The sequence below is a fragment of the Odocoileus virginianus genome, chromosome 18 (genome assembly GCF_023699985.2).
Source record: "Odocoileus virginianus isolate 20LAN1187 ecotype Illinois chromosome 18, Ovbor_1.2, whole genome shotgun sequence".
Classification (NCBI taxonomy): domain Eukaryota; kingdom Metazoa; phylum Chordata; class Mammalia; order Artiodactyla; family Cervidae; genus Odocoileus; species Odocoileus virginianus.
In genome coordinates, this window is record NC_069691.1 from 691080 (window position 1) to 979437 (window position 288358).

General features: G+C 45.9%; 5 protein-coding genes and 2 pseudogenes across 16 annotated transcripts; 2 read left to right on the forward strand and 5 right to left on the reverse strand.

Annotated features, from left to right (window-relative positions):
• Positions 1-903: 903 nt before the first annotated feature.
• TDRD7 (tudor domain containing 7) lies at positions 904-94397 on the reverse strand. 3 transcript variants are annotated; one of them, XM_070480224.1, is made up of 17 exons: positions 94264-94395; positions 75735-75947; positions 72836-72977; positions 71650-71863; positions 57134-57207; positions 54624-54841; positions 40178-40764; positions 29793-29979; positions 25673-25784; positions 23500-23702; positions 21278-21412; positions 19827-19913; positions 13165-13299; positions 10707-10817; positions 8081-8583; positions 3513-3673; positions 904-1385 (listed from the first exon to the last, which is right to left on the reverse strand). In XM_070480224.1, exons 2-17 carry the CDS (start codon positions 75939-75941, stop codon positions 1165-1167), a joined length of 3297 nt encoding a protein of 1098 aa, XP_070336325.1. In that variant the 5' UTR covers positions 75942-75947; positions 94264-94395; the 3' UTR covers positions 904-1164. The 3 variants fall into 3 exon arrangements, with proteins under 3 accessions (XP_070336325.1, XP_070336326.1, XP_070336327.1); XM_070480225.1 differs by lacking the exon at positions 21278-21412 and having other exon boundaries at positions 94264-94397; XM_070480226.1 differs by lacking the exons at positions 71650-71863; positions 75735-75947; positions 94264-94395 and having other exon boundaries at positions 72836-73373.
• LOC139039465 (ATP synthase subunit g, mitochondrial pseudogene) lies at positions 66107-71654 on the reverse strand (annotated as a pseudogene).
• On the forward strand, positions 80703-81905 carry LOC110151307 (26S proteasome regulatory subunit 10B pseudogene; annotated as a pseudogene).
• A 21884-nt stretch (positions 94398-116281) lies between the features above and the next one.
• Positions 116282-173652, reverse strand: CCDC180 (coiled-coil domain containing 180). Of its 4 annotated transcripts, XM_070480227.1 has the most exons (38): positions 173407-173652; positions 173023-173181; positions 171601-171791; positions 168591-168679; positions 166630-166739; positions 165489-165617; positions 165270-165380; positions 165055-165150; positions 163101-163264; positions 161208-161327; positions 156332-156411; positions 154047-154135; positions 152222-152344; positions 150953-151126; positions 150027-150142; positions 148854-148980; positions 147191-147230; positions 146620-147062; positions 145141-145367; positions 142302-142477; positions 140763-140943; positions 139662-139808; positions 138884-139028; positions 138578-138694; positions 137058-137156; positions 135472-135591; positions 133695-133867; positions 133385-133440; positions 133189-133267; positions 131401-131475; positions 127237-127303; positions 125556-125697; positions 122345-122505; positions 121669-121806; positions 121073-121184; positions 118556-118661; positions 117636-117771; positions 116282-116455 (listed from the first exon to the last, which is right to left on the reverse strand). In XM_070480227.1, exons 2-38 carry the CDS (start codon positions 173089-173091, stop codon positions 116324-116326), a joined length of 4860 nt encoding a protein of 1619 aa, XP_070336328.1. In that variant the 5' UTR covers positions 173092-173181; positions 173407-173652; the 3' UTR covers positions 116282-116323. The 4 variants fall into 4 exon arrangements, with proteins under 4 accessions (XP_070336328.1, XP_070336329.1, XP_070336330.1 ...); XM_070480228.1 differs by lacking the exon at positions 118556-118661; XM_070480229.1 differs by lacking the exons at positions 116282-116455; positions 117636-117771; positions 118556-118661; ... (4 more) ...; positions 127237-127303; positions 131401-131475 and adding an exon at positions 131517-132569.
• Positions 173653-189986: 16334 nt separating this feature from the next.
• On the reverse strand, positions 189987-231401 carry LOC110148572 (stimulated by retinoic acid gene 6 protein-like). Of its 7 annotated transcripts, none has more exons than XM_020910613.2 (18): positions 231165-231393; positions 218376-218451; positions 216492-216589; positions 215236-215366; positions 211107-211227; positions 208415-208460; positions 205959-206087; positions 204765-204835; positions 202363-202474; positions 199623-199770; positions 197002-197077; positions 195361-195442; positions 195011-195059; positions 194434-194551; positions 193256-193375; positions 191883-192046; positions 191031-191177; positions 190120-190358 (listed from the first exon to the last, which is right to left on the reverse strand). In XM_020910613.2, exons 1-18 carry the CDS (start codon positions 231182-231184, stop codon positions 190210-190212), a joined length of 1857 nt encoding a protein of 618 aa, XP_020766272.2. In that variant the 5' UTR covers positions 231185-231393; the 3' UTR covers positions 190120-190209. The 7 variants fall into 7 exon arrangements, 6 of the variants coding, with proteins under 6 accessions (XP_020766273.2, XP_020766272.2, XP_020766278.2 ...); XM_020910616.2 differs by lacking the exon at positions 190120-190358 and adding an exon at positions 190680-190795 and having other exon boundaries at positions 231165-231396; XM_020910614.2 differs by lacking the exon at positions 191883-192046 and having other exon boundaries at positions 189987-190358; positions 231165-231396.
• Positions 231402-248268: 16867 nt separating this feature from the next.
• Positions 248269-264308, forward strand: IGFBPL1 (insulin like growth factor binding protein like 1). Its single transcript, XM_070480231.1, has 5 exons — positions 248269-248904; positions 258248-258357; positions 259001-259117; positions 261357-261514; positions 262637-264308. The coding sequence occupies exons 1-4, from the start codon at positions 248457-248459 to the stop codon at positions 261504-261506; spliced, it is 825 nt and encodes a 274-aa protein (XP_070336332.1). The 5' UTR covers positions 248269-248456; the 3' UTR covers positions 261507-261514; positions 262637-264308.
• A 2435-nt stretch (positions 264309-266743) lies between these two features.
• On the reverse strand, positions 266744-272996 carry ALDH1B1 (aldehyde dehydrogenase 1 family member B1). The gene is given in 8 exon segments (XM_070480754.1): positions 266744-266899; positions 271324-271454; positions 271457-271588; positions 271591-271728; positions 271731-272371; positions 272373-272444; positions 272446-272528; positions 272673-272996. Coding segments are annotated over 8 exon segments (1677 nt in total).
• Between the last annotated feature and the right edge of the window lie 15362 nt (positions 272997-288358).

The following is a 288358-nucleotide window of genomic DNA, read 5'->3' on the forward strand; positions in this document are numbered from 1 at the left end:
GAATTCACAAGAGCCACTTTGTGCATCTTTTCTCAGCTCACACTGTTTCCTGGAGCTCCACAACAGCAGGGGTATTTGTAACACAGGAATCAGCAGACACTACAGGTCAAGGCTCACTGACCCCCCCCCCCCACACACACACACATACCCACCTGAACCAGCTGTCCAGTATTTACCAGGGTCTGACTGGACAGATGACTAAGATCCCTCCCTCCAGGTGCTCACAGTCTATTTGGAGTGATTGGTGCAGACAACTATTGATACGGTAGGAAGCTCAGTGAGGTCTGGGCACCATGAGAGGCAGAGCTGGAAGTACAAAGCTGGGAGTAGGAGGGGAGTCGGGGAGTGGAACCAGACAAGCCTGGGAAGTCCCAGAGGACACCGACAGACCAGCGCGGTGCAGACAATATGAGTGAGGCTGAGGGAAGACAGCAAGAGTGGTCTGGAGGAGAGGAAGCCTTGCTTGAGAACATCAGCAGCCCCGGATGAGCATGCATGGGGTTTGGGAAGCAGATGAAGGCTCAGTGTGACTGCTGCAGGGAGAGCAGTGGACAGGGAGTTGGGCAGGGAGATGGCAGAGGCCTGGGTTCTCGGTCCACACTCTCTGGGCAATGAGAAACGACTCGAGATTTGGGGTGATCTGGAGTGAGGGAGGTGCTGGTCTGCCTGGGCTGTTCCTCCAGCTGCACCACTAGTAGCAATGCTGATGTGAAGACTTGGGAAAGACTTCACATGGTGTGGTGACCACCTGCTTTGGGACCTGCCGCTGTACTAGGGCAGGGTGACATCATGAAATTCTCAAGCTAACTGGAGAAGGACTGAGCACAGCAAGGAAGAAAACATGAACAGGAGAGGGAAAGCGGTCTTTAAGATCATAAAGCCGAGAAATTTTAAGATAATCAGTTTTTGTATTGATAAACATTTTAATTCTAATATTATAGTAGTAATTCAAGTGCAATTCTCTTTGAAAAGTCAACTCCGTTAAAACAAAACTTGTTAAATATCTTTCATCAAACATAAGCTTAAAAAAAAAAATAAGCATATTCTTTTCAACTTCCCACAGCAGTGAAAGCCATGTAGCAGAGGTAATTTTTTTTAAAGCCTACTACATTTTTGTTATTGCTAAAAAATCTGAATTAGTTGTCAAGGTCTCAGAATCAGTGATTAATTGACCTTTGAAAGCTCTACCAGATACTCTGACATAAAATCATGAATCCAGATATCTGTGTCTGGCAACGATGTGTCCACTAAATAGACCACTACTTTCCGGTCCCAAGGGTTAGTGTTTTCCATAACTGTCTGCACCAGTGCCACCAGAGGTCTCTTCTCCACATGATTTCGAAACACCATCGAAGCCTCCTCAGACCACTGGTTACACTTCACTCCTAAGAGAAAGACAAGGATTCGAATATCAGTGAAGGGTCAAAGGAGCCTTTCTTTGATCTGTTATAATGGAAAACTATTTAGTCAGTGGCAAAGTAGCTTAAGCATACCAGGTTAGACTTGCCTAAATGAAAACAGAGATGCCAAACAATCTTAAAATAGTCTTGCTTATAGTTTTTCTATTCCAAATGGAGTTACTCCTATAAACCTTCAATTACAGACACTAATTTCATTTGAATGTTATAAAATGAAGTTATAATAAAGGCTGCCCATTTTCCTAAAGTATACATAGATAACAGACTGATGATGAGAAAAATATTAATGACATTTCTCTTAGTCACATATTTTTTTCTGATGAACCAGATAGAGTTTAAAAAAAAAAAAGATGAAGAGGAATTAATACACTTCCAGTGTTTAAAGTCACATACATCATCATGGTAAAAGCACTGGAATGAAAGTCTGGAGATTCAGTTAGTGTTTCCAGCCTTCCTCTATGAAATGGCATGATCTTGGGGAAACCAGCTAATCTTTCATGCCTCAGTTTACTTTTCACAAAATAAAGCGGTTGGACAAGATGAATTTAAAATCTCATGCATATCTATTAATAAATCCCCATGACTTTTATTTATTTATTTTTCATTTATTGTTATTAGTTGGAGGCTAATTACTTTACAATATTATAGTGGTTTCTGCCATACATTGACATGAATCAGCCATCCCCATGACTTTTAAACTTGAGAGCTCAAGTTAGAGAATTCTGAATGAGGTTTTAAAACAAAACTGAGACAAGGATTCTGTATTTTTCAAGAGATACCATTAAGCTAATAAAAATTAAGTTCACTTATGCTAGATTAGATAAACTATAAATTATGCCCCATAGTGATGAAGGTACGGGAGTTTCGTATATGATTTTAAAGACCTATCAGTGAGTGGGCTAAACTCTTGGATTATTAAGAACTTCTGATGAGAGAAGCCTAGGACAGCCTGTAAACTACTGCTTCAGCGACGGTAACAGAGCCTGAACCTCCCAGCACGGTTTGAATTCAGTGACGAGAAGCGCGGCAGAGCCCCCCACACAGGGAGCGCCACGGAGCTGGCGTGGGGATGATGGTGCCTGGCACCCCTCACTCACAGAGACACCTTCACTGCAAGGGCCAACTGCCACGTTCAGCAATAGGTGTGGACAGTAAAACCTGAACATTAAGACGTGAAAATGCAGCCATTCATTATTTAGAACGTTGAGTTCAGACAAGGCCGACGGTAGCCATGCCACACGTAAGATGCCAGTGTTGGTTCACATCTGCCTACCGTGAGAGTTTCCTTGGAGGTCTAGGAGGAGACAAAGAAACTGGCAAGTGAGACCATCTCTATCTATCTATCCCTATCTCTTTAGTAAAAGCTGTCAATAAGAATTTATATACACAATTGCTCTCATTTCTGAGATCAAGTTAGTTCTGCCACTACTAAGTATATGAAGTGAGTGGGGGTCAGAGAATGAGGGCGGCACATGTGGCCATAACTCCCCCACACCCCAGCACAGCAGGACACACGGCCCAGATGCTTGGAGATGTCGGCACCCCTCGGCCCTCCCGACCTCCACACCCTCTGCTGATGCTGACAGCTGTCTGGGCAGAGCTTCAGCTACACGCCCACGTTAACTACTGGTCGAGGGCACACGGAGGGGCCACCGACACTGCACTGCTTTCATAGAAGATAAAAACACATCTCACCAGATACTATCATAAAGAAGTACCACTCTATGCTTATGAGTCTAGCTCCTCAGATTTTATGACAGTCAGTGGGCTAGTGTGAGTGTGCTGAGATCACACACTTCTGTGCTGTTAGTTGCAATGCAAATGTTGGCCATGAAAATGGTCATATTTTACAAGCCAGGAATGTTTCATAACTGTGAAAGTCCATTTTGTAGATGCATTATAATTTATGCAATAAATTATGAAATATTATTCATGCAATGTTCTCCTGTTGGTTGTTTCATTGTTTCCATTTGTTTACTTTGGCTAGTATATGCAGCTGTGGGTTTTTCCTTAACACTACAATAAAAGCACAAACAACCCAGATGTTCAACAATACCCTGGAAAACAATGACGTTCAGACTCCCCAGAACTTACCTGCTAACTGCGCAGTGACGGCTTGGAACGGCAGCTTGCGGAACATGTCCGCCAGCGGCTGCACTTTCCTCATGCTGACTAGCTCATGCTTGCCATAGTCCAGCTCGTACACGGACACCAGTCCATTGGTGAGGATTCCTTTTAAGAGCACCCTGTGCCACCTGGATGTGTGTGGGATTAAAAGAGAAGAAAAAGTCAACACTTGCTTTAAGGGCAACATTTTTTTTTATAAAAAGAAAAATTAATATAAATGTTGTTCATCAAAATATAAAAACAATATTGTTATAGAAGTTTTTAAGGAGACTGCTTCTTCTTTTTCCAGAGGTTACTATTTTCTGTTTTGCCACTGGCTCATCTGATGGAATGTGTTCACTCAATACCCTTTTACAAGCCTCATGGAGCTGATAAAGGAGAACCACCTCTAAGCAGGAGGAAAGAGTGGCATGGAGGACGACCAGGACAAGGCTAATGGGTCCCTTCCCTCTGATGGGGAGACAGGAGATGGCCACAGGTTTGGAACAAGGCCCATGTGTGGTGGGCTTTCCAGGTGGCTCAGTGGTAGAGAATCCACCCGCCAGGACAGGAGACACCGGAGACACGGGATCAAGTCCTGGATGGGGAAGATTCCCTGGAGGAGGAAGATTCCCTGGAGGAGGAAATGGCAGCCCAATCCAGTATTCTTTTGTGTGTGTGTGTAATAAAGTTTTATTACAGTATAAAGGAGATTAGAGAAAGCTTCTGACATAGACATCAGAAGGGGGCAGAAAGTACCCGCTTGCTAGTGTGAGCAATGGCCATTCCAGTATTCCTGTTTGAAACATCCCATGTGCAGAGGAGTCTGGTGGGCTATACAGTTCACAGGTTGCAAAGAGTCGGACGCAACTTAGTCATGCCATGTGTGAAAGACAGAAAGAGGAAAGCGAGCCAGGGCTAGCTGAGGACAAGCAGGAGAAAAACGAAAAGACACAGAAGACTGTGCAGGGCAGGGTGGAGCAGTGAGGTGGCTACTGTGCATCTGGAAAGTGAAGTGTGCGGAGGAATGGAAGAGAATGGGAAGCCAGGTTGGGAAAAGAGGACAAGAAGTTTTGAACACTGATTGATCATTTTAATTTTGCCAAGTAAGGAATTACAAACCCGAGATAACATGAAACACAAAATTTAATCCACCACCTAAAAAAAGAACTTATAAAGGATATGAGAGCACAGTGTGTGGGGGGGCAGGGGGGAGGGAGGAAGAAGAGTATGATTTCAGACCTCAAGTTCAAGAAGTGAGAAAGGAATTCACATGAATATACGTTCCTCCTCTGGACCTACGTCATCTCAATCAAAATGAGAAAAACCTAGACTTCAAAGTTTAGGTATGAAGGACCATTTTAAAGTCCTATATCTTGACTACATGATTAAAGAGTATTATTACATCAGGAAAAGGATGATTGTCAATAATGTCTAAAATGAAAGTGTCTCTGCTCCCGAAAGGTGTGGGTCAGGCTCTGCCTTGGGCAGCAGACCCAGCCACCCCCTGAAACAAGATTACGAACCACAAGCCCAGGGGAACAGCAGCCTCATCACTGCAACACAGGCTGGGCTGGGGCTGGCTGGAGCAACCGATTCCCCAGCCAGTGCACGCTGGGTGAAAACAGGTACAGGAGCCCACACACAGATGCTATAGCATGAACACAGTACGAAAGCTACAGAGAGACTGACTTCAAACATTCTATGTGATTGAGCTTCTGGGATGAACTCCAGAAGCCTTCAGATAAGCCCAAAGTGCGGGAAGCAATAATCCACGCACCACAGAGACAACAGGGGGACAGAAAGGTGTCATAAAAAGTTCATGAGCTCTGGGGGCCAAAGAGACCTGAGCTGGAGTCCCATCTGGGCCACTTTCCCATCATGTCACTCTGGGCTCTTCATTTAACCTCTCTGTGCCTCAGTCACCTCATGCGTTATGTTTAGTTTTAATTTACTTGCAGAAATAATACATTTTAAGTACCTAACACATTCATTTGGCATATAACAGGCACTTGGCAAATGGTAGCTATTATCATAAGTATTATTCAAATGAAGATAAGCTGTGCAAATAAGACTTAGATTAATCTGAAGAGAAATTTCCATTTGTGGAAATGCCAGTTTGGTGCAGGCTCTAAGTATAATTTGTGTAAGTATAAAAGGAGATATAAACATTTGGTTTCCACCAATATCACTGTCTTTAAACTGTACCAGGCAAATGACTGACAGTGGCCTGTGCTTTCAGTCTATAAAAAAGGTTCAGAGCAGTGAGGAGAGAACCATCACGTGTTGCATTTCTATTTAGCTTTCAATTTTCAAAACTAACTGCTTAAATAAGGCTTCAGTTTTGACTACATTGCCAATTTTAGTACAAGGCTGCATGTGGATCACCTGGAGAGTTTACTTAAAACAGATTCTGTGGTTCCACTGTCTGAGATTCTGACTCAAGAGTCCTGGGGTGAGGAAGGGGAGCCTGCATTTTTAATAAGTTGTCTAGGTTATTCCTATATTGTGATAACTGTGGAAACCACTGTAATCGAAAGTGTATGTGAAATTCCTAAGTCTTAACTTGCCAGAGCTGAGAACAAAGTTGAGTAAATAGTCCTGGGTTGTAAGCACGATAGAAGGTCTAAGCACTTTAAACGGATTCAGTTTGTAAAGTTTCAAAAGATATTAGATAACCTCTTCCTACAGGAAAGGCATCCCTTGATTATTTAGGACAAGTTAACTGATTTAACCCAAGAGTCCTCACTCAGTAGAGCTGTCAGACCCACGGAGGTGTGGGGGTGGAGTCTGAAGTCCTGAATACAGTCTCCAGTGTTTGGGTGCTCTTCACAGGACCCTTCCCTCCAGTGGGAGCTCCCCACCACTAGTCACCATTAATCTGCTCCTCCTGAGTTAGCATCAATTTGGCTTTAACTGTGATTAAACTACCCAACAGCAATTCTGAAGGGTAAATTTATACTATGTTCCTGTATTGAAACCCATTTATGCTTATGACTATAAATAACATGACATAGTAAAAATATTTTTTTAAAGATGAAAAGCTGTGACATATAACTTGAATGCCTTTCAGAATGAAAGCTATTATACTTTTCACTTTTGAGTTAAAAATTTTTTCTTCTCCCATAAAAATAGAAAAATTCTATAAATGCCTATGGTTAAGTACATATACATACATAACCATACGTAAGTATGGTTAAGGTATTTATCATAAGAATGAATGAAAGTACTTTCTAGAAAACATAAGCAGTTGACCTTTTAAACTGAGTTTAGGGGTATGTGCCTATGTGTATGTTGGGACAGGAAGGGTAGGGGGAGAGACAGTTCTTTGTGTGGATCCAAATGTGCAAACAAGAGAAAACAGACTGAAAGTGTTCAACAGAGCCTCACTGTCTAATGGCCAAGAAAGAAAGTGACGTCCGCTCAGTCGTGTCCGACTCTTTGAGACCCCAGGGACTGTCACCTACCAGGCTCCTTCGTCTATGGGATTTTCCAGGCAAGGATACTCGGATGGGTTCCCATTTCCTTCTCCAGGAAATCTTTCCGACCCAGGGATTGAACCCGGGTCTCCCACTTCGTAGGTAGACACTTAACCATCTGAGCCACTAGGGAAGTCCAGTGTCTAAAGAGCAGTGAAATATGAGTTTGCTGCACCTTACAAAGGTGGCAAAAGCTCTCTAGGAAGCAACCAACTGCCTATATAAAAAATCCTATAATCTTTAAACAAGTGACTTCTCTTTCAGAAATCTACCCCATAAATAATCAGAGAGTTGAACAAAGATTTCAGTTCAACATTATTTACAACAGTGAAAAGTCTGGGGGGAAAAACCTATAAAAAAGAAAATGGTAAGTAAATTATGATTTCTCTTTATGATAGAATATTTAGCCATTAAAAACATTTATGAAGAAATGATATCACATGAAAAACAGTTCACAGAATTATGTTAAGTGAAAAAAGTAGGTATGAAATTACATATAGTAATATACTAATTGGAGAAATATGTATAGGAGAAAAACCTAGAAGAAATATATAAGTAGTTTAACAGGGGTTATGTTGGTTGGCTGACCTTGTTTTCTTATACTTTTTTGGATTTTCTAAATTTTCTCCAGTAAATATCTTATTTTTAAAATTTAAAAGTCATCCATAAAAAACATTATTTCCTAAATAATAAATATAAATACTAAATATTTTTTCTCACAAGAAAGTAGAAAAAATGTTTAAACCTTCACTTCTGATATAATTAGGTTTTAACAGGAATATGGTCATTAGATTTTCAGCTAAATGACATCATTTTAAATATTAGAAAATCACATAATTCACTGGTCTTGCTTCACATTCAGAATTCCCATTTGCAGAGCTCCAAATGGCACTCCAGGATCCTTGCCTGGAGAATCCCATGGAGTGAGGAGCCTGGCGGGCTGCAGTCCACGGGATCCCAAAGAGTCGGGCACGACTGACAGACTATCACAAGTTCCCCTGCAGGGCTAAGGGCTCTGGGTACCACTCTACAGATTTTTCTTAGGAGGAGAATAAATGGCTCTGTCTAGGGACCTACTTATTCTCCACTTTGGCAGCATACACTTGGTCTTTCTCCACGGCCACGTGGCGCTCCTCAGACACACTGTAATAGAGAATCATCTCTTCCATCAGAACTTCCAGCTTGTGTATCTCCTGCCACGGCTGGATGACAAAGTAGCCGGGGTGACAGGCCACAGGCACGTACACGTCCATGTGCTCCCCTGGCTTGGATAAGTGGACGGGAGGTGGCAGTTCCTTTGTAAAGAAAGAGCTGGGGTGGCTGACCACAGACTTCTTGAGGACATCCGTAAGGCTCTTTCTGAAATTCTCTCCAGGGTTGCCCAAAATGGGTGTGTTCGCACTTTTGGTGTTGGGGGAGCTGGCTCCACTGGATATGGCACTCAGAAACACATCCTTCTGATGTTTCCACAAATCTGCATTTGTAATCTGGCGATTGATACTGCGGTGAGGATCGGGGAAGTTCTTGGGGGTGAATAAATAAATATGTGCGATACCTCTGGTTTCATCCACTTTTGTAACCTTTGGAAAACATAAAACACCAATTTAAGAAATCCAAGTTCATGGTGGATTCCCAGAAGTCATTATGTTAACTTTAAATATTAAAAAACAGTACTCTGCAAAAACCCAACTTGCTAAAAATCAGTTTGTTTAAGGTCAGATGAGTTGTCTATCACAGCTGGAAGCAAAGAATAAGCTCGTAGATCCAAGCAATCTAGAAACCAGTAGCACCTTGTAGAAATGGAAAATCTACTAACCTCTAAAACTGAAAATACCTATGACTTGCTAAAGGTCTGATTCTTATTACCATGACTAATTTTTTTAAAATTAACAATATGTGAAAACACTCCAAGCAGAAAGGATATCATCATGAATCCCCATGTGCTCCTCAGCCAACTTCAACAATAAAAGCAATAAAAATAGCAAAACATCCTAGAAGCATTCTGTTTAGTGCTGGTGCACCCTCAGACAGGGAGGGGAAGGAAAAAGCTTCGCCTTTCACGTATCTTTTGAGACCTTGGGTCCAAATTCCTTATTTGGTCCTAATATCTGTTCTCACCCCTCTTCCTCTTCCCTAGTTACATAAGAGGAGAGGGGCCTTGGGAGAAAAAGAGGAAGAAAGCTCCACTGAATAGGCCAAAAGGAGTCGCCACGTTGCACCTTTTGCCCAGGAGACCTCCGACGACCTGTCTACATTCTTCTGTTGGCAGTGGGGGAGTCTGCACAGAAGCCCCACACGCTGGTAACTGGGACTAGGCTGCTGTGTGCCCCCGAGGGCTGGGTGTCTGTTAATTCTTCTCACTAGCTCCTCTGGTTTATCTCAGGAACAACAAAAATGAGACACTTCTATCTTTGATCAAACTGGGCTAAGAAATGAAAGGCAGGAACACAGACGTGAAGACAAGGAAGCACCACATGGCAATCCTTCTAAAGTCATTTACCTTAAAAGTTTTCCTTGTAGCAAGAGGAGTCAATTTAAATTCATCCTTTGGAGGGTTAATGAAGTACTGACTGCAAATTCATTTTGATATTAATGGTACAGAAACACTCTTTCAAACATCAACCACTAAAAATATTTTTATTGACCAATACCCTGGCTTTAGGAGCTGAAAATGTAGCTGAGAAAACAGTATTTGTGTAGCAATTGATGAATACAAAATGGTACATAACAGTGTGACTGTACATGATAAGCCCTAGAGGAGAATGCAGACAGGAGAATCAGTGTGGGCTAGAATAACTGAGAGATCCTCATGAAGAGATTTCTCAAGGACATTTCACTGTTAACTGTTACATGCTTATATAAAATGATGACACTATTTACATTAGCTAAACTAGAGAAATACTATCTCACATTTTTTTTTTAATGTTGCATTTCTATTCCTGGAAATATGAGCAGTGTTTTTGATAGAAAGATTGAAGAGTGTGAAAAAGAAACACATTAGTGAAAGAAAGAAAGCAGTTTATATAAGTTTTAGGAAAAGAGACAAAAAACCAAGATGATAAGCAAAATTTGTTTATAATTCATTTTACTTTAGGAAAAAAAAGAAATACAGGACTTACTTAAATGGTCTTTAGAAAGATTTATCAAGAAATATATGGTCCAGGGCTCCCCTGGTGGTCCAGTGATTAAGAATCACCTTGCACGCTGGTCTGGGAAGGCCCCGCATGCTGTGGGGCGACTTGTTCCCGTGCCACCACTGCTGAGCCCTTGCTCCCCAACAAGAGAGCAGCCCCTGCCCTCCCAACTGCAGAGAAGCTCGGGCAGCAGGCAGACCCAACACAGCCGGAAAAGTAAACATGCATAAATAAATCTTAAAAAGAGAGAGAGATATGTGGTGCTTTGTTGGGTACTTAATTCCTTATCATGGAACAAATTAAGAGCTGAAAACTATCTGCTACTTTATTAATAATCAATAAATTATATAAAAGGTTTAAACATAATACTACAGATACAGGATAAATTCTTAAATAAAAATTAAACCACAAAATGTCTCATAGCTACATATGTAATCAATCTCCTAACTACAAAAGTGTGTCAGATGTGAAAACATCAGTTTACAGGAAGATAAAATTCTTTCACAAAAACCAAACGAGTCCTTTTGGCTGACAAGCTCCCATTTATCAAGACCATTAAGATAACTAACCTTAATGCTACAGTCTGAGCAATTCAAAACAGAATCTCTTAGCCAAAGCACAGCATCAGGGGTCCACATGCCAATAGATTGTGGAAGATCTGCTAAACAGCACTTGATAGCCTGAAACGAAAACACAATGGAAAAGAGGGCACACCATCTTAAAATAGGTACTTAAGAGTAACGTCAATATTATTTTCATACAACTCAAATGTTGCCAAGACAGAAAGCAAGCAACAGCTAATAGTGACAATCACAGCTCTTGGGCTGGAGCGTCTGTATTCCTATTTATATTACTACCATTATCTTTATTCCTATGAGCCAGGGTTATAAAGGCCTGGTACGGACTTCTCACTCTACAGTACAAGACTACAACACTGGCAGGCTAGTGTTGCCATCTGATTTTACAGATGGTAAAACAGACTCAGACATACTAACCTGCTTAAGTAAGGTCACAAAGTCATGAAGACAAGATTAGGACTTATATTGAAGTCTTCACTCTAAGTCCAACTTAAAAAAAAAAATGAAGTGTCATTTGGAGGAAACCTGACTCACTGTAGAACTCTTTGTGGAGATTTACTGCTGAATGAAGGATTTCTGGAGTACCTCAGGCACTTGTGCTCACTTTTTTGAAGGAGGGCTTCCCTTGTGGCTCAGCTGGCAAAGAATCCACCAGTAATGTGGGAGACCTGGGTTCTATCCCTGGGTTGGGAAGACCCCTGGAGAAGGGAAAAGCTACCCACTCCAGTAGCCTGGCCTGGAGAATTCCATGGACTGTAGCCCACAGGGTTGCAAAGAGCCGGACACGACTGAGCCACTTTCACTTCTGAAGGAGGTTGTTATGAGAATTAAGAAGGCTAAGAGAAACTGAAACCCACTGATACCTAAAAGCCTCATTTTCACTGAGGCTTTCTACCTCCCACCATCACTGCACAAGCGTCTGTAGAATGTCTACCTCAGGGAGGAAAAGATAACCCCAGGGACTCCCTCCAGTCTCACGGGAGCCTTTGAACTGATGGAGGCAGTTTTGTGAAGGATATCAAACTCACTTCCAGGATCTGACATTCCTCCTCTCCCTCTGCGCCCAACCCTCACTGTCACGCCTCTCTTCACCCGTGAGGGCCCCCGTCTCCCACTGTGCCCCTTGGATGAGGCTCCTTTCTGGGTGTGGAGGTCGCCGAGAGCAGAGAGCGCGGATTCTGCCTGGTGGGCATGAGGGAATGAGGCCGGCTGGGCCGGGGCACTGGTGAGCTCACACCCTCCCCTATAGAGAGTGGCACTCCCAAGCTCCCTTAGAGCACTGTCCTGTAACAGGGCCTGCTCAGTACAGTCACATTTTCTAGTTTCAGAAGATAGAAGCAAACGACTAACGCATTTTAAAACACTATACGAGCCAACAGCTCAGATCCAATATTCATGGGTCAGCCTTGGCCAAAGGCGATCCATTTGCTTCTCTCAGCCTCTAGGGAGATGTTGTTATAAAGGTTCTCCCAACTTCACAACGATCAAATGACAAATCCAGTAAGGTTAACAGAAAAAATTATAGTGGCTTTTACCAAGATGGTACACTTTGCATAACCTTCAGACACTCAGAAGCAGCAGGACAGATCCCCCTTCCCCTCCAGCCTCGGGAGCCTTTTCTAGGTAAGGCTGGCCCTGGATGGGTGTTTTAACAAGGGGTACAGAGGCCAGAGGTGTTCAAACTTCTTATCATTTGGATTTCTATCAAGAGGGGAATGATAGCCTGCAGTTAATCTTTTCAATGAAACCTATGGAAGTGAAGTGAAGGTTGCTTGGTAATGTCCAACTCTTTGCAACCCTGTGGACTATACAGTCCGTGGAATTCTCCAGGCCAGAATACTTCTCCAGGGGATCTTCCCAACACAGGGATAGAACACAGGTCTCCTGCATTGTAGGTGGATTCTTTACCAGCAAAGCCACAAGAGAAACCCAATGATACTGGAGTGATTAGCCTATCCCTTCTCCAGTGAATCTTCCCAACCCAGGAATCGAACCAGGGTCTCCTGCCTTGCAGGCGGATTCTTTATCAACTGAGCTATCAGGCAAGACCCCAAAATCTATATGGAAAAGGTTAAATATAAACATATCCAAGACAGGTTACTTAATTAAGAACTCTGGAAGTAAATATTGACATATAATATCCTGAAACTGTGCAGAAGCCAGCACTGTCATCCAATTATTAAAACAGAATCTCTAACTGGACAATATAGCCTGATGACTCAACATGCTTGAAAAAAACATTTATCAAACAACATTCTCTAAGTCTGACTGGCCTTCTTGTCTAAGCAAAATTTTACATCTGAAACCCAGTCAGTCACTGCACATTTGGGTCATTTCCAGTCTTGCTGTAAGCTCAGTCATTACCAGAACCTGAGAGAGCATCTCACAATGTGACCATGAATGCGCTCAAATTCCCCCCACGCAGTTTCCCGGGCTGCACATACGGTACCTGGGGCGGCACTGAGATCATCTCTTGGAGAAACCGCGGGGGGATTTCCCTGAGCTCGGACACTTTCACAGACGTGACGGTGCCGGCGTCCAGGAACTGCACGTCAAGGGCCCGGCTGCTGTGCACATTTGTGATCTGCAAAGAGACAAGTGTTGGCTGATTTATTAGCATACCCAATAGGCCAAAATGGTTCTGTTCAATTTCATTCTGCACAACTCTAAAATGCATTATAAAAAACAACAAAAGGCTATATGCTGGTTAAATTTTCTCTTATTTTAAAATGTACTTGTTTCTCAAATAGGTATTCTTTTACAATAGAATTGACATCTTGCTGTTAATTCATAAATATAGTAATAATTACTATGTTTACAACTCTAGGACACTACTGATTATAAAACAATTTGGTATATGGTATATCATTATATGCTGCTGAGTATAAGATGCAGTCTGTTCTCCAAAATATTAGCACATGAGGGAGAGAAAAACTATTGTGTCGCAGTAATGAGGAAATTAACAGAATTCAGAGACAGAATTTCACTTGTAGTAGGTAAATACTATATATTTTTAAAACATATTTTGCTATTTTGTAGCCTAGTCAGAAAGCCCAGTGATAATTTGTATCATTTGGCCTAACTACAAATTGGAACTAAGAAAGTCAGGTCTCCAGCGTTGCAGGTGGATTCTTTACCATCTAGCCACTACGGAAGTCCCAGAATACTGGAGTGGGTAGCCTATCCTTTCTCCAGGGGATCTTCTCCATCCAGGAATTGAACCGAGGTCTCCTGCATTGCAGGTGGGTTCTTTACCAGCTGAGCTACCAGGGAAGCCCAAGAATACTGAATAATCACCCACCTGTGGTCAAATGGCAACATCACATTATAAGATTCTGGATGTATCTTTAAATGCCCAGTTTCCCCTGAAGTCGCTCAGTCGTGTCCGACTCTTTGCGACCCCATGGACTGTAGCCTACCAGGCTCATCCATCCATGGGATTTTCCAGGCAAGAATACTGGAATGGGGTTGCCATTTCCTTCTCCAGGAGATCTTTCCGACCCAGGGACTGAACCCTGATCTCCCGTATTATAGCCAGACACTTCACCGTCTGAGCCACCAGGGGAGTCCAGTTTCCCCTAATATGCCCCCAAAATGCCACTGTGGTATTTGCCATTGTTAAATATTTGTGTGTGTTTGGGCTTAGTTGCTCAGCTGTCCAACTCTTTATGATCCTTTAGACTGGAGCCCACCAGGCTCCTCAGTCCATGGGATTCTCCAGGCAAGAACACTGGAGTGGGTTGTCGTGCCCACCTCCAGGGGACCTTCCTGACCCAGGGACTGAACCTGTGTCTGCTATGTCTCTTGCACTGCCGGGGGACTCTTTACCTGCTGAAAGGCTTTCCCTTCACCATCAGAAAAGTCCCTTAAGTATTTACATTGGCCAAATACAACCCCACTGGGCTAAGATTTCACATCTACAACTGCACGGACTGCTACCTAAGCATGGTGGTGGTGCTTTCAATACGATGACTGTCAAGAACTGGGCCACTCTCAGCTTGAAGTCAGATTCACCAAAAGTGAAGCCTTTTTCTATTGCCCCAGGTAATGCCTGATTAACAGCATAAATTTCTAAACCTCTTAAGACATGATAAACACAAACAGTTCCAGGAACAATATTTTAAAATGTTATTCATTTATTCATACACACATACTGAATAGATACATTGGTATGGATGCTTGCCATATCCAGGCATAAGTGGGCTACAGAGATATACCACCCCTTCTCAAAGAGCTCCCAGTGCTATGAGAGAGGATACAAATACATGCCATACTATACTGTAGTAAGGGTGATAATGAAGATATGCATGGGGTATTATGAGAACACACAGGGTGGTTAACTGATCCAGCAGGAGGTAGATGTCAGAGCTAGCTTTCAGGAGATAGGAAAGCCTAGAATTGGTACTTTTTTTTTTCCCCAAAATTTACTTTTCTTATTTTAATAAAATGCCTACACTATAGAACATTTAGATACCTAAAAAGAATGATATAAAAATCACTTGTCATCTACTATAGGTTACAGTTCTCTGTCTAGTCTTTTATTTATGATTCACAAAAATTAGATTTACAAAAATTACAACATGTTTGTAGATACTATTTCATAGTTGACTGCCTTTCCCACAGTGTCTCATAAAAATATTTCATGTCATCTGTCTTCTATGTAATTTTACTTAAGTCTATCCATTGTGACTTATCTAACAAATCAGTTTGGATAATTTGTGTAAATTTTCGTCACTTTAAGAAATTATCATGTTTATTAGATACGAGTATTTCCTTTTTCACAAACTGAAGTTTCATAAGTTTCACAAATTTATGTCCTCTCAGAGCTGGACCCTAAATGATGAATGGGAGTAAACCAGATTAGTAGGAGTTTCAGTCAGTCAGTTCAGTAGCTCAGTCGTGTCCGACTCTTTGCAACCCCCTGAATCGCAGCACAATGAATCACAGGTCTCCCTGTCCATCACCAACTCCTGGAGTTTACTCAAACCCATGTCCCTTGAGTTGGTGATGCCATCCAACCATCTCATCCTCTGTCATCCCCTTCTCCTCCTGCCCCCAATCCCTCCCAGCATCAGGGTCTTTTCCAATGAGTCAACTCTTCGCATCAGGTGGCCAAAGTATTGGAATTTCAGCTTCAGCATCAGTCCTTCCAATGAACACCCAGGACTGATCTCCTTCAGGATGGACTGATTGGATCTCCTTGCAGTCCAAGGGACTCTCAAGAGTCTTCTCCAACACCACAGTTCAAAAGCATCAATTTTTCGGTGCTCAGCTTTCTTCACAGTCCAACTCTCACATCCATACATGACCACTGGCAAAACCATAGCCTTGACCAGATGGACCTTTGTTGGCAAAGTAATGTCTCTGCTTTTTAATATGCTATCTAGGTAGGTCATAACTTTCCTTCCAAGGAGTAAGTGTCTTTTAATTTCATGGCTGTAATCACCATCTGCAGTGATTTTGGAGCCCCCCAAAATAAAGTCTGACACTGTTTCCACTGTTCTCCCCATCTATTTCCCATGAAGTGATTGGACCAGATGCCATGATCTTAGTTTTCTGAATGTAGGAGTCTAGTTAGAGGCTAATTGTGACATTTCAAATAGAGGGGAGAGGATGGGCAAAGGCACACACGTATTTCTCACATGTGGTGACTACAAGCATTGTGGTTACACTTGAGTATCAAGTGAGAGGCCAGCCAAGGCAAGAGGTGAGGCTGGGAGACAGGCAAAGGGAAGGTCAGCAGAGCCAGACATGTCTTCAAAAACTGAGACTTCACTCTGCAGATAAGAAGCCAATGCCAAGCCTCAAGTAGAAGAACGAGGTGGTCTCCTTTATGAAACTGCTAATGAGGCTTTGGGGTCTGGTAAGTTTGGGTTTGGGCTTCCCTGGTGGCTTAGACAGTTACATGTCAATTACCCTACTTATTAGCTGAGTTACCTTCCTCATTAGTACAAACAGAGATAACAGGGTTTTGCAAACATTAAAGGAGATCAGTCATGTTTAACGAAGTAGTGCTATGGAAACAGTAAATCTCATCATAAGCTGGATGTGTTACTATTTGCATTTTGGGCTGCCCATTCTTAGTGGTACAGAGCTTGACTTGAGGAAGACAACGGTGAAGGCAGAGGAAACAGTTGGCATGGTGCTGCAGTGACCTGGGCAAGAACTGGTGATAAGTTACATTGCGGGGTTGAGGAAGATGTAGGATTCAAGATAACTCTTAACAAACAGCCTGAATGGCTGCACAAAGGGACTACAGAGACATGGGAGGAAGGTAAGGATGGGGAGAAAGTATTTTGGCTTCAGACACAGAGAACTTAAAGTTTGTGAAATGAACAATTAGGATGGCTTTTTGCTTAAATCTACAGTTCACCAGGGGCTGGAAATGAATTTGGAAGTCATTAGGGCTGAAATGGAACCTGAAACTACGAGATAGGATTATCCAGAAGGATAAAGAGGCGGAGAAGACTGAGAAGCTAAAATAGGACTTGGGGACACTGACATTTCAGAAATGGGGATGGAGGGAGGTTTGGGGTGAAAAGTAACAGAAAGAATCATTAGACTATCACAAGGAAGGTTAGGATCTGATAATATGGTAGCTTAGTGAGAAGAGAATTTCAGGTTTCACCACTATTTGATGCGAAGAGGTTTGGAAAGACAAGACCTGAAAGATACTAATTTGACTGCATAATAAAGATGCTTTTACAAGAACAGGCTCTCCAATGGAGTGTGGGCAGAAGTCAAGTGTCTGTGATTTAAGACTGACTGGAAGATGGTGCAGAGTGAAGGCTGATCACCTTTACAGGGAAATGGAGAGTAATGGCCTCTGCATTGAATAAAGTTGGCTGGATGTATGGAATCAGTTCAGAAAATGTATGTGCTAAAGTTAGACAAGTTAAAATGTCAAGAGCAAATACATCACTTAAGTATCTGCTTTTCATTAATCATCTTTTCCTAACTTTCTATGCATCGTTAAGAGAATGAATACCTCTGCTACCTGAAAGGTAGATAATCACAATTTGATAGCAATAAAAATAATACTAGATATTTATCTAAAGTATTTGAGCATGCAATGAGAAGGTATTTGCCAAAAAGGTATAACCTGATTATAACCCATGGAGAAACTAACGTTGAGAGATACTTTACAAAATATCGCCATTCTTCAAAAGGCCACAAACAACAAGGACTGAGGAACTGTCAGGTCAGGAAACGAAGACAGGACCACTGACCACAACGTGGAGGACCAGCAAGAGGACCTCTGGAGGGCAGTCTGGGAACGTCAGTATGTTCTGCAGATGAGTTAATAATATTGCACCAGTGTTAATTTCCTGGTTTTGACAATGGTTATACAAGATGCTATCAATTGGCGATGGTGGGTAAAAGGTATATGGAAACTCTTTGAAATATTTTTGCAACTTTTTAAAAGTCTGAAATAATTTCAAAATAAAAGGCTTAAAAATTAAGTATTTATGCATTTATACATTATACACTAAACAGCACAGAGCTTTAAAATTCAAATAATGTTGTGTTCTTTTTAACAAGTCACGCTTTGAAGTTTATAGCTAAGCATATAATTTTTAGTCATATACCCAGATCTCGACTTTCTAAGACACATTCACATTAATGACAATAATTATTTCGAAATTGATGCTTTTATTGAAGTGGTCATGATTAAGACTTACTAAAAGGGAAAATCAGTACAATTAAGTTATCAAAATGTTGCTATGTTATATTAAAACTCAATAAAGCAATGATTCTTACCTTCTTAGGGTTGGTTTCTTTCAGAATCTTATGAAAATTATGAATACTTTCCCTCCAAAATACATCATACACACATACACATACACACACACAATATGCATATGATTATGGTAGATGGGTTCAGGCACCCCCTGTAAGTAGAGGTCTTTGCACCTTGGTTAAGAACCACTACAACAAAGGAAAAGCAGGAAAAATGAAATTGAGCCCAGATTTGCAATTTAGTAACTGAGGAAACTAGGTTTCAAAAAAAAAAAAAGAAGAAGAAAAGAAAGAAATAGAAAGAAATAGCAACCACAAAAATCCAAAACCTGCCTCTGAAAAACAAAGAAATATATGATAAAATATAACAAACCTCTTTTAAAATTCATAACTGAGCTTGCAAGAAAAACAAAACAATTATTAGGCACTGGAAACAGTATATGAAAACTGAAACCCAAGCAATCCTAGGCAAGGGGGAGGGAGGACATGAGACTCCCCAAGAAGTCAGAACTTTCAAAGGGCTACCCCATTAAGGGAGGGTGACTCTGGAGAGCACCTCCCTACACCCAGAAATCCAGCTCCTAAATATGCACCCTGTGAGATGTGCAGGGGGAGTTTCCGGGTAGCAACGTTTGTGACAAAAATTTTGACCCAAGCTAAATATCCTCTGTCAGGCGAATGGAGTGATAATGTTAGCATATTCATACACTGTTACATCATACAGCAGGGAAAACAGATTACATCACAAACATAAGGAATGAAAAAGCATGTTTCAGAAGAATCAACACACTTTACAATTGATATAAATTTTTAAAACATTCATTCAGTTATACTTTATTCACATTTTTACTATAAGTATTACTTTAAGTATTTATGTTTTACTGTAAGTACTACTGTAAGTATGAGGGCGTCAGAGGATGAGATGGCTGGATGGCATCACAGATGCAATGGACATGAACTTGGGCAAACTTTGGGAGATGGTGAGGGACAGGGAGGCCTGGCATGCTGCAGTCCATGGGCATCTAAGAAGACAGATATGACTGGGCAACTGAACAACATTATATATACTATTCATTTCTGTATTTTGATTATTTCTATTTGAAATATACAGATAGTAAAAGTGTGTTTGTATAGACACAAATATAGTAAAAGCATAAAGCAGGGAAGAGGAATGAGAAATACGAAATTCAGCTGGTACGCCCAGGGGAGGAAGTAAAAACAAGGGCTGCTGACAGGCGGGGTCAACGGTAATAGTCATGCTTCATTTCTTAAACTGGTGATTTTTTTTCTAAACAACAACAAAAAAATCTTGTTTGTACATCTGAAATATCTCATCTTAATTTTAAAAAATAGTCAAGTGATTAATTTTACCTCTACTCGTAGCCATTTTCCTTTGCAGTGGAAGAGGCAGACTTTCCCACAGAAGGGCAACGAAACGAAGGCCTCAGAGGTCATGTGCTGCAAAACACAAAGACGAGACACGTTCAGAGTCCCAGCAAAGTGCACGCTGCCACACCACTGCTGGGTGCAGGCCAACTGCGTCCCCGTCCGTGATCAGACTTCCCGTGAGGCCTGCAAGGCAGCGGACACGGCACGTGTGCTGGGCTGGCAGGGCCTCGGCTTTTGTTCTCCCATGCTAGTTGGCGGCAGCCATCTACTCTTTCCTTTAGTGAATGTTTCTACTCTCCTTCCTTGCACACGGATCACAAATCAGCGCTGTTAAAACACGTCTAAAAATGATAGCATGGAGGTCAGGATGATTCATCTAGGCTCTGGCAACATCAGTTAAATACAGAGGAGGAGGATGAATCTGATAAAAAGAACAGCCTGGATGAGAAGGAGGCGGTTAGGTTAGCAGTCCATTAGGCCTTCTCTTCTCTTCTGCTAACATTCAGATTCAAAGAAAAGATTTTAATTCCAAAACAAAAGAAATGTTATCAACACAACTGTGGCTATCAGTGCCAGTTCAGTATCTTCCTCCTCCTCCTCTCTGAAGCTGGGGACCTGCCACTGGTTCTTTCAGGGTAAATGTTTCTACTTTCCCCAAAGGCAATGTCTCCCTCCCCTTGAGTTCCCAGGGCACTAAGAGCTATCAAGGTGCTTTTCATTACTGCAGATAACAAGCACATGCATGTAAATGAATAACCACAGTCCACCCTCGGGTGTCTCAGATTTCTTCAGGATAGATTAGCAAATCAAACTTAAGTAATGCTCCTGAGATACCTCTAAGACATCTGCATGGAGAAAGAGGTAAAGTTACAGATCTAACGTCTTGATTGTAGGCTGTAGTCTGAACACAAGTTTATTCCAATTCAGCAAATATTTTTGAATACTGATTTTATATAAGACACTAGATAACGTACTACAATACCTAAGTGAATTAGGTACCTACCAGAACCTGGGGAGGCTCCGTCTCTGCCCTCAGGAAGCCTACACTCTAGTAAAGCAAATAAACGTCCAAACAGCTGAAACAATGCTGCGAACAAGTACTGTGAGGCCTTGGGGTGCTCGCAGGTTAGAGAGAAGCATTCACGTCCAGGGTAAGGGGGTCAGAGTTGAAGGGGCATAGGAGTTTAGTCATCCGGAAACCACAGCATATTGTGGATTATGACTACAATGTCCTAATGGAGGTAAGGAAATCCCTTTAGGAACTTAAAAGAAAACCTCTGCAGATCTTGATTCAGAGAAAACGATACTAGAATTAAAGGGTAAACTAAGAGTGAAAGTCGCTCAGTCGTGTCTGACTCTTTGCAACAATTTAGTGACTCCTCCTGTTTGCAACGCTAGGACTGGTCTTGGGAACAGATGCCACGCAGCCATACCTTACAGTGGAAGTACTCCTCTATCTTATGCAGAAGGTCATTGAGCTTGTTCAGACCCTTACAAGGCACCTGGCAGTAGAGTGTGCCGTCGGAGCAGATGTTAGTCACTCTGACATTGGTGTACATGGCATCGACCTGGAACAAAGGGCACACCACGGACGCTGAGAACAGAGTGCGGCTCTCACCTCCCTGAGGGGCAGACCTGGTTCACTCACAGTCTCTGCATTTTACAATTTCGAAGCAAGCAGGAGGACAGATAGGATAGAATGAAATTCATAATGCAGATGTGAAAAACTAGCTTGGCTGTCTCTCTTTCAAAAGGAGTATCTGCTGTCAGTTGTATCAGGCACAGAGTAGACATTTTGCGTGCATTATATTTTAACCACTTTCCCCTGTCTAACAGGCTAAGAGTATCTCTAACTCTGGTTTACTTCTCCCCATTAATTTTGTTGTTCAGCTGCTCAGTCGTATCTGACTCTTTGTGACCCCATGCACTACAGCATGCTAAGCTTCCCTGTCCTCCACCATCTCCTGGAATTTGCTCAAACTCATGTCCATTGAGTTAATGATGCCATCCAATGATCTCATCCCCTATAATCCCCTTCTCCTCCGGCCCACAATCTTTCCTAGCATCAGGGTCTCTTCCAGTGAGTCAGCTCTTTGCAGCAGGTGGCCAAAGTATTGGAGTTTCAGCATCAGTCCTTCCAGTGAATATTCAGAGTTGATTTCCTTTACGACTGATTGGTTTGAACTCCCTACTGTCCAAGGGACTCTTGAAGAGTCTTCTCTGGCACCTCAATTCAAAAGCATCAATTCTTTGGCACCCAGCCTTCTCTGGGCTTCCCCTGTGCCTCAGCTGGTAAAGAATCTGCCCGCAGTATGGGAGACCGGGGTTCGATCCCTGGGTTGGGAAGATCCCCTGGAGAAGGGAAAGGCTACCACTCCAGTATTCTGGCCTGGAGAATTCCATGGACTGTATAGTCCATGGGGTTGCAAAGAGTTGGACACGACTGAGTGATTTTCACCTTCACTTTCAGCCTTCTTTATGGTCCAACTCTCACATCTGCACATGACTACTGGAAAAACCACAGCTGTGACTACACGGAGCTTCGTCAGCCAAGCGCTGCCTGTTTTCCAACGCACTGTCGAGGTTTGAGACAACCCTGCTGGCTCAGACAGTGAAGCGTCCGCCTGCAATGTGGGAGACCCAGGTTCAGGCCCTGGGCCAGGAAGATCCCCGGAAGAAGGGAATGGCAACCCACTCCAGCATTCTTGCCTAGAGAATCCTATGGACAGAGGAGCCTAGTGGGCTACAGTCCTTGAGTTCGCAGAGTCAGACACGACTGAGCAGCTAACACTAGGTTTGTCATGGCTTTTCTTCCATGGAGCAAGCGTCTTTTAATTTTGTCGCTGCAGTCGCCATTTGCAGCGATTTTGGTGCTCTAGAAAATAATGTCTGTTTCCACTTTTTTCCCATCTTTTTGCCATGGAAGGGACCGGATGCCAAGATCTTAGTCCCATTAATTTAGAAAAAGAATTATTATAAAAATATTTTTGCAACATTAACAGAAATGAAAATAAACAACTCTCAAAAGATCAATCCCATTATTAGTCTACTTTCTAATCCTTGCCAATGGCCCACGTGAATTTTAGTAACTTTAAAAAAACAGAAAAGGTTTAATTTTAGCCACTTTTAGTCAAATCATAATATGAACTATGAAGGCAATTCACTGTTGTTCTATTGATAATTATTAAAACAATATTTTCCCAATGTTGTTATGAAGTTTCTAAAATAATCATTTTTAACACCTAATCCTATTCTTTAAAGTGGCTGCTCCATAATTTATTTAAAGGTGTCCTTTCCTGCAGACATCTATGTCCTTTACATTTTAAAAATGTTAAAGCTAGCAATTCAATGTACATCTTCACTGATCTAATTTTCCCTTCTTTTGAATTATCTTCCCTTATATTTGCAAAATAATTTCATATAAAATTAATATATGCTCTTGTAGGAACTTGAAAATAAAATTAAAATCCAGTTCTTAACAATTACTATTCATGTTTTGGCATTTCCCCTGACTTTTAACTCCCCTCTATCCTTTTTTCTCAATACATATGTATTCTGTCTCTATCTAATGTTAGCCTAAAATGTACCACATTCTATTCTGGTGAATTTCTTTCCTGTGATATGTGTGAACAGACAACAGGGGTCACGGTGGTACCTGAAGGTGAACCTCTAGTGACTTGTCACATATGGCCTTTAAGCACGTGGCATTGATGTTGATGTCATCTTCTCCTGAGGTATCATACAGAACAACCAGTGGAATATCAGTTTTTTCAAGTATTTCCACTGCAAAGATCTTCCCACAAGTTAAAGATTCCACCACTTTCACTAAGTCAGGATCATCACTTAGAACTTCCAACCCTGAAAAATATTGAATATTTAAATTTCTATTTAATTAGAAGAAACATTTTAAGATACATTGATTGTATTCATACTGGCTACTTATTACAATTATGAATCTGCTACAAAATTCTTAAATTTTATAGGGAAGCTTTGTTTTACAAACTTCTTTGTAGTATCCAGCCTTAGGTTTAAAAATATTCATTATAATGTGAAAGTCTTTTTGAATGATCACACTAGCTGCAGTCAATCTTTTTTTTTTTTTTGCAGGCAATCTTACAGCAAGAAGAGAAGTTGATGATCAATCTGAATTTCTACCTTAGGAGAAATAGCCTTCACTTTATATACAAGCACATATTTAAAACAAAGAGACTAATACATATAAAAAATTAGCAACCAATTATGTGTTATAGTCATGGATTTGTAACATTCTCCTTAAAAGTATAACCTTGGTGCTTTTTTTTTCAGTTTCTAAGTAAGTATACACAATTATTTCTTTCACAAACATGCATTTATTGAAAATTTAGACAGCCTCCCCCCCTTCTTTTCAAGTACACCATGATGCCACTAAGAATACCAAAGAACTTTCTGATTTATACAAGAAATATTAAATACTGTTTAATGTAATATGGGTATTAGGTAAATTTTATCATAGTCTAACTATTCTTTATTCTTAGAAAATTGTAATTTCATAGATCATATATATGACCACTCAAAGTTAATCTATTAAACTAATTAAACTAGGGCATCACTCCCCCAATGGTACTACAGTGTCTATTTCTATGTTTTCCCCCTTTAAATCCATAAACAAAAGTTCACAGCCTCCTTATGACCTACTTTTCTCTTGTTCTTATCCTGCTTTCCATAGCTAAGTTTCTATTAAACCTTTCATTTCAGCATCCTAAATCTTCACCTGTGCTCCTGGTATGTTCTTTTCAAAACTAACTTCCACAGGTTTGTCACAAGATTTTAAAGTTACTCAAGATGTATCTCACAGACAGAGCCAAATCCAGCTCCTCTGACACAGAGACTTAGCCCTGCTGGGAGAAGGTATTTCTTCACAGGTCTAATTTTCATGAAAACAATTTTGATCATTTTCTGAATCTAGCTCCAGCTCTCCTGCATGATGCACACATATTTCCATGCCTTTCCTCAACATTAATGTTTGTCCCCCATACTTTTAGGCCATCCCGACACGTCATCCTCACACACATTCATTTCTCCATGCCTCCTCGAGGAGGGGAAAAAAGAGCAGAAGTACTTGATAGTACCAGAGACTGACCTCGACCTACAGCCAGGCTCATGCTTGAGGGCATGAGAGGGTGCTCCACGGCGATAAGCAGCACCGGCAGAGTCTAGCTCGGCAAGAAAGCTGGGACTCACATCACAACGGGTTGGATGACACAATTTAAACTGAGCAAATCCCACGACACAGGGCCTCGAGGAGCTGCTGCTAGGTCAGTCAGGGCAGCAACCACCAAACTCTCTCAGATGTCCAGTAGATTTCCAAATAGTAACACTAAATATGCTCTATGTTATATATGGTGGTGGTTTGAATGGTGGTTTAGTTGCTAAGTCGTGTCCGACTCTTTGCGACCCCATGGACTATAGCCTGCCAGGCTCCTCTGTCCATGGGGTTCTCCAGGCAAGAATACTGGGGTGGGTTGCCATTTCCTTCTCCAGGGGATCTTCCCAACCCAGGAATCGAACCTGGGTCTCCTGCATTGCAGGCAGATTCTTTACCAACTGAGCTATGGGGGAAGCCCACATGTTATGTATAATGCAACAAAAATATATAAAAACATTATAATATTTTTATAATGATCATATCCTATAGAGAGAACATTAAACATGAATTTACTTATACCTTTCAAGAAATAACACATTTTAACACCTGGAAATACTTAGTATGCTTTAGGATTCAACTACCCCAAAGTACAATGGTAATACACACCAAAGTGGAGAGCTCTTTTAAAAAAGTTTCTTTTTACCTGCGAGCTTACACTTTGTAGCTTGGAATGAGAGTGAACAGAACTTCGGGTTCAATCTGTATGCTTTGCTCTTTTCAACATTTTCACTAAAACCGTAGTCAACATAGCACACCTAATGATAACAGAAACAACGTTTAGGTTCAAATAAAATTCTTTATCCTTACTTCTTAAAAAAAAAACTCACGATGCATTTAATTGGCTTCAGTTTGCTCCTTTGCCAACAGGGAGCAGAGGGAAGACTGCTGAGCTCCGATGCCTTCCGTTACCAGCTTGTCAGCAGCACACGTATCTGCTCTGCCATCGCTGGCTGCTCCACTCTTGCCCTACTATCATAATGCCTACATCACCTCCTTCTTTTCTGATTTACACCCCTCCATTATTTGTTTCTAGAGTAGGTGCACACTGGGGTATGTGTCAGATTCTGTACCCACAAAGCAGCACTTATGATGGCCTGCTCTCAGCTGTTATGCTCCCAGAGAGTGAGATGTTGTCCATGACAGCAAGGATGTTGCAGCTGGATAACATGAAATCCTACACTGTAAAGGTAGACAATTCTGCTTTTTTCTCAGGGCTGGGAAGCTGGGTTAGGCTTTCATCCAGCTCAGGAAAAGATCCCAAGTCTGCTGGACAGAGTTCTGTGTTTACAGAAACCTGCATGATGCTTTCTCATCACCAACACTGACAGCCTGGACAGTATGTTTAGTGTATTAATAAAACTTTATTTGAAAAGGACTATATAACCAAATACTTTTTCCATTTGGAGAAAAATAAAATCTAGAAAACTTAAGCTTTGATTTATAATGACACCTAGGAATAGGAGGGAAAGTGCTGAAAATTTAGTACACTTCTCTAATTAAAGCAGATGATAGTTATTACAAAAACAAGACAAATCAGGGCAAAGCCTTGGCAAAGAAATACCAAGTAATATAGAGTTTTGCTTTCTGCAGTAAAATAAAGTCCACAGCTTCTGAGTACTGAGATTCTGCTATTAAGTATAAAAACCAAAAACTCTCCCCCATCAGAGAATCTAAGGAAGAAAAGCATAGAGAGACAACTAACGTCTTTGCCTGGCTACCTGATAACTGGGGCTGGGGGCTTGTGTATCCTAGGTTAAAAAGGATCATCTGTTGGAGCTCATATTTTGACTCAATGCTCCCTGAGGCCTCAATCCCTGGCAGGGTCCCCACACTGCAGCCAGCAATTTCTCCAACCCCAAATTAGCACCTTCATTTCCTTCCCCAAAACCTCAGGATTCACGCAGCTTTTGTTTCCTTTAATAGTAATCATCACCCACAACTTGGATTCTGCTCTTCCTAGGCCCAAAATGGAGACAACGTTTTCTGAGAATAGAACATAATATGTGAAATCATGATTCCTGGGCAATTCAGAATGTAATCTCAGCAGCAAGAGACAAAAGAATACTGTTCTAAATTCTTCAAAGGGTTTCTGTAACTTTGAAGCTTTTCTTTTCTTTCTTTATTCTTTGGAATCACAATACCATGTATTTGCATGTCAGCTGTAGTTCATAAAACATTTGCCTGTGGACGTCCGGCTAGACTCTCACAGCCCTCTGCCCTTCAGCCCCTGGATTAGCACAAGCAGGCTCACTATCCTGGCGGTGGGCCCCAGTCCATTCCTGGCTCTCTGGCTCCCTCAAGTGGTCACAGGTCTCACAGTGCCCTCTGAGTAATAACCAGCAGACACCTCTGGGATGCGGGTCTGGACCAGGTAAAACTGGCACCAACCTGAGGGGTTACGGCCAGTTCCTGTTTCTCATGTTCACCAAAATCTGTGGAAATCAAGGAGGGAATGGATACTTGCTGTCAGGCATAGAAAAAGTCAAGAGAAACAAGACTTGTTGAGTAGCTAGTGTTTCTCCTAGTAAGGGGTAAAATTCATCTTTGTCTGGTTCACGGGGATATGGGAACAAGATCAGGCCAGGATTGCCACAACTACTGCTATCTTAAAGAGCTTACTATCTATAACACACTAAGCTACCCCTTTTATTCCTAACACAAGCCCACGGCTCTCAGAAGCAATGACACAGCCGGCTGCTTCCTGCTCTGTCTTCCTTCCATGAGGCACTTCCGTGTTCTGGTTCCCGTAACATGGCCCTCTTGGTTTTCCTCATTCTGCAGCCATTCTCACAGTCTCCTTTGCTCCTCTCATGCCCACCATCTAAATGCTGAAGTGTTTCAGAGCCTGGTTCTGGGTCCCCTTCTCTGCTCTACGGGTGATTCTTCCTGTAGGTGACCTGACCCAGTCCCAGGGCTGCAAGTGGCACCTATATGCCGATGCCCCGCCTCTGGTTCTGACTTCTCCCTGAGCTCCAGGCTCATCCAGGTGAAATTAGATAGCTATTCTCAAACCTAACAGGTCCTACAAAATTCTTGGATTTTCCTATATATTGATTCTTCTCCCTGACTTCCCAGTTTCAGTAAATGGCATGACCATCCACCCAGCTGCTCAAGTCCTGAACTCATCAGCCATCCTGAACCTTCTCCTTTCTTCTCTTCCACATCCAAAGAATTAGTGTCCTATCAGTTCTACCTTCAAACACATCCTGAGTCTGTCTTGTTACCTCTGGCTCCACTTTTCCACCATAATTCAGGTTGCAACTGCTAGCTACTACAACAGCCAACTAACTGGTCTTACTTTTGATCTTTGCCCTACACTACAACCTATGCCCCACACGACAACCTATGCCCCACAAAGGCACTGGAACAACCTTTGAAGCAAATAAATCAGATAACATCTCCCTGCTTATCCCTTCCTTCACAGTTATTTTCTATTGCAGCACCCTGGTTATTTCCTTCACTGCTTTTCACTGCCTTTTCATTTATTGTATACTTGTGCATTATCTGTCTTCTTTTACTAGCATAAAAGCTTCTCAAGGACAAGCCTTGTCAGTCTTGTCTCTTTCCCTAAGACAATGGAAAAAAAAGAATGAAAAGTATAACAGGCAGATACTAGCATGACGATAGTGTCTGATTTTACAGGTAAGGAATCAGAGAAGTCCCAAGGTCACACAGCTAGAAGTGGCAGAGTTGGGACTCAAACTCAGGTTTAACTGACTCCAGAGTTTAAATTCCCAGAGCAGAGATAAGGAAGGAAGGGAGGCCCAAGTGATTTTTGCCCTGTAGGTCTCAGACTGGGGGATATCCTTGTGGAGGATTTGCAGTGTTTATCATAAACCCTGACGCACTCTTAACATATCATCAGGGTTTGTACGGTTCTTCTCTTCATAAGTGATCCCTGTGCCTTCAGGTAGCTAAGTTTTGAACTTCCTAAGGGCAGGGAAACAGTCAGGAAGTGGACTGAAGCTGAGCTAACATCTAGGACAGTTACTCCCCATCATCCAGAGATCACTCAGGTTTCTCACCAAACACACAGCAGCGACAGGGCCACATACTGACTGGGGTCCCAGGCATCTGGACTTGCCACCCCCTGCAGTGCTAAGTGTTCTAAGATGTGCTAACCCTGATCTCCAAAGTTTAGACAAAACGGTGCCTTGATGAGCAAGTTCTCATTCTGGGTCTCTAAGGTGAAGGAAAGAAAAGGCAGCAAGGGCAGGGGCTGGTCACTGTGAACACAGCCAAGTCTGGAAATACTGGAGCCTCTGATGGAAGAGACTAGTGAAAGAGCCCTCTGACCTTTCCGAGATGACCAAGAGGGCAAGACTTGGGGCACAGTCGAGTCTTATCTGGGGTTCCCCTCAGCTGGCTGTGCAAGAGAGGACAGAATGTCATCTCTTCCAATCTGTATGATTTCCCTCATTTCCAAGTACTGACCTTGATAAGAAGCCCACAGAGCTCTGATCAGTATTCATTAGGTAACCCTGAGGAATAGGAATACAGGTTTGTTTGTCTGTTTTTTCTGATTAATTACATCATGGGTTATGGTATTCCACTGGAGAAGAGTTTTCTTCTTTGTTTAAACTAAAACTCTAAGATAATATAACTACCACTGACTTAAAAGCTGACAGGGATAATTATTATTTTTTTTTTTAACAGATATTATCTTTTTAACTTCTGGAGGAAACTAAATACAGTTCGAGGATACAATATTAGAAGCAATATTTTCATTTGAAAAATAATGTGCTTGTCTTCATAATGCTTGCCTTTATCTTGCCCTCTTCTGTTGAAATGACTTGTGCTCGTAACCAAGCATCCTCTTCAGCATTTACAGCCAGCAGCTGGCCAACCTGCACAGTCTGTACTGGGGTGACCTTAGAATTCTTACTGTAGTACTCCTTCATCTCATCTTCCATTAATTCTTGAGCAGCAGAGTAGTCTTTGCCCACGTACCTGAATTAAAGGAAAAGAACACAGATGAAACAAGCTGGAAGAAGGAAAGCTACAGGAATTCATTAATATTACTCTGTTTTTATACTGTCATCTTTGGTGCCAGGCTCAGATTTGCTTACATCAACAGGGAGGAGAACGTGGATTTAGTAAACATTTATATCTTGGAAAAGGAGAATGCAATACTGTGGATCATAAAACAAGACCACAGTCCAACACAGCACAAAGCAGAGCAAATGTTCAACAACAATGCAATGACCTAGCAGATTTAACAGTAAGCAGTCAAGGAGTTTTAGAGGAGGACTAGGCAGAGAGAAGACTCAAGGGAAGGGAAGAGAGAAAGTGGAAAGAAAGACATCAGAGGAGGCCTGATAAGCAGGAATCAACCTGAGATTCTGACTCAGGCTGCTGGAGATTTGTGTGGATTACTGAGAAGAAAATCTAGTTAATAGTTCTGCCTTAACTAAGGTGCATATGGACAAGTCACAAGCTCTGAAAAAACCAATGAAACTTAACTTCTCCAAGAGAAAAACAAACCCTAGAAAATAAACAAAATCATGTGACAATCCCTCCCTCCATCTTACTGAACAAACCACATCAAATTGCTGAGTTCTGACACCCTTAAAGAGATGACATGTTTTAGATAAATGCCTCTTTAAATTGTACACTTCCTAAGAAAAATTATTTTTCAGGATACTCTTCTACCTCCTTCTATAATTTTCTGCTGTTGATAACTGCAATCACCTTGTCCCAGTTCACTATTTTCCTTTCTGCCATAAATAGGCTGTTGTTTCCTTGGCCCTAAGTCCTCAGAGACAATTCCAACAAAGGCCTCCTTCCAGAATGGAAAACCTGGCAAATCAAGTGTGGCTCCTGTAACAGGAGATATCTCAGCCATGGGATGAAGCCTTTTGAGTTTCAAGGCTATGCTGCACCAGCACCAGAGACCCCTGGCCAGGGAGATGGGGATATGCCACGAGAACAGGGCTTTCTGAACTGTTCCAGCTTCTACTTGGGGCCCAAAGAGTCCTATTAGAGCTTTAAGAAACTATTCCTTTAGGAGTGTCTTCCGATATTCTTGGTAACTACTAGCAGGGTAGAAAACGCTAGAGTCAACCTATTTGTTACTAGCAGAAAAGAAGCTTTTAAAAGTCCTACACAGAATGGAAACAATGCCTCTTTGGGAGGCAAAGCCTGTTTTAAACCCACATATGACATGCGTATTACTCACTCCATACTCTAACATTTGTTTATTGAGCTCTACAGATGTTAAGGTACTGGCTGCACTCTTGGCTCTGGGGTGCCCTGGGACACCTGCCCCTCTGCCTGAGTGCCCAATTCCTGGGACCTGGAGTCTCACGGGGACTCCTGGTAGCAATGCGGTCCTGGATGCTCCACTGGCAGAGGCCTAGCTCCAGCCGTAGTTTGGTGGTTTGCCCAGCGTGGGATCCTGCCAGGAAGGAGGAAGGAGGTGAGAAGCGGCATGAGCTCCGCAGGCAGCTCTTGCTCTCTGCAGCCTCCAGCAGAGAACGATGCTAGCAGCTACGTGCCCTGCGAGGGATAGGGGCGTAATGTTACCACTGGCTTAACAGTGGGTGGTGGCAAGAATGAGGTCATGACCCCCAAATTACCTGAGCAAGTGAACGAAGAATGATATGTAGGCCCACTTAGGTGGGCCACAAATAAAGGTTATACAAAGTTAATTTCTGAGACTGATGATGACAGATTCCTTTACTTGACCTAAGGGTCCCCCCCCAGCACCTCTGTGTAACTTTGTGAGTTACACGCCGACGGGTCTCCAGAGCCCACTGCCTGTCTGGTAAAGCTATGGGCACAGAAGAGGGCTCAGCCGGCCGGATCTGCAAAGTCTTCAGGGCAGCTGGGGGATGCCAGCGGCCGAGGGCAGGTAGCACCTACCATGCTTGCTGCTTGCCTGCCACCCTGCTGAACACACAGAATGCTGACACTGGGATTTTAATTTATACTGAAAAAGCAGATTCAGGTAACCAGAGGACCCTGGACCTAATCATCCTGGAGTTTTGGAACCCTCCTACTGAAGTCTTGGAACTGATCCAGATTCCTGCCAACTCTTGGGAAGAACTTAAGAAATTGCATGATTGACTCAGTCCAGTGCTGGGTGACTGGTCTCTGAAAGTGGCCCCAGTGACTATTGGTAATACAAACCCAAGGATCCTGCCAAGGAAGCAGATTTAGACTTTTTCCTTTATAACATCAAATGGTAAATGTTAGCAATGTGCTTGCTCAACATCCTTCCTTAGCCTCAATTTATTAGTGACCCACAGTGGGAACCCAAACCCTCAGCAAGCGCTTTCTATCCTCAGCCCATACTTCACCTTTCAAATAAAAGCTCCATGCATTTACCCCCCCTATATAAAACAGACCTCAACAAAGCTTCAGCATGCTTGAGTTTTAACATTCAAAGATACTTGATTCTCACTTCTTTATCAGACTTAGTTTGTCCAGATAGAACAGCTTTAATAGTTTTGCTGCAATATTTTATTAAAGAACTTGGCCACAACTCTTTGTGGCCTTTCTTTGGGTCTTCCCAGCTCAGCTACGACGCTGAGGAGGAGGGAGAGCCCAGACCACAAGGGACATCTTGGTTGAAGGAGCCTGGACCGTGTGCTGCTTCAGCCTTTGACCAGTCTGTCTATCCACGACCACACCTTGGGCTGCTCCTTCTGGGGATCCAGCTCTACTGGTTCTTACTGTTTACCCCAAGTCAGAAAGGGCAAATTACTGTCTTTCATTTCCTATATAGTCTACATTTTCTCCAAAAGTCCGCATCAAGTGCCTGGAGCTGGACTGTTTTTTTTTTTTTTTTTTTTAAATAATTTCAGTAATCATTAGCCACTTAAGCAATAATTCCTTCTTCTAGGCAATGATATCAAAAGGCTCAAGGAACATACAGAATGATCTCTGTCCGTTTCCAAGGTAAACCATTCAATATCACAGTATTCCAGGTCTATGCCCCAACCAGTAATGCTGAAGAAGTTGAAGTTGAACGGTTCTATGAAGACCTACAACACCTGCTAGAACTAACACCAAAAAAAGATGTCTTTTTCATCACAGGGCACTAGAATGCAAAAGTAGGAAGTCAAGAGTTCCCTTTAGTAACAAGCAAGTTTGGCCTTGGAGAACAAAATGAAGAGGGCAAAGGCTAACAGCATGTTTCTAAGAGAACACACTGGTCAGAGCACACACCCTCTTCCAACAACACAAGAGACAACTCTACACGTGGACATCACCAGATGGTCAACACCGAAATCAGACTGACTATACTCTCTGCAGCTGGACTGAGAAGCTCTATACAGTCAGAAAAAACAAGACTAGAAGCTGACTGTGGCTCAGATCACAAACTCCTTATTGCAAAATTCAGACTTAAATTGAAGAAGAGAAAACCACTAGACCATTCAGATATGACCTAAATCAAATCTCTTATAATTATACAGTGGAAGTGACAAATAGACTCAAGGGATTAGAGCTAACAGATATAGTGCCGAAAGAGCCAGAGACTGAGGTTCGTAACATTGTACAGGAGGCAGTGATCAAAACCATCCCCAAGAAGACGAAATGCAAAAAGGCTAAATGGTTGCCTGAGAAGGCCTTATAAATAGCAGAGAAAAGAAGAGAAGAAAAAGGCAAAGGAGAAGAGATATATCTATATGAATGCAGAGTTCCAAAGAACAGCAAGGAAAGATAAGAAAGCCTCCCTAGGTGATCAATGCAAATAAATACAGGAAAACAATAGAATGGTAAAGCTGAGAGATCTTTCAAGAAAATTAGAGATACCAAGGGAACACTTCAAGCAAAGATGGGCACAATAAAGGACAGAAACGGTATGGACTTAAAAGAAGCAGAAGATATTAAAAAGAGGTGGCAAGAATACACAATACAAAAAAGATCTTCATGACCCAGATAACCACGATGGTGTGATCACTCACCTAGAGCCAGACATCCTTGAGTGTGAAGCCAAGTGGGCCTTAGGCAGCATCACTATGAACAAAGTGAGTGGAGGTGATGGAATTCCAGCTGAGCTATTTATTTCAAATCCTAAAAGATGATGCTGTGAAAGTGCTGCACTCAATATGCCAGCAAATTTGGAAAACTCAGCAGTGGCCACAGGACTGGAAAAGGTCAGTTTTCATTCCAATCCCAAAGAAAGGCAATGCCAAAGAATATTCAAACTACCACACAATTGCACTCATCTCAAACACAAGCAAAGTAATGCTCAAAATTCTCCAAGCTAGGTTTCAACAGTATGTGAACAGTGAACTTCCAGATGTTCAAGTTGGATCTAGAAAAGGTAGAGGAACCAGAGATCAAATTGTCAACATCCGTTGGATCACAGAAAAAGCAAGAGAGTTCCAGAAGAACATTTATTTCTGCTTCATTGACTATGCTAAAGCCTTTGACTGTGGAGATCACAACAAACTGTGGAAAACTTAAAGAGACTGGAATACCAGACCACCTCACCTGCATCCTGAGAAAATTGTATGCAGGTCAAGAAGCAACAGTTAGAATCAGACATGGAACAACGGACTGTTCCAAACTGGGAAAGGAGTACATCAAAGCTGTATGCTGTCACCTTGCTTATTTAACTTATATGCAGAGCACATCATGTGAAATGCTGGGCTGGATTAAAAAGTGAAAGTGAAAGTTGCTCAGTCGTGTCCCACTCTGCGACCCCATGGACTATACAGTCTGTGGAATTCTCCAGGCCAGAATACTGGAGTGGGTAGCCTTTCCCTTCTCCATCAGATCTTCCCAACCCAGGGATCGAACTGGGGTTTCCTGCATTGCAGGCAGATTCTTTACCAACTGAGCTATGAACATAAGCTGAACTCAAGATTGCAGGGAGAAATATTGATAACCTCAGATATGCAGATGACACCATCCTTATGGCAGAAAGTGAAGAGGAACTAAAGAGCCTCCTGATCAAAGTGAAAGAAGAGAGTGAAAAAGCTGGCTTAAAACTCAACATTCAAAAAACGAAAATCATGGCATCCAGACCCATCACTTCATGGCAAATAGATGGAGAAACAATGGACACTGTGACAGACTTTATTTTCTTGGACTCCAAAATCACTGCAGATGGTGACTGCAGCCATGAAAGCAAAAGACACTTGGCTCCTTGGAAGAAAAGTTATGACCAACCTAGACAGCTTATTAAAAAATAGAGACATTACTTTGCCAACAAAGGTCCATCTAGTCAAAGCTATGATTTTTCTAGTAGTCATGTACGGATGTGAGAGTTGGACTATAAAGAAAGCTGAGTGCCGAAGAATTGATGCTTTTGAACTATGGTGTTGGAGAAGACTCTTGAGAGTCCCTTGGACTGCAAGGAGATCCAACCAGTCCATCCTAAAGGAAATCAGACCTGGATACTCATTGGAAAGACTGATGTTGAAGCTGAAGCTCCAATACTTTGGCCACCTGATGCGAAGAACTGACTTACTGGAAAAGACCCTGATGCTGGGAAAGATTGAAGGTGGGAGGAGAAGGGGATGTCAGAGGATGAGATGGTTGGATCATATTTTTCACCAACTCAGTGCATATGAGTTTGAGCAAGCTCTGGGAGTTGGTGATGGACAGGGAACCCTGGCGTGCTGCATTCCATGGGGTTGCAAAGAGTTGGACACAACTGAGCAATTGAACTGAACTGAGTCTACATTTTCTCCAAAAGTTCACATCAAGTACCTGGAGCTGGACTGTTTGTTTATAATTTCAGTAATCATTAGCCACTTAGGCAATAATTCCTTCTCCCAGGCAATACAAAAGGCTCAAGAAACCAGCTGGCTAAGATGACATGATCCTCTACATAGAAAACCCTAAAGACTCTACCAGAAAATTACTAGAGCTAATCAACGATTATAGTAAAGTCGGAAGATATAAAATTAACACACAGAAATCTCTTGCATTCCTATATGCTAACAATGAGAAAACAGAAAGAGAAATTAAGGAAACAATACCATTCACCATTGCAGCAAAAAGAATAAAATACTTAGGAGTATATCTACCTAAAGAAACAAAAGACTTATACATAGAAAACTATAAATCACTGATGAAAGAAATCAAAGAGGACACAAACAGATGGAGAAATATACCGTGTTCATGGATTGGAAGAATCAATATTGTCAAAATGGCTATACTACCCAAAGCAATCTATAGATTCAGTGCAATCCCTATCAAGCTACCAACGGTATTTTTTACAGAACTAGAACAAATAATTTCACAATTTGTATGGAAATACAAAAAACCTCGAATAGCCAAAGTAATCTTGAGAAAGAAGAATGGAACTGGAGGAATCAACCTGCCTGACTTCAGACTATACTACAAAGCCACAGTCATCAAGACAGTATGGTATTGGCACAAAGACAGAAATATAGATCAATGGAACAGAATAGAAAGCCCAGAGATAAATCCACGAACCTATGGTCACCTTATCTTCGACAAAGGAGGCAAGGATATACAATGGAAAAAAGACAACCTCTTTAACAAGTGGTGTTGGGAAAACTGGTCAACCACGTGTAAAAGAATGAAACTAGAACACTTTCTAACACCATACACAAAAATAAACTCAAAATGGATTAAAGATCTAAATGTAAGACCAGGGGGTTATTCTTTTGCCCCCTTCTGATGCCTATGTCAGAAGCTTTCTCTATCTCCTTTATACTTTAATAAAACTCTATTACACAAAAGCTCTGAGCGATCCAGCCTCGTCTCTGGCCCCGGATTGAATTCGTCTCCTCCGGAGGCCAAGAATCCCGCGTCTAATCGTTCAGCAACAACCTTTCATCTTGGGGGCTCGTCCGGGATCCTTCAAGACAAGATGGGAGCTAATAATTCCAGCCTCACTCCTTTGAACTGTATCCTGAAAAACTGGGATAGATTTGATCCCCAGGGCTTAAAGAAGAAACACCTGGTCTTCCTATGTGATACTGCATGGCCACGGTACCCACTGGAGGACGGCGAACGGTGGCCAGTTGGAGGGTCTCTTAAATGGGCCTGATAATCTATGTGAGCCTACTTCTGCTGACTCCAGAAATCCTGAGTCTGCCATTTGATCCTCAAGACAATGCCTTCCTGTCCTGGGCTCACTCCTATGCCGCATTCCACAATCGGTCTAATTGCTGGGTCTGCGGAGCACTCCCCACTTCATCAGTGGAAGGCTTCCCGTGGTGGACATCTCCACTTCAAGGAAAAGACTTTCGCCAAGTCTGCGAATACCTTCAACAACAATCACATGTGATGCCTCTTCTTCGTCTGGTGACATCTAACAACCCTAGAATGGACTGGTGTAATACTCTGTACCTTAACTATGGACATAATGTGACTTTTAATTTTGATTATACACTGTCTCAATTTAATGACTATTTTGCTGCACATAAGACCAATAGGTCTAGATCTGATGGTTTTTTACCTGATGTTTATCAAATATGGGATGAGGTTATTTGGTTAACTCCTGAAAAAGTACGTCTAATATCTACTGCCCCTATATGCTGGGAACAAACTGAGCCATCCCCCAAGGTTAGCCAACAACTTAATTACAATGATTGGAAACAATTGGGATTTTTGCCTCAAGAAATATGTAACGTAATCATTCCCGTGTTTTCCAACCCCAGTTCAGGACCTCCCTTTGTCTGGCCAGGCACTAATTGGGACTGGATATCTCAGTCACGCTGGCTTGCTCCAAACGGGACTTATTGGATATGTGGCTCTTACCTATGGGCTTGGCTTCCCCCTGGCTGGATAGGGAGATGCACCCTGGGTCTAGCATTTACTCATGGCTTTATATTTTCAGAGCTTCCAGAAAAGCCTGCTAATTTACCTCACCTTAAAACTCGGTGGGCAAGGTCTGTATTTCACTGGTATGATTATTTGGCTGCAGTGTTTGTCCCCTCTTTGGGAACTACAGATGTTATGCTACGAGTAGATGCTTTGACTAATTTTACTCAACAGGCATTACAAGATTCTCAAAAAGCTATTTCAGCTCTTAATGCTGAACAAACACAAATTAGAAAGGTGGTTTTACAAAATAGATTGGCTTTAGATATTCTGACAGCTGCACAAGGAGGAACTTGTGCCATCATTCATACTCAATGCTGCACATATATACCTGATATGAGCACTAATGTTACTCATTTTACTAAACACATGAACAAGATGATTAGGGCCATGGATACTCCTGAAGCCTCTATTGTCTCACTTTGGGAGACGTTAACTAGTTCCCCATGGTGGAAATCTATCTTAATTACAATAATTCTGATTGTTTTGTTTTTGCTGTTTGCTCCTTGCATCTGTAACTGTGTAACTGGATTTGTTTCTAGTCGCATGAAAGCTTTTAAATTACAAAAAAAATAAAAAATAAAAAATAAATGTAAGACCAGAAACTATAAAACTCCTAGAGGAGAACATAGGCAAAACACTCTCCGACATAAATCACAGCAGGATCCTCTATGACCCACATCCCAGAATATTAGAAACAAAAGCAAAAATAAACAAATGGGACCTAATGAAACTTAAAAGCTTTTGCACAACAAAGGAAACTATAAGCAAGGTGAAAAGACAGCCCTCAGATTGGGAGAAAATCATAGCAAACGAAGCAACAGACAAAGGATTAATCTCAAAAATATACAAGCAACTCCTCCAGCTCAACTCCAGAAAAATAAATGACCCAATCAAAAAATGGGCCAAAGAACTCAACAGACATTTCTCCAAGGAAGACATACAGATGGCTAACAAACACATGAAAAGATGCTTAACATCACTCATTATCAGAGAAATGCAAATCAAAACCACAATGAGGTACCATTACACGCCAGTCAGGATGGCTGCTATCCTAAAGTCTACAAGCAATAAATGCTGGAGAGGGTGTGGAGAAAAGGGAACCCTCTTACACTGTTGGTGGGAATGCAAACTAGTACAGCCGCTATGGAAAACAGTGTGGAGATTTCTTAAAAAGCTGGAAATAGAACTGCCATATGACCCAGCAATCCCACTTCTGGGCATACACACCAAGGAAACCAGATCTGAAAGAGACACGTGCACCCCAATGTTCATCACAGCACTGTTTATCATAGCCAGGATATGGAAGCAACCTAGATGCCCATCAGCAGACGAATGGATAAGGAAGCTGTGGTACATATACACCATGGAATATTACTCAGCCATTAAAAAGAATTCATTTGAATCACTTCTAATGAGATGGATGAAACTGGAGCCCATTATACAGAGTGAAGTAAGCCAGAAAGATAAAGACCATTACAGTATACTAACACATATATATGGACTTTAGAAAGATGGTAATGATAACCCTATAAGCAAAACAGAAAGAGACACAGATGTATAGAACAGACTTTTGGACTCTGTGGGAGAAGGCGAGGGTGGGATGTTTCAAGAGAACAGCATCGAAACATGTATATTATCTAGGGTGAAACAGATCACCAGCCCAGGTTGGATGTATGAGACAAGTGCTCGGACCTGGTGCACTGGGAAGACCCAGAGGGATCGGGTGGAGAGGGAGGTGGGAGGGGGGATCGGGATGGGGAATGCATGTATATCCATGGCTGATTCATGTCAATGTATGACAAAGACTACTACAATATTGTAAAGTAGTTAGCCTCCAACTAATAAAAAATAAAATTAAATTAAAAAAAAAAAAGAAACCAGCTGGCTAATCTGATATTACACTAGGAAGGTGATGATTGGCTATTCTCACTTTTCATAAATGCTACATAATTCCAGATTAAACAGTATTTCCTACATAGTGGGTGGTTGCTTTTGACATATTAATATATAGTTACTATTAAGCTTCTGACAGATTTTTTTTCAGGTTCAGACCATATCATCATTCCAATTTTTAAAAGTGTTAGAAATCTTTTCTTCCAAAATAGTTATTTTGAACATTAAACAAATATTAAGAATTATAACTCTATTTATAACTAAAAATATATTATTCTTCCTCAACCAGCACCCATGTGAAGAAAAGCAGCAACAGTAGTGACAGTCAAAGTGTTAGCTGCTCAGTCGTGTCTGACTCTTTGCAACCCCATGAAACTGTAGCCTGCCAGGCTCCTCTGTCCATGGAATTCTCCAGGCAAGAATACTGGAGTGGGTTGCCATTTCCTTCTCCCAAAGATCTTTACCAGAATTCTAAAGTATTAGAAAATAAACTTGCCTGATAACCACTTCATTTGTGTTGCTCAGTTCAACCACCAAGACTGATGGTGATGTCTCGGTTGGAATGATTAACGGAGGAATTGTCACAGTCTCCATAAAGGTGTCCGTACTTTCAGCAATGTTTTCTTCTATCTGCAAATATTCTTGTTCAACCATAGACTTGATATCATAATTGCCACGTGCTTGCTCTGCATCCTTTAGGATTTTGTCAGCAGGAGATGGAAGTTTAGCATAGAGAATGGCCTTCTGGGGATTTCCAGAAATGTAGTCTATGGTGCATACGTCAGAAAGCAAGTCAAGATTTTTAAAGGCATCCTCGGGTAATTTCACTTTGTACATGTCCTCAAATGTTTTCGGGAGTGCACTGGCCCAAAGACCACTTGAATATTTCACCAACAGCTCTGCAACTTTCTCTTTAAAGTCTCCCGGTATAACTGCTGGACACCCTTTGAGTGGTGGTATTTGTTTTGGAGCAGGTAGTGGGGATGGAGGCACTTTTTCAGCATTCAGTTCACTTTTCGAAAGCTGCTTTCTCTTAGGTGGATAAAGAAGTGAGTCCTGACCACCACTGCAAGGTTTTTCCACCTGAAATTTTTAAATAAAGCAAATTACAGATATTTTAATGGCTATCAACAATGTGAAAACACATGAATGCATTTAACTTTGAGAAAGACTTTTCAAATGAAGAGAACACAAAAGTGTACATTTTACTCTTCTCAATCACTGCCTTTACTTGTGAACATGATCGTGCACCGCATTTCAGAAAGAGGCAGGGAAATGAAATAATATGGATCTCCCTGTGAAGCATCTGACTTCCAATAACCCTAGGAAACCACAGGCGCTTCTGCCTTGTACACCACATCTCACCTGATTCTCTCTGACAAAGCCAAAGCAGCAGCTTAGAAAACTGACAGAATATGAGGAGGAATGAAACCATGGAAAGGTATCAGGACTGTCAGGAATAAATGACTGGGAAGAAAGCTGGAAATATGCAGGCAAAAATGAAGTGCTAGCTCTCTTCTTCCTGCAATATCCTGAGAAAACCCTCAGCTTTTCATTTTGTAGAGAAAGGTTGCTCCAGTGGTAAGGAACAGTTTTTCCAACCACCACACTAGAAAGAACTAAACATGTTGCCCCTTTAATGAACAAGACTTAAAAATGCCCAGCATTTGCATATAATCCAATTTTCTTTTTGCAACATTCCAGAGAGGCATGGCATGATGGTATCTCCTAATGTAAGAGAAGGAGAAGAAAAACAAGCCTGGTATCATTTCCCTGAGTTCTAAGACTGTCTACTTCTAGACCAGGGGCCACACACTATAGGCTACAGCCCAATGCAGCAAGCCACCTGTTCTTGCCTAGTCTGTGAGCTAAGAATGACTTTTATACTTTTTTTAAGGTGTTTTATTTATTTATTTATTTATTTAGGCCTCACTGTGTGGCATGCAGGATCTTAGTTCCCCAACCAGGGATAGAACCCATACCCCCCTGCAGTGGAAGCACAGAGTCTTAACCACTGGGCTGCTAGGGAAGTCCCTCCACTTTTAAATTGTTGGAAAAAATGAAAAGAATTACTCGGTGACATGAAAATGAAATTCAGTGTACACCAACAAAGTTTTATTGGCACCCAGCCATGCTCTATGCAGAGCACGTGGCTGCTTTTGCGCCCCAACAGCGGAGCCAAGTAGTCGTGCCAGACCGTGGGTGACAGTCACATTGCTCACGGCCTGCAAAACCTAAAACACTTACTACGTGGTCCTCTACAGAAAAAGTTTCTCGACTTCTGATTAGACAGGAATTAGTATGCATAGCCCTCCCAAAATTTTCTATTTTGTCAGATCCTATTCACCTATTCCTTAGCTGAAATTTAAGCCCTTAGGAGGCTACCCAGACCACTAAGGCGATAATGCAAGCTTATGAGAAATACCTTCTTCTCCCAAAAGAACAGACTGTTAAAGTATGCTGGGTACATAGCTTGTCAGCAAAAACATTGACTTCATTTACTAATTTTCTGTATAATGCTTAGGAAGAGAGACCATAAATACAGTTTGCCCCTGAATAACACAGGTTTGAACTTCACAGGTCCACTTACACGCAGATTTTTCTTTCACTAAATATGCATTAGAGTACTACACAATCCGTAGCAATGAAGATCTAGCACAGCCAAAAATAAATAAATAAAATAAATTTAAATGCATTTGATGATGTGTGAATTGCATCTCGATTGTGGAAATTCAGGGGCAAACACTGCCTAATACATGTGGCAAGTGCGGAGTGGGGGGCTGTAAGGCTATACAAGGGTTTTCAACTGTACATAAGGTTGGTGCCCCTAACCCCCGTGTTGTTCAAGGGTCAATTGTATGTATGCATAAAGAAGGTATCCTCTTGTTACCAGAGAAGAGCTTTAATAAGTCAAAAGACGCAAGTCAATTTAATATTAAATTAGATTGCTTTTAATTCTGCTATATTCTGGATGACAGCTAAGAGGAGATCTTAAGAATGCTAGTATACATGTAAAATGTTAGGTTTTCCGTTTTCCTCCTCATTCTTCTGCCAATGTGTGCTTAAGACTTGGGAAAGGTCCATGCCTGACAAACTTGAAGCATCAATGAAAGCAGAAGTAATATAGTCTGTGTTCAGCATCTGCAGGCATTCCCTGTCATCACTGGTGGACTCCTGCTGACACTGTGAGACATTCTAGATGGTACTCTAGATACTCTAGAAGTGTCCTTAATGTTAAGGCTAGAAACAAATATCTGGGACACTCCTCATCTTGCTCTCAATGGTTAGCCCACCTCTCTAGAGGCTCATGTTTTAACATCTGGTATCTTAAAATGCCAATCTTCATTGTGCTTTAAGACACTTAAGATACATGAACACAGATCAGGTATCCAGAGAAATTTTGAAAAACATACTTTTTGAGAAAATGCAAAAAATAAACCAGAAGTCTATTTTTATGTGAGTTATTCACTTTTCATGCAGAATCCTAGTTTTTCTAATTTTAGATTTAGACATGGCAATCCTCCATTATCCAAAGTCACCTGAGCCTTCTGGGTCCATCTTAAAACCTTTCTTCAGTCTTCACCTAGCAGCATCTTCTTAACTCTCTGCAACACCTTCTCTAAAGTGGATCAGTTCATTTCAGCCACTTAGTTGGGTCCGACTCTTTGCAACCCCATGGAATGCAGCATGCCAGGCTTCCCTGTCCATCACCAACTCCCAGAGTTTACTCAAACTCATATCCATTGAGTCAGTGATGCCATCCAACCATCTTAGCCTCTGTCGGCCCCTTCTCCTCCCGCCTTCAATCCTTCCCAGCATCAGGGTCTTTTCCAGTGAGCCAGTTCTTCACATCAGGGGCCAAAGTATTGGAGTTTCAGCTTCAGCATCAGTCCTTCCAATGAATATTCAGGACTGATTTCCTTTAGGATGGACTGGTTGGATCTCCTAGCTGTCCAAGGGACTCTCAAGAGTCTTCTCCAACACCACAGTTCAAAAGCATCAATTCTTCTGCGCTCAGCTTTCTTTATAATCCAACTCTCACATCCGTACATGACTACTGGAAAAACCATTGCTTTGACTAGACGGACCTTTGTTGGCAAAGTAATGTCTCTACTTTTAATAAGCTGTCTAGGTTGGTCATAACTTTTCTTCCAAGGAGCAAGTGCCTTTTGATTTCATGGCTTCAGTCACCATCTGCAGTGATTTTGGAGCACCCCAAAATAAAGTCTGTCACTGTTTCCACTGTTCCCCCATCTATTTGCCATGAAGTGATGGGACTGGATGCCATGATCTTAGTTTTCTGAATGTTGAGTTTTAAGCCAGCCTTTTCACTCTCCTCTTTCACTTTCATCAAGAGGCTCTTTAGTTCCTCTTTGCTTTCTGCCATAAGGATGGTGTCATCTGCATATCTGAGGTTATTGATATTTCTCCCAGCAATCTTGATTCCAGCTTGTGCTTCATCCAGTCCAGTGTGATATACTCTGCATATAAGTTAAATAAGCAGGGTGACATATACAGCCTTGACGTACTCCCTTCCCGATTTGGAAACAGTCTGTTGTTCCATGTCCAGTTCTAACTGTTGCTTCCTGACCTGCATACAGATTTCTCAGGAGGCAGGTCAGGTGGTCTGGTATTCCCATCTCTTGAAGAATTTTCCACAGTTTGTTGTGATCCACACAGTCAAAGGCTTTGGCGTAGTCAATAAAGCAGAGGTAGACGTTTTTCTGGAACTCTCTCGCTAGATGGCAGAGACTAATTTCAATGGAATATAGCCCATCTTACATATCTAAAATAACTCTCACTAGCCCCATGACCAACTGTTGACCTAGCTTCTTCTGATCCAAATGAGGGTAAGAGTTCTTTAGCTTTATGATCCTTTTCTTTCCAATGAGTTAACTGGGAATATGAGATACTTCAATGTTTGTTTACTAGCCTTCCCCACTCTTGGCCCCAAAGCTTCCATTCCCATCTGTGCTCTAGATGTAATCAGAACCAATTACCTAACAATGTACTTTGTCAAAGCTCTAAGCATGACCTCTAAACATGACCAATACACTGAATTCTTCCAACTAGGGCTTCCTGTCTTAACAGAAGTTATGAATATTTGGTCCACTTGATGTGAATTTGTTCAGGGCAAGAGGAGAATTCACATTTTTCTGGCCTTTATTCCAGACTAATGTTTAAAAATCACCTTTAAGTAGGAAGCTTCCAGGGCTCCATGTGGAGCATTTATATTAAGTTTTGCCAGTCAGCCCATCAAAGAGATTTTTGACCAATAAGCCTGATTTTATCCAAAATACAAACAATAGCCAAATTATCATCTAATCTGGAAGGTATATTTGTTTCCTCAGCAGTTTTATTTTCATTGTTTAAGGTCGATATCCTATCCACCACTGCCAATCACCAAAACGACTAGTTCCTTGAATTGCAGGCACTTTCCAGTTCTTACTGACTTCTTTTTGATCTCTAGAAGGTTGGTTATATGCCTAAATACACTTTGTTGGCTAGTGATTTGGCCTCTTTAAATTCAAATTAGCACTTACTAAGGTTAAACATAGGCCTGACTTTAGGAACTGAACCTGACACTAAACTGGAGTTGATTCAGAGGTCCTTCAACAGGATAGACAAATATTCATGGATAATTTAGTGACATGGGAAATATGCCCTGTCCACATACTTCATTAGCCAATCTTTGGGGAATGTCTGAAAAGGTCACTCAACTCAAAGGAAAAAAATCATGGAACTCATATTTTTAAAAAATATATGTAATTTAAGACAAATAAAATTCTTCTAACTTAAAGTCTTAAATTTTTCATGGAAGTGAAAATTTGTTTTTTCTCAGGAATTCCAATGTGATCACCATCTGTCCTCCACAGCATGTGTCTTGTCTTTTTTTAATTTGCTGGTCAAATGCCTTAGAAAATACACCTATTACAATACCTATCCCCAGCCTATGAGAATCTCTCCAAAGGCAAGAAACTGCTGGAATGCGGTTACAGTATGGTGTCCACTCTTCACTGTGCTTGGGTGCATCTTACCAGATTTACATGTTCTATTGGCTCATCCCCCAAAACAGAACAGCTGTCTTCTGGCCTTCACAAATGACCAAGGTAAGTCAACTGCTACTTGAAACATGGCTGTTATTACTTCCTTAGTGTGATAACCTGCTGCTGAACATTTCCACTGGATCTCTCAAGAGGGTGCTTTACAACTTCTAGTTCCTTTAGACTACTTGATTCAGGCACACACCTGAAGAGGGGCTCAAAATGCCTCCTGTTCTATAGAAGACTCAGGATCATAATCCTGCCATTTTCCTCTACATTTTCTTTGTTCTGGGCTCTACATTCTTTCTTTGGTTTTGGATATCCACCCCAAATATCACCAGTCCCATGACGGGACTGGCATGATCTCTTCTGGTGGTCATCAGAATATTCTAGAATCTAACATGTCTTAAATATTCTATTTCCACAAGTTCATTGTATTTAGTTTGATTTCTGCCTCATTTGGAATCACAATTGAATGAGATACTTCTCTCACATCCCTCTGAGTTTCTGTAAGTTTGGAGTTGACAGATTAGGTTTGGTAGATATGAGACCCAAGGATTGAAAACATCAACTTCTTCAGGAGCTCTGCACATTCAAAAAATAAAAGCTTTCATCCTATACGCCTAGAAATTCTCTCTTAATACTAAGAAGTCTTCACTTCTCCCTAATTTACCTGTGCTGTGAAGTTCCTGAAGCCAAACTCCTCTGAGTCTGTGAAGGCTCACCTGCTAACTCTGCAGCATGGGTTGCTAAGGTAAACTTACTGTTTCTAATGGAATTAGAATTTTCCTTGGGATTCTGTAACAGAATTGGTACTGTTCAATTAAATCAAAGTTTTCAAAGCAGTTGTATGGGTCTTATTCAGCCACAGCTTTGTTTCCATTGGATAGTGCTTTCTTTCTGTTGAAGCTTTTAAATTATGTCCTAAATTTCACTTTATATGGGCACCACTCAATACAAACCTGAGACAGTATGATAAATCATTATCCAATAAATAGGAAAAAGGAGCTATTTCAAATCCTAAAAGATGATGCTGTTAAAGTGCTGCACTCAATATGCCAGCAAATTTGGAAAACTCAACAGTGTCCACAGGACTGGAAAAGGTCAGTTTTTATTCCAATCCCAAAGAAAGGCAATGCCAAAGAATGTTCAAACTACCATACAATTGCACTCATCTCACACGCCAGCAAAGTAATGCTCAAAATTCTCCAAGCCAGGCTTCAACAGTGCATGAACCGAGAACTTCCAGATGTTCAAGCTGGTTTTAGAAAAGGCAGAGGAACCAGAGATCAAATTGCCAACATCCACTGGATCACAGAAAAAGCAAGAGAGTTCCAGAAAAACATCTACTTCTGCTTTACTGAATATGCCAAAGCCTTTGACCGTGTGGATCACAACAAACTGTGGAAATTTCTTCAAGAGACAGGAATACCAGACCACCTTACCTGCCTCCTGAGAAATCTGTATGCAGGTCAGGAAGCAACAGACCTGGACATGGAACAACAGACTGGTTCCAAATTGGGAAAGGAGTACATCAAGGCTGTATATTGTCACCCTGCTTATTATATGCAGAGAACATCATGTGAGATGCCAGGGTAGATGAAGCGCAAGCTACAATCAAGATTGCTGGGAGAAATATCAATAACCGCAGATATGCAGATGACACCACCCTTATGGCAGAAAGTGAAGAGGAACTAAAGAGCCTCTTGATGAAAGTGAAAGAGGAGAGTGAAAAAGCCAGCTTAAAACTCAACATTCAGAAAACTAAGATCATGGCATCCAGTCCCATCACTTCATGGCAAATAGATGGAGAAAAAATGGTAACAGTGATACACTTTCGTTTTGGGAGGGGGGCCTCCAAAATCACTGCAGATGGTGACTGAAGCCATGAAATCAAAAGGAACTTACTTGCTCCTTGGAAGAAAAGCTATGACCAACCCAGACAGCATACTAAAAAGCAGAGACATTACTTTGCCAACAAAGGTCCATCTAGTCAAAGCTATGGTTTTTTCCAGTAATCATGTATGGATGTGAGAGTTGGACTATAAAGAAAGCTGAGCACAGAAGAATTGATGCTTTTGAACTGTGGTGTTGGAGAAGACTCCTGAGAGTCCCTTGGACTGCAACAAGATCCAACCAGTCCATCCTAAAGGAAATCAGTCCTGAATACTCATTGGAAGGACTGGTGCTGAAGCTGAAACTCCAATACTTTGGCCACTTGATGTGAAGAACTGGCTCACTGGAAAAGACCCTGATGCTGGGAAAGACTGAAGGCAGAAGGAGAAGGGGATGACAGAGGCTAAGATGGTTGGATGGCATCACCGACTCAATGGATATGAGTTTGAGCAAGCTCCAGGAGTTGGTGATGGACAGGGAAGCCTGGCGTGAGGCATTCCATGGGGTCGCAGAGAGTCAGACATGACTGAGTGACTGAACTCAACTGATGATAAATCACATTCACCTGGAGACCTGCCATCCAGCATCCTAAGTATTAGCAATGGCTTGTAATTCAAAAGCAAACTAATTAAAAAAGTCAACTTCAGCAAGGAGTAAAGACCCTTGGGCACCTAGCAACAACTAAAACATCAAAGAGTCCTTGACCAGAAGCCTGCACCCTATGATTAGCCAGTTCACAGAAAGAAAGACTGGTTGATGACCTCCTACAGAGCTCAGGCTTTTTGTGTTAAAGCTGAGAAGTTCTGGAAGAGTTGGACAATTGAGAAAGAGATGAGGAAATGGTCCCCAGTGAAGAAAAAACTGATAGGTTAAGATCTGAAGCATCTAAGGGCAGTGGGTGGGGCTTATACTTCACACAGTATACTACATGGAGATGAGTTAATACCCAACTTACGTTTCCAGACCACGTACATCTGCCACCCTCCCCTGTAGAGGCTCCCGCTATGTCCAGGATAGTTCAGAAATTATAATTTTTAGTCACTTCTGTTTAAGAAAGTACAGGTTTTTGTGGTATATTCCACAAAGAGTTAATCAGAGGGAAAGGAGAAAGTTCCTTGCAGATGGTACCCAATATATTCACAAACCATCTACCCAGAGAAACTCTTTTTCCACCACCTTGGGTGAGTAGTTTTATAGACATTATATATTTCAAGGTCAATACTCTTTCACTCTTTCCCCTTTTCTACTAAGGACTTTGCACTGATGCTGACTACAATCATTTGTATTTGGATCAATTTCAAGCTGTCTTCCTTTAGCATGGCCTGAGGTTCAGCACTTGTTCACAGGTCTCTGCAGGAAAACATTATCCTGGTTAAATGTGTGCAGATCTTTGGGGTATGATCTTGGGTGGCAGCTCTGGCTTTCACTGTGTATTCTAAGCCAAGCAGGTACTAGATTCGCGTCTCATTACCTTTAGGGGGAGCAGGATCTGCCCCTTTAGGAAGGCAGAGATTCACTTCATCTAAGAGTATCATTTTCTTTATCCACTGCTCCTTATTTTTTCAATTTTTCTGTCCTTTTTAGCGTTACCTCGTTTTCATTGACAGAAGCTCCTTTGTAGCATTTGCTGGTAATGCCTCTGCTTTACCAGTGGGTTTTAACCTGCTTTCATTTAAGCTGGGCTGCCCCTGGAAAATAGAACAGCTGTCTTTTCCTATATACCTGCTATGTTTCTATACTGTACTGGCAGCTGCTTTTTTATAATAACATTTGTGTCACTTAATTCTAACAACCCTAAGAGATGGGAAGAACAGTCATGTTTTAGAGCAGAGTGAGGCCCTGATCTGTATGCTGAAAGTAATACCACTAAGAGATGGTCAAGGCAAAAACCAAACTCCAAAGACCAAACTCTACTGTACTGCTGGGCCTATGGGTAGTTTTCTGTTTCAAGTTCTGGAACAGCAACATCACATTACTCCCCAAGTGTCCTATTCTGATTTCACTGCAGTGCAATTTTATCTTTCTTCTACTCAGATAGTCGCTGAATTTAAATTTTAAAACTGTTCCAATGTGTTCATTGTGTGTTTCTTTTTACTGATGAAAAGTCAGAAAAGATACTGGATTTCAATTTGCTATTATGGCTGTACTTTCAAGTCCTGGCTTTACTCCTCAGTGCTGCTTCTGCTTGGAGAAGGCGATGGCACCCACTCCAGTGCTCTCGCCTGGAAAATCCCACGGACGGAGGAGCCTGGTGGGCTGCAGTCCACGGGGTCGCGAAGAGTCGGGCACGACTGAGCGCCTTCACTTTCACTTTTCACTTTCCTGCATTGGAGAAGGAAATGGCAGCCCACTCCAGTGTTCCTGCCTGGAGAATCCCAGGGACGGCGGAGCCTGGTGGGCTGCCGTCTGTGGGGTCGCACAGAGTCGGGCACGACTGAGCGACTTAGGGGCAGCAGCAGCTGCTGCTTCTGCTAGAATGGCCACATAGATTGTATCAATACTGTTAAGGCTGAGGATACATCACTACTGTTTCATTTATGTTCACTTCCTTAGAGTTCAAGGTGTTTTTTACACAGACATATCCAGGCTTTAAAAAAAGAGGCAATTCATTTTGCATGGGCTGACAAGTGCTTTATCTTATGTAATTATCATAATTAAAGTTAAGGCAAAAAAAAAAAAAAAAAGTTAAGGCAGATTCCTGAACATACGAAAGTATGTAAGTGGCATAACTGCTGTTGCTGCCTTTGATATTACAGAAACTGCAATCCAGAACTTCAGGAATTTTTAAGTCTGAGGTATTAGAAGGACTAAATGACTTAAAGCTCAGTGATTTCTAACAAACAAAACAAAAAAATGACATATAAAATACAGACTAAGTAAAACCTTTTTGTAAAAGCATGAATAATTAGCATCATTGGGTACTTTTCTCATTTCTATCATTTTATGTTATTATTCACTGATGCTATGTTCTGTGATTAAGGCTTGATGTGCTTCTAGCTGAACTCAGAATGTTTCCCACGATCTTGAAGCTACCCCCCAGTGCTCCTCTGCTAGGCCTTTGAGGTACCAGCAGAGAGTCTTCTCAGCTAGGTGCATCTGTTCCCGTCTGGCTCTGAAGCAGCCCCCATCCACTCCCCAGCTCTCCACACAGCTTCAGCCAAGGCACTGAAGACATACTCCATGCCATGCAGGAATGGAGAGGTTTCTCTCGCCACCCATGTTTCAGAAAGTGGAGGATTTCAACGCAATCTCCGGTATTCCACAATCACTGTCACAAGATTTGAAATGTCCGTGTGATGGCTACCTCCTCTGGGAAGCTTTTCTTCACTTGGCTGACGATCCACACCCTCCTGTTTACATGTTTCCTTAACACCCTACATTTCTCCTTCATAACCACTGCAGGCTTACCCTTATTTGCTCAATGCTTATTTTCCCTGTTGGGCAGGGAAAAGTTCCTTAAGTTCCAGAAGGGCAAAACTCAGGTCTGTCTTGTTTATTGTTATTCTTAGCACCCAGGTCAGTGAGTGGCTCACAGAAGCATTTTATAAATATAATACCAGCCAAATACAACAGTTAAAGAAAACATTATTAATAAGGCCACCCTTTCAGAACAGCCAGGAGGTGTTGCTATCTCCTAGGATCCAACAGCAATTCTTAGATGCTTGGTATCCTTGGCCAACAGTCTGCCATCTTGGGCTCTGAGGCTTACCAAGACAGCTTCTGCCCAAGTTCTTTAGGAACACTATGGAACTGGGTCATCATTGTTAACATGGCTTTATATTCTCTTTAGCCTTGAAAACTCTCAGTACACATTTTGCTGCTAGAGAGATCGAAAGGTTAAAAACAACAGATTCAAAGCATACTTCTGCCTGCATCAAGATGCCATCTAAAAAAGTTGTAAAGTGACTTGTAGCATAGAGCTGATGAAACCTCTGTCAAGGTAAAATTTCAGAGCTGTTATTTGGTCCCTTGAGCTGATGCAACCCATTCTGCACTCAAATGGAACTCCTGAAAGTGATTATCTCTGGGTGCTAGGATGATGGGTGATTTCTATTTCTTTTACAATGTTATTTTTCAGTACTTTTATATGGGATATTTTATATGACTGGGAGAGAAAGCACTTAAAAAAAAAAAAAAAGACAGTGCACTCAGATTTCTTCTTCAGTTACACAACAAGCCATATGGAGATACATATCACTAAGTCGTTCTCACCCTAAATTTTCTGCAGTGCAGTGTGTTCTAACCTGTCTGACCTATTTGCAGTAGAATCAGCCCTGGGAATTCTATCAGTGTTCCTGCTTTCCAGCAAGGTGAGAAGCAAGAAGTCAGAAGAAAGGGAAAATAATCATGGTGGAGCTATTTAAAACTGTCTAAAATTGACCATGGTGTAACATTTTGAAACTGTTTACCACCAGTCTGTTTAAAAAATCAGGCTACTAAAAAGACCATTTTGAAAAATACTGATAGATCTCATTAAAACTGGCAGTTTTTGTCATCCTAGACACAATGCTTCACTAATCAATTTCTCACACCTGACAACTGATAGTGATTACATTGTAACAGTCCTATTAAAATTGAGAGAAACAGCATGGAGATAAGAAAGATAACATTTTATTTCTGCTTCACAATCTACCCTCATTGCCTAGACAGAAATAATCATGCAACAAAGATGCATTTGAGCAACCAAAAAATTAAAAATTATTTTAGCACCTGAAATTTAGTAGGAAACCACCCATTTTAGGTAAAGTTTCAACATCAAAGAGACAGGTATTCTGTCACCTGCAATCCTGGCAAAAGAAATTTTGAGGGTCTGGAGACATGAAAAGTAGTAAGGATGAGAATTTCTCTCCCAAAGCCATAAATTTAGCTACACAAATACTAGTTATTATCATGCAGTTTAAAACAAACTAATCAGAAAAGTGAAGAAAGTGTTAGTCGCTCAATAGTGTACGACTCCTCGCAACCCCCATGGACTGTAGCCCACCAGGTGCCTCTGTCCATGGGATTTTCCAGACAAGAACACTGGAGTGGGTTGCCGTCCCTTTCTCCAGAGGATCTTCCCAACCCAGGGATCAAACCCTGGGTCCCCTGCATTGCAGGCAGACTCTTTGCTGTCTGGGCCACCTGGGAACCATCAACCAGAAATATACTACATTAGGAAGAATCTGTGAAGTTAATTTAAAATTCTTTTACTCCGAAGATCCTTCTTTTTGGAAACTTAATAGTGAGTTATACGTGTATCTTCACAATAAGAGGACTTAAAGTTCACTGAAAACATAAGTTCATGAATATCTATGGATTTAAAAAATAAAAGAAACATATGCATTTCAAAAAGAAGCTCTAGGCCCTGAACCTTCAGATTGAGTGGCCTGGTGAAACCTCAAAAATCTCCTCAAGATTATGGAAACCTGAGAGGTTCCTCAATGCTGCTCAGCCTGCATCCAGTAAGAATATCCTTCCCAGAAAAGAATAAAAATGGAATAAATCAAATAGCGACCTTAGAAATTCCTACCACAAGAACAAACCCCATATTCAACATAAATCAGGGAAAACATTCTTATGATCATTCTTGACTTTATAGGGAGGGAAACAGCCATACTTCCAGAGTTTGGTATTTCTTGTTTTCTCACTTCGCACTGTGTATTTATCAGCATATTACATTGCCCTACGGTGGTCTTAGTACCCAAGGCACTGCCTGGTACCTGCAGGTGTAGAGTGAATGATGTAAGAACGAACAAGATAGATGGATGGATGGATGGATCCATAACCCTTGTCTGGAAAGCCCACGGGACTGGTGCAGGTGTTAGTGCCCTGGAGGAAGCAGTGGTTATAAAAATACATGCCGTCTTTAGGTCAGGTGCCCATAAGAGGGAGTGGTCCATACTGCGCCCAGCGTTGGGGACCAAAATATATATTAAGGTAAAGAAATGAAAGCCCTGTGTCAAATAGTAATTGTCATGCATATCTAATTCTATAAGCTTAGAAGCACCAAGCAAAGCTGATGCTCCTATTGAGAAGCTCTTTTGTTGAATACAGGCTATGTAAACAGCGTTGAGACACTGAGGGACTTCTTTGGCAGCCCAGTGTGTGGGAATTTGCCTGCCAATGCAGGGGACGTGGGTTTGATCCCTGCCCTGGGAAGATTCCACAAGCTGTGGGGTAAGCCCGTGTGCCACAGCTACTGAGTCCAGGCACCTAGAGCCCGTGTTCCCGACAAGAGAAGCCACAGCGACGAGAAGCCTGTGCGCTGCAACTAGAGAGTAGACCCCAGTCGCCACGACTAGAGAAACGCCTGCGAGCAGCAACCAAGGCCCAGTGCGGCCGAAAATAACTAATTATATTAAAAAAGAGAAATATCTAAAGATTAGTCATTCACCTTTAGGAAGCTAGTTTTCTCTATCTCTGGCTGAACTAAGATTTCTGATAAACTACTCTGATCCATCATTTTATTATAACAGACTCTCAAGTAGGAACAGGCATGAAAATTGATGTTAGTTCACCTTTCAATTTTTTCCTTCAAAGGAGTTTTTAAAAATTTAAAATCTGAATTCTATATTAATTTTTTTTAAGGTATTCTATAAATAATTAGCCAAAATAACTAAAATCTGTTCAGCTGAATGTCTTTAAAAATGCTCAGGAACAAGCATATAAAATTTGAGGCCAACAAAAAATGTTATATTACCAGTTAAGTTCAAATTATTAAATCGACAAAGCCATCAGTATCTACTGGTAACAGTTCAATACTAAATGGTGTGTATGTGTGTATACATATGATCATGTATTAAACACACAGCAATTACAACATACACAGCTCTCAGCCAAGCCGTATTTCTCCTATAAATAAGAACTTACATGTGTTAGACTTAGTGATAAAAGATTAATGAAGCAATATCACGTAAAGTGCTTCGTGCTCCCTAAATAAAAGATGATACGACTAATAACTCAAATCTGAAAGTGAGGCAGGGAGGAGGCATCAAGAGGGAAGAATAAGAAGAAACGTACCGTGCAAATATGAGGCCAGTGTTCAAATTGTTGTAAAATTCCTTGATTTAGTTCTTCTTTATATAATTCTTTGTAAAAATGTGGAAGCTTAGATATCCAAATGCCATTGCTATACTTGTTTAGCATTTCCTTTATGCGGTTTTGAACCTCATCCATTTTATAAGTGTGAGAGGCAGGAGGCGTGACATTTGATTTTTCAACAGCCTGATTTAAATTATCTTTAAATTAAAAAAATGATAGAATTAACCAGAATGCTTAACATTTCAAATTATCCTATTATCTAGTATTTGTGTCTTTAGGCTTTGTTGTACTTCAGGCTTGTGGGGGTTAAGGGACTTCAAAGGGAACAGGATTAGGAGAGCAAGACCATAACAACTTCATTCTAAGTTTTAATTCTGAAATAATCAGGAAGGTCAACGGCCACTCAAAGAGGGAACCTAGCCCCTTTATTTTGCAAAGATATGTCACAGTTTAATTTAAACATCAGGATGATGTTTGCTTCATAAAGAATAATGAAATTATTTAACCAATTATTTTCTAATTCCAACCAAGAAAGGTTAAATTTTAGACAATAATAGTATATATGTAATGCTAAATTTAAAGCTGTATTTTACAAAGTGTAAGAATAATGCCTTAATAGTTAGATCAAAGAAACACTTCATAAAAAATAAACAACTGTCCAGGTTTTAAGACATGATCAATTTGCCCTTTATTAATAAGAAAAAATAATTCAGCACTAAGCAAAAGTTCAAAAATTGATGCACATGTAATAAACAACCTAGCCTCAGTTTATGAACATAAATAAAAGATCTGGTACCCAGAGATAACTATTAATGATCTGCTTTTATTTCCCCCAAACAAGTTATTCATTTTTCATAAGTGAATACTACAGAGCTTTGGCTAGCTCTCTTACATTTAGTTTTTATTTAAAACTTAGAATACCTGAGTTAATATCTTAATTTAAGTGTCCACAATAGCTGACATTTCTGGAAGAACTACGAAATTTATTCCAAACCTTTTTAAAATTTTACTGGGATACAGACCAGAGTATATGAAAAATTACCATCTGTAAACAAAATATGTTCATATTTTAACCACACAGTATTTCTGCTGGGATTCAACAATTTTTAATTTTATCTTATTTTAAAAACTGGCTTGTAGAGACACTTAGGCTGGTTTATGGTTGCTGACCTCTGAGGATGCTAGGAAACCGAAAGGAGAGCTATCCCTTGGGGATGGCTGGATGCTGACTCTGCCTTACCCACCAGAGGGCATGAGAACTGCCTTTTGCTGAGACTTAGCTTGGCTCAGCCAGTAGAAGGGTCCAAGATTTCCACATCTGTTTCCTATTAAAGGCACAGTTAATTTATAAAGTTCTTCCCAAATAATGGTATATAAAAGAACTAGGAAGAAGGAAAAGATGAGTTTCTTGGAATTGGCCAGTCCTTCCCTTAAAGAGAGAGTCAGCAGTTGGCATGTAGTTGGAGCCTGCAAATGCACCTGCTCTGTGGGGCTACTGGAGTTATTTAAGCTTCTGTGCCTTTTGTTCAACAAATCAAGGAAGTAATCAAGGCTGCCAGCAATTAGAAGACGTTATGTGTAAGACGTTATTCACCCAGCCCCTGGGTGAATTGTAATCTTCCTGAAACAAGTCCTCTTGGTTCTGCAGAAAAAGCTTATTCTAATTTAAAGGATTTACAACCTCTAAAGGGTATGTGGCTTTACTAAGTGGTCATTTTTCAGAAAATGCATATGTAAATATAATTGATAAAGACAAAAATCAAACTGTTCCATCAATTTTCATGAGAAATACTGGAGATATATACCTATGGAAAAAAATTTCCATAATTTCAACTCAGTAAGAATCACATGTAAAGCAGCAAATCATTTAAAACCACATAAATTTCATGCAGTATAAGTACAAATTCTGAAAACCATGTATTCCTCTGGTGAGTCTAAGAGCAAGGGATTTACACTTTGGTTGGAGAAGACAAGTGTGTGCACTTCTGATCTTCAGATTCTTCAACTTTATTATGTCTTCTATTGTCCTTTTGGATTGTATATATTTATATTCATATTTAGGTGCTTACGGTCATTGCACACAGTTTAGGAGCCCAGTTTTCACATAGTGTTAAGTATGTGAAAGTATTTTATGAGTATCTGAAACTATTTTTTGAGTCGAGGTTCCCTATTTATGTGCTTTAAATCTTACTCTCTAATGAGTGAAAGTGACAAGGGACAGAGGATCTCTGTAGGTAACAAGTGGAAGTGACAGAACAGGTCTGGTGTGAGGAAAGGCAGAACAATAATGACACTGTTGGAGGTATTACTTTGTCTTTAGATCACTACAATTCATAACTTAAAGAAATCAGAAAAGAGAGGAGGAGAGATATATTACAAGTGGGAGAAGGTGAGAACAAATGTCAAAAGCTACCACTAGATATTCTTCTTAGGGTTCTGAGGCTCAAGAAGTCATAATGTATCACACAAATAATGTTTAGAAAACATACCACTCATTTCCTTAGTACAGGTTCTTGAGAGATGCATCTGAAAAGGTGGAGGAAGGGATGCCTTTGGGCTAAACCTAAGGTATAAAACAAAGGTAAATTAGAATTCAAATGGCAAAGTCAGTACCAAGTTTCAAACACTATACTTTTCATTTAAAGTCTCTGTGGCATTGAGAAGCAAAATAAGTCACTAAAGTATTTCAAAAGGGGAAAATTAAAATGATACCTTGTAACAGCTTTCATATTCACTGAAGGAAAGTATATTAAAGGCTGAATTTAAACTAGTAATTTAAAAGAACTTGGAAGTCACATTTCCCCAATGGCTCAGTGGGTAAAGAATCCACCTGCAATGCAGGAGACGCAGGAGACAGGGGTTCAATCCCTGGGTCCGGGAGATAACCTGGAGAAGGAAATAGCAAACTTCTGCTGTACTCTTGCCTGGAAAGTTGCACAGACAGAGAGGCCTGGTGGGCTACAGTTCATGGGGCTGCAAAGAGTCAGACACAACAGAGCACACAAGCACGCTAAGAAACCAGCAAAATACACAATGAAGACAACTGTGCGAAGAGGAAACAGCTGAACACAAAGAATACTTTTGACCCGTAACTAAAAAAGGGAAGACTTGCATTACCAGATACTGAAATGTGTTATACAGGTACAACATAGTTGGACAAGATAAGTAAGATAGTAGAGAGCTTTTAAATAGTTGGACAGATAAGTAAAATAGTAGAGAGCTTATAAGTACTCAATTTACATTATATTAACATCTCAGCACAAGATAAAAGTGGCATTTCAAACCACAGAGGGTATGGTCAACTAACGACTTAGGAAAGAAAGGTAGATTTCCCACTTCATACCCTCACTAAAATAATTTTTGTGTGAATTGTACTGGAAATATGTAGAAAAATTTTCTAAACATAGGACAAGGAAATACCACCCCCACCCACAAACAGAAATAATTTGTGTTCATGTCTGCCTGTCTCAGTAGACTCCAGATGTCTATTACTTGTGTTTCCAGTGCCTAGAGCACTAATTATTTGTGTTTCTAGTGCCTAAGGCAGTGCTTGGTACATGCAAGGAGGACGGAATGCTCTAAGAAGGAATAGGATGATTGAATGAATCAAAGACTTCCCAGCGGTGGGTATGGGACTAGAGGTGATTGTGACACAGTATACCTATTTCACAATTTTTCAACAGTATGGAATACTCTAAAAATTAGATCAATTCTCTGAAATGAAGCACATTGGGGGAGGTCCCAAGATGGTGGAGGAACAGGACAGGGAGACCGCTTTCTCCCCCACAAATTCATCAAAAGATCATTTGAATGTTGAGCAACTTCCATTAAAAAACTTCTGAACACTGGCAGAGGACACCAGGCACCCAAAAAGGCAGCCCAATCTCTTTGAAAGTAGGTAGGACAAAATATAAAAGACAAAAGCAGAGACAAAAGACTTAGGGATGGAGACCCGCCCCGGGGAGGGAGTCATGAAATAGGAGGGTCTGTGGGGAGTTTTGGAATCTCAGAGGGCAACATAACCGAGAGGGAAAAAAAAAGAAATGAAGCACATCTGCTAAATTCTAAAAGAAATGATTAGATTGTAGGCTACAAGCAAACGTTTAGCATACGATGCTCTGCAATTATAAGAGCATCACATTCGTGTACTAATGCATCTGGATAATACAGAAGATGCCAAAAACATATCCAATTCCTACTTATGCAGAACTGGCAGGGAGACAGAAATCCTTTCCCTTGCTCCAGAACCCTAAGAAGTGTAAACTGGAACCTCTGCCTGCTCTGAGTCAGCTCTAAGGACCTGAGCAGGAAGCAGGGGGTTACGAGTGAAGAATGACAGAAAGCACAGCAAGGATATGGTAGGGGCTGCTCTGGTTCAAGCCTTGGGGTCTAATGCACAGAAAAGAAAACAGTCAACACAGCAAAAGAAAAATAGTCAAGGAAAACCACAGGGGCACATGAAAAACAAACATAAGGAGATAACACAGGTCCAACCAGTTTTATAACAGTCAGTATAAAAGACTTATTACTTTGTTTCGTAAAAGACAAATATTTAGGCTGTTCCCTCCTAAAAAAAGCCATGTTTAAACATACGCCATTTATTAGAGACACACTATTATCCCACTAGTATTTAAGGACCTACTATTACGTGCCAGGCACTGTATCAGAGCGTAATGATCAACGGTACACAAGAGAAAGACAGCATTAGTCTCATGGACTACACATGCCGCTGAGAAAACTGACTGCGGCAAGCAGCCAGTACACGGCCCCCCAGTGCCCCTGCCTCTGGTGCCACAGCCGGGTGTAACCCCCTCCCTTTGAGGAACTTGCTTCTAATCAACAGGATACTTCAAGGGTGAGGGGATTATACATAATTAGATTACAGAAGATTCTAACTTCCACTTTGCTAGCATAATCTCTCTTTGCCGGCTCTGATGAGGCAAATGGCCACCTTAGGGAGGCCTACATGGCACGAAATTGAAGCTGGTCTTTGGCCAGCCAGATGAGACTAAGGCACAACTCAAAAGGAATAGATTGTACCAACAACCATGTAAGTGAGCCTGGGAGGGGATTCATCTCAGCTGACCCCAGCCACAGCTGACAGTGTGCCTGCAGTTGCATGAGAAACTCTGCAACAGGAAACTCACTGAGTGGTTCTTAGATTCCTAATCCACAGAAGCTATGGGATAATAAGCATGTGCTGTAAACTGCTAAATTTGTGGTCATCTGTTACATAATAGATAATTAATGCACTGACTGAATATATATATAAAAACAAAGTCTACCAAGTGCTGTAATAGGGGCAGCAGGTGTAATAAAAGCACATGACAAAAGCAACAAACCAAATTAGGAGGTACAGAAAGGAGCAAGTAAAAAGTAAAGGGTATGAACACTTATTATAAACTTATAATAACCTGAGTAGTTTGGCACTGTGAAAGAAGAGATAGGTATAGTCAATGATTCTGAACGGAAAGCCCAGAAATGGAATCATATACTTATAACAATTTAGTATTGGTAGACACAGCATTTCAAACCATCAGGAAAAGAAAGTATTATGTCATAATTGATATTAGGACATCATAACAGGAAAGATTCCCACTCTCACACAATTTCAATGTGCATGCTCAGTCGCTCAGTTGTGTCTGGTTCTTTGTAACCCCATGGACGGTAGCCCCCTAGGCTCCTCTGTCCATGGGATTTTTCAGGCAAGAATACTGGAGTAGGTTGCCATTTCCTCCTCCAGGGGATCTTCTCAACCCAGGGATCGAACTGGTGTCTTCTGCATTGCAGGTGGATTCTTTACCCACTGAGTCACCTCTCACACTATACAGCAAAATAAATTCTAGGTGAATTAAAGGTTTAAATGCAAAAAAAAAAAACCCATCAAAATTCTAAAAGTAAACAGAAGACATACTACATAAACTGGGGGTAGAAATGCTTTTCTAAGCATAACACCTAAAGGCAAAAGCCATAAAGGAAGAGATTAATAGATGTAACTAGAAAATTTAAAGTTTTTGTATACCCAAAATATCGTAATTAAATAAACAAGGGAGGGGCCTTCCTGACGGCTCTCAGTAGTAAAGAGTTCACCTGCCAATGCAGAAGACACATGTTCAAGCCCTGATCCGGGAAGATCCCACACGCTGTGGAGCAAATAAGTTCGTGTGCCACAACTGCTGAGCCTGCGTCCTAGAGCCCAGGAGCTGCAACGACTGAGCCCACAGCTACTGAAGCCTGAGTGCCCTGGAGCCTGCGCTCCTCAACGAGGAGCCACTGCAACGAGAAGCCTGTGTACTGCAACTGGAGTAGCTCCACTCTTCAAACCAGAAAAAAGCCTGCACCGCAATGAAGACCCAGCACAGCCTTAATAAATAAATAAGTAAAATTAAAGAAATAAACTGAGGAAACACTGCCAACATATTACAGGACGTAAAGGCCAACATCGTAATTTATAAATCACTTTTACAAATTAGAAAGAAAAACCAACAAATGACAAAATATGTAAGTTATAAAAGATCCCTAAATGGGCTAATAAACATATGAAAAACATAAATTCCTTAAGAATCAGAATCAAAGAAATAGAAATTAAAGCATAGGTACATTTTTTTTTTACCTTTTAGAACACCAAATAAAAAACTGATGCCCAGTGTTGGCGAGTGCACAAGTAAACTATTGTTCCCATGTGCTTCCAGAAAACTCTATCTGGTATCATTATTTACAGTACAAATTAATAAAGCATTAGTGTGTATAGCCTCTTACCCAGAGAGTCTATTTCTACTAATTTACTCTAAATAACTAGTTGTGAATACAGGCAAGGATTATTCTACATATATGTTCATTGTAGAATTGCTTGCAATAGTGAAAATCACTTATATTTAACAATAAATGACTAGACTATGGATGAGCCTGACACCAAAAATGATACTGTAGATGTATATTTAACAATACAGAAAATGTTAATATGTTGTCTTTTAAAACAGGTTAAAAAACAGTAATATACATCATGACCCAATTTGTATTTTTAAAACTTATATAAATAATATAGAAAGATATTTTTAATGTTTACATTTATGTTTAGATTAGAGGTGATTTTTTTCTCTTTTACTTGCTTATACTTTGCAAATTTTCCATACAATACACATTAATACTTCTGTAATCACAACAAAATAAATGTATTTTAGAAAATGTTTCCTATAATCATTTAGTATATGACTTTTAAAATCTACAAGATCTCAGAGATATACATTCATTTACTTTAGCTTAATACTTGCAAGGTACCTTTTCAATCATGATTCCCATTGGCTAATGCCAAACAGTCCTTTATTTATATCCAAAGTCCATGATCTTACTATGATATACATACAGTGATTTCTTGTCTCATTCTAGGCCTAATGAAACACTGGTCTTCAGCATCATATTCACCTATGTTTCATGCATACATATATTTAAACACCCCATTTTAATAATCATCATTTTAACAAAATACAATGGTCGTGAATTATATCTTTTTAATAATAAACATTTTCCAGAAAAACCACAAATTAATCATATATCCTCACTTTTGACTCCTCTTTCTATTTCACTGTAGACCATAGTAAACTTAGATTGATACCTACAATACTAGAGAATATCAGTTACATTACTTTTCTAGAATCTTCCAGTTTGTTAACTGGCAGCCATGAGTTCTTTAAGCAGAATTTTTGAGAATGGGCTCTGGGGTCCATATATTTCCTGTATTCGTAGACATGCATGCATATGTGCACCAATTAATTTTTCTGGGAAGATCACATAGCTTTCATAGCTTCTCTAAAGATATGGTGACTTTAAAAAGTTTAAACTCATAATAGCTTATACTACTTAAGATTACTCCTTAATATTTCATAAGTTTAGAAATAAAATCTTTTGCTATTATTCTATTTTGGTAAGAGCAACTTCTTTGATTTTATAATTTGAAAGGCAGCCCATACCCTCTGCCACCAGATGGTGTTTAGATTTCTCTTATGTAACTTTCAATTTGTATTATACTCTTTAAAAAAAGGTTTGATGACGATGTTTTACAGCAACTTTAATAGCTTTAATTAAAATAGTCTGAAATACATCCATACAAAGAAAGACAACTGAAGACAGGTGTGCAGTTCTAGAAACCACTGTACAAGAACGTAGGAGACTTTCTGTGCATGCATGCCCAGTTGTGTTGGTCACGTTCGCCGTTTTGCGACACTGTGGCCTGTAGCCCACCAGGCTCCTGCGTCCCTGGGACCCTCCAGGCAAGAATCCTGGCGTGGGTTGCCAGGCCCTCCTCCAGGAGATCCTCCCAACCCAGGGATCGAACCAGTGTCTGCCCCACTGAGCCACCTGGCAAGCCCAGAAGACATTCTACATTATACGGAACTCAAAATTCTTATGGTGAAAGGCAAAAAACAAAAGCATATCCTATATTAATTCTCAAAACTAAAACCATATAGAAAGCTTTTGCTATCAATTTTAATCTTTTGTTTTGAAATATTTATAATAAATTCATGGGAATTTAAAAAAAAATGTACATAGACGTCTCATGTACCCTTCACCAGTTTCCTCCAATAGTAATACCTTGCACAGTACAATATCAAAACCAAGCAACTGACACTGGTATAATCCAGAGCATACTCAACTTTCACTTACATGTATGTGTGTATAATTCTACCACACACACAGGTGCATGTAGCCAGCACTAGAATCAACATGCAGAACTACCCCATCACTACAAGGCTCCCTCTTGCATCGCCACATCCTTCCCCTTTCTCCAACTCTTGATCTTGGCAATCACTTCTCTGTTCTCTATCTCTAAAATTTTGTCATTTCAAGGATGTTATATAGAGTCATACAGCATGTAACTTTTTGAGATTGCCTTCAACTCTGCACAATTCCCTTGGGATCCACTGATGTTGCATATGTCCATAGTTCATCCCTTTATACTGTTGACAGGTATATTCTTAGTGCAGATGTATTCAGTTTGTTGAATCTTTCAGCTTCTCAAGGACATCTGGGTTGTTTCTAGTTTGGGTCTATTATGAATAAAGTTACTATGGACACCTGTGTACAGGTTTTTGTGTAAACTGAAGTTTTCATATCTCTGGGATAAATGTCTAGGAGTGAAATTTCTGTTTACCTTTCTTTTTTTTAAAGGAAACTATCTTCTAACTTATCCTCTATCTAACTTCTAACTTACCCTCAACTATCTTCTAACATGGCTGTACAATTTTATATTCCCAAAAACAATGCTGTGAGTGATCCATTTTCTCTGTATGCTTGCCAGATTCAGTGTTAGATTTTTAAATTGAAGTATATTTGATTTGTAATACCGTATCACTTTCAGGTATACAGATGGTGATTCAGTATTTTTGCAGATAATACTCCATTGTAAGTTATTACAGATAATGGCTAATAAGATAATTCCCTGTGCTATACAATGTTTTTCTAGGACTTTTATAGCTCCAGGTCTTTAATAATAATAATTTAGGTCTTTAAACCATTTTGAGTTTACTTTTGTATACAGTGTGAGAGAATGCTCTAATATCTTATTTTACATGTAGTTGTCCAGTTTTCCCAGCAACAACTTGTTAAGGAGACAATCTTTTCTCCATTGTATGTAGTTGCCTCCTTTGTCACAGGTTAATTGATCATAGGTGTGTGGGTTTATTTCTGGGCTCTCTAGTCTGTTACATCGATCTGTATGTTTTTGTGCCAGTAGCATGCTGCTTTCATTACTGTAGCTTTGTAGTATTGTCTGAAGTCTAGGAGGGATATACTCCAGCTTTGCTCCTTTTTTTCTCAAGATTGCTTCAGCAATTCAAAGTCTTTTATGGTTCAATATGAATTTTAGGATTATTTGTTCTAGTTTCGTGAAAAATGTTCTGGGTATTTTGGTAAGGATTGCATTAAATCTGTAGATTGCTTTGGGCAGTACAGCTAGTTTAACAATATTAATTCTTCAAATCTAGGAGCACTTTGTCCATCTCTGTATCATCTTCAACTTTCACCATCAATGTTTTATGGTTTTCAGAGTATAGGTATTTCATCTCCTTAGCTAGGTTTATTCCTAGTTATTTTATTTTTTGATGTCATTATAAATGCTATTGCTTTCTTATTCTCTGATATTCCATTATTAGCATATAGAAATACAACAGATTTCTATTAATTTTGTACCCTGCAACCTTACTAAATTCATTTATTATTTCTAATAGTTTTGGGGTGGAGACTTTTGGGTTTTCTCTATAAAGTATCATGTTATCTGCAAGAAGTGACAGTTTTATTTTTTCCCTTCCAATGTGGATACCTTTTACTTCTTTTTCTTTTCTGCAGTGGCTAGAATTTCCAATATTATGTTAAACAGAAGTAAAAAGAGCAGGCAGCCTTGTCTTGTTCTTGAATTTAGTGGGAAGGGTTTTACCACTGAGTTTGATTTTGGCTGTGGGTTTGTCATAAATGGTCTTTATTATGCTGAGATAAGTTCCCTCTATACCCACTTTGATGACAGCTTTTAATCCTGAGTAGATATGGAATTTTATCAAATGTTTTTTCTGTGTCTATTGGGATGATCATGTGATTCTGAGCCTTCCTTTTGTTAATGTGGTATATCACATTGATTGATCTGCAAATGTTGAACCATCCCTATGACTCTGGAATAAATCCAACTTGATCATGGTATATGACCCTTTTTATACAGTCAGATTTGGTTTGCTAATATTTTGTTGTAGATTTTTGCACCCATATTCATCAAAGATATTGGTCTGTGATTTTCTCTCTGGCATCTCTGGGTATTGAGACAATGGTAATCCATGGAATGAATGTGGGAGTGATCCCTCCTATTCAATTTTTTGGAATAGCTTGAGAAGAACAGATATTAGTTCTTATTCATATGTTTGGTGGGACTCCCCTGTGAAGCCATCTAGTCCTGGACTTTGCTTCTAGCTTTTCTAATACAAATTCAATTTCACTTCTAGTAACCAGCCTGTTCAAACAGTCTTTTCTGTTTGTTTGTTTCAGTCTTGGCTGTTTGTATGTTTCTAGAAATTTGTCCATCTCTTCTGGTTTAGTTGCTAAGTGGCATCCGACTTTGCGACCCCATGGACTGTAGCCTGTTAGGCTCCTCTGTCCATGGGATTCTCCAGTCAAGAATACAGTAGTGGGTTGCCATTTCCAGGGGATCTTCCCAACCCAGGAATTGAACCCAGGTCTCCTACATTGCAGGCAGATTCTTTACTACTGAGCTATGAGGGAAGTCCATCTCTTCTAGATTGTCCAATTCATGGGCACATAACTGTGCATAATATTCTCTAGGATTGTTTTGTATCTCTGAAGTATCAGTTGTTATTTCTCCTCTTCAATTCTTACTTGGGTCCTCTTTTCTTCTTGGTGAGCCTGGCTAAAAGTTTATCAATTTTTAAATCTTTTTTAAGAACCAGCTCTTGGTCTCATTGATCTTTTCTATTGTTTTTATGATCTCTATTTTGTTTCTTCTCTGATCTTTATTATTTCATTTTTCTGCTGACTTTGGGCTTTGTTTGCTCTTCTTTTTCTAATTCTTTTAGGCAACAGGTTAGGTTTTTGAGGTTTTCTTTCATTGTTTCTTGTGAGAAGTCTCAGTTCAGTTCAGTCACTCAGTCATGTCCAACTCTTTGTGGACCCATGGACTGCAGCACGCCAGGCCTCCCTGTCCATCACCAACTCCCAGAGTTTACTCAAACTCATGTCCATTGAGTTGGTGATACATTGATATAGACATCAAGTCTATATCACTATAAACTTCCCTCTCATAACAGTTTTTGATGCATCTCAACTTTGGAAAGTTATATTTCCATTTTCATTTGTCTCAAGATATTTTCTGATTTCATTGTTGACCTTTTTTTTTTTTTAAAGTAGCATGCTTACTTACTTATTTTAAGTAGCATGCCATATGTTTGCTCTTTTCCCATTTTCTTTTTCTGTAGTTGGTTGCTAGTGTCATACCACTGTGCTCAGAAAAAATGCTTGATATAATTTCTTCCTCTTAAATTTGTTGAAGTTTGTTTTGTGACCTAGTATATGATCTATCCTGGAGAATGTCCTATGTGCACTTGAAAAGAATGCATATTCTGCTGCTTTTGGATTTAATGTTCTATAGATATCTATTAAATGAAAAGATGATTGCCCTTTGGAAGGAAAACTATGACAAACCTAGATGGCATATTAAAAAGGAGAGACATCACTTTGCCAACAAAGGTCCATATAGTCAAAGCTATGGTTTTTCCAGTTGTTCTGTATGTGAGATTGGACCATAAAGTAGGCTAAGCACTGAAGAATTGATGGTTTCAAATTGTGGTGCTAGAGAAAACTCTTGAGAGTCCCTTGCAGAGCAAGGGGATCAAACCAGTCTATCCTAAAGAAAATCAACCCTGAATATTCATTGGCAGGCCTGTTGCTGAAGTTGAAGATCCAATACTTTGGCCACCTTATGTGAATAGCTGACTCACTGGAAAAGACCCTGATGCTGGAAAAGACTGAAGGCAAAAGGAGAAAAGGGCAGCAGAGGATGAGATGGTTAGACAGCATCACCAATTCAATAGACATGAATCTGAGCAAACTCTGGGAGGCAGTGGAGGAGAGAGAAGCCTGGCATGTTACAGTCCACGGGACTGCAAAAAGGCGGACACGACTCAGCAACTGAACAAGATGTCTATTATGTTCATTTGGTCTGCTGTGTTAAGATCTCTGTTACCTTACTGATTTTGTCTGGATGACCTGTCCATTGATGTCAGTGGGTATTAAGGCCCCCTATTATTACTGTATCACTATTTTTTATTTCAGCCATTCTGACAGGTGTGCGTCAATATAGGTTTTTTTTTTTTGGACACATTATCTTATTACTATCTTATTATCTCATCTTCAATTAACAGCCTGCTCACACATAATCCAAGAACACTCAAATAATAAAGCAAATATAATCATATATTAAAGATTGGTCTTCAAACATCATAGCCAACAATGTCACAGTTGCCTACAATCTCACCAACATAAAACCACATCCACATCTCAGTGGTCACCACACCATTCAGTAGAGTTTCCTTAACTGGGAGCTGTTTGAAGCTACTTGTTTGAGCACTATTGATATTTTTTCCCCAGCTCTGAATAGCTATAAGGATCTCAGCAGAGTTGGCGGAACCAGATCAACCTTGGCATAGAGCCAAAATGTGGCCAATCGAGGCTTTGAGTAAGCCAAAGCAGCGCTGGGACCTTCTCTGTGAGGTTATGGACAAACTGGGTCATGGTTCTCGGATGGAAAGCTCATGACCCCGACTGGCCAGTTGAATCTCAATCTAGCTTTAATTTACCAGAGAAGGCAATGGCACCCCACTCCAGTACTCTTGCCTGGAAAATCCCTTGGATGGAGGAACCTGGTAGACTGTGGTCCATGGGGTCGCTAAGAGTCGGACACAACTGAGCGACTTCACTTTCACACATTGGAGAAGGCAATGGCAACCCACTCCAGTGTTCTTGCCTGGAGAATCCCAGGGACGGGGGAGCCTGGTGGGCTGCCGTCTATGGGGTCGCACAGAGTCGGACACGACTGAAGTGATTTAGCAGCAGCAGCAGCAGCTAATGAAGCTGAACATATTTTTATGTGTTTTTATATTTAAAGTAATTACTGTTATGTTAGGGCTTATGCCTGTACTTTCTGAAGTTCCAAACCACTTTAGATTATTTCTGTTCTGTTGAGACAACTTCCTTTAGTCCCTCTTTAGGAGTAAGTCAGCTAATGACAAATTCTCCAGTTTTCTTTCATCTGAGAGTATCTTCTTCATTTCCATTTCTGGAGGATATAGAATTTTGACTGACAGGTTTTTTTCCTTCACCACTAAAAATGTGCCATTTCTTTCCTTCATGATTTCTCCATTACTGTGAATGAAAAACCACTGTCATTAAAACTGGTATTCCCCTATGGGTGATGTATCATTTCTCTCTGGCTATTTATAAGATTTTTTTCTTTGTCTTTAGTTTTCGTAAGTTTCATTATTGGTGTGGGATTCTTTGAATTCATCCCATCTGGGATTTCCTAAGCATCCTGAACCTGCAGATTTATGTCCTTAGCCAAATTTGAGAAGTTTCAGCCATTATGCCTTCAAATATACCTTCAGTCTTACTCTTTGTTTGGGGATCTGATGATACAAATACTAGATCTTTTCTTATTCTCCCTACAGGTCCCTAAGACTCTGCTAGATTTTTTTTTCCCCCCCACAGCACTTAGTCTCAACTAGTTATTTTGTTTTCTTTTGTTCAAGTTTATTTACTCTGTTGTCCAGATTGGGTAATTTCTACTGCTCTAGCTTCAAGTTCTTTGATTCTATTCTCTGTCATATTCATTCTGCCATTGAGCTCATACACTGAGTTTTTATTTTGGTCATTCCATTTGGTTCTTTTTTCCCCTCTTTTTTATTTTTTAAATTATGAAAGTATAATAATACATTTACAGGAAACTTGGAAAATACAGAACAAAGTTATACATAAGTCCACTATATATTATGATTATTTTTAAGCAAATAAATTAAGATTTTTAGTTGGAGTTTCTATATCAAACTCTCAAAAATTAATAGAATGAATATACAGAAAAGTAGGGGCTTCCCTTGTGGCTCGGTGGTAAAAGAATCTGCCTGACAGAGCAAAAGACACAGGTTTCCTTCCCTGATCCGGGAAGATTCCACATGCCGTGGAACAACTAAGCCCGTGTGCCACAACTACTGAATCTGCACTCTCGAGCCCATGAGCAGCAACTACTGAGTTCATGTGCTGCAACTAATGAAGCCTCTAAGTCCCAGAGCCCATGCTCCACAACAAGAGAAGTTTCTACAACGAAAAGCCTGCAAACCACAACTAGAGACTAGCCCCTGTTCTCTGCAACTAGAGAAAAAGCCTGCAATAAACAAACAAATAAAATTATTTTTTAAAATATACAGAAAAGTAGGATACAGTAGACTTGAAAAGCACCATGAACATTTGGTTCTTTTTTGTATGTTCTCTTTCTTAGGTGAATTTTCTATTTTTTTTTTTCCAAAAAGATTTGCAATTGCAAATTAAAGCATTTTTACAACAGGTGCTTTAAAATCATTGTCAGATAATTCCATTATCTGATTCAAGGTAATGTTGATGTCTGTTGATTGTTTTTTCTCATTCAAGTTGTCATTTCCCTGGTTCTTTGTATAATGATTGATTTTTTTTTCATTGTAACCTGCACATCTGAACACATATTAGGAGACTCTGAATCCTACTTAAATGTCTAATTTTAGCAGGCAGTTATTCTGTTTAGGTTTATCACATACCTCCTGGCCCACTTTTGTAGGCTGCGGTTCCAATAATAACTTAGTTTTCAGGGCCCTTGTGGTACTATTCTGGTTTGGTACACTCACCTGTTGCTGATGGAGCTCCTGCTTATTGCTGGAGTTCCTGTTTGATTTCTGTAGGTGCTGCCCATGCAAGCGGAATACACTTCCCCAGGCCCAGCGCTGCCAGGTGGGAGGGTGGGAAAATGATACGCAGCAGGTCAGACAGCACTACCCTGGGTCCTAAGGGCTGCAGGGTGTGGCAAGGTCCTCTGCTCAGTCACTGCTGGTGCTCCCTGCAGGGATGGAAGGCTCTTATCCAGGCCACACAGTGCCACTAGACGAGAAGTCGGAGATACCAGACCGTGGCGTAGAGAGTGCTCCTCCGGGCCCACAGTCCAGGATGCCTGGTTTTGCTGTCATCTTATAAATTCAATTCAAAGTCTTGAAATTTAGGCCCAGAACTAGCAGAGACAATCGTACCTCAGTCACCAAAGTCACCAACTGTGCTTTGGGTCAAGATTCAAGTTTTAATTATATATTTTCTAGACTTTATTAAAAAATTTATAACAACTAATCATAAACACAATTAAATATACACCATTATGAAAAATATTTAAAGGTTGCTTTATTAAAAAATACTAAAATATAAAAAACTAATACCCTTTTGCCTACTTAAAAATATTCTTTCTTTCTAAATATTCTAGTGTGGGGGGATCACTTAGGGGGAGAGGAACTATCTTTTATACAAAATGGAATCTTTGAGCATTGATTTAAAGGAAAATGATACAAAAAATTTGTTCTGTATAGGTACAAACAGGATGGAAGAACGTGACACTGACTCATCTACACCAGGAGATGGCAAGCTTTTGATGTGACGGGTCTAACAATAGATATTTTAGGCTTTGCAGGCCATACTGTCTATGCACAACTACTCAACTCTGCAGGTGTATAAAAGCAACCACAGAGAATATATAAACAAAGGAACGTAGCTGTGTTCCAATAAAACTTTATTTATGAAAACAGTCAATGGGCCAGACTTGGTCCATATGTTGTAGTTTGCTCACCTGAATTACCTCATGAAACCATAAAATTCAAAGCCAGAAAGGAACTGTGAGATCACTGAGTTAACATTTTTATTGGGCAAATGAGGATACCACAGCCCCAGTAGATGAAATAATTTCAGTTATTTCACCTGGCCAATGAATGGCAGCATCCAAACAAAAACTTTAAGGATGTGGTATTACTTCCAGTTCAGTATTCTGATGCATGGGTGTGTAATGCTACTGCATTATGGATATGATTATTGGAACACAATAGAGCACACAAATCAATGAGATTTTATTTAAAACTTACAAAACTAATTGGGAGAGAGATCTTCAGCCAAACTAAGTTATGCTGAAGTAGCATCTCAGAACAATTTGTGAGATCTAAAATGAACACTACAAGCAGAGACTACCAACAATGCACAGCAAATACAAAATGGAGACATTCAGAAAATGATATTTAGGCAGCCAGGAAAAGTGGAGAAACTAGTAACGATGCATTTCTCTACTCATATGTGTACATTGCACAAAACAAAGTATTTCCTTCTTCACCTGAACACACATGTTTAAGACTTATTATCCTAGGTTCCCCACACTTCTCCTTTTAGCCAGACAAAGCTGAAATACCTGCTGTTGGTAGACATGGTCACATGACTCTGCACTGGAACATCTTTGAATACTTCATTTCCAATAGCTGTTTGTAATGTGTAAGGCAGCATTTCAGCATCAGATTTAACTCCAAGAGAGTTTCCTTTGTTTCTTAATAGTGTTGAATTAGGTTTTTTGCTGACAGAAAAATCTGAAGAAAATCCTGGTTGTCTGAGGGTTGCTTTTGGTTTTCCTATGAAGTCAGGCATACATAATGGAATCAATTAGCTTTCCAAAACCCTGGTTTCATTATGTCACTCCCTTGCCCAGATGTTTTCTGTTGGTCTCTATGCTCAGAACAGTTTGTAAGAATATGAGGGGGTGGCCATCAAAGGGTCAGTCAGCAGGGGAAGAGCAGATTGGTGTGTATTTAGCAGATGAGCTTCTTCAAAATGTGGCTTCATCTGCTAGGCAAGCCTGTTACTTTTCCTCCACTCACCAACTAACCTGGTAGCAGTCATCTCACATTCTTACAAATGCAGCATACGCAGCAGTATCTCAGTCCTCCCATTGCTTCCTCACCAATCTGAATTCTTCCAATTGTTAGGGGTCTGGTTGCAAGTCTCCCTAACTTAGTTTTAAGTCTCTTCAACACTAGTTTCAAGTCTCCCCCTTGCCATGACGCTCTCCACTGCGGTTCTCACAAGGATCGCTCTTTTGCCTAAAATGCTCATCGTGGTATTCAGCATCTACTCTTCTATACTATCATTAGACTATTTCTTGAGAATTTAGTTTTACAAATGATCATTTTATAAGCTCCTTGAGATAAATGATCAGTAAATACAGGCTGAGTTGCCTATATCTTTATGTACTATATAATTCATGTTTTTCTGAAAATAGAGGATTTATAGTAAAAGATACAATTTCTTAAATAAGACATTAACTCAGAGGTTCTTGGTTCATCCAACATTCTATATGAGGCTTTCCCCTCAAATAAAGAGCAAAACCACACTTTGCCATAGTAAGTTATACTGAGCTACTTCACTTAATAAGTCATTCTTATCATGTTCACTTAAATTCAAATGGAAGCACTAGCTTCAGGATTTCTCCCTTGACATTTGAATGTTAACAAACATACGTGTTTATCATGAATACAAGCAATATTTTCATATGGCAATGTATTCATAAACAGGCTTTACAATTTTAGCATGCAAAAAGATCTTACCATCTAGAAAAAACGGCATGGTTTTCTTTACTCTCATCTGACAATTAACTTGCCGACCAGTTTTCCTTTTAGAACTCCTCTGTCGAGCCACAAGCTGAGCAATTCTTGCAGTTTCTGTGCAGGCCACGGCATAGCAGGTTATCTAATTATGAAAGGTAAGGGAGAGGAGAAACATTTCTCAGATTCACTGGTAACCAGAGGCTGACTTTTCAAAGTGTATCTTTGTGAGTTTACATGTCCCAAATCAAGCTGTATGCAAATATTCATGTCTCTCTCTTCCATAATGTTAGAGCTAAATTATATTTTCTGCAAGAGAAACCAAGCATAGTCCAGCACACTAAATAATCATTTTTCCTTGAACTGAAAAGTTCACTTATTTCTTAAACATGTTTCCATTAAGCATCTAAAATGTGCTAGGTATATAGGCTTAACAAATGAACCAAAAGAAACTTGTGATTTGTATATATTATCCCATATACTCTGTGAGATTTATTTTATTCCCATTTTATACATGGGAAAACAGAGGATCAGGAAAGTTAAGCAAACTCCTCAAGCCATGCAGCAAGGCTATCTCTCTGAATTCAAAGTACATACTTGTAACTGCTATTTGTACTACCTCCAAGAGACCACTAAATTCTAGTCTTGCCAGTGAAATGGATTACCTGAGTGACCTGGGACAAATCAGTTTACTTCAAAATCCCCAGTACTATCAGCTACAAAACAGGGAATAGCTTAGATCTTCAAACTGTCCAGTGGAGTCACAGGATTCCATGGAGGTGCCTCATGGGTGTGAGGGCAAGACAGGGCAAGCAAAGGCCCTGGAGCCTCTGGCATCTACTTAAAATACAGTAGCTCAGCTTTTTATATTAAAAAAAAAAAAGATAGGATATACAGGATATTTGAAAAAGAATTTGAAAACAGAATGTAGACTGCTGAGGTTAGATGATCTCTAGAGCCCCATCTAGTGGTAATGCCTTTAATTTTAAGTTGAAATCAAGACAGGAAAGCAACCAGGCTTTACACCACAGCCAAAACATGCTTATAATCTTTGGTCCAGTATTTCTATTCCTGAAAATATAAGAATACAATTCAAAAGAAGAAAAATTACCTACATGAATATGTGCATTAGGGGTTGTTTTAATAGTCAAAACCTAGAAACATTAAAAATGTCCCAAAAAGAAGAATAAAGAGTTGAGTAATTTATAGCACAGTAACTATATGAAGCACTACTAAATTATTAATTCATTCAGACATTTGACCATTTATACATTCAACACATAATTATTAAGCACCAAAAGTCAGGGGCAAAAAAACAAAACAAAACAAAAAACCAATCCCTTATCCATAAGAAACTCATGAAGGAAAGAGAGGCAAAGAGACTAAACAGAAAACATTATGTCAAGTGTTATACTGAATGTATTATAAGAGGCCAAGCAGACAGAAAGGAGGGCTTAAGTCTTTCTGGGAGAACCAGGGACACTGAAGAAAGTTTTACTATTAATAGAATATTTGATTAATTCATACCTTTTCCTTATATAAAATGTATCACAGATGAGGCAAACCTTTGCTGTGCGCTGTGCTGTTTGGTCGCTTTAGTCATGTCCAACTCTTTGTGACCCCATGGACTATAGCCTCTCAAGCTCCTCTGTCCATGGGATTCTCCAGGCAACAATAGTAGAGTGGGTTTCCATGCCTTCCTCCAGGGGATCTTCCCAACCCAGGGATCAAATCCAGGTCTCCTGCATTGCAGGTGGATTCTTCACCATCTGAGCCACCAAGGAAGGCCACGCTCCTACCCCTGGGCCCCTTTCTCCTCTCCCAATGCCTCTCTGACCCACCCCCTCGCCAGAGGAATAACTATTCTAATTTTTTGTGAGAAATACCCCAGACCCATCCTACATATTTACATATGAAACATATCCCCAAAATATACTGATTTGGGGGGGGTGGGCACCTTTCTGTCTTGGGTGGTAGTCTGTCCAATCTTTCATACTGTATATTGGGCAGACAACAAGAATCAAAACTACTGAGTCATAGGGGATATGTAATAAAAAATTTTACTTGCTACCACTCAATTGCCCACATTATATATAAAACATGATTCCAGAGGAACTAGAAGATTTAAGATTGTAGGATAATCACTATTACTAAAGTAAAGATGATGACAGGCTAGGGACGGAAGGGACTAAAGACAGGGAGAACAGGAGGGAAGGACCTGTAATAACCAGAAGTGCTGAATGATCAAGCAGAGGCTTGACTAGGATCAAGACAATAGGAACAGATAGGGGTCAGGTCAGATGATCAGAATTTTAAAGTATTTATTGGATTCGGTAATCAGGAGGTCACTAGTGACCTAGGCCAAACAGTTGTGGCAGGCCTATAATGAGTGGTATGATATTTAGGCAGTTAAGATCTCTAATACAGTTATTTTGTATGGACACTGAGGCTGAGTAAACTTCAAATTTTTTAACTGAATATGGTTAAAATCCAATTTTTATAACAAAGAATTTGAGGGTAAAACAAAAGACATGAGAATCTAGGCAGTGCTTTGGATGCAATTCTCTATCACTACTAACCTTGGCTTCTCTGATAGCTCAGTTGGTAAAGAATTCGCCTGCAATGCAGGAGACCCCAGTTCAGTTCCTGAGTCGGGAAGATCTGCTGGAGAAGGAACAGGCTACCCACTCCAGTATTCTGGCCTGGAGAATTCTATGGACTGTATAGTCCACAGGGGTCGCAAAGAGTTGGACATGAGTCTTTCACTTCACTTCCCTTCACTTCTTCACTAATCTTGGCTAGTGCTTTTCACTTTGACTTCTATCCTAATTATGAGACTAGAAGTACTGGACAGGCAATTAAGAACTGGCTTGCCTCTTCTGAAACACAGTTACCTTCTTACCTCTCCAGACCTACTAGTCTCTATCCTGATAACTGCTGGCACACTTCTCAGATAGGCTTCTAGTGTAGGATAGCCCAATTGCTTGAAAGGAATCCAGTCTCCAGTTAGGGATCTGTACTCTCCTTGGAGCCGGGATAATGCTATTCCATTCTTTTGAGATTGCAGAACAGCCCGAAGCATTTTTGAAACCAGATCTGCTTCCAGCATCTTCACCTATGAGAACATGGTAAAAGGTTACTATGACGATGCATTAGGCTGTGAATTCAAACATATTTTCAGAGTTTTCACTTGTTTGTGTATTTCATAAACTGCTACTGAATGCTTTATGTGCTGTTACAATACAGGGAAATAACTCTTATGGCAGAGAAAAGCATGGAATACTATGAGAAAACAAGGGAAGTCAGAAAGGCATAAAGACTAGCCTGGGAAAAGGAACGTATCAGGGAATGTTTCCCAGATGACAGGAGGTCTGATGGAGTTCTAAAGGACAAGGAACAATCAGTCAGGCAAGGAAGAAAAGGATGTGTGGAAGCTGGGGTCAGGGATGGGGAAAGGTATCAGCCACAAGAAGAGGGAAGAGAAAATTCAAAAGGCACAGAGGTGAGAGAGAAGTACATGGTTGGTTCTGGGAACTCTAGGCAGTTGAGTGGTGGGACATGAATGAATAAAGAGTCTAAGCTAAGGATTGAAAGATGGAAATGGGAGAAGTGAGAAGAGGCAGACCCAAAAGAGACTACTTACTATATTATGTTAGTATGTTTGCATTTTTGCCAAAATTAATATGAGACCCTTGGAGGCATTTTAAATAGCAGAATAAAATGATCAACTCTGCATTTTAAGATCACTCATTAGTATCAGGGGAAATAAACTAGAAAGAGAAAGATAAATGAGTTGTATGAATTGAAGATATGGGAGATCAGAAAATAGGGCCTTGGAATTCTGATACAAAAAATCAGTATCAGAGCTAATCAGGAAGTGGGATCAACAGGAATTGATTAACTATTTGAATTACAAGGGAAGCCTCCAAATTTCTAGCTTAGAAGCATGGTGGATAGTAATGGGAAGAGACAAGTTTGCAGGAGAGGGAGGGAGTGAAATCATTTTGGACATATGGCAGCTGGGATGCCTTTAGGGCAGCCATGTAGTTATATTCACTAGGAACTCAGGTTAGAAGTCTGAGCTGCTTATAAATTTGTTGGTCTTCTGCATATATGTGGTATTTGGTATTCAAGGAGTCAAAAAAATAAGGCTAAGGATGGACTCCTGAGGAAGGCTGTCATTTAAGAGACGGGCAGAGAAGGGAGTGTCCATAAAAGGCCTTGAGAGGCGGCGGTCCCAAGATGGCAAAGGAACAGGATGGGGAGACCCCACCTTCTCCCCCACAAATTCATCAAAAGATCACTTAAACACTGAGCAACTTCCACAGAACAACTTCTGAACGCTGGTGGGGGACACCAGGCATCCAGAAAGGCAACCTGTTCTCTATGAAAGGAGGTAGGACAAAATGTAAAAGATAAAAAGAGAGACAAAAGAGTTAGGGACTGAGACCCATCATGTGGAGGGAGTCGTGAAGGAGGAGAAGTTTCCGAACAGCAGGAAACCAGTGGGTCTATGGGGAGTTTTGGAATCTCAGAGGGAAACATAACTGGGAGGGGAAAAAAAAAAAAAAAACAACCCACAGAATACACGCCTAACCACAACTCCAGTGGAGAAGTAGCCCAGATGCTCACGTCTGTGCTGGATAGGGCAGCATGGGCTGCATGCTTAGGGTAAGGACAGGGCCTGAGTGCCCTGAGAACAATCTGAGGGAGCTAACGTGAGATAGCAACCCGAACTGTGGAACAGCCAGAGAGAGAGAGAAAAAAGAGAGAGAACTTTCCCACAAAAGGCTCTAACCTAAATTGAGCCAACAGCAAAGGAGAGCTAGCCGGCTGGGTACAGGGCCCCCCCACCGCCCCCCCGCCCGAGGCAGAGAGGCAGGTGTGTGACAGCCAGAGCCGGAAGGCAAGGGGCAATCTCAGCCCCAGGGACCGGCATCCTCCACCAAACTGAGCAGGCTCCCAGCTGCTAACCACATCTTCCTGGGATCCTAGACGGTTGGCATCTGCCAGGAGGGTCGCAGCCCGAGATCAGCTCCCCAGAGGAGACACACAGCACACCTGAGACAATGCTCTCGGGGCTCGCCCGGGAAACCGAGCGGCCGGGACCAGGGTGGTGATCAAGACACACGGCCCACCCAGGACAGTACGCTCGCCAAGCACCTGGCCGCCTGAGCTGCTCAGACCTGGGAAGGGCACAAAACGCACGCCCAGCTGAGTCTGTGCCCTTGCGGAGTAGCCGAGAACCTGAACCTGAGCAGCTTACACCTGGGAAGTGCACGAAATGCAGGGCCCACTTGGGACAGTTCCCCTGCAGAGCAACCTGGAGCCTGAGCAGGGTAGACCCAGAAAGCACACGCCGCCCTGGGCTGGGGCAAACCCAGTGTGGTCCAGACGCTGCGAGCACTCCCCACACGCGCCACTGACATTTGTTTGCAGGGTCCCTCCCTCCCCACAGCACAACTGAACAAGTGGACCACCTTCACCCCCTTATGTCAGGGCGGAAATTATAGACACTGGAGAGACCTGCAAGCAGAGGAAGGCAAAATAAACAAAGAAGAGGGGAAAGCCCTGGGAGTGACAAGTGAACAGATTAAAACCCTGTAGTTAACATTGACTAAGCATTGCAAGAGGCCTATAGACCTTGAGAAGTCCAAGCTGAAACAAGGAACTATCTGGAACTGAACTGACCCCACACTGCCCACAACAGCTCCAGAGAAATTCCTAGATATATTTTTACTAGTATCATTTAAAAATTTTTTAAGTTCTTTATTACTCCTTTTATTTTCATTTTTATAACCTACTATTACCTTGCAAAAAAAAGACCCTATTTTTAAAGCAAATTTCATATGTATTTTTTATAATTTTTGTGACTGATTTTGTTTTGTATTTCTAATATTGTATTTTTGAGAGTCTAACCTCTACTCTAGATTTCTAAACTTTGCTTTTTGGTATTTGTTATCAATTTTGTACCTCTAAGAATCTAATTTTCAGTATCTATTTTCACTTAAGGGTGTGATTACTGGCTTGATCGCTCTCTCCCCTTCTGACTCTCCGCTTTCTCCCCCAGGTCACTTCTATCTCCTCCCTCCCACTTCTCTTCTCTGCTTAGCTCTGTGAACCTCTCTGGGTGTTCTGGGCTGTGGAGAACACTTAGGGAACTGATTGCTGGCTAGAGTGCTCTCTCCCCTTCTGACTCCCCCTCTTCTCCTCCTGGTTACTCTATCTTCCTCCTCCCTCTTCTCTTCTCCATGTAACTCTGTGAACCTCTCTGGGTGTCCCTCGCCGTGGAGAATTTTTTCACCATTAACCTAGATGTTTTATCATCTGTGCTGTATGGATGGAGAAGTCTTGAGGCTCCTGCAAGAATAAGATCGAAAGCCAGAGGCAGGAGGCTTAAATCCAAAACTTGAGAACACCAGAGAACTCCTCATTCCAGAGAACATTAATAGACAAGAGCTCATCCAAAAGCCTCCATACCCACACTGAAACCAAGCTCCACCCAGGAGTCAACAAGTTCCAGAGCAAGACAGACCACGCTGATTCTCCAGCAAAGCAGGAACACATGCCTGGGCATTAAAACACAGGCTGCCCAAAGCCATGCCAAACCCATAGACACCCCAAAACTCACTACTAAACACTTCATTGCACTTCAGAGACAAGAGATCCAGCTCCACCCACCAGAACACAGACGCAAGCTCCCCTAACCAGGAAACCTTGACAAGCCACTAGTCCAACCCCACCCATGGAAGCAAGTTCCATAATAAAGAGGAACCACAAACTTCTAGCCTACAGAAAGGCCACCCCAAACACAGCAATCTAAACAAAATGAAAAGGCAGAGAAATGCTCACCAGGTAAGGGAACATGATAAATGCCCACCAAACTAAACAAAAGAGGAAGAGATAGGGAGTCTACCTGACAAAGAATTCAGAATAATGATAGTAAAGATGATCCAAAATCTTGAAAAGAAAATGGAGTTACAGATAAATAAGACTAGAGACAAGGATTGAGAAGATGCAAGAAATGTTTAACAAGGACCTAGGAGAAATAAAAAAGTCAATCAATAATGAATAATGCAATAAATGAGATCAAAAGTACTCTGGAGGGAACCAACAGGTGAATAACTGAGACAGAAGATAGGATAAGTGAGGTGGAAGATAGAATGGTGGAAATGAATGAAGCAGAGAGGAAAAAAGAATTAAAAGAAATGAGGACAACTTCAGAGACCTCTGGGACAATGTTAAATGCCCTAACATTCGAATCATAGGAGTCCCAGGAGAAGACGACAAAAAGAAAGGGCATGAGAAAATACTTGAGGAGATAACAGTTGAAAACTTCCCTAAAATGGAGAAGGAAATAGCAACCCAAGTCCAAGAAACCCAGAAAATCCCAAATAGGATAAATTCAAGGCGAAATACCCCAATACACATATTAATCAAATTAACGAAGATCAAACACAAAAAGCACATATTAAAAGCAGCAAGGGAAAAGCAACAAATAACACACAAGGGGATCTCCACAAGGATAACAGCTGATTTTTCAATAGGATCTCTTCAGGCCAGAAGGGAAGGGCAGGACACACTTAAAGTGATGAAAGAGAAAAACCTGCAACCCAGATTACTATATCCAGCAAGGATCTCATTCAAATATGAAGGAGAAATCAAAAGCTTTACAGACAAGCAAAAGCTGACAGAATTCAGCACCACCAAACCAGCTCTCCAACAAATGCTAAAGGATCTTCTCTAGACAGGAAACACAGAAAAGGTTTATAAACTTCAACCCCAAACAACAAAGTAAATGGCAACAGGATCATACTTATCAATAACTACCTTAATGCCGGGCGGCCATGGCCATCCCCGGCATCCCCTATGAGCGACGGCTTCTCATCATGGCGCACCCTAGAGATAAGGCGCTTCAGGGCTGCCGCAAGAAACTGCTGGAGCACAAAGAGATTGACGGCCGGCCCAAGGAGTTAAGGGAACAATTAAAAGAACTTACCAAGCAGTCTGAAAAGTCTGAAAATGATCTGAAGGCTCTACAAAGTGTTGGGCAGATTGTGGGTGGAGTACTTAAGCAGTTAACTGAAGAAAAATTCATTGTTAAAGCTACAAATGGACTGAGATGTGTTGTGGGTTTTCGTTGACAGCTTGACAAAAGCAAGCTGAAGCCAGGAACAAGAGTTGCTTTGGATACGACTACACTAACTATCATGAGATGTTTGCCAAGAGAAGTGGATCCATTGGTTTACAACATGTCTCATGAGGACCCTGGGAATGTTTCTTATTCTGAGATTGGAGGACTCTCAGAACAGATTCAGGAATTAAGAGAAGTAATAGAATTACCTCTTACAAACCCAGAATTATTCCAGCGTGTAGGAATAATGCCTCCAAAAGGCTGTTTGTTATATGGACCACCAGGTACAGGAAAAACACTCTTGGCACGAGCTGTGGCTAGCCAGCTGGATTGCAATTTCTTAAAGGTTGTATCTAGTTCTATAGTAGACAAGTACATTGGTGAAAGTGCTCATTTGATCAGAGAAATGTTTAATTATGCCAGGGACCATCAGCCACGCATCATTTTTATGGATGAAATAGATGCTATTGGTGGTCGTCGGTTTTCTGAGGGTACTTCAGCCAACAGAGAGATTCAGAGAACTTTAATGGAGCTACTGAATCAAATGGATGGATTTGATACTCTGCATAGAGTTAAAATGATCATGGCTACCAACAGACCAGATACACTGGATTCTGCTTTGCTTCATCCAGGCAGATTAGATAGAAAAATATTTACCAAACGAACAAGCAAGGTTAGATATACTGAAAATCCACGCAGGTCCCATTACAAAGCAGGGTGAAATAGATTATGAAGCAACTGTGAAGCTTTCAGATGGCTTTAATGGAGCAGACCTAAGACATGTTTGCACTGAAGCAGGTATGTCTGCAATTTGTGCTGATTGTGATTTTGTAGTACAGGAAGACTTCATGAAAGCAGTCAGGAAAGTGGCTGATTCTAAGAAGCTAGAGTCTAAACTGGACTACAAACCTGTGTAATTTACTATAAGGTTTTTGATGGCTGCATCACATCTCTTGGCTTAATTTTTAAAAAGTTAAGGAAAATAATGTATGTATTGGCAATGATCTCATCAATAGCATATGAATAAAAATGTGTATGAATAACATTGTAAAAATTAGTAATTCAGTAATTCTGCTTTTAAGAAGTACAGAGGAAATTTGTTATGTTTGTTAATGTTGCATTTATTGCAGCGGAAGTCAGAAGAGTGTGTTGAAGCTTTTTGTATTTGCTGTATGAGTGTTTTGTAAAACCTTGAAAATGGTCTGAGATAGTAGTACCAGGGAGCATTTCTTATGACTTATTTTATATCACTTGTTTTCCTCATCCTAAAAAGTTAAATAAAATCTGTTTAATAAAAAAAAAAATCCTTCAAGCTAGACCTCAACAGTATAAGAACCAAGAACTTCCAGATGTACAAGTTGGATTTAGAAAAAGCAGTGGAACAAGAGATCAAATTGCTAACACCCATCCACTGGATCATAGAAAAAGCAAGAGAGTTCCAGAAAAACATCTACTTCGTGCTTCACTGACTACACTGAAGCCTTTGTGTGAATCACAACAAAATGTGGAAAAAACTCTTAAAGAAATGGGACTACCAGACCACCCTACCTGCCTCCTGAGAAACCTGTAGCTAGGTCAAGAAGCAACAGTTAGAACCGGACATGGAACAATGGACTGGTTCCAAATTGGGAAAGGAGTATGTCAAGGCTGTATATTGTCACCCTGCTTATTTAACTTTAATGCAGAGTATATCATCAGAAACACTGGGCTGGATGAAGCACAAGCTGGAATCAAGACTGCGGGGAGAAATATCAGTGAACTCAGATATCCAGATGACACCACCCTTATGGCAGAAAGCAAAGAAGAACTAAAGAGACTCTTGCTGAAAGTGAAAGAGGAGGGTGAAAAAGTTGGCTTAAAACTCAACATTCAAAAAACCGAGATCATGGCATCCGGTCCCATCACTTCATGGCATATAGATGGGGAAACAATGGAAACAGTGACAGACTTTATTTTCTTGGGCTCCAAAATCACTGCAGATGAAATCACTGCAGCCATGAAATTAAAAGACACTTGTTCCTTGTAAGAAAAGCTATGACAAACCTAGTCAGCATATTAAAAAGCAGAGACATTACTTTGCCGACAGAGGTCCGTCTAGTCAAAGCTATGGTTTTTCCAGTAGTCATGTATGGATCTGAGAGTTGGGTCATAAAGAAGGCTGAGCACTGAAGAAATGATGCTTTCAAACTGTGGTGTTGGAGAAGACTCTTGAGAGTCCCTTGGACTGCAAGGAGATCAAACCAGTCAATCAATCCTAAAGGAAATCAACCCTGAATATTCATTGGAAGGACTGATGTTGAAACTGAAACTCCAATACTTTGGCCACCTGATACGAAGAGCTGACTCACTGGAAAAGACCCTGATGCTGGGAAAGACTGAGGGAAGGAGAAGGGGATAACAGAGGATGAGATGGTTGCATAGCATCACTGACTGAATGGACATGAATTTGAGCAAACTCCAGGAGATGGTGAAGGACAGGGAAGCCTGGCATGCTGCAGTCCACCAGATCACAAAGAGTCAGACACTGACTGAGCGACTGAACACCACCACCACCTATAGACCTATAAACCAAAAGTGGTGACTTTTACTTTACATAAAGTAGATCTCAATAAACCCGAAAAAAGTTCCTTCAAGCTGTGCCCTTTTCGCAGTCAACTTTCTCCCCATCACACATATATTGTCCTGCCTCCAATCTGTCCAGAGATCTGCTGTCAGTACAGATTAGGACTGAGAAGGCAATGGCAACCCACTCCAGTGCTCTCGCCTGGAAAATCCCATGGACAGAGGAGCCTGGTAGGCAAGAGTCCATGGGGTCACGAAGAGTAGGACACGACTGAGCGCCTTCACTTTCACTTTTCACTTTCATGCATTGGAGAAGGAAATGGCAACCCACTCCAGTGTTCTTGCCTGGAGGATCCCAGGGACAGTGGAGCCTGGTGGGCTGCTGTCTATGGGGTCGCACAGAGTCAGACATGACTGAAGTGACTTAGCAGCAGTAGCAGTGTTCCTGAATATCATCCATGTTACTACAGTTACCAGGAGTTTGTTGCTTTTTATTGCTGAGTAGTATTCCACTGTATGGATATACCACCATTTGTTCATCCATTCAGGTGTTGATAGACATGTGGGTTGTTTCCACTTTTGGAGTATTAAAAGTTCAGCTACTTGCACTGTATATGATAGCTAGGACATGGAAGCAACCTAGAAGTCCATCAGCAGATGAATGGATAAGAAAGCTGTGGTACACAAACACAGTGGAATATTACTCAGCTGTTAAAAAGAACACATTTGAATCAGTTCTATGAGGTGGATGAAACTGGAGCCTATTACACAGAGTGAGGTAAGTCAGAAAGAAAAACACCAATACAGTATACTAATGCATATATATGGAATTTAGAAAAGTGGTAATGATGACCCTATATGCAAGACAACAAGAGACACAGATATAAAGAACAGACTTTTGGACTCTGTGGGAGAAGGCGAGGGTGGGATGATTTGAGAGAATAACATTGAAACATGTGTATTACCATATGTGAAATAGATGACCAGTCCAAGTTTGATGCATAAAACAGGGCACTCAAAACCAGTGGGACAACCCAGAGGGATGGGATGGGGAGGGAGGTGGGAGGGGGGTTCGGGATGGCGGACACATGTACACCCATGGCTGATTCACGTCAATGTATGGCAAAAACCACCACAATATTGTAGAGTAATGAGCCTCCAACTAAAATAAATAGATAATTTTTTAAAAAGGTCAGGTGCTTTCCACTATGCAAAACAGTACAGACTTTCTTCAGAAAACTAAAAATAGAGTTATCATATGATCCAGCAATCCCATTCCTGGGCATACACTGGGACAAACTATAATTCAAAAAGATACTTACACCCTATGTTCATAGCAGCACGATTCACAATAGCTAAGACATGGAAATAATCTTAATATCCATAGACAGATGAACAGATAAAGAAAATGTGCTACGTATATACAACAGAATATTGCTCAGTCATAAAAACAAATGAAATAATGCCATTTGCAGCAATATGGATATAAGTAGAGATTATTATACTAAGTGAAGTCAGTCAGAAAGAGAAAGATAAATATCATATGATATCACTTATATGTGGAATCTAAAATATAGCACAAATGAACACATCTATGAGACAGAAACAGACTCACAGACATACAGAACGGTCTTACGGTTGCGAAAGGGGAGAGGGGTGAGAGAGGAGTGAACTGGGAGCTTGGGGTTAGTATTAACAGACACAAACTATTACATTCAGAATGTATAAACAATAACGTCCTGCTGTATAACACAGGGAACTGCATGCGATCTCCTGAGATAAACCATAATGAGAAAGGATACATTAAAAAGAAGGATGTATATATGTGTATGACTGAGTCACTCTGCTGTGCAGCAGAAACAACCCAGAACAACACTGCAAATCCACCACAGTTCAGTAAAAGAGTAAATAAAGCTGCTCTGCAAAGCTATTTTTCTTATTCTTGTGTAAGCTCTATTTTCTGAAAATTTAATATCCATAATAACTACACAAGGAATGTACTATCCTCATTCTGCAGATGAGAAAACCAAATTCAGAGATGTTAAGTAATCAACATATTACAGGATATATGGAAGCCAGGATTTTAATCCTGGCCTATTTTATCATTTTACCCTGACTGGTACTGAAAAACAGAACTTATGCTTGCCGAGGAGGAGAAGGGTGGGACTATACTGAAGCCTGTGACTATGCGGATCATAACAAACCTGTCTCCTGAGAACCGGGTCAAGAAGCCACAGTTAGAAGCCTGTAGGGAACAGCTGACTGGCTCAGGGCTGAGAAAGGAGTACAACAGGGCTGCTGACTGTCCCACTGTGTGTTTAACTTACACACAGAGCACGTCACGTGAACCACTGCGCTGGATGAGTGACAAGCTGGAATCAAGACTGCCAGGATAAACACCAACAACCTCAGATATTTGGATGATGCCACTGTAAAGGCAAAAAAGATCTTCATGACCCAGATAACCACGATGGTGTGATCATTCATCTAGAGCCAGACACCCTGGAATGTGCAGTCAAGTGGGCCTTAGGAAGCATCACTACAAACAAAGCTAGAGGAGCTGGTGGAATTCTAGTTGAGCTATTTCAAATCCTGAAAGATGATACTGTGAAAGTGCTGCACTCAATATGCCAGCAAATTTGGAAAACTCAGCAGTGGCCACAAGACTGGAAAAGGTCAGTTTTCATTCCAATCCCAAAGAAAGGCAATGCCAAAGAATGTTCAAACTACTGCACAATTGCACTCATCTCATACGCTAGCAAAGTAATGCTCAAAATTCTCCAAGCCAGGCTTCAGCAATACGTGAACCATGAACTTCCAGATGTTCAAGCCGGTTTTAGAAAAGGCAGAGAAACCAGAGATCAAATTGCCAACATTCACTGGACCATGGAAAAAACAAGAGAGTTCTAGAAAGACATCTATTTCTGCTTTATTGACTGCCAAAGCCTTTGACTGTGTGGATCACAATAAACTGGAAAATTCTGAGAGAGATGGGAATACCAGACCACCTGACCTGCCTCTTGAGAAACCTGTATGCAGGTCAGGAAGCAACAGTTAGAACTGGACATGGAACAACAGACTGGTTCCAAATAGGAAAAGGAGTACGTCAAGGCTGCTTAATTAACTTATATGCCGAGTACATCATGAGAAACGCTGGGCTGGAAGAAGCACAAGCTGGAATCTAGATTGCTGGGAGAAATATCAATAGCCTCAGATATGCAGATGGCACCATCCTTATAACAGAAAGTGAAGAAGAAATAAAGAGCCTCTTGATTAAAGTGAAACAGGAGAGTAAAAAAGTTGGCTTAAAGCTCAACATTCAGAAAACTAAGATCATGGCATCTGGTCCCATCACTTCATGGCAAATAGATGGGGAAATAGTAGAAACAGTAGCTGACTTTTATTTTTTTGGGCTCCAAAATCACTGCAGATGGTGATTGCAGCCATGAAATTAAAAGACACTTACTCCTTGGAAGGAAAGTTACGACCAACATAGACAGCATATTAAGAAGCAGGGACATTACTTTGTGAACAAAGGTGAGTCTAGTCAAGGCTATGGTTTTTCCAGTAGTCATGTATGGATGTGAGAGTTGGACTATAAAGAAAGCTGAGTGCAGAAGAATTGATGCTTTTGAACTGTGGTGTTGGAGAACTCTTGAAGAGTCCCTTGGACTGCAAGGAGATCCAACCAGTCCATCCTAAAGGAAATCAGTCCTGGGTGTTCACTGAAAGGACTGATGTTGAAGCTGAAACTCCAATATTTTCGCCACCTGATGTGAAGAGCTGACTCATTTGAAAAGACCCTGATGTTGGGAAAGATTGAAGGCAGGAGGAGAAGAGGACGACAGAGGATGAGATGGTTGGATGGCATCACCGACTCAAAGGACAGGAGTTTGGGTAAACTCCAGGAGTTGGTCATGGACAGGGAGGCCTGACGTGCTGCAGTTCAAGGGGTCGCAAAGAGTCAGACACGACTGAGTGACTGAACTGAATGGCAAAAAGTGAAGAGGAACTAAGAGACTCTTGATGAGGGTGAAGGAGGAGAGTGAAAAAGCCAGTCCCATCATTTCCTGCAAATAAAAAGGGAAAAGGTGGAATAAGTGGCAGATTTCCTCTTCCTGAGCTCGAAAACCACTGCAGCTGGTGACTGCAGCCATGGAATTAGAAGAAGATTGTTTCTTGGCAGGAAAAGTTATGACAACCTAGACAGTGTGTTAAAAACCACTGTGGACTTTGTGGACAAAGGTCCATATAGTCAAATGTATGGTCTTTCCAGTAGTCATGTATGGATATGAGAGCTAGATAATAAAGAAGGCAGTGTTACAGTGTTAGTCACTCAGTCATGTCTGACTCTTTGCAACCTCATGGACTGTAGCTTGTCAGGTTCCCCTGTCCATGGAATTTTCCAGGCAAGAATACTGGAGTGGGTTGCCATTTCCTTCTCCAAAGAATTGATGCTTTTGAACTATGGTGCTGGATTAGACATTTGAGAGTCCCCTGGAAAGCAAGGAGATCAAACCAGTCAATCTTAAACAAAATCAACACTGAATACTCTTTGGAAGGACTGATACTGAGGCTGAAGTGCCAATACTTTGGCAACCTAATGTGAACAGCTGACTCATTGGAAAAGAACCTGATGCTGGGAAAGACTGAGGGAAGGAGGAGAAGGGGATGACAGAGGATGAGATGGTTGGATGACATCACCAATTCAATGGCCATGAACTTGGGCAAACTCCGGGAGATGGTGAGGGACAGGGAAGCTTGCCATGCTGCAGTCCATGGGGGGTGAAGAGTAGGACATGATTTGGGGACTGAGTATGGGGACTGAGTAACAACTTTCTGACTTGAATGTGAGCTCATGGAGGCAGGGATTTGGATGGGTTTTGTTCACTGCTGAATCCCTAGTGCCTAGCCCACAACCAGAGCTCAGTAAATCCTGAGTGAGTGAATGAAAAATTCTCTATCTAGCTAACACCACTCCTTTTCTCTCCTACTCACTAAAATAATAGCATATTGTATGCAGGCAGTTAAAGGAATAATCCTCAGTTTAATTTTAAAAAATTACTTTCAAATTTTAATGGCTGTTGTAAACTGATTGAGACAGTTAATTATGTCAAATTATGATTGAGATCCATCACATAGATTATTTCTGGGCCTTTCCACTCTGACTCCAAGTTCTCAATGAGCAGGCTCAGGTCTGGGCCATAGAGTTACTGCAAGAAGTTCACACACCTCGATGTGTAAGCATGTACTGCTTGAACACTGGTAAATGTCTCATACTAACATGTATTCCTATTTCTCAAACAATATGCAGATATGGTTGAGATTCAAAAACACAACTTTGTGAATGAATTGAAAATGCATTCAATTCATTCAGTTCAAAAGCTATGAATTTTCAATAGCTTTCTGTAGTTACATATTTTGTCAACCAGTGGATATTAGAAGTACAACTACTTGTGTGTGAAGTTTCACAAAGTTTTTTTAAACATTAACAAAAGCCACTTGAGGAGACTGGGAAGCAACACTTGACCACATGACTACAATGAAAAGCATTTCTCTCCCTCCCCTTTTTTAAGCATGCTATTTTCATGGAATACTATAATTCTCCATTAGTAAACAGTGTTTTGGAGGGAAGAGCAGTCCATTGGACTATATGACTGAGGATTTCAAAGCTGGTGAGAAGTGTAATAAAACCTGGAGGGGTGAACGTGGCTGTGTATCTTGTTTAGATGGACGTCTTACTCTCGGGTCTGTGTTCTCAGGTCTGTCCAGTTTGCAATTTCTACCTTAGCAATTATCAGTTCAGGCACTGAACAAAAACAATGTTACAACTAAAGCTTAAAAAAACTGATGTTATTTTCTAACCTCCTACACAGCTTTGGAATGCTCTAAGTTTTGTTAATTCCTTGGTTATCATGGCATTTTCTCAGCTTTCCTGAAGATGGCAGTTATTCTCAAGAACTTTTATAAAATGTATATACAGAAGAGTACTTTCCTCTAACTATAAAAATCAAGTTTATTATCTTGGATGTCATCCATTAGAAGAGTAGAAGAAAGCTTACCACAGGAATTTCAGCTCAGTGCAGAGCCTCAACGGCAATCCTTCCAAAGTGGTTCCCCGACTGCTTAAGCTGCCATTTTGTTCTTTCAATCTTTCTCCTTATTTCTACTCTCTAAAAGTGTTGTGATTAGAGTTTAAGAGAATTCAATTTACTTTGAGAATGTTATGCAAGCCCTGATGATGGTAAGTTAGGCTAGGCTGGGAGAAATAAAGTTGGTCATCTTTTAAAATTCAGGTTAGAATTCTTAAGGGTTTCCCTGGATAATAAAGGGGCTGCTTGAGCTGAGTAAGAATCCCCTGCTTAAGAAGAGTAAAGTGGAGGTGAATCTGGGGAATTATTTAATCAGGATACTTTAATCTCAGAAACTGACCAAGGTCAGCTAGCAAAGACCTCAGTCAAGGAGAAAGAAACAAGCCACAATGATCACAACAGACTGCACTTGACTTTCATGGCCTTCCTCTCACCCTTTCTCCTCCTTTCCTTGCCTCTCTTTCTGAATGATAAGTATCAAAAATAGAGTTATATGTGCTTAGCACAATACTTGGCATTCGGCGGTTATATTTTCCTAGAAGCCTGGTATGGATGGGAAACTACCTATGAATATATGCATTACATGGCTAAGAGTGCAAAGATACAGGCATTGGTGTACTGGAGACATTTTTAGTATAGCATCAAATCTGAAACATTGTAACTTTCCCAGTTTTTCTTACTTGCCTCATTAACATACCTGACCAGGCAAGCTTAGTAAAACCACCAGATCTCCTCTAAGATTTCTCACCTAACTTGTACGCAGAAGTCACTTGACTGCTATGTCAATACAGTGTCCCTGGACCATGGTACGGCAGCACAGGATGGTGGCCTGCCTCAGAGTGGGGAGCTGAGAGAAGCATGGAATGCTTGTGGGCACGTTCTCACCATCTCCACACTGCTTAGTTTAAAAATGAGGAAACTGAGGTACAAGGTGATTATTCCAGGACTCACATATTTTTATGGCCAGAACCACAACGAGAATCCAGGTCTGGCTCCCAGACTTAGGCTTGCTTTCAGACAGCTGCTCCAAATGTACAGCATTGGCTTCTGAAAGTAAATCTGACTTGGAGAACATGGAGAGCAACCCTGAGGCATATTTAGTGACTAGCTGTTAAAGTGGCATGAAACGGGGATCTGTCACATTCTGATTTAAGGGTATGGCACTCAAAACCAAAATACTTTCCAACTGCTGTAAAAATTCAATTCTTTTACACTACTCCTTTTCTATTTTGCTACACAATTAATCATGAGAACCCCAAAATGCCAACAATGTGCACCAAGTGGGGCAGGGGGCAGGGGGAAGTAATAACCACCTTTTGGAAAGCAAGGTTTAAACAATGTAAACAGCCTAAAATAACTTTCACTTTCAATATTACATTGTGTAAATTGACAGTTTTTCTAATGCACCCGAAAATGGCCCCTGGAGAGTCTTCTTCTGCAGAAGCAGGTTTCGGTGTCCTCTGGACACCTGCCTTTACCATTAGCTCATCCTCCTTGGCTCAGTCATTTCACATCTGATCTGCTTTCTGTAGCTTTGGTTTCCTCACTTCTGCTGCCCAAAGACCTGTGGTCAAGCTGCTCATGCTCCCATCTATGCTTTCTCCTCTCAGTTTCTCTTTTCTCAAATATTTCCAACTATACTATTTGATTCATTTTCCTTGTTGCATTTTTTAGTGTCATAAATTTGAGCAAAAGAGTGGCACTGAAACTTTAAATAAATCTAAAGAATTATTAGGGTAAACTGAAATCACCAATCTCTCATATCTTCTTTAGTCAGCTACTCAATTTTTAGTGTCTCCTTAGGGCACATCCTTCTGGTAAATGGTTGCCCTTCTCCATGAAGATACTACTTTAGCAATGAGTCAGGCCCCTAAAATCCAGAATGTGTGTGCTGAAAAGACTTTAGGCATCATCTAGTCTATCCCAAACCCCTCATTATGCATCAATAAATTGAGCCTAAAAGAAGGAAGGTTTTTGTCTAAGACCCTTTGGAGGCAGTTTCTCATCCGGCAACAGTTTACATGTTATCTTTTATTTCCAATTACAGTCTATTTGTTACCACCTGAGTTACTCCTTTACCAACTCTTTTTTTTTTAAGATAGTAATTAATGCCCTCAGGTGGTGATATACTTCCTTCAGAGGGCAGTTTTCCTTTTTATTACTATAATTTCAACCTCCAAATTATACATGCATTACTAATTACATAGTATGAATAAATAACAGCTCTCCATATATCTACATACTGGAGAAAAAGCTCTGAGATCATAAGTGGCTTAGTTAGGAGTTTGGGCCTTAATCCCAGTTCTGCTTCTAATTAGCTATGACCCTTTGAGGAAGTCACTTCAGGTTGTTTTTTTTCATATGGAACCCAAGGAGGAAGGTTCCATGGTTCTCAACCTTCCCTGGAGTCCTTCAAGTGCTGAAAGAGGGTCCAAAGATCTAATGAAAATGGGTTTGCTTCCTCTGGACAAAGCTGCAGAGCTAAAATACTGAGTTTGCTTTGGGGCCCCACTGATTATTTTGTGCCAATCAGAAGCACTAACTGCCGTATATCCTGACATACACCTTTAGCTAAAAATGACAAATTACTTTTAAGTGGTTTATTTGAAAGACAAATTTTTTAAAAAATTGGCCCGATGAGGAAACAGTGAAAAGAACAAAGCTTTTCAAAGCACAAAGGTGGGAATAGAAGGAGGAGAAAGTCAGTTTTGCATAAAGAAAGAAAAATCAGTTCATATAAATATGAAATTAGATTTCACTCCAAGCACCAAGGAACTGTCCTTTCTGTATTTATGTGCTGACCCTGAAAGTGTCCAGAAGCAAAGCGCTCACTCTACATCAAATCTTAGACCTCACAAATAGCAACTGACCAAACACAGAGTAGGCACCTAAGAGTTAAAATACTTATAAACTGTTTTTTTTCTTACATTCATACTAAGTCTCCAACTAGATTATACTGCACAGAGAATTTAAAGAGAGAGAATGTAAAGAGAGGTCCTTCAAGGAGTTTAAATCTCTTGGTACAAAATTCAATAGTTCATTCAGCCATGTTCAACCGATACACTTAAAAGGGCATTAACAAGGATTACATTTCCAATCTACAGGGACTGAAATTCGAAGGCACCACCAACTGCTGCTTCAGAGTCTCGCTGTGTTGAACTAGCAGAGAGGCTGTAGGCCAGCAAAGGGCGCTGCACAAAAGATGTGGGTTCTAATCCAACTGGCCCCAGAGCAATTTCCTTCCCCCAGCTGGGACTATGCATGTAACTGATGCTCCATGAAGGTCACTTGAGTGGAACTGCAAAAATCTCTACCATGGGCTATTTTACACTATATAGAGAATTTAAAAATGTGTCCCTGCATGCAAGAAAACTGAAATCCAATTATGTAAAATATAGGAAGTTTGATGGGAGGAAAAGAATTAACACTTCTTGGCTATTATTTTGAACCAAATGAATTGCAGTAGTTATCTAAGAAAAGCCTTGCAGGGTAAGTTAAATATTTCCAATTGATAAAGAGAAAATCGGGCTCAAAGCAAGCGTATGATTTGTTCAAGAGCATACAATTAATATGCGGAGAAACCCAGAATCCAACGTGAATCTGCAAAGTCCATGCTATTTGCATTATGCAACACCTCCACATCAAAGCAGCCAGGAGTTGGTCTAAGTTTCACTTCTGTCATTAAATTGTTGTGTATCACTTACGCAGGGCACTTTTCTGCAGTCTTTCCTCCTTACCCGCCAACACCAGGGCTGGTGGGTAGGGAGGGAGGGATGACCCAGGTCAGTGGTGTTTTTGTTTCTGTTTTGTAGGGTGGCTTTTAGAACTGGGCCAAGGCTGTTTCGAATAAAGGTATTTCCCTTTCTGGTTCTTTGAAATTGTTTGGGAAGGAGTGGTGTCTGGTTATGTATGGCAATGTACCTACCCCCTCAAGGAAATGGGAGCAAAACAGTTGTGTGGGCTTCAAGCTCCCTCCCATTAAATGAAGGCTGAGAACCTGATCCTTTTGGGGGATTTGGTGAAAGTTGAGAGATACTCACTCATGGATTCATACTTCCCTCCTAACCTGAAGCTCTGTACCCACCCAGGGTTCAGGGTGCTTGCTCACGGTTTGAGAGAAACGGACAGTGTTTGTGTCCTGCATTGCTTAAGCGGCCTGCAGGGGCTCGTCTGTAAAGAGAGGAACTTAAAGAGGACGGTGTAAAAGACGCGAGCTCAAACAGCCAGGGGGCTCGGATATCCCTTGCTCCGGGCGGGCAGCTGAGGCCGGCCGCGCCGGTGCCGGGAACCACTTCCTGGTCAGCACCGTCCGCCCCTTGTCCACACCCACCGCGCGGTATTTCCCTCTGCACTGAGCTTCCCAAGCGGCAGAGGTCCGTCCGACTCCGGGGTGAACGCCCAGACGGTCCCGTCACAGATTTAAAACACAACGCTCTGGAACTCCAACTCCCCTGGCGCCCAGCCCGCTTTGCTCAAGTGGGGACCGGGGCAGCCTCTGCGGCTGCAGGGAAGGGGCCCCAGCCCGTTGGAGTCCCGTTCGGGCGCCTGTCCCGCTAGGAACACAGGTGTGCCGCGCCCGCCCCAAACCTCTTCAGACCGCGCCTGGCACCTGTCGTTCCCGCAGCCGCAGGACCTGCGCTCACCTCGTCCTGAGGGCCCGCGGCCCGTCCCGGCGCCTCTGGGCCCGGCTCCCGCCGCCCTCTTCTTCGCCGCCACAGCCGCGGCAGCCGCCCACTTTCGGTTTCCCCGTACCGCCTGAGGCGCCGCCGCGGCTTGGGAAATCACCTCAAGACCCCGCCCCGCCCTGCTCGGCCCCGCCCCGCTCCGCCCCGCCCCGGGAGCCGCCGGCCTCGGCTCTGCGCACGCGCGGGCGCCGTGGCCGCGTCAGCCCACGCCGGCGTCCGCGCGTGGGAAGGGAAACCGACGCCGTCTAGCGGTTTCTGCGCGTGCCCACGCACGGGCCGGAGAAAGGAGACGGCGGGGGCGCTTCCTCGTGGACCATGCAAGGACTGACTGGCCGGGAGGGCCTTGGACCCGGCCAATCTTATTAGCTTTTACGCGCTCCGGCTATTGCGTTCACGCGTCATAAGTTTCATTCAAGTCTTGCTCATTCCTTCAGTTCTAGAGCAGTTACTTTTTATTCTCCTAGACACCCACCTGGCCCATTCACTTCTTTTAGGTCTTTTCTCAGGCGTCATCCTGGGAGAAGGGTGGCCACACTCTCAAAACTGTTAGTCTCTTCTGACAGTCCCGGTGGGCCTTCTCTGCTTTTTCTCTCCTTGGCACTGTCTAGCACACTAATGCGTGTTTTACTTATCCGTTTACTCCTCAAATTAAAGCTCTGTGAGCTCTGGGATATTCGTTCTGTTCCCTAACCCCTGGCACACAATAGGCTGATTTAAACATTTGTCAAATTCATTCATTCATTATAAAATTATTGAACACCTACTACTTATTCACCTGTTTCTTCTGTACATTAATTCTACCAACAATTATTGGGCATATTGGTTTGTGTCCCTTAAACCAACATTGCACATTTCTCTACATTCATTCTATATGCATTTACAGAGGGCCTGCTCTTATTCAAACAGTATTTTTCACAGCTTTATTGAGGAATAATTGACATAAACTGCACTTGTTTAAACATATATGTTTTGATATATGTATACAGCTGTGAAACTATCACTCCATAAAAATAATGAACATATCCATGACCCCAAAAGAGTTTCCCCATGCACTTTTATAACCGTCAACCGATGTGCCTCACTGTCCTTTGCCCTCCCAACTGCTGGTTTGCTTTCTGTTGCTAGAAATTAGTTTGCTTTTTCTAGAATTTTATATGAAGGGAATCAGACAATGTGGGAGGGAGTGTCTTTTTCAGGGGGTGGAGTGGGGCAGCATCCAGCTTCTTTCACTCAGCGTAAGCATGTTAAGATTCATCCATGTTGCTGTGTGCACCAAAAGTTCATGTCTTTTTATTGCTGAGTAGTATTCCCTTGTATGGATCTACTAAACATAACATAGTGTTAGTCGTTCAGTTGTGTCTGACTCTTTGTAATACCAGGGACAGTAGCCCACCAGGCTCCCCTGTCCATGGAATTCTCCAAACAAGAATACTGGAGTGGGTTGCCATTCCCTCCTCTAGGGGATCTTCCTTTCAACCCAGGGATCAAAACCAGGTCTCCTGCATTGCAGGCAGATTCTTTACCAACTGAGCCAGTATGACCCAGCAATTCCATTCCCAGGGTTTATCTAAGGAAAATGAAAGCATATGTCCACACAATGACTTGGACAAGAATATTCGTAACCTACATACATAACATACAAACATTCTTGTTTCTAATAGCTAAAAAAGAAAACAATACATATGCCCATCAGTAGGTGAATGGACATTTGTACATATCTATAATACAACCAGTTTATACTGAACAACTGCTGTAAAGTAACAGATGTTTATGGAGGACTACTTGTTGTAAGGCACAAGCCTGTGCTTGAGGAGCTTCAGCTTTAGTGAAAACGGGTAGTGGGCAATGAAGAGGGAGATATGAAGTAGATTATGGAAGGCCTGATAGCCCATGATCAGGAGTTTGGGCTTTTTCTCAAAGGCAATGAGGAACTGTTCAAAGTCCCCTCTGAACAATGCTTGCTGTCTTTTATACTCCTACATCTAGTCCCTGACAAAGTCTACTGAAATGTCTCTCCCTGGCACCTGTTCTGTCCCGGCTGCTGTGTTTCATTCTATCTCAACTCTCTCTCTCTTCCTTCTCTCTGCTTCAGTCAGCTCCAAACACTGCAGTGCATTTAATAGATGTAATATACAACCAGACACAATTTGGACTCTGCAGTGCTCATAACATCTTCTGGCTCTACCCTTAAGATGGGAAAGATGAAAACAGCAGCTTCCAATTGAAAGAGTGCCAGTTGGAGTAGGAAATTAGGACAAACTCCAGGGTCCAATATGTAAAATAAATCATAAAATGATGTTCATTGACTCCAAGTCTGAGATCCTTTATCCTTGCAAAAAAGAATTCCATGTTTGAACTGTCCTATATATAAAGGAAATGCTCAGCAGCTAGTTTTTTTTTTAATCAGCCATGTTGATGAATAGTTTACATATAATAAATATTTTAAATTACAGTTTGATGAATTTTGACAAATATATTTCATCATGTGTCTACCACCACAATCACTTTTCGAACAAGTTCATCATTCCAAAAAATTTCCTTGTGGCCCTTTACAGTTAATTTCTTTCTCCTACCTCCAGGCCCTGGCAGCCACTGATAATGATTTCTGTCACTACAGCTTTGTCTTTTCTAGAATGTCATATAAACAGAATCATACAATTTGTAGTCCTTTTGGCTTCTTTCCCTTGGCATAATGCTTTTGAGAATCACCAGGTTGTAACATATCTCAGTAGTCTTTTCCTTTTTATGTCATCAAAGGTATAGATGTGTCATAGTGTTTTTATCTATTTACATTTGATACACAATTGGGTTGTTTCCAGTATGGGGCTGCTGTAAATAAAAGTGCCGTACCAATTACATGCAGGTCTTTGTGTGAGCATGTGCTTTTCCTACATAAAGACGTGGGAATAGAACTGCTAGTTTTAGGATAAGTGTATGTCTGACTTCTTAAGAACTGTCAAATTGTTTTCTAAAGTGACTGTATCATTTTGGGCTCCCCTTCTTCTAACTTACAGCCATGAATGAGAATTCCAGGTATTCCAAATCCTCTCTAATACATGGAATTGTCAGTCTTTTTAATATTAGCCATTTCAGTGCATATATAAAGATGTCACATTGAGATTTTAATTTGTGTTTCCCCATAACTAATTATGGGGCTTCCCAGGTGGCGCTAGTGGTAAAAAAAAAAAAAAAATCCACCCACCATTGCAGGAGACGTAAGAGACACCAGTTCAATTCCTGGGTCAGTCAGGAAGATCCCCTGGAGAAAGGCAGGGCAACCCACTCCAGTATTCTTGCCTGGAGAATCCCACGGACAGGGAAGCCTGACAGGCTACAGTCCGTAGGGTTGCAAAGAGTCGGACGCGACTGAAGCGACTTAGCACGCTCGCATCTCTGAGACTGAGTATCTTTTCATGTGCTGATTGCCTCTTCAGATTTGTTTTTGGGTGAAGTGTCCATTCTACAGATTTTTGGCTGACACATATCAGGAGGTTCTCAGAAGTCCTTGGATAGCTGGCATACCAAGGGCAGACTAGGAAGTTTTTTTTAAATCTTCTCTGGGACTGGTCCAAGGTCCAGGGAATTTAAACATTAACCTCCATGCCCTGAATATAACTGGATTTCAGGGGAATTAAGGGACATCAGAGATGACACAAATTGATTACTCTTTAAGCAATGTTTCTTACCATTTTTTGAGGGGTGGGGTCAGAATATGTGAAAGCAACACACAGACACAAAATTTGACATATGATTTTAGAGGTTTCAGAGTTCTTGAAGTCTTACTACGAACTTGTGTTAAAAACTTCCTTAGATGAGAGCCTATGTTATGGGGCCGTGAAGCAGAATTTTCAGAATGGACAAGACTCAGGCATTCATTCTCTGCTTCTTGCAAAGGCATTCTCTCTCAGCAAAAGCTCAAGCTTGGAAGACAGGAGCTGGGGGCAGGAACATCTGGGTCAGTCTTTCAGGAAAGGCAGACACACTGCCCATTCCCAAGGGCTGTCAAGAGGTGCTTGGTGATCTGCTCAGGCGGCTTTCAGGGGTAGGCAGCGGCCTGACAGGCTCATCCAGATATTTCTCAAGAGAGCCTCTCACGGAAAGCGTATGCCCAGGTGAGAGGCCCAAGGATGAGGAAGGAAGATGGATTTGTTGCCAGTTTATCCTGGGCTGAGACAGGTGGAAATATCTCAAGTGAGAAACCTTCATCTAAAACCCTTCAAGCAGTTTTCTCTCTATTTGGGGGCCTGTTGATTTGGAAAGAGGCACCACATTGAACACAAAGTACCGAAACACCTGTAAAAACAGAGAGAACTAAAGCTGTCGGTTGAGTTGAATCCCTTCCTTTTCTCAGTTCGGCAAGCACCCTTTAGAATCAAGGGGAGATAGCCACAGTGTTCCAAGACTACACCAATAGCTCACCTTGTTTTTATCTCACCTGATGGATGCTTTGGAGTTTGCAATACAGCCCAAAATTGAGAGCAGTGACTTCAGATACCCCTGGTTGCCCTCATCTGACTTCTCATCTGAACTTACCTGTTTCTTCTCTATACTGTCTCCAAAAAGAAGATCAAAAGCAAAACTCTCATTTCTCTCACTTTGTTGTTGAGTTGCCCAGTTGTGTCGGACTCTTTGTGACCCCATGGACTGCAGCACGCCAGGCCTCTCTTCCTTCATCATCTCCAGAGTTTGCCCAAGTTCATGTTCATTGCATCAGAGATACCATCCAGCCATCTCATCCTCTGATGCCCTCTTCTCCTTCTGCCCTCAATCTTTCCGAGTATCAGGGACTTTTCCAATGACTCATCTGTTTACATCAGATGACCAAAATACTGGAGCTTCAGCTTCAGCATCAGTCCTTCCAGTGAATATTCAGGGTTGATCTCCCTTAAGATTGACTGGTTTGATCTCCTTGCTGTCCAGGGGACTTTCAGGAGTCTTTTCCAGCACCACAGTTTGAAAATATCAATTCTTTGGTGTTCTGCCTTCTTTACGGTACAGCTCTCACAACCGTACATGACCGCTGGGAAGACCACAGCCTTGACTAGACGGACCTTTTTCAGGAGAGTAATGTCTCTGCTTTTCAGCACACTGTCTAGGTTTGTCATCACTTTCCTGCCAGGAAGCAATTGTCTTTTGATTTTATGGCTAAAGTTACTGTCTGCAGTGATTTTGGAGCCCAAGAAGAGGAAATCTGTCACTGCTTCCACCTTTTCCCCTTCTATTTGCCATGCAGTAAACTCTAGCAGTTGGTGATGGACAGGGGAGGCCTGGTGTGCTGTGGTTCATGGGGTTGCAAAGAGTCGGACACAACTTAGCGACTGAACTGAAACTAACTCATGGGGCTGGATGCTGTGATCTTAGTTGTTTTTTTTTTTTTTTAATATTTAGTCTTAAGCCACCTCTTTAACTCTTCTCCTTCCCCCTCATCAAGAGGCTCTTTATTTCCTCTTTGTTTTCTGCCATTAGAGTGGCATCCACATATCCGAGGTTGTTGATGTTTCTCCTGCTTATCTTGCTTATAACTTATCCAGCCTGGCCTTTCTCATGATATGCTCTGTGTATAGGTTAAACAAACAGGGTGATAACAGAGAGCCCAGTCATACTCCTTTCTTGGTCTTGAACCAACCAGTTGTTCCGTACAGGGCTCTAACTGTTGCTTCTTGACCCTCATACAGGTTTCTCAGGAGATAGGTAAGATGGTCTGGTATTCCCATCTCTCTAAGAGCTTTCCACAGTTTGTCATGATCCCCACAGTCAAAGGCTTTAGTGTAGTTGATGAAACAGAGATAGATGTTTTTCTGAAATTCCCTTGCTTTCTCTATAATCTGGCGAATGTTGGCAATTTGATCTCTAGTTCCTCTTCTTTTTCTAAACCCAGCTTGGACATCTGGAAGTTCTTGGTTCACATAATGCTGAAGCCTATGTATCTATCACTTTATGTACCACGAAATGAGTCCCAGGGACTTGACTGTGACATTAATCAGTGTCTTATGTAATTACTCTCCCAGGAAATCTTCCTTGAGGCCCTGACCTGAAAATGATGCCTCCTGTGGCTGAGCTCTTGGAGCCCCTTATTTATCCCTCAAGCTTGCTCACTGTGGAGGAGGATGTAGGAAGTGATTCCATGTCTCATCTCCCTTGTAAACAACTTGAAAAGACTTTAGATTTTATTCATCTTTCTCCCCTGAGTTATTTAACTGCAAATAATCTTTAGTAATAACAATTTTAATTCCTTCTTGAAACTAGACAACAACATGTTCAAAGGTATGTATATGGATGAAACTCAGCCTCCTGGGTACTTTTTGCTTTCATAAAAGGTCAGGAAAAATAGATCCATGACAAAAGGAATCTTTAGACAGATCTATTTTTGGTTAATCATTAACATTATGATCATTCCCTCTCCCATCAGCTATTGCTTCATGAACAAATGCAGAGAAATTTCTAGACAACTGCATTCATTTTAACTGAGTAAGGAGAAACAAAATAAAACAAAACAAAACAAAATAAAAGGGACAGATTCCAGGAACCCTGCTAAAATCCCAGCTCTGGTAAAGCTAAGGATGTGCTGATCAAGCAAAACTCCCTAATCTGCCCACAAAGGCCTCCAAGGTGAGTCAGCTGAAAGAGGCTAATCCCTAGAAGAGACTGATAACTAAGGCCACATAGGCACCGAATACTGGAAAACAGGGGATAATGAAAGCTTTAAGCCATATTGTAGAGAGAAAGGTCACAGGCTGACAGGGGAGAGTCACGGCTCTCTAAGAGATTGCCTCTATCCCTTCTCAAGCTGTGGGTCATTCACACGGCTTGGCCTTGGACAAGGCCCATATGTAAGGATGATTCCAAGGAGGAAACCTGTATGAGGGTCAGAAGCAACAGTTAGAACCCTGTATGAGTTAGCAGCTGGTTAAGGGCCCAGTTTTGGGGTAGGGCATGAAGGCAGGGTAACAAATACTGTAAGCAAGGCAGTTAACTACAACATTACTAACTCTGTAACAGTCCGTAAACCAGTTGGTACAAAGATTACACTGTCTTAGGTGCAGGGAGGAGGAAGAGAGGAAGCAGGGAGAAGAAACCACATAGGGGGTGCTCAAGTGCAAGTTAGCTGACCCCGAAATCAAAGAAGCAGGCAGTACTCACAAAGTGCGGCTTCAGACGAAGTCTACTATTCGATGAGGACCTTTGTCCTGTGCTATCTGACTTTGGGTAAATCATCTGGGGCTTGATCTTTTGTTAAATCAGGAGCCCTTTGGTCTTGTTCTAGCCTCAGATTCCCTTAAGTGGCCAAGTTAACCCAACAAATAGCAAAAGAGCTTCTTTGGGGGATGTTTGGTCAATCCCAGTTCATCAGTGGTTCTCCATGGGAGCAACTTCTCCCTTCAGGGGCACTTTGGATTTTCACAAAGTTACTGTTGGTTGTCACAATGATCAGGGGCATTTAGTGGGCCAGCTGGATGCTCATTGTCCTGCCGTGTACAAGAGTCCCCCACATCAGAAAAGTTTTCTCTAGCCTTGTCCTTGTCCTAGTCAACATGTGAATGTCTTGCCAGTCACTCCTGTAGGTGAGAAACGCTCTGCTTTACGTATAAACACAAGTAGCTTTTTTTTTTTTTTTACAGTTTCATTATACAGCTGATTTTCTAGGTTATTTTATCTGTGGATTTCATCTCAGGGCAGGAGAAGAGCAGAATTATAAAATGTTTGTCTTAAAAGAGTCGTGTAGGGCTGGGTGCTGCTTTTAGAAACCCCCCAGCAGCCAATCCCACCCAAAGAGAAGCTGAACAAGACATTCTTATTTACTCCACAGACACAGGGATAGACGCATGTATTGCTTAGAATTCTGCATCGCCCCTCTACCAAATCACCTGACATTCCCTACCACTCATCGTCAGTTGAGGAAGTTAAAACCACTCTTAGAGGGGTTCTTCCTGGAGTTCACTTTGCACTAAGTTGTATCTCCCCACCCTAAGTAGAGGAGGTGGTCTTCTGCCCAACTGTCTTCTCATCCCCTCACACTTAGCCTTTTTCATTTAAAATTGGGCTCCTCACTCTCAGCAGCAACTTCCTTAAAACAGGATGTTTTACATTTGCAATTAGAAGTTTATGGTCCTGGGGACCAGCTATTGGCTAAGAAAGTGAAGTCGCTCAGTCTTGTCTAACTCTTTGCAGCCCCGTGGACTGTAGCCTGCCAGGCTCCTCTGTCCATGGGATTCTCCAGTCAAGAATACTGGAGTGGGTTACCATTTCCTTCTCCAGGGGATCTTCCCCACCCAGGGATCGAACCCAGGTCTCCCGCATTGGAGGCAGACGCTTTAACCTCTGAGCCACCAGTGAAGCCCATTGACTAAGAAAGGAGCTAGCAAACTGCTGGCTAGAGTAAACCCCCAAAGGAGATTTCCTCTAGGAAAGTGATAATTAATCTGAGAGCAGTGCAATATGTTAGCACTAACATGGCATTTCCCTCCCTTTGTGCAGTACATGTTGCTGAAGATGTGTTTGAAGGTTGATCTATAAGCCACTTGTAAACATCACTGTAATTATGGGAGTTCTATTTACAAAGCATATTATATATCCCTAGTCATAGTCACCACAGTGTTGCATCACTTGGCATGTATAGGCTTGTAATAAATATTCATTCAACAAATGTCAAGTCTATCCTCCTCCTACAAGGCCATGCCACCTCTTTGTATACCTGGTGAATTAAATACGGGATTTAAGAAGGAAATGAAAGAAAATGTATAAAAAGCATAAAGACGGAGTAAAAAGCTTTTCCTCTATCAAAACCTCTAAGAGGAGCCATAGATCTGTATAATACAGGTTAGCAAATAGCTTGCACCAAATCTAGAAACCAATTTCTGGGCTGGAAATTGTTCAGAAAGAGCCTTGAGTTTCACTTTGTTACTCTTTATCCATAGAGTATCTCTTTTCAGAGAGAATTCAGAACGTTTCCAACCCACTCTTTCGATTTTCTTCCCTGCACATTTTCCTTCCTAGGGAAGTTAGATAGGCTCTCTGTTCACCTCCAGGCCTGGTGGGTCTTAGGTGGTACAATGGAGAACAGGCTGGAGAACTGAGACCTACTTTTTTTCCAGCCTCCTGTTGACATCAACATGTCAATCAACTGGGAGCCCTTCTTGGTGAGTTCCAACATGTCACACCTCTGTATGGACGACCTCGGTGTCAGTGGGGAACTTCCCCTGTGTGTGAGTCCTGTCCTTGTTGGGCAGGCAGTGCTGAAGGTTAAAATGCTGTATTGATCTCACAGACCCCTCTCTAGTATGTCTACCCATGGGCCCTAATTCCACCTACTGGCTAAAGAGTAGAATCCTCCGTAAGGAGCGGGGCTTGTCTGATAATCTGGAGAATGCTGTCACAACTTTCCTATGTCTTATCTTGGCTACATGTCACATTTTCCTCTTCTAAGCAAGCTTTAATTAATCAAATGATGTCTTTCTTGAAAATAGCACCCAGACAAAATTCTAAATTCCAGTTGGTTATTTTCTTGCAAATAAACAAGACCCATGAAAAAGATATTTGTAACTCAGTCAGACAGTCGCTGGATGTTTTAAATAGCAGAATTAGCAACTACTTGGTCAAGATCTTTGCTTGGAGTTATTTGGACACATAATGCTAAAGCTGAGAAAAGCATGGTTCTGGATGAGTTCAAGTCATCCTCACTCAGTCCTGATCTTATAATGTGTCTGTGAAGGTCAAGTGGTCTTTTTATTGTTCAAGGTGAAAAATAAAGCAAGTGGTAATGACAGTAACTCAAACGATGGCTCGCTAAGATCAAAATCAAGTTAGGCCAACAATAAGTGAAAATGCAGACAGTTTACTTGTTTTGTCAGGTTTTTTGTTTGTTTGTTTAAACAAACCTTTACCCCTGTAGTTCAATTTTCTGGCTCAACCTCAGCTCTGTGAGGCTCATCCTATCTACACACATCTAGTCAATCTCTGGCGCATTTTCCATGTTGTTTTTCAGGAGCATATTATCATCGAAAGTTACCTGTTTGTTTATGGATTCTCCCATTCCTCATCCCCCACCCCCAATACAAATCAGGAGAGGGTAGAAACCGTGTCTATTTCTTATACAACACTGAACCCCGGGACACAGAACACATCATAAATAATAAGTGCTTGTTGAATGAAGTAATAACTTTAGTTGTAAACTTATTTCACTTTTTAGGGTTGTATAAGGACACAAGGACATGCTGTCTGTACACATTTAAGTAGCAGGATAAATGTAATATGGCAGCTTGAAGCCATGCATGCATGCATGCATGCTAAGTCACTTCAGTCGTGTCCGACTCTGTGCGACCCCATGGACAGCGGCCCATCAGGATCCCCTGTCCACGGGATTCTCCAGGCAAGAACACCGGAGTGGGTTGCCATTTCCTTCTCCCGCTTGAAGCCATATGGGGAAATAAAGATCGCCAGTAACGGTAATTACATAGGTTAATATAAAAGGCAGTACTTTTGTACTTTTGGTTTGTAAATCTTTTTTCTTACATAATTTAAAATACAAACACAAGAAATAATTATAAATCTGTTACTGGGCACATAATATAAAAGGTAAGATCTGTGACAACAGCATAAAGGAGAGGTGGAGCGAAGGAGCTGTATAAGGAGCAGAGTTTCGTGTACTATCGAAGCTAAGTGAGTCCCAATTCAAACTAGATTGCTATAAATTTAGAATGCCTAGCGCTTGGAGCATCTCCAGGCTCTCCTGGCAATACCAACTTGCACACGATCACCATGCCACACAGGCTCACCTCTGAGGCAGTCTGCAGACAGAGGTAGACGTGGTGACTCAAGAACTTTCACAACCCAGCCCTGCATACCTCTTCCTGCAGCCCACCCGCTAACCTCCTCGCCCAAAGGCCATGCAGTCCCTTCTGAGGACATTTGCTTATGCTTTTCCTTCTGCCTGGCGGGACTATCCTTATTCCTGTTGACTTCTTACTCACCGTGCCATGCCCAGCTCAAATATCAACTCCTCTGGCAAGCTTCCATGCTCTGCCCTGGGCGTGGATAATCACTTCCTCCTCTAGGTTACTACCGCCTTTGACATAGTAACTGTTGGCTCAGGACAGGGAATGATGGCAACTTATTCAAGTGTGTATTTTTCTCTTCCATGATGAAGGGTCCTCAGGGTGGTGGTTAGAGATGCTTCTGCCACAGCTTTACTCCACCTACTCAGAGCTAGGATGCTGCAGCTGCCCAAGAAATGTGTGTTGAATTGAGTGGGTCAAGAAATAGCACTAACCACACAGTATATGCTATTAGCCAGCCAGAGTACCTTGCTGTGGCCACCTGAGGCTTAAAAAGAAAAAAGAGGGTTAAGAAGTAAGATAGTTTTGAGGAGAACCACAACTCGTGAACTTCCAGATGTTCAAGCTGGATTTAGAAAAGGCAGAGGAACCAGAGATCAAATTGCCAACATCCATTGGTTCATTGAAAAAGCATGAGAGTTCCAGAAAGACATCTATTTCTGCTTTATTGACTATGCCAAAGCCTTTGACTGTGTGAATCACAACAAACTGTGGAAAATTCTGAAAGAGATGGGAATACCAACCCACCTGACCCGCCTCTTGAGAAATCTGTATGCATGTCAGGAAGCAACAGTTAGAACTGGACATGGAACAACAGACTGGTTCCAAACAGGAAAAGGAGTATGTCAAGGCTGTATATTGCCACCCTGCTTATTTAAGTTATATGCAGAGTACATCATGAGAAATGCTGGGCTGGATGAAGCACAAGCTGGAATCAAGATTGCTGGGAGAAATATCAATAACCTCAGATATGCAGATGACACCATCCTTATGGCAGAAAGTGAAGAAGAACGAAAGAGCCTCTTGATGAAAGTAAAAGAGGACAGTGAAAAAGTTGGCTTAAAGCTCAACATTCAGAAATCTAAGATCATGGCATCCGGTCCCATCACTTCATGGCAAATAGATGAGGGAACAGTGGAAACAGTGACTGACTTTATTTTGGGGGGCTCCAAAATCACTGCAGATGTTGACTGAAGCCTTGAAATTAAAAGAAGTTTGCTCCTTGGAAGAAAAGTTATGACAACCTAGATAGCATATTAAAAAGCAGGGACATTACTTTGCCAACAAAGGTTCATCTAGTCAAAGCTATAGTTTTTCCAGTAGTCACGTATGCATGTGAGAGTTGGACTATAAAGAAAGCTGAGCGCTGAAGAATTGATGCTTTTGAACTGTGGTGTTGGAGAAGACTCTTGAGAGTCCCTTGGACTGCAAGGAGATCCAACCAGTCCATCCTAAAGGAGATCAGTCCTGGGTGTTCATTGGAAGGACTGGTGCTAAAGCTGAAACTCTAATACTTTGGCCACCTGAAGCAAAGAACTGACTCCTTGGAAAAGACTCTGATGCTGGGAAAGATTGAAGGCGGGAGGAGAAGAGGATGGCAGAGGATGAGATGGTTGGATGGCATCACCGACTCAATGGATATGAGTTTGAGTAAACTCTGGGAGTTGGTGATGGGCAGGGAGGCCTGGTGTGCTGCAGTCCATGGGGTTGCAAATAATTGGACATGACTGAGTGACTGAACTGAACTGAACTGAACAACTCTGATGAAAGAAACCAAAGAAGAGCTAAATAAGTGAAGAGAGACTTTATGTTCACAAATAGGGAGACTCAAAGTAGTCAAGATGTCAGTTCTTCCCGAATTCATCTATAGATAAAATGTAATCTCAATAAAAGTCACAGCAAGTAATTTTTTGACTATTGACAAACTGGTTTTGAAGTTTACATGGAAAGATAAAAACCAAATCGAACCAAACAAGAACAACAAAAAAACAAGCCAGAACTAACCCAACGTTGAATGAGAAGAACAAAGTTGAAGAACTGATACTACCAGATTTTCAGACTTACCATAAAGTAGAGCTAAAATAATCAAGCAGTATGGTATTGATGAAAGAATAGACAAAGAAATCAACGGAATAGAAGAGACACCAGAAGTGACCTATACAAATACAGTCAACTGATCTTTAACAAAGAAGCAAAGGCAGCTCAGTGGAGAAGGACAGTCTTCTCAACAAAGGATTTTGGAATAACTGAACATCCACATGTGAAAAACACTTTGACACAGACCTTTCACAAAAACTAACCCAGAATGGTTCACAGACTGAGATGTAAAACGGAAAACTATAAACGCCTAGAAGATAACATGGGAGAAAATCTAGGTGACCTTTAGGTTTGTCAATAACTTTTTAGATAAAACACCGACATCTTGATCCACGAGAGAAAAAGTTGCTAAGTTGGAGCTTCATTGGTATTAAAAACTTCTGCTTTGCAAAAAGCACTGTTAAGAAAATGAAAAGATAAATCACAGATTGGAAGAAAATATTTGTAAAACATCTATTTAATAAAGGACTATTGTGCAAAATATACAAAGGACTCTTCAAACTCAACAATAAGAAAACAAACAATTATCCAATTTTAAAATGGTTGAAAGATCTGAATAGACACCTCAGGAAGAAGGTATAAAGATGGCAAACAAGGATATCCAAAACATACGAACCCCTAAAACTCAACAAACAAGGTCTCACAAACCAAACAAACTCTTACAAACTCAAGAAACAAAACGCAAACAATTTTAAAACAGGCAATAGATCTGAAGATGATATCTCATCAAAGAAGATAAGCAGATAGCAATAACCATATGAAAAGATGTGTAACATCATATGTCCTTAAGAAATTTCAAATTAAAACAGCAATGAAGTATCACCAAACAGCTCTCAGAAGGGCTAAATGACAACATCCAGTGTTAGTGATGGTATGAAGCAACATTCCTGGTGGGAAGGCAACAATGGCATAGTCACTTTGGGAGACAGCTTGGCAATTTCTTGCAAAGCTTAACGTAGTCCCACCATATGATCCAACAATCATGATCCTAGGCATTTATCCAACAAGAGTTGAAAACTTATGTCTACTCAAAAACTTTCACACAAATACTTAACAGCTTTATTTATAATTGCCCTAAACTGGAGGCTACCGAGGTGTCCTTTAATAGGCTGATGTATAAGCAAACAGTGATATGTGCATACAATGGAACATTACTTAGCAATAAAAAGCCACCAAAAGACTTAGAGGAACTTTAAATACATACTGCTAAGTAAAAGTAGCCAGTCTGAAAAGACCACATAATGTGCAATTCCAACAATTTGACACTCTGGAAAGAGCGAAACTACACAGAGTGTGAAAAGATCCCAGTTGTCAGTGGTTTGGGGGAGGGAGAGAGGAAGGAATAGGTCGAGCACAGGGGATTTTTGAGGAGGGAAAACTATTCTGGGTGATACTGTAATGATGGATACGTGACACTATGAAGTTGTCAAAATGCATAGACCCCTAAAACTGTGGACTTTAGCTGTTAATAATGTGCCAATGTTGGCCCATAAATTTTAGTAAATGAACTGTATTACTGCAAGATTAAAAATAGAGTAAATTGAGAAGAGGGGTTAACGAGAAGGAATATATGGGAACTCTGTGCTATTTGCTCAATTTTTCTATAAACTTGAAACTGCTCTAAAATATGAAGCTTATTCAGTATTTAAAAAGGAAATTAATGTGGAATCTAAGGAATGACACAAAGAAACCTATCTATGAAACAGAAATAGAATCAGAGACTTAGAGAATAGATTGGTGTTTGCCAAAGGGGAGGGAGTGGGAGAGGGTTGGATTGGGAGTTTGGGATTAGAATATGCAAACTGATATATATAGAAGAGATAAACAACAAAGTCCTACAGTATAGCACAGGTAACTACATTCAACATCCTGTGATAAACCATAACGGAAAAGAATTTGAAAAAGAACGTAGGTTTCCTCGGTGGCTCCGCGGTAAAGAATCTGCTGGCCAATGCAGGAGACACAGGTTCAATCCCTGGTCCAGGAAGGTCCCACTTGCAACTAAGCCTGTGACCACAGCTGCTAAGCCTGCGCGCTATGGCTAATGAGCCTTCGCGCGGCGACTACTAAAGCCCACACGCCCTAGAGCCCGCGCTCCGCAACAAGAGAAGCCACCGCAATAAAGAGCCTGTGCACCCAACAAGAAAGCAGCTCCCGCTCTCCCCAAATAGAGGAAAGCCCATGAAGCAAAGAAGACCCAGCACGGCCCCAAATAAATCAGTAAATTAAATAAAGAAAAAGAACATGTCGCTGAGTCACTTTGCTATACAGCAGTAATTAACACAATATTGCAATTCAACTATACTTCAATAAAATAAATTTTAAAAAGTACATGACATAATATTATACAAAACATATAACACAGAAAACCAATTCTAGTTTGCCCACTTTTATTCTTAATTCACTGAAATTATTTTTGTCAGGATCACTTTTTAAATCTAAATTACTTGATTTGCGGTCCACATTGCAATTTATTGACTATGGATTCTGCTATTGTAAATTTTAGGGATCATTATTTTTACTAAGTCACTTTACTGGGGACAAATTATGCATGTAAACATATTTTCAAATATAGTTTTCCTTCTGTTAATTTTAGTTAATGATACATTTTACCGTGAGCAGTTTTAACTACTATCAGTTTTATTTTTTGTGGATTATCTTTCCTACCACATTTATCATGAGGGTCAAAAATGCTGTGGAAAATGCATTTTATTCTTTGATTTACAGAGAAATAATTCTGAATAGATTTTTAATAAACATGCTGCTTGCTTTTAAATCCCCACAATCCTTACCCCACCCCACTTATGAAATAGAAAAGAATTTTCTCAGATCTACTTACAAGTGACAAGCAGACAAGCCAATAGTGTGGTTTTGATAATCTTTCTGGGAACTAAAAGCAAGAGTCCCACTCATATATCCTGGTTTGGAACCAACCAAGACTTTTTGTTCTGTCTGTGAATGAAAAACACCAAGACAAGTCAGGCTGTGGTAGGTGAACAAATGCCCCGTGCCTCCGAAAATAAGCCGTCTCCTACTCTTCATCTTGGAGTTCCGTGAAGGGAGAGAGCGCTGGTTGTTTCCATAGTTTTCATTCTCCCCTTGCTTGAAAACAGAAACAGTTTGACTATAGGCAGCAATTCACCAAACTAAAAGGCCAGAGTTCCCATTCTCTCTTGCAGCTAAGAGTGACCAGACAAAGTTTAGGCCCATGACGTGTGAGCATAGGTGTGGTGTGGGACTCTGGGGATGTCGGGCGGTCAGATGGAGCTGCCAGCCTGAGCCGGTCCCCTTTGCCCTCATGCCTGCCTCCGTCCTGCATCTGAAAGGCAGCAATGGGGGCGGGTTCAGGCTGGAGCCCCAGCAGCCACTTTGGACCATTTTGATGATAGAAAGTAGGATCTTGGTTCCCCAGTCAGGGACTGAACCCAGGCTACAGCAGTGAAATCCTGGGATCCTAACCACTAGGCCACCAGGGAACTCCCAACAAGTTTTAATACACAACCAAAAATCTTAGGAAGCCACCTCCCTGGTGGTGAGATGGTAAAGGATCTACCTGCAATGCAGGGGACCTGGGTTTGATCCCTGGGTGGTAAAGATCCCCTGGAGAAGGGAATGGCTACCCACTCAGGTGTTCCTGCCTGGAGAATCCCATGGCCAGAGAAGCCTTGGGGGCTACAGTCCACGGGGTCGAAAGAGTCAAACGTGACTGAGCAACTAAACACACACACACACACACACACACAAATCTCAGGCAAGTCTATGCTTAACCAGCAAAAAAATGTTTACATTCACACGCTGAGGTACTGGAGCAGGGCGGATCACCTATCACCTTCCATGAAGAGCAGCCCAGGATGAGTACGGGCTGCCCGCCTCTAGGGTTCTCTTATATGAGAAGATATAAATCTCTCTCCTGCTTATGCCATTATTGTGGGTTTGCTGCTGTGTGTACCCAAATCTAATCCCGGCCAAAGTAGGAGCTTTGCCATTGGGTCACTGTGTGACCGTGGACAAGCCAGGTCTCTCCTCCGGGATATATCCCCTTTTCATAGTGGCACAGGCACCGCAGACCAAGTCCAGGGTCCAGGGACAGGACTGGTCTTTCTTGGACCCTTGGGGCTCTCAGCTTGGAAAGAGGGTGGGCTTCATCCTGGCCCAGTTGAGGATGTCTCGTGCGTGAAGAGGACACTTGGGGTGGACAGAGAGAGCGGCCAGTGAGGCTCCCAAGGTCCCTGGCGCGTCCCTTGGGGCCTGAAGGTCCTGCTTCTTTGCTCATCTGGGACTTGAGAGCATTGCCTTGCAAGTTCACACAAGGAAGTATGCTTGTTTCTTTCCTAGGGCTGCAGTTCTGGGGCTGGACACCAGGGGGCAGGCAGCCTCCCATGTCTGAGGTGCCCACTGAGCTTTTCTGGGGAGCAACTGGGGCAGAAAGAGTTATGCATAGGTCATTCTGGCTGTCCCTCAGCCTCAGAGCTAACTTGATCTCCTGTTACTAGCATTCAACTCCAGACTCAGCTGGTCAAAATCGAGAAAGGGTTTCCCAAATCCCCCCACTTCATCACCAAGCAGTCACTCACCTTCCCCAGGTGCCCTGGAGGTCGGGTGTGATACTGAAGATGACGGAGTGGTCTCTGCCTGCCACGAGCTCACAGTCTGGAGGGAGATGGACATGGGCAGAAGCCTGAAGCCAAGGACATGTGAAAGGAGAGTGCCTTTCAAGGGCTTGAGATGAAGCTCTGAGGAAGGACTTGGGAGTCACTTGGTAGGAGAGTCCGAGAGACCTCCCTGGGGTGAAATTGGTAGGGACCAGATGGGGCTTCCCTGATAGCTCAGTTGGTAAAGAATCCGCCTGCAATGCAGGAGACCCCAGTTCAATTCCTGGGTCGGGAAGATCCGCTGGAGAAGGGGTAGGCTACCCACTCCAGGATTCTGGCCTGGAGAATTCCATGGATTGTACAGTCCACGGGGTCGCAAGGAGTCAGACACGACTGAGCGACTCACCTCACAGGTGATGAGAGGAAGAAGGCAGCACATGGGCAGAGACTGGCAGGCAGAGGCGAGTATGGGCAGAGGGCCAGGAAGGTAGTTGGTGCAGCTGGAGCGAGCCCAGGGAGGAGGGGCAGGTCACGGGGAGGAGGGTGGGACTGGGACCTAGGGCCTGTGGACTGTGTTAGCTGTCGGTTCCTCATTGCTCCAAAATTTAGCACCTTAGAACTACAAATATCGACTATCTAACCCAGTGTGGTCTGGGTGCCTGTTCACGGCTTGGATGGGTTGCTCTGCTGCTGGGTGTCTCACAGGCAGGTGCTGTGGCTTCAGTTGGGCTCAGCTTGGGGAGGATTTGCTCCCGTTCATCCACAGGCTGCAGGGCTGTGTTTGGACTGAGAGTCTGAGTTCCTGTCTGTTGGCCTGAGTGCTCCCGTGGTTCTCTCCTTGTGACAGCTACTCAGGGCAGCTTATAACATGGGTGCCTGCTTCTGCAGATCCAGAGATAGAACAGAGAGAGTGAGAAGTGGGAGGGGAGGCAGTGAGCAGGAGGGAGGGTGGAGAGGGGACACAGGAGAGAGCAGGTAAGAGGGAAGGGACAGATGTTTTTGTCATTACGTTTTGGAAGTGACCTCCCATCATTCTTCCTGCATCTTGTGGGTCACACGTCAGTCACTAACCACTTAGCAGTTGCACTGAAGAGGAAACGTTAAAATTTTACATCACCTCCTGTTCCTTCTGCCTCTGTAACTCAAGCTTGCTCCTTGCAATGTCTGGATAATGTAGGTCACGCAGTCTCAGAAAGTGGAGACTTAGAACACTAGAAACTGGAGCTCATCTCACTCACCCTTGTCCTGCTCTTTGCAATTGCCCAGCCCCTGCAAACCCGCAAACCTGCTTAATCATGCCTGTCCGTGTATAAAAACTCTGTAACCCCTTTGTTCGGGACTCAGAGCTTGGCGTGTTAACTCCTCTGGGCCTGTCGATGTAATAAACCTGAGTTCACCAACTCTCCGAGTGTGGGGCTTGGTTTGTTGATCACTGGTTTCTGCAACAGCACAAGCAATGGAGCTTCTTGGCTGAACATGGAACATGGACTGCACCCCCTGGAGATGCCCAGGGGGTCGTGATCAGCAGGCTCATCCCAGGACTGGGAAAAGTGGCCACATTTTGGAAATGACTGGTGATGAAAAGTGTACCTTCACTCATCCTTAGAAAAGTAAAAATAAGACTGTGAATTAGAGGTCATTTGTCATCTGCTGAGTCAGCCAAAAGAAAAAAAAAAAAGGAAAAAACATTCCCCCAAAGCTGCTGTAACTACAATACTTGGTGTGCATGAGGGAAGCAGGCCCTGAGTCCTCCGTGGTGGGAGGGACCCTGAGTCTTCTCCTGGAGGGTGATTTGTGCCGGGTCCCCAGACGCCTTCGCCTTTGACTCAGGGAGTCAGCTTCCAGAAGCCAGAGGCAAGGGCTAGAGATGTGCACAGAGTCCGTGTGGGTGGGTGGATGCCTTTTATCTAAGAGCCCCACAGTGGACACCCCACCTTATCCGAGAGGGGACCTGGCTCCTCTGGCAGTGGGGCACTGCAGACAAGACCCCTTAGTGGGCCATGAGCTGAGTCAGTGGATTATGTTCGGGTGCAGAAAAAACAAAAAGACTGGAGAGCAGTCTTCCCCGTGAGGATGGGTGCTGCTTCCTGACGGTCTCAGCTGAGGGAGCGTGAGGACACTGACACGCGTGAGGTCCATCCGCATGCTGGGCAGGGCTGGCAGAGGATGAAAACCGAGGCTGTAAGTGGCTGTTTAAAGATAAGGAGACCGCGTACACAGCTGAAATCTGAAAACCAACGTATACAACCAAATGCACATCATGATTCCATTCGGCAAATATAACACACACACATACACACACATGAAAAAGGGTGTAGGGAACAGCTATCTCTGGATGCCAGGGTGTTTATAGTCTTCTTTTTGCTCCTTTGGTCCTTTATTTCCTGTAACGAATGTCTCTTCCCTTTGGAATCGTAAGGAAAACAGTGGACGGCGGCACCCTAGGTGGGGGATGAGAAGTGGAAAGGGCATGGCTTTTGCCTTGAGCCCTGAGCTTTGTGGCCCGGTGCCCAGAGGCTGGCCCAGCCAGGCAGGCCGGGTCTCATGGGTGCAGTGGGCTGGGAGGGCGCAGCCCGTGTCCCCACTGCACAGGTAAGCAAGCTGGACTCAGTGGGCCACACAGCACTGAGGGGCTGGCCCAGGCCTCCCAACGCTGCCCCCGCCAGCTCCCTGGCTCTGCCACTGTGCAGGCTCTGTCTGGGCAGCGGGGGCCCCCGATCCCCACCCTAGGCTTGTGCCCCCTCCCAGGGCTCCTGCCACAGCAGGCGCGCTTCCTCGCGCTTCTCTGCCCACTGGGACCTCAGCAACATCAAAGCAGAGAGGGACTGACCACAGGCTGTCCTGCTCCCACGTCTACACCGTCCTCCATCCTGCTGCCCCGTGGCTGCCCCGAGCGGGTGGTGGTGCAGAGACTCCAAGGCTGGCAGAGGGGAGAGGGAGCACCCCTCGTTTCTCCGGGTCCTTTCTTACTTACAAAGCACCCAGGTGTATTCACTCCAGGCTGAGTTTCCGGGACAGCCAGAGCCAGCCTGGAACCCCGGCTGCAGCACACTGGTGCTGAGTGACTGGAGAGATCTTCTTTTCTCCACGTTTCAGCTTCTTTATTTACAAAACAGGGGTTACACGGTGACTGCCACCCTGTCCGCGGCAGGACTGAATTAGAGCGTGTACCCGCAGAGCATGCCCCAAGCTGGAAGGGGCTGTGCAGGCGTCACTTGCTACTTGGAGGAGAGGGCACAGTGGCAGAGTGCTGCGTAGCGGCCTGGCTTCAGGTTTGGAAAACCGCAGGCGGTGACGCTGCGCTCACATCCCCGTGGCTTACCTGCATCCACCTGTGGCTGGGGAGCTCGCTCCAGCCAGTGTGAGGTGAGACGCCCCTGCCCGGGGGCTCTTCTGGTACCACAGGAGATTCCTGTCCTGCAGGCTGGAGTGAGGGATAGTGTTGCAGCGCTAATGCCCAGGCAACTCTCCGCCCGGATGGACAGAGTCAGGCCGGCTGGGAGGCTGTTTTCCAGTGAGACACAGCCTGGTCACCCCCAGCAGGGGCCACCCCTGGAAGCCTCTTCCAGTGACTTTTCTGCTTTCAGGCTCCTTTTTCCCATGTCCTCACTCTTGCTTCTTGGGATCATCCCCAAAACAATGCGCCTCCAAGTCCTTGGCTTTGACCTTCTGGACTTGAGTCTCCACAGCCGTAAAATGCAGGTGATACTTACCTCATCAAGTCGAGACAAAGCACATGGAACCGGGAACTGAGGCACTATCAACATACAAACCACACTGGCACAGCAGGAGCTCAGGAAATGGAGGAAGGACGTGAGCCGCCTGCCCACAGGGCGCAGACAGCTGCCGACCACTGCCACTGGTCACAGGAGGCTGCGGGGCCACCGAGGAAGAGCAAGGCGACAGGAAGACGGTGGGAAGCCAGCTTCCAGAGACAGTGATCTGAGCGTCACCGGTCAAGTTAAGGAGGCCCAGGAGATTTCTGCCAAAAGGTTATCGTTTGGTCATACAAATAACCAGATACCCAGCCAACACCGGATGAAGTCTCTGCTGTGTCTAGGAATCAGTGCACAGTTGCAACAAAAACTCGCATTTTGTTAAATGTGCAATATACTCTTTCCTGTAAGCTTTAAGTTTTATTTTTTATTTTTTTAAATTTCCTTCTAAGAGCTACTTTAAGTTGTAAAGCTTTAAGTTTTAATTAATTCATTTTCCAAGATGAAGTACTCACACCTTGTGGAAGTTATTTCCCCTGAACTGTGGGTCTCTATTTAAGTCACCCATCCCTGTTATCCACCATCCTGGCTGATCAGGTGGAACGCCCCCTTTCACCTCTGTCTTCCTCATTGGAAGTAATCTCTGTGTGGGCAGGAACCGGGCCATGTCTTCGTCACTGTGAGGCTACAGCCCTGGGCAGAGACGGATGGATGGAAGGGTGGGTAGAAGGATGAGGAATCCACACAAAATAAGCCATTTATTGAAGGAGGGTTGAGAGTGTCACAAGTACAGGCCCTGGATGATGTTCACGGAGTGTCTCCAGCTGTCCTTCCAGCGCTGAGCCTCTTTCACCTGCAGTGCGGTGTCCTCCTGGACCTTCTTCAGCTCCTCTTCAAATGACGCTAAATATTTCTGGGAGCAAGCAGCAGGAAGAGGCCACGTGAGGAAGGACTTCTGGACTGTGCCCCTAGCGGACACTCTGTGCTCTAGAGGGGTGCTGTGACCTGCTGACGGGGGGCTTGGAACCCATTCCAGGCACTGGTAAGAGTTCCACAAGTCATTTCTCATGTACTCTGTCCAGTAAAAGCTCAGGCAGGCCTCGCTGTTTTCCACATTTTACAGATGGGAAAACTGAGGCTCACAGCCTCGCCTGAGGTTATATAACTAAGACCTGACTGAGCAGTGACTAGGCTCCTGGTCCCCCTGCTTCTGGGCTCTGCCCTCCTTCCTAACCATCACACTACAGTCTCCTTGAAGCGCAGGGGTCCCGGCTTCCTTGAGAGGCTGAACCCACGAGGTCTTAGGTCCTCACTGAGCTCGGCAGCAGAACTGTGCCCACTGCCTGGGGCTTAGCTTGGTGGCTGGGCAAGGGCCTGCCTACGCACGGAGGGGTCCCAGATACGAGGGTCAGCGTATCTCTGGGCAGCACGAGGTTTCTCTCTGGGGAACCAGAACCGTCGGTCCAGACATCCTTGGAGCTGCCAGGTCCCGCAGGCAGCCTCGGGTGCAACTTCCTCTTCGGGCAGCCCCGCGGGTCTAACAGGCCTGGCTCCAATCCTGGCTGTGACTCTTGGTGGCACAGAGGGGACACACCTCTTTATGACTCGCTGTCTTCTGCAGTAACGTGGGGACCATTCTACCTTCCCCATGGGCTGGCTCCAGGGAGCCAGCGCAAGCCTTGTGTCGAGGACAGAAGCTGCCGCAGATGCTCAGTAACTATCCCACCCATCATCGCTGCCTGCTCCCATGGCCTCCGAGCCTCTGACGACCCTGTCCCCTCGCACTGTCTTCACTGTTCGCTGGAGCACCCTCCTCTGCCCTCCAGCCTGGGTGTGGCGTCTCTCAGCTGGGCTCCTGTGGCACTGGGGCTCACGCCGTGAGACCTGAGCTATTGCTGGCTCTGGACCGGAGCTGTGGCCCACGTCCTGGTGCCTGAGGATGCTGGCTGTGCCCTGGGGTACCCTGATGTGTGCCGTCTGACCAGACGCCAGGGCACCTGGTGATGACAAGCCCCCTCCCTCTTCCCACGGCAGCCACGGAGCTGCCCTGTGCTCCCGGGGCCACACCCCCTCCACCGCGTCTCTTCACTCACCAGGTAGACGGCATCTCGGGCTTCCACGGATGCCAGGTGGCCCAGGGTCGTTTTGGTGGTTGTGATACATGGCGTTTTCCGGAGGAGAATTTTGTTTTGGATGGTGACTTCAGTAGGTTTGATTCCTGGCCACTTTCTACAAATAAACATGCATGAAAAGTCCTACAGGCTTAGCTTCATCATTCACTGTGCACCCTCCGTCTCTGGTGGAAACGGTTAGCATTTCTTTAAAAAAAAATTATCATGCTTTAAAAGCCTTAATTAAAAGAAAAACTACCAAGCATTTAAGATTAAACTCCTTCAACTTCTTTTCGGCATTTTCATACAGCTTATATCCATGTGCATAGACAGCTGGGTTCTGCATGGGGAAGCGGAATCCCATGCCTCTAGGGGTTTCCCTTTTCTGGATCTCGGTTTCCTTATCACTCCCCCAGCCAGATGCCAGTCATCAGTTCCTGGCTTGCTTTTCCTACCATGATAAAAAACCACTGCTGACAATTTAGCTGGGTAAGTCACTGCCTTACTTCTTCCAGAGTCACATTGCTGGGGTACCGGGGACAAGCACATCTACAGCTCTTGTCATACATGACAGACAGCTGCAGTGAACCCCAGTACCGCCAGCAGCCTGAGAAGGTACCCCGCGCTGGGACAGGCCTCTCTTTAGTTGGGGGTCCTTTCATGGGTCCTTATCACACGAACGAACAGCTGCTGAGCCACAGGCACTGCAAGCACAATCTCATCGAGCTTCCTCTTCATGATATCATGTGAGGGAGGCTGCCATGCCCATTTCACAGATGAGGACTGAGGCTTAAGACACAAAGCCTTTCCAAAGTTATCAGGTCTGTCCGACTTCAGAGCCCGGGCCCCTCCCCATCCCACCAGACTCCTCCCAACAAGCACAGGCTGCTCCCAGCTCTCACCTGCTCCCCCGTTCAATGAGGAGCTTCTCACTCTCTCCCTCCAGGGACAGCCCGGCCAGTTTCCTCCGTATTAGCACTGAGGTTTCCTGTTTGGGCGGCTCCACCTCTGGCAAGCAAGAGATGGGTTACTGACGGGGGCCTCACCCACAGCCTGATATCAAGGGGATCCCCGACCTTACATTTACAGAAATGAAACCTTGCTCCCCTCTTCCACACTAAGAGTCTCAGGCAGGAGGGTTAAAGCTGGAATACGTGAGGTGTGGTTTGGGTGTGCATCCCAGCTCCAAAATCCTATGTATGATGCTCTGACCTTCTCGCAGCTTCTATGAGCTCCTGAATATGCTCTTTGGAGACTTCTTTGGCCTATACTAGCTCAGAGGGGTCCTGAACTAAGAATTTGTCCTGGAATGAACACATTCGAGGTTGCCTCTCTCATGTCTGGCTCACTGACCTGCTGTTTGACATGGAGACAAGGGGGCTCTGTTCCTGGAGTGAGACCAGCAGGCCAGAGCAGCTCTCTGCACCCTGGTCTGCAGGCATGCCGGGCCAGGCCACTCAGCTCAGGATCCCGAGTTACAGAGCAGGCGAGGATCCCACGGGCCTGATGCAGGGGGTCTTCCTGGCCCAGGGGTTCCCTCCGAGGTGCCGAGGCTGCCTCCCTGCTGGCTCCACTGTTCCCCCTCTCGTCTGAACCCCAGCATCTCTGCAGGCTCCGCTTTCCCAAACCAGGCTCACACGTGCCAGAGAGACCTCCATAACTAGACAGTGGCCAACACCTCAGCGTGCACATACATTGTGACCTGGAAAATCCACTTCTAGGAAGTTGTTGCCCCCAAATAGAGAAACACCGATGCAAATGTTCCTTCCAGCACAATTAGAGGAGTGAAAAGCTAGACAAGGCCCGTATGCACCCGCAGGGGACTAACTAACAAAGTAAGATGCACAGCGACTGAAGTGCTCCTGGAGACGATGACTGGCTTGGCCAGCATCCGCCCAGGGGGCATCAGGTTACAAGGAGCACACACCCGGGATCCACCCTCCCATCCCCCCACTGATACACACACAGGCCAGTGACCAAAGGGGAATGACCAGGAGCCCATGTTACTGGCACCTATTTCTGGGAGGAAGGACTATATTCTTCTCTTTCTTTGTAACTCATATTGAATTTCTTATTTTACTATAAAAATAGTCATTGTCTTTGCAATACAAGCTTAAAAAATAAAAATAACACATTTTAATTACTTAATAGGTGAGAGATAAATGGACAATATTTAATATAATATTTAATATATGATTTGAGTCTTTGTATAGTGACAAAAGCAATTCACACAGTATAAAAAATTTAAACATCCTCTAATGGGGAAAAAGAAACGCCTTCAGAAACTTCTCACGGTCCCGCTCAGCAGAGGCGGTCATCAGCAGAGAGGTACCCGCCTGAGAGGGCACCTGTTCTTCCGTGCCTCTGTTTCTCTCTCACACAGACTCATTTATATGCAAGTGAGGGTGCACATTTATGTCACCTATGTGTTTTTTAAGATAGTATTACAGGTTAAGTATAATTGTCACCTTGCTTTTTCCTGTGACAATTTTCCTTCAGGGGTTTCCAGCTGGCACCGAGGCCTACCACACCCACCTGAACAGCTGCAGAGAATTCCCTCCTATATCTGGACCATAATTTATCCAGTCCTTTATACATGGATATTAACACTGTTTCCAATTCTTTGCAATTTCAAGCACTGCTGTGAAGAATATACTTGAAAATATATCTTTGGAAAAAGTATGCAAGTATTTCTGCCGGATAAGTTCCCAGGGTTAGAACAGCTAGGTCGAAGCACACACGCTCAGGACTTTGAGGTCACCAACAGAGGGTTCTCCAAGAGAAGGGGCGGGGGTACACTTCTCCGAGGGGCGCTTCGGTGCTGGGGTACCTGCCTCACCAGAGCTGGGTGTCACTGAATTTAAAAGCTTTGCCAGGCTCTTGGAGAGAAATGGTATCTTAACAAAGTTTATATCTGCACTTTTCATCATTGGTGAAGTCAAGCATCTTTCAACATTTATTGACCTTTTGAATTGCATGTTTGTCCTTTTCAAAAACTTGACCTGTTAAGAACGCTTCATACCACAGGAATATCAGGCCATTCTCTGACCTATTAGTTATCAGAAATATTTTTCCAGTTTGCGGTTTGTCCTTCCATCTTTTGACATTTTCCCTTATTTTTGTTTTGGCCACAGGGAGGTACACACCATTCCTTTATAGCTTCTAGCTCTCAAACTTAGGAAAGTTGTCCCTACCCCAAGATTATGAAAATATTTAGTATTAGAAACTCATTTTTTATATGTAATCTGACTCATTGGGGATTTGTTTTAATTAAAAAAAGATGCAAAAAATTCATCAGTCCCCTCAATAGAGTATCTGTTTTCATACTGGTGGAGCTGGGGGAAAGCAGACCCCTCCAGACCCATCACCTATGTCACCAACCCCCTGGAGCCAGGGCACAAGGCCAGCAGGGCGCATACTTGCAACCTGGACGTCGTCAATGGTGACCACCTCATCCAACTGCAGCAGGAACTTCTCGGTGAAGGTGGCCAAGCTGGCTATGAAAAACCGGGCGTACTTCCGTGTACATTCCTGGAGGAAACACGGGGAGCATGGTGTTATAAGGAGGGGACCCTGCCTCCAAAGGCAGGCCGAAGATGGGTGGAGAGCAATGCGTGAGACAAAACCAGGGCCATGAGTCAACTGTGTCCAAGTTAACGGGCATCTGGTCTCTCTTCAGGAGGCTTCTCCTAAGAGTGACTTGAAGATAGATGGTTCTGCAATGGCGAAGGCACACACACAATTTACCAAAGAGGAAAGAAAACTTGACATGGATCTTGGGAGAAAAAAATTTCTCATTACTAATTAATTAATTTAGAAATTCTAAAAAGGAAGTTAAAACCGCCAATAAAGACCATCTCACCATAAAACCCGCCCACTTTCACGTGCTGCTTTGGCGGGGTGCCGGCGCAGGGCCGGGCTCAGCGCTGCTGTTGGTGGGCTGTCAGCTGGGGCGGCCCCGGGAGGGCAGGCCAGCCCTCAGCACCCAAACCCGGGAGCAGAAGGCACCACTGACCTCCAGCTTGTCCTTGGTGACCACGATCAGGCTGTCCAGGTCTCCCTGCCTCTTCTCTTCCACTTGGCAGAGAGACTCCATATCCTGGAGCTGCGCAGGGTGTCCGAGATTTGGGTGGAGCTTCTGGGCATTTTCATCCTTCAGACAATCCAGAAATCAGTGGGTTTTTTGACCCGGTCTTGAGGTCAGGACTAAGAAGTCACTGGCCTATGTCCTCTGCCAACTATGGCCACGGCTAGACTGGTGTGTGCGTTGACCCGGGTGTGTGTGAAGGGTTGTGGACAGGCAGAGGAGTGGCAGGGTACGCAAGACTGAGGCACGGCTGGAGCCAACTCCGAGGGTTAGGAAGTGGGAGAGCTAAGCATCTTCCCCGGAACAATCAGGGATTCAGACCAATAAAATCAACAGCATGAACGTCCCCTGATTCCAAGGACCAAGTGGACAATCACTGTTGATCCCAAGGTCCACAGCCCTACAGAATCAGCCAACCTACCTGCTACAACCAACGAGGAATGTGCTGGACCCGACAGCCGAGCAGTGGGCTCGGCTCTTAAGTGCCTAGTGTCCCTCACCCCCACCCGACAATCCCAGGCCTGGCCCAGCTCCTTCCCTGGGACTCAGTTCTGCTGAGGCCCCGCCTCTATATCTGAACCCCAGGGTGATCCCGGGGCCCCACCTTCCTTTTCTCCAGCTGTCCCTGGTGATTCAAGAATTGTCTTCTGATATCTTTGGTGGAGGCGCAGCATTTTTTCCAGTGGTGCTCCCTGAAATTCTCCATCACCAGCCAACATGCCTGGGGCAGAAGCTCCTCAAATCTCCTCATCTGGGCCCGTAATTCTGTAGGAATCGGGGGTGGGGGGTCGGGGGTCGGACTGAGCCGAGCCAGCTGCTGAGGCCATCTCTCCAACAAAGGCTCGATGCAGCTTCGCAAAGAGACACTTGGTCTCCAGTGTGGTAATAGCTCTTCCATCAAAAGGGGTCCCGTGGGCAAACTGGTATTAAAGATACTGGATTAAGCAAGTTCAAAGGATTTCTCACACTGTAGGACTTGCCAGCACCTTATAAACCGCACTGTATCTTTCAGTAGTTCTATTTCATCCATTCTCTCTTCAAATATTACCCAGACCCAAGTCTCCTCCTCTCCCTCTGGACCTCTAAGGAGCTGCATGCCAGATCTACTTTTTCCTTCATCTCTCTTCACCTTTCTCCTGTATTTCTAGTCCTTTGTTTTCCTGTGTTACATTTTTGGTTATTTTGTTTGGCACTAAAGCCACTCATAATTTTAAAATTTCAATGATTTATTTTTCCAATATACATAAAGCTTTATTTGGTTCTCTTTTTATTTGGTTTCTCTTTATTTGGTTCATATTTACTTGCTCACTTTAATAGTCTTGTGCTCCTTACTCATATTTCTAATTTCCTCTTTAACTCAAAATAATTACTGTATTTTATATTCTGTGTCTGACACATTCAATATCTGAAGTCCTTACTGATCTCATTCTGTTGCCTCATGCTGAGGGTACCTTTTTGCTGTGGGGTGTGTGTGTGTGTTTTGTTTTACAGGGAGCTCTTATTTGGGGCATTTTATGTGTGGGAATCCCTGGAGGCCTGGAGAGGATTTATAGTATCTCTACTAAACAAGCATCTGGGCATGACACACTCCAAATCATTTTAAGCTATCATATAGAAATCTCTTGGATGATCCACAAACACAGAGTTGAATTTACATTTATCTGAGTGCAACTTCAGTTTAAACACCACAAAAGGCCTGACTTACAGATTCTCATTAGAGTTTTTCTTCTTTGCCCAGCGCCATGGCTTATAACAAGACACCTTCCTTCTAGTTAGTGGGGGAGGAGGTTTGGTTTCTGTCTCATTCCCTTGACTCTGCAGACGGCGCCCTGGGGAGTCCCAGCTCTCTGCGGCTTGTGCCCTTTCGGGCTGCACGCCTTGGGCGGTCTGGGGCCTGATCTCTGGCCCCGGTGCCCTGGAGGCCGTGACAATAGAGGCTCAAGAGGACCTGAGAGTCAGTCAAGCCCTCAGGGCCAAAGCCAGAGTCACTGCTCGGTTAGTCTGTGTTCCTATTCTCACTTAATCCTGAGGCCTTAGCGTTTCTTACTTTACAGCTAGCTCATCCATGCACTTAAAAGTTTATCACAAAAGTGTTATACCCAGGATTTTTACATGTGTTCAGTGGGAGAGTTGCCCAGGATACTTGGACTCCCTGTAGGAAATGGAAGTCTTCATTTCATGTGAACTGTCAGCCTTCCCGGGAGGGACATGATCTGCAGCATCTCCCAAACCCGTGTGACCATGGAACCTGTCTTTTGAGGAAGATCACAGAGGATGGAACCCCACATCGGGGGAAGCTCTGAGCTAGAGAAACCAAACGCTGCCTGTGGTTTCAATTCCAGTCATTCTACAACTACAGGAATGAGAGCCATTGTTGATTTCCCCTGGAGACGGCAAGGCTGTGAGGGGCTGAGTCCTCAAAAAACCCCTGCATGGTGGCTGTCATCCTTGGCTCCATTTGCAGGCAAGGGGAGGGGACTTGGTCCATGTCATACAGCTGGGGACGGCAGTGCTGGGTCTTGATCTCAGGTCTGGCTACCCCCAATCCTCTCCCTTTTCTACCCCGGCTGCCCCTCAACCCATAGCAGGCCTGTAATGCGCCCTTAGGTTCCCTGCCTTACAAGTAGAGGTAATCAGGACTTAACGCCTTAGAGATCATTAGCAAAAACACGTAAGGCTGTGGACATGGAGAACTGGGCAAGGAGAGAGGCAGCTATGAGTGTGTTTTCACAGCTCCTTTTATGTCATTATAATCAACATAAATGGCAAGATATATCCCACCTGCCTGTTTTCATGTCCCTGTTCTCTAGGAGGCTGTGTCTATTAAGTTCATCACAGCCCAGGCACACACTCGACACGGTGGAAGGATTCTTCAAATGATTAAACACAGAGGCCCCATATGACCCAGCAAGTCTACTCCTAGTTACACGCCCAGGAGAAATGAAGTCATACATCCACACACAACACGCACATGAGTGTTTACAGCAGCACCATCCGTAATCGCCAGACGGCGGATACAGCCAAATGTCTACCACTGAACAAAGAAACAAACTACGGTGTATGCACACTATGGAATATGATCCAGCCATAAAAAGGCTACCTGACACATTCTAACAATGGATGAACAGAAAGTAGGCTAGTGGTTGCTGAGGGCTGGGGACATGATAGAGGGATAGAAGTTCTGAAATTCACAGTGGTGATGGTTGCACAACTCTGTGAACATATTAAAACCCACTGAATTGTAACACAGCTTCCCACTAGCTATCTAGCTTACATTTGTGTGCATGTTCAATTGCTCAGTCACATCCGATTCTTTGTGACCCTTTGAATTGTAGCCTGAATTGTAGCAGGCTTCTCTATCCACTGGATTTCCCAGGTAAGAATACTGGAGTGGGTTGTCATTTCCTCCTCCAGGGGATCTTCCTGACCCAGGGACTGAACCCACATCTCCTGCACTGCCGGCAGATTCTCACATGGTAGTGTATATATGTCAATACTAATCTCCCAGTTCATCCCATTCCTTCTTTCCCCCCTATTTCATTGAGGGAATATCTCAAAAAAGCTGTAAAAAATTTTCAAAGAGTGAAACATTTTTAGTGATACAAATCACCGTATTTCTCAAGAAAACTTAACCTTTTTGCGGGAAGGGCATTGTTTTTTCCCCAGTTAAATCTGATCAAGGTTTTTTGCCTCATTCTAAGATGTCAGTTTTTCACAGGGAGGTTCTTCTGCCTCCATGTGACCTCCAGGTCGGGAGGGCACCATTCAGGCTGTGAGTGGCCACCACCTGCCACCTGCCTGCTGGTCACACCCACCTAGGAGGCAGGAGTTGTGGTAGTCGTCTGCCTGGCTGCGGTACTCCAGGACCTTCCTGCAGATGTCCTCTGCGCACTGGTCGAAGGTTTCATACACGCAGTCAGGCCTGGCGACTGAGCGTTTCTCTCTGCGGTAATACTCCTACAGGAGAGGGTGGGCAGGGTGGGCGCCAGGCCCCTCTCCAGGGGGCCAGGCCCAAGACCCTGGCATCCCCCGCTGTGCTCTCCTCACCCCTTGATCTTCTCAACTGCTGTCCCCTCCTCTGGGGTCTCTCCTCCCTCTGTCCCTGTCCCCTCCTCTGGGGTCTCCCTCCTCCCTCTGTCCCTGTCCCCTCCTCTGGGGTCTCCCTCCTCCCTCTGTCCCTGTCCCCTCCTCTGGGGTCTCCCTCCTCCCTCTGTCCCTGTCCCCTCCTCTGGGGTCTCCCTCCTCCCTCTGTCCCTGTCCCCTCCTCTGGGGTCTCCCTCCTCCCTCTGTCCCTGTCCCCTCCTCTGGGGTCTCCCTCCTCCCTCTGTCCCTGTCCCCTCCTCTGGGGTCTCCCTCCTCCCTCTGTCCTTGTCCCCTCCTCTGGGGTCTCCCTCCTCCCTCTGTCCCTGTCCCCACACTGTGGTCTCCCTCCCCCCTCTGTCCCTGTCCCCTCCTCTGGGGTCTCCCTCCTCCCTCTGTCCCTGTCCCCTCCTCTGGGGTCTCCCTCCTCCCTCTGTCCCTGTCCCCTCCTCTGGGGTCTCTCTCCTCCCTCTGTCCCTGTCCCCTCCTCTGGGGTCTCCCTCCTCCCTCTGTCCCTGTCCCCTCCTCTGGGGTCTCCCTCCTCCCTCTGTCCCTGTCCCCTCCTCTGGGGTCTCCCTCCTCCCTCTGTCCCTGTCCCCTCCTCTGGGGTCTCCCTCCTCCCTCTGTCCCTGTCCCCTCCTCTGGGGTCTCCCTCCTCCCTCTGTCCCTGTCCCCTCCTCTGGGGTCTCCCTCCTCCCTCTGTCCCTGTCCCCTCCTCTGGGGTCTCCCTCCTCCCTCTGTCCCTGTCCCCTCCTCTGGGGTCTCCCTCCTCCCTCTGTCCCTGTCACCACTGTCACTGTCCCAGAGCTACGCGAGGCACAAGCAAGTCAACGGTAAAACTCTACACATCCTTCAAGATGAAGATGGGTCTTCCACCCATGAGACCAAGAGCTTTCTATGGAGTGCCAAGCGGGGCCACTAACACAGATGGCCTGGAGCTCTGCTCCAAAGACTCCCACCCAGGGGGACGCCGACAGGGAGCACACAGACACCCCTGTGTGGGATGCACTGGACCGGGGCCCTGGGTTGCTCCTACCAGAGGCCCCCCCACCCCAGACAGTTGCTCCCACAGCCCCACCCACCCTCTGTGCTGCCATCACATGTCTTTCTCTGCTGGGAGCTGGCCACTCCGGGTCAGAGACCAGGCTTGCTCCTGATATCGGGTGTGCTAAATGTCTGACACATAGGACCCAAGAAAGGTTTGGTGGTGGAATAAATGGGCAAATGGTTGGATGAGCTTTAATTCTAGGATGAGAAACACCACACAAGGTGATAGAAGCTGGGCAGCTGTGGTCACAGGGGCTGGAGTCCCCTCTCCTCAGTTTTACCCAAAGGTCATTATTGGCAGAAGGTGGGGGGAGAGCCCGCTGGGGGTGTGTGGCCAGCAGATGGCAGGAGGGCAGGCAGAGCCCTTACCTCCACGACCGTCAGCAGGAGCTCGTTGCTTTCCCAGAGGAGGCTCAGGATGATGCCTTTAAAATCCCTGCAACACACAGGAGACAGATCCCTGAGAGGGCTTGTCTAATCACAGCAAATGGTGTGGACAAGACCAAGTGGACACAACATCCGAGTGCTCAGCGGCCCAGCCTGAAGTGGCCTTGGACAGCGTGGGTCGCCCAAGCATGCTCCCACCTCGCACTTCTGCTTGCCGCGTTGAATGCCGCCTGCATGTGCTGAGCTGTGTTTGGCCCCTTCCAAGTGTCTCTGTTCTTTTTTGTTCCTCATTACTCCTTGGAATTACTCACTCTTGCCCCAGGGCCATTGCTCACACTGATTCCTCTCCAGGGAACACAAATAACTTTCCTCTTGGTCACATTTGCTTTTCCTCCGGCCCTGGCTCCGTGGCAACCCCTGACTGCCTTGCTCCAACGCCCTGAGCAGCTCTCAGCTTTCTCGCCTCCCCATAGGAGCTCTGGGGATTGATATGTGTGGCTGGCTGATTGATCAGTCCCATCTCTCCCAGCAGCTGGTAAAGGCCAGCAGGACACACACTGTCTGCTTTCGTTCCCCATAGAATCCCCTGTCCAGTGTATTGCCTACACCTATCAGTGTCTCTGTCTTGGTTTAGAGGAGAAAGAACAATTCCTTATAAACATTCATCAAATGTGCAGGACTGCCTGTAGGACCAAACATCCTCTTTCTGAAACATCTGGCCTTTGGGCTGACTGTGCACACGAGGTCCTTTACTGAACAAATCTGCCCAGATCTAGCGAATATTGCTGTCAGTAGGTCAACTGTCTCAATGCTAAGAGTGAAGTAAGGGACTGATGTGTTAGAACTGCACATACCTGGAGGACAACTATCTTTTCAAAATTTCTGTAAAGTGATGCAGTGACTGTTTTACACACACATCATTTTTGACCAGTTTCTAAAATATATGTATATATATTTTTAAAGTCCCCCAAATTTTAAAAAAAAAATGGAAAAGGAAATGGCAACCCACTCCAGTATTCCTGCCTGCAGAATCCCATGGACAGAGGAGCCTGGGGGGCCACAGTCCATGGGCTTGCAAAGAGTCAGACACAACTGAGTGACTAAACCACCACCAAATTAAAAAAATGGGACTTCTCTGCTGGTCCAGTGGTTAAGACCCCATTCCTCCACTGCAGGGGGCACAGGTCCAGTTCCCTGTTGGGGAACTAAGACCCTGCATGCCTCTTTGCCGAAAAATCTGTGTGTGTATGTGTGTGTGATGTGATCTTTCCTTTACAAATTCACTCATCATAATTAAAGAAAATTAGAAATAAGCTGAAAAGATGGAAAAATTAATGCTAACATTTACTATATTTCCTTCTGCTGATGCTTAAATTGGTTTGGAATTAGGCTCATGTGCTTTTGACATTCTGCACCCTTTAAAGTGTTCCCCCTGCGTGATGATATCATTTTAAATGGCTCTGTAACACCACTGGGTATGTATGTACTGTGTTTACAATCCCCTATTTTTGGACTTTAGGTTTTCCCCCCATTTTCAGCTGGGATAAAAAGTATTGCATGGTACATCTTCGTGCAAACGTTTCCGTCCTGAGAGATGGCTTCTTCGGGAGAGGGACCCGCGGAGCTGCACAAAGGGTCTAACTTCATGGCTCTCCCCACTACTTTCCCAGCCCTTTCTAGGAAGAGACCTCGCTCTCTGCTGACTTTGACGGAAGCTGCCCCTGAGCAAACATCAGGTCCTTCCGTGTGCGGTCACCGCTCCTTTCCCAGTTTCTGTCGCATGACTCATGCTCCTGGCAGGGCTCTACTAAGGAGAGTTTGGGACTTTATTGGCTTCTTGGGAAAACAAGATCTCCCTAAACTGGCTCCTCTAAGGCCTCTCCCTCCCTGCCCGTCAACACCTCTGCTCCTTCTTCCCCATTTTGCCGCCTTCCACCTTCCCTTCAGTTGCCTGGTTTCCTCTGATATGCCCCCCTCTAAACTGCTACCTCCTCCATCTCTCTGTCCTTCCTCTCAATCCCTTCCCTTCCCACTCCAGCCCTCAACTCCCTCTAGGGAGTTAATTAAGTTTAACTACTAAGTTAAACTTGAGCTAAGTTAAACTACTTAACTAACTTAAGTTGAAGTACTTAACTACTTAACTAGTTGAACAAGCAGCTCAACTAAACTTGAGCTAAGTTGAACTGCTTGAACTAAGCTTGGGCCCTTGATCCTATCAGGGCTCTCAAGGGCCTGAGGGGCTCCTGAAAGCAACTGCCTGAGGCTAAAGGGGAAAAGAGGTAAGGAGAAGCACGCTGCATCCACTCAGATGTGCTGTAGAATTCAAAAACTCTTATACTTATTTACGTGAGTTCAACATGAAGTTGTCCTTCTTGCGATGGGATATAATTAGAAACACTGATAAAAGAGGCTTTGACAGAAATGTCATATGAACAACAATGTATAAGACATGACATGATCAAACATTTTAAAGAAACTAAGGTTGACTTGATGGAGACAATGCTTTTAAGCCCTCTTTGGAAAATCAACCTGGCACCTGGTTTACGGGGTTCCCAGCTTCATAGGTGCGTAAGGAAAACCTTACAGTATTGTGGGGACCTTAAGAAGAGAGGATTTCACCCAAATCGATAGGTACTGTGGGTGCAATCTGACTTGTCTTCCTAGTCTCAAGAGGCTTTTAAGAGTCTAATTTGAGATTCTTTATGAAAAGTTCCAGGAATGCAAACATAAAAGTTTCAGTGGTCGGCTACCACTCTTGCTGCACTTATGTAAATAATCAGGCCAAATCTAAAGAGACTAGACTTGTTTCATAAACAAGAACCAAAAAGAACAGCAACAGATATTTCACGTTTCAATAACTATAGCACTCTCTCGTGATTAGTAGATCCTAACCCTATTTGTGACAGTCGGACTGTGAAGAAAGCTGAGTGCCGAAAAATTGATGCTTTTGAATTGTGGTGTTGGACAAGACTCTTGAGAGTCCCTTGGACTGCAAGGAGATCCAACCAGTCCATCCTGAAGGAGATCAGTCCTGGGTGTTCATTGCAAGGACTGATGCTGAAGCTGAAACTCCAATACTTTGGCCACCTCATGTGAAGAGCTGACTCATTGGAAAAGACCCTGATGCTGGGAGGGATTGGGGGCAGGAGGAAAGGGGGACAACAGAGGGTGAGATGGCTGGATGGCATCACCGACTCGATGGGCATGAGTTTGAGTAAACTCCGGGAGTTGGGTGATGGGCAGGGAGGCCTGGTGTGCTGCGATTCATGGGGTTGCAAAGAGTCGGACACGACTGAGCGACTGAACTGAACTGAATTGAACTGAACCCTATTTGTTAGCTTTGAGGATTCATGGCTTCCCTGGAAACTGGATCAGATCTTGCCATCACGCATATTTGTCAATTCGTATCAAATCTCAACTCTTCTGTTGTTGTTTAGTCACCGAGTCACGTCTGACTCTTCTGCGGCCTCATGTACTGTAGCCCACCAGGCACCTCTGTCCATGGGATTTCCCAGGCAGGAATATTGGAGTGGGCTGCCATTCCCTTCTCCAGGCTCAACTCTTCTAGCCTCCTTCATATCTGGCTACAACTCCTCACATTAACATTTCTAATTTTCCCCCCACCGTCCTGACTTGACGCCACTGACAGCTGAACCCTAAACGTCCAGGCCCTTGCTGGGACTCGCAGTTGTTCTACAGCTGGCTTTTCCTCCAGGACCCAAAGAAGCCCCGCCAGGTGAAATTGGGTGATGGGCAACTGGAACGCCAGGGGCTGCTCCCAAGCAGGCCATTCTGGGGCTTCAGGCCCAATGTCTAGAAAGCTTGACTGGCTGCCCTACAACCAAATCGCAAGAGATGGAGCAGCTAGCCTTTAATAAACAAAAGGTGACTGAACAGAAATAAACAGATTGTTCAAAGGAAAGAAGAATGCCTTCTTGATGAATGCCTACATTCAGTGAAAACATCTCTCAATAGATTTAGGTGAAACAGGCTGAGACAAACAGACCTTGACCCTTACCAGCCCCTCGAAACCTCTCCTGCTCTGTCCCTCTATTGCTTACTTCCCCCTCAGTGAGTCAGATTTAGCTGCCAAGTGACAACGATGACAGGTTAAAGCAGAGTTAAAGGAACGGTGCTGACACTTACTCCGTCGGAGGAGGCCTGTCGCCGAGCACCTGGTACTTTCTGTCCAGGCGGTTGGGCTTGGTGTAGCGCGTGATGCTGTGGGGCAAAGGCGAGTCAGTGCTCTGCAAGCTGGAGCCGGGCGCAGGCAGACCTGAGTCTGCAGCAGCCCTGCCCAGACCCGCGGGCGCGGCCCGGCCCCTCGAGCTGCCGGCCCACCCCTCGACAGCTCTGCAGATGGCCTTAGAGTAGGGACGGAGCCCACTCAAGGCCGGGGGAGGGGCGGAGGGGCTCCAGCCCCGAAACCAGAATCCTTGCTTCCCTGTGGTGAGGACCCAAAGAAACAGGTTGAGAGCCGCAGGCAGCGATGCCAAATTTTCAAATACAAGCACATGTTAAATTTGAATTCCTTAACACATTATAAGCCAACTATATTTCAATAAAATAAATTTTTAAAATAAGCTTGAAATTCATATAAGCAATAAGCAATTTTCTGCATACACACCATGTGTTATTTGGGGCATACTCATATTAAAAAATAAATTATGTGTTGTTTTCTTGAAATTCAAATGTAACTGGACATCCTGAATTTTCATCTGGCAGCCTTAGCAGCACAGATATGTCACTGGTAACCACTGAGAGGCTGATTATACAAATGGACAATGGTTACACCATGTATAAACAGAGAACCCTGGCTCATAAGCTGTAACAACCTGCCTAGGACACCAAACCCTTCGTTACAATAAACCATTCAGGAAGCCTGCCTGCTGGAAGCCAGACTTGCAGGAAGACAGATTGATATCTTTAGTAACAATCCAGGAAGCCAAATAATACCCTCTGTAACAATTCACCCCACAAGACCAGGACCTGCTCTGTAGGACAGCTCCCTTAGATTTTGTCCCTGCTTCTGACTTGGGACGAACAAGTCAAATGCATACCCCTAACCAATCACACAGGATGCCTACTGCTCTTGGGCCTCCTCCAGCCTTCCCAGGGCAACAACCACCAACAGGGTACATCTGAAGCCTTCCCTTTTCTCCACTACACCCCTTTCCCACTCTCTTGCCTGCCTTTGTGTCTCTGTTAAAATGCAAGTGATAGTGGCTGCTTCCCTGGTTGTAGCAAGCTTTGCATAGTGTTTGCTTTTCCCATTTGGTTGGTCTTTGTTTATTTCCACACTGCAGATGGCACACCTGTTCAAAAAGACTCTCTGGATGTATGCAAAGCAGGAATCTCTTCAGTGTCACTTCTTCAAAACCAAGAATTAAACTAGGTCAATAATGGCTCATCAAAGACTCAGAAAGTGAGGTCAGCCATGTGGCTTCTGTCATCCACCTCCTATAAAGTCGGTGTCAGGGGCCATCCAGGGCCCATGCTCACTGAGCCATGAGTCTAACAACCCTGAGAGGGCATAGTGGACAGCACACATGGCCAGGATGCAGAGACTCAGAACTCCCAAGACTCTGTGATGTCATCCAAGGAAAGCCACCTCCCAGGTCACGCCCTCTGACAGACACGGTGTGTATGGGAGGTAGCTGTCACTGCGGATACCCCCAGCACCCTGGCAGGCTCTCAGGTGGAGGGCTGTGAGAGTCAAGCCACTGGGCAGGGATGAGAACAGACCTGTCTAAGGCAGGCTTTGGAGCCGGCCCCTTGCGGGGTCCCAACTTGGAGGGTCCCTATTTGGCGAGTCTGTTAGCACAGGAGGCACATTCTGAGGACACAGGCTGGTACAGGGCAGCCTCTGGCCTCCGTCTGGGGGTCGGGGTCGGGTCTGGGAAGGGGAGGCTGCAGGCAGCCTAGCCTCTCTACCTTGCTGCCGAGGTGGCACTGGCGATGGACACGGCCTTCTTCAGGGAGTGCTCTGCTCGGTTCCGGATTCGCCTCAAGGCTTTGGGTGATGGGCACCCAGGAGAACAACGAAGGATCCCAGGTGAGGAGGGACGAGGTGGCACCCCCGGCTACCCCACTGTCAGCGCCCTAAATTCACAGGCCTGGCTGCCCCTACCTGTCTGGGACCGTTCTTTGTCACACTGATGGGTTGAGGACTTCGAGTCGGGAAACCTGAAACCAAAGGAAAGGATGAGAGCTTTTCCCCAATGACCAAGAGGATGGCTGAGGCCAGGCACAGGGCCCCATCCTGGCTAGGCCACAATGCCACGTAAATCCGCCCAATCGTGAGCTCCACTTCAGAGGAGGAAGCTGAGGCTCTTGGGGGGAGAAGGAGGCCTGCACAAGGCCACAGCTGTTAGGGTGGGCTCACATGGGGACTGGCCCCTGAAGGCTTGGGCCCCACTGTTCACACCCAGGCCACTCACTGCAGGATCCTCTTGACCACCTCCACGGCTGGGTCTTCAATCATGGACTTCCCCATGCGGCTTGGCTGGGCAAAGGACTCAGGGGTGACTATGTCTGCCTTAGCCTCTTCTTCATAGACTTCTGAAGATAACAAGATGTCACTGTCTACCTCCAGGTCAGTCAAGACGTTGTCCTGCAGGCCAAAGAGCAGGGCCTGATTGTGGGTGTCAGGGAGGCAGGCAGGCTGGGTTCCCATCCCAGGACCACTGGGCCCAGGTGCTGCAGGCTGACCACTTTGAGCCTCTCTTGCCCCTTCTGTGAAGCAGCATGGATTATATATACCTTAGAGGACCATTCATTCATTCATTCATGTGTGCATGACGAGACCTTCAAAAGTATTTGTTGAGTGCCTGCTTTCTGCAAGGCTCTCCCTGGGCCTGGGACACAGGGTAAAAGGGCCACATGTGACTCTTATCCTTATAGAGCTTACAGTCTGGTCAGAGAAACAAGACATTTAATATGGACCTCTACAAATAAATGGTCAAACTGGGGCCAGTGCAATGAAAACAAAGTTACAGCATCTTCCCTGTAGCTGAGGGTCACGAACTGGGCTACTCGCAGATGTGCCCAGGTGGTGCTTTTGAGCAAAGGACAAGTACATGAACGAGTGCGTGGATAAGTGAGTGGCCACCTCCACCTTGCGCAGGACCTTGGAGAAACAGTGAGCGCGGGACCCACCACAAGCACTTAGGTGAGCTCTGCCCTGTTTTATTCTGTGCCGTGGCTGCACCGTAAGCCCCGGAGGCAAGGACTCCAGCAGGACTCCTGAGTTTCGTCTGGCGGGGCTCAGTACTGTTGCTGTGATGAAAGCTTGGCGCCGGCAGCACAGCAGGAAGAGCCTCCCCACAGGAAGGAGGGCTGGATCAGAGCATGGCCGCGAGAGGCGGGGCCTGCGGGCAGGCAGAGTGTGGCTTGCGGGGCATCCCCTTAGACTGCCATCGGCTCTGGGACAGGTCCTCCTGGAAGCTGGCTGAGACCTCCGGGGAAAGCTTGGCGAGAGAGGCTGAGTGTGGCCTGAGGGTGACAGGCTCTGCCCTCTTGGGGCACACCGTCTAGGGGAGGCAGCTCCTAGAAGGGGGACCTCACTGAATGGTCTGTGGGTTCATGCGGAAGTAGAACATGCCACGGGGGTCAGGAGATGCTGGCCCAAACTAGTGGGTGAGTGAAGGCCTCGGGGAAACTGAGCTCTTAGGGGGACCAGAGAAATGAAGGGGTCGAGGCAGGCCTGGTGAGGATCTGGATCTTATCCTGAGGACAGGAGAGGGACATGGGCAGACTGGCCTTGTCCAAGAGGCCTGGCTGCAGCTCAGGGAGTGGATCACAGGGCTAAGTGCGAGGATCAGGACAGCCATATGTGCAAAAGCTGGGGGGCTTGGACAAGGTAGTGGGGGTGGGATGGGGAGAAGCTGGTGGCTGCTAATGGGAGCGAGCGGGAAGGAAGAAGCTGAGAGCTGAGACTTCCCTGAGAGCTGAGGGCCCCGATGGGGCGGGGAGGTGCTGCCAGGAGGTGACGGATCTCCACAGGGACCAGTGAGGGAAGTGGCCCACCTGGGGTGTGAACCCAGATCTGACTCCACAGTCTGTGGCCTTTCTAACGCATCCCTGCAGGCCTGATGTCCAGCAGGGGCCTGAGGGGTCTTCTCTCCCTGGGATCTGCTGAACCCTGTAGGATACCAGGGAGCCCAGCCCCCACAGCTCAGATGCTCTTCCCCATGGCTGCCCCATCCCATTCCTTACGGAAAAGACCAGGTGAGTCATGGATATCATGTCCAGCTTGCAGTTGAGATACTCAATTCTTTGGCTCAGTTTTTCTTTCCAAGTTCGAATAAGGCCAAGGAGGTCTTCCGTGCTCACTACCTAGTGAGAATATGGAGGAAAAAAGCCACAGGAAGCAGACTGAAGGTGGGCAGGCTGACTCCACGTGGACTGCAGGAGCCAGCTGGCTGGTGAGGACACCTCTTGGCTCCAGGGAGGCGCCCCTCTTGCAGGGAGGGCCCTGGAGGAATGAGGAGCCCTGCGCCAGCTCTCTTGGGCAACTCTACTGGGCAGCGGGTCCTTCCTGGATGGGGCATCAGGAGTTCTATTCCTGGTTCTATGGGTTTGTTCTGAGCAAATGGCTCAAACTTACTTGACTTCCTTGGTGGCTCAGAGGATGGGTAAAGAATCTGCTGGCAGTGCAGGAGACCCGGGTTTCATCCCTGGGTCAGGAAGATCCCCTGGGGAAGGGCAGGGCAACCCACTCCAGTTTTCTTGCCTGGAGAATTCCATGGACAGAGGAGCCATGGCCTCAGAGGCCATGAGGTCACAAAAGAGTCGGACACAACTGAGCAACTAAACAACAGCAAACAACAGTGCTAACAATGATAAAACTTCAACTCGGTTACTGAAACCAGAGAGCTAAGACCTGCTGGCCAGGACACCAGGTCTACAAATGCCTGGCTGGGCTGGGGAGAAAAGGGCTCAGGGTGGCCAGGACACCCTGACCACAGGGATATCACAGGGGACAGGGACATGCACGAGAGGCAGAACAAGCAAGTCAACGATGTAAGCGTGCAGAGACCTGCTTTGCTGATCAGGGCCCGGCGGGCACTTAGAACCTCACTTCTCTCAGACTTCATTCCAATTTGGACTTTTCACCACTTACACGTAGAAAATGGAAGTAACCAGTTTATGCACACTGGTTGGAACAAAAGATGGTTGTTCAGAGGGCAGAGTCCTGCTTCCGCTACTCATCCAGGGCTGCATTCCAATTATAAGGAGGGAGGCCTCGCGACATCAGCGTGGGAGGAAGGCCAGACTCAACACCCTGTGCTCGCTGGCCTCAGTATGCCTGTCAGGGAGCTGCTGGGGGCTGGGGCTGCTTTCTCTTCTCTTCCTTAATCCCACTGAATAAAATAGAGGTGACGTAGGAAGGTTCAGAGGCCCTGCTGGTGGTAGAGAAATCTATACCACAAATGTGAGTTTATTTCCAGTTAACAATTCTAGCATGCATCTTTACTATTCACAGCTTAGCATCTACTGATCAGTCCTGGGTGTTCACTGGAAGGACTGATGTTGAAGCTGAAACTCCAATACTTTGGCCACCTGATGCGAAGAGCTGACTCATTGGAAAAGACCCTGATGCTGGAAAAGATTGAGGGCAGGAGGAGAAGGGGACAATGAAAGATGAGATGGTTGGATGGCATCATCGACTCGATGGACATGGGTTTCGGTGGACTCTAGGAGTCGGTGATGGACAGGGAGGCCTGGCTTGCTGCGGTTCATGGGGTCGCAAAGAGTCGGACATGACTGAGCGACTGAACTGAACTGAACTGAACACTTACTTGTTTATTCCCTTTTGAGCTTCGGCACATTTGTACCTTGCTTTGAAGCTGTTCTAGAGAAGAATTTAATCCCTCTGTCTGCAAATTGGATTTTGCTACCTAGAAAAACCAGAGGTTCAGAGATTTACTTCCAGAATACTTATTTTGATCAAGAAAAAGTTTTGGGTTGAATATGAGAAAAATGAAATTGGAGGGAAAAATGCAAAGCTGTATTAGACACTAGATCAATGCAAATTTAAAGGGTTTTTTTTTCTGCTAAAGAAATAAGTTTCAAAAATAAAATTGGTGACCTGCAGTACTGGTTGAGGGTGTTAGGAGGACACACTCAGGCCCTGTTGGTGAGCGGGTATCTGTACAAGCTACCTGGAAAGCACAGAGAGCCTTGAAACACTCCTGCTCTGGCCCAGGAATTCTAGCTCTGGGAGGCAGCCTAGGGACATCAGCAGGGCTTCCAGTGAAAGCACGTCTATCACATCTCTGTGTGTAATAAGTGAAACCCACTAAGAATTCCTCCAAACAGGAATGGTTAAATAAAAATGGCAACACATTTGGGAGACAGAAGCCATCAAAGTGATGTTTTTGAAGAAAGTTTTCCGCTTAAAAAAAAGTTTTTACTGCAGCTTAAAAAACTGTAATCAATAGCACCCTCATCCCCACAGCCCCGACCCTCACTCCAGCGCCACGGAGCCCAGCTCGTGGGGCCCTGCTGACCCAGCCGCAGCTCCAGCCTCAGTGCACCCCCGCATCGTCTTCTTCAAGCTCCAGCTCCCCCAGGATTTTCTCCTGACCCCTCCAGGACACGGCTCCACACCCTCCTGGCTGGCTCCTCCTCCTCCATCAAGCCTTGGGAAGCACTGCTTCCGCAGTCCAGAAGAAACCCTCTCCTCTCTGTCCCCACGCACCTCGCGCGGCCCTCTTGTCCCCGGTAGCCCAAATGGCCAGGCATTGCCTGAATTTCTGGTGCCACAGACACGGGTTCACGTTTTGGCCCCACAATTTAGGGACGGTGTGTTCTTAATGGCTCTGCCTCAATTTCTTTGTTTCTAAAGTGGGCTGACCAGGTTGGGTGCATGAGACAAGTGCTCGGGCCTGGTGCACTGGGAAGACCCAGAGGGATTGGGTGGAGAGGGAGGTGGGAGGGGGGATCGGGATGGGGAATACATGTAAATCCATGGCTAATTCATTTCAATGTATGACAAAAACTACTGTAATGATGTAATTAGCCTCCAACTAATAAAAATAAATGGAAAAAAATATATATATATCAAAAAAAAAAAAATAAAGTGGACTTAGAGCAGCTCTTGTGAGGACTCAAACAGTTCATCAAAATAAGCCCACTGAGATGCATGTGTGTGATAACTCGGTGGATGTCAGAAGCTATTATGATTTAATCTCTGACTTCCTGGCCGGAGTGCCAGTCCCAGGGGGGCAGAGACACCCCCGGTATCCCCAGCACCTGGGGCAGTGCCTGTGCAGGTGTGTGATAAACATCCAGCAGATGAAGAACGTATCTGTCCTACCTCGCACTTGATGTTTACTTGCAGATTTGTCAGCAAGCGCTGGATTTTCTCTATGAAAATAAGGTCCACGGACAGGTTATGGAATTTACTTTCAAACTTGCTGATGAACTCATTAGCCTTAAAGAAAGAGAAAAAAGTAAAGGAGTGGGACTTAATTTGGAAATTTCGGACTCTGGAAGCAGAGGGGGACAGGCCCAATTAATGGGTGGAAAGGGGGCTTGACTGGCCTATTAGGCAGTGAGCAAGGCAACTATGTAACCGGGTGTCACAGGAGTCTGGCTAGAGGTCAGGGTGGGGCCTACTCACCTGGTCCAGGTAATCGCTCTCCATCTTTTCCATGTTGATCATGATTAAATTTTCAACAAACTCTATCCGGGCAGCTTCCTTCTCTAGTCGATGACACAGCGAGTCAATTTCTTCAGAAGAAAAGTTGCCTCCCTCTGAAAACAATCTGAAAATAATTTGGGAGAAATAAAAGCCATTGATCAGCCCTGAACCATTCCACCCATCCCAACTACTGTGGTAGCCAAGGCTTTAGATTAAAAGTACAAGATCATGGAAAAAGTTCAAGGACACAGGCAGGGAAACAACCCAGATGTCCATCAAGGGATGAATGGATAAACACATCATACATGATGGAGTATTATTGAGCTTTAAGAAGGAATGAAATTCTGACACACGGACAGGCACTGAAGACATTATGCTAAGTGAAAAAGTCAAGCACACAAAAGAACAAATGTGCTGTGATTTCACTTCTATGAGGCCCCTAGAGTAGTCAAATTCATAGAGACCGAAAATACAAATAGCATAGCGGTTCCCAGCGGCTGAAGAAAGGTGAAATGGGCAGTTAGTGTTTAGAGCTTCAGCTGTGAGGGTGAAAATGTGCCGGAGATGAACGGTGGTGATGGCTGTACAAAAACGTGAACATACTTAACGCCAATGAACCACACATACAATGGTTAAAAAGGACAGATTTATGTTATGGATATTTCGTCATAATTGAAAGATGAAGAGGCACACAAGACCACCTCTCAACAGAGAGAGCCCAGAGGCCCACGGGGGGGCCCCGGACGCTGGCTCCCACCTGCAGTGCTTGATGAACTCAATGTTGGTGTAGCGCAGCTTGCCCAGGCTCTCTTCCAGGTACTGGCGGAAGCTGCGCAGGGACACCTGGATGACGTCGACATAGCTGAGCAGCTCCCGGTGCAAAGTGCTGCTGAGGGTCACCAGCCTGGGGGACACAGGAGGCAGGGAGGCGACCCGGGCATGGGAGGGCGGCCCGGGGGATGGCGTGACGCCCCGAGCAGGAGGCAGGGAGGCGACCCGGGCGCGGGAGGGCGGCCCGGGGGATGGCGTGAGCCCCGAGCCCAGCTGTGCGGTCACCAGAAGCACGCCTCTCTTCACGGGGCAGACAGAGGTCTCAGAAGGGAGTTCAGAATGCCAGCGTGTGCAGAGTGCCAGACTCTCAGGGAGCTGGGTCGGAGGGCACCTCTCCTCAGTCTGGCTCCTGCCACCAAATTGCTAAGAGAATCCCCCGGTCCTCCCCCTACCACCACCCCCTCTTAACTCCAAGAAATGTGGCTCCTGTGCCCTGGGACTTCCGGAAAGAGCAGCCTGCAGGCTTCCTCTTTACATCGGAGTCTACCCTAACCAGCTGCCTCTTGGGTACCTGACCACGGTACCTGTGAAGTCTCCTCACCTGTGACCAGATGGAGGCCTTACGGGGCCTCACCTCAAATCCCTGAATGGCCTTCCAGGAAACCCTGGTTCTACCCTGAGCACATCCCCACCTGGAGCTGGGCCAGTGCTCCTCTCTGGTGGGAGAATTCTGCCTCCTCCTCACCTCCCTCCATTCCATGCCCTAGGGTCTCCTCCAGGAAGCTCGTCCTGATTTCCCTGGGTCTTTCCCACCATGGACATGTCAGGGCACATCATTTTGTATTCCTGCACTCTGACAGTTGCACCCTCTTCTCTCTCTGGCTGCTCCCCCACCCCCAGAACCAAGCCCCTGGCCAGATGTGTCACTGTAGTTGGACTCCTACTCTCATGACGAGATGAAAATCCTTCTGGAAACCCCAACTCTTCTGCTGCCCACAGCAGATGGGAGGACTGCTTCTCTGAGCAGAGACACCTGGCCAGGGTTCTGGGGCTGCCAGGCCATGACTGAGTCCCCCAAGACCCTTACTTCTGGCTCTTGGTGGCGTTCAAGAAGATGTGCTCCATGTCAGAAATCTTGCGGCGGAAGTGTTTGCTCTTCAGGTTTTGCTCTTCCTGGAACTGGCAGAACATCATCCTCTCCTTCCTCAGTGTCTCCATCACCCCTGCACAGTGGCTGTCCAGCCGTTCTTGATGAAGCAAGAGCTCAGCTGAAAGAGGACACGGGGCGGGGGCTGAGGTCCTCTGGGACCCTGGGTCCGCTCTGGACAGCATTCTCCTGGATAGTGATGTGCCTCTCCCAGGCGAGCTACAGAGAAGGGACTTCTTAGCCAAGGTCCAGTCCCCACTGCCCTCCCCAGGGCTCAGCCTGGGAGTGGACTCAGACCTCAGGGGAACCCGTCTGAGACAGCCCCAGTGTCCTTAATTGGAGAGGAGGCTCTGGTGGGCTGTGAGTGGTGGAAATACCCTGCCAGAAGCGGAAGGGAACGAGGTCTGGGAGCAGTGGGATGGGCGTTGAGGAGGGCAGGGATTTTGGTGAGAGGGTCTGGGAGCAAAAGGCCACCACAAAGTTTGGCAGTTGGCATCTGACCCTTTCTATCAGTGGTTACTCATTTCCAACAAGCCTGAATTATGGCAGACTTTAAGAGCTCCATCATAGGCCTTAAGAGCTAGCAGAGAGCCTTGGGTTACCTCATCTGACCTCCTACTGCCTGGAGTGGGGGATGTGCCGTGGGCTCAGCTCTGCCAAGAACAAATGGCGGGACTCTGGGGCTTTGCTTCTCTGGCCTCCAGTTTCACATTGTGCGTTGGGCCAGGAGCCAGGGAAGAGAAAGGAAACCAGACTTCAGGGAGCATCTTTGTTTATATTTATATTTAATGCACATATTTCCCAGATGAGGACAACGAGGCCTCAAAAAGTAAAGCAGGTCTCCTAAGGCCACAGGAAGCTCTCAGGATCTATGATGAAGTTTCAAGTATGATAGATGAAAACCTGATGGGCACCACTGAAGCTTTCAAATAAAAGTGCCCTCCCCCAAAATGATGGAGCCTTCTGCCTTAGAGAGAAATGGCACTTTTTAAGTATTAAAAACTATAAGCTGAAAATAATGGCTACCACTTTTGGAGACTCTGGCTTATACCAGTTGTTCATGATTCTGCACTGTACCACTTCAAGGAGAGTTAACTACCACCACCAAAATACCCTCAGGAGGTTAGGAACAGATCAGATAGGTCATGTAACCTGCCCAGAGTCACACAGCTAGAGAGGTTGAGCCTACTAGCTCTGAGTCCTGAGCTACAGGCCTGCCTCTAGGGCATCCGTCATGAAAGTGTGAATGACAGGTGTGGGAATGTATCTGGGACTGATAAAGCTAAAATAAGACAATATTCTTCATTTCAGCATCTAACACCCTCTTTAAAAGATCTTAGATGAGGATTCTGGGTACAACCTTCTCTGCCAGCCTGGGAGGTGTGAACCCTCACACACATCTTCTGGGGTGTGACGACAACATGCTCAGTGTTGTGTGGTGCAAACCGGGGCTGCCTGATGAATGCAGAGCCACGGTACCTGCCCTGACGTTGTGGATGTCCTTCTCAATGCGCTGGGCTCTTGGCTGGTGCAGGTGCAGACGCAGCTCCAGTTCTGAATCCAGTTCATCAGTCTTGCTGGCCATGAGGACCCGAGCATTGAGGGCACATTGGTCAAACCACTTCTCCAAGTGCTCAAAAAAGCCAGTTCGAAGCCTGAGGGAGAGGCCAGCGAGGTCAGCAACTGTGACCAGGGAGAGGTCTCTCCAGGTCGATACATACAGTGCTTCCTTCTTCCACTCCTTCTTTCTTATTTAATTTCCCACTACATTGTATCTCTTTGTCTGGGTGGACCATTATTCATTTAGCCAGATCCCCTGGTTGGTGGACATAGCCTGGTTTCCATTCATTTGTTCTTACCAAGAAGACTGTAATGTGTAACTTCATACATGTGTCAAGTGTAGAATAATTTCTATAGGATAAATTCCCTGAAAGGGAATTATTGAATCAAAACCTGAAATACATTTGTGGATCTGGTTGATATGGCCAAACTGCTTCTGTTGCATGACAATGAATAAAAGTTCCTATTTCTCCATTTCTCACTGTGGATGGTGACTGCGGCAATGAAAATAAAAGATGCCTGCTCCCTGGAAGAAAAATCTATGACAAATTCAGACAGCGTATTAAAAAGCAGAGATATCACTGGGCTGCCAAAGGTCCGTACAGTCAAAGATTTTTCAAGTAGTCATGTACAGGTGTGAGTTGGACCATAAACAAGGCTGAGTGCTGAAGAATTGATGCTTTCAAATTATGGTGCTAGAAAAGACTCATAAGAGTCCCTTGGACAGCAAAGAGATCAAACCAGTCAATCCTAAAGGAAATCAACCCTGAATCCTCATTGGAAGGACTGATGCTGAAGCTGAAGCGCCAATACTTTGGCCCCCTGGTGCAAATAGCGACTCATCAAAAAGACCTGATGCTGGGAAAGACTGAAGGTAAAAGAAGGGGGAGGAAGAGGCTGAGATGGTTAGATAGCATCGCTGACTCACTGGACATGAATTTGAGCAAATTCTGGGAGATAGTGGAGGACAGAGGAGTCTGGCGTGCTGCAGACAGGTCTGTAAAGTCAGACACGATGTAGTGACTGAACAACAGTTTCTCCATAGCTTCAGACTGTATTGTCAAACCCTTGAATCTGACAATTTTGTCATATTATGACTGAGACTGAGCATATTTTTATGAGTTCAAGACTATTAAAGTTCTTTTTCTATCTATACCATCCACTAATATCTTTTGCCCACCACTCTAGGATGTAGTTGCGCTTTTTCTTGTTAATTTCTAGGAGCACTTTATATATTGGGAACACAAGGTCCTTTGGCTGAGATGTGAACTGCAAATATTTTTGCTAGTTGATCGTTTCATCCTGTTAGAAATGCAGCATGATTTTCTTGGCTATGTATTGTCAAGATGTTGGTTCTCTCCAAATGTATCTATAGATTCTATAACAATTAAAAGCTCAGCAGATGTCTTCTTACAGAAACTGATGAGCTGATTTCAAATTTATATAGAAATAGAAAAGGGCCAAGGATAGTAAAGACAATTCTGGAGAAGTCAAGTCTGGAGGACTTACACAACCAGATAATAAGACTTAGTATAAGCTATGGTAATCAGTCGGGGTCCCTGCATCAGGAAGATCCTCTGGAGTAGGAAATGGCAACCCACTCGCAGGCAAATATTCTTGCCTGGAAAAGTCCATGAACAGATAAGCCTGGTGGGCAGCAGAGAGCTGGACATGACCGAGTACATGGCACACGCACCATCAGTCAGGGGAGGCCTGGCAGGGCAGTGGAGAGAGAGGAGTCTTCTCAAATGGCCTGGCCTTAACTGGCTATTCACACAGGACAGAAGTGAATTTGACTCCTACCGCACATGTAAGCAAGTATCAATTCCAGCTGAATTGTACATCTAACTGTGAAAGTTTATAACATTTTTGGTAGATAACACAGGAGAATATTTTCATGACCTTGGGGCAAGCAAAGATTTCTTAGAGAAGACAGAAATCACACTAACCCTAGTGGAAAAATTGATGACTAAGACCTTACTAAAAAGATATCTGGCAAAAGCTATCTTTACAAGAGTAAAAAAAAAGACAAGCACAGAGAAGGTACGAACATTCACGATGTGTTTAACTAACAAAAAAACCCTGGTCTAAGGCAGGCAACTAACTCACTTAAATCAGTAAGAAAAAATATAGGTAATCTACCACAAATAAGCAAAGAATTTAATGAGGCATTTCACAGAAAGGTGATTAAATGGCCAATAAGTATATAACAAGGCGCACGACATTGTTATTCATCAGGAAAATGAAGCACCACTACACACACACACCAGAGTGCCTAAAATAAAAACCACCGACAATAAATACCAAGTGAGGATATGGAGCAACTGGACTCTCATACATTGCTGCAAACTGTTAAAACAAACCACTTTTGAAAACTCTTTGGTAGTATCTTTTGGTCACATCTCCTCAAGATGGACACACACATATAAGTCAACTTCCCAATAACCCACTCTTACTTATATATCTAACAGAAATATATACACATGCTCACCAGGGGAAGCTGGATATAAAAGAATACACTCTATATGATTCCATTTAAATAAAATTCACAAACAAGCAGAACTAATTCAGAAGTTAGAATGCTTGCTGCCCCCTGCAAATAGGTAAATCAGTACTGTCTTTCTAGATTTCATACATATGTGTTAGCATATGGTATTTGCTTTCTTTTCCATCTGAAACTAGTCCAATCTTTCGTTATTATATTTCAGCTTGTTAATAAAACTCAAAGAGAATGAGAATAAAAGGAATTTTCACTCACTGTTTCTTAATCTCTAAAACTAGTCTGGATGGAATGATCACTTCTTCTAAGACCCTGGCACTGGAACTGTCCTTGAAGAAAATGGCAGGAAGGTTGGAATGGGGTGTCTTGCTGTTCTCTTCTTGTTTCAGGGGTAGGAAAACAAAGTAAGTGTTCCCACTAGAGGTTGTGAAGAACTCCATCTCCTCCTGGGAGATCTCCCCTAGACTCTCCTCCTGGGCTTTGACCTAAGCAGAAAACAAGACTTTAAACTCGGCGTCATTGAACAGACTTGGTAATCTTTACCATAGGTCCTTTGACATCAGAGGTTGTAAACCTGTGGGATGAAAGTTGTCTATGTTTATATTTTGCCCATATAATGCTTTTAAAATAGGGAAATGCCACCTAAAAATCTGGATTTCTGATTTCTCTTAAAAATCAGAAAATCTGGCAATTCTGAGTCTGCATTCCCAAATGGCATCACTGGCTGGAGCTGAATAATGGCTGCATGGTTGCCATAGACTGAATGTTGGTGCCTCTCCAAAATTCATATCCCCAGTGTGTTGGTATTTGGAGGTGGACTTTGGGAGATGATCAGGGCAAGTAGGCAGAGCCCTCCCTCATGAATAGCGGTAGTGCCCTTAAAAATGAAATATCAGAGAGCTTGCCCCTTCCACCATGTAAGGACACAGAAAAAAAAAAGAGCTGTTTATTACCAAGAAGTAGGTCCTCATCAGACACTGAGGCTGCCAGTGCCTGGATCTTGAATTCCCGGACTCCAAAACTGTGAGAAATCAATCTCTGGTGTTTATAAGCCACCCAGTCCATGGTATTCCGTGATAGCAGCCTGAACAGACCAAGACAGGAGTCCTCACCAAGTCACTGTTTTATCCTTGGTGTCCCGCCCTCTTTTCTCGCACCTGCCTGTGGCCCCTGTTCAGAGGCCTCATGTGCCAATCCTGCCACAGAGGTACAGGAAAGGAGTCTCTGCGATGCCATGCTTATGGAGCTCACATTTCTGTCCTGTGAGTCTGAATGTGCTCTGAGGGTGAGATCCGTTCATATGAGGTCACTTACCTGCACTCTGAGGAGAGCCGTCTGCCAACCTGGATACGGATCTGTGCTCTTACACAGCCAGAGACTGGGGAGAGAGGTGGAACGGGGCGGCTAAGCTGGTCTCTGCCATAAAGAGGAGCTGGGGGAAGGCAGAGGACCTGGGAGCGGGGCAGAGTCACGGGCGGATGACAGAGTCGGTTGCAGGATGGGATGTGAGGACAGGAAGGTGAAATTTAAAAAGTACTGCTGGGACGTGAAAACGGGATCTCTGCTGGCAGCAATGAAAAGTGTGCGTACGTTTGTTATTCTTTAGACACAGCCTAGGAGACTGCTGGTCTCCATTAGGGCTAATGGTCCCCACTGGGGACCCCGGCTTGTGCTAGGGATGCAGACAGTGAACACAGCACAGGTTCCAAACCCAAGAGCGAACCTTCGCTGGCCTACCTCATCCGCAGACGAGCTCCTCCACTCCTCCTCCTCCCTCTCCTCCTCCTCGTCCTCCTCCTCCTCGTCCTCCTCCTCCTCCCTCTCCTCCTCCTCCTCCTTCTTCTCTTCCTCTTCTTCTTCGTGAACCAGCACACTGGCCTGGTTTGGGGGTGATCTCAAGGAGCTGTCTCTGTCAACCTGTATCTCTTCCAGCCCTGGAATAGAGTCCTCCCTGGACTCATCCATCTCTTCACTCAGTACGGACTTCTGTGGGCTCATGACCACCTCTTGTGTGGTGGAGGACTCAACCTCTGGATCTTCTTCTTCCTCTGTCTCTTCTGCTGGCTTGAGGGAGCCTGCCCTCCTCCTGCCGCTTCTGTCACGTTTGCGCGTGTTTGCTTTGAACCTTCGTTTTCCTCTCCGTCTTCCCGTTCTCTTCTGCAACTGCTTTTCATGTGGTTCTGTTGATGATCGGCCCCAAAGCACAGGAAGACACAGGTTACCAGTGCAGCCTGGTTGGGCCTCCCGAGCCCCCAGACACATAAGCGTGAAGTTGGGGAGACTCACACTTGAATTGTAGAAGTGTTACCTGGTTCCCTCAACTGGAAAACGACTTCTCCCTCCAGGTTCTACGAGGCAGAAACACAGACACTGAATACGCAGTGCTACCTTCCTCCAAGTGCCACTTCTCGGGGCGTCTCTTTGCTTTAAGGAAAAACCCCCTCCTCCCTGCCTTCTACATCTGGTGCAGGCCCTGACCACTTATTTCACAGGGGTGAGCAGGGCGTTCCTGATCAGCTTTCCTTAATCTCAAGCACGTTAGCAAAGTTTGTTTATCATACAATGAAAATCGCAGAATAAACCCTCATTCTGACATTTTTGGTAGTGATCTGGAGCAAAGAACAAGCAAGTATATATAGAGAGATGCATCCAAGGGGCAGGAATCTGCCGCACCTGGCGCTGGATGTAAACACAACGACCGTGATGTGCATGACCTGGGGGCCCCTCTTCACCCTGCACATTCCCTGTTCCACTGGCTATGGGTGAAGTTGTGGAAACACTGTGTCACTGAGAGCAGTGGGCTGGAACTCTAGCTCCTCACAAGCTGTGTGACCGTGGACAAGCCCCTTAAACCCGATGGACCCAGGTCCTTCCTATGTTACTGCCACCACAGGAGTGCCTCCGTTTTAAACCAGGCAACCAGACTGATCTCAAAGCTCCACCTCTGGACAGCCTGAGTTCCACTTCAACCAAGGTGCCACAAATGCATTTACGAGCAATCGGGACAGGGATCTCTGCTGAGAGGAGGCTTCTCTGAGGAGTCGGGAACCCCATATCTGTTGGAAACCCGAGCCCGGTTCAGAGTCCACCACAAGTACCTTCCACCCTGGCCGTGCAAAACTCTGGGTGCATGTGTGGGAAAGAGCCACCTCTGGGAGTCAGACCAGGACACTCCAGTGTTCCCGCATGTACCAGGAAGCATTCAGTACATCTGAATTATGTGCAGGACCCTGTGCTGAGGGCAAAGCTGGACGGAAGACAGGAGGCCACAGCTGCCTCACAGGAGACACCTTCCAGGAGGATGCCCTTAACTCCTGCATTTGCCAACAACCCACGCACAAGCACACTCGGAGAGTGAGAGGCGGCGGGGTAAAGAAGGGGAGAGGAGGCCAGACTGGGTGGGTGGGGTCTTGTCACTGGCAGTGGCTGGAAGTGTGGGGGGCTGGGGTGTGTAGGACAGAGGGATCCCAGCAGAGCAGCAGGGTGAGGAGGGGTGGGGGGCAGTGGCACGTGCAGGAAGGGCGAGGAGTTGGTTGAAGCAGGTGGAGTCAGGGCGGGAGTCAGATTCGGGGGCCTCCATGGTCATCTAGCGACTGTGGGCTGCGTTTGGCTGGGGCTGCAGACCTGGGGAGGGCTTTCTGAGCAGGAGAATGGGTAGGTCAGAGCTGGACTTTAGGATGGTTATGTGGCATGGTGAATTGGATGAATAGGACTCGGAGGCCTATAAAATCAGCCTTTTAATTATAATTCTATTAAAGACTTGAGGCCTGGATTCTGAGGCCTGGATTCTTTGACCTCTTCTAGTCTGAGAAAAAGAGTCTCTTTAGGAGATGCTTTTAGTTTCTCACTCCTTGATATCCTGGCACAGACTCTAACTCCCCCTGGGTTATTGAGGCGAATGTGAACTAGAAGTCATCCTCTCCTCTTCACTTCTTGGTGAGCAGCTGGGAGTTTTGTATCCCTTTTCGTACCTGTTCAAAGATTTCACGCACACAGAAGTGTCGGCTGAGGCGGGAGCTATAGGAGCTGAGTTCCTTCAGCACGGTCACTGGGTACCCCATCACCTCCTCGGTCAGGAGGCCATGGAAAGCCTCATACCTCGGAGGAAGGGAGGTGACAGCACTGTCAGTGGGAGGGTCAGCTGGGGGCGAGGGACCCCAGCCAGAAGCCACGCCGCGGACCTCACGGAGGCTGGCGAGCACCTGGCCTCGAGTTTTGTGCGGAGCTGCTGTGGAGGCTTCCTTTCACAGTAACAGTCCTTGGTTTGTTCTGCTATTTTCCTGATCATACAAGCAGTACCTACTCTTCATAGAGTATTTAGAAAACACCTACAGAGAGACTTCTTTGCATAAACATGCGTTCCCACTTTCTGTCTATAGTCCTAACCCCGTCCTAGAACTTCACCTACATCATCCCATCAAACGCTCCAAAACCAAGGCCCCAGATTTCATCTGTCTCTGAGGTCAGAAGGCCAAGGTTCCGGGGGGTATTTATTTGCCTTACAATGTGCTTCTGAATCTCAGTACTGCAATCAATTGGCAGTGCAATCCCATTTCTGTGAACAGCCCTTATAATATTAGTTGTACAAGGGCACAAAGATGCAAGATAGTTCACAGGGAACTGTCTTTAATGTGGAGAAACGGGCACCAGTCTTAAAAAGCTTATCAGTTAGAGCATGGTTAAATCATTCTGAAGCATCCATATTAACAAATGGATGGTCATTTAAAAATGACACAAAGTTATAGAACAATTCTCATTTTAAAGACACTTTACATGTGTATATATACCAACATTTATAAATGTCTATGTCCACAAAATGGATGAGTTGGGCAGAAATGAGAATTTCTTATATGTTTGTACTGGTTAAATTTTTTTTTCTTTAACAAAGCATGTATGTTTTAAAATTTAAGCAGGGAGGACCCACACTCTTGACCTTTAAACTACATGACCCAGAAACATCCCTCCATAAATTTTTCTGATCAAAATTCTCCTTGAAAGCTTTTGTGTTGACCGAGGGCAGAGCTGCAAAGTAGCACAATGTGATCTAAAGCTGGAGGCAACCGTAGGCTGGGCTCCCAGGCAGGCAGCCTCTGACCATGAATATGAATTCTAGTCCATCCTCTTCTAGAATCTGGTCTGCCTACCTGCATTTCATATTCTTCAGAAAATCCTTGGCCTTTTCCAGGTGTGACTTCAGGTTATTCTCATAGCTTTGCTGCCTCAGTTGGTCCAAGAGCTTGTCAAGGTGAGCCTCCTGGGCCTGGCAGCCACACCAGGAATGGAAGGAAGCAGATGTGAGTCACCAGCGCTCCCAGAGAGGATGTGAGATGCAGAGACCCTGCCCCTGGAGATGAGGTCCAGGTGCCCCAGGCAGGCTTTTCTACATGAGAAGCACCATTCTTACTCTCACTGCTCTGGGCCTGTGGGCGCTTCTCCCTGCCTGGACTGTTCTTCTCTATTTTAAATCCCGATGACCCCACTTAGATGGGGCTCCTCAGGGACATGCCCCTTCCCTTCACCCTGCCTGGGCTGGCCCCCCTTACACCTTCCAGAGACGCCTGTTCCTCACTCCCCTTCCCACTGCCACGCCTGATGTCAGATGCTGAGGGCGTCCCTTCCACCGCTCGGCTATGTAAAGGCAGGTGGGTGGGGGCCAGCTCATGTCCTGGGGGTCAGGATGACTGCCAGAGGGAGATGTTCCATGCCCCCCAGTCTGTCTCTCAGGCAAGCCCCATCACAGACATGTCTGGATCTGGGACTCACTGCATAGTCCAGACCTAATTCCAGCAGAACTTTACTGCCACCCAGCCTCCATGACCAGGGTGAGCCTCAGTTTCTCATCTGCTCAAGTTTCATAGCTTGAGGTTTTACATTGGAGTCTAAGATACACTGGGGGCTTATTTTTACATAAAAATAAAATATGGTGTGAACTATGAACTTCTTTTTTTTTTTTTGCATCTGAATGCTAGCTGAATTCACGGGCCCCCAAGCAGAGCCATGGGCAGCTGACAGTCTGGGTGTGGCCCTTGGCTCCTCGCCTGCTGGGGTCACCTGGATGCCGGGGCCACACCTGGTTCTCCCGCCTGTCCTTCTGCCGTTGCTGCTCCATCCTCTTCTCGAGCTCCAGCTCCTGCGTCAGCAGCACACTCTGATGTGTCTCCCACAGGCTCACGGCCTCCTGGAAGTAGCTGAAGAGGTCTGAGCTCTGCTGCTCTGCCTGCTTTGCCACGATCTCAAAGGATTTCTGCGGGGGCAGAACCCAGAGGAGGGGCCTTTAAGTGTCAACCGGCCCCCAGGGAAAGGAGAAGGGCCCCTCTAGCGGGGCTGCCTCACCAGCCCGTAGAGGCCCAGATCTCCAGGGACTGAAGATAACCTCAAGGTTATCTTCACATCCGGCCTTCCCTTCTCTGGGACAGCATTTCTGGTCTGTCCACGGCCACACCCTCAGACTGGCTGACATGAAGTCCCATCTCTAGAACTGTACCCTGTCCACTGAAGACGGAGTTCGGGGCCTGGAAGGAGAAAGGCACCACTCTGGCATCCAGTGGGCCATGCCCATTTTGATCTGGGCATCTCTCCGTCCTTGGAGCTCTCTGACACAGCACTTGAGCCAAACACCGGAGCCTACTGTTGAAGTCTCACTTTTCCCTCTCTCATATGTGTCTCTTATACTCTCAAAGGGCCTGGAGTTGGCAGACTATGGCCTGTGAGCTACATGTAGCCCTCTGCATTTTTTGTTTAACCTTGGGAACTAAGCACAGATTTTACGTTTTTAAATGGCTGGGGCGGGGGGGAGACTAAAGAAGATAATCAATCATGTAATAATTAGGTGAAATTCAAACTTCAGTGTCCAGAAATAAAGTTTTATTGAAACATAGCCATACCCATTTATTTCTGTGTTGCCTAGGGCTGCTTCTCTGTGATATGAGCAGAGTGAGAATTTGGGTCAGAAACCTGCCACCCCACAGGGCTTAAAATACTCACCTCCTGGCCCTTTACAGGAAACATCTGCTGAATCCTGCTCCAGACTCTAGGCATCTGGGACTCGGGCTAACTGCGCATTTTGATCTCTAGCACCCAGACTCGGCAAGGGCCTGGGGGGACACTCACTGTCCGAGAGCGTTTGACTGGAGTCTGGGGGTGGCTGGGGAGCCAGGGGTGAGCCTGGAGTGCCTGGCGGTGCAGGGGAATTGCTCCAGAGGGGCTGGCCATGACGAGGCGGAGGCACTCACCAGCGACAAGAATGCTGGAAGCCCCTGGACTCCCGCCCCTCTCACAGCCCAGCATCCCGGGCGACCCCCACCCTACTCCCCAGCTGCACAGGTCCCCAGTTACGCACGTCCAAGGCCTCCAGCTCCTCCTCCACCTTGCTCTGGAGACTTCCCACCATCTGGAAGAAGGATGGGCTCACCAGGCTCTCTGCCTCCTCCTCAGTGAAGGCCTTCCAGTCCAGCAGCTGCTTCTGGAGGGGGACAAGGCAGAGCCCGGCTTAGACTGATGGGGGATTCACCTCAGGACTGGTCCTGCCCCAAGACCAGCCTCCCACCCATCTCCACGAACCTTGGCAACAACCTCCACAGTGGCCCAGTCGGGCCAGCTTCATCTGCCCACTGTGTCCAGGTGCTGAGTGCCACCCCTGGCCACTGACTCCTCCAGAGGTGTTCTCATTAGCCCCCCTTGGCAGATTAGGAAACTAAAGCTGGGGGAGAAGTGAACGGACTTGCTGGAGGGCACAAACCTGGCAAGTGGTGGGCCTGCGACCTGAACTCTCCTACTTCCAACCCTACAGGCATAAACTGCCATCCTACACACCCTCAGCATTGCTGCTGCACACCCTCAGCAGGCCTCCCCTTTCCTGTCTGGAGTTATGCCAACTGGAAAGCCAGTTCTCTGTATTAATATAGAGTTGACTTATGCACAAAACCTAGAATAAATCAACCTCCCCCAATTATTATAAAACATGAAACGTGTCTCCAGTTGTACACTTCCAATGCTGCTGCCCAGGAACATCAGGCACCCTCTGTCAGGCTCAAAGTGCTTCCGGGGTACGTGGTGAGCTCTGCACTCACACCCTGCACGTGCCCAGTGGAGGGCCGTGAGCAGGGGCACAAGGAACCGACTCTAGGGCCACAGGGCCGTGGAGCCCCAAGGGCAGGGGTGAGTGAGGAGGTGAGTGCTGGGGGCGTGGTCTTGGGGAGGCTCTCTGGAGCACGAGGCTTCCCTCCAGGCTTTGCTCCTAAGGTCTGATGTCTCTAAAGGGCTGACTAGGAGGCATGTGATGGCCCCGAAGGCCCCAGAGCAAGCAGGCCCCTGTGGACTGGGACAGCCCCTGGATCTTTTGCAAACTGGTCTTCTCATCTTCAGATAGAGCCAGCGACACCCACCCTGTAGGACCTTGCAGGATGTGATGACAGGTGCAAGAGAGTGGCACAGCCCCCAGGGACCACAGCACCCGAAGGATGGAGTGCACTGGAAAGCCTTCTGCTCCCTTGAACTCTGTTCAGAGTCCTGATGGCAGAGAGCCAAAGCTTGACAGACACAGGTGTGAGGGCTGGGGCAGCAGGCACGTCTTGGGGCCTACAGGCAAGACCGTCACGGCCTGGAGACTCCGACAGCCACAGTGGGCATGTTAGACCGTCTTCAAAATGATTAGTGTGGGGGATTTTCATCTAAACAGTCTTACAAAGGAGGGAGGGAAGGGGCCTTTTGACACAATATGTCCTCATAGCTCAGGAAACCAGGCCTGGGCATTGAAGGGGGCTGTGGGAGGTCTCACTGTCTCACAATCTAACAGAGGCGGGTGGGTGAAGGACAGAGGCTGGCCGTAGAGAGTGAAGTTGGGTGTGACAGCAATGGCACCAGTGTTTATGAAAGGGAATTGGTGGGATAACTCCCATGACATCACCTCCACTGAATAAACACAGTCAAGTGACACAGAGGGTCAAGGGCGAAGGCTGAGGTGATCAGAGTGCTACATTTTGCCTGTGGGGTCAAGGAAGGCTGCCTGGAGGCGGTCAGGTTGGGGGCCATGGAGGGGTAGGTGGGAACAGCTGGGGAGGAGGGAGTCCAGGCTGAGGGAACAGCTTCGGAATGGCCAGACACCAAGGCGGAGGGAAGGCTGGGGCTGCAGGGGGGACGGGGGCAGGGCCGGGAGGGACACCCACCCTGCAGGTCTGCACTTGGGCGAGGCACTCCTGCCAGACCTTCTCATACTGCAAGCGGATCCGCATCATGCAGTCCATGTGGTGGGTGTCTCCACGGGTGGGGAAAAAAAAACACGTCAGCAGCTCTTCCAGAAGAGGGCAGGTCGGGAGGAGGGGTTTCCCACCTCTCGGGAAGTGGCTTTTCCCCAGCAAAGTGCCTCCAGCGCAGGGGCCATTTACATCAGGGGGTGCTGTCTCCCTCACCTCAATGTCCTCAACACCCCAAGGACCTCAAACGAGCAACCACAGTTTTCTGTTCTGATTCCGACCCCCGACTCGGTTTCAAGGCTGATGCAACTCTTTCGGGGTAGCGGTACTGAGCGACAGAGCAGTAACCAGGTGCGAATTAACAGCATTTACAGATCACGTCTGGGAGGAGTCCCCTAAGAAGTGATGGGACTGGCAGAGCATCCAGATGTGGCTGGCTGGGCTTTCTCCTCTTCCTCCTCCCTGCCGTTTCTGGTTTACAGTCACCACAGTGTGACTCTTGGTGACTAAGGTAAGGAACTGAAGTTTAATGCTCCTGCCTCTTCTAGAAACTGAAAGATGACCCAGAGATGGTGTGGTGGCTGCTCCCTGACAAGAGCTGGGGAGGAGGGCAGGTTAGGGGCCAGTGAGGACCCCGGGGAGGGTAGGTGTGGAACTGGTGGCGAGAGGCCATAAAGCTGGTTCCTGCCATCTCCAGGGCCACCGCCTAGGCCGCACATCCGCACCCCTCCTAGGAAGTCACTGTGATGAAGCCCCCCTCTCCAGGGTTTCTGTGCTTCTGTTCCTGTTCCCCTCTGATCTGCCCCCGTCCACCTTATCACTCCCAGCTCGGAACCTTCCACCGGGTTCCCACTGCCTTCAGGATGAAGTTCAGCCTCCTACACGCGGCCACGTGGCCAGCACAGCCTGGCCCTTTGGCCTCTTCTCTTGTCCCCCAAAGGCCCGGCTCTGTCTGGCCTCCCAGCCTCCCCACACACTAGCCTTCTGGCTTGGAAAGCCACCCTGACCCCTGGACGGGTCTAACTTGTACTCGCCTTGCAGGTTTCAACTGGACGGTCACTTCATTGGCCAAGGTCTCACATAACCCTCAACCAGGCTCTGCCCCAAATCCCAATGAAAGCAGCTTCACCCGCCCACCCCGTGCTCTAACATCCTGCGTGGTCTGGAGAGCCCTACTCTGCGGTTACCAGGGCCCAGCACCCTGCTTGTTCCTAGGCGGCGCCCAATGAATGGCAGCCACTGCTGTTATGTAGGGTCTCAGGGCTCTCACCTCTGATGTTATAATACAGTTACAATATCTCTGGAATTACAAGCCTGAGAGTCCTGGGCGCAGTGGTGGGTACCGCTCACCAAAGCAGCCAGGTCAAGTCCAGCTGTGACATGCCCTTGGCTGTGGACCCTGAGCAGGATGCTTTAGCCCTCTGTGCCTCTGAATCTCTCTCCACCACAGGAGGCAATGACACCACTGACTTCCCCGGCTCATCTCAAAGGAGATGAAAGTATTATATACATTCTACAGGAAGGCTTGGCAAACTCTGCTCGATAGTAAATATTTCCAGCTTTGAGATCCATACAGTCTCTGCCGCAACCACTCATTTCTGCTATTACAGAGCAGACGCAGCCAGAGACAGCACATGAACATGAGCAGAGCGGTGTCCCGGGGAAACTTATTTACCAATGATGGGTTGGAGTGTGAGGACTCTGGTTACAGAGAATTTCTAAATATCACCATTTATTCTTCAGCACCAAATCAGCCAGGCACTGAACTATGACCGGACCATAGGACTGTATGTGTTTCTTACATGAACCTCACAGGGTAGGTATCTCTATTACTCCTGAGATCCCCACTTTACGGAAGAGGAATGTGAGACTGAGAGGTCATGACTTCCTCGAGGTCACAGAGCAGGCACAGCGTGCCTCACACCCAGATCTGGCCTGGGAGCCACCCCTCTAGCTCATTCTGTGGTCAGGGCTCTGAGCGTGGGGCTGCCATGGCTGTGGGCTAGGCAGGGACGTGGCAGGTGGTGAGAGGAGGGGGGCTCTTCCACATAAGGTCTAGGGATCCGATATGGACCCCCAGAGCCTACTCTTCCCTCCACGCCCCCACCCATCTTCCCCAGGAGTGACCTGCCACCTGTTTCTGAGTTTGTAATAGACCCTGACATAAACAACTGGCCAACAGACGGAAACTGCTCCAAAGCTTCTGCTTCAACAGAGCTCTGGAGAGACCCGAGTAGGATCCCACAAACCTCGCTCACCGACGTGCTTGTTCAACGAGTTGAGAGAAGAACGCCATTCCAGCAGCTGAGCTTTGCTGTAATTGGGGGGCAGGAGGTCACTGGGGAAGGAAGGTGACACGTAAGCCACACTTGAGTAAAACACTCACTGACCAAGACTGGTAGCATCTTCAAGGAACAACGGTCCAGAGCAGTATCTACACAGATGCTGAAGAAATACATGACTTGTTGGGGATCTTCTGGTGCCAAAACATATGTCATGAAAAGGTCTATTAATATCAGTGAGCCTGTTACTTAGAAAATATAATTGAATTTTCCTAATGGGGAAAAAAATGGTTTATATCACACAACCCAGGAATCCACTTCAAGGAACCCAATCAGAGACAATATAAAATATATACAAAGATTATGCATTAAGACAGTTGCTTAACAGTTCTGTTTATAAACACTCAAAAGATAAAAAACAACATTCACATCCAACAATAGGGAATTTCTTAAATAAAATACATGAATTCCTTACTGTAGTCACTAAAAAGAATTTGGCGGATTGAAAAATCATCAATATTGTTAGTTCCTCCCCCCGGCAGATTGAGTTTATTTCCCCATTCCAGGTTCTGGGCTTGGCCACGAGACTTGCTTTGGCCCATGAATGAGACACCAGTAAGTATGCCTCAGCATATTCACCAGCCCCAGCAGAGGCTTGAGAGTTCTGCGTGCCCTCTCTTGTTGCAGGGAGCCCTTCTGCCAGCACCAGCACCACCACCAGGCCTCCAAGCCTGGATTAGCCTCCTGGGGGGTGAGACAGCAAGTGGTGAGAGGCCCCAGCTGCCCCGCCCAAGGAGCAGGAGCAAGGCCACCCTGGACCATCGAGCCCCAGCCAGGGGAGACTGCCCAGCTGGCTCACAGAAGCATGAGGAGCAAACAACGACTGCTGCTTTAAGTCACTAAGTTTCAGGTGGTGTTTAGTGGTGTGGAACAAATGAATATGACATATTACTTATTGTCCACATTAGGATATTTTCACAGTGAAAGGGAGATGCTAAGAACAATTATGCCAAGACAAGACATGTAGCCCAAGATGGTCTTGGGCAGCCTACTTACAGTGAGATAGTAAAGAGCAAAAAACAAAGATCATGGCATCTGGTCCCATCACTCCATGGCAAATAGATGGGGAAACAATGGAAACAGTGACAGACTTTATTTTCCCGGGCTCCAAAATCACTGCACATGGTGACTGCAGCCATGAAATTAAAAGACGCTTGCTCCTTGGAAGAAAAGCTATGACAAACCTAGACAGTGTATTAAAAAAGCAGAGACATTACTTTGCCAACAAAGGTCCATCTAGTCAAAGTTATGGTTTTTCTAATAGTCATGTAGGGATGTGAGAACTGGACCATAAAGAAAGCTGAGCACCGAAGAATTGATGCTTTTGAACTGTAGTGTTGGAGAAGACTCTTGAGAGTCCCTTGGACTGCAAGGAGATCAAACCAGTCCTTCCTAAAGGAGATCAGTCCTGAATATTCATTGGAAGGACTGATGCTGAAGTTGAAGCTCCAATACTTTGGCCACCTGATGTGAAGAGCTGACTCATTGGAAAAGACCCTGATGCTGGGAAAGACTGAAGGCAGGAGGAGAAGGGGATGACAGATAAGATGGTTGGACGGCATCACCAACTCGATGGACATGAGTTTGGGTGAACTCCGGGAGTTGGTGATGGACAGGGAAGCCTGGAGTGCTGCAGTCCATGGGGCTGCAAAGAGTCGGACAGGACTGAGCGACTGAACTGAACTGAAACAGCAAAAGGGAAATGCAAGAGTGTGCAGGGCATGATCTCAAGTCCAAACATTGTACTAAATGCAATGTGGTGTCCTAGGTTGGGTCTTGGAACAGAAAAATGATATGGAATGGAAATGGAAAAGTGGAAAAAATTAATTGGTGAAATTTTTAAAAGTGTGTGGTATAGATAATGAAAATGCATCAAAGTTAATTTTAGTGTTGACAAGCATCCAGTGGCAGGGTAAGATGACAACACTAGGGAAACTGGATTAGGAACATATAGGAATTCTGTGTGTTATCTTTGTAACTTTTCCATAAATCTAACATTACTCCAAAATGAAATTTTCGTTTTAAAAAATTACATGCACATGTATTTATTGGGTCCAAGAAAATCCATGGGAATTCTCCTGGGAGAGACCCTGGGAATCTTAATAAAACTCCAAACCCTTCTGCTATCACTACCCACAAGCCTACAGAGGACCTGGCACGAGCTAGAACAAAGTTCTCACCGGGTGGCTGGGACGCTGGGGTTTCCAGAGGGAGGCCTGCAGCCATGGGTTGGGATGGGACGTGGGGCCTGCCTGAGGTCCCACATGAGGCAGGTAGTTGCCTGGGCAGCTCCTCGGGCTTGATTAGAAGGCTCCCCAGCTCTGACAGGCCAAGGAGAACTAAGTGGGGTCCATCTGGTGTATTTTGTGGGAGCTGCCCAGACCTGCCTGCACAGACACCACAAACCCAAACCTTCGGAATCCTGGGATTCCTGGGTCAAGATTTTGCAACTTTACCTTGAAGTTGTATGTGTTTGCAATGCTTCCAGACGCTGGAATTATGTCCTGACTCCACCTTTTTATATATCCCCACTGCCGGGTCCTATGTCCTATAAATGTGCCCTTGCTTCTGAGATCTTAGAGCTGCCCACGACTTCCTCCAAGCCAGGTCATATCACACACCCAGCTCCACACGCTGCCTGAAGACACTGCCGCTCTACAGTATGTCCCAGCTGTGGCCAGGAGCATCAAAGGACCCATTTTCCTCCATGTACTTGGTCCCAACTTTCCCCTCCACTTGGGCAGCAGCCAGCTCCACATTCATAGCCTGTATGAACGATGTGCTGGGGCAGAAAAGACATCAGCCTAGAACTCCTTCTCCATTTGGTTTTCAAAAGTCTTAGTGTTTAGAGGAGTCGACAGCATTGGTGAGGAGCAGGCGTTGAAGGAGGACTGGGCAGAGCGCCCTGGGGAGGAAGCGGATGCTGTGGACCAGGACCTTCTTCACCCAACAGGAAGGGGCTTGGGGTGGCGGGCGCCTGGCAGGGCCAGCAGGTGGGTCCTGCTTCCTGGTGCCACTGCTGGAGCAACTACAAGACCCAGGTCTCTGGAGAGAAATGGCTGCCTGGGTGGGAGCGCTCGGGGGCCCCGAGCAGTCTCCTCAAGCTCCCTGCGTCCAGCTGTGTGGCGGCAGCAGTGGCCCAGGAGCACGTGCGATGCTTCTGAACTGCGGTGCTGGAGGAGACTCTTGAGAGGCCCTTGGACAGCTAGGAGATCCAACCAGTCAATCCGGAAGGAAATCAACCCTGAATACTCATTGGAAGGACTGATGCTGAAGCTGAAGCTCCAACACTTTGGCCACCTGATGTGAAGAGCCAGTTCACTGGAAAAGACCCTGATGCTGGGAAAGATTGAGGGCAGGAGGAGAAGGGGACGATAGAGGATGAGATGGTTGAATGGCCTCACCGACTCGATGGACATGAGTTTGAGCAAACTCCAGGAGATAATGAAGGACAGGGAAGCCTGGCGTGCTGCAGTCCATTGGGTCACAAAGAGTCAGACACGACTGAGCGACTGAACAACAACATGTATGGACCAAACACTGATGACCAGACTTCCCAGGCTTGGCTCTGGGTGGGATTCCCTGGCTTTCTATTGATGGGAAGGATCCCCAAGAAAGACTAAGTTTTGCCCACCTTTATGAACAGGGACTCAATGTCAGAAATAGGTGGTCATGTGTGTGTGTGCTATGCTGCTTCAGTCATGTCCAGCTCTTTGCGACCCCATGGACTATAGCCTGCTTAGCCTGCCAGCCTGCTCTGTCCATGGGGTTCTCCAGGCAAGGATACTGGAGTGTGTTACCACACCCTCCTCCAGGGGATCTTCCTGACCAACGGATCAAACCTGCGTTTCTTATGTCTCCTGCGTTGGCAGGAGGGTTCTTTACCACTAGTGTCACCTGGGAAGCCCGAGTGGAGTCATAGAAAACAACAAAAGCACTTTTCCTTGTGTTGAGATTTTTATCCATCTTGTGAATTTCATGCTTGCATGAAGATGTGGCTGCACCTGGGGCAGCAGATGCCCATCCTGGTGGAGTCTCTCTGGCTCGAGTTGTGTAGGGTCCTAAGTTATTAACAGCCTAGAAGAACTTGGGCTCTGTAGTGAGGTGATGGGAAGAACCTGTATCCCAGAGGGACCAGGATGAAAGGGACCAATGAGGTGCATGGCTCCCAGCACATGAAATGACTCTGCCTCGCAGGACCATGCAGGCTCCATCCTGATGCTGAGGGTGGATGCTACAGACTCCCAGGATCTACAACATTCAGCGTGCCCCCACCAAACAGCTTATCATGGGATCAGAGCTGGTGAACACAGGCCTAAGCAAAGCTTCCATCCACAGCCTCTCATAGGTCCCTTGTCGGATGACAGCAGCCTCCTTACCAACCTCTGGGCCTTCAGCTTCACATCCTTCCATCCACGCTCCAAACTGCAGAGCTGATGGAGCCACTCCATTCCTCACTGCCCTCAGGAAAAAGTCCAGCCCCTGACCTGGCTCCCCCCGACTCCCCTACTCTCCTCTGACCTCACCCCTAGCCACTGCCTCCTTCCAAGTTCTTTGGCAGAGTCACACTAAACTTCCTTCTGCAGAAAATGTGTCACGTTCCCTGTTGCCACTGGGCTGGGACAACCCAGAACGTGGACCCAGGTGACCAGCCCAGGGCCTGAGAACAGGGAGATGGCCTGGTCTGCAGGACAACGCCTCAAGAGAAAAGCCAACAGTAAGGACTGTGCCTGCCTCCCCCGTGGACCCCCAAAGGTGCCCCTCCCCAGGGGGCCCTCCCCTCCTGCCGTACCAGATGGTGCACAGGTGGCCCAGGCGCTTCTGCTGCAGGATGCTCTGGTCCTTCATCATGGTCTCAAGCTCTTTCTTCACAGCCGGAGGAGTCTGGATCTTCTCACTGGCCATGAACTCACTGGGCGTCCAGACACATTAGCACCATGGACAGGAGAGGAGGGGCAGGGTGGGTGGGAGAGAAGGCATGAGACCCACAGTAAGAACATTCAGCACCCAGACACAACCTCCAACCCCGTCCCCACATCCGGGCCTCAGGGACACTGAGGAAAGGAGGGAAGGAGGGAAGAGAGGGAGGGAGGGTGGGGGAGGGAAGAACAGAGGGGTCAGCAGGCACAGCTCAGGTGTGGGTCCTGACTACTGCCTCCAGCCCTGTGACCTTGGGCAAGTCGCCCCTGCCCTGAAACCTGGTTTCCTCTTCTGTCAAGGTAACGACAACACCTTCCTCAAGTGGTGCTTGGGAGGACCCCACCAGATAATGTGCGCAAAACCATTAGCACCATGCCTCACTCCTGGGAAATGCCCAGTAAATGTCACCTCTTCCCATTGCTGTCCGTGATGGTTACTGATGTCTTAACCTCCCAGGTCCAAGCCCAGGCCTGGACCAGGTACTTTCCATAGAGCATCTTATTGATCATCACTGCAACCCTGTCACCAGTCCATCATGGTATCTGCAGACAAAGCCTGTGAATGTTTAAGCCCTTGACCAAGGTCACAGAGTAAATACAGGGCAGTCAGACCTTGGTACACTTCTCTATCCATCCTAGAGTCAGACTCCGGTGGTCTCTGTTTAGAAATGCAGGTGGACACCGGGCCTCCCACCACCACACCTACAGCACAGACAGACACTCTTTGGTGACCTTAGACATCTTGGTTCCAAGTGTCCCTTTTCTTAGCAAAAGAAAGCCTTCTTTGCTGACCCAAACCGCCATGACCCTTGGCGTCAGTATTAACAAGGGTGCCACCTGATGGGGGAAGCTTGGAGCTGGGCCCTCTCTTCACCCTCCTCCCCAGGAGTGAAACTTGCTACCACAGGGTGGGAAGCGGCCCAAGCCTGAGGCATGGCCATTCTCCTTGGCCCCATAACAGTAAAGAGTGGACAGTGGGCGGGTAATCATGCTAACATTTTCAAACCACTTGTACAGTGGGCTTCAGCTGGTAAAGAATCCACCTGCAGTGCGGGGGACCTGGGTTCGATCTCTGGATTGGGAAGATCCCCTGGAGAAGGGTAAGGCTACCCACTCCAGTATTCTGGCCTGGAGGATTCCATGGACTGTATAGTCCACAGGGTCACAAAGAGCTGGACATGACTGAGCGAATTTCACTTTCACTTTTGGCCTTCCCTGGTGGCTCAGATGGTAAAGGATCTGCCTGCAATGCGGGAGACCTGGGTTTGATCCCCGGGTCGGGAAGACCCCGGAGAAGGCAATGACAACTTCCTCCAGTATTCCTGCCTAGAGAATCCCATGGGCAGAGGAGCCTGGTGGGCTACAGTCCATGTGGTCACAAGGAGTCGGACACGACTGAGTGAATGACACTTTCACTTTCAAGAAGATACATATGAGAAAATGCGTGTGAAGAAAATAAGATACAAGTCTATGCATGCAGTATGGGTCTTAAAATAGCCTGGAAGAAAATAATACCAAAATATCAGCTGTGCTTCTCACTGTGATGAGAAATTAATGGTGACTTTTAATTTCTCCTTACACTTCTATCTATTTTGACTCTAAGGGGGAAAAAAAAAGCACCTATTACTTTTACCATCAGAATAAGCAACAGCATTTTAAAGTAATGACAAACGGAGGGAGAACGCACTCTTCTCTCTTACCCATGCTGGCAGGGGGTGGGGTGGGGTGGGGACGGGAGAGCCTCCACAGTGAGGGCAGCCGCTGACCTGAAAGCCTGCACCAGGCCCTCCTTCTTGAGAGCCTTCCAGGCGTCCATCAGGCACTGCCAGCGGCGGTGGCTATCAAGCTCCTGCTGCAGCCTGGCCTCCATCAGGTTGACGAACAGCTGGGCAAGGGCTCTCCGGTTGCCCAGCAGGGCATGGTTTATGATCTGCGGTCACAGGTGGGCAGGTTCTAGATGGAGCGGGGGCTCTCCAAGGTCAGAACAGGGCTCAGTAGGACAGGGGTGGTGGGCAGCTGGAGAGGGGCCAGGTGAGCTGTGGGCCGAGTGCCGAGCAGGGTGGTGGCAGCATCTGAGGAGTACTGGGGAGGGGAGGACACTGGGCACTCAAGGAAGCTGCCCGGGATTCAGCAGCTACAGACAGTGCCAAGGGTCTGTCCTGAAGGCTTCACAGTGAATCCTGGCCAGGTGAGTTTCAACCCAGCTACAAGGCCATCTCAGGCTGTTTAAAAAGGTGATTCTAAATTCACTAGAGTTAGGCACTTCGGCAGGCTCTCAGCGTTGACCTGTTCTTTTTGTAAATTTGCTTCAACAGCAGAATGCTCATGCTACCAGGGACCAGTCACACATGGTTGTGATGAGAACTGGCACCCAACGACCAAATGAGGTCAGAGCTACAACACTCTCTAGCAGTCCTCCCAGGTGCCCTCACAAGGGCACCTTTGGCATGGCAGTGGAGACGATTCTTCACTGGGTAGTACTCATCTGCCATCTAGCCTTCCCAGCCCCTTCAATGAGAGTGGCCTCTCCCATGTCCCCAAGGACTGGAACAGCCAAAAATGTTCCACACATGTCCCAGAGCCCTCTCTGCACCGCCCTGGAGCAGGGCTGAGAACCACTACACACAGCGGGCAGAAATTCCAGTCACAAAATTCCACCGGAAGCTGAGGTTTGACACCAGCTGTTCCTAGCTGGGGGGCATTGGCAAGTATTTCCCGAACCGCCAAACCTGTAGCCATGATGTGAAGATGTTGCTCTCCACAGCACAGGGTACTGCTGGAGTTGAAAGAGACAGATGCACACACAGCAAGGAGAAAGCACCAGTGTTCTGTGGACGATGAGCCTAGCGAAGTCAAACACTGACATGCAACTGGGAGACTGCTAACTCTGACACGCCTAGTCGAGCAAATGGTTAATTCAAAGTCAGGAACTCCTGCTTGTCTCAAATGAGAGTGGCCACTGCTGGGCCCTCTCATGGAGCCCTCCCAACAAGTACTGGTGCCCGAGTATCCCTGTCCTCATTTTACGGACACAGAGTTCCAGGTGCAGCAATTTTGGGGAACATTCATGTCTGGATGGTGGAGGAGGGGGTCTGTGCTTCCTCCCTGTCCGAGCTTTGTCCAGGACCGTGAGGCATGCGCCTGGGCTGGCACCCATCTGTGCTTCTGAATACTGTGCTCCTTCCACTCTGCATGCTGTCAGGAGGCCCGTTACCTGGCAAGCCCAGCTTTCTGCACCAGACGCAGAAACCCGCACAAGAAAATGTGCCTCTGAGGAGCCAGAAGAAGTATCCTGTCATGAATAACATTGATTTTCTTGTGTGTTTTTTTCTTTTTAATCCCAAGAGGTCACTTATGAGTGCACAGACCACCCTGAGCCCACGAGAGCTGTGAGATCATGCTTCTGTCACGCAGCACACGCTGCACTGCACGTGGCTGCTGAGACACAGCCCCGCAGGTGCTTTGCAGAATCAGCATCGGTCAGACTGCTGACACTGTGTTAGGTTCACTGGGACGAACATGGCAGGGAAGCACAAAATGTACTGGAGGGATTTCCATTGGAAGTACTTAACAAAGACTCTGGTTCTGAACTCAAGTGGCCAGCCTGAGTTACTTGGAAATGTTACATACGAGAAGCCCATTGCTGCTGAGACCCAGGCTCTAGGGCATCCTGTGGTCCTGCTCTTGCAGGCTGATCCCCTTTATGTGAAAACCACTCACCATGGCTTCTTTATTGATCAGCCTATATACGTCGGGCTGCATGAGGTAGGAAGTTTTTTCTATGATTTCCATGTATTTCTTCAACACGCTTTTTAGCTAGAAATGAAAAGGCACCACAGTGAGCGAGTCTCTTCTCCTAGAGGACTGAAAGCAGGCGATGCCCCATAAATCGCACAAGTGAGAGTCAACCAGAGCCCATCTGGAGGCCAGCTCACTTTATCTACCCGGGAGAACTCAAGTGAGTGCAGTGTCTCATCCAGCTCCGTGATCTCCCGCTTCTGCAGCAGGAACTTCTGGGCCACCTGATCCCTCAGCTCCAACAGGGCCTGTGCAGAGAAGCTTGGGTTGGACTGCGAGACCGGGTGGGACAGAGGGAAGGAGGAGCAGGAGCGGGCCACAGGCGGGGCAGGCCCCACCACGAGGGGGACGCCTACTTGGATGGTGTAGTCTTCGAGGTTGCTGTCGTTTTCCACCTTTTTGAAGAGATTGTTGACATCCTCTTCAGACTCAGCCAGCTTTTTTAAAAGAAGTGCTCCTGGTTCCAAGATGAGAGGTTCCATTTCCTAAAACAGGCCAGGAGGGCGAGGGCGATGGTATCAACACCCCTGGGACAGGAAGGACTCCTCCCCAACCCTATGGTAGGGAAGCGCCAGCTGTGGTCCCCTCTCAAAAACAGTGACTCGTAACTCGACCTAAAGGGTTAAGGTTTACTCATTGTGCACAGCCACGGCGCGAGGGCAGCACCCTTTGGGACACACATCGTGTGTGAGCCCTCGTCCTCAGACTCACATGGTCCTCGTCACAGCCTGTGAAGGAGGGGCTGACTTTATGTCTGGCCCATGGTGGGAGCTCCACAAGTATTCATGAAAGAAGTGGCCAAAGAAATAATTCCAAGAGTACTTCAGATGAGGAAACTGAGGCTCAGTCAGGTCGTGTGACCACAGGCGCAGAGCTCATGGAGAGCAGGGCGCATGTCCGGTTGGGACGTATTAGAAAAGTGATGAGCTGGCTGCAAGAGTGCCTTCCTGGTGCTTTGGGTCTACAGCCATCTCCCAGGATCCAGGGAATTCACACAGAAAGTGGAGAGTGTGATTCAGGGCCTAGAGATATGGACCCGGAAGGGCAAAAAAGGTCTCTTTACGGAATATTCCAGGGGTCAGTCTGGTTACAGACAAGGTCTCCGGAAAGGAATGGGGAGCCAAGTAAGGGTAGGGCCTAAGGGCAGGACGTTTGGCCCCTTGTTAGCAGGACCGAGCAGGGTGATCAAAGACTTGGCTTAAGCATCAGACCCAGAGTCCAATTCCCACTTGGCCCTTGTGTGCCAAATCAGGCAGGACTTTCTGGGCCTCACCTGTAAAGTGGGGGTTGTAACAGTACCTAACATATAGGGTTGTGCTCACCATCAGCACTTGCCATGAGCCATCCACGCGTGACTCCGGCAATTCTGTCCACACCACTCCGTCTACACCGTGGCGAGCCACTGCGGACCTGGGGGGAGGGGCATGGGCGCTGGACGGAGCCCGCCCTCCCGTCAGAATGGCCCGGGAACAGAAGGGGGTGAGGGAGAATTCTCACCATCCCGATCTGAGCGATCTCCTCCTTAAAGCCCGCCAGGGCACTCTCGTAGGCCCTCCTCTTGTTACCTCCGTGCTTTTGAAAGGTGGCGGTGCTGATCCTCTCAGGAACTAGAGAACAACAGAGGTGACGAGGCTGCCCTCAGAGCTTCCAGGTGAGGTCAGAGCACCCAGGAGAAGACAGCAAGACAGCAGGTGCCTGGGTTCAGGAGATGCCCACCCCCAGAGTCTCATCAGAGTCTTAAGGAAAAAGAAGGTGATCCTTAAGTGCTATAGGGAATTACATATACAACTGAATGCTGGAAAAATGTTCCAAATGGATGTATAGAATAGGGCCATCCAGGTTTTAATTGAAAGTTTTATAGAATAAAATACAGACACAGATAAGAATTACTGACCATGGAAGCAACCTAGATGCCCATCAGCAGATGAATCGATAAGGAAGCTGTGGTACATATACACCATGGAATATTACTCAGCCATTAAAAAGAATTCATTTGAATCACTTCTAATGAGATGGATGAAACTGGAGCCCATTATACAGGGCGAAGTAAGCCAGAAAGATAAAGACCATTACAGTATACTAACACATATATATGGAATTTAGAAAGATGGTTAACGATAACCCTATATGCAAAACAGAAAAAGAGACTCAGATGTATAGAACAGACTTGTGGACTCTGGGAGAAGGCAAGGGTGGGATGTTTCAAGAGAACAGCATCGAAACATGTATATTACCTAGGGTGAAACAGATCACCAGCCCAGGTTGGATGCATGAGACAAGTGCTAGGGCCTGGTGCACTGGGAAGACCCAGAGGGATCGGGTGGAGAGGGAAGTGGGAGGGGGGACCGGGATGGGGAATACATGTAAATCCATGGCTAATTCATTTCAATGTATGACAAAAACCACTGCAATGTTGTAAGGTGATTAGCCTCCAACTAATAAAAATAAATGGAAAAAAAATTTAAAAAAAATAAAGATTAAAAAAAAAAAGAATTACTGACACTTCCCAGCACTTACCAGCTAGGTATTGTTCTAACTCAATTACTCCTTGGGATGAAGCTGAGAGGCGGGTTCAATTACCCTCTGCCCTGCTGTCCCCTGAGTACATGTGGGACCCTGGACACTATGTGGTCTCTTGGGTAGCGGGCACTCTTGGGAAGAGAATGCGTGCTACTGTGGAGGTGGACTTTTCACTTTCTGCTTCATCTCTTTCCTCTGTTTTTCTACATTGAGCAAGTACTACTTTTTTAATCACAAGGAAAAACAGCTTCCATATCAGGATAAAGTCAAACTAGGGCAATGTGATGTGAAGGAAAAGAAAGAAGGAAATAAATGAAGTCACTCAGTCGTGTCTGACTCTCTGCAACCCCATGGACTGTGGCCCACTAGGCTCCTCTGTCCATGGAGTTTTCCAGGCAAGAGTACTGGAGTGGGTTGCCATTCCCTCCTCCAGGGGATCTTCCTGACCCAGGGATCAAACCCGGGTCTCCTGCATTGCAGGCAGACACTTTACCGTCTGAGCCACCAGGAAGCACAATGTGTGTGTGAAGGTGTGAAGGAAGGCGATGTCAGCTGAAAGATCCTTTCGTGAAAGCACAGAAAATCGAGCTACAGTACACCCTTCACCAATCGGTCTCATCAGTCAGTGCTGACTGCAGGCGGCCCCCTTCCTCCCCCAGCTCCCTGCATGAGGAGAAGGCCCAGGAGAAAGGGGGACAAGGGTTCAGGGGAAAGACCCAGAGGACGAGGCTGAGGGGAAGAGTTTCAGGGGGCAAGGCTGAGGGCAGGAGGTTCGGGGGAAGATCCAGGGGAGAGGGTCCAGGCGGATGCGTCCTATGAGGCTGAGCAGAGGAACAGTGGGCCCTGCAGGGGCTTCCACATTAGACTTTCCAGGTGCTCCCCACGGAGCACTGTCTGGCCCAGGCCACGCCAGCCCTCACAGCTGAACACAGGCTCACCAATGGTGTCCATGAGGCCCCGGACTTCTCTGGCGGCGATGGTGTTCTCACTCTCTTGAGCTCTTTCCTTTTTGGCTATTTCCTTTTCCCTGAGGCATAAGCAGAGGAAAATACTAACCCCCGCAGCCTCCTCACTGCCCCCCATCAGGGTAGCTATCGGTGTCCACAGAGACCCTGGGAATTGGCAATGGCCTGGGGCCACCCAATTCCAGAATGCCCGGAGGACGTGCCCCCAGACACTGCCAGGGTATCTGCGGCCAGCAGACACAGCACAGTCCTCAGATGAGAAGAGGGGCCTGCTCCATCCTGGCCACACACCAAGTGTGGGTGGTGAGCATGAGCCGTCTTCCGCACATAGAAACTGGGGGCCACTGGGGGCTCGGCCAGCCTGGGAAGGCCGGACCGAGGCTCAGCGTTCAGCAGGCCCTCATCTGCTTCTTCAGCAACCCATCAGATGCGGCACCGGGGGTGACCCCATTGTCCAGGGTGGGGAATGCGGGAGGGAAGTCCCTGGACAAGCTGGCCCTGGGACGCCCAGATCCCTGCCTGTGACGCCCAGGTCCATGGTCCACAGAGTTTGGGTGAGGGAGGAGGAAGCTGGGATCCCAGGACAAACTGTCTCAGCAGGGAGGACCAGGCTGGGTGAGCACAACTCAGCTTTGGAATGAAAATCCTGGAATGTGCGGTCCACAGGACAAGTGCCCAGAAACGCAGTTCTCAGCAACACCTGCTGTGCCTGGGGGCCCCGACATGTGAAGCACTTTCCAGACACTGTCTGATGTAGTCCTCATGGACACCTACTGCCAAGAGAGACTGCAGGGTGGCAACTGATGGGGCCCAGGCTCACCCTCCAGGGGCGAATCTCTCAACTTTGTCAACCAAGTGCCCCTGGACCAAGGCAGCTGTGCTAGAGCCGGGGTACCCCGACTATGGGAGCTGCTTACGGCTCTGGCTTTTCGGTCACTTGCCCCGAGAACCTGGGGGCTTGATTTATGCTAGTGGTGATCTACCCGTACCCCGAGTTCCTCTTCCACTTACCCAGATGTCCTGTCCTGGGTGAATGAATGCACAAGTTGACTGGTTTAGCTAGCTGAATTTTCAAGAAGAGGACAAGGCCCTCAGAAAGGTGCTGATGCTGAGTTAGTGACCTCAGTCACTTTGAAGGTAGCAGGGCCTGGTTGGTTATAAACACATCTTTCTTCTTGGGCAGGGAGCTGTGCTCTGGATTCATATCCACGGCAGAGTGGACCTAGTCTGCACCAGGAAGCTGGCACAATGCCAGCGCCCTCCATGAGCAGTGCCTTTCCCCAAATACCGTCCTGTGGGTGCCAAGAGCTCCTAACTGATGTCATATCCACTTACGGGGATGATGGGTGGTTCAAGCCTAAACTCAGGGGAAAAGGGGATCCTCGGGAAGCATAGGGAGACTTCAGGAGACCCTGGAACTAATAGAGAACAGGTCAGCGGAGAGGAGCCTGTCCTTTAAAGGATCCAGAGTTACAGTCAGGCTGTGAGACTGTCCCCCTGGGAGATGGGGGATCATGGTCAGGTCCCAGTTGTCCGTGCCTCTGGATCCTTGCATTGAGCGTCAGGGACACAGGCTGGAGAGTGCTGACCTCCTGCCCGTGCCTGGGCGGCTAAGGGGTTTGTCCAACAGTTCAGGGTGCTGAGTCTCAGGAGCTGTAGGGGAACTTTGCCTGGGGAGACTCGAAGGGCAGGGCAGGGGAGAGACCTTCACCCAGCAGTGGGTCAGTCCCTGCTCCAACAAGGTTAAAGGGGACACAAAGGCAGATAGAGCTGGACTGACTCCCTGTCCCAGCGTCCCACACCTGAGAAGCGTTTATGGTTGGTGCAGAGATGAAAGAACCTAGGAGCAGCCTAGCTCCTGCTACATTCTCCAAAGTGCCCCCCACCCCCAGAGGAAAATGCAACCCCTCCTTTTCCTTTCCTCCTACTTGAGGAGTGTGAGCCCAGGGAGCTGAAATGGCATGTTTGGGAATCTCAAGTTCAGCTCCCTGCTCCTACCCCACTGGCTCCCATCTCAGGGAATGGCTGTCCATCCAAGGACTCAGGCCAGAGGCCTAGGACTCTCAGGAGCCCTCTCCTCCCACCCAATCTGTCACCTGGTCCCCTGGGTTCTGCCTCCAAAATAAAACCAAAGTGCCCTGCTGACACAGCCCGACAGAGCTGACATGGACTACCGTGGCCTCCTCCCTGGCCTCTCTGCCTCTCCTTGCAGCCCCCCACATTCTGCACACCACTGCTTGAAAGTCTTAAAAAAAAAAACACAACAACAACCCTGAGGGGAAGGGTGGGGAGGGAAAGGGAGGTGGGAGGGGGGTTCAGGATGGGGGGACACATGTAAACCTGTGGCCGATTCATGTTGATGTATGGAAAAAACCATCACAGTATTGTAAAGTAATTCTTCCAATGAAAATAAATTAATTAAAAAATAATAAAAGAAACCCTGTACCCATTTAAACAAAAAACAAAAACGCAAATCACTGCTCACTCTAGTCACTCCAGTGAAGTTCGAAAGACTGCCTGTGGCCGACAAGCCTCTCCTAGCCTCATCTCCCACTCCCCTCCCCAGGCCCGCTGATTTCTTCAGTCTTCTGGAGAAGATCAAACTGGTACTGCCTCCGAGCTTCACCCTGTGCTTCCCTGCTCTCATCCCTGGCCTCAGTGGAGGTCTCCTGACTCCTGTCCCCCACCACCCTGTCCTCAGTGTCAGAACCTTTCCATCTTTGGGGAGACCTGCTTATTTATTTACTGTTGAGTTCAAGTTCCAGGAGGCTGGGATCTGCATACCTGCTGCCTGTCAAAGGAGGGAGAGAAGGCAAAGCAAACAGTCCTGCAAAGTAGACATCATTATTATTTCCACCTCTCAGAGGAGGTACCTGGGATTTCATCCCCATCCAGTACTCATCTTGTGGAAGCTCTTCCTGCGTTTTTGAAAATCCTAACCACACCTGGTGTGTGGGGTTGTGGCCTGGAAAGCAGGACCCACCTGTAGAGAACAGGGTTTTCTGTGGTCCAGTCATTGGGTAGGCTGCGCATCCACTTCTGCTGCCGAGGAGACACCATCTCGCCTTCACGAACATCCACCTTCTTCATCAAGGGCTTCTTGCCATCCTTTGGGATCATGGAACGCTCCACTGCTCGCTTCCTAGAGGATGCCAGGGAGCGGACCAGCTGCACCTGAATCCATGGAAAAACCAGGTGAAGGCAGCTGGAACTGAAGACTCCTGAGCACCCACGCTGCCTGTGCCACCTTAGAAGGTCAAGTGTGAGCCTGCCAGCAAGAAGGCAGGTTGAGGGAGGCTCTCAACCCGAGGGCATATCCCATGAAGGAGGGCTCTCTATTCCCCAAATTGGTCATTCAGACACTTCTGGGAGGGCATCTTTTAAGAAATTTTAATGAGAACCAAGATGTGCATCCCACCATTTTTTATAATCACAAAGAATTGGAAAAATGGAACTGTCCAACAATAGGGGATTGGTTAAGTAAACCCAGTATCTCTGTTCAATGGAGTGTTAGGAATTTATTAAACATGAGACTTACAAAGGATTTTTTATGACATGAGGAAATGCTTATGATATGATATACAACAAAACCTAGTGATTAAGAGCATAAAAGAAAATTATGATGAAAATTATACATTATGATTTCAAAATTTTAAACGCATGGAAAAACAATAAGGAGAAAATATGCCAAAGGTTAAGAATGGTTGCCTCCAGGCAGCAGGATCATGTGAGCAATTTCTACAGTCTCTTTATACTATTATAATTTCCAAGCCCTCCACAAAGAGCATTACTTGGGACTCAAAGTAGGAATAAAAATCCCCTTTAAATAAGCGGTACAGAACTTCAAAAGAAGGGTTTGAGTATGTGTTTAAGATGTCATCTGTGCAGTTTTTTATAGACGACAAGGCAATGCCAACAACTTATATAATTACCAAGAGGGCATTATTTTAATAAATTACAGGAAGTCCTATATCAAAAACTAGGCAGCCACTAAACATTGTGAAGTACGTGAATTTGCACCGACACAGAAAGCTCTCTGAGATACTGTAAACAGGGAAAAAGGAGGTTTTAAGGCACTACTGTAGAATCATACTCACTTTTTAAACAGAAAAATTAGAGATGCTTTCATGCATAGAAAAAAGATCCAGGACACCCAAAGGTTAATTTTGGCTATTTCTGAGTAATTTAAATTAAATTTTAATATAGATTTCACAATTTTCAGGAACAGACATTCTAATTTTGTATTCCTACATTTTAGGAAACAATAATAATTATTTTTCATCAACACAATTTCAAAGCCCTTATTTCATTAGGTTCCCAGGCAAGGAAGTCCTCTGAGGGAGGGAAGTTCCCGGGAAGCTGAGGGAAGCAGGGGCCAGGGAAACGGGGACTAGGACAGGCCTACCTCAGCCTCGAAGATCTGCTGGTAGACCTTCCCGCTGGGAATCTGGGTCACCTTCCCCACGGAAGACATCTTGGCCTCGAGCGGGACACCCCTGCAGGGAAGCCGTCGTCTACGGGTTGGTCTCAGACCAGGCGGATACCGAGAAGCCTCTCCGCCCGCCTGCAAGGAAAAGTCCTCCCTGGAGGACAAGTGTCTCCAGACAGACAGACGGGCTGGGCGAGTCCACCCGGGCTGAGGCGCCCCAGCTCTAGCAGAAAGCACCAGAGCCCCTCTCAGGCCTCAGGGTTGATACTTTAAAAGAAGAATCGGAGATGGGGGCGGAGGGAGGGGTGCGAAGAAGCAAAAAGGAAGCAACCCTGAGGCAGGAACCTAACTGGAACTCACCTAGAAGGCTGGTCTCCCAGCCACGCGCCCGGCGCAAATTCGAGGTTGACGCTGAGGGCAGAGAATGACGGTTACTATTTTGTACTTCACTCTTTCAAACTCTTCGGGGAAGAGTCAACGCAGATTTCAGCCTGGCCTTGAACTCCTGACTGGCGCTGGAAGCCGTCCGAGGACCTCCGCCGCCGCACCCCCCTCCCCAAAACGGACACTTGGTCAGGAGGGAGCTGTCTGCGGCCGGCTACGCCACCTCCGCACCTGCTGAGTGCTGGGAAGCGCAGCCCTCCTCTCACGCCTGCCCCAAGCCCGCCGCAGGGCGGCGGCGGTCTCAGGACAGGCCCTCTCAGCCCCGCCTGCAGCGAGGCCCTGGGTTCAGGCGCCCGGCTGCGGCCACTCCGGCAGAAAGTAGCACTCCAGCCAGCCGGGTCGAGTCCTACCTCAACTGCGACGAAAACACACTTGGTCTCCAAGGCAACACAGAGGGGCGGGAGCTCCGCTGGCCCCGCCCTCACTTCCTTTCCGGGGAGGGGGCTTGGCTGCCCTTAGGGACCCGAGCCCCCACGTGGAGTAGTGAAACTCCCGGCCAGATTCTCTGGCGGAGGGATACCTCAGGGCTGGCCGGGGCATCCAGAGCAGCCCACTGAATACTCTGAAAACTAGCAGGAGATGCAGCTCTGAGCCGCTGTGGTCAAGAAAGACCGCCCTGTCTTCTTTGTCTTGGTTAAAACCAGTCTCTGCTGGGCAGTAGCATAGAGTGGTGCTTGGTGCCTGGCTACAAATAAGAACTGGAAAGCATCTCTAAAAGAGACCATCTCTTTCTCATAAGGGCTTAGAATCCAGGCCTCAGGGTTGGATGGAATTCTAATGAAAAGGCTAATTTGTAAGACCCTGAGTTCCATTTACCCAACTCACCATGCCACATAACTCTCGTTAAATACAGCTCTCACCTATTCACTCTCCCATTCAAAAGGCCCTCAATGCAGCCCCCACCAAACCCAGCCACAGTCCCCAGATGACCACGGAGGCCCCCGCATCTGGCTCCCACCCCGAGTCTCCTACTTCAGCAAACTCCTCACCCTTCCTTCGCCCTTCCTCACCTGCCCTTCCTCACCCTGCTCCTCTGCTGGGATCCCTCTGTCTCTACACACCCCAAACCCCCACATACTTCCAGCCACTACCAGTGACAAGATCCCATCCACTCAATCTGACCTCCTCTCCCTTTCTTCACCTCACCCACTCTCCTCTGAACGTGCTTGTACATTCAGTTCAGTTCAGTCACTCAGTCATGTCTGACACTTTGCAACCCCATGGACTGCAGCACTCCAAGCCTTCCTGTCCATCACCAACTCCCAGAGTTTACCCAAACTCATGTCCAGGGAGTAGGTGATGCCATCCAACCATCTCATCCTCTGTCATCCCCTTGTTCTGCCTTTAATTTTTCCCAGCATCAGGGTCTTTTCAAATGAGTTAGTTCTTTGCATAAGTTGGCCAAAGTATTGGAGTTTCAGCTTCAGCATCAGTCCTTCCAATGAATATTGGGGACCAATTTCCTTTAGGATGGACTGGTTGGATCTCCTTGCTGTCCAAGGGACTCTCAAGAGTCTTCTCCAACACTACAGTTCAAAAGCATCAATTCTTCGGTGCTCAACTTTCTTCACAGTCCAACTCGCACATCCATACATGACTACTGGAAAAACCATAGCTTTGACTAGATGGACCTTTGTTGGCAAAGTAATGTCTCTGCTTTTTAATATGCTGTTGGTTGGTCATAACTTTTCTTCCAAGGAGCAAGCGTCTTTTTATTTCATAGCTGCATTCACCATCTGCAGCAGTTTTGGAGCCCAAGAAAATAATCAGCCACTGTTTCCACCGTTTCCCCATCTGCTTGCCATGAAGTGATGGTGCCAGATGCTATGATCTCAGTCTTCTGAATGTTGAGTTTTAAGCCAACATTTTCACTCTCTTTCACTTTCATCAAGAGACTCTTTAGTTCTTCTTCACTTTCTGCCATAAGGGTGGTGTCATCTGCGTATCTGAGGTTATTGATATTTCTCCCGGCAATCTTGATTCCAGCTTGTGGTTTGTCCAGCCCAGTGTTTCTCATGATGTGCTCTGCATATAAGTTAAATAAGAAGGGTGACAATATACAGCCTTGACAAACTCCTCTCCCTATCTGGAACCAGTCTGTTGCTCCATGTCCAGTTCTAACTGTTGCTTCCTGACCTGCATACAGATTTCTCAGGAAGCAGGTCAGGTGGTCTGGTATTTCCATCTCTTTCAGAATTTTCCACAGTTTGTGGTGGTCCACACAATCAAAGGCCTCAGCACAGTCAATAAAGTAGAAATAGATGTTTTTCTGGAACTCTCTTGCTTTTTCGATGATCCAACAGATGTTGGTAATCTCTGATCTCTGGTTTCTTTGCTTTTTCTAAATCCAGCTTGAACATCTGGAAGTTCACGGTTCACATACTGTTGAAGCCTGGCTTGGAGAATTTTGAGCATTACTTTACTAGTGTGTACAATGAGTGCAATTGTGCGGTAGTTTGAGCATTCTTTGGCATTGCCTTTCTTTGGGATTGGAATGAAAACTGACCTTTTCCAGTCCTGTGGCCACTGCTGAGTTTTCCAAATTTTCCGGCATATTGAGTGCAGCACTTTCACAGCATCATCTTTTAGTATTTGAAATAGCTGAGCTGGAATTCCATCACCTCCACTAGCTTTGTTCATAGTGATGTTTCCTAAGGCCCACTTGACTTCTCATTCCAGAATGTCTGGCTCTAGGTTGGTGATCACACCATCATGATTATCTGGGTCCTGAAGATCTTTTTTGTATAGTTCTGTGTATTCTTGCCACCTCCTCTTAATATCTTCTGCTTCTCTTAGGTCCATACCATTTCTGCCCTTTACTGAGCCCATCTTTGCATGAAATGTCCCCTTGGTCTCTCTAACTTTCTTGAAAGATCTCTAGTCTTTCCCGTTCTGCTGTTCTCCTCTATTTCTCTGCATTGATTGCTTGTGTGTTGGTTGTCAAATGCAGGAGTTAAGGGCATCCTATTGGGAGGTGTTTCCTGTGAGGAAGGCCTGGCCTCCTATCTCTCATCCAGCTTTGACTGCCCTCAGCACAGTGTCCTGCACATAATTCAGACACAGTGAATGCTTCCTGGTAAGTGCAGGAACACCTGGAGTGTCCTGGTCTGACTCCCAGTGCTGGCTCTTTCCCACACAAGCACCCAGCGTTCTGCACGGCCAGGGCGGAAGGTACTTGTGACGGACGCTGAACGCAGCGCAGGTTTCCTACAGACTTGGGGTTCCCGACTGCTCTCAGAGGGATCCCTGTCCCAGTCGCTCATAAATGCTCCCTATGACAACTTCCTTAAACAAGTGGTCATTCTGTCCAGGCTAGTTTCAGAAATTAAGAAACAGTGAGTAGAAAGCCCTTTTATTCCTCTTCTTTGGTCCCAGGTTTTACTATCAAAGTGAATATTATAACAAGTGATTGGGCTAATTTTAGCTGGAAACAGAGAAAGTATGTTTACCTGAGGTTATGGATGAAAAACACAGTAAAAAAATTGGAAATGCTCAGGAATTATTTGCAGTTCGCAAGATCTCTGTTTCGTCAAGGAGGTCCCACTAGCTTGTACATCAGAAGCCATGTTTTCCCTGCCCAGATGCTTTCTGGCATATCTATTATGTGGGTTTTTTAAATTTTTAAATGTATAGATATAAATATGTAGGCATGGATATATCAAGTATGATGTTTTGTTCAGAATAAGCAACACACATTGTTTAAAATAGAAAAAAAATACTGAATGGAGAAAATAAAAATAACCCATATTATCATTGCTGAGAATTAACCTTCCTTACTTCCCAAGTTTCTGGGCCTTTGTGTTTGGGTTTGGATCAAACATGAAAATTTGTGTTTGGCTTTTGGATGGCATTTGTATTACCCCTCTAACTCAAAAGTGTTGTAGTTGGAAAGAATAACCAGTTAGAGATCACCTGGTGAGTCCACCTCCTTGTTAGAAAGGCATAGGAGGTGAGAGACAGGGAATGGAAGGCGTGAAGCCAAGCCTTTGGACTCTTTTTCCTGCACCTTAACATCATATCTTCCCCCATTTGAAAATGTCTCTTGACTCAAACCTCATCCTTTTCCTTTCTCTTCCATAGGCCATCATCTATCTTCTCCATAGTCCATAGAAAGAAGACCAAGAAGGACCACTCAAGAGCTAATATTTATTGAGAGGGCTTAATAGTCTCAATAACTATGAGAGGGGTACTACAGTTAGCCCACATTACAGATGAAGAAACTGAAGCGCAGAGAGTTGGTAACTTGGCCAAGATCTCCAAGACAGAAAATGGTTAAATCCAGGATATGAATCTAGACCACGTAATTCAGAGTCTTGAACCAAACACTATGCCATCTGACTTTGGGAATTGCCAGAAAACAAGTTCTGGATCCAATTGATAGGATTTTTGTGTTGAATCATAGCACACATACTGAAAATTATGGAAATCATAAGTGTATAGCTTAGTAAATTATACAGGGGGAACACACCTGGTAACCAGTACCACAAGAAATAGAACAATACCAGCTCTCCAGGAGCCCCCCATGTGTACCCATCCCAAGTCACTGCCCTTTCCGCCCCCCAGGGTAGCAGATATTCTAACTCCTGAATTAGTTTTGCTTGTTTTTGAACTTCAATGGAATCATACAGAATGTTGGACTTTTATGTTGGACTACTTTCATTATATTTCTAAGTTTCAAATATCTTTTTTAATGTGGCTGTAGTTCACTTTTATTTCTGTATAGCATTCCATTACAAAAAAATATAACTCATTGCGTAATATTTATCCTTTCTATTATTGATGTACATTCCAGTTTAGAAAATTACCAAATAATGCTGTTCTGAACATTCTTTTGCATGGTGAACATATGTAGGCATTTCTATTCTATTTCTATTCATATTTTCATATATTTAAGGCTATTTTTATTTCTTTTTGTGTGAACTCCGGGTTCATGTCTTTTGCCAGGTTTTCTACTGTGTGTGTTCTTTTTCTTATCAGTTTCTAGGAGTTGCTTGCATATTCGGCATGTGAGCCCCTTTTTAATATGAATTGCAAATATTCAGTTTATAATTTCTTCCTTTTTATTATGATAGTTGGTTTGGCTTTGTGTGTGTGTGTTTGTTCATTTGTTTTGCTATGTATTGTTAAGATGTTACTTCTCCCCAAATTGACCCATAGATTTATATAATCACAATAAAGTATCTAAGCAGATATCCAGTGAAAGTGAAAGTCGCTCGGTCTGTCCAACTCTTTGCCACCCCACGGACTATACAGTCCATGGAATTCTCCAGGCCAGAATACTGAGTGGTCTTTCCCCTCTCCAGGGGACCTTCCCAACCCAGGGATCGAACCCAGGTAAGCTATCAGGGAAGCCCATATTTGTCCAGATATCTGGTGGACACTGACTATTCAATTTCAAATTTTCCATAGAAATGCCAATTACCAAGAATAGTCAAGACAATCTCAAGAATAAACTTGGATGGCTTACACAACCGGATATTAAGCCTTTGTATAAAGCTACAGTCAACAGGGCAAAATGCCATAGAAGTACAAGGAAAAACACTAGCAGAGACAGAGTCCAGTCCAGACCCACACATGTGGACATTTACGTCATAAACACTAAAGTGACCAGCAGAGCAATGGGGAGAAGACAGGTTTAGTAAACAGCCCAGGGCCACTGGTTATTCATATGGGAAAGAAATTAATCTTGACTTCCATTTCACACCATAGCCAAAAATCAATTCCAGGTGGATTTTAAATCTAAATGGGGAAGACTAAAATAACAGCATTTGTAGTAGATATCATAGGAGAATATTTCCATGACCTTGGAGCATAAAGACAAAAATTAATAAACTTGACCTTATTAAAATTAAGAACTTCACTTCATCAAAAACACCCTCAAGAGAGTAAGAAAGCAAGAACAGAATGAAAATAAACATGTGTCATATGGAAAAAGCCTCATAAAGGATATGTAACTGACTTCCATGAATAAGATGAAAGAGACAATATACCTGAAAAAAAATGGGCAAAAGATTCGACTAGGTATTTCACAGAAAGATACCCAGCTGGCTAAAAAGGACATGAAAAGCTGCACAACATCATTACTCATCAGGAAAATGCAAATGAAAACCACAGTGGAAGACCACTACACCTATACCAGAATAACTGAAAAATGCTGACAATACCACGTGTTGGTGAAGATCCGAGCAATTGGAACATTCATACACTACTGTGTGTGCAAACTCCTACAGCCACTTTCAAAAACTCTCTGGTAGTATTTCCTAAAAATGAACTTCTACATACTCAATGACCCAAAAATTCCACTCTTGGGAAAATACTTCAGCTCAGTCATAATAGGACAAAATTATGAAATTTTAAAGTGTGACAATACATTTTAAAGTTGAGGGAGAAATACAAAAATGATACCTCCTCTCCAGACTTTCCAGACTCACCACATCCAGCACTGCGTAGACTCCCTCCCCCCCAAGTGCTTTGGGGTGCCTGTGCAGCTCCAGAGACTTGGGGCACTCAGAGGTGGCATGTGGTGGTGGTGGGGGAGAGGATGGCAAAGAACACACATCCTGAGCGGAGCTGCGGGCTCAGTGAGCAGGGTGCTCAGTAAGGCTCAGCGAGAGCAAGCCAGGCTACAGCTCCCCACCTGAGCTCACCCTCTGACCTTCCCCAGGAGTGCCGAACCTCAGGAACTTCTCAGTGCATGACGTCCTTTCTTCTGGGCAGAGCACCTCCACTCACCATCTAAAGAAGACCTGGGGAAAAGTTTCCAGGTGCAGGCCTCTCTCCCTAGGAGCATCAGGGGGATGAGGAGTCTCCCATAGGGCTGGCACTGCCCTCTCTTTCAATAATCTGGACCTCCTGGGAGGCAGCAACCCCTGGGGACAGGGACGGGGCTGCTGGGTGGAATCTCTAAGCCTCCCTGGGAACTTAGGCCACCAGTTCTGCTTCAAAACTCAGTTCCCTTAAATGTCAGAGACTGGGCTGAGCCAAATCGGAGGTTCTCAAGTGCTTCCTTGATAGCAACAAACTCTATGTTCATTTGAAACTGAATCTGGCCAAAATGAAAACTGATCAGAAGAAACTGGAGTGGAGGCCCAAGGCGACTGATGCAAGGGCTTCCTCTGAGCCCACAGAGCATTCTGAGCTCAGAGGAACCCACTGGCATCTGGACAGTTTGGATCATTTGAGTTCTCAAATAGAAGGGATTTGCTCTCATACTGCTCCCATTATTCACAAATTTCTCCTTCCTTCTTTCTTTTCCCCTGCCCTGAGAAAGAGTTCCCCAAATTTTCAAAAGCTGGTTGCAAAAATGACTCACAAAGCCAGGAGCTGCTCATCAGGGCCGAGTGGAGGCTGGAGGTCTAGAAAGAGAGGAGGGGGTGGGGCGAGAGGGGAAGGGGCACCAGATGGGGTGCAGTGAGTTTCTCACTCAGAGTCTTTGAAAAATTCCAGTCTTGTCTAGATAAACAGAAGAGGGGTGTGTTTGGTCTGTGGGCAGGTAGGGGACAGTTTGGGGGTAGGAGGCCCCGGTAATGGGATAAAATGGTGGCAGCTGGCCATTCCAGGAAGCGATGCTGAGCTGGCAGAATCAACAGCTCTCTGGCTTTCATGCTGGTCCATCCTGCTGGCACTTAGCTTCCTCCAGGCTGTCGGGGTGGGTGGAGGTTCCTTTCTTCACTAACCCAGCCAGTCTGTTCTCAGAAGTCAGGCCTCTGGTGCTCCTCCTGTCTCCATTCCATACCCCAGGGGAGGGCACCCTGCCTGCAGCACGGATGGGCACTGCTGGGGACTCTCACGGGCCAGGTGAACAAATGAACAGACGGCCAAGCCTTGGGTCTAAATGGCAGGATCAGGGACCTAAGACACCCAACCCTGTTTCCTGGCTGGCAAAGTGGCAGAGCTGCTGGACTGCAAAGCTTCAGGGGGTTTTGGTCTGAAGCTGGAGTCAGCCTCCCCCTCAGATGGTACCCTGGAGGAGGAGGAGATCTGGGTGCCTCCAAGTCCCTTTCTGCCTGAGTTTCGGCTCCCTTGTCTGCTCCCCATTTCCTGCACTGAGGCCCCGCCCAGGTCCACGTCCTGTTTTGTGGGTGTGCACTGTCCCCATGAGGTCCCTTGTGGTAGTGCAACATGAAGGAGGATGGTTAGTGGTGCTAGAGGATTCTTTCTGAAGAACATTGGCTGTCTTCCTCCTAGGGGAATCAGATCAACCTCCAGAAAAGGAATATTCCTCTATGAAAAGAATAAGGTGAACAGTTGTGGCACTCACTGGTGGGGAGTGGTAGAGGAGTGGAAATGAGAGACCCTCTGGGCAGGATACTCTCTGCTCTGTCTTCTGCATCTTACATTTCCTCGAAGAGTTTGGTAAGACAGAAGTGGGAGACCCGTTGACTCGACATACGGGGGGAGGGGGTTGGCATCAAGGACGACTTCCCGGAGTAGGGGCTATTTACACCCATCTATGAGAATGGGTAGGACCTGGATGGAATGAGGATGGAGGGATCCCTTGGGTGCCTGTTAAATGTTTCAACTGAATGACTGAAACCTACTGCATTTTCAAAGGCGTGTGAGTTTTTAGTCACTCAGTCATGTCTGACTCTTTGTGGCTCCATGGACTGTAGCCAGCCAGGCTCCTCTGCCCAAAGAATTTTCCAGGCAAGGATACCAGAGTGGGGTGCCATTTCCTATTTCAGGAGATCTTCCCGCCCCAGGGATGGAACCTGCATCTCTTGCATCTCCTGTGTTGGCAGGCAGATTCTTTAGCACTAGTCCATATCCTCTAAAGTCAGCTGATTATAGATGTGTTTGATTACATAACCAGAAACTATAATCTCACCAACCTGACATGTGGGACCATCACAAGTTGTAATAATTCTTTTGTACATATTGTAAATATAAGATGCTAAGCTGGTCTAATATTTTCTTCCATTCCATGGGTTGTCTTTCACTTTCCTGATGGTGTCATCTGATGCACAAATTTATCATATTCACTAGGTCTTAACAGATTGTCTTATAACTTACGTATTATTTTTCTTTTTTTGCTTGTGCTTTGGATGTTATATCTAAGAATCCTTTCAGTTTAGTTCAGTCTACTGCTGCTACTTGGCTATTCTTCACATGGGTGCTGGTTGAGGAAGAATAATGTATTAGTTCTAAATAGAGTTATAAGGATTCTTAATATTTGTTAAATGTTCAAAATAACTATTTTGGAAGAAAAAAATTTTTAAAAATTGAAATGATGGTATGGTCTGAACATGAAAAATATCTATGTCAAAAGCATAGTGGTAACTATGTATGAATGTGTTAGAAGTAATACCTAGTCCATAGTCAAAGCAGCCACCCATTATGTAGGAAATGCTGTTTAATCTGGAGTTATGTAGCATTTATGAAAAGTCAGAATAGCCAATCACCACCTTCCTAGTGTAAACATCGCATTAGCCCTCTGGTTTCTTGAGACTTTTGATATTGCCTGGGAGAAGGACTTACTGCCTAAGTGGCTAATGATTACTGAAATTATAAACACAGTCCAGCTCCAGGTACTTGATGTGGACTTTTGGGGAAAATGTAGACTCAGTTCAGGTCAGTTGCTCAGTCGTGTCCAACTTTGTGACCCCATGGACTGCAGCATGGCAGGCTTCCCTGTCCATCACCAGCTCTAGGAGCTTGCTCAAACTCATGTCCATCGAGTTGGTGATGCCACCCAACCATCTCATCCTCTGTCGACCCCTTCTCCTCCTGCCTTCAATTTTTCCCAGCATCAAGGACTTTTCAAATGAGTCAGTTCTTCGCATCATGTGGCCAAAGTACTGGAGCTTCAGCTTCAGCATCTGTCCTTCTGATGAATATTCAGGACTGATTTCCTTTAGGATGGACTGCTTTGATCTCCTTGAAGTCCAGGGGACTCTCAAGAGTCTTCTCCAACACCACACAGTTCAGAAGCATCAGTTCTTTGATGCTCACTCTTCTTTATGGTCCAACTCTCACATCCATACATGACTACTGGAAAAAACCATAGCTTTGACTATACGGACCTTTGTAGATAAAGTAATATCTCTGCTTTTTAATATGCTGTCTAGGTTGGTCATAGCTTTTCTTCCAAGGAGCAAGCGTCTTTTGATTTCATGGCTGCAGTCACCGTCTGCAGTGATTTTGGAGTCCACGAAAATAAAGTCTGTCACTGTTTCTATTGTTTCCCCATCTGTTTGCCATGAAGTGATGGGACTGGATGCCATCACTTCGTTTTTTGAATGTTGAATTTTAAGCCAGCTTTTTCACTCTCCTCTTTCACCTTCATCAAGAGGCTCTTTTGTTCCTCTTCACTTTCTGCCATAAGGATGGTATCATCTGCATATCTGAGGTTATTGATACTTCTCCCAGCCTTCTTGATTCCAGCTTATGCTTTATCCAGTCCAGCATTTCACATGATGTACTCTGCATATAAATTAAACAAGCAGGGTGACAATATACAGCTTTGACGTACTCCTTTCCCAATTTGAAACAGTCCATTGTTCCATGTCAGGTTCTAACTGTTGCTTCTTGACCTGCATACAAGTTTCTCAGAAGGCAGGTCAGGTGGTCTGGTATTCCTATCGCTTGAAAAATTTTCCACAGTTCGTTGTGATCTATACAATCAAAAGCTTTAGCATATTCAATGAAGCAGAAGTAGATGTTCTTTGGGAATCCTCTTGCTTTTACTATGATCCAACAGATGTTGGCAATTTGATCTCTGGTTCCTCTGCCTTTTCTAAATCCAGCTTGAACATCTGAAAGTTCACAGTTCACGTACTGTTGAAGCCTAGCTTGGAGAATTTAGAGCACCACTTTGCTAGCATTAGTGCAATTGTGCTGTAGTTTGAGCATTCTTTGGCATTGCCTTTCTTTGGGATTGGAATGAAAACTGACCTTTACCAGTCCTGTGGCCACTGCTGAGTTTTCCAAATTTGCAGGCATATTGATGCAGCACTTTCACAGTGTCATCTTTTAGGATTTGAAATAACTGAGCTGGAATTCCATCACCTCCACTAGCTTTGTTCATAGTGATGTTTCCTAAGGCCCACTTGACTTCGCATTCCAGAATGTCTGGCTCTAGGTGAGTGATCACACCATCGTGATTATCTGAATTATGAAGATTATTTTTGTATAGTTCTTCTGAATATTCTTGCCACCTCTTCTTAGTATCTTCTGCTTCTGTTAGGTCCATACCATTTCTGTCCTTTACTGAGCCCATCTTTGCATGAAAAGATCCCTTGGCATCTCTAATTTTCTTGAAAGATCTTTAGTCTTTCCCATTCTATTGTTTACCTCTATTTCTTTGCATTGATCACTTAGGGAGGCTTTCTTATCTCTCCTTGCTATTCTTTGGAACTCTGCATTCAGATGGGTATATCTTTTCTCCTTTGCCTTTTTATTCTCTTCTTTTCTCAGCCATTTGTAAGGCCTCCTCAGACAACCATTTTGCCTTTTTGTATTTCTTTTTCTTAAGTCCTCCAAGAATCCTTTACCAAATCCAAATTGTGATATTTACCCCTTTAAGAACTTTATAGTTCTAGCTCTTAAATTTAGGTTTGCTCCATTTTGAATTAAGTTTTGTATATGATGTAATGTAAGGATCCAAACTGGCTCTTCTGCATGTGGATATTTTATTTTCCTCACACCATTTGCTAAAAACAGTTTTCCGCATTCCAAGTTCCCTTTGTTGAACTTCAACATTTGTTGACAATCATATGACCACAGATATATGGTTTATTTCTGGACTCTCAGTCTATTTCACTGGTCTATATGTCTGTCTTTATGCCAATGATGTGTTGTTTGATTACCACTGCTTTGTAGTAAAACTAAAAATCAGGCAGTGTGTCTTCTAACTTTGTTCACTCTTTTCAATATTGTTTTGGCCATTAGTTGCAACTCCAAATCAATTTTAGGATCAGCTTTTCCATTTGTGCAACAAAGATTTATTGCAATTTTATAAGGGCTGCATTGGATATATAGAGTGCTGTATTTTATTGTAAGTCCTCTAATCCATAAATATGGGGTATCTTTTCATTTATTTATAATTTCTTTAGCCTTTTTTTCCAGAAATATATTGTGGCTTTCAGAGTATGAGTCTAGTGTATCTCCTGATTAAATATATTTTAAAGTACTTTATTATTTTTAATGCTCTTGCAAATAGAATAATTTTCCTCAGGTTGCTCATTTCTATAGACTTATAACAATTTTTCATTTCCATAGTTGTATTGAATGGCAGTTGATATATGAATGCTAATCTGTATCCTGTAACATTGCTGAACTCATTTATTAGCTTTACAGTTCCTTTTTGCTTCTATTTTTTATTCCTTCAGAATTTATACATATGAAATCATGATATCTACAAGTAGAAATGCTTTTACTTTTGTTCGTATAATGTTGAAGATTTTCACATCTGTTTTCATAAGAGATATTTGTCTGTAGTTCTCTTTGCTTCAGAAGTTTTAGTCTGCTTGCCTATCAACATTAAGCTGACCTCACAGAATGAGATAGGAAATGTTTCCTTCTTTCCATTTTTTAGGGAGAGTTTGAAAAGAATGTGTTTTCATACTTGAAAATGTTTTGTAGAATTCAGTCATGAAGCCATCTGGTTTTGGGCTTGTCTTTGTTGTAATTTTGTGTTTGTTTTATAAAGAATTCAATCTCTTTACTTGTTATAGGTCTATTAGTATATCCTACTTCTTGAGTCAATTTTGTTGTGTCTTTGTAGGAATTTATCCATTTCATGTAGGTTATCCAATTTGTAGGAGTACAGATATTCATAATATTCTTTTATAATCATTTTTATTCCTATAGAGTTAGTAGTATTATCCAACCTTCATTTCTGTTTTCAATAATTTGGTCTATTCTCTTTTTTTCTTAGCAATTGTAGCTTAAAAGTTTGTCAATTTTGTTGATCTCATAGAACCCACTTTTGGTTTGGCTCACTTTCTCTGTTGTTTTCCTGTTCTTTATTTTGTGTATCTACAATCTTACATTTATCCATATTATTGTTCTTGTTCGGGCTTAGTTTACTTTTCATTTCCTAGTCCTCAAGGTGTAAAGTTAGCTTATTGTTTTGGGATCTTTCTTCTTTTTAATGTAGACATTTACAGCTATAAATTCTTCTATGAGCATTGTTTTTTCTGCATGTCATAAGTTTTGGTATGTTCATGTTCATTTTCATTTGATTCAAGATATTTTCAGTATCCCTTGTTTTCAACTTTTATCCATTGGGTGTTTAATGGTGTATTGTTTAATTTCCACATATTTGTTATTTTCCTCCAGTTTCCTCCTGTTGTTGATATCTAGTTTGATTCTGTTGTGGTCAGAAATGACAATTTTCATGATTTTAATTTTTAAAAATTTACTAAGACAAAGGTCCATCTAGTCAAAGCAATGGTTTTTCCAGTAGTCATGTATGGATGTGAGAGTTGGACTATAAAGAAGGCTGAGCACCGAAGAATTGATGCTTTTGAACTGTGGTGTTGGAGAAGACTCTTGAGAGTCCTTGGACTGCAAGGAGAACAAACCAGTCAATCCTAAAGGAAATCAGTCCTGAATATTCATTGGAAGGACTGATGCTGAAGCTGAAGTGCCAATACTTTGGCCACCTGATGCGAAGAGCTGACTCATTTGAAAAGACCCTAATGCTGGGAATGATTGAGGGCAGGAGGACAAGGGGACAACAGAGGATGAGATGGTTGGATGGCAACACCGATTCAATGGACATGAGTTTGAGTAAACTCCAGGAGTTGGTGATGGACAGGGAGGCCTGGCGTGCTGTAGTCCATGGGATCGCAAAGAGTTGGACACGACTGAGTGACTGAACTGAAGACTTGTTTGGGGGCCTAACATGTGGTTTATCCTAGAGTATGTTCTATATGCGCTTGAGAAGAGCACGTATTTTGCATAGTTGGGTAGGCGGTTAGATCTAACTGGTATATAGTGTTGTTCAATTTCTCTATTTCATTACTGATTTCTGTCTGGTTGTAAAATTAATTATTCAAAGATGAGTACTAATACCTCTACTGTTATTGCAGAACTATTTCTCCCTTTAATTCTGTCTGCTTTTCTTCATATGCTTTGAGGGCTCTGCTATTAGAAATGTATGTGTTTATAATTGCTCCATCTTCTTGATGGATCATATCTTTTATCAGCATATAATGTCCTCAGGAGTGAGAAAGGCTGATTCCCGCCCTTGCTGCTATTGTTTGGTGACTCATGGACCACATCACACCAGGCTTCCCTGTCCTTCACTATCTCCAGGAGTTTGAAGAAATTCATGTCCACTGAGTCAGTGATGCCATCCAACCATTTCATCCTCCGTAATCCCCTTCTCCTCCTGCCTTCAATCTTTCCCTGCTTCAGGGTCTTTTCTAATGGGTCGACTCTTTGCATCAGGTGGCCAAAGTATTGGCGCTTCAGCTTCAGCATCAGTCCTTCCAATGAATATTCAGAGTTGATTTCCTTTAGGATTGACTGGTTGGATCTCCTTGCTGTCCAAGGGACTTTCAAGAGTCTTCTCCAGCACCACATTTCGAAAGCACTGATTCTTCAGGACTCAGCCTTCTTTATGGTCCAACTCTCAGAAACATACACAATTACTGGAAAAACCATAGCTTTACTATATGGACCTTTGCCGGCAAAGTGAGGACTCTGCTTCTTAATATGCTGTCTAGGTTTGTCATAGCTTTTCTTCCAAGGAGCAAGCCCTTGAGGAGCTCACAAACCATTCCAGGGAAAAAGCTGGGAGACAGTTGTAGCAAGAGCTGCAGGAGAGGCCTGGGCTACATGCTGGCAAGACTTTGTCTTCTTAGGTGTCCTGGGTCCCTGGAGTGGTGACTGCATATAGCAAGTACTTGGTCAGCACCAGCTGGGTGCACATCAGGAGCGCTGGCGGTGAGGGCAGCATGAACTCTCATTTAGGAAAAATGACTCATGCTAGTGGCAGAGCTGGGACCAAACCCCCTGCTCCTGACCTTCTGTTTAGGGGCCACTTGACCATGATGCCAGGGTTGATTTCAGTATTGAATTCATGGCTGCAAGATTCATTCTTCATGGCCTCATTACTTTAGTCAAGGTCCTACAGTGTTACAGTAGGTACTTGGTAACGATGAATAAAACCTGAGGCCTCTTTCTTAGCGGAGCAGAGTATAATGAGAGGTAGGCAGACATTAACCATATCACCACAAAGTGTAACATCACCAACAGCAATGACTGATATGTTTTTAAGTTTAGGATGTGTCAGGCACTAGCTTAGGAGTGTTTGTATGTATAAACTCATGTTATCCTCAAAGTAATTTTTGGTGTTATAGGTATTACTCCATTTTTATACATAAGAAAGCACAGAATGGTGAGGTTATTTAGTCAATGTCACACAGCTAGAAAGTGGTGCAGGGATCCCAATACTCTTGGGTTCCAGCTTTCTTAGTTTCAAAAAGCAAAATGACAAAACTTGGTTGCAGAGAGTAAGTTAAAAGAGAGAAATCTGGCAGATACATTGAGCAATAGGACTGACTTCACGGTACAGGCTCAATAGTGATGACTGAGTTTCAAAGGCTCTGGGACATGTGAGATGGGCAGGGATTTCCCTCACTCTGGGTGAATCCTCCTGGCACTTGCACAGGCTTCGTAGAGTGACAGTTCCCAGGTTAGTAGAGACTTGACGATTGGGCATGAAGAATTTGGGTAAGTATTCAGCCTCTGCACAAAGAGAAATGTCCTGGCATCTGGTGTTTCTTAGACAGCCTGACCAGCCCCCAACACCATGCCCTGCATACACACTGGAGGACTCACCATTCTCAAAGCTGCCCGGGGCTTTCTTGTTCCCACGTCTTTGCTTTTGTTGCCGCCCAATTTAAATGCCATGGGGCTTCTCTGATGGCTCAGTGGTAAAGAACCCACCTGCCAGTGCAAGAGATGTAAGACTTACAGGTTCGATCCCTGGGTCAGGAAGATCCCCTGGAGGAGGAAATGGCAACCCACTCCAGTATTTTTGCCCAGGAAATCTCATGGACAGAGAAGCCTGGCAGGCTGCAGCCCACGGGGTTGCAAAGAGTCAGACATGACTGAGTGATTAAACGACGACAACAAACTGAAATGCAGATCTCATCTCTGCCTCTTCAGACAGGCGGCTTTCCCGGGGATCCCTGTATGGCAGAGAGAATCTCCACATCTTATTCGTGACCAGGGCACATGTCAGTTCTGATCTGTTCCCCACCCCAGTGGCTGTAGGAGAGAGCCCAGACTGGAGGCTGGGTCCATGGGCTCCTTGTCTCCCACCACCATACAATCTAGGAAGGAGGAAGCAACAAGGACCCTGCTGGATTAAGGCCGCACTTTGTCCCAGAGAGGAATTGCATCAAACAGTTAAACTCTCCTGATATAGACTTTTATACCAGCTTTGTCAGTGACATGAAGCTCTGCCCAGTGCACCTCAATATAGAACTCCCCAAGGCTGCCTTCTAACCAGGGGTAGTGGACATCATTATTGGACAAAGTTTGTTCAACAGAAATTCTCTTTTATTCTTGATCTCATTCCCAAGGGAGTGACTTAGACCTGAGACATCACTGTTCAGCCCAGTGCCACCCCACGAGCGGCCAGTCTGCGATGGACAGTGGCAGGGCGGCCTATTCCGCTGCGGGGGACAGCTGCTGAGTAGCCTGGGCCTTCTCCTGGGCAGTCGTCCTGGAACAACCATGCAGCGGTGTGGGAGGTCAGTGTCAGCTCTCCGAGCACGTCAACAGAACCTGGGTAAGCTCCTGGGAGCCAAGACCTGGCCTGGATTTTCTGAGTCTGACCAGTTCGGGGTTGTTGATCAGGGTCTGCAGCAGCAGCCACCTCGTCCTGGACCTCGCGGAGATGCGGGGACCTGGAACAGAGTCAGAGCCGGTGGACTGGGAGGAGCGGGCAGCTTGTCTCTGTCCCGCTCAGAGGCCACAGGGAAGGCTGCCCAGGAGGAGTGAGGTGTGGAGCAAGGAGCCGGACCAGGATTCCCGGGGACATGAGGACGGCTGGAGGGATGAGAGTTTGTTCCGCAGATCTGGGTATCTGCGATGTTGGGATCAGCGATGAAAACAGTCCAGATCAGTGCTGAGTGTCCGTAGGCAGAACAAGGCTAACGGGAGGGCTTCCCAGGGGAAGGCAGAGCAGAATGATAGAGGTGGCAGCCGAGAGAGAGCTTGTGGTAAGGAATGGGGGAGTTTAAGCAACACTGCACACCATTGTGGAGGGCATCCGGCTTGCTGCCTGAGCTGTGGAGGAGTCTCAGACAAATGGCTGATTGAAGGACTCAGGCAGCAGAGTTCACTTCCAGAAACAGTGGAGAAACCAGATTAGTGGGAACAAGGCCTCGGGTCCCACAGCCAGACTGGCTGGGGGTGAAGCCTTCTGCTCTCCTGGTAGAAGGGCTCCCAGGGCACAGAAAGCGGAGGAAGATGGGCAGAGAAGGAGGAATGCGGGACATCTCGGGGATCCCAGGGAAGGATGAAGGCACGTGTTTCCTGGTGTCCAGCCCCAGTATAGACTCACACAGGAGACTTACCTGCTGACTGATTTAGGCACCAGTATTTGATGGTCTGCTGTAGCCTCCTCTGCCTGTGACCTGTGATCAGGATATGACAAAAGCTGACGAGCACGGGGTTGGTGTGATAATGATCTACGTAGAGCATGCCAATCCATGCACTGAACCCTGAAATCCAGAAGGGAAGTCAGACCATGCAATATACATCCCTGGATGACTAGGTTTTGCTTCTTATGACATAATTGCAGCTACACTTTGTTCCCCAATGGTGTCTGTGTCTCTACTGTGAATCTAGAAAATGAGGTATAAAGAGCTGGAAAGGGTCTTAGAGATCACACCCTAACCTGTTCATTTCATGGGAATTTGAAGTTCACAGTGACGGGAGCCTCTGTGGCTTATATAGAGAAACCAGCTGACACTGCGTGAATCAATGAGTGAATGAAAAGACACGGTCCAGAAAGAGGACAAAAACTGCTTTTTCTCCACAAAAAATGGTTTGATTTTGGAGCAAAATGAACAGACCATTTTTTTTAAACTAAGTAAACTTGCAACTAACACCAGAAGTAATTCTGAGATATGTTTTCTCAAAAATTTCAGGGCCTGCATTCACAAATTACCTTGTAACTGTTAAGATAGAATTCCACTATCCCTTCCTGCTCTTCATTATGCCTCAAAGATCTGTTAAATATGCAATCTGACCATTGGGCTGAACAGTTTTATTTTGTTTTGTTTCTATTCAGCTTTATAGCCCCCATGGGAAGATACGCTCTAAGTACAAGAGAAGAGCATGAACTGCGGGCCTCTGGAACCCGACGTGCAGGCAGCTTCCGCAACAGTGCGAGAGCAGCGCTCCCCAGACGCAGGGCCACGCACCCATGTCTGCTGTCTCGTAGCCACTCTGCAGGATGGTCCTATCAATGCGGGCGATCAGCCACGTGCCCAGGATGCAGCTGATGAAGAGCCTGGACAGGCAGGCGCCCAGGCCCAGCAGCACGTTGTAGAAGAACAGAAAGTAGTTGAAGTTGTGGAACGCTCTCCTGCGAAGGGAAGCAGGCAGAGGGGAAGCACCCTTCAGTATGAGAAGGTGGCTAGGCAGGTGGGCTCAGGGGCCCTCCCAGACCTGTGGTCACATCCTACCTCTCCCACCTCCTAGCCGTGTGCCCTCGTGCCGTTCGTGGAAGTCCCCACTTCCGTTAGTGGAAGGCCGCACTTCACAGCTGATGTGAAGACCGGCTCAGAGACAGTGGCGAGGACGTTGAGCAGCAGGCAGGCTGAATGTGAGCGGGGCTGTAAAGCCCACGGGCTGCCGCTGGTTCGTGGTTACAGCAGTGTGGCTTCCCCACTGTCTGTTGCAACGGTGACCTGTCCCCAGCTAGAACTGCTCCAGGTCCTCCGGATAAAAGTTTGCAAGCTAACCACATGGCCTCCTGTTGCCTATGGGATGAAACCCAAATATTGCAGATGAATTCTGGGGTCCTCTCCGAGAGGGACTTTTCTGGTCTTGCCACTCTGTGCTCTTTTCCTGTCCATCACCATCTAAGGCCGCCGCACAGCCACCGTGTTGGATTTTCACTCTTCCTCCAACACATCCTGCCCTTTCATGGCTTCCTGCCTGCATCCATACAGTGGGGGCTGCGGCCACACCATCTGCTCATCTCTGCCTGTAGGAATCCTGCCATCCTACCTACTTTAGCTCAAACATCCCACCTGCAGCTGAAAGAACGCCCCAGCCCCTCCTCCCCTCCCTCCCTCTCCTCTTTGCTTTCTCTTGTAATGCTTCCACATCCTTTGGACACTACTGTCCCTAAATATCTGTGTCTGTCAACTCCAGTGGACCAAGAGCAGATCACAGGCAGATCGTGAGGAGTATTTCATTATCCTCAGTGCCCATGTTGCTTCCTCCATGATGAACAGCTTTGAGTGAATGAACTAGAAAGGATTGCCATGGGACAGGCACTACTGTTCTAAGTTCATATTTTAATACCTTTCATCCTCGGAACACCTCTCTGAGATATGCAAACTTATTTGTAAAGTGAGGAAGTAGAGGTTCATAGACGTTCAGTAGGGTCACATAGCTCATGAGGGGTGGAGCCAAGATCTGGCTCCAGGCAGTCTGGTTCCTGCGTTTTGGCCCCAGTTCTGAACCACTGCCCCTTGCCCTCTCAGAGTGTAGAGTGCACCCAGGAACCTGCCAAGGGTGAGGAGAAAGGCGCGAGACTGCCGAGCCCCACTTTTCCTGCTCTCACCTGTTGTTGAGAGCCAGGGGCTTCTGCTTGTCATCTGTCCCCATCTTTGGTTGCAGGAAGAAGCTGGCGGCAATCCATACCTGCAGGACCATGAGACCCAGGACGATGGATACGGTGAGGCTAAAACACAAGGCGAGACCATGCTGAGGTGGCCTTGTCCACTCTTCCCAAACTCTTGGAATGCCCAGTGATAGAGAGGAAAGAGATGTTGACTGCCCACCAGACCAACAGTAGCTTGAGCTCCGTCCTTGATGCCTACAGAGAATTTTGTCCACTGTGCAGATAAGAAAAAATGAGGCTTACAAAGGGGAGATGACTTTCTCAAAGCCGCATCATCAGGCCTTCTGGCTCCAGACCAGAACTCCAGGATTAAAACAGGTCCTTTTGTTGAGGGATAGCAGCTGGGCTGAGTCGTTTAGCCGCATAGGAATCAAAGAAAGGAATGGGATTTTCAGAAGAGTTCATGAAGGCCATGGAAAAACGGACAGGGCAGGCTCTGCCCCAGACTCATAGGAGGCTCCAGGTGAGCCTGGAACCAAGGAGTTCAGAGCAGCAAGCCCCACCGAGGGCACACAGACTGTGTTTGCATTCCCCGGCACCAGCATGGGCTGATGGCTGAACGAGGTTTTGGTTTCAGATTGCCCAGCTCCCCATCCTGCCTCCTCCCCTCCTGGGACAAATTGCTCAGCCTCTCTGTGCCTCTGTTCCTCATCTGAACAAAAAAAAAGGAGCTAATGTAAGTCCCAAACTCAAAAGGTCCTCAAGAGAAAAGTTGCAAAGTGAATTTTCAGTAATGTCAGCATTCGCTGTTACTTTCCATACGGGTGAACTGATGGGTGAACTGATGGGTGAACTGAGGCTTGGAGAGGCAGTTTACAACTCACACAGTTGATCTAAAGCCTAAACTCAGATTCCCTCTCTTCCACCAAACAGTCCTTTCTCTCACTCACCTGCCTGAACCTCAGTCTTCCCAGCGATACAATGGATGCGCACACACCTCCCACAGAGCTGAACAGTGCAAGTGGGAACATTTCATAAACTGAGGCTCCCATCACGGTGAGAGCATGGGTCCAGGGACTGGTGGAGCCCAGCCGGGAAGGGACATTTTGAACAGCGGCTCGGAGGGCCCAGCAGCTCCCAGGCCCTGGGCGATGTCAGGAAGCCCACCCAGCACTTACATCCCGATGCCTAGTCCTCGGAGCATTTCCAGTGCCTGATGGTGGATGACAGGAAGCACCAGGCTGTACGTGATCGCCAGGCCACACAGGCTCTGCATCACATGGATGATGAGGTAGCCTGTGGGCCGAGGGAGCCAGGGTTCACTCAAGGCCCTGCAGCATCCAGTCACACAAGTCCCTCCCTCCAGCCCCTCACCCCGCCAGCCTCCTCCCTCCAAAGGTCCTGGCACTCTTGCTTATGCTGTTTCTTCTGCCTGGCATGACCACCGACCTTCTGCTCACCCTGCCAGGTCAGTTCAAGCGTCAACTCCATTAGGAAGGCTTGGCACCCTGCCCTAGGTGTGGATAGTCACTTCCTCCCCTGGGTCACCACCACGCTGAGCGTACATGCCAGGACAGGTGGCAATGGTGACCTATATGAACGTGTGCTCCTCACCCCTTCCTGACCTTCCCGAAGGTCCCTCGAGGAAGAGCTGGGCTGCTTCTGCCCCACGTCCCTCCTCCCTGCCCACGGCCGGGACTCTGCAGGTACCCAGGAACGTGTCTCAAATTGAATGGGTCATGTGATGGCACTTACCCCACAGAATATAGGCTATCTGCCAGCCAGAGTACCTTGCAATGGCCACCTGAGATTTCGATAGAAAAAAAGGTCTGAGAAGGGAGACACCTTGATTACCTCTAACACATCTGTCCAGCATCACTGTCTCATTTGAGGGTCACCCGCCAAGCTACCAAGGCAGGTGTCATGATCGTCCTCATTTTACAGATGAGGCCAGATGGGGACAGTGGCTGTCCCAAGTCACCCAGCAGCGGAGCCTATACTAAAATTGAGGGCTCTGGACAGCCCCAGCCCAGGGCTCTTCCTTCCCCAGCATGCCAGCCCTGTCTGAGGGGCAGGAGAGCAGGGAGAGACTGCTGTAGACTTACCACGCTCTCAGACGAGGAAGGATTATGAAACTTCAGAGGAAGAAAGTGTTTATCCCCTGCCCACAACCTCTTGATGTGCTTTCTAGAGAGAGAGAGGGAGATTAGTAATGCTCATGACCCGGGCTCCTTACGTACTTAGAGCTCAACAGATGTAAACAGAAAGGCCTGTGGAGGGAGATGGCAGGCAGCTCAGCTCCCCTGTATTGACCACAGCTCTTGAGATGGTTCTAATCAGCCTTGAAATCTTTTTAAAATACTTTTTAAAAGTTGAGATGCAATTGACATATAGCATGACCTTATTTCAGGTGTACAATATAATTTGATATTTGTATATATTGTGAAATGATGATAGTGTCTTGTTAACATCTGTCACTGCACACAGTTAAAAAAAACTTTTCCTTGTGATGAGAACTTTTAATCTACTCTCTTAGCAGCTTTCACATATTCACTATTTTTAAACTATAGTCAAAGGAGCGAGGCAAGGCTTGGATGGAGAGCTGGGGCCTCTTTGTGTCAGGAGAGTCTTCACTTAGATGCCATCTGCAAGAGACTCACCCTTTGGGCAGCCAGATGGGGAGGATGTAAAGGCAGGATGCTCTGGAGGGGTGAGAACTGGCCCTGGGCTTCCGGTGAGTGAGTGGGTGACTGTGAACTAGAGACTGAGACAGACAGTGAGACAGAGAGAGAGGCAGAGACAGAGGCAGAGAAATGGGGAGAAAGAGAAGCAATAGAGACCTAGATTCAACTCCTATTGGCATGCGAATGCTGAAGGCCATCCCCTCCTCCTGACTTGTGTTCTTGAGACGATGCACCTGCTCCCCTCGATCCAACCTCCTGTGGGGTCCCCTGGAGCCAGAGTCACCTGCTGGGAACCCACTGTGGTTAGTCCTGGAGAGCAGGGCAGGTCTGACACCCAGCAGAGACACGAAGTGTACAAGAGATGATAAGGTTAGAAGAAGCCAGAAGACATGGTCATCTGCTAATAGACTGGCTAAAGAACTGTGGTGCTGGAGAAGACTTCTGAGAGCCCCTTGGACAGAAAATAGATCAAACCAGTTAATCCTAAAGGAAATCAACCCTGAATATTCATTGGAAGAACTGATGCTGAAGCTGAAGCTCCAATACTTTGGCCACCTGATGCAAAGAGCTGACTCGTTGGAAAAGACCTTGATGCTGGGAAAGATTGAGGGAAGGAGAAGGGGCCAACAGAAGATGAGATGGTTGGCTAGCATCACTGACTCAATGGACATAAATTTGAGCAAACTCCGGGAGATGGTAATGGACAGGGAAGCCTGTCCATGGAGTTGCAAAGGGTTGGACATGACTTAGCAACTGGGTAACAGCAACAAAGTTGTTTTGTTGAGTCTTGCCTGCTCAGCAGTGAACATGGAGATGAAAGTACTGCTTAGGGTTTTGCTGAAGACCAAAAGAAGACTCTAATCACAATGTCAAATTGATAGTAGAAGCTTAAATCAAATGCTATTTTGTTTGGTTTTGTTTAGGTGTGGTTTCCCCAAACCCTGTATACACTGCTGTTCCCAATTTGGGAATGACTGACACTGCTTGGGAATTCTGAGAAAAAAAATCTGTCAACCAGTTTCCTGCCTGAAGACACACAAATGCCTCCCAGAACCCCGTTACCTGTAACAAGCCAAGATGTGGAACAGGTAGCTCACACATGTGAGGGAGGCAGGCAAAATAGTCACCACCCAGACTTCTGAAATAGAAGAGGTGACACGAGTGACCTCAGAAGATGAACCAGAAACAATTTTTAAAATGCAGAAAGTCACAACAGAAATGTTTGGGCAAAATATATTGTGTTTCCTTTAATATACCTCTTGGGCAACTAAAGTTTTGCTTATTTCTGTTTCATTTTAGCGATATGCCCTCGATATCCTTTATTTCCTGTGTGTTTATAAACTTTTCCTTTGGTATTAATATTTTCAATCTACAATGCATAATAGAAACAAGCCTCCAGCCTTGTAAAACATCATTTATACTCAAACTTCTAATCACCACTTTTGGGGGAGGGGGTTACCCAACCCCAGTTCAGAGCCACCATGGGCAGCAGTAACTGGAATGAAGGTCTTGACTATTCCATTCATCCACCTTTTAGTAAGTTTTTAGTATTTCGTATCCAACTTGCTTTCAGAGTGACTCTGGGTGCTTGTGAGAGAGGGATGGAGAAAGACAGAGGAAGTAAAAGTTTCTGTACAAGCAGATTCTCAGTAGGTTCAGAAAAAGCATTTGAAAGAATCCAATACCTCTTTATAATAAAATCACTGAATAAACTAGAAATGGAAGGGCATTTCCTCAATCGGATAAAAAGCGTCTGTAAAACCCCCGCAGCTGACATCATACTTAATTGGTGAAAAACTGCTTTCCCCTTAGGTTCAAGAATGAGAAAATCAGTGTCCGCTCTCGCCAATTACATTCAACGTTGTACTGAAGGGTCTAGTCAGGGCAATTAGGCAAGAAAATGCATCTAGACTACAAAAGAAGAAATAAAACTATCTCTATTCACCAATGACATGTTCCTATGTATAGAAAATCCTAGGGAATAAGCAAACAAAAGTAAAATGATTAATAAATGAGTTTGAAAGGTTGTAAGACACAAGACCATATATAAAAATCAATTCATCACTGTACACTAGCAATGTGTAATCTGAAGATGAAGTAAGAAACAACTGCATTTGAAATAGTATCACAAAGAATAAAATACTTAAGAATAAATTTAGTAAAAGAAGCGTACAGGGAGAAGGCGAGGGTGGGGTGTTTCAAGAGAACAGCATTGAAACATGTATATTATCTAGGGTGAAACAGATCACCAGCCCAGGTTGGGTGTATGAGACAAGTGCTCGGGCCTGGTGCACTGGGAAGACCCAGAGGGATCGGGTGGAGAGGGAGGTGGGAGGGGGGACTTGGATGGGGAATACATGTAAATCCATGGCTAATTCATTTCAATGTATGACAAAAACTACTGTAATGATGTAAAGTAATTAGCCTCCAACTAATAAAAATAAATGGAAAAAAAAAAAAGAAAATCCCAGCTTTCCACAAAAAAAAAAGTGTACAACTTACTTGTACACTGAAAACTACAAAAGATTATTGAAATTAAAGAAGACCTAAAATAATGGAAAAACATATCACTTTTATATATATGATATTCTTTATGAACATGGCAATACTCCCTAAATTGACCTACAAATTCAAACCAACCCCCCAAAATGTCCAAAGCCTTTTCTGTATGAATTGACAAGCTAATCCTAAAATTCATATAAAAATGAAGGGACCCAGAATAGGCTATCCAACCTTGAAAAAGAAGAACAAAATTGCATGGCTCATATTTCTTGATTTCAATCTTACTATAAATCTACAGTAATAAGACTGTGGTATATCTGTAAAGATAGACAAGTAGATAAATGGAAATAAACGGAAAATCCATAAGTAAAACCCCATTGTCAATAAATTTTCAACAGGTATGAAAAGTATTAATTGTCTTGACAGTTTAATGGGGAAGAAATATGCCTTCAATAAATATGTGTCCCTCCACCCAAAAGGATTCATGTGTTGAAACTCTAACCCATGATGTGATGGTATTTGGAGATGGAGACTTTGGGAGGTGATTAGACTGTGAGGGTGGAGCCCTCATGATGGAATTAGTGCCCTTAAAAGAAGAGACATGAGGGAATTTGCTTCCTCTCCCTATTCTCCACCCAGTATGTGAGGACACAAAGAGAAGGTGGCCATCTGCAAGTCAGGAAGCAGCTCTCCCGAGACACCAGATCTGCTAGCACCTTCAACTTTCCAGTCTCCAGAACTGTGAGAAATAAACGTTGGTTGTTTATACCACACAGTCTATGGTAACTTGTTACAGTAACCTGAACTAAGAATAAATTAAATTTGAATGATATGAGTAAACTTTTCATATAATAATAGTCAAAACTTTGTTTTATCTTTTCCAAAGTGAAAAATAGATGATGATTTAATTGTTTCCACTGACACCAAAAAAAGATAAGCTATTTAAGATGAGAACATTCTCAAGGCATGTTCAATGCAGCCCCAAATAAATTGTAATAAAATGGCCTGTGTCTTGACCCCTTTTTTCTTCAAGGCAATCCAGGGAGGCATAGAGTAAGTGAAACGCAGATAATATGAAGACTAGCAGTAATAGTTACTATAGGTGTGCACCCACCACCAGTAACAAGCCCCTCTCTGTTCCATACAGAAATGGCAGAAACAAAGGTGGAATGTGGCTTTACCTTTGCTGATGTTAATCAGCTCTTTCACCTGCAGGAGGGCTGGTGTCCCTGTCTGGTTCATGGAGGTGATGTAGCTCTCCAGTTCACCTTCAAACACATCCAGCGCATCTCTCACATACACGAACACGCAGAACTCGATAACAATGAACTGGGGACACAGAGTAAGTGTTTCAAGGTCTCACCTGAGTCCTGCTCATTATATGAATAATATAGGGGGTCATTCTTTGGTTTTGAGGTCAAACTCTTTGAAGCTCAAAACTCAACTGAAATAGACTCTGGACACTTGCTTTACTGACATGAATGGGATTGTAACTGCTTTGGAGACAGGAGTCAGTCCAAACTCTGTTCTTCACAAAATAGCATACAAAAAAGTAAATCCCAAAAGGGCTCAAGAAACTCTTCAAACATTACTTCAATCAGAGTGACATGAATGCCTAACTTTGAATAAGGGGTGACTTTATGGACAATTCCAGACATTTCTCACTGTTCTCCTTTTTGCATTTTGGCAATGACCAAGTTGGAGGAGGTGCTGTTTCCTGTATGCATGACAAGCTTGCTCCTCTCCTATCATCTTGCCATCCTGCCATCATGCCCTTGATCATCATGCCATTGCTTCTGGAGTTCCTGATGCCATTTTACTTCATCAGCTGAATTTATCTCTGAATGGGGAGCTCAAATGCTACTATTGTCAGACAGCTTCTCCATCCAGAGTAATTTACTAAACTTCCAGAACACTTTCATCTTTTCTTTTCCTCTGTTTAGATGGCAGTACTGCATATCGTATCTTATCTTCTCTTAGACCATGGGCTACTCCCAGGCCAAGAGCTGCTGAATCAGCCTTCTTCTCTCTTCCAGGTCTTAACATGGCACTTGGAATGGAGTAGACAACTAGTAAAGATGTAATGGACACAATAACATCAGGTGACTTACTCACTGCTGCAGAGAACTCAAGTCAGTGGTCCATTAAAATCCATTCTGCCCTTCTTTGGCCACAAGGCTGGACTACATTTCCCAGCCTCCCTTGAGTTAGACATGGCCACATGACAAGGACCTCACCAATGGAGAAACAGTGGAAGGAACGTGTGCTGGGTCCACATGGCCTTTGAAGCCTCCCATTGCATTTTCCCACATACTTTCTCCTTCTGCTGACTGGATGCAGGGGGTGAGGATTCTCAGGGATGATGAAGGTACATAATGGAGAAACTAGTTATGGGACAACATAAGAGACTGCTGCCTCCCAAACCTGAACACCCACTCAACATTGTTAAGTGGGCAATAAATAAATAAATACATACATACACACAGTGTTTTCACTGAAGTATGGGGTTTTATGCAGTACCTCATCATAACCTAACACATTCACCTAAAAGTTATCACAGGACTAGTTTAAATAGGTATCATCCTCATACATTTAAAATGAACAGAAGACAATTTGGCCATTTTGGTTTCTCTACTTTGATTCTGCTTTTGACTTGGACATTCTACCTCACTTAGCTCTGACCACATGAAATGCTTTGATTTTGTGCTTTATTGATTTCTTGTTTTCAATTTCATAAGTTTCTGCTCTGCTTTTTATTATAATACATCTATTTTTCTGCTTACTTTGCATTTTAATTTGCTCTTTTTTGTTTGTTTCCTAATGTGAAAGCTTAGATGGTTGATTTTAGATCTTTCTTCATTTCTAATAAATACATTCAATGCTACAAATTTCTTTTTAATCACTGCTTTTGCTGGGCTTCCCTGGTGGCTCAGTGGTAAAGAATCCATGGCTAATGCAGGAGACCCGTGTTCAATCCCTGAGGTGGGAAGATCCCCTGGAGAAGGAAATGGCAACCCACTCCAGTATTGTCTGAGAAATCCCATGGACAGAGGAGTCTCGCAGGCTATAGTCCTGGAGTCACAGGAGCCGGACGCGACCGAGCAGCTTCACAACAGTGACAACAACAGCTGCTTTTGCCACCTGCCACAAGCTTCGATAACGTGTGTTCTCCTTTTTCAAAATGTTGCTAACTTGCCTTGATTTTTTTTCTTTGGCTCATATGTTACTTAGAAGTCTGTTGTTTTGATATCTACTCCTGGGGGATTTTCCAGTTATCTTTCTGTTATTGGTTTTTAATTTAATTCCATTTTTATTTGCGAGCAGATATCATGTGATTTTATTCTTTTACATTTAAGTGTGTTTTATGGTTCAAGATATAGTGTATCTTTTTGAATTTTCCATTTATTCTTGAGAAGAATATGCATTCTGCTATTGTTGATGAAGTAGTGTTTGGATTTCCAAAATATCCAATTGGTTGATGGCATCAACTACAATTCAGATTTTCTTACCTTGGCACTGGTTGCCATATGTTTTCTGCTCCATTCTGCCATGATCTTGTCTGTCTCTTCAGTTTTAGGGGCAAAGCTTTGCCCCATGACCTCCCTGCTCTTAGGGATTTTAGAAGAATTGTTGATTCTTCAGTTTGTTCAGATTTGTACTTGTTTTTAAGATGGAGTGGCATCTTGTAAGCTCTTTACATGTGGAATTGGCAACCGGAAGTCTCCATAAATAATTCAATTATATTTATTACTAATATTCACCACATGAGCAAAAGTGTCCTTAGAGTCAAAATGGTAGGGTCAAACCATTGTACTTCTTTGATTTACAGATACCCAGTTTTGACTCAGCTTTTAAAGAACAACCCTATCCTGTCCCCACCCCATTTATAAAATACAAAAGGGTTTGCTTAGCTCTACTTACAAGGTACAGGCAGATGAAAGCCAACACAATGGTTCCAATCATCCTGCTTGGGAACTGAAAGTAGGGGTCCCACTCATATATCCTGGTTTGGAACCAAGACTTATTTCTTTCTCTGTGAATGAATAAACATCAAGAGAAGACAGGTTGTGATTGTTAAACAAATGCCTGATTCTTCTGAAAATAATGTCATTTCCTCTTGATCTTAGAGTTTAGTGAAGAGAAAGAGCACTGGAAGATTCCACAGTTGTCATCCTCCCCTTATTCTTCAGAATAGGGACTCGCTTTTATTCAGTACAGCAATTTACTAGATAGAAGGCTGTAGTTCTTGACCTTTCTTACAGCTAAGAGTGGCCAAGACTAAACAGGCCAATGAGACATGAACGGAGGTGTGGGGTGGGACTTGGAGAGGCTGGCCAGGTGGAAGTGACAGCTGGGAGGGCCTCCTCTGTCTTTACTCATTTCCCATGCCTGCCATCTGAAGGGCAGACCTGGTGGCTGGTCCAGCTTGGAGCTTCAGCATCTATTCTGGACCACAGACAGACTTCATGAGAGCAACCCACGAAGTTATCAGAGGAGAAAGACAGATGATGTGTAAACTGCCATGATGGGCAGTCCAGGGTAAGGATAGACTGCCTGCTTCCAGAATTCTTTTATATGAGAAAGAAAGAAATCTCTCTCTTGTTTATGCCATGATTGTTTTGCATTTTCTGCTACATGTTGCCAACTATATTTCTAACCAAAGAATTAGCTTTGCAACTGTGGGACCTTGGATTAGACATATGCCTTCTCCGGGAAATGTCTCCGTGTACACAGCAGCAGTGGCAGGGGTAGGTAACCCGAATGATCACTGAAGACAGGTGCTTTTTCCTGGCCAAGAGCTCTGTCCTCTGCTACTGGTAACAGCACCTCAGTTCGTCCCTGGGTCTGTACTCGTCCCTACCATCAGTCCTGGTGGCCAAGTGAGGCTGAACCACTTCCTAGTTCCAGTGGTGAACATGTGACCCCAGGTTGCATGTGTGCATGCTAAGTCACTTCCGTCAAATCCAACTTTGGAACCCCATGGACTGCAGCCCGCCAGGCTCCCCTGTTCATGGGATTCTTCTCCAGGCAAGAATACTGGAGTGGGTTGCTGTGCCCTCCTTCAGGGGATCTTCCTAGCCCGGGGATTGAACCTGGGTCTTTTATGTCTCCTGCATTTGCAGGCAGGCTCTTTACCACTGGCGCTACCTGGGAAGCCCCTGACTCTGGTTTAACAATCAGTTTACGCCAATCACCTACTCATAGTAATTGTTTCTGGTATGGCATGTGGTCCAACTTGATCCAATGAAACACATTCATGGGAATTTTTTTAGAATTACTTGAAAGAAAACACTCTTTTCTGTGAACTTAAGCCAGAAGGGTAAAAGCTTAGCGATTCTGGTCTCTTGATTAAAGTGAAAGAGAAGAATGAAAAGCTGGCTTAAAACTCAACATTCAAAAAACGAAGATCAATTCTCATCACTCCATGGCAAATAGATGGTGAAAAAGTGGAAACAGTACAGATTTTATATTCTTGGGCTCCAAAATCACTGCAGATGGTGACTGCAGCCATGAAATTAAAAGACACTTCCTCCTTGAAATAAAAGCTTTGACAAACCAAGCCAGTGTATTAAAAAGCAGAGAGATCATTTTGCCAACAAAGGACTGTATAGCCAAGCTATGGTTTTTCTAGTAGTCGTGTGTGGATGTGAGAGTTGGACCATGAAGAAGGCTGAGCGCTGAGAATTCATGCATTTGAACTGTGGTTCTGGAGAAGACTCTTGAGAGTCCCTTGGACTTCAAGGAGATCAAACCAGTCAATCCTAAAGGAAATCAGTCCTGAACATTCATTGGAAGGACTGATGCTGAAGTTGAAGCTCCAATACTTTGGCCACCTGATGTAAAGAGCCGACTCACTGGAAAAGACCCTGATGCTGGGAAAAATTGAGGGCAGGAGGAGAAGGGGATGACAGAGGATGAGATGGTTGGGTGGCATCAACAACTCAACAGACATGAGTTTGAGTAAGCTCCTGGAGATAGTAAAGGACAGGGAAGCCTGGCGTGCTGCAGTCCATGGGGTCACAAAGAGTCAGACATGACTCCGTGACTGGACAACAAAGCAGAGAGATGAGGCAGAGAGACCTAGTTCTGAGAACATCAATCAAAGCCCTGGATCCATCTGTGTCTGACACTGTGACCTCTAGACTTTTTAACTAGGTAAAGCCATCACTTTTCTTTTTCTCTTTACACCCGTCTGAATTGAGTTTCTGTTATTAACAAACAAGCGGCCCCTGAAATAGTGCCCTCCAGTCATCTGCAGGTCTCTGACGGGCCAGAACCCGTCAGCCTCTGTGCAAACACAGAGGGCAAACAGCGGTGCTTACTGACGGGGGCGCGTCCGCAGGAGCTGCCTGACGTGCTCGGCCTGGTGAGCTTCCAGGAAAGGTTTCTCTTCCTGTGAGAAAAGAAGAGGTTGATGCTTTGGCTCAGAAAGTCTTATTAGTGTTTTGGTCTCTCTGAAGGATTACTGCCATGAAGGCCAGGATTTGGGGTAAACCTTGGCTATTTTCAATTGAACCATTCCCAGACACCTGTCATTTGTTAAAGAGACAATAGTGTCCCATTTCCTGTTTACCTAGGACTTGCTTTCAAGAAATGCTAGAGGCCTGACCTTCCCGGACTCTTCTGTTTCCTGCTTAGAGCAGCTTTTGTTTTGTGGAGTTGATTTCCTCTTGATATTTGGTGATTTCTCATCATAGTTCAAAATACGATTTCAGGAATGAAGTGCTCCACATCCCAGTGTTTTTATTTTTTATGAAAAGGAATTTCTCTTGCTTATTTCAGCAACACAGTAAGGGACTTCTATACCACACTCTCAACAATGGATAGATAATCCAGTCAGAAAATCAACAAGGGAACAACTGACTTGAACAACACTATAGACCAAATGGACCACACGGACACTTACAGAACCTTCCATGTAACACCAGCAGAACACATATTCTTTTCACAAACATTTTCTGGGATAGAGCACATGTGTGGCCACAAATAAGACTTAAATTTAAGAAGGTTGTAATCATACCAGGCATAATTTCTGACCACAAAATGTGAGACACTGATAATAGGAGGAAAATTCACAAACAGTACACTCTTGAGCAACCAATGGATCAAATAAAAAAGTCAAAAGGGAAATAAAAAATTACCTTGAAGCAAGTGAAAATAGAAATGCAACATATAAAAACTTGTGGGATGCAGCAAAAGCAGTTCTAAGAGGAAGTATATAGCAGTAAATACTTATATGAAGAAAAGAAGAAAGATCTCATACAAACAACCTAACTTTTTAGCTCAAGGAACTAGAAGAAGAAGCATAAGGGGTAAGATAGAGCCTCAGTGACCAAACTCTCTGGGTTCCAGTTCTGTCTCTGCTACAGACTAGCTATTGACCTTGGACAATGCAACTGATGTCTCCAGGCCCAAGTTTCCTAATAGAGAGGGGAAAGTAATAGTACCGACAGCACAGGGCTGCTAGGGGAACTTAGCCTGTTGGGACACACGTAGTATTTTTACTTAGTACTCACCGTCTGGAGCTCCCAGCCCAGGTGGACCCTCAGAGATTTGGCAAATATGTGCAGGAAGCGGCCCAGCAGGAAGGCCAGGCAGAGCAGCGAGGGCCAGTAGAACATGACGGTCTCGTAACTCCCCACGAACTGCAGCAGAAGCAGACGGGGGCATGGGCTCCGGGGAGGGCCGAGGGGGGCCACTGGGAGGTTGTGCACAGGACCCTGCCCGCCCCAGCCTGCTCCCACCCGGGCCCCTCTCTCAGAGCTTGGAGGTCAGCAGCCAAGCCCTACCCCCCCCCCCCCCCCACTTCATCAGAACAAGCAGTAGATTTGGAGTCCAGCAGCCCTGGACTTGAGTCTTGGGCCCCCGTTTAATTTTCTACAGAGGGTTTTCATGGGTTTCTGCCGATTGCATATATTTTTGGTGGACAGCATGGCTTACAGGATCTTAGCTCCCCAGAGGGATTGAACCTGCGCCACCTGCGGTGCAAGCGCAGAGCCCCAACCACGGGATGCCAGGGAGTTCCCCTGACTGTGTGCAAAATGTTCCTTTTGGAAAAACACAGGAGAGAGAGGAAGGGGGAGAAAGAGGAGGAAGAGGGAGCGGGCACGGGGCAGGAGAGAGAGAGGGAGGAGGAAAGAAGGGAGGAGGGCCTGTGAGTGTCATCATGCTGGGAGCATCACAAGCTCCCAAGAGGAACAGGCCTCTCAGAATGGTGCTCATGGTTTTTATGTTATTGGCTTCATTTTGATAAAAATTTTTTTCACTGTTTTAAGATAAATAATATTGCTGCTTATCTTTCATAATTTATAGGTTAGCTTCCTTTTTTTATGTTTCCAGAGTATTCCTTCCACCCTCGGGAAATCAGAGTTTTGATGCAGGGATGTTAGGGTGGGGTGAGACACATTCCGAGATGCAGGGGCTCATGTGTTCATCTTCCAGCGCATGCTTCTATCTGAGACACAGTCATTGCAGTAATAACATTTCAGCATCTTTATTATTATCTATATCCGTAGAGCTATATCTGGGCTTCCCTGGTAAAGAATGGTAAAGAATCTGCCTGCAATGCAGGAGACCCAGGTTCGATCCCTGGGTTGGGAAGATCCCCTGCAGAAGGGACTGGCTATCCACTCCAGTGTTCTGGCCCAGAGAATTCCATGGACAGAGGAGCCTGGTGAGCTACAGTCCACGGGGTCGCAAAGAGTCAGACACGACTGAGCCACTTAGCACATAGCACACAAATTTTATCTAAATTTCCCCTTAGAACTTGACAATTTAGACTCTTTCCAATGTCTCATTTTTATAAACAATGTTTCCATAAATACATTTGAAAACATGACCCCAGGTCTTTATTACTTCCTTAGTCTGGATTTCAGTCCCATGATTGTTAATTATTAAGCCATGTCAGCCCCTGAGCCTTACTTTCCTACCAACGAACCGGGAATGAATGGCACTAACACAGTGGCTGCCGAGTATCTTGAGAATTCTCCAGTTAGTGATTGGGACTGAGTCTCGAACAATGCCTGACACGTAGCAGTTCTTGGTGTTAGAGATTCTGAGCACAGAAGTAAGACCCTGCTGTCTCCTCCAATTAACCATGAATATTTTGAATTACAAGAGAACTTCTGGAAGACTGAAAGTTCTCCAAGACTCCAAAGAAAATAGCTGTGCTCGGGAACCTCAGGCACTGTGAGCAGAGTGAAGAAGGGCTTCTTTTGGGACAGAGATCCACCAGAATACCCTCAATCCTGGCAGAGAGATGCAGAGGGAAGGTCTGACCTACACACCTCATTTTTTAATCTGGTTCCCCCCAGACTCTCTTTATCATACCCCTTAATCCTCCACAATTACTGAAGCCCAGGAAAGGCTTTGGCAAGGCTCCCATGGGCTCCTGGCCCAGGTGGCCTCCTTGAACTCCTCTCACCTCCTAGTAAGCCTTCTGGGTGCAGCATGATACCTCTCTTTCATCTTGCTTACTTTCCTGGATATAGGGCTGAACAGATAAACCAGCTTCCTATGATTCTGGGGTAGACAATGCCTGGCAAAGCAATAAGCGGCACATCTAGTCCACTTGTCCCATTTTACAGACAGAGAAACTGAGGCTACATACAGGAATGGGAAAAAAGAAGCTTTGAAGTCAGCCACACTTGGTCTCAACTCCCAAATCTGTTGCTTCTGAAGAGTTACATAATATACTTGTGCCTCAGTTTCCTCACCTGTAAAATGGGTTTGCTGAGAGCTTCCCTCCCTTGAGGGGCCACTAGGGGCATCAACTGTGAGGACATCTCCCGTGAATGACACCTGATCAACATGAGCTGCTCTGCAAATGGAGGCATCATGAATGGCTCCAACTCCCCTGGATCCACATGAGGAAGCTGGGGCCCAGAGTGGCAAAGCCTCGTCCCAGGTCACACAGCGAGTTGGCCAGAGTGATAGGACCGAACTACTTAAATACGATTCAGTGGGGACTCACCTGCCCGTGGGGACACTGTATGATGTAAAGGATGGTGACCACAAACCTGCAGGACAGAAACAGGGTTGGAGTCCTGGGGTCCTTCCCAGCACAGCCCCCATGAAAGCAGCTCAGATTCCACCTGGCTGGAGTCCTCTCCCCATCCTTCTGGGAGGACTGGGTCCCAGGACTCCGTGTACATCTGACCCAGATCAGGCACCCAGCTCATGCCTAGGTCCATGCACGCTCCGTTCATTGAACACATCCTCACACAGCCTTGGAATCCACAGCAGCAGAGCAGGGAGACTCAGAGCGTTCTCCTCCTGTCTCCTTTCATCACTCAGGTGGGGAGACTGAAGCCCAGAGAGGGAAAAGGATTCATCTAGAGTCACACTCAGAGCCAAGACTAAGTCCCCCACCCTGGGGCTGAGGCTTTTCCTGCCTGGCCTTGTCTGTAAACACTCCTCTGGGGAACGAGCCTCAAGGGTTTTCCCCAACTGGTCACGTTCAGTCTTGGTGCCCATAGGCCTATGGTGCACCAGCTGCTAAGTGCTTCTGGCCACCTCTTCCTCACCAGCTCAGAGTCTGCCAGAGGCTGTTAAGATGATATTACTCCATGTCTAACACTTAATACCCTGTCTTCTAATTTTTAAAAATCAAGCCCCACTAATTAGCAAGCCATTTAACAAACTCTGGATTGTAGCTGTCAGGGCATCCTTTACTTGAGAGCTCCCTCCAATTGTTTACACAGTAGGTCTGGGACCCGTGCTCCACAGCACATGCTGTGGGGGAATGAGCCCAATAAGGGGGTTGTGGGCAATAAGATGAGCTTGAGGGCTGGAGAGTAGATGTGTTCATGGGATCACTCAGCCAGAAATATTCTCCAGGGCCAGCTCTGTGCTGGTTCAGTATCAGAGCTGAGGGCACACAGCTCAAGAGGAGGGTGAGAAAGCTCCCACATCTAGGGGTGATGATGCATAAAGGATGAGCATGTACCTATCACTGGGCCAAGTGGGGAAGATGCTCCACACGGGGAAGAGCAACATGTAGATGAAGAGGCCAGAATGCGTGATCCATGAGGGTCTGTTTTGTCTTCCAGTGTATTCCCTGGATCACAGTGAGATGTTTGCTGAATGAAGAAGTGGATGGATGAACGAATGAATTCAGGAGCCTTGCGTGAATGGAGGTGTGTGCTAGAGACCGACAGGCATGGAGAGACCGGGAAAGGCCAGACTGTGATGGCCCCAAATTCCCCGTTAAGGCCCCTGCACTTTCTTCTGGGCTCCCAGGGAAGGTACAACAGCAAGGAGAAGTCACATCCAAATGGGACTCCTGCTTCTACCTCTGGGTCTACCTGACGGCAGTTGACAGAAGTGAGTTTTTCTACAACCCCGACTTCTGGGAATATTCTAATCATGGGCAGGCTCTTGTGGAGCTGACAGAATGCAGACTGACCTTCTGAAGCTTCAAGTGCAGTCCCAAGGAGGGGCCACGGTGCTCCTGGGACCAGTCACTCCACCCACCCACCCTGAGCCTCAGTTCTGGGCAAGGTGCCCTCCAAGAGAGTTCTCAGGTCACCTGCTGGGAGCCGTTATGGGAGGTCCCGCCCATGACGAGGTCATGAAGAAAATACCGGGCAGGCAAGGCCGTCTGGGACCCCATCCATGACGAGGTCACGAGGAGAAAACCTGACAAGCAAGGCCGTCTAGGATAAGGGACCCTCCAGGTTGGCCTCAGCCTCTACCCCACCCTGTATCCTCCCCGCTTTTCTGCTGTTGGTCTTGTTCGCCCTGCTGAGGATTCTTGTGTTGCCTGCCTAGAGCGCTCCTGCTCCTCTTTCACTGAATGAGGACCAACTCAAAACCCTAATTAATAAATCTCCTGGATGCTGGTACCCTATGAAGGGGCCAGGGATGAAGGAAATGCTTCCATTCAAACATTTTGCTGGCATTCTGGCTTGTTTGATAAATGTGTGATCTCATTGCACAAAATGCTCTTGATTGTTCTAAACATCCTAAACACAGCACGCTAACAAAAGAAACTATTAAGCATAGGCCCCTCCGCAGGGTGAGAAAAGCTCCACAAATAATAGTCACAAATGTGCCTAATAGAAAATACTTTAGATAGAGATTAGCTGGCGACTTCTTGCAGGTAGTTAACTTTTAGACTAAGAGCCTGTTTTGCACCATATCTGCTGTTTTTGCAGTCCTTCGCATTTCTGTTCTGTAAAAATGTAATCCTATCTAGTTCCCATGTAGATGACGCTTATTAGAAAGAAAACAGATTAATTATAAGAAAAACAGGGTCGGCTACTGAAGTTGCTAAGTCACACCAGGTGCAAGCCATAAAATGTTAGCAGGCCTGAAGGCCAAATGATAAGAAAGACTCTTGTGAACGAAAGTATGTGGGTGACATCCAGTTTCTGTTGAAGGTCAAGTTGCTGTAATTTAGTTTTGAGATGACCTGTGTGTAAGCAATATGCACTTCCCCCAAAAAGATGTTGTTAAGGGTGTAAAGGGGCCGTGCAAAAATAAACTTCAGACTTAGCCCCGAGCTTTGTCTCACTCTCTCTCATTCGCCGACACCATTCATCCTGAGGGTTCCCCTGGATCCTGCTGGGGCTGGACCCTGGCAGTCACCACAGGCACTTTGCCCAGAGTTCAGCCATGACCAAACAAACTGTTGGAGGGGAGGCAGGCAGAGTCCATCTTACCAGATAAGAGAGTAGCTGAAGCCCAGGATGGAGCTGACCAGCCCGAACTCCGAGGAGAGGCAGGCGAAAAACGGGAAGTGGGACAGGCCAACTTCGATGCCTCCGATCAGAAGCACAAAGGCTGGGAGAGAAAGGCCAGAGACTATGTGAGTTCCTCCTCTCACAAGCTCAGGGGAGACTCAGGGCAACTATGGGGCTTCACGTGACTTGCAGTCACAGATCTCAGAACGCAGGGAGATGAGTGAATAAGTCCCAGATTAGCCCAAGGAGGAATGCAGGGATGTCTGTCATGCATTCACGTTAACAGAGCCTTCCTGGCACCGCTTCCATGCCAGGCACTGGGCTAACTATTGAGATGAAGAAGACTTGGTCCTGGCCTTGAATAGCTCACAGTATGATGGGCAGAAACAGACAACATAAATGAAAAAACAATCACTGCAAGTAAAGCACCATAATGTACACCATAGCAACACAGATAGCAGGGATGTCCTGTGTTTTAAAACCTCTTGTAAGTATTATATTGATACACTGTACCCTTGAGGCAATGATAATATTAATGCTGTCACTGACTAGTTCTGAGATGGTCTAACAGCTTCCCTCATAGCTCAGTTGGTAAATCATCTGCCTGCAATGCAGAAAACCCGGGTTCAATTCCTGGATTGGGAAGGTCCCCTGGAGAAGGAAATGGCAACCCACTCCAGTATTCTTGCCTGGAGAATCCCATGGACAGAAGAGCCTGACAGGCTACAGTCCATGGGATCGCAAGAGTCGGACACGACTTAGCGACTAAACCACCACCAAAATGTAGTTGGGCAGGGTGTCCTTTCTAAGTCTCTGCTTTGAGCTGGGACACAGGAGGAATGTACAAAGTTCTTGCTTTGAGATACTTACAATCCAATAGGGAAGACAAGGAGGAAAGTAAGTGATGTGATACGTATGATAGTAGAAGCATATTCAACGTGCTATGAGGACAAGAAGAGGAAGTCATGGACCTCACCTAGGGTCTGAGTATGAGGGAAGGCATCCTGGAGGTGATGACATTTAGCAAGGCCATGAAATACAAGAAGGAGTTTGTAGGATGGCGAGGAGGAGGAAAAGAAGGACATTCCTCACTCAAAGGATGGGAGACGGTCAGTTATGGGTGGTCAGTATTTCTGTGAATGTGAGTGGTGGAGGATGGGCAGGTAAGGGACAATATAAAAGGAATAATTGCTGTGAGGTTAGAAGCTGCGAGAGAATAATTTTAAAATTTACCCAAATTCACCCACCACGAAAGCAGACAGAGGGAATAAGACAACAAAACCATAAACCCACAAACACTTACAACAAATCTAAGTGACAAGACCCATTTGATATCAACATCAGATTAAGAGGAAGCAGACAGCAGACAATAGGATCTGTGAAAGCCCAAGAACAGAACCAAAATTGCCAACAGATACTCACAGCTGAAATATTGAAGTTGAAATAACAGCAGAAAATGGGCAAGGTGCTGAAGGTCATGATCCACAGGTGAAAATCAGCAGAACTTGGTGTTGGTAAGTCTGAAGATGCTGGATCTATTGCAACCCATGAACTCACTATACTAAATTCCAAGTCCCCTCCCAGGACAAGCCCAGGGTGACAGAGAAACTGTTGGCAGTAGGAATTCAAAATGAAAAGGATAAGAACATTAGGAGCTGGGAACTAGTGAGTCCAGACAAAAGTGAAGGGAAGAAGTCAACTCAGAAAATATACAGTTATAATAAGGATACATACATAAAATCACTTTGTGAAAACAGAAGAGGGAACCCGTGAGCCATGAAGCAAGAACAATGTTCTGGCCCAGCCAGATGCTCAACATATTAGTTTTCCAGGAAACACAGGTCAAGACAACAGTCAGATAGCACTTCACACCTACTCGAATGCCTATATCTTCTTAAAATGAAAATAGCAAGTGTTGGATAGGAGGTGGAGAAATTGGAACCTTCACACCTTGCAGGTCAATGGAACCGAATGGAGAGCCCAGAAGTAGACCCATACACATGTGGAGTCAATCAATTTTCAACAAAGGTGCAAAGGCAGTTTAGTGGGCAAAGAATAGGTTTTGGCAACAAGTAGTGTTACAAATAAATGGATAGTCAAAGGCAAAAAAAAAAAAAAAGAGGAATTCAATCCACACCTTACACTATAAGGTAAGCAAAAAATTAATATGTATCATAGACCTAAATGCAAGACACCATTAGACTAAAACCTCTAGAAAGAATGAATGAGAAAATCTAAGTGATCTTAGCTTAGGCAAAGATTTCTTATATGATACCATAAAAAGAAAAATGAAAATATTAGACTTCCTCAAAATTGTAAATGGCAGCTCTTCAAAAGACACTGTTGATAGAATGAAAACACAAATCACAGATTGGGTGAAAATACTTGCAATTCATACATCTGATAAAGCACTTATATACAGATTTTATTTAAAAAAAACTCTCAAAATTCAACAATAAGAAAACAAAAACAACCCAATTTTTTAAAGTAGGCAAAAGATTGAACAGATAATTCATCAAAGAAGGTAGAGGGATAGCAAATCAGCACGAAAATATGCTCAACATCATTAGTCATCACAAAAGTGCAAATTAAAACCACAGTAAGATGCCCCTCCAGTGTTCTTGCCTGGAGAATCCCAGGGACGGGGGAGCCTGGTGGGCTGCCGGCTATGGGGTCACACAGAGTTGGACACGACTGAAGCGACTTAACAGCAGCACATGCTTCTTAGAATGGCTAAAATTAAAAAGACTGACCATGTGTTGTCAAGAACAAAGAGAAACTGAACTCTCATACACTGAGGAAAGTAATCAAAACTGGAAAAAAATCACTTTGAAAAATAGTCTGACAGTTTCTTTAAAAATATACTTCAAAGTCTTAATAATCCAGACATCCACTCATAGGTATTTACCCAAGAAAAATGGAAATGTACAAGGACTTGTAGAACTTTTAGCAGCTCTATTTGTAATAGCCCAAAACTGAAAATAAATCAAATGTCTGTCAACTGGTGAAGGGATAAACAAACTGTGGTCTATCCATACAGTGGAACACTACTCAGAAACGAAAAAGGAATGATTCCTGATACATCTAAATAGGTATGGATCTCAAAATAATGATGCTGGTGAGTGAAAGAAAACAGATTATCCCCCCAAGCGGGGGTGGAGTGCATTACATGTGATTCCATTTACACAATTGCCTGAGGCTGGGGGTGATGACCAGACACAGGTGGGAAGAAGAGAGTACAAAGGGGAAAAAGTTAACTCTGGGGTCACCATCATGACTGTGGCAATGATTTCATAGATGTAAACATTTGCCATGGGCTTTCCAGATGGCTGAGTGGTAAAGAATCCGCCTGCCAATGCAGGAGACGCAGGTGCAATCTCTGGAACTGGGAAGATCCTCTGGAGGAGGAAATGGCGACCCCCTCCAGCATTCTTGCCTGAGAAATCCCATGGCTAAAGGAACCTGGTGGGCTGCAGTCCATGGGGCTGCCAAAGACAAGACTGAATGACTAAACAATGAGAAGAAACATCAGCCAAAGCTTAGCTTATATACTTCTAAGAGATGTATCATTTTGGTTTTAATTTCCATCAAAAACTCTTAAAAACTAAGGAGATACTGTAGGCGTTTGCTCATAGAGGACTGGAACTCAGGAGAGAGGACGAACTGGACAAGAGAGGTTTGGGAGTCATTAGATTAGGGATGACTGAACCGTAGAGAGCCCAGGGCATGGGGAACAAAGGCACCTCGGATCAATGGCCAGAGAAGCAAGCACTGCTGTTTGAGGAAGCATCTGAGTGCTTCCTGATAGCGAGAAGGCAGTCACAGCTATCACTGAGGAGAGGTGTTTGGGGCGGGTCACAGTGAACCTACCTTCTGAGCCTTCATTCTTCTATGGCTGAAGAACCTCCGAATCTAACTGGGAGAAAACTCCCGCAAGTGAGCTTTGAAACTCTGTGAGCTCCACATTGACCTTGGGTAAGTAATAAGCTGAAAAGAATGCTGAGAGTCCACATGCTGTGTCCCCTGACCCCAGAGAACCCCTGCCATTGGTCTCTGAGCAAGAATTTCCAGGGTGAAATTCCCAGCAGGTGTGAGGCAGCGCGTGTACCTTGGGCCCACTGCGGGAACAGCAGGGGCTGGTAACCTTCTGAGAACAAGAACATGACCTTATTGGCTGTGGCCCCAAAGGCGATTCCATAGGACCATCGGTTACTAAAAGTGCCCACGAAGTCCAGAGGTCTGTGAATAAGAGAAACAAGTCATGAAGCCAGAAGTGACTCACCCCCACAGTTCATCTCCAAAGTCAACTACCCCATGCTGGGGAGGAATTATTGATTAGTAAACTATTCATTTCCTCGGTGGCTCAGCAGTAAAGAATCTGCCTGCAATGCAGGAGATGTGGGTTCCATCCTGGGTCTGGAAGACCCCCTGGAGAAGGAAATGGCAACCGACTCCAGTATTCTGGCCTGGGAAATCCCATGGACAGAGGAGCCTGGTGGGCTACAGTCCATGGGGTCGCAAAAGAGTTGGACATGACTTAGCGACGAAACAACAACATATCCTGAGGCCCTCTGTGCCGATCCTGGGGCTAGATGTGGATTCAGGGTATTGAAGTGAGGGAGACAAAATCCTTGCCCTGGAGAAGTTCCAAGTCTGGGGAGCAAAAGCAAGGACATCAGCAGCCATGACAAGGAGCAAAATGGGCAAGTGACTCACTTCTCTGAGCCTGAGCTCACTCACCCATCACATGAGGATAACAACCTCTGCCTTGTTGGGGTTCATCAGAGTAATGTAGTTAAAGCCTACATTAAAGTAATGTAGTTCAGTGCCTGGGTCACAGTCAGCATGCAATAAATGCCAACTGTATCATCAACATTACTGTTAACTACAGAGTGAGGAGGCAGAGATGTGAAAATTAGAACTCATGGAAAAGTGTGGTAAGGGGAGCAGAGATTCAGAATGGCAGAGCCAGAAAGGCCCTGAAAGCTGCCTGGACCCCCAGCTCTCCTGGGACACGACTCATGCCTCCATCCCAACAAGGAAGCTTGCTGCCGCCAGCGACAGGGAACTCTCTCCCCTCTGCTTTCTGGAGTAGCCACGGTGCTGAGTGGGGGAGGGCCTTTCCCACGGTGAGCTGAGCCTCCTTGGGATGTTTTCAGCACACCTGGGCAGCCCTGGGTGCTGAGGGCACAATGGCTTGGAACTGGGTTCTGAACTCTCTGGGACCTTGGGTGGGTTGTGGAAGGGAGGGGCAGGGCTGTTCACGGTGGGGACGTAGCTAGGAGCTAGCCTGGCCTTACAAGTGGTGTTGGTCCCCAACACAGAGTACCCCAAGCTGTAGTTATGAACCTTGGCTCAACTCACATGACCATTCCGAAGCGGTTCCGCAGAAGGTAAACGTCATCTCTCTCTCTGCGTTGCTCTCTTCTTTGGAGAAAGGACAAGACCAAGATGATGAAAAGCTACAGGAAGAGAAGATGAGTTCGCCATCAGGGAGCATTCATCCTCAGACCCCCTGTGCCCTGACTGAAGGGGAGTGTGCGGGAGAGCCCAGCGCTCAGAATGTCTAGGACTCAAACTCCAGACTCAGGGAGCTGGCTGTGTGCACCCTGGAGCTGCCAGGATGCTTTGTACTGAGCTTCCTTCTGTGTTGCCCTGAATGGACATGGGTTCAAAGCTTTCTTTCCCACTCACTGGCTTGAAGGGAGACTTAACTTATCCGAATCTCAGTGTCCTCTTCTGTAAGAAAAAAAACAGATAGTAACTGTTTTTATCATCTGTTAAAGTTATTATTAACTGTTAAAGAAGCAAATCCTTCTCTGCTTTTTATTCCTGTGGATTCAGTCGTCTCTTCGATACTTGATGCCCTTTTCTGTTTTCCTTTTGCTAGAAGTATCCCAGGAATGACCAACACTCGCCACCTCCATTTCCTGACCTCTCCCTTGCTCTTCAGCCCCTAACCTGGCTTCTACCACCGTCACTCCACGGAAGCGGTGCTGGTCAAAGTCGCTAATTACCGCCTTGTTGCTCGACCCAAACACAAACATGAAGCCAGGTCTGCTTGACCTCTCAGCGGCGTTCACTGTTGCCCTTTGCCTCCTCTTTGAAATACGCTCTTCTCTATGCTTCCGTCAGCCACACTTTTCCGGCTTTCTTCCAGTACTTCTCAGTCTCCTTCGCTGGATCATTCTTCACCCAGCTGCTAGACGTGGAGGTCCTCGCAGTAGCTCACTCCAAGGACCACCCCTCTACTCCCTGGCCTTCTCTTCCTCAGTGATCCTACCCATGTCCACGCTTTCCCTGGCCACCAAATACATAGAAGACTCACAAACTTGAATTTCCAGCCCAGACTTGGTCCAGAATTGTATGTCCAACCACACAGTTAGCATTTCTTTCTGATGTGTTGAAAGCTTCTTAAATTCAGTATGTCTTAAATGGAGCTCATGATTTTCCTCCCTGTCCTGTTCCTTTATCCGCACCAAACTTGGATCTCTTCTAATTTCCCCAAACAAGTGAATGGCGAACACCACCATCCTTCCGACTGTGCAAGTCAGAAGCTGAAGAGTCATCCTCTCCCTCCACTTGAGCCAACCTGTTAGTAGGTCCTAAACTAACAGTAGTACCTCCTGAACACCTTGAGTTGACCACCAGCATCTGGGATGATGTAAAATCACCTCACCTGGACCTGTGCAACCATCTCCTCATTGGTCCTTCCTCCCTCCTCTCTTGCCTGCCTCCAACCTGATCCCCACTTGCAACCAGAGTAATCAACTCAGCACATAAATCTGATCCCACCATCCTCATGCCGGAAATCCTCCAATTACTCCCCACTGTGTTTAGAGCAAAGACAAACTCCTTCACACAGGGCCTGGCCCTGCCCCACCTCCCCAGACTGGCCCACTCAATTCTCCACTCCGGCCCACTTGCCTTCTCAGCCCCCCCCACTCTCCACGTTCCCTGCCCACAAGCAGCCTTTGCACACGCTCTCCCCTGAGCTTGAAATGTTCTTTACTACGTCTTCCAACAGACCTTAGCTCCAGCATGGCTTCCTCAGAAAGACCTACTTTGACTTCCCTACAAGTCAGTGTTCCTGACTCTTGGGACCTTCGAAGCCTTCTTCTGCCTGTGCTTTTGGGGCCTCATGTAAAACAGCAAGTCTCCGCTGACCTCCCCAGACCCCTGTGGATGCCTGTGTGTGGGGGTTGGCTCCCCTCTCTCCGCTCATGACCCTCCTCTGCCTTCACTTACTGACGGGATGAGGGAATAATGCAGGAAGAGCTCCATGTCCACCGAGCTGTCACAAGTGCCATTCAGCCACCTGGTCCTGAAAAACAGCCAAAACTCTCATGCACATCATCAGTCACAGCTGTGGTCATTGACCCTTCAGCCTCGAGCATCACTGTCAGGACTCTGACTTGTAGCCCACTGAGATCATCTCATCTTTTTTAACGTCACTTTCTGAGCCAGTGCCGCTCACCTGTGATGTGTCTTCCCTAAGTGGATTAATCTTCTTTCTCAACTCTTTCTCCAGCTTAATTATCTACACAACTGTCCTACTAACTGGCTCTAACTCCTTTTCTTGGTGACATAGTTCAGGACAGATTCAGGTTTCCTTGGAGCCCAAAGCTTATCATTCGGATGTCCTTTTCACATAAAACTACAAAAATATCTTACCTGCTCATATTTTAAAGAAAACACATCACCATGTAAACAGTTAACCAAGGTGCCTCCTGCCTTCCCAGAGCCCTGGTAGGGTCCTGCAAGTGAGAGGTCCTGAGACTTAAGCTCCAGAAACTTCACAGGAAAGCAGTCTTTTGACATGGTTTTTGTAATCAGAGGTCAAGAAGCATCTGCTCACTCTGATTCACTGCTGGCCTACTGGGGCAGGACAGCAGTCATCTGGACGACCGGCTGTGGACTCTGTCCTCTCCAGACCTCACAGCCTGCGGGACAGGGCCGCGGGGGTCTCATGTCTGAACCACATCACGCAGGCTTGTGGGCCTCTTCGAGAGGGAGCTGCTCCTCTTCATCCCTCTGACTTGCACTGCACCACCTCGGCACACGCTCACCCTCCAGATCCTGGCTCACTCAGTGCCCCACTCCTGAAGCATCCATCTGGCCATTCCCCAGACTTCCCTCCTGGCCAGCTTTCTCCTCAGAAGTCTCAGGGAAGACCACTTCTCAGGGGAACCCATGAGCATCACGTGTGTGTGGGTGCTAAGTCAGTTCAGTTGTGTCTGACTCTTTGCAACCCCATAGACTATATACAGCCTGACAGCCTCCTCTGTCCATGGGATTCTCCAGGCAAGAATACTGGAGTGGGTTGCCATGCCCTCCTCCAGGGAATCTTCTCCACCTAGAGATCAAACCCGCATCTCTTGTCTCCTGCAGACCCTCCTAATGGTGATGTCTAAACCATAGGACTGAAATATCCTACAAGTGGTGGGGTAGTGGTGGTGGGGACTCATGCTGTTAGAAATGTGGTAGGACTGTAAAAGTCAGAACTCTATTTTTGGAAGGTAAACTGAGCACATACATCAATCTCCCCATCCTATGCGAAAGCCTCAAACTTTTAAAGAAAGGAAAAAAATAGCCATATTTGAAAGCAGGAAAGAAGTCTATCAGGTACGTAGAAAATACCAGAAGATGCTGAATGATGGAGTGCAATTAGGATAAGATCAAAGAGAAAAAGCATTAACCAGCATGGCTGTAGACTGTGACCATGAAAAAAGGGCTCTGCATCCACATGCAAGACACTGACACAGGTGGGGGCTGTTGGCAGACCACAAAATGAAGAGTTGGGGGGGCCACAGACCTAAGCGTCCTCTCACCATGCTGACCAGCCAGGGGCAGGGAGTTTATCTCTCTGGGAATAGTATACACGCGTCACAGAGAGAAAGGCAGGGCCTCAGGTCACAGATGGCACCTGGGAGGGACCAGGCTCTTTGGATGAAGATCAGCTGCCGCGGTACCCCATCTATCAGTACCGCCCTCCTCAGCACACTTCAGTATTAGCCGCTGCAGCAGCTGCCACCCACACCCCAAATAAATATCCCCGTGGAAAGCTCCATCACAAAGATAAGCACCCAATCCAGAACCATCAAACATGAGGAAAGATTACACTATGAAAGGGAGCCAAAAATTCAACAGACAGAGGCGCTTACTCCTGGGGAAATGAAGCTAATACAGAACTGCTTTGAGACAAAGTGTAGAGGAAATTGTCCTCAAGAAGAATGAACCTAGGAGGAAGTTATTGTTGTTGTTTAGTCACTAAGCCATGTCCAACTCTTTGCGACTCCATAGAGGGTAGCCCGCCAGACTCCTCCGTCCATTGGATTTCCCAGGCAAGAATAACTGGAGTGGGTTGTCATTTCCTTCTCCAGGGGATTTTCTTGACCCAGCAATCGGACCTGCATCTCCTGCATTGCAGGCAGATTCTTTACCACTGAGGCACCAGGGAAGCCCCCTAGGAGGAAGTAGAGGGATGCAAAAAGTCATAATAAGCAAAGAAATGAGCAAAACTTCCCATTATTCCCAAGCACAGAATTTTAAACACACACAAATATATATTAACACACACATTGTTAGAAACACAAGGACTCAAAAAGACCTGTTCTAAAAGAAATACTGGAGAAAATTCTCAATTAAGAAGAAAAACAAATCTAGGAGGAAGGGGAAGGATTTAAAAGCAACAACAAACAGAAGAATTAGGGGGGAAATATCTAGATAAGTAATTATTGTGAAATAAAATGTTTGAAATGTCCATTTGGAGTTTAAATACCAGATGATACCTCACATGGAAGGGTAGGAACACATGTGGATATAAAGGGAAGTGAAATGATGACCAAGTTCTTGTCATGTTTAGGAGGATGGTGTAGAAATCTGTTTTATTTTTCTAGGATTTATAAGTAAAATATAACTCTGAGTAAGTACGTTAAAAGTCCACAGTTAGCTACCAGAAGGATATAAATGGAAAGCAAATCATTGTACTAAAAAGTGAATATGAAGAAATAAAAATTCAATCACTCCAACAAGCCACAGGAAAAGAAAAAAATGAAATAAAGACCAAACTTGAGACACAAGAACAAAACTGTCCAAAGAACAGTAAGCCACCAGCAAGGGACAAAATACAAATATTCAATAAATTCTTAAAATTTTAACTAGTAATAAAAGGGGAAATTAAGGTAAGTGTTGCCTTATCTATTTTTAAGGTTTATCTACTTGCATGGCTGCACGGGGTCTTAGCTGTAGCACGCGGCGTCTTCAGTCTGTGTTGCAGCATGTGGGATCCTCAGCTGCAGCATGTCAACTCTATGTTGGGGCATGTGGGATCTTGTTCCTTGACCAGGGATCGAACCTGGGTCCCCTTCATTTGGAGCATGGAATATTAGCCACTGGACTGTTGCCCTAAGGGTCTGGGAGCGAGTGATGAGAATGAAGACAAAACAGGAAATCTGGTGCAATGGTCAGGGGACCTGCAGCCTCTATTGGACTAAGAGAGTAATTTTGAATAATGGTTCCTATGGAATTGTATGGGACTGATCCCCTCAGGGGTATGCAGTCTCTAATTGCTCTCATCAAAATCAGTCCTGCGATCCTTATTTGTGAGGCTTCATTGGCGGGTGCATAAAGTCTTTGACCATTAATATTACCACTCATTCAGATCATCCAATTATATGGCATGTTAGTGGCCTGTCACCCCCATTCCCACAACTGGATAAAGGAAGAGGGCAAGGAGAGATTTGGAGATTGGCTTTAAGTCTTAAAAAAATGCCAAATTTGGGATGGACATTATTCCGATAAAACTCATTATTTATTGACATTTAATACCAGTACAAACTGGACATTTTATAGTCAGTCTTGTGTGAGAGATTCTTATGTGTTCTTGAAAGGAACAATTTTTATCAATGAAAGTTTACAAGAACATTCTTGCTAGGACTGAAAATTATATACTTGCTTAAATTCTTCACTTTATAATTCTAATCAGTCATTTGTTATATTAAGAAGGAGGTTGGGAATATGGCTTCCAGTAAATCAAACCAGACCTTGGGAAGGCTCTCCTGAAACACATGCTCTTTTAAAGGTTATAAAGAAAGTACTACAATGTTCCAAAAAGTTTAATGGACCTCTTATAGCAGCTATTGTGGGAATTATTGCTATAGCCCCGACCGCAGCAGTAGCTGGAGAGACACTGCATCAAACTATATAAACGACTACGTTTGTCCAGCAGCGGCACCAAGATGCAGTTCTGCCCAGGGAAGTCAAACCCACATAGACCAAGAAATTAATGAACGACTGATTGATTTAGAAAATTCAGTTCTACTAGGGGACGAAGTACAAAACTTAAAATTACTAAAGCATCTCAAGTGTGATTGGAATATCTCTTCATTTTGTGTCACACCTCATAAATATAATCAAAGAGCATATACTTGGGATCGATTATTTAAACATTTGAGAGGACATGTTCATAATAATCTATCCTTAGATATTTCCCAATTATGGCTACTATTTCTAATATGCAGAATGTTCACTTACAATTACTCCCAGAAATTGATTTATTTGAAGAAACTGAGGAAAGCTTACATAAACTTAACCCTGTGATGTGGATTAAAACTTTAGGAGGAGAATTGCTTGGTACTATAATCAGGATGTATATTTTTAACTGTTTTGTGTCTAGTCCGCAGATGCACGAGAAAAACCATCTGAGAACTGATGAAGAAAAAAGTTGCTCAGACGGCGTATTTACTCCTGAAAAACCAAAAGGGGGGAAGATGTAGTGGGAATTTCTAACAATGTACTTTCACAGCCTTGAGAAATTCCACAGACATAGCACCTGGAAAAACAGCATATATTAAGAAACTGTGTTAATGATTATCTTTCATGTTTTTCTTAACAATAATCTCCTTGTTACAAACCCCAAGGCCAGACCCAGAAGGGAGTGTGACTGGGATCCTGAAAGCATGGACCTTGGAACTCTGGGTTAGTGTCAGGCCTGAACGCTGCCTATGCACTTGCTGATTGTTCCCAAGACTAGCCCAAAAGTGAGCGGCCTAGGGTAATAACAAGGAGATCTGGACTATGTCAGCGTAGTGTCTTGGGAAATTTAAGATCAAAAGAGTCTTGTAGTCTGCAATTAGGAATAAAAGCTGGGCTCAGAGTGGACTCTGTACCTCAGTCCAATAGAGGCTGCAGGCCCCCTGGCCCATTGCACCAGATTTCGTGTTCTGTCTTCACTCTCGTCACTCGCTTCCAGACCATTAGGACAACACCGGACCACCAGGGAAGACCCTGTCTTATCTATTGAAGTGGGAGTTATTGACAGTGCTACTCAGAATTACTGAAGGTCAAGACAAGTTGGTATTCATTTACTGGTAATCAAAGTGCAAGGAGAAATAGCCATTCTGAGGATTAATTTTGCTATATATACCCAGAGCTGTTAAAATATGGCAATTCCACTTCTAGGAATTCTAATTCTAAAAAACATACACTAAGGAAATAATCAGAGAGATGACTGGGGACATGTACTAGAACACTAAAAATTTCATCCTTCCTCCCTCCATCCCTCCTGTGTGTGCTTAACATTTTAAAGGTAAATTGTACTTATTGTAAAATATTCAGAATATTTACAAATGTAAAAACTACTAATAAAAGCCCCTTTCCCTTCCATAATTATGTTTTTGTAACCTGTAGTTTCAAGCAAAAATGGGATCAGACTAAAGTTGTCTGATTTGATTGATTTCTTCATTTAATCAATAAAGGAAAGGGAAAGATTTTTATTAAAGAAGGGCAATTTCTCATGTCAGAATATACAGACCCATAGAACTCTTTCAGTGGGGTGACTCTGCCTGCACACATTCACTGCTGGACCTGTCTCCTTGGAGGGCTGAGATGAGAGTCTGGCAGTGGCTAGATGCAGGTGAGCTCAGAGAGAGTAGAGAGCGGAGCTCTCGAAATAAGAGCTCTATCCATGCGTCCCCTCCAGCATGAACAGGTGACCTTGACTTGAGGTCAACCCAAGTTAGAAGGCCACTGAGACCCCCTTCTTGGTCTCTGAAACTCACACTACTTCCTAATGGATCCAGGGCTGTTGGGGCAGATCTGTTGAGGGGTGAACCACAACACAGCACCCCCAAATGTAGAAAATCTAATGTTCACAGATGACAGCTTGGAACTGTGTTTGTGATATATTGTTAAGGGAAACATATTATAAAACAATATGATCCCAAGTTGTGAAAAGTGGTTATCTCTGTGTAGTGGCATTTGAGTCCATTCTACTTTTAAAAAGTGATTTTCCTGAATTTTCCAAGGGTACTGCATAGATGTAGTGCTTGACAACTGCTTAGAACAGTGCTTAACACAAAGTAGACATCAATAAACATACGCTGAATGAATGACTGGGTTTTGTAATCAGGGAAAAGACTGGAGGTTTTCTGCTCAGTTCCCAGAACAATAAAACACCATTCTGAAGGGAAGCTACCCAAGAATCAGCATAAAGTGAAAACATGCAAGATTTGTTCTATGATGGGGTATAAATTATAAATCTCTCATTAATTAAAAAGAGACAATTTTTAAATTATATAATAAATGCAAAATAAAAAAAAATAAAGATTGAAAATAAAAAGTAATGAGGATGAGTCCAAGCAAAGACACAGAACTGGTCCATCTAGAGCACAGGTCAGCTGCATTCCTAGCTTCTTTCTCTGACACTTCTGTGCTGATCGCCTGCTGGGGGCAGAACGGTGTCTCTGCGCCCCACAGTCCTGCTTCCTTTGGTCCTAAGGTTATCACTCTATGGTCATCAAACATATGATAATCGCTTTTATTGTTTGATGTCACTATTGGGTATCACAACCTCCTTAGGAATTCTGCTATTTTATGTTATCTTACGTAGTCTTTACAAGTAGCAGATTTTAATAACTCCTTTTCAAAATGAGGAACTGGAGCCAGGAGAGGTTTCCTAACTGGCCCAGGAGGGGGCGAGGCTGGGAGCCAGGCACCGCTGCATGACACCATCCTCCCAGCCCCTGTTGCGAGCTCACATGACTCAGAGCTCCGAGAGTTCGCTGACCTTCCGGGCTGTGGCTGACTCATCTCTGATCCCAAATCCAGCCCAGCACCTGGCACAGACAGGATTAGGGCATGTTTGCTAAATCCCATGGGAATTGCCCTCAGGAAGTTGAGGCCCAAAGAGGACCAGTGAGCAGAAAACATCCCAAAGCCCAGGTTATTTCAAGTCCAGCTCAAGGTGCTCTGAGAGTGTGGCATCGGCCACACTGGGGGCAGAAAAAAGGGAACTGGTTCCCACTGCTGAGCGCAAAGAAGGGTTGAGAAGGAGGAAGAGGTGTGTGCAGTATGTTTGTGTGTGTGTGTGTGCATGAGCATGCCTGTCCGTGTGATGCCTCCAGCAATGAGGCAGCCTGTGTGCCAGGGTCTCTGGGGTCAGCCCAGCCTCAGCTTTGTGAATCCCTTCAATCCCCTAACACACAGCCTCCTCCTAGTCCTGCCTGGAGCTGGAGGCAGATGTGATAGTATGCTCAAGCTGGCCTGTGCCCGCTTAGGACTGTCACATCATCAGGAATTTTGCAAGCCAATTTGTAAACACCACTACTGGTAAAAATTAAAATATACAAATGTATAATTAAATAAGTTATTAAAAAGGAAAGTAGTAAAGCCCTGAAAACCCATCACCTCCTAATTACTTTGCTACCTTTGGCTGTGATTTCTCTCTGGGGGTTACCTACATCTGTTATATGTGCAGGATGAAAACTCTGTGCTATGGACTGTGCTACTCCCGTGCCCCCCTTCACACCTCCATTCAGCAACATCACATCGTGAGCTTGAAATCAGTCAGGCTGGGAGTATTTATACCAGGGAGATGGGGGAGCACTACAAATCAGGCTCTGATTTATGTTCTGAGACTGTCTAGAATGTGACAGAGAAAATGTTAACAAGGCAGATTAAATTTAAACATGTTTGTAGCCATTACATTATGAATAGCAAAAAAAAAAAGGAAGTATTCTTCTAGAGTTTAAAATTCTTATCTCACTCATCCAAAAAGGAGTTTCTGGCAAATGAAACTCTGACTCACACCTTGTTTCCACTGTTGCATGTTTGGCTTACTCATTAATGTCAATAAATATATCAACCAACACTCATGTCGGAAATAAACTCATGGGTCAATGGCAGGTTGACTACATATACAAGAGTTCTGGCAAAAATCAATGAAAGCATTCTGTGAGATTTAATTGGGTCTGTGCAGTTTGCAAGGAAGATCATTGTATATTTGTTTTATTTGTAAATCGTGTGTGATAATCTATTCTATTGGTACAATTCCCTGCTTTTGGACCAAAGGAAAGTTTCCTTTCTTGGGTTGCAGAGGGACTCTCACTGGCTGTTTCTACCTCCTCAAATGCCAGACCCCATCTGCTCCTCTGCCCTGAGCATCTGGGGTCAGCCCACTGCAGACTGAGTGCCCCCAGCTCCAACCCAGTGCACGTCCACGGGCAGCTGACCGGCGCCCCTGGCCCCCTGCTAGGTGAGCGAGTGTCTGGGGCTCCCCTGCCCTGGGCTCCTGGTCACACAGTGGACCGAAGTCCTTTGCCTGGTTAACCAGTAGCCCGAGTGCTCTGCCCACCTGGGCCCGTGATCTGTGTCCCGCGCTTCGTGCTACAGGTTGGGGGGCGGGGCAGGCAGAACACAGCAATCTTGCCCAGAATGGCCCCTCTATCCTCCAGAGCCACCAGCCTCCTCCTCTGAGGCCCTCATGTAGAGGCACTTGGCCAGGAAATACCACTTGGAGCCCACCCAGCCCTGCTCCTAAAAGTGCCGTGGCTTCCTAGTCTCAGATGAGCCCAGGATCTCAGTTGTGAACTGAGATAGTTAGACTGCTTGGGACTCAGTCCACAATCACAGCAGGGAGCCCACTTTGTGGAAAAGTCTTCATATGTCTGTGTCCCCCACTAGAGGAGGTGCTCCCCGGGGGCAGGGACCTTCTTCATCCTTCTCATGTGCTCGGCTCCTCACCCAGCACGTGGCGACGACAGGTGCCCACTATGCTTAGTCACTCAGTCGTGTCCGACTCTTTGCGACCTCATGGACCGTAGCCCACCAGGCTCCTCTTTCGATGGGATTCTCCAGGCAAGAATACTGGAATGGGTTGCCATGCCTTCCTCCAGGGGATCTTCCCAACCCAGGGATCAAAGCCAAGTCTCCCAAGTTGCAGGCAGAGTCTCTACTGTCTGAGCCCCCAGGGAAACCCTGGTGCCCACTAAGGCTTCCTAAATGGATAGATGGGAAGTTAGCCTTTCTCAAGGGCCTACAGTATGCCCCGCTATCCCTCAAGGGTATGCTTTTATTAACTAATTTCGGCTTCATGATAGCCCTGTGAGAGGTACTGTCATCACCCCATTTCACCCATGAGAAAACTGAAGCACCAGAAGGCAAGGACACACATCCAGGCTTCCCCAGCCAGTGAGCTGCAGAGTCTGTGAGAGATTCGGGTTCAACCCCTGGGTCAGGAAGTCCCTTAGAGGAGGGCATGGCAACCCACTCCTGTCTTCTTGCCCAGAGAACCCCATGCACAGAGGAGCCTGGCAGCCTATAGTCCATGGGGTAGCAAATAGTAAGACATGCCTGAAGTGCCTGAACACTTCATGTGCAGCTGGGAATGATCAGCTCTGGTTTGTAACCTCCATCAGAGGGTGTATATGGGCTGTTTTCATGCACGTGTGAGTCCTCAGATCTACCCAGAGGACAAGCCTGGGATTTGGAGTTAGAAACCTCTTGAGCTGGGGTGAATCATTTTTCCTGCTGCATCCTTGGTTGCTTCATCTGTAGAATGGATGGGATGCCAACACTTCCCTAGATCCTTTGAGAATTGATAGGAATGGTGATTTGTTAACTGAGAAGCACCGTGCTTGCTGAACCTCAGGCCGGCTTCCACCTTCCCTATGACTGCCTCCCACAGATGCTGTTTCATGAGGTGGGAGTGGAGTATTCCAAGCAGCAGCCTGGCCCTCAGCAAACCCTGGGGTCCCTCCTGGAGGTGGGGTCTGACATTATCAAGAGATACAGGAGCCACATAGCCAAAGAGCTGGACTCCTGGCTGGACGTCTTGGCTCCGCTGTTTAACCAGCTGGTCAGCTGACTCAAAGACAGAATCAGTTCAGCTAAGCTGGAAACAGAGCTCTTTCCCAGGGCAGAAGGACTGCAAGGATTTTCTTGTCTTGAGCAGGACACTGTAGTAAATAGTGCTTTACAGAAATGGCACCCCACTCCAGTATTCTTGCCTGGAAAATCCCATGGATGGAGAAGCCTGCTAGGCTACAGCCCACGGGGTTGCAAAGAGTCGGACACGACTGAGCGACTTCACTTTTCGCTTTCACTTTCACTCATCACCAAGGTCTCACTGGATCCTCGGAGAACACCAGTCAGAGGCAGACGGTCACTCGTTTTTGGTGGGACTCAAACACACCTGATAACTTTAAGATGACCTATTGACTGGCCTTTCGTCTCTGGCCTGCTTCTTTATTCCATCTTCTCCTAGGGCCTTCCTGTTTCCTCCTTTGGGTGTCCAGATCTCTGTTTATTCTCCTTTGCCCTGACCTTACCCCTTCAGTGGGAGCTTACTGTTCAGAGAAGAATGGTCTGCATCTGGTAGCTACCCTCCTTTTGGAAGGAGTGTATGGAAGTGTTTTCACCCATGTCTGGCAAGTTCAGGCAGAGTTACCATGAGAAAAACGGGTGATTGAAGAAGACAAAGGCCCATTTTTTTCTTTTTTGCTCCCTTCCATTCTTAACTGTCCTAAAAAGCACCATTCATTTTTATTTCTTTTATAATCTTACCTTTGTTTACTGTGCTTTTCCTAATAACTTCTTATAGCTGACTCCTCACCCTAATATCCTTTTTGTCTCTAGCTGAAGATGGTATTTAGGGTGACAACTTCCGTCATCTGGGAGAGTTGGCTCAGTTTTCCTAGGTGTCTCCCGTGTATTCAGGAGGCATACACGTGCATGCGTGCTAAGTTGCTCCGGCTGTGTCCAACTCTGTGCGACTCTACGGACTCTAGCCTGTAGGGCTCCTCTGTCCATGGGATTCTCCAGGCAGGAATACTAGAGGGGGTTACCATGCCCTCCTCCAGGGGATCTTCCCTACCCAGTAATCAAACTTGTGCCTTTTACATCTCCTGCATCGGTTGGCAGGTTCTTTACCACTAGCACCACCTGGGGAGCCCATACAGAAGGCATACATGTTATTAAACTTTTGTTTATCTCCTGTTAATCTTTTTTTTTATTATAGGAGTATCTTGGCCAAGAACCTAGAATAATAGAGGAAGTATTATTTTTTTTCTTCCCTACAATAACATCTTGCAACAATCTAAACAGAGACTCCCCTGACACCAGGAAGCGATGGTTCTACTTTTTGAGTAGTCTTTTTAGTTTTAGAATCATTTAAGATAAAATGTTTAAGTTTAAAAGTTTGAGTGAGAATTCTTAATTCATGACATCTAGCTAGACATGACTTTACACCTCTCAAATGCCTTTCATATTCTTTTCTCATATGATCTTCACAAAGTTGTGGGTTAGGACAGGGGTTAATAGGTGAGGAAACTGATTAATAGATGAGGAAACTGAGGCTTTAAGATCTACTAGAAACTACAGAGCCAGGTTCCAAACCTAGATCCTCTGAGCTCCTTCCACTCTAGTCTGTACCTTCAAAACGAAGGCAAGCTGAAATCTGTTCACTGAGCCAAGAACCTATCTGTGGGTCTTTGCTCAGTGCCAGCTGCCAGATTACATAAACCAGGCCTTCTTCCCGGTCCCATGAATCACCAACAGCAAAGAAGACATCACCAGGTGTCTCAAAACACTAAAAACAGACTACCATATTACCTAGCGATTCCGCTTTTGGGTATGTATCTGAAAACAACAAAAACGCTCAGTTGAAAGGGTACGTGCACCGCAAGGTTTGTAGTAGTGTTATTCACAACAGCCGAGATATGGAAATAGCTCACGCGTCCATCAACAGATGAACGGATAAAGAAGATCCCCTTTTCAGCCATAGAAAGGACAACATGTTTGCCATTTGCAACAACATGGATGGGCTTGGAAGTTATGCTAAGTGAACTAAGTCAGACAGAGAAAGACAAATATCAAATGATATCACGTATATGTAGAATCTAAAAAGTACAACAGACTAGTGAATATAACAACAGCAGCAACAAAAAACCATAGATACAGAGAATAAATTAGCGGTTACCAGTGGTGAGAGGGAGGGCTTCACAGGTGGCACTAGTCATAAAGAACCTGTCTGCCAATGCAGGAGACGTAAAAGATGTGGCTTTGATCCCTGGGTGAGAAGGTCCCCTGGAGAAGGGCATGGCAACCCACTCTGGTATTCTTGCCTAGAGAATCTCACGGACAGAGGAGCCTAGCTGGCTATGGTCCATAGGGTTGCAAAGAGTCGGACACGACTAAAACGACTTGATGTCTGCATGCATGCAGTGGCGAGAAGGAAGGGGAGAGGGGCAAGACAGGTGTAGGAAATGAAAAGGTACAAACTATTATACATAAAATACAAGGATATATTGTACAATATAGGGAATATAGGGCTTCCCTATTAGCTCAGACAGTAAAGCGTCTGCCTGCAATGCAGGAGACCTGGGTTTAATTCCTGGGTTGGGAAGACTCCCCCAGAGAAGGAAATGGCAACCCACTCCAGTACTCTTGCCTGGAAAAGCCCATGGATGGAGGAGCCTGGTAGGTTACAGTCCATGGGGTCACAAAGAGTCAGACACGACTGAGCGACTTCACTTTCATATGGAATATAGCCTATATTCTATAACTATAAATAGAGTATAACCTTTAAAGATTATGAATCACTACATTGTGCAACTGTAACTAATGTTGTACATTAACTACACTTCAACTAAAGTAGTTCAATTAAAAAATTACTTTTTTAATTAAAAAAAGAAGACAGTTGCCAGGAACATGCTGTTGCCAGCATGCCTTGTCTCAAGCTGGGCCCTGATAACTCACCTTGCATTTGGGGGAAGCATCTTGGTGGAAAAGCACTGCTTGCCACCCTGGTGAGCAATCCGCTTCTCTGAATTGTTCTTTGGGCTTCTCTGGCCTCCGGTTGAGTGCTTCTGATATTCTGATTGTCTTCCCAGTTTCTGTCACATCATCCAAAAACCCTCAGAGAAAAACAAACATCCAGTCAAATATTCACCTGAGAAATGACAGCATGTGGTGGCCTCCTCCTTGTTTGGGAACACTACCGGCTATTCTCTGGCTCTTCCACCCTTCGCGTGCTTTCTCATTCAAAATCAGGAACTGCCCTCCCAGTTCCTCTTTCTGAGGCTCCTGCAATCTCTCTTAGTCCCTGCTGGCTGTGGGCACTGGCTCCTTGAGATACTGAAGCTTTGTTCAGCAGTTGAGGCCTCTTGGGCTAGCTGTAAAAATTAATACAGGCAATAAAGTAGGACTCTGCCTACTCGGCCTCAAGGCAATAAATTAGGAAATGAGGACCACTGTCTTCAAGATTCTCTCTGGAAACAAGACCTTCTGCTGGGAGGAGGGGCTAGAGACAAATTCAAAACAGAACCCTACTCCCGTAGCAGAACCAGGGCTAGCTCTCCACCAGGAATTCCTACTCCCTTGCCATAAAGTGAAGCTGCTGCTGGCAAGGACCTGCCCAACCAAGGGGCATATTTCCCAGCCCACCCCAGCATCTAGAACAAACATGGGACCAAGGCTGCCAATGGAATGTGAGCGGAAGTGATATGTATCACTGCTGGGCTAAGACAGTTAAGAAGCAAGTGTGTTTTTCTACCCTCTCCTTCCCCACCTGCTGGTTTAGGATTCAAAGGCCTGACAGGAATGGAGGGAAGGAGCCTAGGTCCCTGAATCACCATGTCGAGGAAACTGTCCTCTATGCCAGGGGTCCCCAACGCCTGAGTCACAGACCAGTACTGGGCCACGGTCTGTTAGGACCCAGGCCACACAGCAGGAGGTGAGCAACAGGCAAGCAAGCAAAGCTTCATCTGCATTTACAGGCGCTCCCCACCACCCACATTACTGCCTGAGCTCTGCCTCCTGCCAGATCAGCAGTGGCATCTGATTCTCACAGTAGTGCAAACCCTACTGTGAACAGGACATGTGAGGGACCTAGGTTGTGCACTCCTTGTGAGACCTGAATACCTAGTGATCTGAGGTGGACCTGAGGTGGTGATGCTAGCACTGGGGAGTGGCTGCAAATACAGATTATCATTAGACAGGCTTGACTGCACAGAGACCATAATAAATCAATTGCTTGCAGACTCATATCAAAACCTATCAGACAGTGGCAAGTGACAAGCTGCAACTGGTGGCAGGCTTTAAGTCAGAATCCGACTTATTTTAGTCTGTGCATGGCCCACTATTTTATTTACCACTTTATTTTTTATTTTTTAATTTTTATTTACCACTTTATTTTATTTACCACTCCCATCCATGCCTCTTTCCTGCACTGAACACTTGCCTCAGTCACAGTTTTGGTAAGCCTGAAAGCTAACCCTAGCCAAAATGAGTAAAAAAAAAACGTTGCTAGAGATCTTGGGGAAAGACCCAATGATGAGACGGCAGAAGCCTCTAAGATTGCAAACAAAAAGAAAATTGCATTCAATAGAAAATGCCGAGTCCAACTTAAATTATGGCTTCGTTGCAACAGGTGATTCATATTCTCCAACCCTGTTTTGTATATTATGTGGTGACTGGCTACACAACAAAGCCCTGAAGCCTTCAAAACTACTTCTCCACATGGAGACCAAGCACCCTGCATTAAAAGAAAAGACTTTGGAGTCTTTTAAAAGGAAAAAACCCCACAAACGTGAAGAACAGAAACAATTATCGAAGGCCATCACTTCGTCCAATGTGCCTGTACCGAGAGCATCATTCTTAGTGGCCAACTGCATTGGTAAAGCTAAGAAGCACTTTACTCTTGGTAGAGTTGATCGTGCCTGCTGCTAAGGACAGTTATCATGAACTTTTAGGAGAGGCTGCAGTTCAAATGGTGGCACATGTTCGTCTTTTATAACTGGCACCATAACTAGATGAATTGATGAAACAGCAGGGGATGTTGAGGCTCAATTGTTAGAAGGGATTCATGAGTCACTGTGGCATGCAATGCTGACATTGATGAGTCTACCAATGTTGACATCAAGGCAACAGTGCTTGTTTTGAGAGTGTGCTTGAGGATATATTATGTGCACTTCTGTTGCCGACCAACACAGCTGTAGAACTATTCAGGCCTTTGAATGATTCAGTTCAGCTCAGTTCAGCCGCTCAGTCAAGTCTGACTCTTTGCAGCTCCCTGGACTGCAGCAGGCCAGACCTCCCTGTCCATCACCAGCTCCCGGAGTTTACTCAGACTCATCTCCATTCAGGTGGTGATGCCATACAACCATCTCATCCTCTGTCGTCCCCTTCTCCTCCTGCCTTCAATCTTTCCCAGCATCAGGGTCTTTTCCAGTGAGTCAGTACTTCATATCAGGTGGCCAAAGTATTGGAGTTTCAGCTTCACCATAAGTTCTTCCTGTGAATATTCAGGACTGATTTCCTTTAGGATGGACTGGTTGGATCTCCTTGCAGTCCAAGGGACTCTCAAGAGTCTTCTCTAACACCATAGTTCAAAAGCATCAATTCTTCAGCACTGAGCTTTCTTTATAGTCCAACTCTCACATCCATACATGACTACTGGAAAAACCATAGCCTTGACTAGATGGACCTTTGTTGGCCAAGTAATGTCTCTGCTTTTTAATATGCTGTCTAGGTTGGTCATAACTTTCCTTCCAAGGAGTAAGCGTCTTTTAATTTCATGGCTGCAGTCACCACCTGCAGTGATTTTGTAGCCCCCCAAAATAAAGTCTGTCACTGTTTCCACTGTCTCCCCATCTGTTTGCCATGAAGTGATGGGACCAGAGGCCATGATCTTAGTTTTCTGAATGTTAAGCTTTAAGCCAACTTTTTCACTCTCCTCTTTTACTTTCATCAAGAGGCTCTTTAGTTCTTCACTTTCTGCCATCAGGGGGGTGTCATCTGCATATCTGAAGTTATTGATATTTCTCCCAGCAATCTTGATTCCAGCTTGTGCTTCCTCCAGCCCAGTGTTTCTCATGATGTACTCTGCATAGAAGTTAAATAAGCAGGGTGACAATATACAGCCTTGACATACTCCTTTTCCTATTTGGAACCAGTCTGTTGTTCCATGTCCAGTTCTAACTGTTGCTTCCTGATCTGTATACAGATTTCTCAAAAGGCAGGTCAAGTGGTCTGGTATTCCCATCTCTTTCAGAATTTTCCAGTTTGTGGTGATCCACATAGTCAAAGGCTTTGGCACAGTCAATAAAGCATAAGTAGATGTTTTTCTGGAACTCTTCTGCTTTTTTGATGATCCAACAGAAGTTGGCAATTTGATCTCTGGTTCCTCTGCCTTTTCTAAAACCAGCTTGAACATCTGGAAGTTCACAGTTCATGTACTGTTGAAGCCTGGCTTGGAGAATTTGGGGCATTACTTGAATGATTACATATCAGGAAAGCTGAATTGGTCATTTTGTGTTGGTATATACATAGATGAAGTGGCTGCCATGACTGGATGACTTTCTGGTTTCACTACTCAGGTCAAAGAATTCCCTTCTGAATATGAATCAATGCACTATGTCATCCATAGAGAAATACTGGCTAGCTGAAAAAAAGTCACCTGAATTTAACAATGTTTTGCAGGATGTGATTAAAATTATCAACCGCATTAGAGTACATGCCCTTAACTCAAGTCCCTTCATGCAAATCTGTGAGGAGATGGATGCAGAGCACCCATTTGGACCCATGGCATCTCAGCTTGTAGGAGAAGACTTATACACAGAGATGAGATGGCTTTCTAAAGGTAGGTTGCTGGCCAGAGTTTTTGAGTTATGAGAGCAGTTCTAGAGATTTCTTTTAAAAAAACAGTCACCATTGGCAGCATATTTCAGTGACACAGAATGAGTCAATAAACCTGTTCAACCTGTTCGAGGAACTCAGTCCACCCTCTCAGGAGAGAACAACTGTGTTCAGTTGGCAGACAAAGTAGTTACATTCAAAGCCAAACTGGAATTACAGGGGTGATGAGTGAAATCAGGATTTTTGACATGTTTCAAACATGAGCAGAGATTTCAAAAGAGACTGAGCCAGGGTCTTCTTTCTCCAAGCATGATCACCTATCTCAACTTTCAAAAGAATTTGAACATTACTTCTCAACCACAAAAGACCACCAAACTGGGAAGGAATGGATCCGTGACTCAATTGTGAATAAGCCAGCTGAATCGATATGCTAAAAGAAGATCAACTGCTTGAGATGGCAAATGACAGTGGCCTCTTAACTGTTTGAGGCAACTTCAAATCTCCATAGATTATGGATTAAAGTCGAGGAGGAATGTCCTGAGATTGCTACAAAAGCACTGGAGAGTCTGCTTGCATTTTCAACACCTCATCTTTGTGAAGCAGGCTTTTCTGCAGTGACAGCAATGAAAATGAGATTATGGAGTAGTCTGGACATAAATAACACACTTTGGGTGTCACTGTCTCCCATCACCCCCAGATAGGACCATATAGTTGCAGGAAAACAAGCTCAGGGCTCCCACCAATTCTGCATTATGATCAGTTGTATAATTATTTCATTATATATCACAAAGTAATAATAGAAATAACATGCACAATAAATGTAATGGGTTTGAATCACCCCAAAACCATCCCCATCCCAAGTCCATGGAAAAATTGTCTCCCACGAAACCAGTCCCTGATACAAAAAAGGTTGGGGACTGCTGCTCTACATCTGTCCATGAGCAAGAAATAAAGGTCTATTGTAACAAATCAGTCAAGTGCTGGCCTATTTGTTATAGCAGCTAGTGTTGCCCTAGCTAACACAGCACAGAATGTGGAGGACTTGTAAACATCATGTGGTCCAAGTTCTTGATTTTAAGGATAAGAAGACATGGGCTTAAGGAAGGGAAGTACACTAACAGGACTGGCCAAGCCTCAGAAAGTCTGCTATGCCCATAGGGTGGTGCCAAGGGCGTGAGCTTTCATGCTGGTGCTGTGAGATTCTGTGCCCCAGAGCACTGCTCACTAAACCGAGGCCGAGCCCCTGGCCCAAGAACAGCCAGTCATAAATCACGTCAATCTGTCATCTATGATGGACATTCTGTCAAGCAGGTCATCACTCTCAGGAGTCTGACCTTGAGACACAAAACAAGAGCCTAGCACTGGTCAGTGGGACCAAGAACCAAATGACACCCAGAGAGATGCAGGAAGCTAAGGCGTGATCAAGTTCTGATCACGGCAGATCATGACTCTTGCTCCTAAGAAGTATTAAGATCTCCCAGCATGGCCTATAGATTTTAAATGGCCACTCTGTTTCCATGACGATCTTCCAGAGCCAAATGGGAACTAGACCCGAGGTGTCCTTGCTGTCCACTCACCGCATCCATCGGCTCCCAGGCCAGTTAACGGCACCGTCACACTCTCATCACCCACAGGTTGTGGCTCCTCCCCTCCTCCCGCCTCACTCATTCTGCCTCCTGGGGGCTCTTATCCACCCCTTCACTGTTGTCAGAGAGCTCAGTCCTCTTTTCGCTTCCGCCAGCTTGGAGATCCACTGCGTCGCCTTGAAATGAGGGGTTTCCACTTACTCCGCCTGCAGGAAGTGGGGCCCAAGAAGGGAAGATGATGGAAACTGAGGCTCTCTTGGGCAAGGTCCTTCCCTTCTGCCAAGTGGTCCCTCTTTATCGTGTCTCTCTCCTTTCTGGCCTTTTCTTTAACCTTTCTTCTCTCCAGCTTAGTCCCCTTTGCTTCTTAGGGTTTCTTGGGGCTTCAATTCCCCACCATCCTGATTCTAGTCCACGGGATCCTTTCAACCTCTATCCCTGGCTCGTTCCCCAGACCTGCTAAGAGAAAAGCTCTTCTCCTGTTTTTCTTGCGTTCAGTGGGTCACAGCCAGCCTATGCCTTCCTGTCTTTAGCTCAGTCCTCTACCCCTCGTATCAGTTTCCTAGGGCCCCCCACAACAAAAATCCAAAACCCAGAACTCTTATTTTCTCACAGTTCCAGAAGGCAGAAATCCAAGATCAGAGTTTCCGCAGGGGCGCTTTCTCCAGAGGCCGCTCCTTGGCTTGCAGAGCTGCCCTCTCAGCCTGTCCTCACCTGGCCTTTCCTCTGCACCTGCATCCCAGCGTCTCTACGTCTTAGCTCCTTTTCTTAAGGGGACGCCAGGCAGATGCATCAGGCCCACCTCTTAAACGTCCCGACTCCCAGTAAAGTCACATTCTAGAAAGCTGGGTGCTAGGGCTTCAACATCTGAATTTGGGGCAGGGGGACAATTCAGTCCATAAACAGCCCTGGTCTAATCAGTCCTGATGGAGCAGAAGGGGGTCCTGGAAGCACTGAATAGGCATGATAACTGACGATTCAGACCACCTGTGTTTACCCACTTGACCCCTCTACTCACGCCTAGAATGACACCTCCTGCCTCTGCTTACCACCATTGCTTGTTCATCAAGTCCTACCTTAAGCATGAGCTTCCCAGGAGGCTCAGTGGTAAAGAATCTGCCTTCAGTGCAGGAGATGTGAGTTCGATCCCTGGGCCAGGAAGATCTTCTGGAGAGGGAAATGGCAACCCACTCCAATGTTCTTGCCTGGAGAATTCCATGGACAGAGGAGCCTGGTGGATTACCTCAAACATAATATCTGGCATAATATTTCTGATGACTGTGGCATAATCTTGTTTCTCTTGGCTTGGTTGATGTCTCTTTTATGGCTTGTATTTATGTCTTCTTTATTTGTCCATTTAGTACACATTTATGGAGAAGCAGCCTGGGCAGTGGTTCAGAGTGTGGACTTTGAGGACAACTCAACAATTTACCAGCCATAATTTTGGCCACATTACGTTGTGATCCCTTCTGATCCCGTGTTATCTGAGACAAGCTGCACCTACTCTATGACAGATGAGGTTGAAGGACTAACACAAAATGCTCAGGAGGGTGCCTGACACGCAACAAGCCCTCAGTGAGCATGAGTGATCAGAGGGTGTGCCAGACTGGGAGGTGTGACCGTGTGGTCATGTCCAAGATCTCTGATCCCCAATTAGATCCCAGTGGCCTGGAAGCTACCACCTGATCCAATTCAACATGACATCTGGGATACAGGGGAGGCCTCATAAATGCTTGTCTCCTGAAAGTGGGTCATTTGCAGTGATGCGGATGGAAATAGAGTCTGTGATACAGAGTGAAATAAGTCAGGAAGAGAAAAGCATCACGCATTAATACTCATATGTGGAGTCTAGAAAGATGGTACACACGGACCTATTTGCAGGGCAGAAATAGAGACATAAAAAGGGACATGTAGACACAGGGAGGGAGCGGGGGCGTGGGGCGAATCAGGAGAGGCACATTGACATATGTACACTCCACGTATGAACCGGAGAACTAGTGGGGAGCTGCCGTAAAACAGCTCAGGGACTCAGCTCAGGGTTCTGTGATGACCTGCAGGGGTGGGGGGAGGGCAGCGAGGGGATATGTGTATACACGCAGCTGATTCACTTTGTTTTACAGCAGAAACTAACACAACAGCACAAAGCAATTGTGTGCATGTCACGTCGCTTCAGTCGTGTGCAACTCTGTGTGATCCCACGAACTGGCTCCTCTGTCCATGGGATGGATTCTCCAGGCAAGAATACCGGAGTGGGTTTGCCACGCCCTCCTCCAGGGGATCTTCCTGATCGAGGGATCAAATCAGTGTCTCTTGTATCTCCTGCATTGGCTGGCGGGTTCTTTACCACTAGCACCACATGCTAACATACTTCCCTTTATCAATTTTATATGAGGATATATTTTCCAAAGATAATGGATCTTCCCGACCCAGGGATCAAACCTCTTGTCTTTTACATCTCCTGCATTGGCAGCTGGGTTCTTTACCACTAGCGCCACCTGGGAAGCCCTGTAAAGCAATTACACTCCAATTAAAAAATTGAAAGGGGAATCCCTCCGTTAGAAAATCCAATAAATAAATAAATGCTTGTTCTCAAAATTTTAAATGATAAGAGAAAAATAAAAAGACAGAAATACAAGGATCAGTAAAATGTAACTCTCTTACTGGACTCCTGGAAACAAAGAAACCCTGTAAATGTGTTTCCTCTGAAACCAGGCCCTCTTTCCCAGAAGCAGCAGTCCTCAGCACATCCATGCATACCATTCAGAGAAGGGAATCGCAAACCTCTTTATCAGGCACATGCAGATGCAGTCTCTTCTGGGTGTGCCACCTGCTAGGTGCTTCCTGGCTCCGTTGCCCAGACTTATTTTACATTCTGGGATTCGCATGGTGGTATCCCTCATAATCTATAACTGCTCTCTCCACAGCATCAAGGAAGAGTCATTACTGAATTGCCACCAGCTGCCCTGGGGAGTTGGGAATGCAACCACAATTAAGTGGGAGGAAAGCTTCAGCACAATTTCATCCGCAGTGAGAAGGACCCATTTCTAAGCAACCACCATGCTCCAGGCATGGCCCCTTTGAACCTGGAGATAACCCTGTGTGATATATATTTCATTCCCCCACACCCATACTTTCTTATTTTAGAGTTGAATCTAAATGGAGAACTTAACAAATATCTGTGGAACATTTCAACATTTGATTTACCTCTACCATTCTAACCTCTGCAAGACTTTGGAAGATTGCTTCTTTAAAAAAGGAAAGTTATTTATTTGGCTGCACGGGTCTCAGTGGTGACACATGGGACCTCTGATGTTCAGCTGAGGCATGTGGCATCTTTCAGTTGCGGCACGTGGGATCTGGTTCCCAGAGTTGGGACAGAATCCGGGTCCCTGCATTGGGAGCATGGGGTCTTAGCCACGGGACCACCAGTGAAGCCCCAGAACACTGCTTACTCTATCCAATGTACACGAAGTTCTTTTTGAAACTTTGGAGCATTTGAATAATTTTGATGAGTTCATCCAGGTTATTGACAAAAAACATTGAATAGAACAGAGCCCTTCCACTACAGATCTCTTTCCTGGAGGTATGTTTAACAGCGCTGCAGTTGGCAGAATGTGAGGAAAGAAACGACCCACTGCACCAGAACCCAGGTGAGGAAGACACGCTCTGCTTGAGGCCTGGGTTTGGGAGGGTCCAGAGTTCTGGAGACACAACAGAAGGAAACTCAGTGCTACATCACAAAGGCCATGCTCGTTTCCAGAGCGCTGGAAGGTTGTCCACGGACAGCGTTTATTTATAAACATATGACTTAATTATTTAATTTAAAAACAAAGAATCTAAAGATATCTGGAAGACCTAGTGCAATTTCTTCCTCAAGCAATATCAATGGCTTTCTGGAACAGGTATGACCCTTGACTAGGGACAATATTTCTCAAAACTTCGGAAAAGAATGAAACTCTCTGGAGTTGAGCTGGAGGAGTTGCTTGTATATTTTTGAGATTAATCCTTTGTCTGTTGCTTCGTTTGCTATTATTTTCTCCCAATCTGAGGGCTGTCTTTTCACCTTGCTTATAGTTTCCTTTGTTGTGCAAAAGCTTTTAAGTTTCATTAGGTCCCATTTGTTTATTTTTGCTTTTATTTCTAAAATTCTGGGATGTGGGTCATAGAGGATCCTGCTGTGATTTATGTCGGAGAGTGTTTTGCCTATGTTCTCCTCTAGGAGTTTGATAGCTTCTGGTCTTACATTTAGATCTTTAATCCATTTTGAGTTTATTTTTGTGTATGGTGTTAGAAAGTGTTCTAGTACAGCCACTATGGAAAACAGTGTGGAGATTTCTTAAAAAGCTGGAGATAGAACTGCCATATGACCCAGCAATCCCACTTCTGGGCATACACACCAAGGAAACCAGATCTGAATGAGACACGTGCACCCCAATGTTCATCACAGCACTGTTTATAATAGCCAGGACATGGAAGCAACCTAGATGCCCATCAGCAGACGAATGGATGAGGAAGCTGTGGTACATATACACCATGGAATACTACTCAGCCATTAAAAAGAATTCATTTGAATCAGTTCTAATGAGATGGATGAAACTGGAGCCCATTATACAGAGCGAAGTAAGCCAGAAAGATAAAGACCATTACAGTATACTAACACATATATATGGACTTTAGAAAGATGGTAACGAGAACCCTATATGCAAAACAGAAAAAGAGACTCAGATGTATAGAACAGACTTGTGGACTCTGGGAAAAGGCGAGGGTGGGATGTTTCAAGAGAACAGCATTGAAACATGTATATTATCTAGGGTGAAACAGATCACCAGCCCAGGTTGGGTGCATGAGACAAGTGCTCGGGCCTGGTGCACTGGGAAGACCCAGAGGGATCGGGTGGAGAGGGAGGTGGGAGGGGGGACTGGGATGGGGAATACATGTAAATCCATGGCTAATTAATTTCAATGTATGACAAAAACCACTGCAATGTTGTAAAGTAATTAGCCTCCAACTAATAAAAATAAATGGAAAAAAAAAAAAAGAAGCTTTGCAAACAATTAAAAAAAAAAAAAAGAATGAAACTCTCTTACACTCTGGTCCTATCCCTTCTCTGTCACAAACTAAACCTGGCTCCCCCTGCTGGCAGAAAAGGGACAAACTCCTTGGCTGAGCTGAATCTAGTGACCTTTGTGACCTGGCTCTAATTTATATTCTCAGACTAGACTCAACTCTGGAAAAGTCCAGAAGACAGGACTGATCTCTCCAGGGCCACCCATGCCCTCTCCCCCGCCCTTACCCATCTATCCACGTTACAGAATTTACAAGGTAACCTGCATACTAGGAAGTATGGTGGTCCTGGACGGCAGATGCCCTGGAGATGCACTCTGCCCTCCTCCCAGGCCGGCCAAGATCCCGGCCTAAGGACAGGGTCCTCCCTGGGGAGGGTGTCAGCGCTTTGCTGGTGATCACAGGTGGAGGGCAGACAAAGAGGGAAGCGACTGCTGCAGCAGGAGGCAGGCTGGACACACCGCTGGGCTGGGACCTCCCAGGCCCAGGAAGGAGCAGTAGATCAGACCCCAGGGCGGGCGGCTCATTCTCATCGGAGGCCAACCATGCGCCGGGAAGGGGACCTGGCCTGGAACGCCCACCCGAAAGACGCTGTGACTTTGAGCAAGGCCTTTCCTACCCTGGGCTGCAGTCACCCTCTCTGTAAAGTGAGGATACTAGAGGTGGTCTCTAAAGACCCTTGTTTCCTACCTGACCCAGCTCAGGAGTCACCTCTGTGACACTTTCTCTGATCAACTCACTGACCCTACTGCTTCAGGCAGACTCACATATCAGAGCACTTGGTGATCATCTGCACTTATTTCTGCTCTCTCCTCCAAACCAAAGGCACCTTATCCCAGCATTCTGGCTCATTTGAATTATTGCTGCTGCTGCTGCTAAGTCGCTTCAGTCGTGTCTGACTCTGTGCGACTCCACAGACGGCAGCCCACCAGACTCCCCCGTCCCTGGGATTCTCCAGGCAAGAACACTGGAGCGGGTGGCCATTTCCTTCTCCAATGCATGAAAGTGAGAAGTGAAAGTGAAGTCGCTCAATCGTGTCCTACTCTTAGCGACCCCATGGACTGCAGCCTACCAGGCTCCTCCGTCCATGGGATTCTCCAGGCAAGAATACTGGAGTGGGGTGCCACTGCCTTCTCCACATTTGAACTATTCAGTTCAGTTCAGTCACTCAGTCGTGTCTGACTCTTTGAGACCCCATGAATCGCAGCACGCCAGACCTCCCTGTCCATCACCAACTCCCGGAGTTTACTCAAACTCATGTCCATCGAGTCGGTGATGCCATCCAGCCATCTCATCCTCTGTCGCCTGCGGGGAGCCAGCCTGACTGCTCAGGCTCCTTCTTGGCTCTGAGAGAGATCAAGAGGTCCCTCTCTGTCCCGCCCCCCCTGATTTATTAAAGCACAGGTTGGCCTTTCTCACCTCCCTCAAGGAAATTGCTGTAGCGATCTTTCACCTGTTTTCCTGGTGCTGATAAACTCGTCATGATTGAAGCCTGTTATCTATCTAGTTAATGTTCTATTGATCTTAATCATGTTGAGCGCTAGGGTAATGCTTTACTGATCTTAAGTGGAGGAATTTAAAACATCTGTGCCTGTAGCTCTGCACATATGCAAACCTTTAATCTATTAGTAACTCCTGTTAGCATATATATAGGTGTGGTATTCTTCAATAAAGTTGGCAGAGTCAGACGCAAGCTGACTCTGTCCCTCTCAACCCCATCTTTCTAAGTCTTTCTGAGTCTTATTTTTCTTAGGTACTCTGGTAATTGCATTCTCGACCAGTTCATTTGCCGGCAGGCTCCGGCAGTCGCCCCCTTCTCCTCCTGCCCCTAATCCCTCCCAGCATCAGGGTCTTTTCCAATGAGTCAACTCTTCCATGAGGTGGACAAAGTATTGCAGGTTCAGCTTCAACATCAGTCGTTCCAATGAATATTCAGGACTGATCTCCTTTAGGATGGATTGGTTGGATCTCCCTGCAGTCCAAGGGACTCTCAAGAGTCTTCTCCAACACCACAGTTCAAAAGCATCAATTTTCTGGTGCTCAGCTTTCTTCACAGTCCAACTCTCACTTCCATACATGACTATTGGAAAAATCATAGTCTTGACCTTTGTTGGCCAAGTAATGTCTCTGCTTTTTAATATGCTGTCTAGGTTGGTCATAACTTTCCTTCCAAGGAGTAAGCGTCTTTTAATTTCATGGCTGCATTCCACATCCGCAGTGATTTTGGAGCCCCCAAAAATAAAGTCAGCCACTGTTTCCACTGTCTCCCCATCTATTTCCCATGAAGTGATGGGACCAGATGCCATGATCTTAGTTTTCTGAATGTTAAGCTTTAAGCCAACTTTTTCACTCTCCTCTTTCACTTTCATCAAGAGGCTTTTTAGTTCCTCTTCACTTTCTGCCATAAGGGTGGTGTCATCTGCATATCTGAGGTTATTGATATTTCTCCCGGCAATCTTGATTCCAGCTTGTGCTTCCTCCAGCCCAGTGTTTCTCATGATGTACTCTGCATATAAGCTGAATAAGCAGGGTGACAATATACAGCCTTGACGTACTCCTTTTCCTATTTAGAACCAGTCTGTTGTTCCATGTCCAGTTCTAACCGTTGCTTCCTGACCTGCATACAGGTTTCTCAAGAGGCAGGTCAGGTGGTCTGGTATTCCCATCTCTTTCAGAATTTTCCACAGTTTACTGTGATCCACACAGTCAAAGGCTTTGGCATAGTCAATAAAGCAGAAATAGATGTTTTTCTGGAACTCTCTTGCTTTCTCGATGTTCCAGCGGATATTGGCAATTTGATCTCTGGTCCCTCTGCCTTTTCTAAAACCAGCTTGAACATCTGGAAGTTCTCGGTTTTAGGTAATCCTATATACTGAACTAACGAATGAGGAACATTTCTAGGTCTGTAATCCCTGAATTGTCCACAAGATGGCAATCTGCACAGGTGGCTGCTAGACAAACCTTGCATGTTGGTTGCAGCCCTGGGAGATGCTAAAGGGAAAACAGCCTGGAAGGACTCTCCTGGAGGACTCACCTCTGACTGCTCAGCAGGTACGTGCTGTGCGCTCCCCTCCACCTGTAAAGTGTCCATCTCAGCCAGCCACGCAGGCCTGAGCCACGGCGTTTCCAGGCTTCTCACCGGGCTGGGCAGGGCTGGTGCCCCGGCCGTCACTGCCCTCCCAGCCTCCGCCCTCAGCAGCCGCACCCGTCCTCCACCCCACTCAGCTCTCTTCTGCTCCCCGCTCTGCCTTGCTCTCTCTGATCCTCACGCCTTCAGACACACCAGGCCTCCTCTTCACTGTCCTACCGGGCAGCACCTGCTGGTTCTTCAAGACTCAGATGGGCGCTGGTGAGGGTGTGGACAAAGGGAAACCCTTATGCACTGTTGGTGAGAGAGTGACTTGGTACAGCCACTGTGGAAAACAACATGGAGTTTTCTCAAAAAACTAAAACTAGAACTACACTAGGACCCAGCAATTCCACTCCTGGGAATATATCAAAACCCCCAAAGCACTAATTCAAAAAGATACAGCCACCCCAATATTCACAGAAGCTCTGTTTACAGTTGCCAAGGCAAGGAAGCAACTTGTGTCCATCAACAGATAAATGGATAAGGAAGGATAAGGATAAGGAAGAAGTAGTATAAAGATGTGTGTGTGTAGACAGTATACAGTATACAGAAGTATATGTATGTATATATATAGGCTTCCCAGGTGGCACTAGCGGTAAAGAACCTGCCTGCCAATGCAGGAGACTTAAGAGCCTCAGGTTGCATCCCTGGGTTGGGAAGATTCCCTGGAGGAGGGCATGGCAATCCATTCCAGTATTCTGGCCTGGAGAATCCCATGGACAGAGGAGTCTGGCGGGCTGCAGTCCATAGGGTTGCATAGAGTCGGACATGACTGAAATGATTTGGCACACATGCACACATATACTTACATGTGTGTGTGATAGAATATTATGCAACCATTAAAAGGACAAAGTTCTGCCATCTGAAACAACATGGATGAACTTGGAGAGCATTGTGCTAAGTGAAATGAGTCAGGCATAGAAAGACAAATACCGTATGATATCACTTATATGTGGAACCTGAAAATTACAACAAATTAGTGGATATAACAAAAAAGAAGCAGACAGATAAAGAAAACAAACCAGTGGTTACAGTGGGGAGAAGGAAGGGAGCAGGGGCAATACAGAGGGGGAGACAGATACAAACTATTAGGTATAAAATAAGCCCCAAAGATACATTGCACAGCACAGTGAATATGGCCAACATTTTGTAATAATTATAAACGGAGTGTGACCTTTAAAAATTGTGTATATATTTTAAAAAGACCCAGTTCACAAAGCACCTTTTCCAGAAAGCCTCCTTGATTCCTTTCCCCCCAAGTTTGTTTCTGTAGCAGCATTTATCACACTGAAATTGCTTCCTCTTTGCCTGCCTTCTTAAGTACTGGCTTGCTCATCTATCCCCCAGCCCCTCTGAGTCCTGCATAGGCCTGGAGGGCAGGGCTAGGTCCTCTGAGAGCTTGCTGAATGAACAATGAAGCAGTGAATCTATGAATTAGGGATGTGCTGTAGCGAGATGAATAGAGAAACTCCTTCCCAACAGAGGATTCATTTAAGAGAAAAATCTTATTTTTCTGTTGACCCTGGTTCAGGAAGGGACCAAGTGCTCCTTAGCACAATAAAGGCACATTATTACTTTGAAAGGAGCAGGGCCAAAGGCTTGTTAAAAGAAGCCAACACTTGCCTCATGTGAGACTAGGCTGTGTCATCGTCTAAAAACGAATTTTTTTTTAGTCTCCCTTTGGCAAGGTGACTTCTCTTTCAATTATTTATAAGGAAACCGAGGGAGCTGGTTTACTCTCTTGGCAGAAAAGGAAAGTTCCAGGGGCTTCCTACCTCGAACAACAGCACTTATTCTGTGTTCACAGAACTGATGCAGAGGTTCTTCTGCCAGTTGCCAAGTGCATCTAGTTGTTCAGGACCTGGAGAAGTAACCACAGGTGGGTTCACTGTGATTGGAACATGGGCCCTGACTGCCGCAAGCCCCCACTTGGACTGGGCAACAGCGGACCACTCTAGTAAGTGATCACAGGTTCCTCTGGAAGGGCTTAGAGGAAGATTTATAGAATTTCTACAGAATCCTTCAAGAGGGCATGGCCTCCTCTTCCAACTAGCAGCTCCACATCTAGATGAAATCTGAATCTGGGTAAGAGACCATGGCTTTCTTCTACAGTGATTCAAACTGGCTTTCGAACACAAGATCCACAGTTTTTCCTATTGTAATAGAGTGAGTCGCCTTTTAGTAGGATTCCTAGAGACAATGAGGCTTAGGGGGTGAAGGCATGAAAAGCCACTAATAAAGCCTGGTCAGCAAGTCCTTCCTTCCATCCAGTGTCCTCATGTGGCCACACGACAAACTCCAGCAATAAAGACTCTCTTGGGTCTCTTGTTTGGCACCCCTGCCAGGACTGGGCCATGGATATGGTGCAGAGTCTGACCCTGAGTAAGTGCAGGGCCACAGGAATAACACAATAGCTGACAGAAAGAACCTGTTCCACTGCATTTTTCCAACACGCATACCCCCACTAAGCCTCAGATACACTGACACGTGCTCCAGGACATCAAAGCATTATTTATAGTAACAGAAGTACTGAAAACAACTGGTTAAATAACTTCAGTTTTCTGCATTTAACACTCTGCAAAGTTGAAAAGCCCAAGGACAATCCAAAATGTATCACCATCTGATCACAACCAGTCACTGTTGACTGTGAGATGCACCATGCCTTTATGTAGGCTGCGTGCTCAATCATGTCCGACTCTTTGGGACCCCACGGACTGTAGCCCACCAGGCTCCTCTGTCCACAGAATTTTCCACGCAAGAATACTGGAAGGGGTTGTGCTTTCCTCCCCCCGGGGATCTGCCGCACCCAGGGATTGAAGCCCTGTCTCGCAGCTCCTGCATCGGCAGGTGGATTCTTTACCACTGTGCCACCTGCGAAGCCTTTATGCAGCATCAAGGCGGTAAATGAGCCAATAAAACTCCACTCCACTGGTTGTGCAGAGGTTGATTTCAGAGATGGTAAGAGGCAGGGTAACTACGGGAAATAACTGTGGGTAGAAAAACCAAGCACAAAGCAATGTGTAGGGTATTCGTGTGTGTCTGGGCGTGTATTTAAAGGGAGCGGCTATGCAATCATACGTACTTCTATAAAGATCAAAATTCCTGGAAAGAGACTCAAGAACCTGATAAAAGGTATGGCCTCTTGACACCAGGTTGGAGCATTGGGATATCAGGCGAAAGGGAGGTCCTCTTTTCATAGTTACATTCACTTGTTAACTTTGACATTTTAAGCCAAATATTCCTTTTTAAAAAATAAATTTAGGAAACTACGAAATGCAAAGTAAAATAAAAGAGAGCTTCCTTCTGGATTAAGGGGCACAGTACTAGGAGCCAGCCTTGGATCCTGAGATTGTATATCCAATCCTTGCTCTACTAGAGCGACCTTGGGCAAGTTCCCGCCCCTACGGGATCTCCAAGAGCCCGCTGGTTGCGGAAGGGCGGATCTCAGAACATCCCTCCATCGCAGAGCCCAGGCCAGGCCAGCAGCCCACCCCGCTGCGCTAGACTCAGCCGGGCAGCCGACCGCGGGCGCCCGCGGTGCAGGCCCGGCCAATCAGCGGTGGCGGGGCGGGCGGGGTGGCGGCGCAGCGCGCGCAGAGCGAAGCGCGAAGCAGAGGCACCAGCGCCGTCCGGACCATGCCACGCTCACCCGGGCTCGTCCTGCTACTGCTTGTGCTGCAGCCGCCGCCGGCCGCGGGCCGCGGGCTCCGCAGCGCAGGCGGACGAAGCCCGGAGTGCGGTCCGTGCCGACCAGAGCGCTGCCCCGCGCCCGAGCGCTGCCCCGTGCCGGGCATCGTGGCGCGCGACGAGTGCGGCTGCTGCGCGCGCTGCCTGGGCGCCGAGGGCGCGAGCTGCGGGGGCCGGGCCGGCGCGCGCTGCGGCCCAGGGCTCGTGTGTGCGAGCCGCGCCGCGGGGGCCGCGCCCGAGGGCACCGGGCTCTGCGTGTGCGCGCAGCGCGGCTCGGTCTGCGGCTCCGACGGCCGGTCCTACCCCAGCGTTTGCGCGCTGCGCCTGCGCGCCCGCCAGGCGCCCCGCGCGCTCCCTGGCCACCTGCACAAGGCGCGCGACGGCCCCTGCGAATTTGGTAAGTCTAACTTCTGCCCCGCGGTCCTGGGGTGGGGGGGGGCTGTGAAAAAGAGGGACCCTGACCCTCTGGGGCGTGGGGTGAAGGATCTCCTGCTGCACACCGATGGACAGCTCTGCCCAGGCCTCAGTTTCCCCTATGGGGCCAGTTTTCTCATCTGGCCAGTTACTCAAGGAGACGGGGGTGAGGGTGTGTGGGGCGGGGGGGGGGGGGGGCAGGAATCCACATCCTGTACCCTCTCTTACCAAGCCGTTGGAGTCACCAGTCACCGAGCTGGTCGTAATTTTGGGGAGCCTACTGCCCCTTTTGGTACTTAAGTCCTTACTGATTCAGTTGTTTGCAGGTCTGGCATATTTGCCTCCTGAAGACAGAGTGTGGGAAGCAGGGTGTCCCCACTGGGTCCAGCTCTTTGGGGTCCCACCTTGGACGGGGGTGGGTTGTTTGAATGCAGAGGGAGAGCAGATGGAGATGCTGGAGGAGGAGGAGCTGGAGCTGCAGATTGGGATTCCGGAGTCTGGGGATCAGGGCACCGGGGTTCAGTGAGAGGAGTCCAGCCCTGCGGGGAATCTTGAGGAAGCTCTCACCCAGGACAGGTAAAACCTTGAGAGACCTAAGCTCCGAAGAGACTGGTGCCATCAGAGGCAGACCCCAGGTTTTATAAGACTGAAGTTTATAGAATTTGGAGGGTCCCACTTTAAGTAAGGGCTTCCCTGGTGGCTCAGAGGGTAAAGAATCTGCCCGCAAAGTGGGAGACTCGGGTTTGATCCCTGGGGTGGGAAGATTCCCCTGGAGAAGGGAACGGCTACCCACTCCAGTATTCTTGCCTGGAGAATCCCATGTACCATAGAGTCCCTGGGGCCGCAGAGTCAGACAACACTGAGCAACTTTCACTTTCACTTCACTTTAAGTGATGTAATAGAAAATGATTAATTGCTTGGGACCTAAAAACACAAGCTTCATTAACATCACAATAAAGCCATCTCTGGGTGCCATATTTGCTCACTTTCTACATGTAATGTTTTGAAACCAAACAGAAATAAGCCAAAATATTAGTAAGGGATGCCCAGTCAAGCACCCTGCTGGGCCATTAGATTTTGGAGAAATGCCCGTTGTCTAGGTGGCCTGGAGGGGCAAGTGGAGAGTATAGGTGAGCTTGTGCCAGGGGAGCCCCAAGGAGGCCCAGCTCTGGGGTTCTGGCCTGGGACTGGAGATCCAAGAGCAGGCCTGAATGCTTCATTCAGTGCGATGACTTCAGCCGCAACAAGGAAGCCTTGGGGTGGGGGGTTGGCCTTTGGAAATTTCTAGTAAATATTATCTTTCACCAAGAATCCCAGTTAGATGCCCTCAAGTCCAGGAGACCCAATGGGTTGTTGGAGATGAGGCAAGAAGGCCCCTGTCTCTGGAAACTTGGAAATAATGTGCTGCCCACTGAGGGGTCTGAGACAGCCCCAAGAGCTCAGGCAAGTCACTGCTGGCTGTTCCTCTCTGGGGCTTCCGGTGGAGGAGAGAGCTGGCTGCGGCTTTGGGCTGGTCCCTCCAGGGGCCGTGTCAGCCCCTGGGGAGTCGCTGTTGAGGTCCCTCCACTTTGAACCTACGTTTCTGCCCGTGTCATTGAAACAGCCCTGTCTCCTTCCTTCTGCTTTCTGCCATCTATTTTTGCAATCTACTTTGCTCAGCAGTTAATTCTGCTGAGGCAAGTCTCTTTGTTTCCAGACAGGTAACATTTTCAGTCCACATGCAGGAGGCGTGAGAAATGCTGACCAGGTCTCCAGACCAACTCGCTGCTGATGCTCTCAAGTGATTCCTCCCTGGACTGGTACTCTGCTTCTGAGGGAGAGCTGCCTTGAAGGCACTCAGACCCGATCTGCTATTACACGGAGACGGAGACCCTTGGGGCAGGGGTCTCATCCAGGGTGACCAGTAAGACCGGGCTGGCTTCCAGGTCCCCAGCACCCTGTTCAGCGCCGTTTCAGGGTAGGACTTGATAGTGTTAAGTCAGGCAGGTGGCGGTTGCCATGGTTACCAGAGTGTGGGCAGATGGAGGTCTTGTACCCCTAATTCTTTGAAAATTACCACATGACAAGTAAATGTGACAGCCCCTTCACTCTGATCTGTGGGCTCTGAGCCCACCCCAGGCACAGGCCCTGGGGTGTTTATGGAGCCAAACACAAGTAATTCAGAAGCTGCTTTTAACGATCCCAGGAATGACAGGCATCAGACCTCCCCACAATTTAGCTTTCCTTCCCTACCAGCGATTGTGTCATTGGCCACTCCCCAGACCCCAGCACTGTCGTCCCATCGCCTTCTGTCCTGACGTGTTTGTGCGGCCACTGCTCTTGTGTGCTGGTGGAGCAGGAAGGTGTGGACCGGGGATCTTTTCAGCTAGGGAAAATGGCACCTCATTCCATGCTGCCCTCAAGCCATCCTTTATTCAGACAACACGGTGGGAGCACTTTTTAACAATGTCCCTGGGGACCTCGCTGCTTGACGGAAACAGATCGAGTCAGAGCAGCAGCTGTTCTGCTTCAGGATTGGCGATAAAACAAGCCAGCACCCGACGCTAAGGGGATGAAGCCTCCGTAAATGTTAGGTTTCGCAGTGTGGGAAGTGTTCATACCCAAATACCTCTGAGGGGCATTGGGAAGTGATTTCAGGCTCAAATTCTGACCTTTCCTCCTGTGCTCTGAAATGCCCCCCAAATTCGAATTATGAGAGTAATCCTGTGATCAACATACATGTATTGAAGACTCACTCAACATACATGTATTGAAGACATGTATTGAAGGTTCCAACATAAAAATAATTTTTGGCTATTGGAAGTCGCTTTTGCATTCCATCTGCTTTTTTGATTTTTTTTTACGACTACCCTGGCCAGGTCTCACTCCCATTTAATAGAAGGACAAACTCAGGCCAGTAGAGGAGAGCTTCCTGGAGTCACATGACTGGTTGCCGGCCGAGGTGGGGCTCCAGGTCCTGACTCTTTTCAGATGGAGTCATGTATCTATAACCTGTTGGCAACTCGATCAGGAAGGTGCTGCAAACCTTTGAATCTTTAGAGTTTCTCAGCCTGAATCCACCTTCCTTTTCCCCTCCAAGGCTTGCTGCTGGGGCCTCTGTTTCAGCACCTGGTGATGGCTCTTCAGAGGATCAGGGATAGCTTCACACAAGGGGAAGCAGCTGAGTGGAGCTTGGAAGGTAGGTAGAAAATTCCTGGGCTGAGAAGCGGGGGCAGAGAGGCACCGCATAAACCACGGCAAGGAGGTAGGAGCTCCTGGGGCAAGTGTGAACAGTGGACCCATAGGCAGTACCCAGTGGGCTGGTTGGCGGAGGAGATGAGACCCAGAGCTGCCTGGGGCAGGCTCGTTGCAGGACTGGCGTGCCGTGCTGCGGAGCGAACCTTCATTCTACTGAGGGATTGGTTCCGTTTCTCACCGGAAAGCTGTGGTGGCGTTAGTGCTTTGTTATCATTGCTTTAACAAGCTGCTTTGTCCCATGTGCCCTGGTCGTTTGCTCGCGCTGGGAGGAGGCTGGGATCCTGCAGACGGCAGGTTGAGGTCGTGTTTTGAGTGCTGCATTAGATACGAACGGGGTACCATGCCAGCCAAGCCCCTGAAGCATCAGTGAGCTATTGAGATCCTAAATCTTAGAAAATTCGCTTTGGTTGAAATTCCAGCTCCACTTAGAAATCTCAGTCTGTGCAAGGCCTGTGTTACCAGGTAACCAGGAGATGCAGCGAACACCACTTTGTGAGAGGGACAAAGAAGGGGCGCCTCGTGCTCAAAAGCCTTTCATGCCGAGGGAGGGGGCTTGAGGCGCACGCTGCAGGGAGCCGGATTAAGCTGTGTCTGGTTCTACATGTAATGCGACTATTAGCATAAATTATCAGGGCTGTTCAGGGCACTGATTATTAAACCCTTTGGTTGTGTGCTTCTCCATATGAGCAGATGGGTTCCTGGGAGGTGGCTTTTGATATTCTTTCCTTCCCAAATGCCATTAACTTGAGACAAATCTTGGAGGCATTAGGGAAGATCTTTTATTCCAGCCATCAAGGACATTCTCAGCCCACGGGGTGGGGGCACAGCTCCCCACACACTACAGTAATAATATCGACCCCTTTCATCTCTATAGATCCACAAGGTCAACAACACAGTCACATCCATTCTTTCCCTTCACCCCGGAGGATGTGGGGTCATTTTATCCTCATTTGCAGATAAGAACATTGTTAGCAGTTGCCCAGTGGTTGGCGGCCAGACCCCCAGGCATGTTGAGTTTCCCTTGGTAGTGTTTGGGCTTCCCGGGTGGCTCAGAGTGTAAAGAATCCACCTACAATGCAGGAAACGCAGGCAGATGCAAGTTCGAGCCCCAGTTTGGGAAGATCCCCCAGAGGAGGGCATGGCAACCCACTCCAGTATTCTTGCCTAGAGATTCCCGTGGACAGAGGAGCCCGGTGGGCTGCAGTTCGCAGGGTCGCAAAGACTCGGACACGACTCCAGCGACTGAGCACCCACGCACAGTACTGTCTTGCCCGCCCTCTGTGCTGCCTCTGAGGGTGCACGCCTGGCGGACTATTCTGTGCCCTGATGGACGCGTTTGTGCCATCCCAGCATTTCCAGGGCCGTAGATGATGCGAGCAGAAGGAAGCAAGTGTTTAGCACGGAAGAGCTAGGGAGACAAAACCAGCAGATTCCCAGGCGGGGCTGAGCAGGCACCATCCTCGCTCCAGAAAGCCACGTGACTCTTGCCAAAGGCCGGCGGAGAGGAGAGCCCCGGCTCCTCCCGGAGGGTGGCGGCTCAGGCGGCGGTGAGGTGCGAGGCCGTCCCCTGGGCTCTCCAGAGAGCGGGCTGCGGGCCACGGCCTCTGGAGCCTCCGGGGAAGGGCCCACGGATAGCGCACTCCCCAGAGGCCGGTAGAGGGTCTCAGCATCTTCGCAGACTAGCCTTGGGGCAGCAGGCCCTGTGGGGTCTGCGGGTCCCTCCGTGCATCTGGAGTTCTCGTGACTGTCCTCACAGGAGCCCATGCGGAGGGCAGTGGGGGAGAGTGGCCTCCTGGGCCCGTTTTAAAGAGGAAGCTGGAGTGTGGGCGAGACAGGACTGAGCCGGAGTTCCCAGGGTGGTCACGAGCTGCAGGGCCCCAGTGCCACACTTCAGTGAGCCCTGGGAGCAGTAAGACTGGGCGCATCCTGCCCCGATCACGGACACACCACCCACTTACTGGCGTCTTCACAAGAGCTGCTGCCTGGGGTGATGTCGGGAGCGTTTCACTTCTGTGCAGGGAAGAGTGAACGTGGTAGGCCTGAGACTGTTATCCCTTGGAAAGGCCCGCTGGGAATTTGGATGTGCAGAGGCGTGCCTCCGTCTCCGGAATCGAGAAGAGTCGCTCACTGGATGTGAGCTGCATGGCGTGGTTTATGCTGCACGCCTGCTTTCCTTCCGGGAGTCTGGAGTTCTGGTTTGTAGCAGGCAGAGGGTACCTGGGGTCCGGCTCCCAGGAAAAGCCCTCAGCACCGAGGTCTAGTGAGCCCCCTTGGGAGAGGCCGTCGTACGTGTTGTCACAGGCTGTGCTGGAGAGGTAGGTGCCTCGTCCTCTGTGACTCCGCTGGGAGAGGCTCCTGGAAGCACGCTCCTGGTTTCCTGAGTCTCTGCTCCGTGAGTCTCTTTTCCCTCTGCTGGTTTGCTGGGTCTCCTCTCTTGTAATAAATCCCACTGTGAATAAACTCTGCCCAGTCCCGTGAGTCCTTGGAGCAGGTCGTTGATCCTGGGACTTGTCTTGGGGGCCCCCGACACAATACCGTAGGAACTCATTCTGGGATGAAGTCCGTGCGGCTGACACATTTCACCTTTAAAATTCATGTGGGATCAATGGAATCAGAGTGCCTAGGTTTACATCCCAGGTGCTTCCTCTTTCTGAGCCTTGGATTTCTTATCTGTTAAGTGGGGCTGAAAGCACCTACTTCCCACGCCTGGTGTGAAGATGAGAGGGTGTCGGACATGGAAGTGTCATCTCAGGAGAAGGCAGGATGTTATGGGACGGAGCCCCCGGGCTCACAGTCTCACCCTGCTATGTGAGGCCGGTAACCCTGGCTAGCTTCCTCAGATGGCAGCTGGGGAGGTTGCTGGAAGGATCAAATGGCTTAACCCAGTAAGCGGAAGGGTGGCATTATTACTGTCATGATGGGATTCCCAGGTGGCTCAGTGGTAAAGAATTCTCCTGCAATGCAGGAGACACAGGTTCGATCCCTGGGTTGTGAAGATCCCCTGGAGCAGGAAACGGCAACCCACTCCAGTATTCTTGCAGGAAAATCCCATGGACAGAGGAGCCTGGTGGGCTACAATCATGGGGTCACAAAGAGCTGGCCACAACTGCATACACACACACACTATCATGATAATGACGGATGATTTTAAAGAGCTACTATAGATAAAAACCTCTAAATTTAAAGTCAGATATGTTTAAATTAAAACTAGATTAAGCTACAGGAGGAAATTTTTTGAAATAACTGAACACTGCTATATCTTGAGTTATGGTAATGTTACACGGTGTATGCATTTGTCAAAACTTAGAAATGTACACTAGAAAGAATGAATGTACTGTGTATACATTTAAAAATAAATCAAAGCTTGAATGTCACTTTATTGCCAAAAGCAGTGGGCTCTTTTGGAAAAGAAATGCTGTTTTCTGGCTTGAAACTAGTGGCAAAGGCAGTATTTCCAAGACGGTCTTTAACTGTAGTTATGGAAAAACAGGGAAATGCAAGGAGAGAGAGAGATGAAATGTGATTTACTGGCTTATTCATTTAGGCTTGAAAGGGACTGATGAAATCTCATTTAAAATTTATGGCTCTACATGAACGGAAGTAAAACATGTTGATTGAGTGTCCCTTTGGAATCTATTGAGGGCTTTAGAATAAGATGCAGTTCTGATTGTTCCCACAGCGAGCCATTTGAGGACTGGTTTGGGCTCCGGGGGAGGCGATGCTGGCAGGAGGATGTGAATAAATTAGACTCTCTTTGTTGTCCATTGCAGATGGGGCTCTGCCATAGAGCAGGGGTGCTGTGGTTCTTTGTGGTGGTTGGAAGGTGGCTGGGGCGTGTCGGGTGATGTTAGAAGCCTGGAACCTTGGTTTATTCGGGGGACTGGCTACACTTGGGGTTGTGGGTAGAGGTGTGGTGCTTAGAGAGCATCAGTTGGTCACAGCTGAAGGAGTGAGCTGATCAGGCTGTGGGGGTAGAAAGCAGCCTGGGGTGAGGAGAGCAGGGTTTGTATTCATCTTACTGGAGGCCACTTAAGGTGACCAGGGCTCTATAGGGCTCCTGGCAGCCCTGGGATCAGTAGGCGGGAGTTACAGGATGCAGGTCTTAACTCCAAGTGAGGACACCCTTTCTTATCAGAAGAGTCAAGGATAGAAGGGGCTGGCTTTATCAGTAGTGAGCTCTCCATCACTGGGGGCATGCAAGTGGAGGCTAGATGAGTCCATCACAGACCGTCAGGCACATGCTTTGGGGAGTTTGGCCTCTCCAGTTTGAAACAAGAAGCTCTAAGACAATTTCCCAGAGATCTCTCGGCATCAGTTTGACAGGGTCTGCTTCCTAGTCTGTCTAGAGAGTCCAGACCTGTCTCCTTTCTACGCCCTTTCGTTCTTTCCCTCCGTGCTCTTCATCCAGCCTTCTGTCTGTCTCCCTTTGTTCTCCTTTTTAACTGCAGCCTCACCTCGGCTGGCAAAGGCCCTTTCCTTCTCCAAGGCTGGCCTGTGGAGGGCAGAGGGCATGCCCATGAGTCACCAGGAAAAGTGCCAAGAGTCGTGGACGCTGCAGTGTGACGCCAGGGATGAATGTGTTTTCTCTCTTATTCGTCGTGTGTTTCTTTGCGGAGTCATCGGTTTGACAGGCCTGCCCTGCCCCGCATTTGCACGCTGTGTTACCTTAAACCCTCACTTTCACACTCAGCACGTCCTAAAATCAGCTCAACAGCCCTGTGACACAGGGGGTATTGTCCTCATCTCAGAAAGGCCCCTGGAGGAGGGCATGGGAACCCACTCCAGTGTTCTTCGCTGGAGAATCCCGTGGGCAGGGAAGCCTGGCAGGCTGCAGTCCATAATATTCATAATAATGCAGAGTCGGACGCAACTGAAGCCACTTAGCACACATGCATCCCCATCTAAAGACAGCAGACCTGAGCAGAGAGCGTCCTCTTGGCCCGGCCTCCACATCGCACCTCCCTGAGACCACGCGGGCCTCAGCTGGAGCACCTGCCCTGTGAGGCAGGCTGGGATTCCGCGGGTCAGAGTGGGCAGATCCCTGGTACTGGGCTAGGACACGCCCTCAGGATGGGCAGCTGCGGTGCATCCCGAATAGAGGGTAGGCAGGCAGGGCGGGCGAGCGTGCTGAGGGCCAGGTGGAGGGGCTGAAGCCCAAGGCAGCTGGGCTTAATTCTTTCAGGCCCAGAGTAAGCAGAGTAAGCAGAGTGGGGGCTAGCCACCGGGAGAAGGACAAACGAGCGTGGAGTGTCGGCTAGGAACATCTAACTCAGGACTCCCCTCGTGGTCCAGTGACTCTCCCAATGCAGGGCGCTGGGGGTTTGATCCCTCTTCAGGGAACTGATCCCACATGCCGCAGCTGAAGATCCAGTGCCACTACTAAGACCCGAATAAATGATGAAATAAGTATTTAAAAAAGAATGTCTAACTCAAATGCCACGTGCTTCCCCATCCCACCCGGCAAGCCCACACCCTCTGTCTTTTCTGTGAAGTAGGTCCTGGCAGCCTAGCACCACGTTGCCCAATTCCCTGATTTACTTTTCTCCGGCAGCAGGGAGGCTCTGCATCCATGCCAGCAGTTTTGCCCTTGAGGATGGGGATGGGGAGGATGGTGGAGCCTGTGATATGCAAATGAGCATCTTGAACTGCAGGAGGTCTCAGCAGGGGGTGAGGGCAGCTGGGCTTTGCGGCATTATTCTCTGAACGCCCTCCATGCGGAAGGAGAAAAGCCCATCTGTTAGAAGACACCAGCCCCTCCCAGAGCCTGCCACCCTGCCGAGTAGCTGAGCTGAAAGCAGATGGCAGCTGGGGTCCTGGGAGGGGCCCTGGGAGGGAGTGTGACAGACAGACGTCGTCTTTCCTCTCTGGATCCCTGTTTTCCTGTTGGTAGAACGGAGGCAATGAAGGAGGAGAAGAAGGCATCCTTTCAGGTCTCAGGAGAATCCCTTCTAGGATTCCTTGCCTCTGAGTATATCCTTTCCGTGTGGGGAGGTCTCACCTGCCCCAACCTGCTATGTGCAGGCAGGGGATCTTAGAGGTGAAGGGCTTGGCCAGGGTCAAGCCTGTCTTCCCTTGTCTTTTTCTCCCAGCTCCTGTGGTCATCAGCCCACCCCAGAGTGTTCACAATGTCACCGGGGCACAGGTGTACCTGTCCTGTGAGGTGAGGGCTGTGCCCACCCCAGTTGTCACGTGGAGGAAGGTATTTATATCCAGGAACTTCTCTGCATGTGTGTGTGTGTGTGTCTGGCTGGGGGAAGGTATAAATGTTTTTAAGTGTATGCGTATTTATCTGTTATGTGAATTGAAGGATTACGAAAAATATGTTTCATTCCTCTGCCTCCAGATTTATGATTCAAAACTTTTACCCCAAAGCTCTCCCCAGAGAAGGGGTGTGGCTCTTTGCCACTCAGCTGTCCAGGAAGTTCTGCTGTTTATCTAGCCTGTGTCAGCTGAGATGAAGTTAGAGCCTCCTGGACTGGGTCTGGGTTTCAGAAAGACTTGGCTGGTGGAAGATGACCCGACCCTATCCTAAAGCTAGATCTTCCTGCAGCTCGGGTTTTGAGCGGTGGAGATGGGTACAGCCTGTGTTCCCTTATGTCAGCAGCCCTGAGAAGGGCCGGGAAATCCTGGCGCTGGTGATGTCTGTATCTCAGCTGTCCAGCAGGGGCTGCTCTCTGTACATCTACTCAGGCTTAAGAAGAAACTGATGTTTCGTAGGAATGAGATACTAGGGTCTCAGCCTTAAGTCAGCGCGAAGGTGAAGACAGCGAGGGTGTCTGTGGGGTGGTCCTTATTCAGAAATGATTTTTCTAAGTCACGCCTGGTTATTCTGTCTTCTGTAGGTCACACGGTCTCCTGCAGGCACCCAGGCAACGGAGGACCTGCCTGGGGACCACGTCAACATAGCCGTCCATGTCCGAGGGGGCCCGTCTGACCACGAGGCCACCGCCTGGGTTTTGGTGAGCGTCTCATTTGTTGATACTCATGGGCTTCCCTGACAGCTCAGCTGGTAGAGAATCCGCCTGCAATGCCGGAGACCCTGGTGCAGTTCCTGGGTCACGAAGATCTGCTGGAGAAGGGGCAGGCTACCCACTCCAATGTTCTTGGGCTTCCCCGTGGCTCAGCTGGTAAAGAATCTGCCTGCAATGTGCGAGACCTGGGCTCGATCCCTGGGTTGGGAAGATCCCCTGGCGAAGGGAAAGGCTACCCACTCCAGTATTCTGGCCTGGAGAATTCCATGGACTGTATAGTCCAGGGGGTCACAAAGAGTTGGACACCACTGAGTGACTCTCACTTCACTGGCTGTTATTGACTGGCTCTTATAAAGCACCTTTTATATTTCTGTGACATGTTACCCCTTTCAGATGTTCTTGTCCATTTCTGCCTGGGCTCTACGGTAACTGTGAGGAAAGCAGGGCAGGTAGTATAATGCCTGAGAGCAGAAGAGGTCCCACTGCTAGGCAGAATATGGCCTCAGAAAGATGTCCACGTCCTAATCCCTGGAACTGGTGGATATGTTATATGGCAAGAGGGGAATAAGGTTGCAGATGGAATTAAGATTATTAATCAACTGACTTTAATAAAGTTATCCTGAGCTATCTGGGTGGGCCTGATACAATCACAGGAGTCTTTTAAATGTAGAAAAGAGAGGCAGGAGAGAGAGCCAGAGATGGCAGTGTCAGAAGACCTGAACTACCATTGCTGGATTCGAGGATGCAGGAAGGACTCACAGGCTGAGGACTGCAGGCAGCCTCTGGAATGCTTCTCTCAGGGCCTCTGGAAACAAGGCAACCCTGCTGATACCTTGACTTTAGCCCACTGAGACCCACTTGGACGTCTGACTTCAAGACGTGTACATAGTAAATTTGTGTTGTCTTAAGCCAGTAAGCATGTGGTCATTTGTAACAGAGCCATAAAAAACTAATACACTTGACGAAGACCACACGGCTGATAAAGGAGTAGCAAGGGCGGGGGAAAGGGGTGGGTGTGTGGACAGCACCTTCCCATCCTCCTCCAGGGCGGTTCTGTGCCATGTGCAGTGATGTGGCTGAGAAGAGGGAATGCCCTGTGTTTGAAAGGGCGATGGAGTAATGGGATATGGGTCACTCTCCCTCTCTGAGCTCCAGTGTCCACAGCTGTAAAAAGGGGGCTTTGGACTGGACCATGTCTGGCAACCCTAACAGTCTGTGACTTACTGGTGAGTCTCCTGTAATGTGAGGATAACGATGCTCCCCTTCAGCCATGATGGGGTCAAAATAAGACAGAGCGCATCAACCCTCCCCGGTCTGTAGTGACTCACAGTTGAGAGGTGCTGTTTTGCTGCGAGAAAGCAGGAAAGGAGGGCGCTGCCGTGGATCCGCTCTGCAGGGCTGTGTGATGGGTGCTGCCGTGGATCCACTCTGCAGGACTGTGAGATGGGCGCTGCCATGGATCTGCTCTGCAGGGCTGTGGGATGGGCTCTCCAGTGCGCCCTTCGGATTCCGTCCCCATCTCTGCCAGGTCTGGCAACTTCTCCACCCAGCTCGTAGGCTCAGGATGCATCTGGGTCCCTGACTTTTTCAAATCTAACATACTGCCTCGCTTTGTTACAAGGAGAGGCAGGGGAGAGGTTATCTCTGGTATTGTTTTGTAAAGCTGCCTCCGTTGGGAGCACTTTGGGCCTTCCACGGTCAGTGTGGTTTTGCTCTTTTAAATTTGCAGTGTTTTCCTTTAAGGGGCTTCCCAGGTAGCTCAGTGGGAAAGACTCTCCCTGCCAATGCAGGAGACGCTGAAGACGCAGGTTCGATCCCTAGGTCTGGATGATCCCCTGGGGGAGGAAATGGCAACCCACTCCAGGGTTCTTGCCCAGAGAATCCCATGGACAGAGGAGCCTGGCGGGCTACAGTCTATGGGGTCACAAGTCAGACACGACTGAGTGCACATGTATTTTCATTAGAATCTATACCTGTCACCTTCAATAAAAGGACCGGGTTGCTGTCAGTAAAAGGCAGGATGCAGGAAACATTAAAATGAGAGCCAGGATACAGAGGGCACTGAGAAGGAAGTTGAACTGTCTCAGCAGCCAAGACAAGAAGAGAAATAAGAGGGTGAGCTCTGTCTTATTCCAAAAAGCTGCAAGCGTTCAGGATCGTTATGAACTAAGCAGGTGATTTTGCTGTGTCGTGGATGACCGTGTAAACTCGCCTGTTTAACTCCTAGATCAACCCTCTGAGGAAGGAAGACGAGGGGCTGTACCAGTGCCACTCAGCCAACGCGCTCGGGGAGGCCCAGTCACATGGCACCGTGACCGTGGTCGATCGGAGTCAGCACAGAGCACCCCGCTTCCCAGCTCCAGACGACCGCCTGTGACGGGCCATGTGCGTGTCTCACGTCGTCTGAGCTTGTACACCTCTGTCACAAGAGGCTGAGATGAGTTATAAGATGCATAATAAATGAGAAGGAAAATACTGAATTGAGGGAAACAGAGGAACGCAAACCAAGAGCAGAACATATTATAGTTGGCAGCTAGACTGGTGTGTCCTACACACATATCATGCTGGGCTTCCCACTGGCGTGCCAAATCAAGAGCTATGAACGTTAGGGGCGTCCAGGTGAAAGAGACCACTAATTTTTTTTTTCCCGTTTCGGAGGCTGAATGGAACATTTCCTCCAAATTAGCCCGGTGAGGGTGCTGAGAGAGCAGGCATGGTCCCTGTGACGGTACCCATGTGAAAACACGCACAAAGGAGACAGTCTGAGCTTCATGGGTCTTACGTGTAGCTCTGCAAGTAGGTACAGCTTCTAGAAACAGGGAGGAAAAATGCAAGGTGTAAAACCGTCAAACAGAAACTCAGGAGACGGCTCTTAAAGTCGCCCTCCGGATACTTATACTTTTTTATATATGTGTATTGTTACGTATATGACTCTGCGGCAAGGAATCTGCCTACCAATGCAGGAGATGCAGGTTGATCTCTGGGTCAGAAAGATCCCCTGGAGAGGGCGATGGCAGCCCACTCCAGTATTCTTGCCTGGGAAATCCCGTGGACAGAGGAGCCTGGAGGGGGTTGCAGGCTCGAGTCTGTGGGGGTCGCAGAGTTGGATAAGGCTTAGTGACTCAACAACAACAACTAGAAACATATGTATCAGAAAGTCAGGTATCAGGATTTTTTTCCCCATATTTCCTATAACTTTTTCCGGCTCTTGCTTGCATAACGCCGGGGACACAGCTCTGTACCACCAAAAAACCATCTGTGGGTTTTTCCAGTAACTGAAAGTTCTTCCTCATATTACACTGGAATCTGCCTCTCTGAAATGCCCACCCATAGGTCTTATATGTAATTCTGGGATCCCCATAGGCACCTCTGCTCCCACCAGCACCTCTCCTGGTTGGGGAGAGATTTAACGTTAGGGTCATTACCCCCACCTTCCATCTAACACGTAGTTGACTATGACAGAACAGGCTTCTTTTCTCTAATTTTTTTTCCCCTCTTTTCTTCTAGGGTCTTAGAAACTTGATCACAGGATGATGGAAAAGTCAAGTCATGGATCATTTCACTTTGTGAAGAATTAGAAAAACTGTTTGTAGATGACCCCTTTTGTATGTTTTTAAACGTTAGATGCAAACTAGATTCGTATGCAGATGTAGTTTTTAGCAGGGCAAACAAACGTTGGGGAAACAGACTGCATGTAGCCTTTTTATACTTTTGAAATGAACAGCTCTGTGAGAATTCTTTTTTAGCTTCTCCCTCCAAGGGAAGGCCGCATGTAAGTCCATGTAATTCTACAGGGCTGGACCGAAGTGTGTGTCAGCTGTGACTGCCTCATTTGTCTGTGGTTGATTAGTGGAGCTCTGTGACAGACAGCGTGTGTTTTAGGAGGAGGGGGAGCGTCTTGCAGTCCTCTGCCTGCCCTCTAACTTGCTGTGTGATCTGGATAGATCCCTCCCTCTCTGGGCCTTGGTCTCTTCAGCTGTGAATGTGCTATTTGGACTGTATGTAACCTATGTCCTGTCAAACACTGCCATCCTGGAGTAGGAAGGTCCTACAGAAAAAGTATGAGAAGTCTAGTCTTAGCCTTCTTTTACAAATAATATTCCCTCAAAGACAAATGCACTGCTTCACATGAGGGTGTGGAGAGCTGGCTATAACTTATCTATTCCTGCTGTTTTCCCATTTTAAAGAGGTTTAGTCCCAGATGGAACACTTAACCAGTCTCAGAGGCTGGGTACATGGGGACTAAGATATCCACTTACTGACAAGCCCAGCATTCTCTAACCAAGCAGGCAGTGGGAACCTGGCTATTGGACATCAGATTGTAAAAAAAGGAGTCAACTGCTCTCTCTGGGCTGTAGAATTAGAGTTAGCAGAGTATATTTTACTTAGAGATGTTCTGAGGTCACCCAGAAACAAAACTTGCTTGCTTTTTTCTTAAGAAAGAAAGACGAAGAGTATTTTATATCTGGCTAAAGAAATAGATCCCCTGGGTGACGAGTAAAATACTTTAAAATCAAAATTGGATCTCACGTGTGGCTAGTTGTTAAATTTCATGACACTTCTCTGTCTGTGGTCACTTCCCATCTCTGGGATGGCAGGTAGGATGCTTATTAATGTCCCTCCCCCGTTACAGATGAAGAAACCCAGCTCTGAGAGTACCGTGCTTGCCTGAGGTCTGAAAGCCTCTGAGAGGGACTGGGGCTGAGGGCTCCTGGCCCTCTTTGGCACCCTTTCCACTCCATGGTGCTACTTCTCAGAACAATTTGTAACTGTGGGAAGGAAGATGCCGCCCGTTCCACGGGTTTCAGGGATTCTCCTCAAGGTCTGTCTCAACTTTTAAACCAACACTCTCATGACGCTCACTTTGAGCACTGCATTTTGGAATCTTTTTGAGATGCATTTTGTTCCTTTAAAGCCTGGCTATTCCACATCTGAAATGTTGGGGTGGCATCACCCTAACGTACACAGCAGGGGACTGTCCCGGGACTCCAGAAACATGAGGTCCATTTGGGAATGCGTCCCTATCTTGCTGGGTGACTCTGAGCAAGACCCCTTCACTTTCTGGACCTCAGTTTCCTCATGTGAATAAGAAGGGAGCGAAACTAGGTCAGTGGTTTTCAAACTTTAAAACATTGGGACCCCTTCTTTGAATAAAGTCAGCATTGAAACTGATCACAAATGGGAAGCTGTGCCTGTCTGTTGGAGGCTGGGCCTTCTAGGGGACCGGCTCACGTCCCCTCCCTACGCAGCACACCGCGCCGCCCCCCGTGACAGTGACTCTGAGTCCAAGTCGGTGGTAAATTCCTCTGGGGTCTGAGTGATTGGGAGATGGCTTGGGAAGACACTTAGTGAAACTATGTCAGAGGAAAAGGGAACTGTGGCTGTGGAGAGCAGCATCATGCATTTGCTGATAAGCGCGTTCAGCAAAATTGGTTCAACTTTGCCCGGTGAGAGCTGGATATGGAGCCCTGGGGTGACAGAGCCGAGCATCAAGGCTGCAGGAGGCTGGGTTCAGCATTGCAATGATGTACAAAAAGTAATGATGTTACACTGTGTGAAGTCTCCACCAAAACCAAAAGCGTAGATTAATAAGACTGTTCCTACCTAATCACTTTTCCACTGTGAGAGCCCAGGACCTCTCCGAGACTAAACAGATATGTGCCATGAGTTGCTGTTCAGAAGCAGGGCTCCCTCGGAGCCTTCGTGTTCTCCCCTATTCTGATACATGTGATGATGTCACGTAACCCCCGCACTCCAAAAATGACTGTTTTCAGGGACAGGCTTTGTGGGCTGTGTGCTTGGAACTGCTATAGGTGGGTCCATGTCCCACTGATACTTCTCCATCATTCCTTATGTATCATACCTTTTTTTTTTTTTTCTGCTTTCCCACATCAGCTGCTTTCATCAGAATCCTCCTTACCTTTCACTTCTGGGCTGTGGTTACAGTCCTGCCTGGTCATCTTGCTTGCAATTCTTAACAAGGCCTAACTAATCATCCACTGCCAGACCGAACTTTCTCGCTGCCTCTGAACTGGTATCTCCCACTGTATAAGGCTCAGATGGTAAAGAATCTGCCTGCAATGTGGGAGACCCAGGTTCAATCCCTGGATTGGGAAGATCCCCTGGAGAAGGGAATGGCAACACACTCCACTATTCTTGCCTGGAGAATTTCATGGACAGAAGAGCCTGACAGGCTACAGTCCGTGGGATTGCAAAGAGTCAGACACAGCTGAGCTACTAGCACTTTCACTTTTCACTGTTTAACTCATCACTTAGGTTTGCCTTTTGTTACATGCACACAGAATAGCGTTCTCCAGAGAACAGAAGAGTGCAAATGCTGGCAATATGAAGGTGTGCAACCTGGGCCTTGCATTCAGGTGAGACCCAAGTGGGGATGAGTGGGACAAGGCTGCCATCCTGCCTCACAGCACAAGGTGTCTGCTTTCTGATCAACATAGGGGGACATCAAGGAACGCTTCCTGGAAGAGGTGCCATCTGAGCTTGAAGTGAGTGTGGGAGACTGCAGACTAGGCAAGGAGTACGCAAAAGGAAGGGGGTGGAGAAGGGCAATGGAGTTTGTGTGTGGGGAACAGTGACCAGCGTTGGCTGAGAGCTCAAGTGGCAGGTAGGTTTTTGGCCACGTCCCTAAGTGTCATCAGAAGAGGTTGGAATTATGCTGTAAGAAGTGGGCCTGAATCTCAGTCTTCTGTTATCAGCTGGGTTATAACTGGGCTTGAGGAAGATCTCACAAAGCTAGTGTTCAATCCCAAAGGTATTGACTTTCCATCTTAAACAAAAAAAGGTGGTTTTCTTTTTTAACTCAAAATGAATTTTTTTTTCAAGTTTTAGGTGAAACGAATCCTGTCTTTAAAAAATTGCCTTCCCCTCTCCCCTAGAGATGCATGATGCAAAAAAATTAATAAGAGTGAGCAAATCAGTTGACAGTGAACAGTCTCCCTCTAATGAATTTCCTCATCCCCAGCCTTCACCAGAGCCCCTTGAACATTAAATCAGAGAATCATTATTATATGATATTTTATTTAATTAAGGGAAACGAAAGTGCCCTGGTGTCTGCAGCTGAACAATGAATCCAGAACTGAATACACTTGCCCAGTCTCACCTCCAGCCAACACCTCTCTCCTGGGCCATGAGTGCCTCTGTAGTCGGGGCTGCCTCTGAGTTCAGCCTTGACGGTGCCTGTGTCTCCTTTCATCGTGGCTGTCTCTTCTTTATCCTAATCTCCCCCATGATACTAGGGAATGGCTGGATGTCGGGGGGAGAGTAAAAATCATTAGTGTCGATACTCGGGAGTGGGGTGGGGGTGCGGAACAGAAGCCTGTCTCGTCTCCGCTGGTGCGTCCCCCCAGCACACACATCTGCAGAGCTCCAGCGGGGACCCAGGCGCTGCTCGGCGCTGAGGATCCACTGTTGCTCACGCCCCCAGAGTCGCAGCCCTGGCTCAGAGGCCTGGCTGGGTCTGTCTAGCTTCTGAAGGTGCCCCGCTCATTCCTCAGGAAGAACGGGCATCAGCTTTGACGTTGAAAGACCCAGAACCAAGGTCAAGCCCTGCCACGGTCTGTGGGTCTGGGGCGCTTCCCTCTACTGTAGGGGCCTTCATCTCCTCATCCGGGAGGCCAGCATCACTGCCCTGGGCTGCCGCCCTGAAGGCCCCATGTGGAACGGGGGTGCATCGTCCACTCGGTAGGGGCTACTGAGGGCCGTGTGCCCGGTGGTGAGGATGCAGGGAGCGAGATCAGACATGCTGGAGGTCTATGGGAGACATAATGGGACAGAAAAGCAGACCCACTTCATTATATACACGCTAACAAACAGCTACCACAAGGCAAGACTGAAGTATGATGGGCGCTATGAGCTCAAAGAGGCCAGAGATGGCTTGATTGAGATGGTCAGAGAACGCACCCTGGAGGAGGAGGGTCCCTCCAGGATGGTCCCCCCAGCAGCTGGGTCCCCAGCAGGGCTCCGACCATGGGCTCACATTTGGAGAGGGAGGAAGGAGAAACAGCATAAGCAAGGTTGGAAGGTAGGCGTGAACAGCCCCAAAGAAGATTAAACTCTAGAAGCATCTTTGTAAGAAACCCTCTCACCACCGTGCACGCCTGCGGGGAGGTGCTGCGTGTGGTGGGCTGCGGTGAGGACAACAGGAAGTGTTCCCGTAATTACGTAGCCTTCAAATTAATTAACAGAGTAGCCGCCAGAGGTCAGGCTCCCACCCGTGATACCACCAACCCAAACTGCCCTTCTTAACCGGCCTGGACTCCGTCTGGGTGATGGAGCGGCAGCCCTGATGGTTCCAGCAAAGAAGCGGGGCGTCTGGGATTGTTTGGGTGGCTGTGGGCTCTGCAGACCTTGGCGTTTCATTAGATGTATTCTGAGTGTGTCTCCCCTTTCCCATGTCCTGGACCCGACTCTAACGTCTGTTACTCAGAAGGGGGGTTGCCCACACCAACAAGCAATTCTCAGACACCAGCAGGGAGTAGAATTCAGCTCAGTTCTGACACTCTCTACCCAGAGATGGGGACAGATCCCTTTCAAGGGTCAGTCCTACTGGACGTCTCCCCACCCCACACACCCCGCACTTCAGATGCCAGTCACAAGTCCAGGTTGTCACCTGTACTTCTGACTGACAAGCGTGGATTGGAGATTCCCATGAACCCCTCTTTCCTTGAGTTCAGTTAATTTGCTAGAGCATAGAATTCAGGAAGCATTTTACTTACTAGGGCTCCAGTTTATTTATAAGAGAATGTAACTTAGGAAGTCAGCCGGGCAAGATGCACGGGGACAGGGCACGGAGCTTCCACATTCTCTCCAAGCTCCCCTCTCCCTGGAGTCTCCATATGTTCACCAAAGCTTCCTGAAGCCAGTCCTTTGGGGTTCTATGGAGGCTTTGGGACAGACATGATTGATTAAATCATTGGCCACTGGCAATTGATTCACCCTCCAGCCCTTCTCCCCTCCTGAGAGGTCACAGGGGTGGGACTGAAAGCCCCACCAAGGTTGGTTCTCCTGGCAATCAGCTCTCATACTTAAGGCCCGAGTCACTTCATTAACATAACAAAAGATGCCAGCAATCCCACTCCTGGGCATACACCCTGAGAAAACCGTCATTCAAAAAGACACAAGCAGCTCAGAGTCATGGCAGCACTGTTCACAATAGCCAGGACATGGAGGCAACCTACATGTCCATCGACGGACAGATGGATCCTGACGCGGTACACATATACCATGGAAGACCATCAGTCATAAAAAGGTCAGAAATTGGGTCACTGGTAGAGATATGGATGGACCTAGAGTCTGTCATACAGAATTAAATCAGAATAAAACAAATATCGTATATTAGCACATATATGTGGAATCTAGAAAAATGGGCCAGATGAACCTATTTGCAGGGCAATAGAGATGCAGACATAGAGAATGGATCCATGGACACGGGGGGAAGAAAGTGGGATGAACTGGGAAATAGAAACTGACATACGTGCTCTGACAGTTGTGAAACAGATGGCTGGGGGGAACCTCCTGTATCGTGTAGGAAGCTCAGCTGAGGGGAAGATGCTGGGTGGGAGGTCCAAGAGGGAGGGTATACATGTGAACGTATAGTCGATTCACTTCATTGTAAGCAGAAACTAACACATCACTAAAGCAACTACACCCCAATAAAATTTTTTTTTAATTACAAAGTAAAGACAACTTTATCACTCTGATCACATAGATAAATTCCAAAAGGTTTTAGGAGCTGTGCCAGAAATGGATGAAGACTGAATATATATTTATTATTGTAATTGACAGTATCACAACTCCCTTCTGGCTCATAGCATAGGCACATGGGAAAATGATTCCAAATGAGTTGCATACAAAATTTCTCAGCTTCCCTTTCCTTATCAGATAAAAGGGGTAACCCTACTGGCTACTTGATAGGATTATGGTAAGACTTCAAAAGCACGTAAGGCACAGTGGTCGACAGAGCACTTGTTTTAAGTGTTTTGAGTGGGTGGGTGTCCCGGAACTGCAGTGTTTATGACCAAGTGAAGTCACGCAGGCAGTGTCTACATTTGGCAATGATGCCTGGTTCAACCTCCCTGCTCACACCTGCCTGCATTCAGAGCAATGGTGATGAATGCTGAGAGTCTACAGAAGCCACGCTGATTGGGAATCTGACCTATGTGACTCCTCACTCTCAGAATTTCAGGGTGAAGTGAGGGGCTACAGTCCGTAGGGTCTCAAAGAGTCAGACACGACTGAAGCGACTTAGCACACACTCATGAGGGACCTAGAAGATTATCCTTTCCCAGTCTCACTCTGCACCGGGATGCCCTCTACCAGGCTCCTCTTTGGTTTAGAAGTATTGAGAAGCAAGTGAGGGATGGATCTTTTAACTTATTGAGATGTTGCACATTACTGATTAGAGGCCCCACCAACCCAGCCACCCAAGCACTCATGTCCCTACTTCCCAAGAAACTTTCACTATTGTGCAGTGTCAACAGCCTCCAAGAGAAGGAGGTAAAAGGTGCACTTCAGGGGGCAGTAAGAGTCACTCCAACCTTAGTCAAATGGAAAAGGGGGCCCTCGGAAGCAGAGATGAGGGGACAAAACAGACACTGAATCCATAAGAAGCAGTTTCAGGCCAACTCCAAGGTAAGATACTGAGCAAAATCATCTTGATGCCTAGGTGAGACATGGAGTATTAAAGAGATGATGAGGGTGCATTCACAAGGCTGAGTGGACCTAAAAGTATGGTGAGCCATGGGCAGCATGGTCTAGAAAGATGGAAGACAAGGAGAGAGGGGATCAGCATAGATTCTGTGTCACGCTCTAGCTGACTTTGACTCACTCCCATCAGTTGGGGAATGGAGTTGTGAGACTAACAACAAACATCCTGAACTCTCAGGTCTGAAATTTCTCAAACCCCAGCATGTCAGGATGGCCTTGATGTTGAGTTTGGCTTGAGGGCTGGTGTGTTATGGTGAGAGTTGGAGGGACAATGCCAGTGGAAGCCTTAAAATGAGACCTTGAATAGATTCGCTCTAGGCAGAAGCCAGCACTTTTATCTGTAGGTCTTAAAGTCACACCTTGTCACCCAGGTGAGAGAAAACAAAATCAAAACTAGAAATATTATGCAGGGAACTATTGACTAATTGGGGTCCCTTCCATCCCTAAGACTCTGTAAAATGTTCATCAGCAAGAGACTATTGATACAAAATTGATTTGCAAACAGAATGTATGAGCTTATTTTAATTTTTAATGAATGAATTCACTCTTTTAAAGTATATAATCCAGTGCATTTTAGTATATTCGCAAAGTTGTGCAACCATCATCATTAATCCCAGAACATTTCAAACTTCCCCAAAAGAAATCCTATACCCATTAGCAGTTATCTCCATTCCCTTCCCACCCTGCCCCCTGCCCCCTGGAAACCACTAATATACTTTCTGTGTTATGTACTTGCTTATTCTGGATATTTCCTATAAATGGAATCATACAACTTGTGGTCTTATACGTCTGATTTCTTTTACTTAGAATAATGGTTTCAAGGTTCATCAATATTGTAGCATGCGTCAGTATTTCCTTCCTTTTTAAGGCTGAACAGTTTAAGAGACATTCCATGGAAACATTTTGTTTATCCACTCATTAGTTGATCAACATTAGGGCTGTCTGAGATTATTTTAAAGGAATGGTTATATATATGCATTTTCTGTCCACCCTCTTTCAAATTAAGGAAAATCAGTAGCACAATGAAGTAATGCAAGCAAGTAAGCCAGCTAGCAACTGATACTTAGAAGAAAATTTCATTGATTTTTACGGTATGTCACTGGAGAATGGGACCAAGATTACGGGGTTGAGTTTAAAACTCCTGATGACTTCCAATCCCCTGGAAGAGTCTACCCACTAAGACATCAGTTAATTCACTGGGAAGTCCTTGGACCAGCAGGAAGAACTAAGAGCCATGGTCTGAATCAGGGATTTTTTATCTGTCTTTCAGAGACTCCTAAGGTTTCATAGAAGTAACACAGGCCCACCAAGGGGGCTGGGGTGCAGGTGGATAGGACTCGGAGTCCAGCCCCCATCCCAGCTTTAACTACAGCAGCTTTCATTTTAATTGCTTTCTTTGTTGCGATTCCCCCTAAGAGTTCATCTGGCACAAACAAAGGGAGTCCACGGCTAAACAAATGTTTGGCAACCACTGGCAGGTGGCCGTGGTGGCATCCTTGGCCTAGAGCTGGGTCTCCCTGGTAGCTGTTCTTCTGAGGAACCTTGATGGTGACCGCCTTCACCTCTGTGGAGGCCTCAAGCCCATCTTCCCCCAGCTCCCCCCGTTGCCAGATTCCTTAAACTCTCCGAATGGCGTGAGGCAGGTGACAGTGTTGTAGGTGTTTACCCACACTGTTCCAGCTTGGAGCGCCTGCGTGAAGTACATGGCTCTGTCCAGATCCTGGCTCCACACGCAGCAGCCGAGCCACACCTGGTGCTCTTGGCCCTCTCAGTCACCTCCTCGGTCTTCTTGAACCTAAACAGTGGCTGCACAGGCCCGAAGGTCTCCTCCCTGGAGACCCTCCTGTCATCTTGCACACCACCGAAGACAGTGTCTTGATGAAGAAACCTTGTTCTCCTAAACGCTCCCCACCGCAGAGAAGGTTTGGCCCCTCCTTCTGGCCCAGCTGGATATAGCCCAGGATTGGTTCACACTGTTCCCTGTCCACCTGGGGCCCCTGTTGGGCGTCCAGCTCAAATGGGTTCCCGACTCTCCTCTGCTTAGCTTTGTCATCATAGACAGATTCTTCGATGAAGGCCCGGGAACCCGCACCACAGCGCTGGCCCATGTTGAAGAATAGGGCCTCGTGGCCCTGCCCCACGGCATGGTCCATGTCGGCATCAGCCAACACGACGCTCGGGCTCTTCCCGCCCAGCTCCAGGGTGACTCCCTGGAGGTTGGAATCACCGGCTGCCTTCCGGATCAGGTGGCCCACCTCGGTGGAGCCAGTGAAGGCAACTCTGTCGATATCCATGTGATGGGTGATGGCTGCTCCTGCTGTTGGGCCATAGGCTGTGATGATGTTCACCACCCCGGGGGGAAAGCCTGCCTCCTTGATGAGGGAGGCCAAATACAGGGCAGAAGGGGGTGTCTGCTCTGCCACCTTCATGACCACAGTGTTGCCCATGGCAAGTGCTGGGGTGAGCTTCCGGCCCTGCATGACCAAGGGGAAGTTCCACGGGATTAGCTGGCCACACACCCACAGGCTCGTGCCGGGTGAAGCAGAAATGCTCGCCATCCATGGGGATGGTCTTGCTGTGGCACTTGTCAGCCAAGCAAATTCCTGGTACACCTGATGACCTCATCCAGGTCCAAGACATAAGACTCCTGGAAAGGCTTCCCATTGTCCAGGGTCTCCAGTGAGACCAAGTAGACACGACCCCTCTCCACTAGGTCGGCCAGGCAGTTCAGCAGCTGGCCTCGCTCCGAGGCATCCATCCGGTGCCATGGAGACCCCAGTCGGAAGGCTGCACGGGTTGCCTTCACTGCCAGATCCACGTCAGCCCAGTCCCCTTCAGCCACGTGGCTGATGACCTCCTCTGTGGCAGGACTGACTGCTGGGAAAGTCTTCTTGCTGACTGCATCATGCCCCTCGTTGCTGATGAACAGCTGTTTGTAGCGGATGTCTGGGTTCGGGCTGGGGCTGGGAAGGGCTGCTGCTGAGGAGTACCAGGTGGCGGGGCGGCGCAGGGCAGACAGCTGGGCCACCAGGACGCACAGTGAGCTGAGCACTCTAGAGAGGCGCAGGAGCCAGGGCGAACGGGCAGGACGGACAAGGGGCCCCCGAAGGCCCACCGCTAAGATGTTCCGAGGCTCTAGCATAACGGGGTGTCCCCTCTGAAAACACAGACCCATAGGGCTACAAAAGCCCTGAAGAACACTTTGGTCCGAGTCTGCGGTGTCCCATCTAGCCTCCGGCTCACTCCTTCACCTCTTCGGGTCTTGGCTCAAATGTCAGTAAGGCCTCCCCTGTGCCGTCCTGGGCTTAATCATTCAGCTGTGTCCGACTTGTGGCCCGTGCACCATAGCCTCCAGGCTCCTCTGCCCATGGGGATTCTCCAGGCAAGAATACTGGTGGGCTGCCATGCCCTCCTCCAGGGGATCTTCCCAACCCAGGAATCGAAGCCAGGTCTCCCCAACTGCAGGCAGATTCTTTGCCATCTGACTCATTAGGGAAGCCCAAGAATACTGGAGTGGGTAGCCTATCCCTTCTCCAGGGGATCTTCCCGGCCCAGGAATCGAACCAGGATCTCTTGCATTGCAGACAGATTCTTTACCAGCTGAGCTATACAGGGAAGCCCAAGGCCTTCCCTAACCGCCCTGTATAAAACTGCCACCTTCCTCAGCCCCGGGACGGTCTCTCCTCCATACTGTGCTCTATTTCCCCCATCTGACATATCAAGTAGTATATGTATATGCTTACCTGTTTATTGTCTGCCTCTCCCCAGTAAAATATCAGCTCGATGAGGGCAGGGATTTTTTTTTTCCTGTTTCATTCACTGCTATGTTGTTGATGCCTCGAATTATGCTGGCTACAGAGTAGCTGCTCAGTAGGTAGTTATTAAATGATAGACCAAGGAAACATCAAAATATCCACCGAGGCCGTTTAATTGACCTAAGGGTGGAGGAAAAACCAGCGGGACTCAGAGCCAGAGCTGTTCTCTGAGAGAGGAGCTCGCGTCACTGCACCTCTGTGCCTCTGTTTCCTCCCATGGGAAATGCCTCACGGGGCTACGCTGAATGGGGTTGTGCGCATGAAAAGCCTGGCACAACCACCCAGGTCATCAGAGCTTGGCACCCTCAGAAACCAGCCCGGCTCAGCCCTTCAGGCACTGCTCCAGCTTTCCCGGGAGAGCAGTGAGTCCGGCGGCTGGAAAGAAGGCTCTGCATACTTTGGCCTACAACTCTGAAAACAGTGTAGATTTTATTACAATGACAACTGTAACATTTAAGGGCTTCCCAGGAGGCTCTAGAGGTAAAGAACCCGCCTGCCAATACAGGAGACATAAGAGACTAGGGTTCAATCCCTGGGTCCGGAAGAGTCCCCTGGAGGAGAACATGGCAACCAACTCCAGTTTCGCTGCCGGGAGAATCCCATGGATAGAGGAGCCTGGGGGCTACAGTCCATAGGGTCGCAAAGAGTTGGACATGACGGAAGCAATCTAACACACATACACACACACAACATTTAAACAGTCTATAAAATTTATTCAATGAAATTTAAATAGTATATAAATTTCCTGGATTCGTTGAAGCAGTTACTGTCCAGCTGGGACATCAATCCCTCCACTTTCGCTGGCTCACTTAAGCCTCACCTCACCAGCCCCCAAAATGAATTGCACCTGCCCTATCCCAGCACCCCTCACTCTCTGCCCCTGGGGAGGGAGATGAGGAAAGGACTCATCCAGGAAAACAAGGCTCCAATCAGATCCCTGTGAAAGTCACTCAGTTGTGGCTGACTCTTTGTGACCCCATGGACTATGGGGAATTCCATATCCATGGAATTCTCCAGGTCAAAACACTGGAGTGGGTAGCCATTCCCTTCTCCAGGGGATCTTCCAACCCAGGGATTGAACCCAGGTCTCCCACTTTGCTTGTGGATTCTTTACCAGCTGAGCCAGATCCCTGGCCCCACACAAATCAATGTGCCCAGGAAGCCATTCCTCGGAAAGACACTGAGCCAGCAGACCGTCAGGGGTGGACGCAGGTCCGCTCAGGACTCTGCCCATGCTGGGACAGAAGCAGCCTTGGGTCCAACAGGCCTGTGTCTAAAGAGGGTGGAGTCCTCGGGGAGGTCACGATAAGGGGGATGGGAGGTTACCAATCCTTGGGGTGGGGGCGGAGGGGCTAAACCGCAGGGAGGGGTGTTCACAGACCAAGGCTGGCAAGTCTGCTTTCCTGTCCAGCCAAGGCTGCTGCTGCTCCAGGGGCCTGTGTGGGGTGTGCACCGGTGCCTCCACCTCCGTAGGGAAAGAGAACAGCTCACAGCGCACCAAGCTTTAGTTTGCTGGCCCGGCTTCTCAGCAGTCAACTCCCCAAGCGGCCAACAGCCCCGAGGGGATTTGGGCATATGATAACCTCCGTTCCGGAAGAACGCTGGGGATCAGAGGTTCTGGGATTCACCGAAGACACGGGGCAAATAACAGGAGTCTCAGCCTGGATCCCACAGCCCTAGTTTCATGTTTCCTCCCTACTACGGACAATTTCTTACAGTTGCCTGTATCAGTGACCACTGCCAAGGACCGGGCCTTTTGGGTCATCCAGAACCAGGTGGCCCCCGCTTTACCCCTTAAGCGGGGAAGGGGGGGTGTCCTGCCACTGGATAAAGTCAGGGGCTGTCTGCTGCAGTAGGCCGGGTGGACAGAAGCGATGGCGTCCAGCTCCTCGGAAGGTTTCGAGGGTGTGAGTCTCCAGGCCAGATCGAGCGCCAACCAGGGACCCGGGTGCGGGACGAGCGGTGGGAAACGCGAAGAGGTTCCTACAGTGCACGACGGGGCAGAAAGGCCACCCCCACATGGCGGAGCCGAGACCCGAAGAGGAAGACTCCACTGCAGGGACGGGAGCTGCGGCCTGCCCCGGGGGCCTGGGGACGGCGAGGAGGGGCGGGGAGGGCGCCAGTTACCGCGGCAGACGGGCTCCCGCTCGCGCGCAGGTTAGCCTCCGCCGGGAGGCTCGCCGCGAGCCCCGCCTCCGAGCTGGCCAGGGGCTCAGCAGCCAGTGAGGCTCCGCCTCCGCCTGGGGAGCCGCCGACCTCGCGCCCGGCGGCCGAGGCGCCTCCCCCGGGCCTTCCGCGACCCGGAGCCGGAGGTCGGGTGGCGCTGTAGCTTCCCCGCGTCCCCGCGTCACCCCGCCACGCCGACCCCTCCTCCGGGTGTATCCCACAGCACGCAAGCGCTCTCCTCTCGAGTCGAGGCGCTGAGAGGGCCGGACTTCCCAGGCCACTGGAAAGTGGGAGGCTGGACTCGGATTGTGTTTTTCCTTTCTCCCTCGCACGCGATGCGCCGTGCTAGGGTGCCATCGTTTGAACGCTCCTTAACCTCTTCGGTCTATTCCAGCTCTCTCGTTTTTTCCCTTGACCCGTTTGTCTTCCACTCTCACTTCTCTTTCTCCCAGTTGACTTTATATTTGTGTTTTTAAAAGCTTCATTTTTCTTAAGGACGTAAAGAATATATGCACAACGTAGAAAGCTTGGAAAACGCAGAACGGTACACAAGAAGAAAACATCCTTCAATCCTTCACTCAAAATTTGCCATTCACTTTGCTAATATTTTTCCCTCTGCATTTTTCAAAAATTCTTTTAAAAGCAGTGTCCAATATGAATTTTATGATGACCTCTTTTTAGCTACCTTTTTAAAAAATTGTTTAAAAAAATGAACTTTTTCTCGCGTCACTAATTAAGGCAAGAATACTGGAGTGGGTTGCCGTTCCTTCTCCAGGGGATCCTCCTGACCCAGGGATCAAACCTGTACCTTCTGTGTCTCCTGTATTGCAGGCAGATTCTTTACCACTAAGCCACCCAGGGACAATTAATTAAAAACAACATCATCCTCTCCAGTGTGGTGTAGATTTCCACAGCAGGGTGGATTGTTGATGGACATTTAAATTGTCTCCAACTTGTTGCTGTAAAAGATGCCACGCATGTTAAGTCACTTCAGTTGTGTCCATGGACTGTAGTCCATGCGGCCCCATGAACTGTAGACCCCTAGGCTCCTTTGTACATGGGATTCTCCAGGCAAAGATACTGTAGTGGATTGCCATGCCCTCCTCCAGAGGATTTTCTGGACCGGGGGATCAAACCTGCATTTCCTGTGGCTCCTGCATTGCAGGTGAATTCTTTACCAGTGAGCTACCGGGGAAGCCCCATAAAGGATGCTAAATCCTGAGCTTGGATCTGTCAGTCACTTCATCTCCGCCACACCCTCCTGCTTGTTGGAGAGGTTGGGAAGCTATGAGGTTGTTTAGTAACAAGGCTGGTAGGCCACATCCATCTCATTCTGGCAGTCAGTCCTGAAGGTCAAGTACTCCCTGATTCTCCCTCCCTCCGGCCAGTTCAGCAATTTTTGCCAGCACCCAATATCTGTATTAAATCTCAACCTCTCCACATGTTTATAGAGTCTTCACATTTTCTTGTTTGAACCGAATTCACATAATTCTTTCCTTAAGCTACATCTCTGTGAAATCTCTTTATACCATGTCATCCTTAGGATGTTCACAGTCCTTGCTGCAAAGTTTGGTTCTTCACTAAAAGCACTGTATCTTGTGTCTTGCCACATCTATGTTCATGTTTCCCAACAACCATGTGGCCCCTTGCGAAAACCCTTCTGCCTCCCCTTGTAGGCTTGGCCAGCCTCGCACCCCTTGGGCACTGGAAATGGCACTCACTCCATGGTGGACTGACTCAAGGATTATTTGGTCAGTCATCAACAGGCTTCACTGATAGAGGCAGTGAGCCCATGACAAAGCAAGTATCAGTCTCCATATGGTCAGACCGCTTGGAAAGCTGTGGTAGGTGTGAGAGGCTAGTAGCAAACAAGAAGTGGCCCCCTGGGGAGAGGTTGAAGGCTGTGTCCTGTGAGAAGCAGCTGAAGGAACTGGGAGTGTCCACCCCTTAAAGCTCAAGCAGCAGGACTGCACCCTCCAAATCTCCAAAGGGCAAAAGCAGACATAGTCTGAGGGGTCCTAGAAGATGGAGCCAGACCCATGAGGGTAAGTTACCTGGGGCAGAGGAAGAACCTCATGACAAAGCAGAGCTGGCCAAGGTGGGGTGGGAGGAGCTGCCTTGAAAGGTAGTGATCCCCTCATCACTGGAGAAGAAAAAAAGGGTAATAAAACCACTTGGCAAAATTCTGTAGAGGAGAATACAAAATAAGGACTGAACTAGACAGGTGGTTCCCAAACTTAGTTGTTCATCAGAATTGCCTGGGGACCATAATAAAAAAATAACAGCAAAAAACTTTATAATCTCCCTGGGTTTACCTTTAAGAGATTCTAAATTATTAGATGTTGGCTGCAACCCAGGAATTTTTTAAGTTTCCCATACGCTTCTGACGCACAACTATATTTAGGAAGCATCAGCCTAAGTGGTCTTTGATATCTGACTCCATCACGGATGGTTTTCATAAAGAGACCTATTGAAGGAATGTTTTATCTGCACCTAGATTCCATTCAGCAGGTCCACCCCTTACATTTCATAAACTGTGGCTGGCATCGGAAGTCACCAAAGTAGTCAGTCCTGCTGAAAGGCATTTGTAAAAACACGCAAAAATTAAAAAACCAAAAAATTTCCACAATGCCTGACATTTATGATTTGGAGAGGAGGATGAATGTGCAATAACTCAGGGTAAAATGCACAGATAACTTTTGCAGTAGGAATATTTTAGATTCAGCTTTTTAATTAACAAGAAAAATCCAGGCCTTTTAGATGAATATTGAGCCTGGAGCTCCTGTGAGTGTTTGGACTGAAAGAATTGAAGGGAGGTGGTGAGATAACACTAAGCCACAGTCAGGTCACTGTTAGCAAGGAATGTCATCCAGGGATGTGCCCTGATGGGGGAAGAGAAGCTGTTTCTTTCCTTCGAGGTTTTAAAGCCTTGGATGCCTAGGAAGTTACTCAAGAAGACTCCAGGCTTAGAGACAATGAACAGATTTCGAACAAACAGACATGTCAGCTGCCCTGAACACTGACTCTACGCTGAGCGTAGCAAGTGCCTCTGTTCTCAGCATTTGAACTGAAGATGGAAGGCCCGGTCAAGACCCCGAGAGAGCTGCGGGGAATGGAAGTTTAAAAATAAAAGGTGCGTGTAAAAGCAAACCAAAATATACCCCCACTTTTTCTCCTAAGTGATCCTCCACACTCTACTAAATTTCACGCTGTGTCCATGAACTAAATCTGAATGTTGCCAAACTAAGCCAGTCCTAAGTCTTTCCCACAAACTCTGTCCCTCTCACCTGCCTGGCTTCCTTGCTCACTCCCTCCCACACAAGCATGCAACCGACGTTGGGATGGAAGACGTGGCAGCCCTGGGCGTCTGCAGTTAACGATCCTGAGGTAGGGAGGACTGGGAGGTAGGGAGGTGATCCTGGGTCATATGGCGGCTCCAGTGTAATCACAAGGGTCCTCATCAAAGACAGGCGGGAATGCCAACATCAGAGAAGATGTGATGATGGAAGCAGAGGGTGGAGTGATGCAGCCACAAGCCAAAGAATTCAAGCAGCTGGGAAAGAAAAGAGAACAGTTTTCCCCTAGAGTCTCCAGAAGGCTCTGCCAACACCTTGATTTTGCGCAGTGATACTCATTTCAGACTTCTGACTCCCCAGAACAGTAAGATAAAGTTTGTGTTGCTTTTGAGATATTAAATTCGTAATAATGTGTTACAGCTAACAAATGGAAAACTAACATTGATTTACTCATTGATAGTCCTTGAAAGCATTTGGGTTTATGGCCGCTGGCCTAGCTGGAGCAGGTCAGGTGGCCGACAGTATTCTGTTGTGTAGACACACCTTAATTATGGTGGACATCATTTCTTTTGCCTGCCCGGCATTCCTTTCTTTTAAAAACAGCACCACCCCCCTCCTGCCTTTCCTGCGAAGAACTAAAGAGCCTCTTGATGAAAGTAAAAGAGGAGAGTGAAAAAGTTAGCTTAAAGCTCAACATTCAGAAAACTAAGATCATGGCATCCAGTTCCATCAGTTCAGTTCAGTTCAGTTGCTCAGTCATGTCCGACTCTTTGCGACCCCATGAACCACAGCACGCCAGGCCTCCCTGTCCATCACCAACTCCCAGAGTCCACCCAAACCCATGTCCATTGAGTCGGTGATGCCGTTCAGCCATCTCATCCTCTGTCGTCCCCTTCTTCTCCTGCCCCAATCCTTCCCAGCATCAGGGTCTTTTCCAATGAGTCAACTCTTCGCATGAGGTGGCCAAAGTATTGGAGTTTAAGCTTCAACATCAGTCCTTCCAATGAACAGCCAGGACTGATCTCCTTTAAGATGAACTGGTGGGATCTTCTTGCAGTCCAAGGGACTCTCAAGAGTCTTGTCCAACACCACAGTTCAAAAGCATCAATTCTGCGCTCAGCTTTCTTCACCGTCCAACTCTCACATCCATACATGTCCACTGGAAAAACCATAGCCTTGACTAGATGGACCTTTTTTGGCAAATTAATGTCTCTGCTTTTAAATATGCTATCCAGGTTGGTCATAACTTTCCTTCCAAGGAGTAAGCATCTTTTAATTTCATGGCTGCATTCACCATCTGCAGTGATTTTGGAGCCCAAAAACATAAAGTCTGACACTGTTTCCATTGTCTCCCCATCTATTTCCCATGAAGTGATGGGACAAGATACCATGATCTTAGTTTTCTGAATGTTGAGCTTTAAGCCAATGTTTTTACTCCCCTCCATCACTTTCACCAAGAGGCTTTTTAGTTCTTCTTTACTTTCTGCCATAAGGGTGGTGTCGTCTGCATATCTGAGGTTATTGATTTTTCTCCCTGCAATCTTGATTCCAGCTTGTGTTTCTTGCAGCCCAGCATTTCTCATGATGTACTCTGCATATAAGTTCCATCACTTCATGGAAAATAGATGGGGATACAATGGAAACCATGAGAGTCTTTATTTTCTTGGGCTTGAAAATCATTGCAGATGGTGACTGCAGCCATGAAATTAAAAGATGCTTGCTTCTTGGAAGAAAAGTTATGACCAACCTAGACAGTATATTTTAAAGCACAGACATTACTTTGCCAACAAAGGTCCATCTAGTCAAGGCTATGGTTTTTCCAGTAGTCATGTATGGATGTGAGAGTTGGACTATAAAGAAAGCTGAGCACCTAAGAATTGGTGCTTTTGAACTGTGGTGTTGGAGAAGACTCTTGAGAGTCCCTTGGACTGCAAGGAGATCCAACCAGTCCATCCTAAAGGAGATCAGTTCTAAATATTCATTGGAAGGACTGTGTTGTGGCTGAAGCTCCAATACTTTGGCCACCTGATGTGAAGTACTGACACATTTGAAAAGATCCTGATGCTGGGAATGGTTGAAGACGGGAGGAGAAGGGTTCAACAGAGGATGAGGTGGTTGGATGGCATCACCGACTCAATGGACATGGGTTTGGGTGGACTCTGGGAGTTGGTGATGGACAGGAAGGCCTGGCATGCTGCAGTCCATGGGGTCGCAAAGAGTTGGACATGACTGAGCAACTGAAGTGAACTGAACTGAACTGAGCTCTCCTGCCTTCACCAACAACATTTTTGAGTCAGAACTACCCATCGTAGCATTCTGCAAGAGAGATCTCGTTACACCTTGTTAAATATAAAGGCCTTCTTTTCTGTGTGTGCAACAAGCCACCCAGTGATGGGCGGAGCAAGGGTGGAGAATGAAGTCTGGAAGACTAGTAGAGCCCCACTGAATGAAGAGGCAAGTTCAAGTTGCAGGTAATAGGGGTAGGCATGTGCTCACTCCTGGAGGTGAGAGGGGTCAGAGTGTATTCAAAGAACTGGGAGAAGACAAGTGGGACAGAAGCAAGAAGCACAAAGGGATGGATGGTTCTGGAAGAGGCTGGAGGCATGGACAGGGACCAAACCATGTGGGGGCCTGGGTAAGAACTCTGACTCCTGGGCCAGACTCACTGGATAAATCTAACATGGTCCCACCTGGAGGAGCTGAGAAGACAGCAGAGAGACTGACCCAAACAAAATGAACGCAATAAATTGTCATATACCTCTAACAGATATTAGCATCCGGTTCTGTGGAAGCACAGGGGGGCTCCCCAGGTAGCAGAGTGGTAAAGAATTTGCCTGCCAAGCAGGAGACGCAAGTCTGATTCCTGAGTCGGGAAGATCCCCTGGAGAAGGAAATGGCAACTCACTCCAGTACTGTTGCCTGGGAAATCCCACGGACAGAGCAGCATGGCGGGCTACAGTCCTTGGGACTGCAAAGAGTCGGACACGAATTTGTAACTAAACCACCACCACTTTCAGCTGAGCCATGAATTAGTTAGAATCAGTTCAGACACACATGATTAAACAGAGGTTTTCAACTGTGTGTCAGCATCACCTGGAAAGCTTTCTGAAGCACTTCTGCCTGAGAAACGCTCCAGACCGACAGAATTGGGATTCCCTCCGAATTGTACTGTGTTGTCTGGTTTTTCTTGTTGTTTCATTTTGTTTTGAAGTTCCTCTGTTGATCCTAATATATAGCCACACTCATGAACTACTAACTTAAGAGAAAATTCAAAATAAAAGTGGCTTAAAGGAAGAGAAGTCTACCATTCCCTCACTTAAAAAAGTCTGCAAACAAACTGTAGGGCAGGGGGCCTCAGTTCTGTCTTCCTTTCCACAATAGAGGATCCTACTAGACTTTTGAGGAAAAGGAGGCCAGTTAACATGATCCCAATCCCATTTGCAATTTGAAAAGATCATATGGTTGAAGCATGTGTCTCCTCTAGTTTCCTAGGGAAAAGTTATGTTACCAAGAACAGCAGGTGTTGGTAATTATTAAGCTGGCTGCTGATGGACACAGGGGATCCATTATACTCTTTCTCTCGGTGTGTGTATTTAAACTTGCTCATAATAAAAAGTTAGAAAAAATTAAGAAAAGGTTATGTTACCACATCAATAGGATGTGTTCTCCTGGTTCAAAGCCTCTGTAATGGATCTGTCCCTTCGTGACCCTTATGAATGGCCCCAAGGGGTCCATGTCTTTCTAAATCCACAGTTAATTATTGGACAGCAATCACAGAACCAGACAGGGGTTGTGCAAAGGACTTGGGGGCTGGGCTGAGAGCTTGGCTCCTGGTCCCCACACCAGCCTCTCTATGTGACCTTGGCCAACTTCCCCTCTCTTGGCCTTGACCTTCTCCACTATAAGAGGAGGGGCTATGAGATGGACAAAAGGGCTATTAGGTGATCAGGGCCCCAGAGAGTTCTAGTAAAGCTGCTGTTAGCAGGGTCCTTGAACCACAAAGTTTGAACTCCAAATGTGTGCTTCTTATGAAACCCGCTCAGCTGACTTCCCCATCCTGTTGGCTTCGCTGGATCTGGGCCATGATGAGGAAATGGTTGAAGCTCCAAGAGTTGGCAGGGGCCAAGCGTGTCCTCACACACTTGCTTGCTGGGGGAGCCTGGTACGCTACCCTACTGTTAGTGACAAACACAGTGTGATTTGTCAACAATCTCACCAGGGCCTCTAGGGTCCAGCAGTATCCAACTCCCAGGTGACCAGAGGAGGACAGCAGGGGTGAAGAGCTGCTCAGGAGGCCCTTGACTTTCACCTCTGTCTCCAGTCAGTTCTCTCTGCTTCAGAGACTATTTCCTCCGCACAGCCCTCACCAGGCCCGGAAGTTCCCACGCTGACAAGCATCCAGCATCCATTATCCCTCGCTCTCAGCTTCTGTTACTGACAACCCTGTCACAGAGGCCCTGGCCAGGCAGAGACGAACCAGCCTCCATCCCCATCCTCAGGTCACTCACAGGCTGGGGAGGCAGAAAGACACAGAAGCTGGCATGCTTTTCTCATGCAGCAGAACACAAGGAAACAAGAGATGGAGCAAAACAAATCTGGGAAAGCCTGGGGAGGCTTCCTGGAAGAGGTGATACTTGGGCTGAGTCTTGAAACTTGAAAAGGGCTCGGGGAGAGATGCCATTTCTGGAAGACACAGTTGCATGTGCTAAAGGCCAGAGATGCATGGCAGCTTGGAGACTCAGGGAGCTGTGAGTAGCCCCTGCTGGCTGGTACCTGAAGGGTGATGGGCGGGGAGGGGAGCAGTGAGAGAGCCAAGGCTGGAGCACTTAGAGGGAACAGATCGCAAAGGGCCTTGAGTGTCGTGCTAAAGTTCTCAATGTCATCCTGAGCAGGCACAGAAGGACTTTAAGGCAGGAGGGTTAGAGAGAGAACCTTTTAATTTCATCAGATCCCATGGCAGTGAGTGAAGATTAGGTTTAGCTCTGAGTGACAGAAACTCTAATAACAGTGGCAAGAGTTGATTTCTCTAAATAAGTAAAAGAATCCCAGAGGTAAGCAGTCTAGGAAGGTGATAAATGATCCTCAAGGATATTCGCCCTTTCTGATTCCTCATTTGGTCATCCTTAGCAGTGAGCATTCAGAGAAGGCAATGGGACCCCACTCCAGTACTCTTGCCTGGAAAATCCCATGGATGGAGGAGCCTGGTAGGCTGCAGTCCATGGGGTCGCTAAGAGTCGGACACGACTGAAGTGACTTAGCAGCAGCAGCAGTGAGCATTATCTTCATGGTTCAAGAAGGCAGCTACCGCATCCGTATTTCAGGTGGCAGAAAGGAGGGAGGAAGGAAAAACAAAAAGGCAAAGAATGCATTCCAGCTGCTTTTAAAGAAGGGTCTCTGTGGAGAAATGAACTGACAGCGTGGCATCAGGCAGGCACCCCTGCCCCTTCACTTAGGCTCACGGCCTCTTCACTTAGGCTCTGTAAACAGCGATATTGCTGGCCTCGGTAGCCCCGCGCCTGTGCGCGCACTTGGCCATGAGTCACTTCTGTCCTGTCTTGGTATACCAGTAGTCTTTGAAGACGCTCAGCTGCTGCTGCCCAGAGAGAATAAACATGTCTACAGCCCCCACAGCTCCCCGAGTCTTCTTCCAGCTTTCCTGGTCGTGCCTTAACTGGCCTGGGTTCCGTGAAGCGTGTCGTCAGCAAGATAGTCTCCAAAGCTGCCCCGAAACACGTATACTTTTCATCCCATGGGCAAGAACTTAGTCACGTGGTAGAGCGAGCTGCAGTGGATGCTGGGAAATTAGTCTTTATTTTGGGTGGTCGTTTTGCGGGCTTCCGTTTCTGTGACTACGGAAAGACAGACACGGGGGATGACTAGGCGTCTACAGACGCTTCTGCTGTGAAGACAAGTGTTAGCAATTTCACTGACAAATAAGGACACTGAGGCTCAGAGAGAGAAAATGACTGACTAGAAGTGGGACACCTGGAATTGCAAAGCTTGACTGGGAATGCCACACTCTAAAGTACCAGGCAAGCGACAGTAGGTGACTGGCCCAGGCTGAGTCTCTCCTCTCCAAATCTGCTTCCAAAGATCCTGCCGGGCATCTGCCTCTGCGTGTCATCCAGCAGGAGCAGCCCCTACCAGAGGGGATTCCGGGGCGGCTAATCCTGCCCCCGGCCTCACAGAATCAGACAGATCAGGGGACAAGGGGACTGTTAGAGCTTCAGGTCCAACCTCACCACTGTACAGATGGGGAGACTGAGGCCCAGAGGCACCAAAGGATTTCTCCAGGTCCTCCGGGGAACCCATGGTGAGGAGGGGGTTGGACGAGCACCTGTAATGAGGACCCATAGGTGGCACACACAGTCTTATCTATTGTTCACCTGGAGCCAGGTGTGATATTTAAACAACCTTTCAGATAGGCTGCATCCTAATTAAGGCACCAGCTGCAGGTGAAACTGCCTCAGGGTTGGAATAAGAAAGGTGTTTCCCGCTGCCCATCTGTTCATATGGATTATGTAAGGATCGTGGAATATTCCCTCCCCAGAACAGAGTGTTGTGTCTCCACAGTGAGGACAATGGAACCGCAGAGGAGAGAGGACACGGGTGTAGTGGGCAGAGCCCCAGGCTGGGGGGCCAAAGGCCTGGATCTCAGGCTGCCTGCCTCACTGTGGGCTCTCTGGATCTAACTGTCCATGGAGTGAGAGGATTAGGCTCGATCACTGACCCAAATGAAATCTTACACAGAAGGCCAATGTTAAGCCAGGTAAAAAGAAGCAGCTTGGCAGAGCCCACCCCTGGTGACCCCGAGACAGTTCAAGGAGCCTGCGGCTCCGTGGTCCTTCCCAGCTGTGCCCCTGGGCCGAGGGGGGTCTAGAAATATTCATGAGGAAGGGACAGAGTAACGTGCTGGGAGGGCAGGGACCAGAGCGTGTGGCCTCCACCTATCCTGGTGAGAGTCCTCCTTGGGGTCGGAGGACAGTTGGTTGGTCCTCTTAGGGCCAAACTTTTGGACCAAATGACCTGCTAGAAAGGAGACTCAGGAGACAGAGCAGGGGTCCCTGGCTGCGAGGGGGCCTCATTCCCAGCCGCACACTGAGTGGGTCCATAAGCCAGGCCCTGCTCTGGGGTGTAAAGGGTGGGGGAGGCTCCTCAGAGAGCCAGTAAGAAGACTGGGAAGTACTCGAATCCGTGGAGGGGCCTAGGCACATATTCTAAGCTCTGACTGACGTAGTATCCAGCACTGACACCGCACGTGAGCCTGGCTCTGACGCTTCTGCGGCTTGTTCTCGTGTCCCGCTCCCTTGGCCAGGCATTGCTCCTCTGGATGCTGAATCACGGGAAGGTTTGATGAAGGGGTGGGGTCCTAGGGCAGGGATTGGGAGGCTAGAGTGGAGGTGAGCTACTGGGGGCTTAGGTATCAGCTGCTTACAAGCTGGTAAGTGATGATTTCATCTTAAAGCACCTGTATGGCAGTGCTGGGGCTTCCCAGGTGGTGCTAGTGGTAAAGTACCTGCCTGCCAATGCAGGAGACATAAGAGTCGAGGGTTCAGTCCCTGGATTGGGAAGGTCCCCTGGAGGAGGGCATGGCAACCCACTCCAGTATTCTTGCCTGGAGAATCCCATGGACAGAGGAGCCAGGCGGGCTACAGTCCATGGGGTCACACACAGTCGGACACGACTGAAGCGACTCAGCACGCACACATGCGGCAGTACTAGTCCTTTTCAGCTGAACATGAGTCCTGCCTTTTCATTCAGGACTTGAGTCAAAGCGGTTCATCACTGGGATGGGATGACTATGAATTCATGGTGTTGTCAGCCTGACTACACGGGACAGGAGACTAGATCGCCTCAAGCCCGGCAGAGCGACGCTAGCAGGCCAGGCAATAGTGGCAGAGTAGGACAAAGAGGCAGCCACCACGTCCAGAAGCCATGGCATCTGTGGCCTTGGACCTGCAGTTAAGTGCCTGCTGGGGACAGATCAGCGCCTTTAATAGGCATGTTTATTTAACAGGCTTCCTGACTTGAAATACCCGGAGGGAAAAAGGATAATTCAATCTTGTTTTCAAGCAAAAACAAAACACAAGGGGGAGGGTGGGTAATGAGGGGGCTGAACCATCCTCCTGCTACGAGGCGGGGGCTGGAATCTCAGACTGCCTCCCGCCTAGCCCATCTCAGACCTCAAGCCGGGACAAAAGAATGGCTGTACTGAGGCTGGCGATTTATTGCAAGTAACCTTTGCAAACCTGTTTCATCGTTATCTCTTCATAATCACCACCGTCATTTTCTGCTTCCCAGACCAGTGGTTGTGGCAGAGAGCACCCCACCCCACCCCTAAGGTACAGGTTTCAGCCCCACAAAACCAGGGTCCGCTCCTGCTTGTCTCCTGAGTCCTGCTCCCAGGGCTTGCAGCCCCTGGTCTCCCTTCCCAAAGCTCTCTCCAGCTAGGAAACGGTTTCCTCCCTCCGCCTGAGGAGCATGGAAGAGGAAAGGCAATTATTTTCGAAAACTCGAGGCCACCCCTTCAAGGCAGCCCTTGAGTCCATAGTAAATCAAGCCCTTGGTCTTAAAGCCGGAAGGATTTTTAAAAATTCTGATCTGCCTGCCAGACAGGCCCTTTCCTTCCGGAATGTGTATAAATGGGTCATTTCTTGCAACCTTAAGGCAATGCTAGGAGCAAGACACTCGCCTAGTGACACTTCCCTGTGCTGTGATGCTCGCTGGATGCTCACAAATCCAGAGAGACCTCCGATTACACCTCATCTGCTTAGACACAGTGTGAAGGCTTGTGTACCTGGAAATGTCACTGTGTCACTGATCGACTGAGCCTTCCTAGTTAGCCTCAAATTTTTGAAGGAGGGTAGAAGGGGACACTGAAACATGGTGATGATCTAAGATGATCCATCTGCCTAGATTGAAAAAATAATTAATATTTACTGAGGGCTTATGTGTGCTGAGTCCTTTACGTGGATTACCTGATTTGGGGCTCCTCACACCCATGTGATGGATACCTAACTATAGTTTCTATCTCAGAGGAGGAACAGATTTAGAGAGGGGTTGCTCAGCCTGGCTGCAAGTTAGAATCACCAGGAGGCTTATAAAAACACTCATGCCCAGACCCTACCCCAGATGACCTAAATCAGAGTCTAGACAGGGAAACTGGCCACAAGTGTGATTTTAAGTGCTCCAGGTGATTCTAATGTGTATCAGAGTCAGAAGAAAAG

Bases quoted from the DNA above. Each gene is read 5' to 3' on its own strand.
- TDRD7 (XM_070480224.1), bottom strand. From the start codon at position 75,941: ATGCTGGAAGCAGATCTGGTTTCAAAAATGCTTCGGGCTGTTCTGCAA. The intron at 72,978-75,734 runs GTAAGAAGGTAA...TTTCATAATTAG, and splicing joins AGACTAGTAGGTCTGGAGAG to ATAACCTGCTATGCCGTGGC. The intron at 57,208-71,649 runs GTATTTCAGCTT...TTTATACCTTAG, and splicing joins ACCATGTCTACCAACAGCAG to GTTTAGCCCAAAGGCATCCC.
- CCDC180 (XM_070480227.1), bottom strand. From the start codon at position 173,091: ATGTCTTCCGTGGGGAAGGTGACCCAGATTCCCAGCGGGAAGGTCTAC. The intron at 140,944-142,301 runs GTACCGTGGCTC...GTCCTCTTTCAG, and splicing joins CATCCACAACGTCAGGGCAG to CTGAGCTCTTGCTTCATCAA. The intron at 139,809-140,762 runs GTAAGGGTCTTG...TGTGTCCCCCAG, and splicing joins AACGCCACCAAGAGCCAGAA to GCTGGTGACCCTCAGCAGCA.
- LOC110148572 (XM_020910613.2), bottom strand. From the start codon at position 231,184: ATGCTTCCCCCAAATGCAAG. The intron at 195,060-195,360 runs GTAAGTCTACAG...TCGAAATCTCAG, and splicing joins CTTCCTCGTCTGAGAGCGTG to GTGGCCATTGCAAGGTACTC. The intron at 191,178-191,882 runs GTGCGTGGCCCT...TCTGGATTTCAG, and splicing joins CTACGAGACAGCAGACATGG to GGTTCAGTGCATGGATTGGC.
- IGFBPL1 (XM_070480231.1), top strand. From the start codon at position 248,457: ATGCCACGCTCACCCGGGCTCGTCCTGCTACTGCTTGTGCTGCAGCCG. The intron at 248,905-258,247 runs GTAAGTCTAACT...TTTTTCTCCCAG, and splicing joins CGACGGCCCCTGCGAATTTG to CTCCTGTGGTCATCAGCCCA. The intron at 259,118-261,356 runs GTGAGCGTCTCA...TTTAACTCCTAG, and splicing joins AGGCCACCGCCTGGGTTTTG to ATCAACCCTCTGAGGAAGGA.